This window comes from Pagrus pagrus (assembly GCF_965226575.1).
Source record: "Pagrus pagrus genome assembly, chromosome: 7".
Classification (NCBI taxonomy): Eukaryota; Metazoa; Chordata; class Actinopteri; order Spariformes; family Sparidae; genus Pagrus; species Pagrus pagrus.
The window spans coordinates 30,325,123-30,565,895 of record NC_140191.1 but is presented as its reverse complement, the minus strand read 5'-3'; the positions used below and the strand labels follow the sequence as shown (position 1 = coordinate 30,565,895).

At 41.8% G+C, this 240,773-nt stretch overlaps 7 protein-coding genes and 1 long non-coding RNA gene across 12 annotated transcripts; 3 read left to right on the top strand and 5 right to left on the bottom strand.

Annotated features, from left to right (window-relative positions):
* Window positions 1-20,445: 20,445 nt before the first annotated feature.
* Window positions 20,446-32,968, top strand: fbl (fibrillarin). The gene is made up of 9 exons (XM_084357398.1): window positions 20,446-20,611; window positions 22,072-22,209; window positions 22,474-22,632; window positions 22,806-22,900; window positions 23,567-23,737; window positions 24,239-24,371; window positions 26,090-26,202; window positions 26,603-26,748; window positions 32,720-32,968. Exons 1-9 carry the CDS (start codon window positions 20,602-20,604, stop codon window positions 32,742-32,744), a joined length of 990 nt encoding a protein of 329 aa, XP_084213524.1. The 5' UTR covers window positions 20,446-20,601; the 3' UTR covers window positions 32,745-32,968.
* A 643-nt stretch (window positions 32,969-33,611) lies between these two features.
* On the top strand, window positions 33,612-109,050 carry dyrk1b (dual-specificity tyrosine-(Y)-phosphorylation regulated kinase 1B). Of its 2 annotated transcripts, none has more exons than XM_084358469.1 (13): window positions 33,612-34,317; window positions 90,798-90,970; window positions 92,590-92,709; window positions 94,600-94,788; window positions 96,008-96,155; window positions 96,726-96,875; window positions 98,867-99,003; window positions 99,700-99,846; window positions 100,310-100,450; window positions 101,049-101,169; window positions 102,807-102,989; window positions 104,613-104,716; window positions 106,032-109,050. In XM_084358469.1, exons 2-13 carry the CDS (start codon window positions 90,902-90,904, stop codon window positions 106,545-106,547), a joined length of 2,025 nt encoding a protein of 674 aa, XP_084214595.1. In that variant the 5' UTR covers window positions 33,612-34,317; window positions 90,798-90,901; the 3' UTR covers window positions 106,548-109,050. The 2 variants fall into 2 exon arrangements, with proteins under 2 accessions (XP_084214595.1, XP_084214594.1); XM_084358468.1 differs by lacking the exon at window positions 33,612-34,317 and adding an exon at window positions 63,910-65,857.
* Window positions 109,051-112,516: 3,466 nt separating this feature from the next.
* Window positions 112,517-121,477, top strand: ppox (protoporphyrinogen oxidase). Its single transcript, XM_084358286.1, has 13 exons — window positions 112,517-112,659; window positions 113,408-113,494; window positions 114,497-114,631; window positions 115,774-115,889; window positions 116,248-116,380; window positions 116,500-116,644; window positions 118,049-118,242; window positions 119,017-119,077; window positions 119,330-119,448; window positions 120,210-120,323; window positions 120,444-120,593; window positions 120,806-120,848; window positions 120,952-121,477. The coding sequence occupies exons 2-13, from the start codon at window positions 113,411-113,413 to the stop codon at window positions 121,086-121,088; spliced, it is 1,431 nt and encodes a 476-aa protein (XP_084214412.1). The 5' UTR covers window positions 112,517-112,659; window positions 113,408-113,410; the 3' UTR covers window positions 121,089-121,477.
* A 2,497-nt stretch (window positions 121,478-123,974) lies between these two features.
* On the bottom strand, window positions 123,975-132,763 carry rbm42 (RNA binding motif protein 42). Of its 2 annotated transcripts, none has more exons than XM_084358145.1 (12): window positions 132,457-132,763; window positions 132,116-132,172; window positions 131,764-131,899; window positions 131,509-131,578; window positions 130,474-130,536; window positions 129,941-130,095; window positions 127,788-127,964; window positions 127,515-127,649; window positions 126,471-126,588; window positions 126,072-126,169; window positions 124,463-124,559; window positions 123,975-124,242 (listed from the first exon to the last, which is right to left on the bottom strand). In XM_084358145.1, the coding sequence occupies exons 2-12, from the start codon at window positions 132,169-132,171 to the stop codon at window positions 124,130-124,132; spliced, it is 1,218 nt and encodes a 405-aa protein (XP_084214271.1). In that variant the 5' UTR covers window position 132,172; window positions 132,457-132,763; the 3' UTR covers window positions 123,975-124,129. The 2 variants fall into 2 exon arrangements, with proteins under 2 accessions (XP_084214271.1, XP_084214272.1); XM_084358146.1 differs by having other exon boundaries at window positions 132,641-132,761.
* Window positions 132,764-138,615: 5,852 nt separating this feature from the next.
* Window positions 138,616-168,909, bottom strand: slc6a20 (solute carrier family 6 member 20). The gene is made up of 11 exons (XM_084358713.1): window positions 168,753-168,909; window positions 162,138-162,278; window positions 159,991-160,082; window positions 159,640-159,867; window positions 159,014-159,124; window positions 156,381-156,622; window positions 154,721-154,883; window positions 145,996-146,197; window positions 144,934-145,093; window positions 143,837-144,002; window positions 138,616-141,586 (listed from the first exon to the last, which is right to left on the bottom strand). Exons 1-11 carry the CDS (start codon window positions 168,868-168,870, stop codon window positions 141,416-141,418), a joined length of 1,794 nt encoding a protein of 597 aa, XP_084214839.1. The 5' UTR covers window positions 168,871-168,909; the 3' UTR covers window positions 138,616-141,415.
* A 19,626-nt stretch (window positions 168,910-188,535) lies between these two features.
* ggctb (gamma-glutamylcyclotransferase b) lies at window positions 188,536-207,402 on the bottom strand. 2 transcript variants are annotated; one of them, XM_084356825.1, is made up of 5 exons: window positions 207,274-207,402; window positions 199,014-199,138; window positions 198,779-198,924; window positions 198,526-198,658; window positions 188,536-189,179 (listed from the first exon to the last, which is right to left on the bottom strand). In XM_084356825.1, exons 2-5 carry the CDS (start codon window positions 199,122-199,124, stop codon window positions 189,015-189,017), a joined length of 555 nt encoding a protein of 184 aa, XP_084212951.1. In that variant the 5' UTR covers window positions 199,125-199,138; window positions 207,274-207,402; the 3' UTR covers window positions 188,536-189,014. The 2 variants fall into 2 exon arrangements, with proteins under 2 accessions (XP_084212951.1, XP_084212950.1); XM_084356824.1 differs by lacking the exon at window positions 207,274-207,402 and having other exon boundaries at window positions 199,014-199,235.
* A 759-nt stretch (window positions 207,403-208,161) lies between these two features.
* LOC311259671 lies at window positions 208,162-210,237 on the bottom strand. Its single transcript, XR_014622929.1, has 2 exons — window positions 209,181-210,237; window positions 208,162-209,011 (listed from the first exon to the last, which is right to left on the bottom strand). It is a non-coding gene; the product is annotated as an uncharacterized lncRNA (long non-coding RNA).
* Window positions 210,238-214,390: 4,153 nt separating this feature from the next.
* Window positions 214,391-226,977, bottom strand: LOC311259670 (cilia- and flagella-associated protein 20-like). 2 transcript variants are annotated; one of them, XM_084356952.1, is made up of 6 exons: window positions 226,800-226,977; window positions 226,635-226,685; window positions 226,415-226,526; window positions 226,134-226,318; window positions 215,664-215,971; window positions 214,391-215,433 (listed from the first exon to the last, which is right to left on the bottom strand). In XM_084356952.1, the coding sequence occupies exons 1-5, from the start codon at window positions 226,805-226,807 to the stop codon at window positions 215,965-215,967; spliced, it is 363 nt and encodes a 120-aa protein (XP_084213078.1). In that variant the 5' UTR covers window positions 226,808-226,977; the 3' UTR covers window positions 214,391-215,433; window positions 215,664-215,964. The 2 variants fall into 2 exon arrangements, with proteins under 2 accessions (XP_084213078.1, XP_084213079.1); XM_084356953.1 differs by lacking the exon at window positions 226,635-226,685.
* Window positions 226,978-240,773: the final 13,796 nt, after the last annotated feature.

Below are 240,773 nucleotides of genomic sequence, written 5' to 3'. Positions count from 1 at the left end.
AGTTCTCTGTTTGCTCTCTGTGTAGCGGGGCAGTGTAGTACGCAGCTTGCGATTCATCAAAAGTTCTGCTGGGGAGAGACCACAGTCAAGGGGGGCAGACCGGTAGCTCAGCAGAGCTAAATATGGATCTGACTTACTGTCTGTGGCCTTCTTGAAAAGCTGCTTAATGATATGCACTCCCTTTTCAGCTTTGCCATTTGCCTGTGCATGCTGGGGAATGGATGTGACATGATGGAAACCATATTGTTTTGCAAACTGCCGCCATTCATTGCAGTTATAACACGGACCATTGTCACTAACTACAGTCTCCGGTATTCCATGCCTAGCGAATATGGACTTTACATGAGTAATAACACTGTTGGCAGTTGCATTTGTGAGCAGAGCAATTTCTGGGAAATTGGAATAGTAATCAATAACTAACACATAATCTTTCCCATTACAATGAAACAAATCTGTTCCTACTTTCTTCCAGGGTTCAGTAGGAAGATCAGGAATCATCATGGGTTCCTTTGCCTGCTTGCTCTGGTGCCTTTTGCATGTTTCACATTCTCCCATCATGTTTTCAATGTCCTTGTTTATACCATGCCAGTATACAGTGTCTCTGGATCTCCTTTTACATTTCTCAATTCCCAAGTGTCCCTCGTGTAGTTTCTGTAGTACTTCCAGTCTCAGGCTGTGTGGAATGACAATGTGATTGTCTCTTAATAACAGTCCATTTGCCACTTAGCTCAGACCTGATGTGATAGTACTTTGGGCAGGACCCCCTGGGCCAGCCACTTTGGAGGTGTTCTATCACAGCTTGCAGCTCCTTGTCTTTAGCAGTCTCCTCACTTATTTGCTTTGATTTGATGATCTGTCTCAACTGTGAAAGTCGGAAGTCCATATATATAACAATGAAAGATTTCCAGTCCATAAGTCAGTCCAAGACACTCTTTTTCAATTTGAGCATATCTGCGGTTGTCAGTGTGGTCTTTAAAGCATTCCACTCTCTCTCATTCCTCTCTGTCCACTCAAATTCTGTGGAATCATGAAGGAGCTCTCTTAATGCTGACGTTCTCACTGACAAGTTTGGTATGAACTTTCCAATAAAGTTTATCATGCCCATTGCTCTAAGCACACCTTTCTTGTCAGTAGGGCGTGGCATGCCTAGGATTGCTTTTATCTTTCTTTCATCAGGCTCAATGCCCCGAGCAGACAGCATGTCAACCAAAAATGTTATCTCCTGCACACCAAATTGGCACTTGGCACGGTTTAGTCTCAGTCCATTTTCGCGTACTCTTTGGAGCACTTTGGTCAGTCCTTCATTATGTTCTTGAAGGGTGGACCCCCAGACGACCACGTCATCGATATAACAACAGACCCCTTCTAGTCCCTCCAACATGTTGTCCATGGCACGATGAAAAATCTCAGAAACTGAGATTATGCCAAATGGCATTCTGAGAAACCTGTATCTGCCATAAGGTGTATTGAAAGTGCAGTATCTTGAACTTTCCTCATCCAACTTGATTTGCCAGGATCCCTGCGCTGCATCAAGTTTTGAGAAATATTTGGCTCCTGCCATTTCACTTGCAATCTCCTCACGCTTTGGTATCTGGTAGTGCTCACGTTTTATGATCCTGTTTAGATCTCCAGGATCCATGCATATTCTCAGTTCATTGTTTTTATTCTTTTTATCCACGCACACCATCGAGTTTACCCACTCAGTAGGTTCCTCCACTTTTGTGACGACTTGCAGCTGTGACATCCTGTCCAGTTCCTTTCTGAGACGCTCTCGAAGTGGAGCTGGAACTCTGCGTGGCGCATGGATTACTGGTTTTGCATCGTCTTTTAGTTGGATTTTATATGTGTATGGCAGGCATCCCAACCCTTTGAAGACATCATCATAACGCTGCACAATGGAGTCAACCGTGCATGAGTGTACACTTATTGCTTCTGAGCAGTTAATGTGGTACACTCTCCTCACCAGGTTCAATGCCTTTGATGCTGCCCCACCCAGCAGTGACTCACGGCCCTCAGGTACGACTGAAAACAGCACACTGTTACTTTTAGTCTGCACTGACTTTTGCTTTCAATGTCTTTTCCATTGTAGTCCTTCAGCGGCACTCTCTTCTTGATTATTTTGGGCTTTTCTTTCATAGCACTGATTTCTGTCATGCTGATCAGGTTCGCCTGTGCACCTGTATCAATCCTTAGTGCTACTATAGCTCCATTTATTTGAAGTGACACCAGCCATGTGTCTCCTTTTTCTGAGCACCTATCATTTTCCTTTGTGTCCTCCTGCTCTGTTTGTGTATTATCACACGACACCATCTTTTTTGGGCTTGCTTTTAGAGAGACATTGTTTTGGAAAATGATTTTTTCCATTACATTTTGAACACTTTTTGCCATATGCAGGACACTGCCGGGGCTCGTGTCTGCCACCACAGCGTTTGCAGGAGTAGCTCGCATCATCTGTGCTTTTCTTTTGTGGCGTGAATCTTTTCATTTTATCTTTAACCACAGCTACTTTTACACTTTCATGTCCCGCAGTGATACCTGTTTCACTGAACGTCTTTGCATGTTGTTGTGCTAACTCACTTGCATGGCACTGTCTCTCTGCCTCCTCGAGAGTTAGCTGCACATCTCGTAGCAGCCGTTCCCTGGTCCGCTTATCATAGATCCCGTACACAATTTGATCACGGATCATGGAGTCTTTCAGATCCCCGAAATCACATGATTGCGCCTTCAGTTTTAAATCAGTCACAAAGCAATCAAACGTTTCTTCAGGCTGTTGCATCCGTGAACGGAACAAGTATCTCTCATATACTGTGTTTTTTCTTGGTGAGCAATATGCCTTGAACTTCCCGATAACCATGTCGTATTTACCTCTGTCATCAGGCGCTGCAAACTCGAACATATTGAAAACTTCAATGGCTTGAGGACCCGCTTCTGTGAGCAGCAGCGCGATTTTCCTGGCGTCGGGTTTTGAGTCCAGCCCAATGGAAGCCATGTACAGCTCAAATTGCTGCTTGAAACACCGCCAGTTGCCGTCGACATTTCCCACCAGTTTCAGCCCCTCCGGTGGCCTCAAAGTCTCCATCTCGAGTAGAAAGTTATGCTTGACGTGCCTTTTACTCCTGGTACTATGTCTTGTTCATCTTTTAAAATGATGAGGCTTTTGTCTTTCATATGAGCTAACGCTCAAACTTTTATTTACATCCTCATTCTGGTACTCAATCACCTTTTTTACAGGAAGTGCCTCTATCCGTTGTTCACAATCACCAGCCTCCTCTATTGGTCCCCACTAATAATGACACATTAATATCAACACAGTAATTATTAGATATTGAACACAGACAAGTTAGTTAGTAAGTTAAACATATTTAAGACATCAAGTACGCTAATGTTTTGAAAGTGCAAGAGAGAATGTCATGCATTGTGTACCCTAACCCTAACCCATGCATGGTGTAGGAAATCATACAAATTTAATCATTGGAGGACAGAAAAAAATATGAGTCCACCTCTCATACACATATAAATACTGTACAAAAAGATCTCTTTTTACCATCTTTGTTAGCATATACTGTGTATTTTCCAGGTTCTCAAGCCACAGAAAAAAACGCATCTCAGCGTCCGCTATTGGAGTTTTCCTCTTTACAGGAATCTGAAATCAGTTCAAGCTTTGCAGATCATGATGACTCCACCCACCTCCCCAGCATGTCTGACTCCACCAATTTATAATCTATTACTTCAGTACTTGAACTGATGCATTTCTATGCTGAAATGAGAATTCTATGTAATATCATTTATATATGAATCTGAGGAGTTATGTAATGCACTTTGCAACATGTCTTTTTGTGTTGCCTGTGGTTTTCAATTTCGACAGAGTACCAACCAAGAGACTACAGGACATGGTGAAGTACTTGGTGTATGAGGAGTGCCTGCTTGATCTTTTTATTCATGACATGCCTGCAACAGAGTTGCTTGTACACCAGAGAATGGAATGGAGTCAACCACTTGTGGGCAGTGCTCCAGCAGGGAATCTGCACCTATCAGCTGCTGTCTACTACACACACTCTTCCTTCATCCAGACTCATAAAGTTTGTAAAAAAAATAATAATAATGACATGATCTAATGATCCCCTTACCCTAATCACATTTTCATTTCTAGGACCAGTGTATCCGGTAGTAGTGTGATGTAGTACATGCTATGATTGTTGTTAGAAGTACTTCCTGATTTTTACATTACAGGTGCTCAATGCAGTGCACATGAAATTTTCACCAGAATGTCCAAAATCATGTGCATAACTACATCCTGCCTCACTGCTTGAGGGACTGAAGAAGACGGAAGCTGTATCTCTTGGTGGTGACATAAGAGCTGACAGTCCAGGGCACTGCAAAGTTTGGCTCATACTCCATGATGGATCTCAGCACAGCCAAAATTGTTGACATCCAACTTGTGCAGGATCATAGCAATTTGAAGTAACACGATTGGCCTGAAAATGTAATCCACCCCTCATGACTAAGGAACAACCTTTCTACAATGTGTGAAGTAAATTAGTTGAGAACTTTTTGAAGTGTCTTGTGCACAGACTACTTCAAAACTCAAACAACATGACAGATGCACAGTGGTGGCAAGATTAAAAAACAAACAGAACCCAGGCACTCACAAAGAGCAAGACTTGTTATTTATGGTGTGCAAAAAGGCTAGAAGCTACTGCTGATGGCTTCGCGCTCTCTCGCGTTGGTTTTTGCCCCCATAAATAAAAAGTCTTGCTCTTTGTGAGAGCTGGAGTTCTGTTACTTTTTGTTTCTCAGATGAGAACAATCAATAAGTTGGTTTCTTAATTGTGCAGTGCAATTATGTCATTGAGGACCAGATTGTGTCGATGAATATATCATTTATAACATTTCATACATAATTTCAGTTTTTAGAAGTCTGTACTTAAAATGTATGATCTTTAGAGCAATGAAGTGGGAAGCAGTGTCTGTATGGAGAAGGAAGGGCTGATCTGGAGTCTTGGATTTCTGGAAAGGTCTGGTGTCAAAATGGCTTCCATGGTGACACCCAGGTTAAAAAGTGCATCCAAGAACAGAAACCAGACATCAACCACTTTTTATAGTAGTTGACTGATTATTTGTAGCACACAAATTCCTGTGCAACATTAGCTCCCACTGAAAAACATTCAATGCACAATGTCTTGACAACAACCTTTGACCAGAATGTCCAATAATTTCACTGTTGAACAGAAAAAAGTCAGAAACAAGTGCGCTGAAGTTGTTCCTCTGATGTTTGTGAGCTCTTCTCTGGGGAAAGAGCTCCAGGTATCACAGAAGAAGACAGAGTATGTAGACAAAACAAGACAAAACATTGCGCACCAACACACCAAGGCAGCCGTCCATGGCACCATCTTGGATAATGATATTGTAGTACATGGTGCACACCATTCATGTTTTTTGTATTCATTGAATGGCCAGGATAACATGTATCTGGTCATTATTAACAATAATTTACAACAATCTGAGAGGTTTTGCACTACAGCAGAAGACAAACTTGAACACCAACTTGTAATAGTCAAAACAGCCACATCAACTACAGTCAACAACTGCAAGGAGATGAAGAGGGAGTGAAGTTCCCCAGACGTTCTTATAAAATTGCTCAATTTATGAGATGTTGAGTTAGGTGAAACTTTGTAAGCATTGTGAAGCACTGTTTCTGACAAATTCTTCTATGTTAGCGCCATCTTGTAATTTCGGCATATGTTAAGGCGTCCTGTAGGGGGTGCTGCAGCCCCCCAGCACCCTTAGTTCCCACATCCATGTACCATATCCCAACTCTCATATGTAAATATAGGTGGCTGTGTCTAAATAGAAAACGATGGAACACCAACGTTCTTTATTCAAAGTTATACACAGGTACTGCCCTGTAAAAGATAATATCTGTAATTTCTTCCAACTGTAAACAACACATGTAGTTTTGTGACTGTGAGGGGAAACTATTGAGCATGAGTCTGCGGTTTGTTCCCATGCTACTGGCTTTTGGTTTGATTTACAGGTGAAAAGGATGTCATACTATCAAAGATTGATATATTACTCATTTTTAACAATTCCAACAACTCAGCAGATAAAATATACATAATTCGATCATGATTTTAGGAAAATATTACATCCACAAAATTAAGTGGTTTGAAAGATTACCCTCCTTTACGGACCCCTCTAGGGTCACATGGTAGAAGAAAAAAAACAGCTCCATACTCCTTTCATATTTGTAAAGATAAAAACTATTTAGGTGGACTGCTGCAGGGCTGACCCATGGACCTATCACTACTGGGGGCTGACCGCCTTTGAGATGGGGAAGGAACCGGCGAAGCGAGCAGCCATCTCCGGGGATTCGGTTTGGAGAGGTGTTTATCCTTCTTTTCCTGACATGACATAAAAAATTTAAATGAAATATGCACAACATACGCACTGTAATCGTGGTTATCTGCCTCTATTTGATCAACTTACTTGCATTGAGATGATATAATCCAAATATAACAAGCTCTGTTTTGTCCGTCTTTCCATCCAGCCAGTATTCCGCCCGACGCAGTAACCACAATGGCAATGACACAAAGTTGCAAAGCCAAAAAACGCGAGCACAACTGAAGAAATTTGAAGAAATATTACGTCTCAACATTCACACCAATGACATTGTGCTCTCTTGATTCTGAAATGCAGGTCCTATGTGTTAAGCATATAAATAACCTCAAAATCAACTCAAAATTAATCAAAATTGGTCCACTGGGAGTTGAAATATGGCCACTTTTGGTTTAAACTGCCATTTTGAATTTTGAAAATGTCAGAAATGGATTCAGCATCCTCAATAACCCCCCAAACCACTCCAATATTGTCTGATTATGCTAATTAATGCTAACAATGCTAATTGTGCAAATTGCCCAACATATGCAAGTTAGCATCCGGCAGTTTCTTAATGCTGGGGACCCATACTGTACATTTCTAACATAAAACTTTGGTGTACTCAACATTTCCGGGTTCACAATTGGGCTCTATGGGCTGGCAAATAGACTATAATCTTTCATTTATCATTTTTTCCATAGTTTTCCCTACATGTGAAGTTAAAGCAATAGGTCTATAACTTTCTGCGTCTGCTAACTTGGATCTTTACCTGGCTTGCATATAGGGACAATTACTGATTCCATTGTTTTGGCAGATACCCCACTTCCCATATCTTATTATATAATCTTAATAATATTTCTTTACTCCGTTCGCATAAGTTTTTTGGCATACAATAATTTATTTGGTCTTTCCCTGGCGTTGTCTTCCCAGATTTCCTTAAAACACTATTTAGCTCTCCTATTGTAAATTTCATGCAGTGCCTCTACATTTTCCCTATTGTTCTGTCCCTCTGTCTCTTTTCCTCATTATTCAGATTTTCATTACTATGTACCTTCACAAAGGTCCTTACTTTCTATTATTTTCCCCTCCATCATTCATTAAAGGATAACCATACTCTTTCCTATACCCTTACCCCATACTCGGTCTAATGGTGTAGTTCTTCCTAGTGAATCACAATACTTCCTCCAAAAAGTCCTTTTAACTTCCTTAATTGTCTTTCTACCTACTGCCTGCTTCCTTAAATTCTGAAAATGATGTGCTTTTTTCAAGACTTTAAACGCCTTATTTCTATTTTTAATTTCTTTAGTGCATTCTTGCGTCCACCATGGAACTATCCTTTTTCTTTTATTCCCACTTCTTTTTGATATCGACTCTTTTGCTGCTCCTAGAATAATACAGCTTATTTCTGCATTGAGATCTTCAATTGTCTGGTTTATGTTGATCTGTTTTAATTTTCCTTCAGCTAATACTCTATACTTGTTCCAATTTGCTTCTTTAAATTTCCATCTTCCTTCTCTCTCGTCCTGTTTCATCTCCCTTTCAGCTCCAACACCTATGAATATTGGATAGTGATCACTCCTTATAGTCCTTCCTTTAGATACTTCCCAATAACTCTTCCCCACCAGTGACTGTGATACCAAAGTAAGGTCTACTGCTGACTCTGTACCCTTCCCCAAATTAACCCTTGTGCCATCATTTAAACACACCAATGTCTTCTCATCTATTAGTTCCTCTAAAATCTCTCAATTTAAATCTTCTTTTTCCCCCAACACTGTGCTATGTGCATTAAACTCCCCACACCAGATGATATTGCCTCTCCAGTATTCCAATATTAACTCTAGTTTTCCTTTTTCTATAAAAATTTACTATTTTCATACTACCATTCTTACTCCATATTTCAATAACTATTACCTGTAACTATTGGATTGTATCCAACTGTCTATAATTTATACCTTCTTTAATAAATATTGCACATCCCCCTCCATTACCATTGTTTCTATCTTTGCGTATAACAGTATACCCCTTAATAATGAAATCCAGAGGTGATTTGAGCCATGTTTCCTGAATGCATATGATTTCTGGTTTCCTTTCTAAATTACCAATATATCCTTTAAACTCCTGTCCATTCACTATCAGACTCCTGGCGTTCCATCGAAGTATTAACATTATGTTATGATTTGCGAAGCTGCCTCCAAGGTCCCTTCCCCGTGGCTAAGGTCAGCCTGTATCTTTTCCCATGATAAATCTTTCATGTTAAGGAATTTAGCTGCTGCCTTAACTTTGATTTTGATTTTCTCTGTCTTGGTTTTTGCTTGCTCTGAACAGTTGATAGCACTAATCTGTTCATTGGCACTCCTGTATTGTCCTTTTGTGCCTGCCCTGAAGCCACACTTGTTTCATGTTTGCTTTGGTTGACTCCTTCTTCTCTTCTTTCATTGTTACGTATCTGCACAGCCTCTGCATATGTCACTTTCCGCTCTGATTTTACTTGTTGAACTTCTACTGCCTGCTTCCTGACAACGCATCCGCCATATGCTGCTGTGTGGTTCCCTCCACATTACAGCACTTAACTGCATCCTTGCTGCCACACTGTCCATACGTATGCTCTCCTCCACATCTGTTTCCTTTTGCATACATTAGCAGTATGACCATATCGCTGACATTTATAGCATCTTAGTGGAGGAGGAACATATTCTCTTACGCTAAAACTTATGTATCCTACCATCATTTTCCCAGGAAGCACCTCATCCTTGAACTGTAGTAGAACAGATTCACTATCAACTTTTTCCCCATTTCTAGAGGCCTAGAGCCGTCTAATTCCTGTGACCGTTCCTCCTTTCAGCATTTTCCTGAGCTCCTCCAGTTCCTAGTTCTCCCCAACTATCTTTTTTTTCCACTATTTCTTTTTTTTTTTTTACATACTGATTGCAGTTTCATTGTTTTATTTCTCTGCTCAGTATTCTTGCATTTTACCAACAGACTGCCATCGCGTAATGTCTTCGCCATCTCTATTTCCTCAATCGCCTTTCTCAATCCAGCTGTTAGAGTGATTGGACTAACCAATGTTATCTCACTGCCCACTATAAATTTAAGAATGATCTTAAATTCTTTTTTTTAATTTACTTTTTATTGGATTTATACATAAACGAGCAACAATCAAAATAATGAACATGAAGACCTTTATTCGAGTGCGTAAGCATCAGAGAGACAATAAAAACAGAGTGGAGAAGAAAGTAAATAAATAAGAATAATAACAATAGTCCAAACAAAGATTACCTGAAGTCTGGTCTGGCGGTAGAGACATATCTAATCCATTTTTGCCAATTTTCAATAAATGCCTCCTTTTGTGTTCTTAAATTAAAAGTAATTCTTTCCATCACAAAGATACTGTGCACAATATCAATCCATTCGTCTACACTGGGTACCTCCCTCTTCAGCCATTTCTTGGTTATGGACTTCTTACAGGCCACCAGTAATATTCTTAGTAAATATTTATCTTTGTTCCTCCACTCTAGTTCCTCTAGATCAACCAAATATAACAAATTGAAGCTAAAAGTTATTTTTGTTCAAAACACAGTCTCCAAGATTTGATGTATGCTCAACCAAAATGGGGTCACAGCAGGGCAACTCCAAAATATATGAAAATGATTTGCCTCTTTGCTTCCACAGCATCTCCAACACTCTGTCTGGTTTGAATATGATTTCTTTTGATATGGAGTGCAGAAATAGCGGATAACATTTTTCCACGTAAATTCTCTCCAAAGTGGAGATTTTGTTGTTTTCCATTGTTTGAAAATTTCAGTCCAGTTCTCCTGTGGAATTGTGATGTTGCCCTCTGTTTCCCATCTTGATTTTGCATTAGATGTATTTTCTTTGTTAAGAGATTGAAGACTCATGTATAATTTTGAAATGATCTTCTTGTAAGGTTCATCTTGGTAAGCTTTTACAAATACCTGTAGAATATCGTTTTCGGGTTCATCATTTTTTATAATTTTTTTCCAATATAGTCTCTTATTTGTAGGTATCTGAAGTGATCCTGGTTCTGTAGACCAAATTTATCCTAGAGATCTTGGAAACTCCTAACTGTACCTTTACTTATGAGTGAATAGTATGTTGTAAGTCATACTACAAGCACGGCATCAATTTTCACAGCTACGCTGATGATACACAGCTTCACATTGCCGTCTCTCCTGATGACTCGGGACCTATTGATTCCCTTTTAAACTGTATTCTTGATATAAAGTCATGGATGGCAGAAAACTTCTTACAGCTCAACCAGGACAAAACAGAGGTTTTAATTATTGGTCCTGAAGGCAAAAGAGAGAAAATTTTACCAAAATTAAATGCTTTTAAACATTCACAATGCGTAAAAAACTTGGGTGTTCTTTTCGACTCTGAGCTTAATTTTATTCCACACATTAGAAACTCTACAAAGATTGGTTTTTACCATCTCAAAAATATAGTCAGAGTCCGCCCGTTTCTCTCTCTGGCCAGCACAGAGGTGCTAATGCATGCTTTTATCTCCAGCCGATTAGATTACTGTAATGCCCTGCTCTCTGGTCTTCCAAAAAAGAGCCTTTCACACCTTCAACTGCTCCAGAACTCAGCTGCACGTGTGCTGACGAAGACCAGAAAGCGGGCCCACATTACACCCGTTTTAGAATCGCTGCATTGGCTCCCTGTGCGCTTCAGGATCGACTTTAAGGTTCTTTTATTAGTTTTCAAGTGTCTTAACGGCCTTGGCCCTTCTTATCTGTCTGACCTGCTTTTACCGTATCTGCCCTCCCGGACCCTGAGGTCCTCCGGTACTGGTCTTTTATCTGTTCCCAAGGTTAGAACCAAAACCTTTGGTGAAGCCTCATTTTATCATTACGGCCCTCGCTTGTGGAACAGCCTGCCGGAGGGCCTCAGGGCCGCGGAGTCTGTTGATGCTTTTAAACGTAGGCTCAAGACTCATCTTTTTAATCTAGCTTTTAACTGAGCTCCCTTTTATCATTGTTATTTTAGTTTAATTTAACTCATTTTACTCCATTTTATTTATTTTATTTATTTACTTTTAGTATTACTCATTTATTGTCTTTTATTTTCCTCTCAAAAGTTTTATTATTTATTTTTTATTTATGTATTTATTTATATTTTCATGTATCTATTTTAACACTGCATTTATGGGTTTAACATTCATTTATGTTGTTTTAGGACGCTCTTCCATCTCTTTTAATAGTTTATAGGTTCTTAGTTTCCAGCTCCATTGTTCTCCTCATGGGGGCCCTCCACCCCGGGAGCTCTGTCTGGCCTGCCTGCGGGGGTGCCATCCTGGGGATAGTCCGGGCCTGGATAGTCAGGGAGTCCTGCCCCAGGGCTTTATGGCCGTGGTAGGGGCCCCTGGCTGTCTGGGTCGGGATGGTCTCTGTGGCGGCGCCCCCCCTGTGGTCGTGGCCTTGGGGGGCTCTCGGTGGGGATGGCTCCAACAGGTTGGCGTTTCCTCACCTGGTCTATCGGTGCTCAGCCACACTACATTTTATTTTTGTATATATGTGTGTGTGTGTGTGTGTGTGTGTGTGTACGTGTGCGTGAGTGTGTGCGCATGTGTGTGTGTGCGCATATGCGTGTGTATCTGTGTCACATGAATGGGGATGTTATGCGGGGTTTGTTTCATTTTTCTTTTCTTTTAATGTACAGCACTTTGGGCTGCATTTTAACATGTATGAAAGGTGCTATATAAATAAAAAATAAAGTATAAATAAAAAGTCCTAAGGAGGTCCATTCCTTGAATCTCTGGTCATGTTGACTAGGTGTAAATTGTGGGTCATGTGCAAACCATTTCAATATTTCAAATGTCTTTTTTTAAATTGAACCGTTTTAATACATCACTCCAAAGCTGTAATGAATTAGTAACCCATGGATTAGCTTGATCTGTAAGGTGTTTGTGTAATAATGGATCTCCAACCAACGCAGTGACTGGTAATCCTTTTCCCATTGTTTGTTCAATATTTTTCCATCCGGCCTTGTGGCTAGGAGTGCACCAGCCTATTAAAGGCCTAAGTTGGGCTGCCTTGTAATAGTCTTTTAAAATGGGAAGAGCTAGTCCTCCTTTATCTTTTGACAGCTGGAGTATCTTGTATCTTATCCTGGGTTTTTTCCCTGCCCATATGTATCTAGATAGTGATCTGTCCCATTCTCGGAAGTGTTTTTCTGGTGCTTCTAAGGGTAATGACTGAAAAAGGTATAAAACCCTTGGCAGAATGTTCATCTTGATGGACTCAATAGTGAGCTGAGGCTTAGATATGGTTTCAAGCTCCATCTATGAATATCTTCCTTAATTTCTTTATTAAGAGGTTTATAATTAATTTCTGCTACTCTTGAGAGATCTTTAGGGATATGAATATCTAGATATTTTATAGATTTTTCATCCCAGTTTAGCTGATATTTCTGATGGAGATCTGTAGGAGGATTGTAATTAAAACTAAGAATTTGTGTTAAGAATGATCTTAAATTCTACCATCATTATTCTTTTCCTGACATCTCTTCCTTCCTCATCCTCCTCTAATTAGAGTTGTTCCGATTCCGATGCCAGTATCGGAAATGCCTCCGATAGGCCTACGACAGGTGTCGTGCCAAAAAGTGATCGTCTGCCAGAATCTGATTTCCGGCCGCGGGAGCGCGCACAGCAGCCCGTTGAGCGGTAGCGTTTAAACGTCTGGTTTTCTCTGGATGAAACGGTCATGATATGCAGATACACACAACTGTACGTCCGCAATTATAGCAAAGGTATGTGTCTTAGAAAGTTTAACGTTTGTTGTTACGTAATTATCACAACTGTGGCCAAAAGAAGTGGAGTTTGTAGCGAAATCAGGCCTGACAATTACGTGATAGACATGTCCCTATGTGCTTGGTATGTATGATGCCTTTTCTTTAGCCCTGTCTTATGAATTAGACTGTAATGAATGTGATTTATAGGTGTGGATTTTCAATAAAGAAATGATCACTTTTGCAATTATCCTCGTGACTCTGCATTATCTTTTATCTGATCTGGGCTCTACATTTGCTTCCCATGTTTGGATGTGTCTTGTACATCTAATATTCTTGTTTATGCCTACTCTCTGGAGACAAGACTATGAAAGACATGATTCGGGAGGGTTACATAAGCCTATAAAATAACAGTTTTCACCTGCCAAAAACTGATTGAAGGCATAGTAGAGCTACTGAGAGGTTATTTCTGCCTAAATATGACTTGATCTCATTCTTAAGCTTCATAATATGAAGATCTGAGCTCACAGGACAGCTTGAAAATCTTTTAAAGGACCATTACAACAGAAAATGGGCCTTTTCAGCTGCCAAAAAGTGATTGAAGGCCAAATACAGTTACTCAAATGTTATTTCTGCCTAAATATGACTTGATCTCATTCTTGAGCTTCATAATATAAAGATCTGAGCTCACAGGACAGCTTGAAATTCTTTTAAAGGACCATTACAACAGAAAATGTGCCTTTTCACCTGCCAAAAACTGATTGAAGGCCAAATACAGTTATTGAAAAGTTATTTCTGCCTAAATATGACTTGATCTCATTCTTGAGCTTCATAATATGAAGATCTGAGCTCACAAGACAGCTTGAAATTCTTTTAAAGGACCATTACAACAGAAAATGGGCCTTTTCAGCTGCCAAAAAGTGATTGAAGGACATATACATCTTTATAGATCTTTATATTATGAAGCTCAAGAATGAGATCAAGTCATATTTAGGTACTGTAGAAATAACATTTGAGTAACTGTATTTGGCCTTCAATCAGTTTTTGGCAGGTGAAAAGGCACACTTTCTGTTGTAATGGTCCTTTAAAAGAAATTCAAGCTGTCCTGTGAGCTCAGATATTTATATTATGAAGCTCAAGAATGAGATCAAGTCATATTTAGGCAGAAATAACTTTTCAGTAACTGTATTTGGCCTTCAATCAGTTTTTGGCAGGTGAAAACCGACTATTTTGTGTTGTAATGGTCCTTTAAAAGAATTTCAAGCTGTCCTGTGAGCTCAGATCTTCATATTATGAAGCTCAAGAATGAGATCAAGTCATATTTAGGCAGAAATAACCTCTCAGTAACTGTATATGTCCTTCAATCACTTTTTGGCAGCTGAAAAGGCCCATTTTCTGTTGTAATGGTCCTTTAAAAGAATTTCAAGCTGTCCTGTGAGCTCAGATCTTCATATTATGAAGCTCAAGAATGAGATCAAGTCATATTTAGGCAGAAATAACATTTGAGTAACTGTATTTGGCCTTCAATCACTTTTTGGCAGGTGAAAAGGCCCATTTTCTGTTGTAATGGTCCTTTAAAAGATTTTCAAGCTGTCTTGTGAGCTCAGATCTTCATATTATGAAGCTCAAGAATGAGATCAAGTCATATTTAGGCAGAAATAACTTTTCGATAACTGTATATGTCCTTCAATCACTTTTTGGCAGCTGAAAAGGCCCATTTTCTGTTGTAATGGTCCTTTAAAAGAATTTCAAGCTGTCTTGTGAGCTCAGATCTTCATATTATGAAGCTCAAGAATGAGATCAAGTCATATTTAGGCAGAAATAACTTTTCAATAACTGTATTTGGCCTTCAATCACTTTTTGGCAGCTGAAAAGGCCCATTTTCTGTTGTAATGGTCCTTTAAAAGATTTTCAAGCTGTCCTGTGAGCTCAGATCTTCATATTATGAAGCTCAAGAATGAGATCAAGTCATATTTAGGCAGAAATAACATTTGAGTAACTGTATTTGGCCTTCAATCACTTTTTGGCAGCTGAAAAGGCCCATTTTCTGTTGTAATGGTCCTTTAAAAGATTTTCAAGCTGTCCTGTGAGCTCAGATATTTATATTATGAAGCTCAAGCATGAGATCAAGTCATATTTAGGCAGAAATAACATTTGAGTAACTGTATTTGGCCTTCAATCACTTTTTGGCAGGTGAAAAGGCCCATTTTCTGTTGTAATGGTCCTTTAAAAGATTTTCAAGCTGTCCTGTGAGCTCAGATCTTCATATTATGAAGCTCAAGAATGAGATCAAGTCATATTTAGGCAGAAATAACCTCTCAGTAGCTCTACTATGCCTTCAATCAGTTTTTGGCAGGTGAAAACTGTTATTTTATAGGCTTATGTAACCCTCCCGAATCATGTCTTTCATAGTCTTGTCTCCAGAGAGTAGGCATAAACAAGAATATTAGATGTACAAGACACATCCAAACATGGGAAGCAAATGTAGAGCCCAGATCAGATAAAAGATAATGCAGAGTCACGAGGATAATTGCAAAAGGTGATCATTTCTTTATTGAAAATCCACACCTATAAATCACATTCATTACAATCTAATTCATAAGACAGGGCTAAACAAAGGCATCATACATACCAAGCACATAGGGACATGTCTATCACGTAATTGTCAGGCCTGATTTCGCTACAAACTCCACTTCTTTTGGCCACAGTTGTGATAATTACGTAACAACAAACGTTAAACTTTCTAAGACACATACCTTTGCTATAATTGCGGACGTACAGTTGTGTGTATCTGCATATCATGACCGTTTCATCCAGAGAAAACCAGACGTTTAAACGCTACCGCTCAACGGGCTGCTGTGCGCGCTCCCGCGGCCGGAAATCAGATTCTGGCAGACGATCACTTTTTGGCACGACACCTGTCATCGGTATCGGAGAGTACTGGAGTCCAGGCACCGATCCGATACCACGTAATTTATTAGCCTAGCTCCGAGATTCTACCGGATATGTGTCCGCTGCGTTACGGCTCCGGTACGGTTTGGCTCCGTCGTCCTCGTCCTCCAACCCCCACCAGCTGTGTTTTGAGTCCGCCACAGCGCAGCTCCGCCGATCAGCTGGAGTTACGAAACCGAGGAATTCCCGCGATGATTAGCCTACATAATCACGCACGACCGCAGTTATATGTATGTTATAAACACAACAACACGAAGTGTTCCCGGCTTAAGGATTAGAAGAAGAGCGCGTATTTGTCTCTTATTTGAGGTTTTTGTGCTTGTATCAACACGGAGTGTTTTATTTTGAAAATTAACCGGATGTCGTGTTATTATTTCGTGTCTGACTTCCTGTCTGCTCTGTGCTGAATTCGGCTTTATACTGTTCTATTTAAAAATAAATGGCTTTCATTTGCTGTATTCATTCATGTTTTACAAAGGGTTTAACCTGAGCCAGGCCTTACCACATTGATAATCATATCACAGTCATGCAGGCGTAGTATGATATATATCATTTTTTATAACACACTGGTATTGGCAGATACCCACAGCATAAGTATCGGAATTGGGAGGGAAAAAATGGTATCGGAACATCTCTACCTCTAATGCTCGTTTTTTTTATTGACTGACTATTTCTGCTATCCCTTCTCCCTGTGCTCATTTCCCACTCCGTCTCCAAATCCTCATCCTGCGACAGTCCACTACAACTCCCCATTCTGATCCAGTCACAACGCAGATTATGGCAAAACAAAACTGCTTAACTAAAAAAAATAATAATAAAAAAATAAAAATAACCCACTCTCCACCTTCTGGGTCCCAGCTCAACTCACAGCTTCCACATGGTCACATGTAGCTGTGTGTTGCTCTACCAACCCCAAAACCAGTCTGCTTATATAAGGTGTTCAATTAACACCTAGACCACTTCAGTCCCTACCATGATTCCTGAGGGAGGACATAATCAAAACCCTATATTTCAGGAAAATTACCTATCATGTTTTAACTACTTTCCAGCTCATTACATTACTAGTAAGCTCAACAGAAGAATAATAATCTTCAAACATTGTGTCGATATGTAATAAACTACCAAATTAGACATTTCTACTAAACAGAAACCCCTACACTTGGTTCAACCCAATGATGTCATTGATGGCATCACCAACTCCATATAACCCAGGAAATGCAGGCAGCCATCCCTTTTCCTGCATGGTGGCTTTAAACAAAGGAACACACAAATGTAAGTATGAACAAAGAAACAATTAACAGCATTCAAACTTGCAACACAATAAAAATAAATTAAACTAACTTATGGCTATGTGTTTACTTTAACTTACTCGTGTGCTTTGATGTAGACTGAAACATAATGCTATACTGCAAACAAACCTGGGATAGTTAGTTAAGCAATGTTACTCTAGTAAAGGTAAATTAGAGTTAGATAAACCAATGTAGAGATACTCATGTATTGTTTGAGATAAAGAGGAATTTGAAATAAAGCAGAAAGTGACAAGTAATGAGTGAAGTTGATCTCTCACCCACTTTGTCACAAACCTATACCTTGACAGAGTGATAATGGGAGGAGACTTTAATATAGACCTAATTCATGGTTGGACAGACGACCTCATAGCGGTAAACAACCTTTAAATGAAGACATTATACAAAATCTGTGCATGACAACAAACGTGATTGACTATTGGAGAATGTCTAACCCGAATTGTATTCAACAAACATGGATAAACTCTTCAGGAAATGGACAATGTTCAAGACTGGACTATTGGCTTATCTCCTATAGACTATGCAATAATATTTCAGCCAGTGAAATCTCAAAATCTCCGTTCACGGATCACTTTATGATTAGACTGTCCTTAATGTATAGGAAACCTCAGACCTCTAACATTTGGAAGTTTAATAATGACTTGGTCCAAAATGCTTGTTTTCATAAATGGGTCAAAGCTCATCACTGAGGTCAAAAATCTAGATATGTCTAACATGAACGAATGGCGACTGACACAAGTGAATCCATATCCTCACAAAGGAGACAAAAACAAAAAGAAATTGATTAAATTAATTCATTGGGAAATAAAACACAATTGTCAATAGAAAATAACACAAGATTGCAATCCTTACAGTCAAAATTGGATGAGATGTACTTGGTGAAAGCAAATGGAGCTTACATAGGATCAAGAGCTAAGTGGATCAATAGGGAGAAAAAAGTTCATCTTATTGTTTCCACCTTGAAAAACAAAGACAAACTAAGAAAAAATAAGATTATGGCCAATGAAAATATAATGGAGGATCAAAAGTTGATTCAGGATGGAATATGGGTTTTTTATACTGGAATCTTTATAAATCAAAATGTGAGATCAGAATGTGATTTTCTTTTTGAAGACATCGTAGATGATAAAAACTGAATGAGGAAGAAAAAACTCTGCTGGATAAGGAATTAACTGTAACAGAAAGTGATATGGCACTGAAACAAATGAAAAATGGTAAGTAGCCAGGAATTGATGGGCCAACTTCTGAATTTCTAAAACATTTTTGGGATGATATAAGGGAGTTAGTATAGAGACTTTCTGGAATGTATTCAAAAGTTATTTATCCCCTACCATGAAGACAGGTTTAATAACCTTGCTACCTTAACCCCAAAAAGACCTGTTGTTGCTAGACAACTGGACACCAATAACTATGCTATGCAACGACTATAAACTACTCACCCTAATATATGCTAATCATCTTAAACATGTCCTTGGGGAAACTTATAGAGGAATATCAGTCAGCCTTTTTAAAGGGAAGATATATTCACAACCATATAAGACTAATTATATACATTATTGACTATGAATCACTCGTTGAAAGTCAATAAACAAAATGATGCTGTCTGATTCAAAGTGTTTGATGCTGTAGGACATTAATTCATGTTTACAAGTCTGAGAAAACTTGGGGCAGGCGAAGGGTTTTGCAAAGTTATTCAAATGTTTTAGAATGAGATCTATAGTTATATTTCCATCAATCCAGGATAACACCAAAATTGAAGATTTACCGTGGAATTGGCCAAGGATGCCAGATTAATATAGAAGAGGGGGAAAAAAATCATTGGCTCATAAGAGACCTCTCTGTTTTGGGTAGAATCCTATTGACCCAAGCAGAGGGCATATCAAAACTAATTTATCCTTGTCAATCTCTATTTCTCCCCAAATGATTAAAAAAAGTGAACTCGGTTATCTTTAAGTTATTATGGAAAAACAAACTTCACATTATTAAAGACTATCATCATGGCTGTCTGAAAGCCATTGAATTTGAATCTATGAATGTATTCAAACTGAATTGGATAAAAAAACTCGGCCCAGCCTGGCTCTATATGGTTCCATATACCAAGGTGCTTATTCTAGAAAATTGGAGGGTTGGAATTTTTGATGAGCTGTGACTTTGAAATCTCCAGACTACCTATCAAGCTATTAAACTTCCATAGATGTATTTTGCATTACTGGGAAATGATATTTACCCACAAATTCACACCACACAGTGCCACCTTGTGGAATAATACAACCTTTACAATCAATAGGAATTCTTTGTGCAAACATGAGTGGTAGGAAATGTGGTATGTGTTGTTGATTTGATGGATGAACATGGCCAATTCATACAGTTCATTTCATTCATTCCATCCATCCATCATTGTCTGTTACCACTGATCCTTTTCAGGGTCACGGGGGGGCTGGAGCCAATCCCAGCTGACATTGGGAGAGCTGCGGGGTACACCCTGGACAAGTCGCCAGTTCATCACAGGGCTGAAATTAATTTATTGAAAAGATTAATGTTAATGGCTCCTACAGGGAATTCTGTCACATTTGTATCACTGGAACCCATCCAGAGCTTTTTTAGATTATGATTTATATGAATGAGCTTCTAAGAAAGGTGTCAAGTATGCTCAACATAATTATCTTACTGGGTAAATATCATATGGAACAACAAACCCTCAATAACCAATTTTTAAAATGAACATAAACAATACTTCTATAAGACTGATGTCTGAGAATAGTGAGTTCCTAAACAAACTATATGAAGCCATGTGTTTTGTTCCTAAAATTTTAAGCTCTGAGTACTTAATGTTTTATGCTATAGGTGAGTATACTTTAAGTGTACGTCTTTTTAAAGTATTTTTTATTTTATTTATATGTATAATGTTGTATCTGATGTATATTTTTGTTTCATGCATACACTTCTGTTTCGTAAGCAAACTGTTGATTTCCCTTCTTGAATATGTTCAATAAAGTGCTTCTGCTCTGCAGAAATGAAGTGAAATGGCTCCTTCCTATCGGTAGGGGGCAGCAGCGGGCGTCGCAGAGCCATTTCGCACAGTACCGCGTGGCGGAAACGTGTGAAGAAGAAGAAGTTGTCCGTCGCGCAGCTACACGTGTGAAAGTAGTGTGTCCGTGCAGTGAGTGAGGAAGAGACGCAGAGGAGCAGCAGACACATTTAACTCTTCACAGCAGACAACATGAGGCCAGGTAACGTTACACACACCTTTTTACATCGCTCTTATCACGTCACGGTTACTCGTATATTTTGTTCGTCGAGTGTTTGATGTTAAATGAGCTCGTGCGGGCTCGGCCTACACCGCCATGTTGCCCAGCAAACTGTTAATATTAGAGAAAAGTGCTGCCAGGACTGTGAACAGTCTCTCCGTTAGCAGAGCAGACTGCTCAGAGGAAATGTAATGTTTGGTTTGGAAGGTGTAGACTATGTGTAGACAGGCTGTGTGTAGACAGGCTGTAGGGACAGTGAACAGTTCCACGCTGTGTCGTGGAGCACACACGTGTTGAGCTCCGTACAGCAGATCAACAGCAGCGGGACTGTGACTCTACCGGAGCTGTGAACGGGCCACATACAACATGTTCGCTCTCGTTTTCCCTCCTTTGTGCAACAGGCTCCCACCTCGACACTTAAATGTAGCTTTAAAATTAAAGCCCGGGTCGGAACCATGTGTTATTGTGTTGATCGGAGTCGTTCCGCGTCCCACACAGTCACTCAGACTTGTTTCAGATCATAAAGTTTGTTATCAGATGCTTAGTCTTCACCAGAACTCAGTTCATGGTCTCACGGGTGTGTAAAAACTGTTTAGAAACATTTAGTCTGACATGGGGAAGGAGCGAGTACCGTCCACCGACATGATCAGTTCCAGCGTGCTCGTGGAGCTCAGTTACGTCCATGGCTGAGGACGTGAGACCAACGCGTGTTGGTCACAGGTCCTCACCAAACATGTCAGAAACACTAGCCCTAGGTACACTCTGATTAAAAAGCTGTTGGGTACTATATTATAGGTACGATACATTCATTTCCGGTCGTGTGTACGAAGCTCTTTAGCTAGCCAGCCGCCATTTTCGACTCCACTGACGAGCTGGGCTGTAGTTGGTCACATTGTTGGTTCACCATGCTGAGTGTCTCACAACGACCTGTGTCCACCTCTCAAAGCGGGTCAGCGCCTCATTGCACACAACACTGTGGTGGTGTAAAGGAGCAGTCTGTAGTTTTGGTGAAGAAATGTTAATGAGAAGAGAAGGATGTTCATTGGCTGATTTCTTTTGGTTTTTTCTGCCTAAATAAACAAACTTTGTTTTCATGACTGAATAAACAAACAAACAACTGACCTTAATGGACAACACAGTTTATACTGTTTTACTTTGTTTATATGTGGCGGACCCTGCCACCTTTCTAGCTTCACACAATGTTCTGGAACCTTATTTTCCTCTGAGAACAGCTTGTTTGTTCACTTATGGAAAGTTAGTTTGTATCGTTACCTCATTAATATTGTGAATATTAAAATTGTGAGCTTGAATTTCCTCTCAGAACCACACAGCTCCTGTAACTACTGAGGGCTCCCATCTGTAACTGGTACTTCTATCAGACCCGTATGAGTCTAAAGCAGACATGTTACACTCAGCCCCTGTTATCTGTGTTCTTCTTGTAGGGTTCAGTCCTCGTGGTGGAGGACGAGGTAGTGGCAGAGGAGGATTCGGTGACCGTGGAGGACGAGGAGGATTCGGTGACCGCGGTGGACGGGGAGGATTCGGCGACCGAGGACGGGGAGGATTCAGAGGAGGAAGAGGTGAGGCTGCAAGATGTGTTGTAGACGTCATGTAATTTCTGTCATCACAACATGCACATTATTGTTAATCCAATGTGGTAGAGAATCGACTTTTTCAAGCAGTTACAGGACACAGTGTTTTCATTAAAGAACACACGTTGGTTACCATTATGAACTCAACACATTGAGTGTAACCTGGCATGAGTGCAGTGTGTACCATCAAGGCTCAGGTGTTGGTTATCATTCTGACCCAAGTGGCTCTGTTTTAATGTGTCCTTTATTCAGGCGGAGGATTCAGGTCTCCAGACGGTGGAGGATTTCGGGGCCGTGGTGGTGGCGGCAGAGGCACCCCGAGAGGTAGAGGAGGACGGGGTGGCTTTGGAGGGGGCCGTGGTGGCTTTGGAGCAGGGAAGAAGGTCTTGGTTGAGCCACACAGACACGAAGGTATGTATTATTCCTGTTTAAAGTCATTCTGGATTATTATTTGGGATGCGGTCACTACGTGCTGAAACCCTGTTGCAGCGTGGTTTAAGCTCATGGAATGGTTTGATGCATTTTCTGAACATTTGTGTGTGTGTGGAAGTGGAGACACTCACTGTGTGTTTGTGTCCACTCAGGTGTGTTCATCTCCAGAGGGAAGGAGGATGCCCTGGTGACAAAGAACATGGTGGTTGGAGAGTCTGTGTATGGAGAGAAGAGGATCAGTGTGGAGGTGAGATTGTACTTCAAACAGTGTAGGACATCAGTATCGCACTACAATCATAACTGTTTGCTAAAGGCTCAGTTACATAATGCAGACCCTCCAACCTGTACACATTTGGTGTTATCAGAGGGGTGGGTACAGAAACCTGGTATTAAACGGGCCCTGGGGCTGAATTATTAAAGACAGTAATGGTAGTAACCATAAGTTCCAACTTTAGCGGCTCATTAATTAGTACTTTGAAATGTGTTCTAACAAACATGGGGAAAATATGATCGGCGTACCTGCAGCAGTGAATCACTTGGCAGGAGGAATGACTGGTTCTGACTGATGTCTGTACTCTTCATTGTATAATCAGGAAATAATTAGTTTTACTGACATTTTAGATTAGTTTCCAGCCTGATATTGAGTTTATACAGTGACTTTGCTGTTAACATTACTGTTGTTACTCTTGAAAATGAATACACTTTCATCCTGTTCTGAATTTTATTTTTGATAAAGCAATTATAAATGTTGGAAGAACTGATAAGAGATGCGATGGCGTCACATATACATGACAGGAACTTTTTGGGCAGAGGCTGGTACTCAAACACTTCTGATCTTGAGAAATCAGCAGCTATTGTCATTGGTCTTGTGGCCCCATTAGGATTCAACGTTTGCTTACTCTTTGTCTGTTAGGAGGGCGAGACAAAGATTGAGTACAGAGCCTGGAACCCGTTCCGCTCCAAGCTAGCAGCGGCCATCTTGGGAGGAGTAGACCAGATTCACATCAAGCCCGGAGCAAAGGTCATGTACCTGGGAGCTGCCTCTGGCACCACAGTGTCCCACGTTTCTGACATAGTTGGACCGGTGAGTACTGAAATGTCTCAAAGGTTTAAACTGTCATTGAATACAACACATCCACCATGTGGCCATTTTTCATCGAATATTCACAAGAACCTTTACAATATCAGTTAATTAAGAAAAAAAAAACTTGCTCAGAATGTCCCAACAATAATTCTGAAAGTATTAATTTTGTCAGCTGTTTTTTTTTAGTCTTGTTTTTGTTGTCCTTAGTTTATATCGCACTATTCCAGTGCCTGTTCGATTGCTTGGCCTCTGGTTTTGCTGCTTGTACCTTTCTTTAGAACCGCTCATCCACACTACGTCACACTCCACACTGACTGCAGAGTGTTATTGAAACATTAACACTGAAATTGATGGAAAGATGGAACTGCTCCATTTTCAAAACAAATAAGAAAAGGCATACATGAATATAAAGCAAGGCAGTAATAGTACAGTTGAACCTGAATGTAACGTTCTGCTGAGGGTAAGTAAACATGAAAGTAACGTGTGTCTTGTGTATGACAGGAAGGGCTGGTCTACGCTGTGGAGTTCTCCCATCGATCAGGTCGTGACCTTCTCAATGTGGCAAAGAAGCGCACCAACATCATTCCAATCATCGAAGATGCTCGGCACCCACACAAATACCGGATGCTAGTTGGTAGGTAGTCCTGAGCCCCAGTAGTAGCACTCCACAGATGCTGGCAGGCAGGCCACAATTAGGCCTTGTTTAGACGGCCAGTCCATATCTTGTACAGATGATATGTATCCAGATTGATTTTAGACCGTCTGAACAGCAAAAAAATAAATTAAATGAGCTTTTGGGGACATTTGATCCAAGCAGCACTTGGAGGTGGTCCAAACGGATCTATTCAGGTGCATCTTAGCCTGGTATGGCTGCTTGAATTCAGTTTCAGAGTGGCGTTTGTATAACTCGCAACAGACAGACAGCAATTCTAGAGTTCTGGAAGTGGATTAGAGCAGCTGACCAGAATCAATGTCTAGCAGCCGATATATTCGGCAAGAATTGGTGATCCATCATCACCCTGTACAATAGCACTGGCAGTCAATACTTCAGAACTATACCAGTCTGTTCTTTAAAACCAACTGAACAATGAATACTGTTTACCATATGTTTTATTTTCAGAGCGTTGCTTCAAGCAGTGTCTCATAATTGGTATTCACACACTGATTACGTTTATAATCTGACAAACCCGACCTATTTTTATGTGGAAAAGGTGGTCTCAGAGTATTCAGAAACTTTGCACAGGAAGAGATATTTAATTGCCTTAGTCCTTGTGGGCCACAACTCAGTCCTCAGACCAACTTTCAGTCTTCCATCCTCACTTCTACATATCCATTATTATCCTATGTTTTATAGATTGAATTTGTCCACTTGCACATCAATATTTACATGCATGCTCATTTGTTTACAACCTTCACACCTATGCATACCTCCATTTAAACTTTCCTTACTTCCTTACCCATCTCAGGCTCAATTAAAAGTCTTACTATACACATCAGAACCAGGGGAGTTTACATTACTATTACTCGCATCAAGAAGGGGAAATGAGCATGAAACAAGTAAAGTCACAGTCTGCTCACTCTGGGGTTAGAAATTCAGTCCAATTATTACTAGTGACGGTTAGTTAAATGATCTTTTAGAGGAAATAGATGTTTACCACAAGCTTGACATTAACGATATGTTGAAGGAGCAAGCTAATCACTAACACCCTGAATCTGCAAATAGTGTCTTCTGGTGGCTCTTCCAATTGGTTGTGTTCTTTCTGCCCATCTTGTGTCCTAAAGGCACACCATCCTCATTGGGAACAACACACTTGGTTCATCTTTCAGATTGAGTTTAAGAGTAATATGTGGACAGGTTGTCTCTTCTCTTGCTTCCCACCTGACAGGCCTCCTAATGAAGAGGCCAGCTGCCAGCAGCAGCTCATGGTTTTGTTGGGCTTTTTAAGTTATGTGGATTTATTAATAGGCCCTGACAAGCATGTTCACAGTAGTCATACTGGAAGCTGGCATTTGCACGAGCATCAGACATGCACTGAGCAGGAAAAAAATCATCCAGTGAGAAAGAATCATACAGACAATGGGAATTACTTATTGGAGTTGCAGATAAAATGTTGATAAAAAGTAAAACAATGCTTTAAGATGGCTACTGTGATCAGACTGGGTTTGTCTGGACAGCAATATGAACAGATTTTCAAAATTTTCCTGTCAACATTTTTTTATTCACATTGTGGTAACAATTAATTGATGAAATAAATAGACATCAATGGATACATATTGTCACAATGTTTGTAGGCATGCGTGTCTGTGACAGCACACTGAGTGTGCAGAGAGTAATGGTGTGTCTCTTTTCAGGCATGGTGGATGTTATCTTTGCTGATGTTGCCCAGCCTGACCAGACGAGGATTGTTGCATTGAATGCTCACAACTTCTTGAAGAACGGAGGACACTTTGTTATCTCAATCAAGGTACATTGATGACCTCCTTGACAGATAGCAGTCCTCCAACCTTCAGCACAAACTTGTTATGTCCTGTTATTGTGTAGTAAGCTAGTGACGTGACTGAAGTCCAGAGACGATGTAAGACTCAAACAGGTGGGATGTGGCTGACTGGGCCTCTCTGGACTCTTGACAGGACTATTTTAATGGATTGATATCTGCCAAATAAACTCACTTTTTAAATGTTTTTAGACATTATTTGACGATCAGAAGCATCTCATACTCGATGGACCAAATGTAATTAAGACCCGGAAACTAATTTCATGCACAGTACAGTACTCTCACTGCTGCTTATGACTAGTTTTGATCTGTTTGTTCGTACTGACTGTCTTGTCAGCTGTGTAGACTCTGATGTGTCTCTTTGCTTCAGGCTAACTGTATAGACTCGACAGCGGCTCCAGAGGCAGTGTTTGCCTCAGAAGTGAAGAAGATGAGTTCTGAGAACATGAAGCCACAGGAACAGCTCACACTGGAGCCCTATGAGAGAGACCATGCTGTGGTGGTTGGCATCTACAGGTAAACTATCAGCCAGATTGTCCTGAGCAGCTCAGATAAGATCAACCCCCTTTACCATGACACAACTGAACTGTTTTGTTTTTTTATTTGATCTTGTTTTTTTAACATGTTTAAGACATTTGTTTTTGCAAACTTAAATCTTCGAGAGTGTAAGACTCCTGCTTTGGATGGCAACCCTTTTATTTTTACAGACATTACATCTCCTGTACTAAACCCTTATCTATATAAGACTAGAACTTAGAGATTTTAGAACAGGCCCCAAAACGATTCTTACAAGTTCCACCTGACACCTAAGATTCAGTACACAGAGGATCTGCTGGGCTTATTTTGGTTCAGAATTTAAGGTGGTCTGTGTTGTCTGTGTAATATCCAATATAACATCTCCTTAAATCTATTACAAAGATTAAGATAGTGAGATGCCTGGATACAGTCATCCAAATGATCAATTTCATTAACAGTTTGAAGATTGTTCTAACACTGTTGTTTACTTTAGCTCAGAAAGGTGAGATGAAATATGAATTATGTATTTGTTTATTTGACAGGGACAGTGCACAGCCTCTTAGATGACCACTTTTCAGGCCAGACTTTGTGCAAACAATGATTGCATTCTAGATACAATTAGGTTATTGACTCTAAACCACTTCAATGCATTATTTCACTAATTGCCTGTAAGTCATTTTCATCAGTGGGTCTCATTCAGAATGTGCTTTTAAGACTTTTTTTAAAACAAATTTCAACGTCTTCTGGATACAGGCTGCTTTTTTGCAGCTTTACCTGTGTTTAAAAGATCTGCATATACCAGTAAAATTTGGTGTAAAATTTGGTGTAAAATATGGAATGTAAATATAAATCCATCTGTTAACAGAAGGTTTCTTAGTTAGGGATTTCTTAAAAGCCACCAATATTACTCTGAAAAATGTTTCTCTCCATCCATTCAAGTTCTTAATTGGCTACATCAGCGCAGAACTGCTTTTGGTTTGGTAGATGGTTTCCAGGATGCAAAGTGGACCCACAGAGGGAAACCTTAAAATATATGAAAATGATTTTTGCCGACTAGATGCCCAACAGTCTGTCAAATTACATAAACAGGTGACAGACATTGCATTTCTTTTTGGCAGGTGTATAGAAGTGACTACATCCATTCTAAATTCTGTCGAAATGGAAAGAGCTTATGGTTTTTCACTGTTGTCCAAATTTGTCCTCCTACTTCTCATAAGTTGCTGGAGGCTCAAGTATAATTTTAAATTGACCTTTTATACAAGATTCACCCTCATGCTCCCATTAATATAAAGGAGCTCACTCTCTTCGATCAGTATTGAATTGTTTTTTCAAAATGTCTCATTTGTAAGTGCGGTTCAGATTCTGCAAATTGAATTTGTCGTTAATCTCTTGAAAGCTCCTTGTTGTACCTTGACAACTGAGTGAGTGTGCTATGAACCCACTGGAGGGACCAGTCTCTGAATTGTTGTCCTTAGTAGTTGTAAATCCTGGGTCATATGCAAACTATTTTAACATTTCTGCTGTGTGTTTTGATCTGTCTGAACTAATAGTGAACTAATTACTAATGGTGTTATCTAAGAGTTGGTTGGCCAGTGAGGGAACCTAAATCTAATGAAGAGATGTTTCCATTATTTGCGGAATTCATTTCCATCCATCTTTATAGTTCGGCCTACACCAACAGATTAAAGGCCTTAGTTGGGTTAGTATATTATAGTAGTATTTCAGAAGTGGAAGAGCTGGACCCCCTGAGATCTGTGGCAGCTGTAAAATTGTATACGTTATCCTTAGTTTTTTCCCCCATGTCAGTACAGCTTGAGTTGAATGTATAAGGTGGTTCTGCCACACCTGCATGCACTTGCTGGATTAACTGGGTTAAACGGCTCCATCTTGTGGACTTCTAAAAAGTTGCATGTTCACCATGTATAACACATGAAAATCAAATAGTTCTGATAACATCTCAACCAATCATATGTAAATAACAAAGTGCAGCACAGTCAAGATAAATACTCACTACACACCATATATAAAAATTTTCATTCTAATCTAAACATGCATTCAAACTTCAAGTAAGGGGCTGGGGGAGGAGGATAGCGTCAGCCGACCTGAGGATGCAGGTGGGAATGCCGGCGAAGGAGGTCAGTCAAGTAGAGGGCAGTCAGTTTGTGGAGGGCTTTATAAGTGATGAGAAGGTTGAAGTGGATTCAGTTGGGGACAGGGAGCCAGTGGAGGTTATGAGGGTCGGGGGTGGTGTGATCACGGGAGTGGGTGAGCAGACGAGCAGCAGAGTTCTGGATATATTGGAGTTTCTTGAGGATTTTGGAGGATGTACCGTGGAGGACACTAATGCAGTAGTCCATTCTGGAAGTAATGAATGCGTGGCTGAAAAGGAGAGGGATGGACGGAGACAGGCAATGCTTTTTAAGGAGGAAAAAGGCTGTTTTGGTGATGTGTTTGACACATTGATCAAAGGAGAGGGTTGGTGGAGGATGAAACTGAGGTCGCAGATGTGAGCACAGGAGAGCTGTCAGTGGAAGTTGTGAAGTTTGATTTTATTTATGGGTATAAAAGATAAATCCAAGGGATAACATGTAAAATGTGAGAACACTTGTTTCCAACATGGTCCCCAACAGGACGGACAATAACACAACATATATAGATTCATCTAAAATAAAGATCCAAACACACCTAGATATAAAATACAGGCTTGAAACTTCAGTCTCTCTCCTAATGTCCTTTTTGTTCAGTCATTACATTATTAAAGCATTTCCTCATGAAAACATTTTTTTTCTTCTTTAAAGCGCAATACATACTCGTGGACTGCCAGTCTCCATCTAGTCAGTCATCTTGTTCCAAATATGGACCCAGACCTGACATCTAAAAACCTCCCTGGATTCTGGAGGGCTGTTCCACAGTACAGTCCCTGTAGAATTTTAACTGTTCCACCTTAAGCATCCCTGGCTTCTTGTATTCAGTATCTCCTACAGGACAGTGTTGTTAACCTGCATCTTAAATACCTTAGTTTCTTTTTCAGGCCACTGTACCATGCAGAACAGGCGTAATCAAAAGGGCACTGTATCAGTGTTAATACAAGGTTTCTTTTAATTGTGAGTCAAACTGCCTCGTTCTCAATACGAGAACTTGAGTTTACTGACACTTACATATACTTGTATATCATAATTTCTCAGCTATAAAGTCACCTGAGAGTGACTGATCTGGAGTAATGCCAAGGTAAATGACATGAGCCTGCGATAACGTGACATTGACCTCGCCGTTTAGGAAGTTCAATTTCCACATCTTCTGTCGATCCTAGTCTCTTTGGCCACAATTATGGCAGCCTTCAGTTTAGTTGTCAGAAGCTTGAGCTTCTCTGTTTTGGTCAGCAGGCTCCTCGGATTCAGGTGAATGACAAGTAGTCTTTTTTTAGTCCAATGCAATCTCCATAAAGCAATACCTCCTCCCAGCTGTAATTGGGGTATTACAGTTGCTGTGTTCCTTAGCACAGCAACTGTAATACCCCAATTTTTGGGGAGAGGGGAGCAGTTGTTGCTTCTGTTAAACTGATGTCTATCAGAGGTAGGATTTGAGCCTGGAGAGGGCAGTAGTGGTGATGTTGACAACAGTTTTGAGACGCGAGAGAAGGATAGGATGGTGGTTTGTGCCAAATTCTGCACTGAGGTTGTCTAGGATGATGAGGTTGCCGGCATCAGAGGAGAAGGTAGTTTGTAACTTCATTACAAAAAAGTCTGATGAAGAAACCCAATCAAGAAGTACTCGGACAGGTTCAAAACGAGTGACACCAAAACGTTTGGGGTAGCAATTTTACCATTCACCTTTTGTTTCTCTTGCACTTTACCTTACCTTGGAGTTTGTTTTCAACGTTTTCACCATCTGCCAGTAGTAGTAATTACTTAGCAGTGTGGTACCATGTAAACACCCAAGTCGATTGTACAGTGACATGCAGTATTAAGATCTGGAGGCAGTGAATTTACATATTAATATGGTGAATTTGAAACAACTAAACAGACAGGAACAAGTGGTTTTGGTCCTGCTCCAGAGCTCCATGACTGGGATTATGAGGTGAAGCAGTTTCCCCTACCTACTAATGTTCCCAGAGTTGAGTTATGGTGACAGGCTGACACATACATCCAGACCCTCCAAAACTGCTGCACTCAGCTCTCTGTGCAGGACTCCAGACTAACGTTTTCCCCTAGTATCCCCGGTGCTCCTAGGAGCAATTTTAGGAGCACAAGCACAGATTTTGGGAGCACCACTTTAATCGTCATACAATATATTAATATTTTTTCCACCTTAACTGTATTACTGACGAATGTTTTGTTGATAAACTATTTACAGAAATGGCAATCTTCTACTTTATTTAAAGAAATGTCAGAATGGAGTAGTACTTAAGTCATTTTCCCAACTTTAAAGGGAGGCTGCAGCAGCTCCTAAAAGCAGATATAAAATGGTTTAAAACTGTGTTGTGTAGTGTTAAAAAGATGGTAATCCCCTTTCTTACAGAGTTATTGACCAAGAAGATGATTTGCTTTTCTTGTTTATCTGTTCATCCTAACTATTATAAGATTCCTTGAAATGCAGACTCCATAAAACATTAAAGTGTTTTTAAGTGTCCCACTCTCTAAGGTTTGTAATGTATAAATCATTGGGATTGTGAAATCCTTACCCCATTTCACAATAGATTATGATTTCAAAGACTGGTGTGAGCCTAGCCTAAATAACACCTCCAGAAAGGCAACAAAGGTAATGTACATTAAAATGTGTGATGCTACTCTTTAGTTTAGTAATATCACTCCGTTATCATGGATCCCAACGGGTTTCATTCAGGAACCGCCCTACTCCGCCTCTGATTGGTTGCATTCTTTATGCTTGACTCAAACTGTTCACGCACGCAGTAGTTCTGGTAATGTCTGTTTTTTTGCATTTGTAGTTTTGCGGGCAAACCGACCTCTTTGGCCTCTCTCCCGGTCTTGCGCTGCTCTTCTCAGGGTCACACATCATCCAGTTGTCTGCAGGGTGGGCTGCCACTACTTCACCACCCAGACTGGCCGTTCTACCTAATGAGCCCAGAGACACTGCAGCTGCCACAGCCAAAGGGCAACTACAGCGCATAATCCAAAAAACATTGAATGTACAGTTTGGAAATAATAACGAGTCAGTTACACTGACAGATTTCCATGGCCTTGGTAGACTGCTGGACAGTCTTGCAGCAAAGAGCAGATCCGGAGGATGTGTGACCTACAGAGGAGCAGCAGAAGACGGGAAGGGTGACCATAGAGGTTGGTGTGTTTACCTGCAAAACTACAGATCAGAGCTGCCGAAAAATAGACATCAACAGAACGACTCAGTCAACGCCTTGAGTCAAGCATAGAGAACACATCCATTGAGGTCAACCAATCAGAGGCACAGTAGAGCGGTTCTTGTCAGAACTCGGGTGGGATCTATAATAACTCAGTACTACCACCTGGGGGGGAGAGTGTGCCTGCTGGTTGAAGATGTATACTGCCAATCAGTGTAGTAGAGGGTAAGGGATTCAAAGAGATATTTCGGTAACGTTACCTCGAGCCAGAGTACATCATGACATCGATAGTCAAACTAGCCAGGGCAGCAATGCTAACGTTAGCTCTAGCTAGCACCTACTGGACAGCTCTCTCAAATGAAAGTTTCACAACTACCTGTGACATCATCAGTGTTGACTGGGAGATGCAGTCCAGTGTGATTCTGTCTCCAGCGCTGGTACAGTGACATAACCAAGTGTGGAAATAAGTCCAGTTACGTGGACGGGGCACCGGAGCTCATTGTCTGTTGAGCACTGGATTAAATGGAAAGCGCCTCATAAATATCACTTCATATTCTAAAAAAAATACTGGTTAAAAGGTGTTGATGGCTATTCAAAAACCAAAGAGGGATCCTGCTCTTTTTTTATGTGTTAACATGTGCCTGTTTCTCTCCACAGACCACCACCTAAACTGAAGAAATGAGGAGTGGAAGAAAGCTCTGGAGACCCGATTACCTTTTTCAACCACCATCTACTTTGTCAGTGTTGTATATTGCCCTCCTCTTCTAATTTGATAGTAGTTGTATAACTTTTATGTTGCCAGAGTATGAAGCAGAATTATTGTAAGCTACAATTTGTGCTTGATACAGTTTATATGTTTGTTTTTTTTGACATACCCAAGAACTTTAATAAAATGTTTGATTCTTGTTTTTGATTTGACTGTAATCTGTGAGCCTTGTTATAGTTACAAACAGAACATGGGAGTACTTTAACACTGGAAACATTTTGACAAACATTCATGAGAACATTTTGGTGGTTAATAAGCACTGAACTGCTCTCATGTCCCCTTAACATGAAGGTCCAGTTAACGCAGGTCCGTGGTGGTCCAGTTGCCAGTTAATCAGCCCAGGGCCATCACCTGGACCTGCATGTGAGATGATGGCCAGATTTCTTATACTGGTATTGGTCCAAACTAGATTTAGACCTCCGACGTATGGCCTCTGTTTTACAGGATATTGACTCTGGGATATTGACTCTGGGATTGAACAAAGGTGTTGGTCTTACACTGTTCTATAGAAGTCGAGGGAATCAATCAGGTTTCTTAGTGTTAACTTTGTCAGCTCGTTAAAAAATGCCTCTTTTCTCTCATGCCTGCTGACAAATACCTCGAGGTGGGTTCGGGTACTGTGATTTGCTTCATGAGAAATAATAACGCCAACACATTTCCATTTAAAGGCTAGCTTTTGGAAGTAAAGTGTGTGACTGCCCGCTATGAATTTGTTTTGGCAGCCATTTTGTGGGAAATTTCTCTGGAGCGCGCTGGGCCGTACTTGCCTGGTGTCGGGAGTGCGCTCTCAATGCAGCCCCTCTCCTTTGACCGATATTAACATCACGGAGGGGCTGGCCAGCATAGAGCTAGCTGTAGCTGTGCCTGCTAAAATATAATTTTTCATATCGTTTACCTGTATTGTACAGCGGCCCATCGGCTGGCCGTTGCCCGCCAAGCAGCCTGCAGTGTGCGGACTGTCTTCCTCCAAATTCCAATGTCAGTGTTTTATTAGGCAGCTAGCTGTTAGCATGCTAGCTAATAGCTAGCTAACTAATGTTAGCTTCTTGCCTCTACATTAATTGAACAAGCGGACGGGCTTGCTAATCTAACTGACCCACGCTGTCGTTGCAACGTGGTCTCTTTTATATATCTGACAAAAAACTCGACAAAGTAAATTGCGCTTGCCGAACAGAAAGAAGACTGAATTCGGGGTGTCCGTGGTTGAGGCGGTGGGCTGCCCACCTCCCCTTAGGCACGGCTAGCCGTGCTGCGCCGGCAATCAGTCCCTATCGACAAGCCGCTCTCTGAGCTCCGGAGAATAACGCATTTTTTTTTTTTACTGGAAACTAAACGCACTGGGATTTTTATCGGCAACACATTATTTGGATTTCTGCTGTGGAAGAGGGACGACTGACCCGGGGGAGGGGGCTCGGTTCGTGTGGACGGAGGGCGATAGAGGTTCCGAATATGGCTGATACGCGGAACTTGGTTCGACACACCGCCTGAGGTAAGAAATAGCCGGTCGGCGTTTGTCTTTTTAATTCGTGTCTATGTGGGCCTAGCGCTAGTTGACTATTGTCTCTAGTATGTGCATATTAAAGGCTTGATAGTCAATCAGCGATATCAGTACTTGATGGCATATTGTTACCCCTTCCTATGTTATTCGCCCCTGTCACCGGCCTCGTGTCCCCATTCCTCTACCACTGCTGTTAAGATGGCTAATAGGGCATTGGGCAGGCTTTGATGAAAGAGGTGGGTTAACGTCGGTGTTGGACAATGGACCAACAATCAAGGCTTGGCTGTCGCATCTACAGTAGCTGATAAGTGCATTATGGTGATGGACTTCACAACGTTACCCCGTTATAGTAGCATGCAATGTCCTCCAAGTCTTCTGTTATCAGCCTCTTGCCCTTCTCGTTTACCTTGTGACTGAGTCGTTTCTAACAGCTAACTATGTGGCGAGTCTACAAAGTGTTATGTTGGCCATTTAGAGAAAAATGATCGATTCGATCTGTGTGTATGTGTGTGTGTGTGTGTGTGCGCGCGCGTTAGTGTGTATCTAGGCAAGTTTCGGTAGCAGTCGCGACCTGCCTTAAGTTACCGCACGACACCAGATAGAATGGGAGAGGATGCCGGCGGAGCAAACCGAAGGGAGACATGGGAGATGAATGGGTGTGTTGCTGCATGATCGAAACGTGTTGATATGCTCTGCTATACAGTAGGTCATTATATCCCGATGTGTCGGTTGGATAGCAGCTGCTTTAGTTGTCAGAGCAGCCAGCCAGCAACCCCCGATTGTCCTCTGTAAATCTGCAGCATTTCATCTGCTATGGCAGCTAATGCTAGCCGCTAGCTTAGCTACCGCATCAGCCCCTACCCTGCCCTGGAAAAGAGGGACACAGGCACTCAGTTGCTGGGAGATGGATGCCTCTAGTTAAGGAACAGGATTATAATGAGACCAGTGCTGATGCACAGCTGAAAGAATCATGACTTGACATCTCTCTGTCTGACTATATGGGTCTCTGTAGTCCTTGTTCTGTTGTTACTTAACAGAAGATGTAATCTGAAATAGTCTATTCTACAGTGGGGTTGCTGTTTTTCTTGTGTTCAACATATTTGAGTCTCAAATTGGACCTTTCTCCCCAACCACTACTCATTTTTCTCAAATCATATGTTGGTAATTTTGAACCACTTGTATGCATGATTGCATTCAACCTCCTGTGTAAAAATGGTTTAAATGATGTGCAAGTTTTACCTGAACCACAGGACAGCCATCCGTGTAAGAAATGTAAAATGTATTGAGCACAAATCCATACCCTGACATTCTTATACAGTACTTTGCAACCTCAAAGTTATCTTTGCATAAGAAGTGATATAAAGTTCCTAAGCACAAATTTCAATTTCAATTTACTGCACATGCCTAGCATATTCCAACTTTCCTCTGTCTTTTATGAAACAACTCCCAATTCTTGGAATAGAATGCTCAGATTTTTTTTTCTTTTTATATTATGCAACCTAGAGTTGTCTTTGTGTATTAAATATTAAGAATGATTGTATATATTTCAACCTACATTACATTATTATTACCATATCCTTGTCTAACTAATTACTCAGTGAACATGTTTCTGTTTCTGTTGAAGTTCAAATTGGTTCAAAGGTGAGATTTTTTCACTCATTATTTGAAGACATTGATTAAATGATCACATTAAGACAATATTTCCCCAGGTTTTGCAGTACTGGCTTTTAAGTTAGATATGGGAACAATAACGATAATTATTATCTTATTATTTGCACATTGTACAGAATAAAAAGAGTCTTTATAGTGACAACAATTTTCACTGCAGGGGTCAGGAATCAAACAACCATACCCTGTCGATGGACAGCCACAAACACTTCAGTAACTTGAAGCATCTTAATTATTCCTTATGCTTGCTCACTTTGCTCCACAAATCATGATTCTGAGTAGTCAAAGCTGTAATGCTCTATGTTTTTGCGTATGCACTTTACAGCATTAAGCACAATTTATTTTACCATAATGTATGAAACTTCTCCCATTACGATGTCCTGAAGCTTCTTGTTGGCAGCTCATGGCCTGTGTAGTTCCATATTTATGACATTGTATATGAAACATTAAAAACATTGAAATAACGTCTTCAAAGTCATATTTCACTCATTGGTGAAATGTAGTTTACATGAAGAAATACCTTCACGCTAATCAGTATCACTTGTCTTCCAACCTACAAATTAAGCAATCATTAAAATGAAAAACGAGTGTGTTTTGTGACACATTGATGGTATAAACACATTTCAGCTGGTTGAAAAGATGGCAAAAAGACATCTGAGACGTTCAGACTGAATATCACCCAGTTTTAAATTAAAACTGATGTTTAAGTCCGAGTTGGTGCTCACTGGGTACATCCATTAGATCTGGAAAAGAGCATTTAGGTAGTTGGGTTGGGTCTCTTAGTGTTGATTATTCATCAATTGTTCCATTCAAAACGGCTTGGGTGATGCACCTAAGCGTTACTATTGTAGGGAACACCATTCACAAAGTTGATTTGAATCGATGTTAAACAGTAATTTTTTAAAAAATTTTTTGATGTCACCATAAGCATTGATGTAATTCTTGCAAGACCGTTATTCAACAAAAAATGTCAGGACATTTTCAAATCGAATATTCTTTGAAAGATGAAGACTGTACGTTGAGGCAGTGTCGATGTTGAAGACTGCATGTTGAGATGACATTGATGTTGCAACGTGACGTTGGTTCAGTTTTAATTTTGGCTATATATTTCAACCCCCTGACAACGTCTAGTTTTAGAAGTTGTTTTAACATCAAGCTGTTTCCAGGGTGGGCGAAGGGACACATTTCCTTCTCCTGCCAGTGAGGATGTGCAAGGTTCCAGTGGAATTGAATGTGTAATTCAGGCAGTTGCAATGTTATTGAGCTACACAGGATCTAAGCCATATTGTTAATCTTTTTATTTTGTCATCAGACAAACTAGTATAGAACAATGTCCTAATTAGCAGATGTACCTGAGACAGAAATGTGTCTATGCAGCTACTGATGAAAAAGTGAAAACATTTGGTTTGTGCCAACAACCTGCTATGCTACTGAGCTCTGTTCATCATGAAAGATGTTCAGCTGAACCTGCGGCTTAGTTCCAGGCACCTGTGGCCAGCAGGATGATTAGTTCTTTTCACAACATTGTCAGTGTAACACAACTGCTTACCCATCACCACCACCCTGAGTATGTAGAAATGCTAAGATTTCTGTGATTACACTTACAAGCTGAAACCATATTTTATGGAAGGACAGAAAAAATGTGAAATAACAAAAACAATACAATGACACTTAATCTAATTTAGATATAAATTTGACTCTTAGTGTTAATGTTAAACATGACTGTGACACTGATATCTTGTAAGTTGTGGTATAGCAATATATTGTGGCATAATAATTTGCAATATTGCCAAGTGTCGTGCCACAATATGCATGAGGATATGCGTCATCAACTCAAAAATAGATTGTAATATCTTGTCAAATCTTGTCAATTAGATCCCAGACTGGGTGCACAGTGGGGGTGGAGCATGTAGGAGTGGCTTTTTCAGTGCCAGACGTTCTGTGTTCTCTCTCACTATAAGTTAACGCTCCTTCCCACACATACAATGTTATGTAAATTTCTGGCTTGCTTTTACCACTGGATGGGTTTTGCAGTTGCAGTCACAAAAGATACAGACAATGTGCTCTCTGACTGAAAGCACAGCTGTGAAAAAAGTTCAGACCGTGAGTGACAGCTTTGACAGATACATTTCAAAACTAATTCGAAACATTATCATGATGAATATGAATTATTTTTCTCTTCATTCTCTACTTTCTCAATAGTCTTGTTCCTCTTTGCTCCTGTCTGCCTACATTCATTGACTTAACTTGGAATAATAGCACTGTTACTCATGCTGAACATTTTTGATCATCAGTGGATGTGTTTCAGTTGGTGATCCCGGTGATAGACGGTGGTTGGGCATACACCAACTACAGTACTTGCCCACCACCCCCTCCGTCATTCCACTATTTCAAGAAATCAATATTTAGTTGGATGATGGACACTATATGTAGAAACTGCTGCAGGCCGTCTACTCCTTGCAGCAGCGCCAGCAGCAGAGTCGCAGCACGGAGTAGGAGTCACATTTCACTTATAAGATGACAATAGTCACAAGAAAATGGCTGGGGAAAGCTGTCGAAGCGAAAACCGAGAGTGCCTAATTGACAATATTTCGATTTAAATGAAATGCTAACAGGAACCTGGTAACATTAATTAAAAGGAGTTGGTCACCTTACTGTGAAGTTGTAGGTGTCACCTGCAGCTCTTCATCTACCAGCTGTTTTTAGTTCCAGTACTCCGATGTAACAATAAACTCAATGAACACAGTACATTTCCTGAGACTACCCTACTTCAAAATAAAAATCATCTTTTTTTTCACTAGTGAAATGCATTAAATGTGAAGCTACAGCAGGAGGAAAAGTTCGGTTTGCATGAACAGTGAATGAACAAAGCACTTTACAGATAGCTCAGCTCAACTGGGTTCAGCAACCTCCCAGTGAAAACGGCTAGAAACCTGACAGAGACTGAACACAACCTCCCAGACCTACGGATGCCAGTTTGAAGACGGGGGATACAGGAAGGAGGTGATTTACAGTGGCTCTGACCGGGACTTTGACTCCAGGGACGAGAAGACACAGCAAGCGGGGAAGGAAGAGCGATGAAGCGGCAGAGGAGAGAGAATCTGGCAGCAGCAATGGGGGAAAACAGCGTGTAGAGTTAGAATGTTTTCACTTTACTCTGAATTGAGGATTTATTTTTGACAAAATCATTGGTGATTGGGGAAAGACAAAGTTTGAATGAAGTGTGTTTTACGCAGAGTTAACAATTAAACTTGTCTTAGTTCAGTAAAAGAGAGAAACTTGAATTCGTGTTGTATTTTCCTGTTTATTAAGGAAAATAGGTGTAAAAATATGTATCTTCTGATATTTTCTCAGTTTATATTGTTAACCCTTTGTTGTGTTTTTCCACTACTCCAATGAAAACATTGTTTCTTGTGAAAAATTTGGGATCTTTAAACAGACACCAGGAGCGGCTGTTGGGTGGAATTTATGATGTACTTGTAAGGCCTGCCTGTAGGACATCATGACTGCTAAAGCCAGGGTTCCCCCTTTCTATTTTTTACAGTGTCACAGAACTGACAGAGGGTCTGGTTGAGCTCCATTCAGGGAATTGTTTGAAAGTCAATGACGAGATCTTTCTTGGCACACCAGCTCTGACTTTTCCAGCTTCTCAGTTTCTTTCCTCAATATCGGCTTGTCTCCTCTTTATCGTCCTCCTTTATCCTGTTCCTCTCACTCACTCACTCACTCACTCATCCACATTTCGCCTTACCCGGTAAATCAAAATCATCAGCAAACCTGACATTTTTAAACAATGTTAAAACATTTTACAATGGCTATGAATGCTGCTCGGCCAATCATAAAGACTGTAAATATCAATTTTATACCCTTTCTTTTAAATTAACTGTTACATAAATGCTGATAAAGTTAAAATATCTATTGCAAGTCAGCAAGATGGCTGTTGAAGGAGGGCGTAGTGTGACAGGTGTTACTAATCCAAAGTCCAATGTCATTTTGCAATCAAGTCGGCCTCAGCAACGGAAATTTCTATGGTGGGTGATATGGTGCGCCATTATGCTATGTGACGGGCGATTTAAAAAATAAGTGCAGTTTATATTTGCCCTACAGCTGTGTTAGGACGGGGATAAGGTCAGCAGTCTTTGGCTCTGGCCTCGTCAATTAAGAGATTTTCAATCGAGAGGATCTATAGGTCTCGTCTGAGTTGACTCACCATCAACTTCAACTCAATTGAAAAAAACAGAACTACATTCTTTGAAATGGCCACAGTTATTCACTAATTACTTTTCCTGGTTAGTTTGGTTCATTTCGATGTGAAAGCTGTCAATCAAACCCTTGGGCTGACCAAACAAACGGACCAAGACTACTTGAAAAAGTGGGTCTTGGTCCACCTCCCAGCAGACTCTGGTGTTGTCGTTCGTGGTGTGAACGCAAGCGGACCAACCAAAGGATTTATGATTATAGATACATGATTTTTGCATGATTTCAAGCACTTCATTACTAATCCATGTGCTGATTGTGAACTGTACATGAAGCAATCTTGTAATTGATCTGTAGCCAAGCCGTGTATTTTTTATAGTCATTTCATATGGTAACATGTAAGCATGTCAGTGCAGTATTTTCCTTGATTGATAGGTGAAAAATTGTTAAAAAAAACCCATCTGTGCTTGTATCCTACTCCATGTACTGTGACAGTTTATTGAAGTCCATTAAAAAGTGTGTGACAGTTAAAAATGCTAATAATAATCTAGGGCTGCCCCCGACCAAGGATTTTCTTGGTCGACCAGTGGTCATCCTTCTTCTTTTCAAAATGATCCCATATTTTAGACGTCTTTCCCGACATGGTTGGCTATTAATTGTTAACTGTCTAACCGCGATGTCGAAGGGACCTGCCGTGTAAAAAAAAACCACTGACAGTGAGTGAGTGTCACGAGCTCCTGTGTCTGGCCCTTCAAATTAAAAGCCCTCCAGCCTTTTATACACAGACCAGCCGCCAGTCACATAGATTTTGACTTAAATTTGACAAGACACGGCTCCAAATGTTTTTGGCTTTTTTTTCTGTGACCAATCGACCAATGAAATTTTGGTCTGCTAATGATTTTTTGGTCGACCAGTGCTTGGTCGACTATTTGGGGGCAGCCCTATAATAATCATATCAGTTATTTCTGTTAAGTGAAAATGAAATTGGGCTTCCATCCAGAAAAGGGAGGTTCTTACTAGAGGCGCTGATAGGACCTTTTTACAAACTATTGTTATTGGCTGAACTTGGCTCCGATAGTTGCCGATGGCTGCGCAGCCTCCACCGACCGTGCGGGGGAGTACGTCACCATTTTGCATGGAGGTTACACTCAGTCATCATCATCAGTTGAGGGCCACTTCTGCTGAAAATATCTAAATCCTCTTAATCTCCCTCTTCATCTAAAGTAAACAAATTGACACAGACAGGTAACTGCTGTACATTAACATTAGATATGCAGCAGCCATACATGGGTCAAACGGACAGCTACTGCTAGCTTTTCAACTCAAGTTAAAGACTGTGTCCTGCACATCTCTAAAGTTACTCTATTTTACTAATGTTACAAAGCCCCAGTTTTACTGTAACTTATCACCGAGAGGGTGGGAGAGAGAGGGCCCTAATGTTCAGTTCAACAGTTCAAATAAAGTTAATACCAAAGATTGTTTAATTTTGAAAAAGAAATCAGAACATTTAAAATATGAATATAGATGACTATGTTTACCTGTCCAGCTTTCACCAACAAAAAATAATCATCATTTTAATTATATATATATCGGCCAATTAATCGGCTATTGGCTTTTTCCTTCTACAAACTATTGTTATTATATCGGCCTTTAAAAATCCCCAATTGGTCGACCTCTAGTTTTTACCCAAGTTTCAGAAATGTTTGATTTGGTTCACATTGGTAACTGCCTGGCGCTGATCATTCTTTCAAATATTTTGCAGACAGCTCTTTTTTCGCAGGGCCATATTAGCTGGTGAGCTGGTAGTTTAATTTGTTACTGCTTGCTTTCCCGTGCTTTGGTAACAGTGGTGCTATGATTGAAGTGCCTTAGCAGCCTTGGAGCTGCAACGACAACCCGATGCAAATAGCTGGCAAATCCATCATAATGGCAAAATGTAAAGTGTGCGCGAAGCATGGCAGTTACCACGAGTGGGGTTGTTGGCTGCCACAATGGTTTTCGCATTATCACGTACACAGGCTATGACTCGACCAGGTAACCCCTTCGTCTGCACAGCCTTGTTCAACCTGTAAGCTAGGTTGTCTGCTATGTCTAGTATGGCCTCGGTGAGCAAAACTGCTGTTATGAAATGCCAGTTTTCGCTGATGTAGGTGCATGTAAAAGGGATTTAACTCTCCGCAGTTAATGCAGTCCAACAGTCATATAGCCACCTTGTCGGCTGAAGGTAACTGCGCCTTGAGCTGGTCTTTCTTTTTCTAATGCAGCTTCTCAATGTGGCTTGTAATTGAACCTCCTGTAGGGGTAAGCCAGCGTTAGCCTGGTTCAGTGTAGTTCACTAGCTCATCAAAACCCGTCACCATCCACCACGTTTATTGACATCATGTCCTTTTCCACCAAATCAGCAGAGAGTTATTGCCTGTGCACACACATCATTACATTACTTCTAGTTTTTCTGAGCTGCAAAGGGGAAGTACACCCTCTTGTGGTATAAAAGTTAATATATGTGAGCTCTGGAGAAATGGCACACGAGACATACAAGTCCGGCTAGCATTTTTAATTGGTTAGATTCTTAATGAAAATGAAATGATTAATGAATAATTACTAACCTCTCTAGAGTGAGCAGGGCAAACGCATCTACAAGCCTAGAACAAAGTACAGGCTGTTATCATTCTGATTTGACAATGTTTAAATCACATTTTTACTTTTCATCTGAGCCACAATATAACCTTTCAGCAGCAGATCTTCTCCCTTCAGTGTCACCTGGCATCTGACTAAATGCTCCAACATACTTCCCCAATACACATCCATGGACAGCTGTGTGTAGCAGTCCTGTGGTCTGGCAAACCGGTCCATTCAATGAGCAGCCATTGATCACATCTTGTAAGGTGAACTGTGTTGTTGTTATTATTTTTTTTTTTTTTACATGTTACTCAACGCATGACTTCCTGTGAATCAATCAACCTACCTTATGGTAGGTTGGTTACAGGATGGTTATAAATGTCCACTGGTCTGTGTGCATAATAAATGACAAATGAGCATCTTGATTTGGAAAAATAAACAGTTCAAATTCATATTTTATCTGCCTGTGCGAGTGTTAATCTACATGGGCTGGCCACCCAAGTATAGTGTGTCGGAAACACTGGATCACGTCAGTGCGACCATGCTGGGATGGCACAGTGCTGATGTCGGAAAAAGCCAACCCCTCTACAAAGCATGTCGGCTTGCCGTTTTATCGGAGTTGAGCAAACCATCATGTCTTCAACATCCCAGTGAACACCAACCAGGATTTCAACGTTGATTTTTAGTTAAAAACTGGCTGATATTTGGTTTGAATGCCATAGATGTCCCATAGATGATCAAGCTGACACAAAACACAGATTTGTTCACTCATTTTGACAATTGCTTCATTTGTAGGTTGAAAGAGAGACAATATTGATGAGTGTAAAGTAGGGGTGGGTAAAAAAAAGAACGATTCACAAAAGAATCTTGATTCCTATCCCCAACGATTCAGAATAGATTCATGTAGGTGTTTAAGTGTTAATTAATGACGTGATGTTGATGGAATGAAAAAGTGGAACTGAACTGTGAGGGTAGTGCAGCAGCCGGACATTTTGAAGCGTGCACAGGCTTATCTTATCTTGAAGTTCATCTTTAAACAAGGCAGCGGTGGCAAGCATTTCTTTTATTTAATGACTGGATAATTACCTTTGCAAGACGAACATTACGCAGGCCACATGTTTCTAAACAATTCTTATGCCGTCACAAGATATTATGACCAGGGGTATGACGATAATTTAACACTAGTTAAAGAAAACTTCATTGATGACATGTATGACTGGAAAAACAGTCTTTTATCCGATCGAAAGTCACAAAATGCAAACGACTGCAGGTCCTTTTGGAAATGTTTTAACTAGTAATCATCTTGTACTGAATGTCACTTCAGTTCTACTTTCTGACTGAGTATGAATTATCATATGCAGTAAAAGACACCAACAATATGTAAGCAGTGTAAAAGGTTTTGACACAAACTCAACTGACTGGCTTCTCTCCTGTATGATTTCTAATGAGTCTCTTCAGACCTTATAACTGCATGAACTATGTGTGCGCTTCTAACTGAACTCTTTTCCACAAATTGAAAGTAAAAAATAAAAAAATAACATAAATAACACTAAGTTTTTCTTTGTCTTATTTTTTTAAGTGCAAACCATGATCAAAGTTAGAGATGTTCTGATACCATTTTTTCCTTCCCAATACTGATTCCGGTACCTTGGCTTTGGGTACAGCCGATACCAATGCGTGTATGTGATATGATTAGATACCAATACCCGTATTATATCAGAATAGGAACAACTCTAATCAAAGTAGTACTCTCTCAATACTTGAAGTGCAAACAGAGACTGACCAAATATTTCTAAAAGCATGATACAGAGCTGAGAGCTGGCTATAACTACACTGACCAGTCTAAGATATTCTAGGCTATTACGTGCATTGTGAGTCACAATTGTGACGCCATGGTCTGGCCTTTTAAGCTCCCAGTCACTGACAGCATTTCCCATTTCCCAGGTATTTGTCAGTGTTTTCTGGCCTTTCATTGTTTACAAATGCTACCACACAAATGATTTAAAAGTGGCGAGGACAGCTTTTCACCTCGATGAGAAATACCATCACATTTTAATAACCCAAGATCTTAATATGCTGCAGAAGCAAACGGAAACAGTTCCTCCTGCTGCAGCTTCAAATTAAAAACATTTGACTGGTGAAACACAAGTTGACTTTTATTTTGAAAGTAGGCTCGTCACAGGAAATGCATTGTTTGGAGAGTTTAGCACTAATGCTATCATTAATAAAATAGATACATCTATGGAGCACAACAACGGTCATTTGGGGTATTTTTTGACAGCGGATCAGTTTTAAATCTGTCAAAAAAGTTTAATTCAGTTTCTGGGAGTCATCAAAGCTTTTAGATGAAGAGCTGCAGCTGACAGGCTGCAGCTCCAACTACACAGTGAGGTAACAACTCTGTTTTCCTCATTAACATTATCAGGTTCTTTATTAGCGTTGGGTTTAAATAATTTAAATAATTTAGTTAAATATATTGCAATTCCAAAACTGGTTTGGGATAACTTAAGGAGGTTGACAGGAAAAAATCCCAGTGGTAATGACATGTGCCTTGAAATCTGTGTGAATGGCAGTTTAACACAGGATGAACTCTGGAAGCTGCAACTTTGAATTCATACTCTGTGAAGTCTGTATGGACAGAGATACAGAGCTCCTCCACCAATCTAGTGTACCTTTATATTAGATTAAAGACATTTCTGAAACAAAAGTAGAAAGATGATGAACTGCCTAAAGAATTCCAAAGTTTAAGATGTGTATTGAGCAGACACAATATTCCTTAAAGGTTAAATGAGTGTCTGTCTGGTACAATAAGCAAATGCTATCAATGGATCCATTAATGACGGGGTCTTTCAAAGAGCATGGAAGACAGCTATAAAAACACAGACCTACAAAACAGGCGCTCCCTCAGATGCAATTACAGGCCAATTAACATGGTACTGACTTTGTCAAAGGTAATTGAAAAATATGTAGCAGAACAACTGAACAGTCATCGTAACAACGGCCCGTTCCGACTGCATCCCATGCACTTTGGTTTTAGATGGAACCATTCAACAGAAACTGCTAACTGCTCTCTCTTGGACAATATGAAATCTAAACTAGATAAGGGGCCACATTCATAGATCTAATAAAAGCTTTTGACACTTGCTATATGCAATGCAGCTAAGATGAGAATGTACGCAGACATAACTCATTTATGTACATGTTTTGGGTACACTGGTAGGGCAGGTTTAGTTATTAGCAATTAATATATGGATTATATTATATGTGCCTATATAAGTAATTACGGGCCACCATCCTGGAATCAGGGACCAATAACCAAACGGGATCTCCAAAAGGGATGTTCACTTTAAATTGTAAATATTTATAAAATATTTCAAATGAAAGGAACAGTGAAGGAAATGAATCTGAGCACTGACCGTTGCAACAGCTGTTACTGCACCTGCTCTGTGCAGTGTAACAGAATTTATTTATCATTAGCAAAATTGATCAATAATCAATAATACTTGAATTAATAAACATCTATCACGTGACTTGTATGTATTTGAGAGCGAGAAGGAGCAAGTGGCAAGATGGCAGGCGTCAGCGGGCAGTGATTGCCTATGTCACACAATGGCTTAATAACTTTCTGTCTTCATGAAGAAAGCAGTTTGAATGTTCCTCACCAAGAGGTCAACAGATCATTTAATTAAATTAATGTTGCAGGGGAAACACTGACAGTGGTATCTGATTTCAAATACCTTGGCATAACAATAGATTCTAATGTTACATTTAAAAAACAAATTAAGATGGTTACAAATGTAAAGTTGGCCTGGCTCCTGTTCGTCTTAGTGCTTCTATAAAACGGAAGACGACTGATGACGACCTGTGGCGAGAGGGGATTGAATAATACCTGCAAGGAGGACTGCTTTTGGACAGTCAGCTTTTCAGTTAGAGCAGCTCACACATGGAACAATCTGCCTTCACTTATCAGAAAGTGTGAAACATAGTTCATTTACAATCATGGCCAAATGACAGTCAAGTGTGTGATCATACTTTGTTACGTTTTCAAATATCCTGAAACATGCTTAGTTTGATGTTTTTAAGTGTTTAATGTGTGCTCTGCAACAGTATGATTGCCCGAGTCCACATAGCGGTTTTAAAAGATGGCGGTGCGCTCAGAAGCACCGGGATGAAGCGCTTGTGCGCTGAGAGAAGAAAACACTGCAAGTTGGTTTTGATTGACAGCTGCTAACACTATGGTAACAGAGGGCTGACCACACACACTTCCAACATGTAGGCTGATGAAAGCACCACATCCACCAGCAACACTCACTATACAGACGATCTGCACCTACAAATGGACTTTTCTGTCTCTGTTATGAGTGTTTCAGTTCTGGATAGACTGACACATCCTGAACAAGCTTCTCCTCTATTTTCTGGGTTACCAGGGCAATGGATAACGAGTCACTGTATATTTTTGATATGTAAAACATTGTACAGTCTTCATTCAAGTGCTACCAACATTGACACAGACATCTCCAGATGATATCAAGTGTTTCCGATCGTGTTCAGATCAGTGAGTCTGTAGTGATATTCAATATCTTGCTTGTAATTCGACTGCATGGCCTTTTTTTTTTTTTTTTTTTTTTTGCTCATTGTTGGATGAACTGAACTGTAAAAGGAAACCAGCAGAATGATGTGTGATTTATTTATGTACCTTTACATTTATTTATGTAGACTTTTCTCACCAACAAGTTGACTGTTAATGGGTTTTAAGTTTAAATTGACCAAAAAGCCCAGTCTGACACCTGTGATGTCATTACCTCACTTTGTAGAAGATGTGTAGAAATCCATGTCTCTCCAGTGGTGCACTCAGTATGTCACTTTCTTTGGGGATACAAAACCCCTTTTAGATCCAAATGTTGTAAGTTTGAACCCTGCTCAGGATAACACACACACACACACACACACACACACACACACACACAGCGTCTCCTGATCTGCTGATTGAGGCTGCAATAAACAATCTCTTTCCCTCTCTGCTTCTCACCTGCCTGTCACCGTTATCTTCTCAAACTTTCAGGCTTTAATTCACAATTCAAAACAAACACAAACCAGAGAAAGTGGGGGTGTGGGACAGAAGGGAAAAAGACTGTTCACTTGCTAACATGTGTTGAGATTGTGTGTTATAAAGTTGGTTGAAACCTGTGAAATGGAGTTGAAAGAAGAAAAAAAAGGAAACTGAAGGTACAGTTTGTCTTAAATTTTTCTAAAATTACACACTTCATTTGAAGAAAAACATTTGTCAAAAGCTCTTTTATGTATTGATTTGAAAATGCAGCCCTTATTTCACTGGAAATTAGACGGTCAGTTGTTGACTACTAGGCTAAAACTACTAAGCTTTGCTTAAATAGTGTTAAAACTGAAAAATAGTGTTTTCTCTTTTCTTACTGGGATATAGACTAAGAGGAGGATTAATTTTGTTGTTATTGGTTTCATTATATGTATTGGTCCATTATTAGACTCCTGGTAAGGAAGTTTTTAAGTGTCCCACTGAATCCAAGTATCAGACATGAGGGTCAGACAGACCCCTGGTGAGCATTCATAATGTAACTGTTACTGCTGTGAAATAAATCTCAGGGTTTCCACCAGTGGATTGCAGTGACGATAGGTTAGTAAAATGAAGGTTAATAATGTGATGATGATGGAACAAAAAAGTAGAACTCAACTTTCTACGCAGTCACTCAGATAGTTAGTGGAGCAGCAAACTCTGGACCAGCTGACCAAGTCCCACTGCAGAACTGAAGCAACCTGACCACAGGTAGCGTGCAATGTGAAACAAAAACTTTGTACGTCCTGTGTCAGTCTACAGTACTGCTGTTCATCTGTTACATATTGGACCTGCAGACTGGATACTGACTGCTGACTCCTATGAACAGGTCCAACGCAGGTTGAATGCACAGCGGCAGATCCATTTGCTATAGGCTGTGTCTCTTAGGCATGATGTGGGTGTATCCTCTGTATGTTGCATGAATTGTGATAATCTGGTCATGGGGCACCTCTCGCCTGTGATCAGGGACCGTCTCACTCCCTGCTCCTCTCCTTGGGGGGAAAAGTGGGTAGATCGGGTCTCGTGGGTAGAGTAACAAACTTATATATTGAGGGAGGTGGAGCAGATGATTGATCGTGGAATGTGTGGTTTTCGTTTTTAGCATTTAGTCCCGTTGCTTTAATGAAATCAAATTTTGTGTCATCGCTCCCATCATAGACCACTTACATTTTTTTTATTTTTGAGATATTCCGCAATTTTTGATTTTGTCTTTAAAGTCTGAGACCACTAATCAAGTGTACTTCTAGTTTGCATTTTTTTCAAATGTAATACTTGTTACAAATGATACTATCTACTATTTCAGTGAAAAGATGAATCTTGAATCTCCTGAAAATGTCCATGAATTTCAGAATCTCAGAAGCTGTGTTCAGACCAAACACAACATGAATTATTCGCACGACTAGATTACATACAAATGATAAGATAACATGATAAAACGTGATTACAAGCGAATTGTAATTGCTCTGGGCGACGCGAATGATACGGCACAAATTTTCACGGTCAATCGAACATTCGCATGGGTTGAAAATATTGAACTCAAGCCAAATTTTCACGTGACGCTGTGTCGCGAAAGCCTATTGCCGTTGATGTTCTCACTGACATCATGACATACACATCGCTGATGCCCGGACATTCATGAACAACGGAGGAGGATAATAATCAGTAATCATGGCCGTTTGTGGGCACCCAGAGCTGTACAATAACACATCTACTCGTACCAAGACAGGATAAATTAGGAGCTGCGGTGGGTCAGACTACCTGGTAAGTTTGGAAGCACAGTATAGCTCTTATGGATCCGAACTCCATTCAGGGAACAAGCATTTTAAAAGTTGTTTGCTTGTCGTCTGGCAGACAGACCTGATGAAGCATGAATCAGGATTTTTACAAGATGGCATTGTGATGTTGTTATTTCCACATCCTTCTGATCCATTTATTGCGGTCAGATCACAGAGAAATGGCTTTGTTTTGGGTTCATACTGATGTGGTTCACAGTTGCTTTTATTTGCTCGCGCAAGTAGACACAATTAAAAATGTATTACAGAGCGATCAAACGCGCGCAAGTAACGCAACGCAAATATTTTCTTGGCATTTAGCATTGGTATTTGATAAGTCCCCTTTTTGCTTTAATATAAAAGCAAAAATAGATTCACGATTTAAAATCGATGGTAAGGATTTATTTTACACTAGGCTATATTTATTTTTTAATTCAATTCAATTTTACAGTTGGATGCCGGTGATTATGTGATGCAATTTAGAGGAAACAACTTTAACTCACCGTGTCCTTGTCACCTTCCACTATTGTGTTGTTGTAGTTATTGTCTCTGGCAACGTATACACCAAGCAAACTTCCCCCCTGAAAACATTATAGTAAAAAACTTCTCTTTGTCACTTTCCACGATGCATGGTGGGTCAGGATCTCAATCACAACTACATTACAACAGCATCCATATGATGATAACAGTCTGCTGAGGCATTTTTAGATGGGTGGAACAGGTGGAAACACAAAAAAAAAACACACAGATCGCAACGTGATGACGTCTTTTGGTTCCGGCATGCTGTATGAAATGACACACTGGAGCAGCTTTACGCTGGCGCTGCGTGGTTCAGTGTGAACAAACAAAGGCGTGTAAAGGTGAGCCTTCGTTACTGCAATTGTGCGGAGTTTGTGTGTAAAGGGCTATAGATTGAGTTAGGTAACAATGTGAAGTCAGCATTTGTAATTTAGTTTCGAATGCATATGAAATACTGTACATGCCTGTAAATATAAGCACACATGTCATTTTATGTGAAGTATATGAATTAAAACTTATGTTTAATTATATTATATTAAAACTTTATATACTTTTATCGAGGTTGCGGTGCTAACCTCTGTCAGTGCGTTCCCATTATGTGGTAGAATCGAGGTAGCAGGCTAAGCTCTTGTTATATTATCGATCCCGGAATCAAATAAAGTCCATTTTACTATTTCCTCGTAGATAGTTTGCAGTTCACATACTACTGGTTTCATACTAATTAAAATAGTGTTTAAGTAAACTAAACAGCATGTTGGTAAGGAATCAGTCGCTCAGTTTTGAGGAGACGTCTCACTCTGTCTATCTTTCTATAATGTTACTGTACAGATGCGTTCTCAGGTACTGAAATTTGGCACCGAATGATTTAATATGAAATAATGTTACTCGGTAGTACCAATGTAATTCGGTTGGTATCCTTAAAAGTACAGAGTTCGGTACCCAACCCTAGTTGTAACTGAGAATGACAGTGTGAAGTCAGGCTAGAATATTGCCATTTCATGATTCGTATTGTTTTTTCTTCATATTATGCCACTGCAGTCACCAGACCTATTGAGCTGCTGTGAGAGCAGCTCCACCGACCATATGGTACGTTAGAAGTGGCCATCAAGCCAATCCAACCTGTGGAAGGTGCTTCAGAAACTAGGAGTGACATTTCTTCAGATAACCTCAACAAACTGACAGCTAGGATGGTAAAGACTTGGAGGATTCTTTGATGATAGCAAAATTTGAAGGACAAAATGGACAACACGAAAGTTTTTGGGTGACCCCAAACTTTTGAGCATAGTGTATATGAATATATTTCCAAACAAGATATAGTTTGATGTTGTGTTACATAAGCCATTTCTTCTGTAAAGCCATGCCAGTGTCTGTATTTGAAGACCAGGGTGACTTTAAAAGTTTGCTAATAGTGTTGCTTTACTAACTTTACTTTTACCTTAAAGATAAAATCATTTATTTGCCAGCTGCACTGCCGTTCGGAGTTTTGCTGCAATGTCTCCAAAGATGGGGGCAAAATGTGACTAATAGGTGGCAGTCCTGACTTTCTGGTCGAGCCCCTTAGCTTGTTTGGCTTTATTTGTCTCACTTCAGGTCTGTCAGTCTTTCTCTCACAGTATGTGTGTTGGTAATTTGGACGAGGGGAGTGTGCGAATGGCCCCTCCACCTGTCCTTACTGGGACTCTATTTCTGGGTCTTACACTGAACCTGACTATGTCTCGCCTGGCAACTGTGCCTGTATATGTATGCACTGTGTGTGTACATGTGTTATTCCAGTCTTGACTACAGCTGGACCAAAGCTGTGTAGGCTCATATGGACCAGCTGTAACAGCAGATCAGTGACCCAATTAAACCCTTTTGCTATAACAGGGATAAAGCTAATGTTGGCACCAGGTCTCAGCTTTAATGAACGTGACTTGTTGTTGGACTCAGACACAGTTTTTGTTCTTTTATAATGTGTTGGTACTGAATGATCTTGTGTGTGTCTGTGTTCAGACTCATTTGTGTTGTGTTGTGTTTTCTAGTACAGAAAGTAGTTGGACTAAATACATGTAAAACATAGCAACAATCGGTGCACAAATTCATTCTCAGTGAAAGGGTTAATTTCCCTCACTAGGGTCACCTGTTTATGACCTTACCAACACTACAAAATGTTTTTAAAATCCCATTAATTTAGTTGAACATGACACTTGATTACCTAAATATTTGAGTGTCAGCAAAACTTAGAACCAAGCTGGATCCCACCAGTCTTGACTTCAGCTGAAGTAGGACGTGTTGGACGCATGGTTGGATTGGGGTGAAGTGAGCAGTGGCTGTGTTGGATGAAGATTTTGGTTCTTGCATATTTTTGTTCCAAATTATATATTTCTTTGACAAGGAAGTAGGCAGTATTTAAAGGTCAAGGATTTTTTGGAAGAACAGGGACTGTTTTCATGAACATTCTGCCAGAGCTCTCAGAGAGCTCCTACCTTCAGCTCCTAGCTCAAGAAAGATTTAGGAAACTTATTCGAGCAACTGACCCTGTTGCTAGGTGTGACCCATTCTTTTAAAAGCTGTGATTGGTTGATCAAAAAAAAACAAAAAGAAGTTAAAATGCACTCATGGTAATTATGAGCATAGAATGGACAGTGGGAATGACAGGCCTGAATTGAGTCTATATGAAGACATGGTGTTATAATGAACATCTCTAAGCCAGACTTTAAAAAGACAAAGTGTTTGAAGACACAGGTTGACTTGTTCAGCAGACTCTTCACATGCTCATAGTTGTTTTATTTATTTACTACCATGCTGGTCATTTCAGAGGGCCTACTTCATCTATTTGTTGAAGTAACAATTTGTAAAGGGGTGTTAGAGCACAGTACAAGAGGCAGGCATTGGAGAATATAGTGTAGCAGATTGCCCCTATGGTTTTGTGCACCATTGAGGAGTGTGATATGTTGCAGTGTAAGGCGAGGGGAGAGGGGGGTGGTGAACCCCTGTAACTGTTTGTGTGATCACTGCTGAAGGTTGTGACAGGCCGAAGTCATCACCACTGCACTTTTATATTTATACAGTTGCAAATATCTCAGTGTTGTGATCACTTTAATTTTTATTGTGTTGATGGCAAGGTCGACCACAAATTAACTGTGCATGATCTAAACTGTGCGGTCCATTAACTCACTGTCATTCAGCGTACTTCTTTGTCTTTCCACCATTTTCTTCTCTGCTTAAGAAACTCCCAAGGCTCTTAAAAGCCTACTCCTAATAGTTTGTTTCCCTTCAGAACTCTCTTTGTACATTACTTTTATCTGTACTAAGATCTAGACTTAACTTTAAGGGAAAATTCTTAGAAAACGTCATCATTCAAATAATTTTCTTAGAATTTCCCCACTAGGAGGCTTAGTTTTAGTTAGTTTGAGGAAGCTTCATGAATATTTAAGTCAATAGAATTCTGATCATCATATTCTTAATAAAAATGTCAGCTTCTAGCTGTTGGTGGCAGTGCACTGAAGTCTGTTCTGATCAGTGGCAGCTGAGACACCATGTACAGTAATATTGTAGACATATATCACTCATAATAACTAGATTTATATTAATATAATTAATTAAATACTACTGTGACTGTTACTATTGTTTACATACAAGCTGTCTATGTAACATACAAGTCCAGTAGAGGGCCAGCCAGACCCAATGCCTTGTACGCCTCAGTCACTGCTGAAAATACATTTTAGGTGATATTTTTCCTTTTACAAAATGACTACTACTCTCTAAGAATGAGCTCTCTGCAAAGTATATGTATGTATTCAACCTTCAGCCACCTCTTCTGTATGTTGAATCATTTAATAATGTGTTGTCACACGACGCTCAGACTGCCCTTCACTTTAGTTTCTACTGATAAAATCAAGAATGTATTTTTCCTCTTTATTTTCTTTGTTAATCATTGAAACAGTGAGGCTGAACCAGTTCAACAAAGCTGTGTCCATTAAACCAAAACATGAGCTGAAAGAATCTATAAAGTTCTGTAGAGCTCACCAGACCTGAAAATATCAACTATCATCTCATGATCTGAAAGAGTTGCGAGTACTGATGAAGAATGAACTTTTAAATATCATATAAAGCATGGTTTCCTCAGCATTGTAGAAAGATTGAGGCAACTTTTGTATTGGGTTTTGGACTATGTTGACATCCATACATGCATGCTTCAGCTGCAACTCTAAAGCCCATCTGTACGGCATAATAGATTGGCTTTTATTTATTTATAAGGCCCTTACTGTCTTTTTTTACCCCCTTACATCACTTTGTTGCTGTCTGTTAATGTGGGCTGGGCCTTAATGGAACAGGCTCGAATGGTTGGATGAGATTGCAGGTGCTGGCTGCTTCTACAGGACTTCAAAAATCAGGTTTTTCTTATTGTGCACCTGAATCCTGCAATGACATGCAGAACATTCAAAACTTATATAAGTTTAATCCTTTAAACTTTTAGTCTATATATTGTTATATATATATAGTTATATATTACAAAATCTCAGTATCATTTATAAAATAAGTTTCCTCTTTATTGAAATTATGATTCAGATGCTTGAACAACAGCCTGCAGTCCAGTGCTGGCAGGTGGGGAAAGCGCAGCCTGTGTGAAGCAAGCCCCCAGGAAGAGCTTTGAAACCAGTTTTCGTAGTGGCCAAACTGTGTGATTACAACACCACGTGATAATACACATACCATAAGCTTACATTGTGAAAGAAGTGTCTGTAAAACACGATCAAATTATTTTATCCCCATTCAAGTTGATTGGGCACTAAACTGGAAGTTAGCTAGCTCGGTCGGTAGAAGTCTCTAGTGCAACCAACACTGTATCCAGGTTTTAATGTAACAACATGGTGTGAAGTGGTGGTGCAGGGATCCTGCTGTCCTCCTTAAGGATCTCTTATATCAATTTAATGTACTTTGTCTTTTTTCATGCTAATCTGTTATTGGCCAAAACAAACAAACACAGGATGTCCTCTCACCCAATCAACTGATGTATCAAGAATCTGTCGCCCCTCAGCAACAACTTCCTGTTTCATGGCATAATATTGAAATTCGCTGTGCCACCATGGCAGTGCCAATCTGTGGAAACCCACAATAATGCATTATCAAAGTCTACAGGCTTTTCTCATGGCTAAGAGGAGTACATCAACTTATAAAGAATGTCTTTTTCTGTTGCCTGTAGGTAGCACAACATTTTTTACTGAATATTAACATGTATATGTCTTCAGGCGCGGACTCTTATCAAACTTGAAATTTGGGGCATATTTAAGAATATACAGTTAAGTTACAACAACTGACTGGACATAGCCACCGTGACGTCAGCCAGAGGTTTTTTGAAGAACCAAAATGAAGCTCTTAGTCTGTGGTACCGGCCATCGCCATCTTGTCAGTGCCTCTTCCTAAACCCTGCCTAATCATAAATGAGCAAAGAGGTGGAGCCTGGGTGGAGTTGAAGCAAGCAACAACCTTCACTGAGGGGGCATGTGTGTCTGTGTTAGTGTTCAGTCAGACCAAAGCTTGCACCCACCAGACTATTTCTGTTATCCTGCAGTGTCTTTTCTTTTGCCCATCTCTTTTCTGTACACTCATAAAGTAAAGAATATGTCCCCTGCATTCAGAATTCAATAGATGAGAGTTACAGTACAGGACAGTGGATTTTGGCTCCTTACATCCACTTTTAATCCCGAAAGTTAAAATCACAAACTCTGTGTTTATTCCTCCAGAAGCTGCCCACAGTGGTCTTCTCCAGTGCTCCAGTAAAGTCAGCTCCAGTAGCTGTCTGCCAGTAAACGCTTGGATACAACAACTTCCTGTTTCATGGCAACACTATTCAAAAACTTGCAAGCTTTGCTATTTAGCATCGAAAAAGATTTAGATTGGACACACCAAATTTGAAGTCAATCAGTTTAAATCTGTGGGAGGAATTTGTTAAAGTACAGCGTGTGTGAATGGCAAAACAATTAGCACTAATTTCAAAATAGCTGACTTCGTGTTGGGTTTGGGTCATGGAATCAAGAGGCTCTTTTGTAGATCTAGATATGATACACATGCCTATGGACTTACATACATCTAGGTGAAAACTTGCCAGGAAAGCTTTTCTTTAGGGGGCGCTATTATTTTGCTAAATCCATTCACACGTCCCATCATTTTTTATTTTTTTTCACCACTTCTGACAAGTGTGAAAATTGTATTAGTTATCAAGCACCTTTAGCCCCTCAAAAATGCAATTCATGTGGAGGAAGAAGAAGAATCATGGGCAGTTCACTGAGGGTGATGTTCTGGCTATGTCGGGTTTTAAGGGCCAAAACTAAATATATGTATAAATACAGTACATACATAATTATATAATAAAATGCTTAAATCAGTGACATAATAATTATGTAATTTAATTCTTAACAAATGCATAATTATATAATAGAATTCCTAAATAATGGAATAAAAAAAATAATAATATAATGCTTAATTCCCACCGTAAGTAAATTAACCACAAACAAAATCACACATTGAATATATAAATGATAGCATTTGTATATTTATTTCCATATTTACAATTTTGTATACTTTTTCATTCCTTTATGCCTTTATTTATTACTTATTCATTTTTATTCACACATGTATTTATTTATTTATACTTTCATCTATCGGTAGTGTACTTGCTGCAGCAAAACAAATCTTTCACATTTATCCATCAAAAGTCCAGGGGCAGCTTAAATCTATTCATATTTGTACGTGTCATATTGACATATTGACATTTGCACACAATCACATCACACGTTTATGAATTGACTTTCTATCGGGAGGTGGAGGGGATGGTGGCTGAGTGCGGCCATATAGAAGGGCTGTCAGGCCAGTGACCACAGTTTCAGACTGACTTTCCACATTTGTAAGCATGAAAGTACTAGATATTTTAAATGAGACCTCGAGACCTGACTAAACCGTCAGTAGAATTTTCAACCTGATCACCAGAATAAATGTTGGCAGAAAGTTTCTGCAAACCACAGTTCTGCTGAAGCTTTACATTTCTTTAAGTTCTGTTTTCTATTTTATGTTGCCACAGTGCTGTGCTTATGATCTGGTTAGGTTTTTTTACAAAAACCTTGTGGTTAGGGTTAGGATATGATCATGTTTTGGCTTAACATACCTGCTTTGGTTGCCACAAATATGGCAACAGATGTCCAGAGGTTCAGTTAAAAAGACCCAGTTTTGTTGCCAAACACAGCTGGAGAAGTCTTGAGGTGGTGTTAAAAGATCCATTGATGTCACGCGTACGAATGTTGAAACCCCATGCTCCCTCGTCAAAATCAGATCTAAAATGCATCTAAAAAAGGCAACCAAGCGATTCATGAGTAACCTCAATGGGAAGAATGAACGACAGAATATTTAACATTTAATATTACACACCAGATTCTGATAGTGACAAAGGAGGTGCTACATCCAATCCAACAGGTGCAGGTCCTGATCTGGGAGGTGCTATTCTGGCAGGATCTAGAACAAATGAAGCCTACCATTGAAACAAAATATTGAATAGTTTTTTGTCTGTCTTAAACATGATCATCAAAACATGATCATATCCTAACATGATCATATCCTAACCTAATTGCATGCGCCTGTAAAGCACTTTGAGTTGCCTTGTGTCTGAATTGTGCTATACAAATAAACTTGCCTTGCCTTGCCTTGCCTTGCCTTAAATCCAGAATCATTTTCTTACCTAAACAATAATTAGACCCAAGCGCTGTGTGCAAATCTACTTACTTTGCACTACAAACTCAATATGTGTATATGTATAAATACTTTTGTGGTATGTATCCTTTAAGATGCCCTGCTCAGCATATAATTATCATGTCACTTCCTGAGATCCAGCATGTAATGGAGGGTAAGTTAGACTGTGCCTCTATCCCCTCTCCTTTATGATGTAAACGTTACTGACGCTAGCCTCATATTTAATGTTAGCTAGCTCCGTAGTTAACTCAGTTAAAGGTGCAATATGTAAGAGGTGGCATCATGTTGAATTCATACTAAAAACAAATAGGGGGCAGCATATCACCAGAACAACGAACTGCTCATTACTGTTGCCACAGTTAGCTAGTTAGCTCAGTTAGCCATGCAGCTAGCAGTCGAGGCTGAGGGTATGGAGTACAGGGAGAGTGTTGGTGTTTACCACAGGAGCTTTGGACCAGGATGGATTGGGGCTAGCTGGTTAGCATGCTAACTACGGTACATATCTCAGCAACACAGTACATAATGTCAAAACTGTTATTTCTTCACATTGTGTTGATAGTTTGAGTGTTTCCTGTTAATGTTTTCAACTACAGTTTTTTACATATTGCACCTTTAACATTTCAACCACAACAGTTCATCTGCAGAGAATGATGTGACAGTTTGATTAACTAATGAACTAGCAAATTCAGACCTTACGGTTATTGGTCACTGTCTTCCATTGTGTGTTATGATGTTGTTGTTGTCATTACTACTGCATTGCATTGTGGGATATCTATGCCAGCAGTGTGTCCAGTGCTGGCATACTGTGATATTTCTCTATAATAACTATGCATTTCACATACTAAGGTTACTACTACGTTGTGCTACATAGCATGTTAGTGGGATTTTAGACAGGGACAATGAAGTAACTATTACCATTACAAACAAAGCTACAAATGAGTGTCCATGGTAATACAGTCACCATATAGTGAACTGTGTATGATGTCTACCAGGCTGATGGTTTTAATTATTTATTTTGTGATGATCCTTTTACATGAGATTATTTCAACCATTTTGTGTCCTTGTTTATGCTACGTTTATTTTATGTATTTACATGAGTAGGTTACTATTTTTGAACCTTGGTTCATCAGTTGTGTTGTGGATTCAGCATTTTGCATTATTTTTTAACCGAAACTGTGCTTGTCAATTAATCATCATTACATTTTGGTCGAAGAATGTAGTAGCACATGAATTGCTGATTTGATTTTAAACGTAACTTTAGTTAATGGAAAGTACATAAATGGCCTTTGTGCAGCAGCGTTCCCTCTGGCTTTAAAGCAGCCTTGTATTTTATTCCTCTCTGCCTGTATCATTCCTGCTTCTTTTTGTTTTTGTCTCTCTGGCACCGCCAAGTGAGAAGGGTATCTCCGAGTGTGAAGTGCTCCTCCACTCCTTGCTGAAAGCACCCTGCAGTAGCAGCATGGTAATTCTGCTCCTCTATCTTTCCTCTGCATCATGTTTACCTAGCAACAAGCATCACCCGCGGCTGGCCATCCCATTGGTCATTTGAAAACGCACCGGGGACCAATGGCAGGGCTGTTGCCATGGTACAGTGTATAGTTGCCGGGTGGAATTTTGCTGCAAGGCACGTGAGTCTCAGAGTCTGCTTGCCTCCTTGCACTGCTGTTGTAATCTCCGCTGTCTGGTCGTTAGTACAGCTGAACGTAATTTAGTGGAAGCCAGTCAGTAACTCTTTGAAGGGAATTACTAAGGTTTGTTCACTTATTTAGTAATATAGCCGTAGCACGTTTTAGCATTTCAGCACTATCAACAGACAGAGAAGGAAAGTCCTGTATCTGATTCCACAGCTCATTTCAGAGGCTGCTCTCTGCCAGTGCAATGTGCTGTATCACCACCTAACAAAGCTGAAGCACAATGAAAGCTTCAATGAGGTTTTAAAGCTGTTAAAGCTATTTAGTTTTTTAAAAATCAAATACCAAAATCAAACAAGGATATCTGAAGAGATAAAAAACATCTTTAATAAAAACATTTTAACAGCTGTTGTATGAGAACTGCTACAAAATGTAAAGGCACAACAAAAAAACATTTAAATACTGATTTATGTTGTGACAGCATTCTGCACATAATAGCTTTAATTACATTTGTCAATGTGCATTCATTTATTAACGTAAATTACAGTTGTCAAAGTAAATACTATCCAAATAAAATTTTAATGTTGTCATTAAAACATGTTCCTTTTCAATATAAATCCCATTCTATGATTTGAAAGAATTTCTGTCATGCTGTGAAACTGGTAACTCTTCAGATTTCTGTACAGGGCATTGAGTCAACATGATCTTATAAAGGCATTCGATAGGTTCCAAAATATTAGTTCATTGATTTTTAGATAGACAGGTTGCACTTTATTTTATTTTCAGTCAGTGTTTGTCTGTTATGCATATATCTCAAAAACTATCACTAGTAGTTTTTAGTTGAAATGCGTTCAAATCATTGTAGTGAACAAACCCTCCTACAAGCGAGTAGAGAAAGCACAGGCCGGTTGGGTAGGTCAGCTGTGGTGTCTTGGTACAATATGAATGTCCTGTCATCCCCAGAACACACACACACACACGCGCACACTTGTTCACCTATTGCTCATTGTATGTAAATGTGGAGCTGAAATAATTGTTGGCTATGAATAGCAGGGAGAGTAGTAATGCTCAGTGCTACACAGTAGGCTAATGAACAGGAGAGTGAAGTGATGTCTCCTTGTTTTCCTGTGTCCAGCTACCTTCTTGTGTCCTGTTGATTGTGTATGTGATGACATGCCTGCCCATGGAGAAATACACTTGACATAAAGTTAGTGTGCATGCACAAATGGCCTGTTTTGTGTGCGAGCAATGTGTCAAATTGTCTTCAAATGCAAAGTGTGCACAGACACAGTTCTAGGTCACAGCTTTTTGTGTAGCACCTCAATACACTGCAACTGTTCAGGAGTGCTGCTTTATAGACTGTTATGTGCACAAAATAATTCATTTGTTCACATTGTGTATATTCCATGTGATTTGGTGAAAAACGGAAACAGTGCCAGCATTGCACTTTCTTGTCTAATTTGCACATTTATGTCATGAAATCACCAAATTCAGAATGTTTAATCTTGATGTAGCAGGCACTGCCATAAGGCCATAAAGTCTATTAGATAGAAGAACTACTTACAAAATGAGTCTTTCTTATTGTGTTAGTGCTAGTTCATGTACATGTACATGTACATGTACAATGCCTATGGTGCTAAAGTTTTCTGCACATTCTTGCGTTAACTGCAGTTGAGTTGAATAAGAAGATTAGCACATCTTATTTTGACAGATATTGGATTGATTATTTGATTCATCATTAGTGGGAATTATTACACAATTTTCATTTTCACTGAAAAACAATTAAAATCATGATAATGTGACATTTGTTGGGATCTCTAATAAACAAACCTGTTTTCTTACATCTGTGGAGCAAGATTTGTGGAGTAGGGAATCTCTGCAGCGCTACAGTACTTCATTTAATACTGATTTGTCACACGTTTTACCTTTTCTCAAAAAATGGCAGATTCCTGTGATTTGAATATTGCACTTGGCGATATTGTGATTATATTAAAATTAAATGTGCAGCCTTAGCCTGTAAAAAGTCACTGAGCTATCCAAAGTCTACATGTACGATTCCGAAACACCAAAATGTGAATATTTTACATTAATTTCTTATGTGAGGAATGTATTTTGTGACTGATAATTGTGATGCAGGTGGAGATGCAATCGATTTCTTTATTACAATGAATGGGAGATCATTTTTGTTTAATAAAAGTTTCTACTCACACCTCCTCATTCATACTTTCCATGTGTTTTGAGTTTCCTTGTTTAGTTTAGGGTACAAGCCATTCTTTTCTCCGTAAGCCATGTTGTCAGATTAGCATCTGTTGTGGATCACAGACCACCATTTCCATTGAATATACTGGCATTTGCACTCAGTGTTGTATTTAAACTTTTCAACACACAAGTTTAGTTTTGTTTGGATCAAAGTGGAGTCCCAACGGTGGCAATCACACAGAGTGTGTGTGTGTGTGTGTGTGTGTGTGTGTGAGTGTGACATACCCCTGGCTCCCTCTCAGACCCAGTCACCCTGAGCTTGGCATTCAGCTCACCTGTAGATACATCTGTGTGTGATTAGCATGTTGGCATACATTGCTGTGTTGCTGTTACTTGCTACTAGTTTTTGACAGGGCTCATATTAATGCAGGCTCTATCATTACAGCATGTTATTAGGCCATGCTATCCTGTTTTAGCTGTGACCAGTTGACACCAGTGTCAGCTGTTTCTCAGTGTGTGGGAGTACCATAGTTTCTGGAGCCTGGAGGTTGAGTAGATTACCAAGAAAAGCCTGAGTCAAAGGGACATGATAAAGCCAGAGTGCAGTTACTACACCTGCTCAGTTTGCCAAAGTAAATACATTTCAGATTTCTAAATTATACTTCTGTACATTCTGTACATGGCAAGTCAGGGCAAGAGAGGACCTTTTTTAACCCTGTCCCCAAAATGAATCCAGGAGACCATTCCTTTGTATTTCACCATCACGTTTTATTACTGACTCACAGGTGCATAGATTAAAATGTGAACTATGAGTGAAAAGAAAGAAGTGTCCAACATGTCTGATGGCACTGGGTTGTATTTGAGGAGCTGCTCGCTGTGTATGTATGTGTGTATGTGTGTGTGCTGCGCTGTTCCCAGGCAGCATTGTGCCTGATTTAGCCGGAATGCTCGGATAGCAACAGTAACAACTTTTAGCTTTGGCTGGCTCGTGAGAAGAAGTCACACATCTCAGCTGTGGAGAGTCACTCAGTGACCATGTGCTTATGGAAGCCTTTTGCACCGCTCGCTACCCGGCTGTATCTCCTCCCCCACTCTCTCCCCACCTCCTCCCTGCCTCCCTCCCCCACTCTCCTCCCCCCCTTTACATTTCTACCTGACATCTTCAAACTATTTCCGCGTCATTCCTGCCTCGCGCCGTTTGAAGAGGCACTGAGAAACTAAGCCGAGCGCCCCTCCCACTGATCCGTGCGCTGCCCAGTCACAGCCGGGGAAGGGACTTTATGTAGCCAATTGCATCGCTGCTGCCGAAGCGTCGGGTAGCAACAGAGCCCGCAGAGGGTGCCTGCTGAGTGAGGGTAGAGCTGCGTTTATCACAGCACAGAGAAGTTGAAACATTTCTCAAAGCCTTTGTGTGCTCTGTGGTCGCAATAATAAAACCTCATTTCAGGACAGCTCTGTTACGTTGAAGGTTATAATACTAAAATCTGCCATAATCAACGTTTGTGTCTCCAGTCTGCGTCCACTGAAAATCTATGTTTTTAATGACGTTTATCAATGTAGCCGCCCCCCCCCCCCCCCCCCACACCTCTGGCTCAGGTCTCTATTAACACTGCATAATGAGCAGACCATAATATATCTGTAACATATAACTGTATTTACTTGACAATTAAACCTTTGGAAAATGTTTTCACTGTATCTTATGTTATTTTGTCAAGTTTCAGACTGACGAGTTGAATAAAGTAATGAGGAAGTGGTCACAAGTGTGTTTCAAAGCGTGTTGTCGAGCTTTATCCATAAAATAGTTTGAAGGGTTTAAGTAAAGGTTGTCTATGCATGCGTGTATATAAAGTTCCAGTATATATATCCCGCTGTTACTATAAATGGACAGGACGGGAGAGGTCTGCTTGGAACAGACTAATGCGGTCAGATGGAAGGTTACCGTCCGGCTAGCTCACTTGTTGATAATGTTTTATAAAATCAGTCAGCGTCTGAGTGCTGCTTGATGTGAGATTTGTGTGTCTGCGTGTGTGTTTTTGTGTATGCGTATCTGTTCAGCTTTTACGGGCACTATGTGATGCTGCGCCAGACACATCCACTCCGACCCCTGCCACGGGCACATGGTATAGTCCCTATGGCAGGGTGGGGGAGCCGTGTGGGCGGGGAGCACAGATTCCGTCTAACGGTGAGGCTCGGGAAGGGAGACGGGCGAGAAACATGAGTCGAAATCGCCCGTATGAAGGTTTCCATCTTGAAGGAATAAAAAAATCACCGTCGATTCTGAGAGGGACGACTAAAGCGATGTGAGGGGGAAAAGGGCGGAAGCAGACGGAAGAAGAGGCGACCAGAGGCGTTTGACAGCAAGCTCAGGAACTTCACTGGATTTGGTTTCTTCACTTTTCCTCGAGACGAATCGAAAGTTTTGCTTTGCTGCGGTTCAGATGTTGTTTTTGATTTGACTGTCGTGTGATTATCTCAGTGACTTCCTGGACCAAGGGGCGCTTTGGTAACCAGACAATATCCGACTTTGGAAGTACAATGCAGGCCGTCAGCGGCTCGTCCTGTGTCACGTCATTTCTTCAACACGCGGAAACATTTGGCATCTAACCCATAATACTAGTTTGACCCTGAAGGGAGGGAGGTGTGCAGCTGAGAGCAGAGTCCCTGCCTGTAAAGCTACATCCCCCTGTTCCTGCGCACTCTCCTGTTGGTGTGGATATCCAGTCAGAGAAACTTTCTGTGGGACTCTGTCAAATCAACACGTTGCGGTGGATTGGTTTGTTTACATGTGTTTGTGCTGTCCCAGAACCATCCTGTACAGTGTACTGGGACTGCAGTACTGTCTGGATTTCTGAGAGGGCTCCTCGTCCCTGTTAGAGGCCAGCCACCTTGTTCTGTAGGCGGGTGGAGGAAGCGGAGTGTGTTCGTGGAGCTCTGGCTGTAAAGGCTGGGTGAAGTTGCCAGTGGAGGGCTGTGTGTTTCACTGGATTAGCCTGGGTGATAATATCACTCTACACTGTCCTCTGTCCAGTGACAAGTCTCCCCACACACTGCCAGTTATTGGAGCTATTTTTGGCCTAAGGGATGGGGTAAAACCAGGCAGCTGGAAACCCAACTCCCCTCCACCTCCTTCTCTTCCACCCCTTCTGTCACACTACCTCGCTCAGCCCACCTGGCAGTATGCTGGGCGAGCCTGGTTAGCACAGACTTGACTTACTGCTAGTTATTGTTTTTACACATAGTCTTGATGAAAAAGAAAATTGGATTAACTTGTACTGATTACAAGTGCTGAGCACTCTTGGAACCACACTGACCATGGAGTCTTGGAACCTGGGAATACTAGCTACACTCATCACATAAACCCTGTGCTGGATTACTACCAAGATGTCTGAAGAACTACTCGTATAAAGAGTCTATGCCTTTACCCCTTGGACATTTAGCTCAAACTGTCGATCAGAGTGGCTACTTGTTAACACACGATAACAAAGGCCTACTTTTGACTACTTAAAATATCAGTCACCAGCGATCTGGAGCAGCACACGCCTCCAGCACACAGAAAGAATGCATGAAACTGCCAAAACCAATGTAACAAAAAGTTAACCTGACTAACCAAATAATATATTTCCCCCTGCTCCCTAGACCCACAGAGAAACAGATTATATATGTAGAAAGATCTAAATCTATAGTGTAACTCCACAGAGGACAGAGATTACATCCTTTATATTTTTACTAAGAGAGACAAGCTGCCTGTTCACCAGTTGGTTGCCTTAGAAACCACAGTCACAAAATAATTTTAAAAAAGAGCCAGAGAAGTCGGTGCCTTTCGATTGGTTGGTCGGTTTCCCACCATTTCAAGATTCATTGATTCAGTTGGATGTAAACGGTTGAAGTGAACTCTGGGATTGAAGACACGTCTGATGACAGTTACCTGACTCCACACAAGCTCCACGCCTCTGTCACACTGTTCTGACTGACAGTATTTCCCTGCTGGATTGAACAATTGCCAAGCATTTCCATGGTGATCACGTCATCATCCGTGGAGGACAAGACTGTGCCCTCATGCAGGATGGTCCAATCGGAACCCTGGATCACCTCTGGCCTGTTGCGCAAGAACAAGAGTCAGTGTACACACACACACACACACACACACACACACACACACACACACACACACACACACATTTCCACTGATGAAAACTGCAACTTTTCCTTGTTCCTCTTGTTTGAATGAGTGTGTTATTGTTGCTGTCAGTTATTGTATGATGATTATTTTTGTGTCTGGATTTGTATGTATTTAGATAATGTGTTAGAGTGGTGGTGTGTGTGTGTATGTCAGCTTCATTATGTGTTGGCAATGAGTGGTAATGTTGAAGTTTTTATTGCATGGATGTGTAACAGTTGTTTCAGCCTGAACTCAACGGTCAGAGTCCTGGCTGATGATTGGCTGCTCTGGGTGTGAATCGGCTCACACTCCATGCCTGTTAGTGTGACCTAAAGTTTCAGGTGCATCGGGAAGCAGCAGTGTGCTGACACTGAGCTGAGAGACAGGTTGTGAGGAGGCCGTCTGTTCTGAACCATCAGGGTTTGACCGTTATCAAGTTTGACCACTACACACGTGTTAGATATCTTTGTTTCTTTGTTAGTCTGTGTCAGTGGTTTCCAAGGTGGGCCACTGTCCAGAGGGGTCTGCAAGTCCATTTTAAATGGGTTGTTAACATGTGGGTTAACTCTGTCATAAAAACCCAAACACTTCACCATGTCCAGAACAACTTTCGTTTGTGTTACCTCAAAGTGCCACAGCGAGCCTGTCAGAAGCTCTGCTGGCCAGGTGATCATTGGCTGTCATGGACCATCCACAGTCTACACTGTTTGTGACAGAAACCAAGAGGAAGCTAGCTCGCTCCTCAACATTGCCAAACACAAGTTTATACAGAATCCCTTCAGCTCTGTTTGACTCCCCCTGAACGTGGGATGCCACTATCAGTTAATTTTGCTTTTCAAAAGCCGTCACCCATTGCTCGGTAACTAACAGGTTAATTATTTTAAAAATGATGTGAAATACAAGCATAATAACATGCTTTCCAAACTGCCGCTCAATTGACTCTATGAACTTCCGCGGACTGTGTCAGCCCCTGGCGAGGCTGTCAGACATGTACCGGACGGTAGTCTCACATAACTGGACTTAATTCCACACTTGTGGGGCTTTTCCACTGGCACTTCTGGCTGCGCCGATTTGCTTTTCCATCGCCAGTTTTACTATGCCAAGTTGAGCTGTGCCGTGCCGTGCCCGGGATGGACATTCTCTGGAGTATGGCCAAGGTGCGCCCGCCCTGCCTCCAAGTGGGCTGCAATGATGTCTCGCAAATGCAGCCAACCCCTGCTCACCCCCCTCAAACAAGCGTGTTGTGAGACTTAACTCATGTTGGAGCAGGAGATCTGAGAGGAAGGTGTTTTTAAAGGCTCTCAGTAGTTTCATAGCTTCTTACTGAATCTTGTGTGTTAGCCTTTTCCTGCTGTGTGTCCAGACTGCAGTCGAGAGAACAGGGGAGATGTTTGTTTTCCTCCTTGGTCCAAGTTGTTTGTGCTTCCCCACTTCACTTTCACCAGCAGTAATGAAGCAGCTCATGGGCCTTCACTGTACATTGATGCTACTGCTAACTGTCCTCCTTCTCCAGCCACTGTGCTGCACGTCACACACTCACCGCTCGCTCACTCACTCTTGCTCTACCACTCAAACCTTATGTGTCGTGTTAAGTTGTGAGGAATTATGGGAAATTGAACTTTCCACATCCACTTCTCTGACCACTACACAAGACAAGCACGTCACCAGTTAAAGACACACCTTGGCGCAGGTAGCTCTGTTGTCATGGAAATGCAAATCCCAGCTGATGTGCCAAGTCAAACCGAGTAGCGCCAGGCTGGCTGATGTAATGAAAAAAAACATTGGTTTTGTGTCTGTATGTTGTGTATTAGGGGTTTTTGTGGGCGGAGTTTCCTAGCATGCTTTGAGGCAAAAAGCTGAAGTGAACTGTCTAAATATGGACTAAATGACAACAAATGTAACCTGTTATACAGTAATTAGTGTTGCTGCTGTTCGCACTAATTCTAAAATTTTTCAAATCGATTACAGTTGCTGTTGTGGTAAAATAAATTCTCGTGCCATGAGTGAAGTCATTCAAACAGTTATTAATGTCCTGCCTCTCTAGCTTGCACAGAGCATGAAGTGGAAGGTAGACATGATGTGGACTGTTAAGACTAGTGGTAATTAACACTTAATTGTTGACATCCATTCTCTGACAACAAAAAAGGTACAAGGAAGAACTGGCCTGTCTTGAAACCAAGCATGTAAACGATCAGGGTGGCCGACACGGGCCGTTAGAAATAATACAACACACCACTTTGTGTGTTTGAGTCGTCTGTCATTTGTTGTGCACCGGTGTTATTATTTGTATGACCACTGAGGAGTTGTACTGAAATGTCGTTGCTGATATCTATACGATACTTATTAGAGGACAGGACCGTTTTTAAAGGCACATTGCCTTACACCACCCTCTCCTGGTCCTCGTTAGGGTTTGCAGGAGAGACTTTAACAAGTTTAAGCAACAATGTGCTATGATTCACCTCACACACAACCAAGCAGCTGTTTCTCACACACATGCAAGGCTACGCTGTATCTCACAGGTCATTTCAATCATGTCACAGACAGATTTTTGTATCGCATGTGCAACATACAGACCTGTGTGTGTCTATAGACTATAGACTAATTAACAGACTGAGTAAACAGAGAAGCAGCTCTGTGTTGCAGGACAACTTGTGAGTGAGTGAGTGAGGCGGAGCTTTCATAGACTGTGAGAGAGGAGAGAGACAGACTGGCATGGCTTTACAGAAGAAACAGGTTATTCAGTGCAACTTCACACTATATCAGTATAAATGGTATTGTCTCAAACTATATCTCGTATATATCTTAACACTTTCATCACTGGCAAGTTGGGGGTGCTTTATATGGGGTATCTCCTCTGACAAAATATACAACGTCTCTAGGCCGAATCACCTTCACAATAACAGTCACTTCCGGATAGAAAACTGGCCATTGATTAGCACTGTGGAGATATGTGAAATCTGCAGACTTGTGTATTTCTGTTGTCATTTTCAGCTGTAAATATAACGGGTAAAGATATATACTTAAATATGGTGCTCCAATCTATCTGAAGTTTCTGCACTGTTTATTTTTATGTCGCATAAAGTAACTGCTTTGCTAGCATCTACACAAAGTGACACCTCAGACTAACTGCTCCCTTTGGGTAAACCCAAGCTGTTATTGTCTTTGGTCTGTGGTGGCTCAACAGGTATTAAGTTATATTCATTATTAGTTATATTTAGTTAATTAAGGCTCTAAAAGTGTCATTAATGAGATATAAAAGCATCAAACATGCATTTCAGATGAGTTACACTTTGAAATAACATGATGAACAAAGACAATTCAATTATATTAGGTGTGTCACGATGTCGATTTTAAATTGAAAATTGATCAAAATCAGCCTTCAATTTCGACAATGGAAATCAAATGCAGTATCAACAGTCCGCTTTCAGACCGGACAGCAAGTCGTTTCTTCCAATCCATAAATTAGTGACATCGTACACAGTGTAGCTCAAGATCATTTATAGCAATTCTGTCCACAGATGAATGAGTTTTAATGTTTCTTATTTCCTAGCAGGTGACATCGTGAGGACTTTAAGCGCTGGACAGAGTACAGAGAGGTGTGAGTTGTTACAGCTGAGTTCAGGCACGTTAAAGAGAATTAGCTTTCAGCCCCTAAGTTGCAGATATTTTCCGTTGGTGAGTAAATCTCGTCAGACTCTCCGCCACACAAACAGTTTGTATCTAAAGTCATTTAATAAATAAACTCTGCTGACACTGCTTTGGTGTCGTTTATCTCAATTGTTGATTGATCTCTGCTTCACACCATAACAGCATAGCCAGCAGTGGTGTACGTTTTTTAAAATAAAAAACTGAATCAAATTGTGACCTTAAAATCAAAAGTCAAATTGAATCGTGGATTTGGAGCATCATGACACCCCTAAATTGTATGTACACTAGTGTGTGATGCAGGGGTTTCTACCAGGAAGTTATTGTAAACAAACATTGTGATTTTAACTATAATAATACAACTACATATATTCATGTGAGCATGTGTTGAGACTGGTTGTTTGTGCATGTTTGAGAGAAAGCTTGAAGACCAGACACGCTTCATATGTAATTCAGCCCTTGTCTGGACTTTACTGTTATCTTAAGACACGTCATTGTTGGTACTTTAAGTGTGTTTTTTTGTTTCGGGAATGACATTGCAAAGAATGACAGAACTACGATTACGTTTGTAGATGTGCTCAGCCTTCACCTGTAAAATTTAGACTGTCATTAGCCATATCTTACCTCATTGGAAAACAGACCAGTATTATTATCTATTGTTATTGAAGTAATTTTTAATGTCCAATGAAAGATCCTTTGTTGTTTTGAGGGTTAACTCGGGGCAGAAAATTCAGTTTTTGAGAAACTGAATTTCTATCGTTTGTTGTTTATTGTTGAATCACTTAAGGCGGATTGATGGAATATCATCTGAATGTGTCTAACCTAAAACTGCAAAACCACACCAGGATAAAGTCAAACGGTTGTTGTGAAACATCCCTTCCATTTCAAAGAAGATGCCATGTGCTGGCAATGTGATGGCCTAGCCATCAATGCTACTTTTTTTTTTGATCAAATAGTGCCTTAAAACTTGAAGTCAAGTAGAATCATGCATGTGGAGCATGGTGACAGCCCTCTTCATGATGTGTAGTGCCTGTACAATGTGCTGTGTTATGCGAACCAGCTGCAACTTGCCACAACCATGCAGTGCTTGTTCCTGGACTGCAAAGTTGTTCTGTTAAAAAATGCATCATCTCTGACAGCCCTGTGTCCTTTCTGGTGACAATGCATGTACACATGCACAACTTTTCACATAAATAATTCACAGCAGTCAGGGTCGCTTACCATGATCTGCAACATCCCAGGTTCAAATCTGTCATGGGACCTTTTCTCACATCTCTCTCATCCTCTTTTCCTGTCATCTCTCTGCTATCACTATCTAATAAAGGGCATACAATTTCAATACAATAATAATGTTAAGAAGAAGAATATGAGTGCAATCTGTGTGGCAGCTAGGGTTGATTAAGAGATTGATATCACACGTGATGTGAAACAGCAGGCTGTGATTTCTCTCTGATTTTTTAGGCACAGACTGTAAATCATCAGTTTTTAAAACACTGATAGGTGATATGTGCATACATACAAATTGGGATGTTGTACTCCACAGTGATTTACATATATGCTAAGCCATAATTCCACCAAACACTTGTGTATTGTACTAAAATTATCCTCCATGCAGAGGTTGATCTGAAACTGAAACTGTGAATGTCTAAACACCCATTTCTGACTGAATGCATAAACAATCAGCAGACACCGGTTACTTTTAATCATTAAGCATGTTTGTGTAGTTAACTCGCTAACACACCTGAGGTGGAGCTCGGTGCATTTCTCCACCCCTTGGCTACGTAGGCCAAGATCTTGGGAATGAGGTCTCGTGTTAACACCTGCACATTCAGAAGACTTGTTGCATTTGTGGCAATGAGCATTGTCCACATTGATAAAGAATGTTTTTATGCTCTCTTAACTGGTCTGTGTTAGCAGCAGATGTTTGTGAACACGTTGTCTGTTTTCAACTAAACATTGAACTAGTAACCACAATATCACCAGATTCCCTTCCAGAGATGCTGCGTGAGAAACTTCAACTCTGCAAAACAGGAAATTCTACCTCATGAAAATTCAGCATTAAATAAAAGCATGAAGCTGTTTGTTTCCTTGTAAAAAGTGTCAGTGTGTGGCAGTGTTGCTGTACCAGCCTGTCTGCTTCTGTGTCTAAAGGGCGTCTTAGATCCCAGCAGCTTTTAAAACACTGTTTCAACTGATTTAATCATTTACATTATATCTACTAAAGATGACCATCTTATTTACGATAAACGTCAAATTTTTACAAATAAACTAAACAGTAACGAAAATAGGCTACTTCTTTGTCCCCGTGGACAAAGTCCCCAGACTCCCTTAAAAAATGTCTCAATTTAGTGAGTTGTTATTTGGGCTTTCTTGCAAATTCAGCAAATGTTCTGCATGCAGTTCTTTTTGTCTTTGTGTAAAAACATGGTGTGTGTTTGTCCCAGTGATGGACATGTTTATTTCATATAGAGCAGGAAGTGACATCAGATCACAGGTGGTCACTCACATGCAGGTTAATGCAGCTGTGAACAGCCTCTCAGTGACTTTAGAGCTCATTGTTATCAGAGCAGGTCCGTCTGTGAGCGTGCAGGCGTCATGACAAAGAGACGTCTCACAGAGGGTGGGCAGTAGCGAACACAGCAACAGCCAATGAAAACATTGATTGGATGTTTCTCAATCAGAGGGGAACGCGCCCTCGCTGTTACTGTTCTACCAAACATAGGGAGAATCTGGAGTGTTGTACGCCCCCTGGTGATGTATAAACTGTGTCTGTGGATTCATATTGTAAGGGCATTGGCCAATGAAACGGTGCGACTCGACTGGCTATTTGACGGCCTGAGAAAAACATTTGAAAATCAGCTTTCTTTCTTCAGAATGGCTTTAAGAGTTTGCCTACATTACATACTGTTAATTTAATGTCCACCTTAATGCACACACACTGGCTGCCTTTCCTTCTTTTTCTGCCTCTATTTTCTCTTTCCCAGCAACTTTAGCCCCTTTCACACTGCCTTTTCAAGGCGGGAATCTTCTGTCTGTATGAAAGTTACGGGGGCGGAATGGATGGACAATTTTGTTCCACGTCTGATCCACCAGTGGAGGTAGTAACGAAGCCGCAACAGAGGCGAATCAACGTCTGTGAATGGAAATGCCGGCAGCACGGGACAAGCGTGTCTTGCTCTGATGGTGTTCACAGTCTGACAGCTAAACAGATCCTTCACTTATCAACTATGAAGAGAAATGACCCACACTTCAACACACGAAGCAACGTTATAGGACCAAACAACAGTAATGTGGTAACAGGTCATGTCTTCAGCATATTTTACAAATGAGGGAAAAATTCCTCGTGAACAAGGAAGATTTATACGTGGAAAAGTGCCTGTCATCCTGTCTGTCCTACCGACTCTTCGTCACACTTCCGCCTGAAAAACAGCATCTGTCCCTGGCAGAGAGAGCCAGGCAGCTCCTGCTGTTGACTGGTGGTGATTATGTGACGAGATTTAGAGCAAAAAACTAGAACTCACAATGTCTTTGTTGCCTTCCACTATTGTGTTGTTGTAGTTACTGTCTCTGGCAACTTGTATTGAAAATAAAACCACGGAAAAGTCACTGCGACTGTCAGCACGCCTGACCGAGTCTTCAGTGAACTGTATGAAATGACACACTGGAGCTGCTTTATGTTGGTGGTGTAGAGGTGAGCCTTTGTTGTAGCGATAATGCGGAATCTCTGTGTGAAAAGAGCTTTTATCTGCTTTCTCCTCCAGCAATACGTTTTATAAAGTTGCCCAAAAAAACACACTTTGCGTTTTGGATTTTTCACCTGCGATTCCGTTGTCATGACAGCAGGTGAGCCATGTGTGGAGGAAGCTTGTTGTTAATTATGTAGCTGATCCAAACCAACGTTCACCAAATGACATGGTAACAATCAGGTCCACTTACAAGTTTGTACAAAACAACGACATTGGATATGAAATGTGGCTTCACAATCAGTGTGTTTACAGGAGGGATGTAACACCAGAGAGCATCTCTTCCTCTGTCTGCAGAGCATGTGTGACTGACAGGAGAAGGGAGGCGAAGAGCGAGGGCTGGCTAATTGTCACCTAGTTAATCGATCATGGATGGTGTATTCTCTCAGAGGGGTAAAAAAAAAAAAAAGAGGCTCCACCCATGAAAAGTGTATGTGTGGGAAACACTGTTGACCACTGCACCGGTCCATTTGGTTCTGTGGATTCCTTACAGTCAATCATGTCCAAGCTAAGTTTTAACATCCAGCTGGGAATTAAAATTGAGCCTACTCTGTTGACCTCTCATCACTCTCCTTTCCTGCTTGTTTATCAGTTTCATTCATTTTTAGCTCTGTTTTTAATTTTAAAAAAAATCAAGGCGTGTATGTGTTATGAATAAATCTAGAAAACTTTGATGTGTCACGACTGCAGTTATTGCTATTTGCCAGAAGTCCACGGAAACCTCCAAGATGTTCATCAGCACCACCTGTGACATCACTGTAAGTGTGAGTGGGACAGCACTTTGTGCAAACCTGTTTGTTTTCACTGTGAAGTTTACAGCTCATATTTTAGACTGTATGTTGTTACTGAAGTTTGCTGTTTGCTCTTCTGATATGTTAGAGCATTCTGTCGGACACACAGACAACATTAAGACCACTGACAGGTGGTCTTGTTACAATGTTCTGCTTGGAAACCTTGGGTCCTTGACACACACCACCCATCCAAACACCGTTGTGGATTAAGTACATACCCTCATGGCAGCAGGACTCCCCGATGGCATTGGCCCCCCCAGCAGGACAATGAGCCCTGACACACCAAAAAAACTGCTCAGGAGTAGCTTGAGGAACACAACAAAGAGCCCAAGGTATTGATTGAGCCACCAGAGCCTCCAGATCCTAATCTGATCGAGCATCTGAGGGATGTGCTGGAAACAGTCTGATCTATGGAGGCCCCAATCAGACTTGGCTCTGATCCATCAAGGCGTGATGGTGGTCCCTTTTTTGGTTTTCCCACTGGCACTGTTGGCCATTCAATATATAATAGAATAGATTTCATAAGACAAATAGCAGAATTGTATAGTTCATCTTTCCAACTTTTTTTTCTCTCAGGCAACTTTTAAACCTTCAACATGTCCTGAGGATGTACCACAGCTGTTCTGTGGACAGAAATGAGTTTGCTGGTAAAGTTGGTATCTGTCCATGACAGCAGCAGTCCTACAGGAGCGCTGTGTCTGCGCCATGTGTTAGGCATGGTCACAATGTGCTGAATATGTTATAATAAAGAAGGAGCTCTGTTTACATGGAGCTTTTGTCAGCTGTGTTAAGAATGAAACATTTTGTCAGATTGTGGGAAAGAGACGTCTCACCTCATGACAGTATGTTACCTGTTTGACTCCCTTCATGACATTTCTTCAGTAGATCTGATGTGATGTCCTCTCGCCTCATGATGCACTCCACCATCTTCAGTGGTCACATTCAGGCTGGCCGAAGCCCGCTTGGTTTTCAGTCGTGCTTATTAACTGGTTGTGTACCAGTCCTTTTCCACTATAGCAGCTATGTTCTATATATCCTGTGTGACAGGAAGTGTTGGATGAAATGTTAGTGTTTTAACTATTTAAAATGACGGACGGATGATTTGAGACCAGCAATATTTAGAATGAGTGAAATCAGCAGATTGTGTAAAACATCTTTTTACAGGTTCTACACACAAACAATGCATGAAAGCTACTATCAGCGCTTGCCTCCATTTAGTAGCAGTTGTAGTTGTAGTTTTCTCTCATATCACATGATCATCAGCATTGGAATTGTAGATGTTTACATTTTGAAGTTTTTTGCAGCATGTTGGTGTGAAAGCTAGACCTGAATCATTATTGGAACCAAGGCATGTTCACATTTATCATTTTTCAGTCAATGAACAATAGGTTAAGTGTAAAAAGCTGTTTGACTGGCTGACATTCGTGTTGGTTTCCTGATTGAGTCTGAGGTTGAAGTGATTCCAGTGTGTTTGAGTGACATTTTAGTTTTCATTTTAAAGTTAAATGATATTTTGATGACTTTCAAGATTTTTTTATGTTTAACAGGATAATTGTAACATAAAATGTTCATATCATCCCGTACGTACAGACATTAGGCAGCATGATTATTGTGCAGATGGGCTTTGGTCTGTTGCTGTAAAAGGCCACTCCAAAATGTGCAGTTTCATCACACAACACATTGACGTTGATGTGAGAGTGTGCAGATACATATCTACCAATAATACACTGTGAAAAAGATGGAGATTTTCTGGGGTATCTGCAAAGGGCCCACCCTCAACATGTAACGTACACCACATGTTAATAACTAAAAGGATGTAAAAGTAAAATGACTTTTAAGAAGTCTGATAAAAAACTGACCAAGAGTCAACATCTACATTTGACGTCTCAAAATGGGGAAGGTCTCGCACCAAGTGAAGTGAAATTTGGAAGCCATTTTGTTCCTTCATGAGAAATATTTCATCCATTTTCAGCAGCAGACGGAGCAGAGTGGAGGGTCGAGTGGAGCACAGTAGTCAGGGTCATGGCGTGTTCACCTCTTCCTCTGGGTTGGGTTGCCGGGTACCACGACACATATTTCACACAGAAACTGAGAAACACCTGTTTGATTTGTATCTCTATGAAATGAGATTACCAGGAGAAATTACCAATTGGTAAGAAAATAGGGAGACTGTTAAAATTGAATATTGAAATCTAATTGAACATTGGGTGTGTTGGCAGATTTTAAATTGGCCGGCTGGCTGCATAAAAAGTCTTACATCTTTCACTTTAACTTGTGGGAAATGACAGCAAGTACAAGTGTTGCATTTATGTTTTTGTTGAGTGAACTCCTAAAAGCTTTTTAAAATGTAAAACTACTCCTTTTTAAAACTAAAAGACATCATAATTATTTTAATTTCATCTCAAACTCCTAGTTTAACTTGGAATGGATCATTCTGAAACACACATCAAAGAAAAACACTTCTTGCTGTACTTTCCATCAACCTGGCATTATAATCCAGTTTATCATGGTACTTGTCATGCGATATTTTTTTACCTTCTTTTGATAATGGAATCATAATGTGATCACCAGTGAGCAACCCGGGGCATTGTGGTATTTGAGGATACAAGTTAGAGTAGAGAGTGAGTGGTAGCAGTGGTGGAGTGAGACATGGTGGTGGTTTTTATGTCCAACACAAGTTAAAAAACACAGTGGGACTGTGAACACCTGCTGTATTACCAGTCTACTGACTTGGGGTCTGTTCAGACAGCAGCTTTAACAAACTCTTGAGTTGACTGAGCCTGAGATGAAACTGAAAAGATGGTTTCCAGAATTAGTTCAACCAAAGTATGTTCTATGTCCATCATCAATGGAGCTCTGATACTCTGATTCACCATGGCAACGGGTAATTAAAGAGCAAAGCCTCCATTTTAATCCAGTGGCTCTAGAAATAGCTTGTAAATACAGACCATGATACTATTATTACTATTCAATTTTATCCAACATAGTCCACTTATTCATCATTTAGCAGACTGGAATTGTCTTAATGAATGATGAAGTACTTACATCTTACTGTACATCAGCCTACATTAAAACCTTTGATGGTGAGAAACTGCATGTGGCAGGTACTGACCATGAAAATATGGATCAAACAGATATTACATATGGACCTATTGTAAAGCTAGTAATGATTGTGGTGATGTGCAGTTTAAAATGTGTCAGGGTTCTAACTGACTTTTTTAGATTTAAAAGTCTTGGTCATCAGCATTCAGAAACTATATTTCAACCTGTGTACATTTAAACACAGTCACTGAAATGCTGTCAGAACCCATTAAGACTGTGTATATGCAGCCTGTATTGAAAAAGTCATTTTTAAACTACATTCAGCCCACTTACATTGAAAGTCTTTTCACCGTCTTCACTCAGAAATACACATATCTGTAACATGATGCACACTATGATAGCAATCTTCTATCATGCGACCAATCACAACATTACAATGATTGTTCACTGATCAGTGTCTTATGCAGATAGAAATTATAAACAGTGATTACTACAGAAATGTATTGTACAGTAAATGTTTCAGTGCAGGGGATCAGCTGAATGAAGAACAGATGATCTTATTCTGAGCTGAGGATGAATGATTGACTGTATATTAAAGATGAGTGAGATGAATCCACGATGTCTCTGTCTTTACATTGATGACAGATTGATCATTAAAGCGCTTGTGTTAAAGATATTCCCAGCATAATGGACTCATTTCTGTCGTGGAATTTGATGTTTCTAAAGATGTAAACTTCTGCAAATGAATGTGTTTGATATGTGCTTCGATACCGACTGCATGAATGAGGAAATGAAACGGTGTGTCAGACAGCTGCTTCAGGCTCAGCAGGAGGGGAGGCATCAGAGAGAAACCCAGAGTTTGTTGAAGAAAACCTGCTTCACAGAGTCCGTTACTTCAGTAACTGAGCCAGAATTGAAGTGTTTCTGAAACGGAAAACCCAGAGTTTCCCTCAGCTCAAGCTTAACAAACTCAGAGTCTTCACTTATCCTGCTTTCTGAAACAGGGTTCTGAATGGGAAACGGATCGAGTTTAAATAGTTCCACTACAGAGACAAGTGGAAAACAGTGCAGCAACGTGTGTTTTATCTGGAGAGCGCATGTCCCACATCCAACTAAAAAACACGAACATATAATGCGTATCACCATTCAGCCTAAAAATCCTAATGATTTCTGAGTCGTGGAGTGGAGGTGGCGCCCCTCGTTGTCGATATAAACAGTGTTGTCTCATCTTATATTTTGTTTGGAAATGTATCAATATAACGTAAAACGTGCGTATAGCGCCCTCTGAACCTCATGTGGACCACACTGTAGTCCATGGAAGTTGGTAGAAAAGTCACATTCAGCAGCCTGATGCAGTCTATCAGAGGATTTGCGATGTCAGTCTCACACTTCATCTTGCGAAGTGTGATGTTGGCCAAGCTGCAGTGATGATGATGAAGTTGTAGATTGGGTCCATTACTCCACCATCTTAGGGCAGGGCAGTTTCCCGAGGCCCTGGACATCATGTCACACATGGCCTGTGGGAGTGTTTGTTTGATCTCTCACCTGAAATCAGTTAAGAATCAGAGAGAGGGGGCGGAACACATCAGGCTGATAGGCTGATGATTTTCTCCCCTCGCCTCTCTTCTCTTCCCAGGTCTGTTGGGTTTTGTCATTTTAGTATAAGCTGGAGTTCAGCGGTGGTTCAGTGATCAGGGTTTAGGTTACAGTTCTATTCCTCAGGTAGGTGATGGGGTGTGGTGGGTCGACTACCCATTGCATGGCTGGCTCAGTGGCTTCCCCATCTTTGCTTCTTTCATAAGCTCTTTCATCATATAGTTACTGTTCTTCAGAATAAGGTTTCTGGGTTCCCTCATTAAAACTGGTCTTGGCGTCCTGTGTATGTCCAGTACATACACATGGGATTAAACACCTCAGGCTTTGTTCAGACTGCAGGCAAATCAAATTTGTTTCTCAAATCAGATCTTAAAGACAGACTGGCAGACAGACTTAAAGACAGAAATCACTGACCTATCTGCATGGGCTGCTGTGGTAGGGTGAGTAACTACGTAGTGCGGTGACGTGGCTGCTGTCCACAGACTGTTTTCCTCTCTGCTAGCAGCAGCATATATTCTGTTAGCTGCTCTGGTGCCCTCTGTCACTCCGATTGAACCTTATCTCCTATAATTGACATTTGTATGTGAGGCTACTAAACAGTTTTCTTCATGTTGTTGTGGTGAAGCCCAATCACTGGCTGGATACTGTTATGAGAAAATAAAACTATCCATTTTTTATGGTTAAGTTCAGGCAACATCAGCACTTTCGCTAAGGTAAGGGACAGATGAGTGAGGATTTTGGTTAAATGTTAATTAATTATTAGTATTAAACAAACCATGATCTTTCTCTAACCTTAAACGAGCGCTGCCAGTGCCTCGAAATAACCATCAAAAGTTCAATAATATGAGTTTATTGGAAGATTGTCTGTTTTGGCCATAAACAAATATAATGTGCTGTCAGTGAACATTTTACTAATAAGCCTGCGTTCAGCATCAACATTGTTTCATCAGAGACAGCTGAACCTGTTGAAGTGAGTGCAATTAACCCCATTTCCTCATTATGTTAATTGAAAACATAATTCGGTCAGCATTACGTTTCCCTCAAAATATATTTGCTCTTGCTGTCTTGCTATATCACAATTGTAGGATACAGTGCTGCTGGCAAAGACAGGAAAAAGAGCATGTCCACACTGACACATCCGCAGAAATCAAAGTGCAATCACTTTGTTACAAATGTGGCTTAGACTCACTTTGCAAAAATCACATTTCATGTGTTGTTGTTTTTTGGGTTTTTTATGTCCATATGATATTGATGTTTTCCGTTTGCTTTTTATTTTTGCAGTTTTTAAATATCTGCCCCTTGAAGCACCTAGACGAGCTGAGAAGAGTGAAGATGTTGTGTTGCTCGGTATTCATATAGCATCACCATCAGTTAAGAGGGATTCAAACCTCCATCACCCAGTTAGTTACCAGGCACTGTTCAGCCCAGACGTCCAGCCTGCCTCCATTATTAGATGTCAGTCTGTTAGAGGCTGTACACTGAGCGATTCTTCCTGACAGTACTGAGAGTTTGATCACTTGGTATGTTCCTGCCATGCTGGGACAACAGTTGAGCTTTTGTCCAGCTGTTGGTGGGAGAACATTACTCTTGTCTTTTTGTATAGGAGACAGACAGGCAAGTATAGTCAAGTGATCCTTATTTGAATGGGTCCTGTGACTGGGATCTGTCAGCTGTCCACCTGGTTTTGAAGTTGCTGGTCAGTAGTTGTATGCTCATCTGTCGGCATCATAATCTTTTGAGATTTGTTCTGATTTGAACCCTGATCACCTCGTTGCCAAGCTCTTGTGCTATGTGCCGTTTGCTTATGATATAACAGACACCATTATATTTGAATAAATACAGCTGTCTACACGACCACACAACAGTTGTGTTTAGTTGTACTATTTGACGTGACCTTGACCTGAAGTCTATTTTTACAATTCAAGTGTGTTTTCTTCCATTATACATGTGTAACATCAGTGATGGTGTGTTGGTGAAAACACAGCTGACCTACACTCAACACTGGGCTCAAACTACACCCCTGTGTCTTCAGATGAGTTCTGATACAGTCTCATGGATAGAATTTTATACTTCCAGCTGCTGATGTGATGTTGTCTCGTCATGTCCTTCGTGCTGCTGTTTTGACCCTGGCTTGGCTTGGTCTCTCTTGTAAAAGAGATTTTAATCTCAATGTGACTTCCTACCAAAATATAGGTGATATATATATATATAAATATTTATATATGAGCACATGATGTGTGAACACTGACGGAAGACTGGAGCTGCTGCTCTGCCAACAATGTTCAAGGGTTAATTTATTGGTTGTCTTCATGTTGTAGTCCCTTCATGCTGCACAAGAAAAACTGTGAAAAACCTGCTGCTCATACTCCTCCTCCTGTGTACTCATGGTTTTAGTTTACTCCATCCAACTAGCTGTCCAATTCCCTCACTGTTAGTATATGAGTTTGTCTATATTTCTGAACAGTCTTATTCTCTTTATATGTGTACTAGAAGAGAAGAGCTTTGCCATGGTGTGACTAGAGACCGTGGTCATGGCCAAGTCATGGGTCAGGGTCAAGGTCACAGCTCAGGAACTGTAACATACAACACTATGTAGAACAGATTCAGCCCACAGCCTCTAGCTCAGTGTTGCAGGTTATATTATTTAGATTGGCTGTGATAAACTACAGTTCTGGAGGTGCTGAGTCAATTTAAGGTTGTTTTGGTAGCTACCAACATAGTGCGTTTGAAATATGTTATATTCTTTAGTATATAGAGTTCTGAATAATTTGTCCACCCCATTTATATCAATAAGGGTAGACTTAATATTAGAAACACCATATCATATGATACAATTCAACAGCAGTCGATACGTCCACAGAGTTGAGCTCATCAGGATGTACTGCTGGACTGTTGTATGAGACTGCATTCGTTTTACTCCACGTACCTATAAACTGGCAACACAGAGAGAGCGATGTTATCAGCTGATATTAGCCTGTATCAGCACATCTGTCAGTAATATAAAGATATTATATTTTTATCAAGATATGAGACTGTAAGTTGTCATAGATTTGAGATTTTGTTTCATAGTGATATGACAACTTACCAGACTGATCTACATGTTCTAATACTTGTCTTTACCCACTCAGTCAGTATATCACATTACTGATGATTAATTGAATGATTAAATCTAATTGTGCTCCTACTTTGTGACAGAAACAATATTCATTCCTACAATACTGTCGCACCAGAGAGGGTATTTGGTCAAAAATATTGTAATGTTTGATTCTGTCTCCCAGTCCTAGTGTTAATGAAGTGGTTTCAAGGAGATTTTAAAAATATAGCGATGTAGCCTTAAAATATTGCAAAATAGTTTTCAGGCCATATCGCCCAGCCCTAAAGTCAGTCAGTGAGTAATGAAAGATAAGTGTACCTTAAGAGTGGGAGGCCAGCGGCAAAGACGGGACCCATCTGAACCCAACCAGGCTGGACACCAGGACCAGAGTCTGGCATTTGGAGTGCAGCACCAGAGTCTAGCAGCTGCAGATCAGAGCAGGACGCAGGCGACAGGATGGAAGGACTAGAGGCTGGCAACAGGGCAGCAGCACTGGGGCATGAGGCAGGGCTGGAGGTGGGCAGCTTGAGGTCTGGCTGGGTGTCCATTAAGGCTGATGACAGATGGTCTGGAGAGTTGTCGGCTTACCCTGGAAACTGGGATCCCCCAATGCAGGAACACAGTGGATATGGGCCAGGACCTCTGACTCAGGAGAACATACTGGGCAGCGGTGAGGACAAGAAGCCCCAACCTCGTCTGGAGCCCTGCTTTCTTTTGGGGGCCATCTTGAAAGCTAGCTGGGTTTCCCAGAAAGGAGACTCCTGGGAGTCATCTGAGGTGTCACCAGGCTGGAGATGGCAAGCTGGCTCAGGGCATAAAGGCTGCAAATCTCACAAATCCAAGCTTATTTGATCGGCAGGGTTGTTGCTAGCAGACTGATATTGGGCTGATAACTGGGGATTTTGGACTGAGACTTGGGCCGAGAGCTAGGAACCTGGGGCTGAGGCTTGGCAGGTTTCATGCTCAGCCATGGGAGCATGGGAGTCCAGGATAGCCAGCATACAATAGTCTTTTTAAGATTTGCTACTCCAGAGAACAGTTCAGCCACACATGGACCTCCCAAACACCAGGGCTTAGAGCTCAGAGTTGATTCAGAAACAGTTTTGGCCCTCATATATGATGTGTTACAGTTCATACAAAAGAAGAAATTGTTCATGGCAGTTCTCACCTCCTCCAGTTGGAAGCTGGTGTCTGCTGGGTCCAAAGGGTCAGTTCGTACTGCAAAAGCACCAAGACAGACAAGTGAAACCAAAAGACGAGCTTTAATAAAGTAAGCTGGTGTGTAAAAAGGAAAGGGGGATTCTCAACTGTCCCTTAACTTTCTCTCTGTGACCATCTCCTTGTTTCCCATCAGTCGTGCTCCAGGTATGGGGCTGCGGGGTCCGACTGTGGATTCTTCTTCTTCCTTCTTCTTTGGTTGCCAAGTGTGACTGAAGGTTTTCATTGGTCGCACCGATACGCTTGAAATTTACCAGGTGTCTTTAAAAAAGCTTAGAAAAGTATTTTCAAACAAGCACCAACTGGGTGTATACAGAGTTACCTCTGAACAAAAGGCCAGATTTATGTACATCTTGCTACAAATCATCCTGTGGGCCACTGCTGGCCTGTCTGAAGTTCAGCCAGTCAGATGTTTCTAGTGAAAAAAAAAAATCTTCAGAAAATTAAACAAATTCTAACATGAATAACTTTTTAATATGAATTAGTATGAATTATTTTTCATAATGTGAGCATGGTGGGCAGAGTGACACTGTGCAGAAGTCAGTCAAATGAGGGATCCTGGGATCTTGGTGATGCTGAGGCCGTGATAAAAAGATTCAAGGAAGCTAGAAAGCTTGTCCTGTCTAAACGTGCTTTCATGTGTTCTTAAGTCATAAACACAGGACAGAAAACAGTTCAGAAGACACTCACATTATGGATCACCATAGTTTTTCCTTACTTGCCTCTCAGGGCTTTGGTGTCATACTATTTGGCATCTGAGGAAGACAATAGGTGTTTGCTTTTGGCTTGTGGTCTACCATTCAAAAGTTCTGGTAGTCCTGGCTTAGATCAAACAAACTGAGAGTATCAAACTCCTACTCCCTGTTGTCTTTTATCTGCCTTGATCCTCACTGGATCTTGACACTGCTCAGACTTGGACTTGTTTCTAACTGAACATCAGTGGTCTTGACTCCAGTTGTTTTTAAACAGATTTGTGTGTTTGAGTAGACCAATTATCGGTGGTTGATTATCAGGGCTGATATTCAGCATTTTTACCATTATCTGTATCAGTGTTTTTTGTGTCTGATTTTCGTTACAATTAAAACATTTCAAATGTAATACTTTGCCAATACTTAGGCCCTGATGTAGCCAGAGTACTGCATAAGCAGCCGGTCTCAGTGTCCACAACACTATCTGATGTCACCAGTAATAGCTGATCAGCACTGAGTAATCTGAATCTGCAAAGTAACTAGTAGCCAAAGTTATCAAATAATGGAGTGAAGTAGTAGAAAGTATTGAGTTGCAGAAAATGCAAATACTTAAGCAGAGTACCTCAGGACTGTACATGAGTACAGTACTTGAGTGGATAGTAGTTGGTTTCATTCCATCACTGGTTGTTCTCGACTTTGAGACCAAGATTTTTAGTATTCCTGTAAATGTATATCGGTTCCAATTATTGGTTATTGGTCTCCAGGATTACTAATTGGTATCGATATCAACCCTGAAAAAAACATATATACACACTAGGTCGACCCCTAGTAAAGACACCATTTGTCATTGCAGTGTTGCACAACTGTTAATTTTTTAAAAATCATTAATTTCTGGTGGTGCTTCCTTGAGTGATACCCCACTGTTTCCTTAAATACTGTTACGTCATTGTAAATCATCACAACCCAACCCTAATGAAGAGATAAGACAGTGGGCAGAGAAAGGGAAAATGTCTCTGAGACATGCTGAGCAGTCATCTGATTGAAGTGAGTGAGGGAAGTCTGGATGATGGATGGATGTAACCTGCCTATGGACTACATATATAAACTAACATTCCTGCTAGAATCTGGCAGGTTTACATCTTTTTTCCCCCTGATGTTCAGTAATGTGCTCTGTCCCTTAAATAGACAAACAAATAAGTGAATAGAAAAGAGAACTGTATTGAGAGGCAGAGAGGTTTGAGAAAGCAGGAAGGATGATGAAGGAAAGGGGGAGGAGAGAGTGGCTGGTAGGGTGGGTTGGGTTGCTAGGGGACAGTATGTCAGACTCCTGCTGCTGAGAGCCAGGCCTGCTATTGGAAGCTACTTGCTTAGCAGGAGAGAGGCGGAAGAGGAGAGAGAGAAGTAGCTAATGAGTATTGTAGGCTGGTTGCTGAGACAGCACTGGGTTTATTTATAGAGTGCTGGCCAGCCAGCCCTTAGATACCAACAGCGAATCAGCTGACAGAGAAAGAGGGGGCCTCGACCAATGGCAGTGCAAGAAGGGGTATGCCAGATTGAGGAAGTGCTGTGGGTGCCTCTCAGTCTGTTAAAGAGATGGAGCTGATTTTTCAGTACTAGGCAGATATTCTCTCTCTCCAGCAGTGTCATATCTGTAAGCAGGCCAGAGCTGCGAGCACCATGGCGGTCCCCAGCACAATGATTGGATTACTTTCTCCTGCTTGTCAACACAACACAAGTACACACATGCAGTTCAACACATATGTTCAAAGTGGTTCAATGGTTCACAATTAGGGCCTCATTTAGATCTATTTAAAATCTCAGGGAGCTATTTGAAAAAGATATGGGAGGTAATAGTGCTGAGGAGCCTCTCATTTCAGTTTACAGTTATTCTTACACTGAGAATGTCCACCCTGAATTATGTGACAGTAATGTAAATGTAGACCTGTATTTTTTATACCTTCACACCTTTCCAGATATTTCACTGGGGTATATGGTATATAGTGTACAAACAAATGACTACAGCTGAGTTACAGGTGACAGAAGTCATTGTAACATACACTGCTGTGTGTCTAAATACATTTAGTGTACTTAGACAAGTCCTGCTGGGCTTCATTCCTTAATGAACAGGTAGCAAATGAGTGCCCTTCTTCTATAGATTCTTGCTGGTGGACCCGCTGACGGATGTTGCCGAGGTCAACACTGACGCATCAGTGGGCTGAAGGGAAATGATGTGCTGCTTTCTTGAGTTAAATAGTGCAGACGGCTTCATCCATGTTGGCTGTCTCAACTTTACCACCAGCCCTAAACCCAAAATGTTCCCAAATGGGCAGAGGCTACTTCTATAACATTATACCCAACACTCACAGTCGCATTCTTCTCAGCTCAGCTTTCTCTTCCACCAGTACACACTGACCTCTGGTGGTGTGTGCTGAGCACTACAACATATCACCACAATACAGCATCTCCTTACCATTCCAGTAGAGAGCAGAGTGTCTGTATTTGAGACCAAAATCATCCCCTCACAATGTGAGGGGCTGCCAGTACTCCAGTAGCTCACTGGATCTTTGTGGTTTGGTGTTAATACTTTTTGTTCTTACTCTGAGCTCATGGATTGAGAAGCTTCACTGTGTGATGGTGTGCTCTCCTGCTAATACAGTTTGTATTTCCTGCTGTTGCTGCCTACAACAAAAGCCTCAGACACACATACTGTATGTAGAGATAGAGTTTATACTGTGATGATGACATGTCTGGCTTCAGCATGTTGGTGTCATTTTCTACAGATTTTAAATTAGTGAGTCCAGCTGCTTTTTACAACAGGGATCCATGTTGCTGATATTATATGTACACAATCACCATCATCATTCTTGGTGTGTAAGAACATTGATTTAGATGTTGTGTATTGTATAACTGTATTTCTGTTTGTTACGGCTGCCTCTGCTGTTATGGAAAGCTCATTCTTGACTCAAAGTGGCATGAGCTCGTTTTGAGGTTCTCTTCCACATGGATTTGTGCATTAAAGGAAGAAGCCCAATAATATTCCACATCTTACTGTTTGGATTTTGTCCAGTTACCACCCTGTTCTGGAACTTTTTGGAAAGCTGTTCTCTGCAGAGGTCAGTAGTGAGCCAACACTAGAGCTCCAGATCCACAGGCTACAGGGGTGGAACATGTGAGGGGCAGGCATCTAACAGCTGGACCAGTTCTCTGTGTGACAGCACCTAAAGCTTGTGTGTGGCATAAGAGTTTGGATGTAATGGGAAATAGCTACATCCAGTACAAATGATGAGATCACTTCTCCCCAATGAACACTCAGAACCTACATGATAGAGAGCTGTCTTTATTACAAAATGCTATGTCATACAGCTGCCTGTTATGAAAATGGAACCATTCAAACATCGGAGTCAGAGCACCTGTTGATGTTTTTTAAAATCTTTCTCATAGCTGATACGAAACCACATGGATCAAATTTGTGTTTTTGGCCTCTTTTCTCTTTGCATAATAAGGCGACTGAAGCGCCTTTATAAATATTGGTATTCCATTTTGTTGTTGAAATTTCCCACATGGCAGAATAATAACAAGGTTACAAGGTAAGCTCGTTATCATTTTTAAAAAATTGGGGGGTTAAACAATTAAACTATGTGTGAGTCCTCTGTGCTACATTCACAGAAAACAAAAAAAACCAACAACAATCTGTTTCATGTAATGCAGTGATGATGATGAGTTCAGGAGTCTCTCAGTCTGAGGAGTGAAGCTGCTCTGTAGTCTGGTGGTACAGCAGCAGGTACTTCTGTATCTGTTGTCAGATGGCAGCAGGGTGAACAGACTGGGGCTGGGTGGGTGTTGTCTTTCAGTATCTTTGGGCTCTGTGCAGACGTCTTACTTCACTGATGTCACTGATGCTCTGTAGTATCAGTGATGGTACCAGTGATGTTCTGGTGGTTTTAATCACCCGCTGTAGAGCTTCCTGTCCTGGGCCGTGATGATTCATGCCAGTTTGTTTCAAGTCAGGATGCTTTCTATTGCTCCTCTGTAAAAGTTGACCAGAATCTGGCTCCAGAATTTAGCCTTCCTAAGATTCTGTAGGAAGTAGAGCCTTTTCTGTGCTTTTTTGACCAGCGTGGTGATGTGTGATGATGTGATGGTTATTCTTCTACAGGATGAGACTGACAGATGCATGAGCAGCCAACCATCATATTATTGTGCTGACCACCAGCTGTAGCTTTTGGAGTGTGTCTGGCACAATTTGCTGTGCCCAGTGTTGGCCCATGTCACTGCTGATTGAGTGTGCTGAAGTGGCATCAGAAGAAGTGGGCTGAGAGCTTTCTGATTGGCTGCTCTGAATCACTGATTCACCTGTATAGTGCAGGTATTTGACCTCTGCAGTTTTTTCCCTTCACCAGCAAAACAGCACAGATACGACAAGGCCAAAGCAAAGAAACACACTTGCAGTAGCAGTTTATTATCTAATGATGTCTCAGGTAAATGTCAAGGTTTATGTCAAGACATGAATCACGACTGAGTTATACTGGCATGGACACAGCTGGCTAGGTTCCACTTTGTTTGTGTACAGGTGCAGATTTTATGGTCATGTGCGGCCTGTTAGTAGTTTCCTTGTTCCTTACATTGTCAAATAAACTTTGACATGATGTTGGTCATGATGAGGCGTGTTTCCAGGTGTGCTGAGGGCAGCTACTGTTGTAGCCCGTGGTGGGTGTCTAGCACCCCCTCATATCCATAAGGTAAAGGCATCAGCCATCAGCTGTTGGAACGATCCTCACACACTTCACCTCATGACTCTCCAGGTTTGCACCAGTTTTCTCCCTAAGCTGCAGCAACAAATGACAAGTGTGTGTTACCCCATATTACTCCTTTTGCACATTTCCAAGTAGATTTTGGATTTATAAGAGAAACTACACACTGTTGGGTGTACGGCAAGTTTTATAAATCTGAATATTTTGTACGTACACAAAAATGTAGTGTTGATTCTCCGCAGACCCCGATTTTTATTTTAGATTATTTTTGGTCAGTGTTTTTGGTCAGTAGAGTAAAAAAGTAGTAGTTAGTAGTTAAAAGTTGTTTGTGTTAGTTGTAATATGATGGACAGTGAAACAGCAACAATCTAGATATATGATAACTGCTCTGCAGGCTCTTGACAACGTGGAGCCGTTTCGTCTGCTCTCTGGATTGTCATCGTGGCTCATGAATGCCTTCGTCTTGTGTGGACACTGACATCTGCAGTAGGTGTTGTACTGATCCAAGGGGTGGTTTTACCAAATCAAAGGAAACTTATCTTTTTTGGTCGTACATTCAGAATTTAATCCTGTGCCATATTAGAGCTGGTGAATTTGAGTCAAGTGGAATTGATTTAGGTTTCAAGAAAACTGAAAGGAAAAAGAAGTGTAGCAGAGAAATAACAGAACATTTGACCTTCATTGTCTGTGAAACACGAATGAAAAAAAAAAGATTTATTATCATTATTATTTTTAGTACAAGGCATTTGTATTGTCAACAGCAGATGAGAAAAATTAAATACATGTGTACAGTATAATGTGAGGCACTGTTGCTGTGATTTGAGTCCTTCATGCTTTTTGGCGACTCCAAGCCCCGGTACCATATCAGTGCAGATAAATTGGGGGCCTGATAGCGGTTGAGTGCATGCTATTATTAAAGTCAATGGGGGGACATAACAAATACTAATTAATATATATGTATATAATGAAGATATTCTATTTGAAATAAATGCAAAACAGAAGTATTTTCACTTGTGGTCTCAGACAGTTTTGTACTTATAGCAGCATTATAGAGTTGAAATTTACTCATGGCACAGTTTCAGTGTTGCAGTTCACCCCTGTGGTCGTGATCTAACGCCAATCGAACGCTGGCTGATTGGAAAGCTTTTTTTTCTCCAACTGTTTTCTAAAGAGATAAAACTTTGTTTCATGCAGTTGCATCTGAGCTGTTTGGGTTTTGAAGCGGTCACTAATGATCTTACTGCTTGTGCTTGTATGAAGTTGTTGGTGACCTCTACACTCAGGTTGGGCCAGTTAGGTGTGAGATATCGTGGGCCTCACAGAGTGCTGAGCAGAGGTACAGAGCTGCTGCTGCTGCTGTTGCCTACTGACCGCTGCTGGAGGAGAGAGGCAACACAGCTGCTCTAATCCAGAGCCGTTAACGGCAGAAGCAGAGCTCAGAGTTTATTTTTTAAACTTTTGGATTAAAAGGTGGATTGAAGTTGATTTCTGGCTGTTTGTCTGTCCCCACTGCCTCTCCCTGCTGGTGCTGGCCTGTGTGTGTTAACCTGCTGTCACTGAGCAGAGGCTCTCACACGTTCTTCAGAGCCTCACCATTCAACCGGCAGAATAAAATGACGGTCCAGTCACCCAGCCCTACTCTACACTGAGTGGAAATCATTCACTTTCAGGTGATTCATTTGGCTCCGAGTTTGACCAGAATCAGACCAGCAGGTGATACAGTGGGAGGACATCCTGATGTTCTGTTTCATATCTGAGCTGTGATTGAATCAGAGGGAAACATGATGTCAGTTATCAGTGCGCTAAGGGTTTGTGCAATAATGAGAGGGGCAGCTTGTGTAGATACCTGCTGTATATTAAAATGTGTAAATAGATCATTATTTGTAGAAACCTGGTATGCAGGTCAATAAACCTATATGTTAGCTGATAAGTAGTAAGCCACCCTACCGTATCATTTAATGAGCTGAGCAGACTTGTGACATGTTAAAATACATGTAACTGTCGGTTGGGATCCAGCTTGATTGGACTCTCAGTTCTGGAGATCGCCCTGCTGATAAATGTCCATATTGTAAATAAATTGCAGAAATGCACCAATCTGAGAGTGATGTGTTTAAACTGAGTTTTGGGAACTTGACAAGGAACAGCTTCCAGACTTGGATATGTGTAGCGGACAGTTCAGTATGTACGGTGAATAAAGACGGTACTCTGTGTGTGAAAACAGAGCAGCAGTATCTGTGTTGGACCAAAGATGGCAGCATGGAAACAGATGAGAATGTTGGGGTTTCCCTCTCTAATCATCTCTCTCTCTCTCTCTCTCTCTCCCCCAGGTGTAAGCAGCTCAGGATGTCCGCCCACCTCCTCCTCCTCCTCCTCCTCCTCCTCCTCCTCCTCCTCCTCCACTGCCCAGGGCTTCTCCCTCGCTGAGCCAGCCATGACCAGCCAGCACACACATACACACCCCTCCTTCAGCTCCATCCACTCCATGGCCGAGCAGCAGCAGGTAACACACACGCACACACACGTTTGAGATCTTTCTGTTTCATTTACATTTTCTGTTTTATCTTGACATAACTAGTGGTCTGACTGCTGAGCTGACGCATTTCATCACACTGTTGATGGTGTATTAACCTACATATGAATAATAAAACTGACAGTGGATCCTGACCTGTTGATGAATGTGGCAGCACTTGTCTATATTCTTACGTTACCTCCACCGAGGAGGTCATGTTTTCACCTGTGTCCAAAACTGGATGGGTGGAATGGTCTTGGTCCAGAATAGACTTTAGACATAGACAGAATAAACTTTTTGATGATCCAGTTAAAGGAATGGATCCAGGACATTCTTTTCTGTCTGTCTTTAACATTGTGAGATCGGCCACACTCACCTTAACTGTTCAGGGAATAATGCATGGATCTCGATGAAAAAACTCAGGTGCATTTATTTATCTGTAAGTGATTATAATTTGATGTCGACCAGAATAATAATCTGGATCTAGCAGATTTAAATATGTTTTCAGTCTTTTTTTCAGTTACTAAACAGTAAGAAACAGGGTTAGAGATCTGCAACTGGCACAAATGTGCAACTGAGATGATGTTTGTTGTGTCACTCTGTTCCACACAACAGACACAATGGAGATTATGATTCCATCTGCAGTGTTTTGTTGTCCTGGTAGTCGGCTGAGCTTAAAGGGCACTATGTAGTTTTGTGGAAGAAATTCAAACTCAGAATTTGAATATTTACAATAATATTAATGAGGTAATAGTACAAACTCAGAAATATGTGTTTTTTTCATAAGTGAATAAACAAGCTGTTCTCAGAGGAAAATATATGTTTTTGAATTGAGACACAGACTACACACAGTGTTTTGACTTTTAAAACATGTAAATATAAAAACATCAGAAATGTCCTGATGTATTAAAACTGTCCATTTAAACCCTGTACAGCGGCATGTCTGTAGGCAGGCACTTGTGTTGTCTCACACAACAACACTCCATCTTCTCATCGCTAGATTCTCATGTGCTTATTTATATTCAGAGTCAGGTCAGTCTCATTGTTCCAAACAGGAAATCCATTTGGTCCAGTGCTCCAGATATTAAAAACACAGTAGAGACGATAGAGGAGAGAAGAAACCCAATACAACCGCAGCAGAATCATTAGAGCCGACCGATATGCAGTATTTGGGGCCGATGGCGATATTTAGGGAGCAAAAAGTTCCCATATCGATATATCGACCGATATTTGCATATTATTTACAGTGAGCCCTCAAATGTGGTTATCACTTGAGACAAAGATATTGCACAGAGGCAGGATGTTTTTTTATTAATATTGTTAACATTATTGTCTAAACTTAAAGCAAGAAGTTTTCATATATGTCCATATCGACAACACGTACCTCGATACTGATATATCTGTGATCAGCCAACTGATGTATGGGTCGGGCTCTAATAATCATAGTGAGACACACCGATCACATTGAAACAGAAACACAACTATGAAGTCAAATAAAAACAGGCAAATCAAATCTTATATAAAGGTGTGACTGACAGCTGCCAGACCTCCAGACTCCAAACAGACTGATGTATGAAGTGCTGCTGTGTGTGTGTGTGTGTCCTCTGCAGGTGCTGTCTGATATGACCATACTCCAGCGGAGGATCCCCCCCAGTTTCAGAGACCCTGCCAGCGCTCCACTGAGGAAACTTTCTGTTGACCTCATCAAAACCTACAAGCACATCAATGAGGTATGGCCTTCATGGACAAATGAGGTTTGGATCAATTGAACAAACATAAACAGTGTAGTTCCAAAAACTCATTGGGGTCCAAGCAGACTGCAACCAATCATCAACATGGGACATTATGGAGCTGATGACCAGATACTGATGACTAGAATGTTGAAAGAATCTCATCTCTAGAACAAGCAGTGTTCTTGATCATTGTGAAAACTTAAGTATTGAAGTGCCACCGTGAGCTCAATGAGTGACATTATACAGCATGTGCCCGAGTAGTGAGTGCAGTTTTTGGGGTTTTTCTAGTTCTTCTGTGTTTTGCTGCCCAAAGTGTTTGTGCAGACAAAAATGATAATAAATGTAGAGACAAGTAGCAAATAACCAAATTTGATATCACAACCTTAATTAACCTATTAATGACCTAATGTGGCACATGGTCGCACCTCAGCCACCAGGCTGACATTAAAATAGGCACCAAAAATGTCACATTTCCAGATAAATGGTTGAAACAATAATGTACATGATTCAAATGGTGGAGGACTGACAGGAAGAGAGGAGAAAGATGTTAACACAGTCTGCTGAGGCCTAAACCAACCAGGTGCAGGCAGACCTGAATTTACACAACATCAAAACATTTACCAAACTTGTCAACAGAATGTGAAGGACCAGTTTTCCATTATGTAGTATATGTATTGTGAGATCTACTGAAGTTAGCTTGCTTAACGTCACTTAACACCTGGTCCATGAGCTTCCAGTCTAGACCTCTAGCTGCATGGCTAACTGAGCTAACTAGCTACAGTTAGCAGCTACAGTTAGCAACAGTTAGCGGTTTCTGTAGTGATTCGCTGTCTGTTTTGAGTATGAATTTGACAGGTGGCCAAATGTCACATATCACAGCTATAAATAATATATACTGACTGTGTGAGAAGCAGATTCGGTGGGCTCAATAGGGAGGTCCACCCTGGATGTTACTCGTGTGGATAAAGTTAAAAGATCAAATATCAGTGCATTTTTGGTTTTGTCTAATGATGTGAGAAGTAGAAGTATGTACAGAAACAGGTGAATGGCCTTCTTGGTGTTTTGAGGCAGAAACGTCAGAAACTATAAATCCTGTTGCTGAAATAAGACAAATGTGTCCACTTTTTGATGTTTAGATTGTGGCTGAGAAGCGAAAGTTGTGAAGTTGCAAGGGATAAGATAGAGACATGTAAAAGAAAGCAGGAGAGGAGAGGTGGGTGACTTCACAAGTCATGTGACATAGCACAAGACGCACAATACACACCCATTATAAACTCAGAAAAGGAGTGAAAAATGCATCAAACCAGAACCGTCATATTTCAAAAGCTGTGAAAGATTTTTCAAAGCAGAGTAGATTTGAAAGTGATTTGAAATTTTCTCCATTTACTTACATGATAACAATTTGTTGAAAAAGCTCAATATTTTAAAAGGTAGAAAAAAGTCCTTCAACATTTTGACATTTGAATGTTTTTTGTAACTAGTAGCAGACCAAATACTGCAGAACATGCAGTCTTAAATACATTTCAACAACTGCTGGAAACCAGAAATTAGCATTTTCAAAGTAGAGTAAGTTTGAAGAGGATTTGCAGATTGTTCCATTTTCTTATGTTGAACACATTTTCTGAAAAAAGCTTTGTGTTTAAAGTCCAGGTTAGAAAAAGAGAAATGGAACAATTGTGTGAATGCTGAGTCAGAAGAAGAGAATGTGATGGGACCGCTGGGTGACCCACCTGGTCCGTCCTTCTGTAACCAGCACAGGCTCCAAGCAGCTAACAGTCAACTAAAAAATGATAGTGAATGATGTGCAGATAATGTAATGGGTTGGTCCTAAGATGCACTGTGAAGCAGAGCTGGGAACCTAAACTGTTCTAACCTGTTCATCCACAGGTGTACTATACTAAGAAAAAGCGGAGGGCCCAGCAGGTCCCTCCAGAGGACAGCAGCACCAAGAAGGAGAGAAAAGTCTACAATGACGGCTATGATGACGACAACTACGACTACATAGTCAAAAATGGAGAAAAGTGGCTGGACCGCTATGAGATAGACTCACTGATCGGGAAGGGCTCCTTCGGACAGGTAAGGCCGACAAAGGAGACTTTACACGAAACCCAATCCACATGAACTGATGTTTATAAAATCTTGTTCTCAGAAGATCAGTATCTTCGTATAAGCACCAACAGTTTTGGCTGTCTTCACAAATGGAGCGTCAGGAACCAACCTTCAAAGATTTCTTCTTCAGACATAACTGTTCTCATGAAAAAGGTCTGAATTCATCAGAGACGAAACAGAGCATGCAGACTGCAGTTCATGTGTGTGATGTCCTCAGTGGCTCCTGCAGTCAGTGACTGACTTAGTGTCAGTAAGTCGTCCTGATCACAGATCATGGTGTCATGTAGAGCACAACGCTGCTGCCTGATCTCCACTGGCTCCCTGTCACTTTTAGAGTTCATTTTGAAGTTTTACTGTTTGTTTCTAAAGCACTTCATGGTTTGGCCCCCTCTTCTTTATCTGACCATCGAGACCACTCAGGGCCTCTGACCCGTCACTTCTGCTCCTTCCTTGGGCTCGGCTGAAGCTCGAAGGCGATGGCGCCCGAGTCTGTGGAACAAACGGCTCCCCCACATCAGATCTGCCCCCTCTATTGAGTGGTTCACAGCACAACTCAAGACACACCTCTTTGTTTGGCTCTCAATCAATCTTAAACTGCTACTGCTAACAGGCTCTCAGAAAGGTTGTTGTTCTAGTTTTTACACTGATCAGGGATCTCATCTTGAACATGATCTTTTATTCTCTGTTCGGTTCACATTGTCTTAAATGTGCTATAGAAATACATTTGACTCAACTTGACTTGACTAGTAGGTGGGTGTGTTCCTAGTACAAAGCTGGAGTTATGATATTGTTAGCTCGGCTGAGCATCAAAAGTAGAAAACTTCAAAAATATATAATCGAAATCGAGCAGTGGCCCTTTGCTGCATGTCATCCCCCCTCTCTCTAACTTGTCCTGTCCAGTAAAGCCATGAAAAGGCCAAGAAAATAATATGAATAATTGAAACAGTATACTAGTTGATATCTTGTTTGTTTATTCTGTACATGAAGACAAATGTAAAAAAAAGGACAATTTGTGTTTGTTGAGGATGTAACAGTGTTTGAGTGTCAGGATGAATCGAGTGGACTTTAATGTTTACTGAACATTAGCTTTAATCTGTTCTTGTTGGGACTCACTTAACACAAAGGCTCTGAGTGAGTCCATGTGTATCAGGGTGTGTGATGGTAATGTGTTGATGTGTGTCTGCAGGTGGTGAAGGCCTACGACCACCACGAGCAGGAATGGGTTGCCATTAAGATCATCAAGAACAAAAAGGCGTTTCTAAACCAGGCACAGATTGAACTACGCCTGCTGGAGCTCATGAACAAGCATGACACTGAGATGAAATATTACATAGGTAAGATGGACAACACACACACACACACACACACACACACACACACACACACACACACATGACAGTGAGGTGAGAGAGGTCAGATATAACACATGAACAGCCTCACAGATGTGTTTACTCCACACTGGTTGTAGCAGTCATGTTGCCAGTCAGAAATGAATTGCATGGATGTACTCAGTTCAAAGAATATTTGCATATTATTATTGATATATAATTATTGTCATATTATTTGTTTTTAATATTCACTGTGAGTAGCATAAATGGACCACAGCTTGGATTTAGTTGTACATTGTGTTTCAGAATGGTATTTAGATGAACATTGTACCTTGTGTCGAGATATCCAAAGTATTTACTGCATCAGATCTCCTCATATTGTTTAGTCACATGGTTGTTGAAAAAAGCCAGGACTTGAAAAGTGTGTAATCGTCAGAGAGAAGAGAGGAAATGATTTTCATGTTGTTCAGTACTCTTGCCTGACCTCATCCTTGTTTCAGGGTAAATCTTAACCTTCCTCCCTGTCTCCCATCTGTCTCTGTGTGTGTGTCTGTCTGTCAATTTGTCTCGGTGCAGTCCACCTGAAGCGTCACTTTATGTTTAGGAACCATCTCTGTTTGGTGTTTGAGTTGTTGAGCTACAACCTGTACGATCTGCTGAGGAACACCAACTTCAGAGGAGTCTCCCTCAACCTCACCAGAAAATTTGCACAGCAGCTCTGTACAGGTGGGTTCATGGAGACGTTCACGTCGGATTCTCACTGCACTGTGGTTGGCTCATGAAGACAGTCACTGTGCCAGTTTAGGTCATTATGGAGACTAAAATTGTTGCGTTGCTGAGAGACACAACAGACAACATGTTGCTCCCCGACCAATCATAGCTTGCCGTCTTTCAAGACCTTCATGATGACGTCGGGTAGGAGGTTCTAGGGAACAACTTCCTGTACCAAGAATGAAAACACAGTGGTTTGTATAATGCTGGCTGTCTTATGTTCAGAAAAGCCTAAAAAAAAAAAAAAAAAAAAAACAAAGACAAAAAAGTGATGGAAACAGAGGAAACGTCACCATCATCAGTCGTCCTTCACTCAGGCACGTCACAGTGGACACAGTGCTCCTATTGGTCAACGTCTAGAACACGTTGTGGAATTCATTCATGAGATTTGTTTTATTGAAAGATGCTCAATTTACATGGAAATGTACATTTCCATTTGTGAAAACACAAACTGTACTCACATACAAACATACAATATATGGTTGAATTTCTCCTTTAATTCGAAGTAGGCAAACATCGTGTCCTCAGAAATTGGGGATTACCCATAAAGGAGTCTGTCTGAGAAATGAGACATTCAGATCTAGAAGTAAGGCACCAGATGAGTTCGCTGTATCCGTTGCTTGTCTTCTTGTGGGGACAACATGAGGCAGCCAAAAAAACTGAAAAAATCATTCAATTGTGGTCCTTGATGCCTTTTTTTCATTTCCAGCTCCCTACATATGTCAGGTGGGCTGTTATTGGGCTCATATTAGGTGGTTTCTATCCAAGTTTATTGCAATTTATTCAAATTTATAAAAAATCAGCAAAGAAAATCCAAATGTCTGCTTGTCTCCATCCACCATCATCATGTTGGTTCATTGAGATAAGCAGTAGGTGGCGCTAATTCTGCAGTCAGGTGCCATTATACGACTGCAGTAGAAGAGAGTGCAACAAGATGACAGTAAATGCAGCACCAGTCAAACCTTCAACGGTGAAAAACAATGTGGAAAACTGGCACTTCTGTTTGTACGTCGTGGCTCCACACAGGGCTGATGTTTTTGTGTGGCGCTTCTGTGGACGTGGAGGTCACATGCTTCATGTACTGCATTATCCAGAGGCCAAGTCTGCTTCTATTGCACTTAGATGCTTTGTTGCAGTTTTCCTTTTTAGCAATATTATGAGATTTTCTAATTAAAATAAAATGTAATATTTGAAAATGTGCATTAAAAATAGGAGGATGGAAACCCAGCTATTGTGCAGCAGCAGCAGCATAATATGTCACACATGACTTTTAGCTTGTTGTTGTCTGCCCCACGTGGCAAAATGAATCTGATCGGTGCAGTTATATTACATGATGAACGAAGGACACGAGTTGGTCAGAATGGAAATGTATTTCAGGGTGAGCTTAGAAACTCTTTGACAATTCAGACCAAATCAAAAATGCATGTCTACAAAGCGTTACAAAAGCTAAACAAAGCGCTGCAGCCGTGTGATATAAAGTTGAAACAATCGACTCTGGGATGAAGAAAAGATGACATCACACTGTGGTGGCCAGTCACATAAGCCTGCCATCAGACTGGCTGGTCAACGGTATACTGTAACTGTTCGAGCTGTTCATATCTTAATAAATTATGTATATTATATCAAATAAATATAGCTTACTACTATAACACGCTTTTTCACAGCACTGATTGACAGGACACGTTCAGTGTCATTTAGGCACAGTCGGAACACCTTCAGAGGTCCTTTTATGTTGCTTGGTGCCTCAAACAGCAGTGTGGTGTCAGGAGACTACAGCAGCGGGGAGGAAACACTCTGCATCCAAAGATATTGTCAATGTTCTGTTTTACACAGCATCCCAACTTTTTTCGATCTACAGTATATATATCACTAACCGTTTACACTCACAGTCAATGACCCACTGTGGGAGGTGATTATTAAAAGAATGATGTCCTTTCTGTCCACAGCGTTATTATTCCTAGCCACTCCAGAGCTGTCAATCATCCACTGCGATCTGAAACCAGAGAACATCCTGCTGTGTAATCCCAAGAGATCTGCGATCAAGATAGTCGACTTTGGATCCTCCTGCCAGCTCGGACAGAGGGTAAGTGTTGTGCTCACTGGGAGACGCTCCCAACAACCCCCAGAGTCAAGGATTATCATATCATACACATGTCTTAGTTAACTCGAAATCAAACCTGTAAAAGCGAGATGTAATTCAAAATTCTGCACTTTCATTAGTGTTTTAAATGTACAGTATGTGCTTTCTGCCACTAGGAGGCTCTCTATCAAAACTAAACATAAGACATCTGCAGTGTTTTGTGGGGAGGAGCTGTTACTCGGAGCCGCTAGAGAGGCGGGGCTGATCACTTTGTTAGTGGGTTAATTAGCTCGTTCATTCGTTATGTCTCTTATTTCATTAAAAAGACTGAAGCCAGTTTAAGCAGAGGGAATCTACTAGAATCAAACTGAAAACCCACTTTAAGACTAATAAGGAGCATTGTTTTTTACCTGTACTTTTACATATTAAATGTTTCCTTTTCAAGTTTTAGAACTAATAAAAAGTGCATTCATTGTTTTACCATATTTAAATTCAGAGTTTTACAGGTCAGACATAGTCCGGCCCCTCGGCCTTCAGAACAAGTCTTTGAACAGTACTGCTCTGCAGCACAGCGGCGTCGGTTGGACATGAATAGATATAAAGAAAAGCTTCACGGTGTAATCGAAGTAATTGAACTTTTTCACATGTATGAGCAGAGTGTCTGAACTCGTCTCCTCTTCCGTCTCGTCCTCCTCTCAGATCTATCAGTACATCCAGAGCAGGTTTTACCGCTCTCCTGAGGTCCTGTTGGGAATGCCATATGACCTGGCCATCGACATGTGGTCTCTGGGATGCATCCTGGTGGAGATGCACACAGGAGAGCCTCTCTTCAGTGGCTCCAATGAGGTAACAGTGACCACACCGCACATGAGTTAACTTCTCCCAGTTCACATGTCACTCAGCGAGCTGTCAGGTGGCAGTTTGCTGTGTAGTCGTTCAGGAGGAGGCTGTGTGCTCTCTCATCAACAGCTCAGACATGAACTACAATATACTGATGTCTTCATCTGACTGTTCATCTAGTTCAGTCTGTCATAATAAATCACAGGAGGTGTTGTAGAATTATTGAGTGTTTGACATTAAAATATTCATTTTAAATTTTAAAAATCATTAATTTTTATTGCCTCTGCTCATTCACAGGTTAAGGTTCACAAGACTTGTTTATTTAGTGAGAGCGTTTGTACATGTGTATGAGCTGTCAGTAACTGTACTGTAGTCAGAGTGAGTGTATACGTATGATTGCAGCCTTATTCTTCATGGATGTACACAATACAAAGCCTGTGTGTGTGTGTGTGTGTGTGTGTGTGTGTAGGTTGACCAGATGAATAAGATTGTGGAGGTCCTGGGGGTCCCACCCAGCCACATGCTGGATGCAGCTCCTAAAGCTAGGAAGTACTTTGACAAGCTGTCAGATGGTCTCTGGACAGTGAAGAAGAACAAGGACATCAAGAAGGTTTGTGACGTCAGATGCATTATTTACACTTTTCATTCAAAAGTCAACTTTCACCGTTAGACCTGTGAACACCTGTGTTGACCTGATGCACAAGAACCCAACGCGGTGCCTCCAGTTACTGTAAACAGCAAACAAGCTGCTCTAGTAAAGAAAGTGAGGCTTTTATTAGTGTTTGAAACAGTCGTGGCTGCATGAGAGAGACTGAGGTCACTGTGATCTGTGTGTATACTCCAGCTGAAGTGGAAAGGAGCTAACCTAAGTTGTAAAGGTTTATAAAAGATGATGAATTCCAACTGAAAATATTGAATTTAACTAAATCCTCTCTGGATTATTAGGACATGAGTTGTTGTGGATTTTAATTCACCTGTATTGTTTGTGTCAGTGTCCAAGAGTTTAAAAACCTCAGCGACATTGTTAAAAATCCAGAATATACACAGAGTGTGAGAACGGTGGCAGATACAGGACAAGGTGTAAGAGCAGAAGGGCTTTCACTGCTTTGTAATAGTTTTGATGTGGGTTTGGAGGATCCTAAAAAAAAATGTTGTATCTAAACATGTGTGTGCGTGTGTGTGTGGTTGCGTGTGTGTTTGTTTTCCAGGAGTATAAGCCCCCAGCCACACGGCGTCTTCATGAGATTTTGGGTGTTGAGACTGGCGGGCCGGGGGGGCGGAGGGCAGGTGAGCCAGGACACGCCCCCTGTGACTACCTGAAGTTTAAAGGTAATCCAACACTTGAGCCCGTTTCCAGCAAGCAGTCCAGTTCAGTTCGCTTCTTTACTTCTCTGTCAAATGTTATGGATGGTATCAAAAGAACCGTTCCATCCTGTTTTTTGGTCACCCCTCTGTTGAGGTTCACAGCACACTGATCCAATACTAAAAGGTTCAGTCACTGCAGATCATTGATTGGTCAGTCGGAACAGAGTACATTGAAGTGTACTGTCCACAGTGTAAACACACTGCAGATCTGGTGTCAGGTACTGGTACCAGGAGTTCTGCAGGGTTCAAAGGGTACTGAAAAGAACTTCAGCAGAAACAGTCTTTGTATTGATTTGCAGTCAGGGACAGATTAATCCATTCACCAAAAACTGATTTGTATTTATATTACAAGATGTATTGACATAAATATCAATACTTAGAATCTGAAAGTGATTATAGAAGTGATTCCATATAAATGACACTGACAATCTGCGCTTCACCTGTATGGACATCTCAAACAGGGAGAGGAAGTTACAGGCTGAGTTCTGAACAGTCCATCATCACCCTGTGCACCATTGTTAGTGGGTACAAGAACCATGTGGAGAACGATGTCCTTCAGTTATTCTCCTTTAAAAAAATCTAAACTCAATAATAAATGTTGTATAATGTCTCACATTCTGAATAATACTGCAGTACACAACACACACACACTTTGTGCAGGAGGCTCAGTGAAACACACACAGCAGTGTGAGCTGAGTAGCCTTGCAAAAGTGGGATGATGAGCTCCACACAGTAGGTCAGGCTTGTAGGTCAAAGTATGAAGTGGAAGTGCCAGCACTGACTGACCTCTTCATAGAACCACTGTTAACTGAGCATAAAGTAAATTTGGTCAGATGCATTATTACCATAAACATCATCAGCAAGTGATGTACAGGTAACAGCAACATGGAGGTGATGGTAATATTGCCAGAACTACCAAATAAAATGGAAGAGGGCAGCCCTTGAACTCACCTCGTCACCTTGTCCACATGTACACAGCTGGTTATGGAAACAGAAATGATCTCTGTCCACCAACACACCTGAAAACGGGCATCAAATGACCATTCATGTACAGGAGCAGATTGTATACTGTGGTCAGCTGGTTAGTTACAGAAAATACTCTGAATGAAGCAGGAACGTGACTCCTCTTCACAGAACCCTCCTGGATTCTGCTGTCTTTATTTAAACACTGTCAACAGCTGTTTTTGTCCCTTTTCCACCGTTGTATCATTGATGTCCACTTGAGTCTTTCTCATTAAAGACGATGTAATGTCAGTGTATAATCTCCAATACTCCTCAACTACAGAAACACACTCTGAGTTCACATGTGCGAATGATGCTACATACATTATTAAGGCCAATCAGGAAGAGAACGTGTGTCTGCATCATCGCCTCCTAAAACCTCTCTATCTGCCCGCTCAGACGTAAACACTGACGACAGTGTTCTGAATATCTCCACCCTGGAAGCTTTTATAAGGTCCATTCTCAGTGAGCTAAACATTGTTTACGTTGGTGAAGAACTCAGAGAAAAAGCTTTGTTTTAAGAAATGCTCTTAGACACCTGTGTCCTGTAGCTACTACAGAACATATTCATCATTATCAACATGTTTGTCCTTTTCCAGACCTGATCCTGCGCATGCTGGACTACGACCCTAAAAGCCGTATCACGCCATTCTACGCCCTGCAGCACAATTTCTTCAAGAAGACGACAGATGAAGGAACCAACACCAGTTCATCTACATCCACCTCTCCTGCCATGGACCACTCCCATTCAACCTCCACTACTAGCTCTGTTTCTAGCTCTGGTACAATACACACTCCACACACACTCGGACGCTTCCCTCATAGCAGCTCATCGCTCGCTCTTTCTCTCCTCCTCTAGCTCCCTGAAAATGATCAATCCTTTTCAAGGATAAACAGATTTACACATGTGCCATGTTCCTTTCAGTTCTTAATGATGGATTTAACTGAGCTCTGGGGGATGTTCAGTGACTTGGACACAGTTGGATGTTTTGGAGTTCAAATAATTCACATTTTTAATTTTGAAGAAGATAAATAATACTGAAGAGTAAATGATTAATTAATTTACAGTTAAACAGCAATCAGATCAACTGTAACATTAGCTTTGTTTTATAGTTTTTCTGTATTTGTGATCAGATCTGTGAGGATGAATGTAAGTGGCCTGTTAGTGAAATGGTCAAAGTCCTCTCTGATAAGCATCAACACGAGCCCCGTTCACACTGTCCTGTCAGTGCGGGAATCATACACTGATACTCTGCATCGCCGCCTGTGTGAAAGTTACAGAGGCGGAGAGAGGGGACAGTTTTGCTGCGGCTCTGATCCGCCTCCAGAGGTAGTGTCAGAGCTGCAGCAGAGGAGAGCCAGCGTCTGTGTGAATGGAAAAGCGTCCTACCGACTCTTCGTCACATTTCTGCCCAAAAAACGGCATCTGTCCCCGGCAGAGAGCCAGACAGCTCCCGCAGTTGAATGGCAGTGATTATGTGATCAGTATCATTTAGAGCAAAAAACTTGAACTCACCATGTCTTTGTCAATTCCACTATTGTGTTGTTGTAGTTACTGTCCCTGGCAACTTCGAAAAACTTTGAAAAAAAATCAGCCCTCCCGACAGAGACTTCAGTGAACTTTCCCCCAGAAAACAGCATCCCTCCCCACGAGTGAGAGAGTCAGACAGCGTCCTCTATTATCCTATGGCGACTATGTAATTATGTAATTATTAGCGAGAAACGTAACTTTGTCACTTTCCATGATGCATGGTGGGTCAGGATCCCAATCACAGCACATTATAACAGCATCCATATGATTATAAACAGTCGATGGATACATGGTGGCAGGTAAAAACCACACGTCATGATGTACCGTCACGCATCTTTTGGTTCCGCTTTATGTTGGCGCTGCTTCATCAGTGTGAACAGAAAAAGGCAGTGTGAAGGCGAGCCTGCGCTGCAGTGATAATGCTTGTTTGAACCCAGCGCTGTTTCCCAGTAAGTGGGTCCCCCGGCCTCGACTCCTCCTCTGTCCTGCACACTGACTCTGACCCTCTCCCTTCCACATCTTGTGGTTTTGCACTACTCTGTCTGTTTGTAATAATGAATGAAGCAGCAGTGACTCGTCCCTGTCAGCCACACTGTCTCACATTCACTGACACGTAGTCGAGGCAGAGTCCAAAACTGAGACTGATCAAATAAGTGGATAGATGACCTGCAGGGGGCGCCCCGGAGCTGCAGTGCTGGAGCATGTGCACCATGTTCTAGCCACAGCAGCCTGGGTTGGATCCCAGCCCAGTCCCTTTGCTCCATGTCATCCCCTGTCTCTCTATCAAGTAACAGGACAAAGACTTATATTGAATGAGATATGTCCGTGCTGCCAGCAGTGCTGTGAGTCTCATGTTGCTCTGTTTTATTTCCAGGTGGCTCCAGTGGTTCTTCCAATGACAACCGCAACTACCGCTACAGTAACCGCTACTACAACTCTGCTGTTACACATTCAGACTATGAGATGACCAGCCCTCAGGTACACACAGCACTGCATCACACACACACACACACACACACACACACACACACACACACACACACTTCTATGATGGCTCTGAGTCATATCCTGTATCTGTGGTATGATATTCACCTAGAACAGAGAGTCATTAGTTTTCAAGTCCATGACAGCGGAACATTTGTTTCCACTGCAGGAACTAACAGCTTCTGAGCCTTCGGCACCTACTTCTCTTTTGTGTTGTCACTACATCTGACAAAATATGAGCTTCTTAGATATGTGTCATTAAAGGAACACTTTGCCCCAAAAGTAAAATTCAGTCATCATCTCCTCCCTCCATGCTGATGAAAGTCAGGTGAAGTCTCGTAGTCCGCAAAACATTTCTGGAGCTTCACAATAAAACAGAGTTGCAGCATTCTGCTAAACAACTGAAGGAGCTGGAGACTTGATTTAAAACATCAGCTCTACTGACATAATCCAACCCTCTGGTAGTCCTGAGATCCCAAACTGATTTGAAAAAAGGTGGAGCTTGCTCACCCACTTCAGACTCTTCTTAGAAAAGGTGTAAATAACATCTGCTAATAACGATTATGTGAACATGAGACACAACTTTATACACCGATGGACAGTCCAGGTCCCCACTGCAGCTGGTGCTGTTGTGCAATGTGCACTGTGTGCCCTGACGTGATTTGACCCAGAACCACACCTTCTCTAAAATCACGAATGCTTTCTTGAAAGTTTTGCTTCCTTGTTTCACACAGGTCCTGTATTCTACAGCGAGCAGAAATGTCAAAAACATTACATCACATATATCAGAAGAATATTTGACTTTGACTTTGTGCTGGGTTAGATTCAGCTGCCTGTGGGGTGGCAGCCTTTCTTATGAGTAATTACATTCTGACAGCCGTCTGAAGGCAGGACCGGATGTCATTCCAACTCGTTTGAGGAAGTGTTGCACATTTTCAAAGTGATGTGGAGTTACACATGAGGATCCATCACAGACCGCTGTGGTTTTGTACACACAGAGGAAAACATCCTCAGCAGTCGCTCTGAATCCAACAGAGAGGCTGTGAGAAACACGGTATGATAGAACAGAAACAAGGCAGTTTGTCTTGTTTGACCTGATCGTGGCTAACAGGAAACATATGTGCATTTTTTGTTTTACACATTACTCAACAAAACCATGGAAACAAGGTTCGCTGTGCTTCAACATGCGTCGCACCTTCATTTGTTTTGTATCTTTGACACCTCCAGAAACATGAATTCAACCCAGAAGGGAACGTTGTCTTTCTTTGTGTTCCTCAGAATGTGTCTCACCTGTGTTTCTGTCCAACAGGCTCCCTCCCAGCAGCAGATGAGGATGTGGCCAGGCAGTGATGGTGGAGGTGGGGGTCAGGACCCAGCATACACCCAGTTGCTGCTCCACAAGCCGGCTGCCTCCCAACAACACCAGCGCCACTTCCTGGACCCACCACACCACCCCCACCCAACTTACTCCCACCACGGGAACGGTGGGCGTGGCCTGCGGCAGGGCGGACAGACGGGCATCGGTGGAGGTGGGGGCCAGCAGGGATCCTCACCCCAGATGAGTGACAGCATGGATGTGGGCGTGTCCCTAGGGCTGCACCACCTGGGGGCAGTGTCTTCCATGGAGGCCTCTCAGTTCGGCTCTGCCTCCCTGCCCCTCGCTCTGCCAATTGGACTGTCTGCCTTCCGGACTCGGACGGCCCCGACCGCCCCAGGGCCACAAGCCCCGCCCCCTGAGGACTACTACCCTGCCTCCAACAACAATAACCCCGCTGCGGGGGGCAGAGGGAGGCCGGACTCAGATGAGGGGCCAGCCAACTCTTGATAAAACCTGAACCATGCCCTAAAGCCATACAATTTTAACTACAACTACTACAACTACACCCATACAGCCAGAGTTCAGAGACAAAGAGGTGAACTTTGTGCTGAAGGAGACAGTTTGTACTGCATGAGAGGAGGAGGAGGAAGGAGGAAGGAGGAGGATGCTGGGAAAACTCCTTTTATCCTGTTTTAGTTTGTTGTCTTTTGTTGCGACTGTACTTGGAAAGGAATGATTGTGACGAGTTTGTTTTTATTAATATTATTATTGTTGTTTAATATTATTTGATTTTTCTCGGGTTTGAGGAGTTGTGTGTTCTACTTGGTTGTTGTTTGAGCCTGGAGAGGAGGAGGAGGACGAAGAAGAAAGAGAGAGGAGCCACACGTTTCCATCTTACTCATATGGTGGTTGGAAGTGGAAAGAGCACATATTCATGTTCACAACGGTTAGTCCTGACATTAGTATCTTCATATTTACAGCTCCGAGAGACGAGCAGTCTTAACACACACACACACGCACACACACACACACATCCACATCCACACACACACACACACACACACACACACACACACACACACACACATATAAACTGTATATATACTGCTGCATCATGAAGACAGTAGCTGGTTTCAAAGGGAGAAACACCAACATATGTGTGATTCAGGAAGGTTTCATGGATTCTCTCTCCTGTCTGTGTTCAGCTCACTTTTTCTTAGAGTTTGTGTCCTCCCTCTGTCGCTCTCCACCCGGCTGTGACGGAGTAAGGAGAGGTGGAGGGAGGAGAAGGTGACAGGACACTTAATGCCTTCCTGGCGCTCATAGGGATCTCCTTCTCCTCCTTCTCCTCCCTGCCTCTCTGCTCTCTTCTTCCTCTCCTCCTCCTGTTGTGTTTCTCCTCCAGACAGCTCCTCCTCTCTGTGCTGCTAATCACCATGAGAACTGGTCCGGATTGCTGCTAAAGATCCAACACAGATCAATAAAGAAATAAAAAGAAATAGAAACAGAAATTAAAAAAAACTTTTTAACCCTTCTGCTTAAGGAAAAGGATAAAGTAAGAACCACTGCATCTCAATGTATTTATTACTATTTAACATGAAAAAACAAACTGAAAGTAACCCTTTTTTCTGCTCTTCTTTGTTTGGTTGCCTTCTTTCTGCAGGTGAGCTCTGATTGGCTATTGTAACAGTGACAGTAACTGGTGACATGGGAATGCCACCAGTTGTGGGGGCTGGGTGGAGGGGAGGGGTTGGGGCAAAATAAAGTTGGATATATAATAAGAATAAAGAGTATACTTTTGCACACCAAAGTCAAACAAACATCAGATCTCCGCTTTTCTTCCTACTAATCCGATCCACCACCTCATGACCTCATGAAGCTCATCCACAGGTCACGCGGGACGCTCTGACGCTCAGCTTCTATCGTGCCTTTAAACCAACTGGAAGACCCGTGAACACGTCATATTATGGGAAATCAGAATACCACTGGAGACATATTTGATAAAAAACAATAAGACTTAAGATAATTATTCCCTTGAATAAACATGCGGAAGACAGAGTGTGATGTGAGCATGAACCACAACTAGCTGTTGCTTTGGTCTGAATGAGCAGATGATCAATAAGTGTCTGACAGACGGACTGTGATTCAGACGAGCGGCACCACGCTGCAGGATGAAACTACACGTCGTCATCATGTGGAGAGCTTCACACTGTTGGACTCGTTCACACTTCTGTGCTCATATTGTTTTTTTATTCCGTTCAGTTGATGTGGGTCATCATTGTCTGTATGCACAAACAAATAAATTACAAAAACACAACGGCAACAACAAATATATTGAAGGAAAAGCTGCAGGCTGAACTACTACTCTATACATTAAAGGAGCAGTCTGTAGTTTTGGTGAAGAAATGTTAATGAGCAGAGAAAGATCATCATACTACATAGATCTTCATTCATACTTTGTTTATATGTGGCGGACCCTGCCACCTTTCTAGCTTCAAACAGTGTTCCTTATTTTCCTCTGAGAACAGCTTGTTTATAAACTTATGGAAACAGTTTGTATTATTACCTCATTAATATTGTAAATATTAAAATTCTGACTTTGAATTTCTTCTACAAAACTACAAAATGGCCCTTTAAAGGTGCTGTTTGTAAGAAAAGCTGATTTTTGAGTGTCAGTCCCGACTCAGCAGAAACTGAAGCTCTGGGATGGCGGCCGAGCCGTCCTACATTCAGAGCTTCAGGTTCTGACGAGTTGGGTCTGAGACTCAAAGATCAACTTTTCTTACAAACAGCACCTTTAACAAAACATAACAGGAACCTTTTCATTTTATATTTGCTTCCCACCTTATCTTTCAACATTCTTTTAAAGTGAACGACACGCTCTTATTCTCTGTCACAACTCTTCAGCCCTCCGACAGATGAACATCTTGTCTCTATGTCTGTCCTCCTGTGGTTTTCTGAAACACCTTCTCCCCTGAGCTCTCTTATTAAAAACAGCCTCTGAATACAGTACAGGTGTTATTCTGAGCTTCATACATGATCTGTGCAGTTTTATAATCAGCTACACCGCAGAGGTTTAAAGCATGGAAGTTAATGAATAATGTGTTGGGTGATTCATGATAATCCGAATGGTTCTTCTGTAGCAGGTCAGCTGCATTAGAGTTGGTTTTCTGTGTCTCCACACAGCAGGTGATGTAAGAAGCAGAGAGTACAGCAGGCCTGTTCAGCTGCTACTTCTGAAGGCCAATATATTTGAATATGTTAAAATAATGAATGCACTTTTTATTAGTTTTAAAATTTGAAAAAGAAACATTAAGTGTAATAAAAGTACGGGAGAAAAACAATGCTCCTTATTAATGTTAGAGTGGGTTGTCAGTTTGATTCTGGTAGATTCCCTCTGCTTAAACTGGCTTCAGTCTTTTTAATGAAATCAGAGACATAACGAGTGAACGAGCGAATTAACCCTAACAAGAGGTTCATAAAGGCCCCGGTTGAATAAGTCTGCTGTACAATACATACAGTGAGTTTTGATTCAAGTCATCTGTAGTTTTATGTAATGTTGCAATGGTTTTAAACATTGTTAATGTTCGGTTTCCAGAAAAATTTATGATCAGTTATCCTGCTCAGAAATGTGTTTTTTCTCTTTCAATCACCCTTTTTTTTTTTTTTTCTTTTACTGATTATCAAAATGTTATAAACTCTGTTTCACTTAATTCAGTGATCACCTGTTGATATCAGACTGTTTCTGTGAGACTTTCCCTCCACTGTATTCAGAGGAGATGTTACTGACTTTTCCCGGAGCAGTATATAAATTAGTGCCGACAGCAAATAGAACACATGTTAATATTTTAGACATTTTACAAATATCATTAATGTACAGTGTGAACAGTTTAGGGTTGAGCTCTGAACCCAGTGAAACCTTCAACAACTCTGATTTAACTTCAGTGTTTTGTACATGTTGATGTTTCTTCGAGCAGGCTGTCCCTGTGGTTCTTCAGTAATAAGTTCAGAGGTGTCAGATGCTTCAGTCTCTAAACACTCAGCAGTATGTTCCTCATTGTCCATTGCAGCAGATGTTGCTTCTATCAGTTCCTTCACTGTCACTGAGGTGGAGCGATCAGCCCCATTGCCACACTGATGATCACACACTGAACTATAAGACTATGCACACAAAGTTTCTCTAACATCTTCGTGGTAGACCTGGGGAAGCAGACAGCAGAGAAATGAATCTATATTAAGTGTTTGTTGATATGATCATTTCTTTCATATACTCCTTTTTCTGTCAGTGATCTCTGTTACAGAGTGTTTGGTCAGTGTCTCCTCCTGCTCACACAGTAACAGAGGAAATAATTCTCTGGTATCACTGTCCACTTTATCCAATCAGGACAGAGAAGTCCATAAAGAGGCGGTTCTGTCTGAGAGCAGGATCCTCCTGATCTGGTACCTACAGCAGCGATGGAGGAGCAGGGAACACTTCCAACTCCAGCACTCCTGACAGGATGTGATGATGAGAAGAAAGAGAAAAAGACGGAAAGGAATCATGCAAGTGTGGCGACGAGGAGGAGGGAGGGGACAGCTAACTGACACTGACAGGAAGTTGGCTAAAACCACCACAATGCTTACAGCAGCACTGAAGATGCAAACAGTTATTTACAAGAGACAGTTTTGAACACCTGCAGTAGCTCTGGTCTGAAGATGTAGATGCTCTGAGTCTAAAGACGGCAGCATGAGGAGCAACTTGGCCAGATGGTGTTTTCTCATGAAGTCGATGGAATCACTTTGCTGCTTTTGAAAATGAGCTTTTATCAAACGGGGATAGTTTATCACACTACATACTGATCATAGCACAACAACAATGATAATCATTAAAGTGGAAATTTGTCAAAAAATAAAATAAATAAAGTTTTCTTAAAACAACAAACTGAGAACAGAGGCCACTGCTGCACCGGTCCACTGGTTGGCCCGCTCAGTGTTTTGGGTCGATGTATTTTCCAGATGAAAAGTGAAACCTGCGTTCATCATGGTACAAAACATTTCCCTTCAGATGCATCTCCTGATATCCAGGGTTCAAAATCACTTACGTGTTTTTACTTTCAGGATTTTGTGCAGCTGCCCTGACACAGTACATACTGGTCCAGCGCCGTACATAGTGTTGGGACATACTACCTCTTCATAACAGTGCACTTTGAACTCTGACCCTCTTGCTACTACGTCCATCGCAGCCCGAGTGCAGAATGTTTGAGGACAAAGCTTCTGGTTCTGACACACTGTCATTCTTCAAGTGTTTGTGCTATCACAGCTTTCAGGGTGACACAACTTCCACCTTTATCCTGAACAAGTGCTCCATCTGGTGCTTTGTGCCCCTATTGCCCAAAACTATAATACAATTAATACAACGATATACAAAACAACTGATGCTAATAATAATAACAGTGAAACAGCCACTAACTGTGTCAAATACACTCAAGGCAAATAATACAACACAATACAAAGTCATTAACACGAGACAACAGTAACAGAATCATTCCTGACGACATGACTCATTATGCTTCTTTCATCATGTCTCTCTTGACTCCTCTTTGTTGGCAGCATCACAGCTTCTTACTGTGCCGTCTCCAGGAGCACACAGACCTGTGTGACAGGCCTCTCCGGTGTACTGTGCTCTGTTTGAGGGGAGAGAGTGCAGACTGGGCCTTTTAGCATCTGCTTTGGCCTCCAGAACTTTGCTCATCATCTGCAGTGATGGCGGGAGTGAGGTTTCCTCTGGCTCTGGACCATGTTTGACTCTCTTGCGTTACGGGTGAGGGACACACTGCTTCCAACAGAGGTCACCAAACACCACACTCTCCTCCTCCTGATGTATAGATCTCTGTGGTCTAAAAGTCCTGATAGCAACACTGGATCTCTTGGAGATGTGGAGGATGTGATGAGGTGTGAGAGCCTCCAGGTCATCAGAAGTTTCAGCTGTGCTGTTCAGAAGGCTTCGGCCACAGAGGTCAAAGAGTGTGGAGGCATGAAGGAGGGGACCATGAAGGACCAAGGAACCTAAAAAGGAAGGAAGGGTCATGACGTCACTGAATGTCACTCTGGTGTCAGCTGAGGTTTTTATCCACACGTTGTTCCTTCCTTGATTTCGTTTGGGAAAGAATCCTGTTCACGGTGATTACAGCCTCATCAGCAGGAACCAGTCGGACGGTCCTCATTTGATCACAATATTTTCAGCCCTGTCAATCATTTTGGTGGAAAAGTCAGCTGTCAACCTCTCTGAAGTGTGTCCTTTCATATTCATCAGAAGTCATACGATGTAGATATGTTGGTTTTACTGTGTTTCTCCATCATCTCCCAGAGCCTTCCTTCTTTTTAGCAGTTAACTGGAATAATGAACAGACTGTCGAAAAAGTGACGCAGTACACGAGTTTATCCAGAAGGGGGCAGAGATGCAACATGGAGGATGTCAACTGCCGCTAAACACCAAAATAAGAAGAAGAAGAAGAAGAAGCGGAGCCCGATTTCCGGGTCACAGCGGAGTGACGGGGGGTTGGATAAGAGGAGGAGAGGAGAAGAGAAGAAGAGCTGAGGGAGAGGACAGCAGGCGCCAGGCACCGAGCACTAATCAGAGGTAACACCGGAGCTTCTTATGAATGAATACTGAGCAGTCAGTGTGTGTGTCAGTGTGTGTGCCGGTGTGTACAGCAGTGTGTGTGTGTGTGTGTGTGTGTGTGTGTACAAGAGTGTGTGTGTGAACTGACCACAGCTTACATCATCACTTTAAACTCACACGTTTGTAACTTAGAGCTCCAGAACCACAGAAGAAGTGTGTGGATATTTCAGGAACACTGGAGAGATGTGGTGAATGTGAGTGTCAGTGTGAGTGACAGGACACAACAACAGATACACACTGTACACACTGTACACACTGTACAGCCTCACTCAGTGTACCTGTGCTGTTTGTCAGTGATCATACAGGAAGAGCTGCTGACACAATGAGACCAACCGTTTCCTTATCAGCAGGACACAGACACACACACACCCTGTCTCACTGCTCTGCTGCCTCCCTCCTCTCCCTCCTCTCCTTCCTCACCCTCCTAACCTTCCTCACCCTCCTCACCTTCCTCTCCCTCCTCTCCTTCCTCACCCTCCTCTCCTTCCTCAACCTCCTCTCCTTCCTCACCCTCCTCTCCTTCCTCACCCTCCTCACCTTCCTCACCCTCCTCACCTTCCTCACCCTCCTCTCCCTCCTCTCCTTCCTCACCCTCCTCACCCTCCTCTCCTTCCTCACCCTCCTCACCTTCCTCACCCTCCTCACCTTCCTCACCCTCCTCACCCTCTGTACAAACTAATGCTGTTTGTTTTGCATTAACAATCAGCTAATGAGAACGATTGCAGTCCTTGGAGGAGGGATCGGAGGTTTAGCAGCATCTTACTACCTCTGCAAGAGTCCTCAGGTTGCCAAGGTAACACACACTCACACACACACACACACACACACACACACACACACACACACACACACACACACACACACACACACACACACACTACAACAGCCTCAGTAGCTCTTCTCAGTCTACTGTTAGCCGTAGTGAAGTGGTCATGAAGGTAGAGGCAGTGTGTACACGGTCACATGATGTCCAGCTGTGTCTGCTCTCATCATGGTGTCCATCATTGATCCCACATGAGACTGAAGCAGGAGCTGACATACACTGTACAGCCAGTATCAGGGCTTCATAAACACTCAGCCATCTCACCTGAAACACAGAACACCTACAGCTGCTGCAGCTGTCACAGTTTTAGTTGGATTGGGTGTTTTCTGTCCATTGGCCACACGAGGCAGCAACGAGCTGGACAACATTTAAATAAGACCATTTTTTACAAATCACAACAACATTACACCCCAGCCGTCTCCGTGCAGTCCATGCTACTTGTTTCATACATTCTAAGTATTCTGTGGTTAAAATATTCTAACATAAAGGATCACTGACTTTTACCGCCCAGAGCTTTCAGCCTTATCCCCTTCTTCAGAGAAGAAAGCTCAGGCAGAGAGAGTTTGTGAAGCTTTATAAGGTTTCTAATGTTTTACCTGAAGCGTCTTCCACTGTGGAGACTGAACCATCAGAGCTTAGAGCACCTGTCAGGTAACTGCAGCGGTGACGGCTCAACTCCAGCCAGCAGCCTTTGCTGCTCCGTGCTCAGGACCTTCTGATGAACCTAATTACTATACTATATACTACTACTACTACTACTACTAATAATAATAATAATAATAATAATAATAATAATAATAACAATAATAATAATAATACATGCATTAGAAAAAGTAGTCAGAAGTGTGTGTATATAAGCTGTAGCAGTGCAACCTGTTTAACCTGATTATATTTCTGTGTGTTTTGTAGTTAATGACATCATCATCCTGCTGAAGCAGCTTTGCAGAGTTTGGTCTCTTTGTTTCTCTCCAGGTCGTTGTGTTGGAGTCGAGCAGTCGTGTTGGAGGTTGGCTGTGGAGCACCAGGAGGTCCGACGGGGCCGTGTTTGAACATGGACCCAGAGGGATCCGACCTGCTGGGGCGGTGGGACGCAACACACTCAACATGGTGAGTTCTGCCTGAGTACTGAGGCTGTAGTCAGTGTTGTGTTCACTGATCATTTTCTGTAATTTACACAATTTAAAATCATTGATGAATCCTTTTAAAGACTTCTGATCATGACTTGTGTGTTTTTAATCCAGATGAAAATGATTGCTGCTGCTGCTGCTGTGGAATAGTTACTCACAAATAATGACTTCACAGTGAACACAGCTGAACAGCATTTACAAGATACAAACAGCAGCTCAGGAAAAGGACCTTCTGAATTAGGAAAAAAAGGACTAAATACATAATTAGGAAATCATAATTAGGCAACTTGGCATCGTTTGGACCTTAGGACAGTTTGGGGAAAATCCAGATACTGAAGCAGACCAGAGCTGAAGCACACCAGTTACACAGATCAACAGCTCCTCCAAGGCAAACAGGAAGCTGAGTCAGCATAAAACTTGATCCTGAAGGATTAATATTCACATTAGTAATAAGCAAGAAAAGCAGATGATGATGATGATGATGATGATGATAACAACACTGGGTCAGTAGACCTCATTAACTTTGGGTGCTGATCCAGTTAAAGTGACGGGTCCAGGACATTTGTTCTCACTCTCTTTAACATTGTGAGATGGGCTGTTTTTCAACATGTTCATTCATGTGTCAGTGAATACTGCTGATGGATCCTGATGAGAAGCATCAGGTGTGTGTAGGTGGCTGGTGTCTGTGAGTGAGAACAACTTGATGCAGATCTGGTGATCTTAAGTTATGGTTCAGCAGCTATGAGTGGTTTCATTCAGGGCTACAGAGTTCGATATGGGCTTAGACTTGATTGGCTAACAGGTGACTGTTGGACCCTGGCAGAGGTGTACAGTCTACTAAGTGCCATACAGTTTAGTTCTGAACTTTTGCAGTTTGGCCATATGTGTTTAATATGACTGTCATGTGTGATGTGTTTACTTACTTTAACAGTGTCAGGAATTATTGTCTTGATCTCAAGTAAGGTGGTAACATTTACTCTTGTCATTAAGAAGTCATTAAATATTATTGTATTATTAAAATAAGACCAGTTTGATAATAAATATGAATATGAATATTGAATAATAAATATGTGTGTGTGTGTGTGTGTGTGTGTGTGTGTGTGTGTGTGTGTGTGTGTGTAGGTGGATGACCTGGGTCTCGGGGGAGACATTTTGCCCGTCCCCTACAGTCATGTGGCCTCCCAGAACAGATATCTTTATGTTAACAAGCAGCTCCACAGGATGCCTTCAGGAATCAGGTGAGGCTGGCAGGTAGTTTACACATGCTACTGTTTCCCTGTTGGAGAAGTGTTGTCCCCAGGTCTCTTTATGCAGGGCCAAGGCTCTGATGGAGCGAGCACAGTGAGCGGGCAGGTGAGTGGAGTCTGAGAGAACATAGTCCACGTGCTCTGTTCACACATGAAGCCATGCTGTAAACCTTGTGGTGGTTCATGGTTGTTCTGACATCAGCTTCAAGACCACACTGTGCAGACTGAGGCCTGTGAGGAGACAACATGAAGGACTTCCACAGGTGTCTGACACATGATGGGGGTCAGGAGTTAACGGTGGGGGGAAGCCTGGACTCATGGCCTGTGTGTCTCCTCATCTTTCTGTCAGTGGACTTCTGCGGACTGTCCCTCCCTTCTCTCGTCCCCTCTTGCTGAGTGTTGCCACGGAGATACTGGTGAAGAAAGGCAAGGAAGACGACGAGACCATCCATTCGTTTATTTCTAGGAGGCTGGGAAAAGAGGTGTGGACCGGGTCGTAGTTTTATTTGATTACATTGAATAAAGTGATAAGTCGTCTGTCTTCTGACATGAATATTCTGTTTCTCTCTGTCATTTGACGTGTCCTCCTGCTCGTCTCTAGCTGGCGGACATAGCTGTGGACAGTTTGTGTCGTGGCGTGTTTGCGGGGGACTGCAGGAAGTTGAGTGTGCGTTCTTGTTTTCCTCTTTTCTACAACGCAGAGCAGAGCAGAGGCTCCCTGACACTGGGCATGCTGCTGGGCTCAGGTACACTTCAGCATTTACTACACTGATGTAACTTCTACTGCAGTGGTCTGTGTCTGTCAGGATGCTGCTGTTTGTGTTCAGATAACCAGTAGAAGTGAGCACATCAGTGCTGCTCTTCAGTCTTTACACTAGCTTCCAGCTGGGTATCAAACAGATGATTATTAGCCTGTTTAAGAAATCACCAGCAGCATCTCTGATCCAAAGAGCTCCAGTGTGTGCTCAGATGTTCTGTAGTTGGAGAAACAAAGATGGAAACAACGTGTAGATGATCTGAAATGATCCATAGTCTCGCCACTCTCCAATCTCACTTCCAAACTCTTTTAGCCTCTGATGAATTTTCTGTGCTTCCTCATTAAAGCTGGAGCTGTTTATTACTGTACTGTACTTGCTCTCAAACTGCATTCCTCTTTTCACTGTTTGTTAGATTTATTTTAGTTTCCTCCTCAGTGTGTTTTAAACGTTGTTGTAATGCACAACTAAACCGATTTTATTAATACAGCCTGAAATCACAATCACATCGCCTCAGTGGGTTTTACAATCTGTACAGTGAACCACGTCCTCTGTCCTTAGACCCTCGAACTGAGTGAGGATAAACTTTACATATTGAGAAAAAAACCCTTTTAACTGGGAGAAAAAGATGTTAGAAACCTCAGGATGGACAGACATGTAATAGATGTCACATGTACAGAACAGAACAACAAAATCACAGTTTACAAGATGCATTGACAGAATACCTGATACAAATTATAATATATGTCAAGTGTGTGGATCCATGAGACGACTGAGCAGGACGAGACATCGCCAAGTGGTGTCTGAGCCACAAGACCTCCTGTCACCGTGGTGACCTGGAAGAGGCCACACAAGATACTTAGCAGTAAAACAGAAAGGATCAGAGTGAAGAGGCATCACATTTGACAGATGTACAGATATGAGGAGAGCAAGGATCCAGCGGAGCCCAGGTGACGATCCAGATCTGACAGTATGTGAGGCAGCAGGAGCCAGGAGAGGTAGATGATCCCAGGGGCTAGAAGCTAGCAATCCAAGTCGAGGATTAATTAAAGGCCAAGTCAAAGAAGTACGTTTTGAGTTTAGATTTAAATGCGTCAATAGAGCCAGATTCTCTGATGTCAGCTGGGAGGTTATTCCAGAGAAAGGGGCCCCGATAGGAAAAAGCCCTGCAGCCAGCTGACTTCTTCTTAACCCCGGGAACCATCAGGAGCCCTGAATCCTGAGAGCATAATGCATGAGGTGGAATATATGGTACAATGAGATCTGACATGTATGTCGGGGCGAGGCTGTGCACAGTTTTGTATGTTATCAGCAGCACCTGAAAGTCTGATCTTATGTGAACTGGGAGCCGATGCAGTGAGGCTAGGAACTAAACTGTCTGTGTGAAACATGCAGGTCCCAGTCCCGTGGTCCCCCCCGGCCCTCTGGCTCAGAGATCTATCAAGGAGTCCTGGGCTCAGTGGTCCCTACGCAGGGGAGTGGAGTCCCTCCCAGAGTCCATCACGGAGTACCTCCAGCAGAGCGGGAAGGTGCAGCTCCACAGAGACGCAGCTGTGAAACACATCAGTCCTTCAGCTGCTGGTTGGAAGGTCAGTGTGGAGATTATAGACTGGACCATATGAGTGTGGAGGGGAGAGGGAGCTGCTCCAGTCTGGTGAGCTGTCCCCCTGTCCACAGCTCTACAGCAGACATGGTGTGGACACAGACATGGTGTGGACACAGACATGATGTGGACACAGACATGGTGTGGACACAGACATGGTGTGAACACAGACATGATTTTCAGGCTCGTTTTAATTTTTGTGCAACATCCATTATAGTTTGTGCTTGTGTATTTGTAGTGTGTCTGATATGTATAGAGTATAATGTGTAAACATGTTTACAAAGTGTAACATTTTCTACTTTATTTTCATCTTCCTCTTACTTCTCTCTCTTTCTCTCAACTCATTTCACTGCACACTGTGCTGCGTGCACGTCAGTGTGACACATACAGAACCTTGTGTTGAGCTGGATGGTTCTGGAGTGGCTCTGGGTCGGTGGTATCTGTTGGTCCACCGCTTTGGTCCAGACTGATTGACATGTTTTATTTTTAGTCAGTTTGAAAACCATGGAAGGGTTGTCTGTGTAGACCTGATCTGCTGACTGAGGCAGGGACGATCAGCAGCACTGACTCTCCTCCTCCTCTCTGCACTCTGAGAGGCTCATGTTAGATAAGACCCGCCTTCTTGACGGTTAGCAACCAATCGGCAGAGGAAAAGACGGTGTGAAACATGTACCTACTGAACGTCACCATGTCTGAGCGGAGGTTGTTGTGTGTGTGATCTGGCTGGTTTCATGCTCCATGTGAGTGCTTGTGTTTGCAGATCCATCTGGAGGACGGAGTCGTATCAGCTGACCACATCATCTCTGCGCTGCCTGCTAAAGGTAAGTGGTGCTTCACAGAATATGACTGAATGTTTTTTGTGTGTGACGTGAAGAAGACACTGGATTAGATCAGTCATGTCCTCAGCAGGAACTAAGCTCATGTAAACTGTAGCTGCAGTGTGATGACCGTCCTTCAGACTGTCAATTATAACCTACAGATGTAATGATAAACGATAGAAGTCATTCTAAGATGATGGACAGGAGAAAGAAAACGGATGTTCTTGCTGTGACACCTGTCTGTCTGTCCCCCAGCCCTGTCTGCAGCCCTCCCCTCCTCCTGCCAGCCTCTCATCCAGCAGCTGCAGGACATCTCATCAGTAACAGTCGCTGTGGTAAACCTGGAGTATGAAGGCTCCATTCTGCCTGTAACGGTGAGTCACAGTGAGACACACACACACACACACACACACACACACACACACACACACACACTTCATTGAACAGGGCTCTGCAGGGGCCGTTACATTTATGGATTGTTCTCATACTGATTAGAAAATTGGGTTCGGTTCTGAACTGTGAACTGTTTGTTCACCTGCCTGAGGTACGAGCACGTTGTTACAGAAGTCTCTGCTGATCTCTATATGACATAAACAGACACGCTCATTGTGGCCCGTAGACTCCTCATGACCCAGTGACCCTCCTCAGATGCCAACATTAAAGGAGCAGACTGTTGTTTTGTGTTCGAAATGTTAATGAGCAGAGAAAGATGTTCATTGGCTGATTATTTTATGTATAAACAAACTAAATAAACAAACTCTCTTTGTTTTCATGACTGAATAAACCAACAGACCTTGAAGGACAACACAGTTTATACAGTTTATATGTGGCGGACCCTGCCACCTTTCTAGCTTCAAACAGTGTTCTGGGACCTTATTTTCCTCTGAGAACAGCTCGTTTATTCACTGATGGAAACAGTTTGTATTATTACCTCATTAATATTGTACATATTAAAGTTCTGACTTTGAATTTCTTCTCCAGAACCACACAGAGCTCCTTTAAGCCAAACAAATCCACATAACACTGATGGTGAAACATCATGTATTCAGAGTCAGCTGTTGTTGAGCTTCAGCAGTAAAGTCATGAAACTGATAGCAGTGTGTGTGTGTGTGTGTGTGTGTCTGTGTGTGTGCAGGGGTTCGGTCACCTGCTTCCATCATCAGAGGATCACGGTGTACTCGGGGTGGTCTATGATTCTGTTCCCTTCCCTCAACACAACAGACCTGATGGACAGACGACCAGACTGACGGTACACACACACACACACACACACACACACACACACACCTCTCCTTGACCTCAGGACGTTTAAAGACCAGTGGTAAGAGAAGGACTGAGGAGGCGACTGATCACACCTCATGTCTTCCAGGTGATGATGGGCGGGGCCTGGTTCCAGGAAGTGTTTGGGGACCCAGACGCAGTAACAGAGGAGCATCTTTTATTGAGAGCCACTGAGGCAGTGCAGCGCCACCTGGGGGTCACCACAGCACCCAGCTGGAGCTGGGTGGCTCTACACAGGGTATGGCAGGCCTGTGTGTGTGTGTGTGTGTGTGTGTATAAATAAACGTTAATTCCAAACTTGTTACTGATTCACGTCAGAAATGCAGTCGGGCTTCTCTGTTGTTTCACTGTTGATGATAGCTTGTTGTAATTGAATACGTCTCACTGACACTGCAGCCGACTGTACTTGTGGTGGTGTAACAGTGATGGAGTCTTGTGTTCTCTCCTCAGGATTGTATACCTCAGTATCATCTGGGACACTTTCGAAGAGTCGGTGAGTCTTGACTGAAAACTCACAATTAAAGATGATCAGATGTTCTGAAGCCTTGTGTAATCTGCGTCCGTCTGTCTGTCTGTCTGTCTGTCTGTCTGTCCAGAGACCATGTGTAACTTCATAAAGGAGAAGAATCTCTCGCTGTCTCTGATTGGTTCATCCTATGGTGGCGTGTCAGTCAACGATGTCATCTTTAATGGACGATCAGCTGTGGAGGAGTTACTGGGAGCCGAGGTTTGATGGAGCTGGTGGACACGAGCACAGCTGCTGGTATGAGCTTGTGATCAAGTCACTGCAGGTTACTGAGGTCAGCTGACCTGAGAATGAGAAGACTGGTCGGTACAGATGCTGAATGGGGAAGCTCATCTGGCTTCACTAACATTGTGTATGATTCATATTGTAATTTAACAGTGTGTAATAATGACGGGTTGGGTTGATCTGAATGTGTTCAGACTGCAGGCACAGGTTCCTGTCTCACTGTGACCTCAGACCTCATGTTCCTGAATGTTCTAACGTCAGCGTGTTCAAACATCATCTGGGACAAATACGCTGACATCATTACTGCTTTTAAAGAAGTCTGATCTGATGAATGTGATTTGCACTATAAGTAAAGCCTTATTGTACTGTGAGCCGTTTGTCATGTTCCTCCTTCATCACCTGCTGTGTGGCAAAGATTTCATGGTTTTATTACGAGGAGCATTTATGACCTGAATGTATCGACATCAACTACAGCTGCCAGGTCTTGTCAGACTTGTCCATTTTACACATTTCATGTGAAATACTTGATAGCTTCACCTCTTCACGCCTGTAAGAACTTTATAATGTCCCAATGTGAGGTGAGGCAGGTCAGGATTTGCCAGCCAGAAAGATGCTGAGCAACAAAAATAGAAACATGATGCGTTTGCTTCCTTTTCTCACAAGTTAAAAGAGTCAAGATTTGTTCTGTGCACACAGAGGAATTATTTCTCTCAGATTTTAAGCACAAATGTTTTCTAATCTGTGTTAGTGAAGTCGAGATCATCCATCCACCAGACAGGTGTGTCATCGAGATGCTGATTGAACAGCAGGATTAGTGCACAGGTGCGTGTTTGACTGGTCACTATATAATGTGCAGTTTTAACAAAAAAAATGTAACAGGAACTCTGTGGACATCATGAGCCGGGACACAGATGCACTTTTTGGTGGACAGCCACAGGCCTCATCACAGGATCTGTGTTTGTTCTCCACAGTGCAGACACCATCGAAGGTGAGTGTTTGGTCCACTCGGCACAGTTCCAACAATGAGGTGTAGTCAGGTGAACACCCTGCTGAGGATGGTGAGCTTCTCTGAAATGCTCTCTGACAGTTTGTGCAGAAATTCTTTGGTTTTTAAAAAAACTCAACTGTTCCATCAGCTGTGTGAGCGTCTGCTCTCAGACCATCTGAAGGGCTGAAGAGGACTGTTGAGGTCCAGGGGGGTATTCCAGAAAGCAGGTTTTGTGAAAACTCTGAGTTTGTTAACCCTGAGATGAGAGAAACTCTGAGTTTACAGTTCCAGAAAGAGAGGTAACTTAAACTCTGGGTCTGTTACTGCGGTAACTTACTCTGTGAACCTAACCTGCTCACTGGCAGGTTTACCTGAAGAAACCCTGAGTCTGACGGAGCTGTCTGACAGCGGCTGTCCTTTACTTCTCAGTCCGATCATGTTGAAGCAGAAATAATTCACAGTTTTACACCAGGAGGAGAATTTAGATTAATTTAGATGAGCTCTCACTCCCTGACGAGGACTGAACCGAACAGTAGACCGCTTCTCATCAGTCCGTCATTTATATTCTCCACAGCGAATATCAGGCTACACGTCATCGCTGACGTGCTGTCAGGTCTGAACAATCCTCTTTAATCACTTCGCAGGTTAATCAAACACCTTCCATCAGCCAGAAAAGGAGAAATTACTCACATTTCATTTGGCTTTCTTTATTTCCCACTGATAGCTACAAAAGTAACCATCAGTATAGCCTATTGTATTTTTTCCAACAACGTAATTTCAAAGTCTGTGTTTCTAGTTTGCCGCCGCATTGAGTATAAGATTAAATGACTTCTAGTTCAATCTGTAGACAGTAAGTGTGTGTCTGCCTCTAATGTTGGGTCCTGGGGGTGAGTGACGCCCTCAGCCTCTGGTCACCCATCGACCTGACTCAGGACCAGCTCCTCTGCCTCTGTCGGACGTGGTGGAGGTGGAGTTGAGCACCACTTCATGTTCATCTACTCAGCAGGATGTTAGGACACAGATGTGTGTTAAACAGCATCTGTTGGTGGTAAAAGCTACTACAAGTTAAAATATCCACTGAATAAACTTTTACTTTGTTTAATATGTGAAATAAAACCAAAGTGAGGAGCCATCGTGAGACTGTTTTTATATTTCATTTTCAGCCGATTTAAATTAAATAATATATATATATATATATAAAATAAATTAAAACATTGAACAACATTCAACCACTTCCTCAAAGGCTAATATAAAATAAAGTGATGTTACATTCAAAATGAAAAGAAGACCGCATCTAAAACTCTGTCAGTGATTTTTATAGGGCCGCAGCCGTGTTACTTTTTTCCCCCCAGAAAATGTCTGCTTCCTGTTTTCTCCCCTGTTGCCATGGTGAATCACAGTATCGGAGCTCCATTGATGATGGCTTTTTACTAGTCGTCAGGCACGAGCTCAACTCAGAGTTAACATACTCAGAGTCGACTTACCTAACTCAGATCAGCTGTTCTGGAACTGAAAACTCAGAGTTTCACTTCACAGGGTAAGTCAACTCAGAGTTCAGGGATAGACTCAGAGTTTGTTGAACCTCCTTTCTGGAATACCCCCCTGGTCCAGACGTGGTTACACCTGGTCTGCACAGGTCAAATGAACATTGAGTTAACAGCTCTGGATGACATTCCTGCAGTCAGCATGCCAGCTGGATAACGTGGGTAAACACAGTTACTTGTTTAGATTCAAATACCCATTTTCATCCTTACATACATGTAGATGAGTGAAGAGTAACCTTTCTCCAGACAAAGCAACAGTGGCCCAGTTCCAGTAGAGTAGGGCCACACTGAGCAGCAGTGCTGCCAGATGAACACACTGTCACAGTAAACATCCAGTAAAAAGAAATGCTTTTATTTATTTAAGGAAAATAGTCAACACCTATACAACCTCAGCACAACTGACAGGACAGATCAAAATTACAGCCAAGCTCTCACACAGTCAGTCAGTCTGTCCGTCCACTGGGCAGAACAACACACACACTGCATCAACGCTATCTGAGGCCCAGTTTCTTCTTCTCTTTGTGTTTCTTGCGAACCACTTCCATGTTGCGGTCCTTCCACATGCTCTTCCTCAGTTTGATGGGACGACTGCCAACATACTTCCCTGAATGAACACACAGTGAGAGGGAGACAGTACAGCAGTGATTGTAAGGAACATAAATCCAAGGACGAGGCCCGGTGGAAGAATTAAAGGCTGTCATTTCTACATCAAGGAGCATCCACGTTTAAAATGGAACAAATTCACATTAGTGCCCACTTGTACACATAAGCCCTTAAAATGTTGAGCGCAGGCAGCTTATACAGTTTAATGTGTAGAGACTGACCGTTCATCTCCCTCATGGCTCTCACGTAGTCATTAGGATCCTTGAAGCTGACGAAGCCGTAGCCTTTAGTCTTCCCTGTACGTTTGTCCCTCACCACCTGATGACGACAACATTTTTAAGGTATAACATCAGGTACAATTAAAGGTCAATGGTCTGTGATCCGTCTGCTGAGAAGAGGCACCTTGTAGAAATAATTCAAAATCCTTCATTGTATAAACAAATGATTGGTCAAAGCTCTGGTTCAGTCTTCATCAGGTTGGTTTGTCTCTTGTCCTCCTCCCGGGCTGGTTTGGAGGTCAGGTTGGACTCGCTGTGACCTGATGGAGCTGCAGCCCTGTGCACGCCAAGATGCTTCTTGTTCTTGTGCACGCTTGATGTGTCCTTTGTTTCGTCCGATTCTCTTGAAGACAGACCAGCTTCTCTCTCCTTCTCATCCGGATGGCTGGCTAACAACGCTCAACAAGTCCTTTCACGTTCTACAGCAGGTGCTTAAAACTGAAGGCACTTTGTGTTTAGAACTGAGACAAGACACTCAAGAATGTACATAAAGTCACATCCTTTGGAATGAGTCCTTCACAAAGAAAACCACAGTCCAGCAGCATTAAACAGCTTCAACACATCATCCAGACAGGAAGGTCTCATTGTTCAAGTCACGCTACAATATGCTCACATATGGCCAACAGCAAAGTGAGTCATACATGTAAACTGCTACAAATTGTAACATAGAGCTGCTTTAAAATGATATTTCTCAGGAAACAGGAAATTGTTTGAATGGGTCTAAGATTATCCTGAATAATATGGAGGCCCAGATGTCATTAGTGGGCTGGCTGCTCAGTATGGTTGCCACAATAACAAGTCCAGGTCCTCCTGTTGCAGCTTCACATTAAAAGCGTTTAACTGATGAAACACAAGTTGACCACTAATCTGAGGAGGCTAGTCTCAGTAAATGTGTTAATTGAGTTTAGCACAAACCACTCCACTTCTACACATCAGAACAACTTTCATCTTCAGCATTGTTTGACAGCAGATAAGTTTTAAATATGTATTTTCATTCAGTCTGTGGGAGAACTGGAACTAGAAGCAGCTGTTAGATGAAGAGCTGCAGGCAACAGGCTGCACACCTTCAACATCACAGTGAGGTCACAACTCCTTTTCCCTCATTAATGTCATCAGGTTCGGAATATTTCAAATAGGCACTTTGCTTCCTCGAGCACTCTGAAGACTGGTAAAGCGCTGTAGAAATACAAGACCATTTACCATTTTGCTTTTTGCTATGATAGCAAATCTACCGCCATCGTCTTAACATGAAATGTGATTCCTGCTACTCTTTGTGGCGACCCTGCTGCTGGCGCTGCAGAGCAGATGAGTTAGTAATTGCAACGTCTGTTAAAATAGTAAAACAACTTGAAGGCGATGGCCAAGTGATGTAATCAATGTGTGGCTGAGTGTAACTCCATACTACCATACTGATACTGCATTTACCATAATTCAACTGACTGGTGAGTAAAACGTTCAGGGTGCTCAGACACCTGTAGATCTCTGCTGTGTGTACTCATCACTCCTGTCAGTTCCTTGAAGTGTTTGCAGAAAACGGCAGAAAACAACCAACCTTGGCTTTGAGGAACGATGGGTATCTGCTGAAGGCTCTGGCCAGTATGTCATCATTGACCTCATTACCCAGATCACCACAGAATATACGGAAATCATCTGCAACAAGGACAAGAAACAGGATTCACACAAACATGATGAGAACACTGTCAGAGAGACAATCTGACCTTCATCATGCAGCAGGTAATCAATACGGTCACTGAGGACGCTTAAAGATACCCGTCATATTAATAAATGTTTGGTGTTGTCAGGGGATGACGAGTTATTAGTGATTAGTATTCAAGAGTAATATCATAGTTTATGTTCCAGTCCTTATGTTTATGTTATGTATGTTTATGTTCCAGTCTTTATCCATCAGAGCTCTGAGGCTGTTTGGACTGAACACTCAGTCCTTCAGTACCTGAATCCCACTCCAGCAGGCTGGCGTCCTCCCAGCTGGTCCCTGCTGCGGTGCGGATACACTTCTTCACCTTCTCCACCCTCGCCTTCTTTTTGTCCTCTGTAGCACTTTCCACAGGCTGACACACACACACACACACACACACACACACACACACAAAATGTCTTTAATCATATATGATTGATAAGATATTTATGGAGGTGAAAACTATATCTTCACAATATTTTCAGTCTGAAGTTGTTTTGCAATAAGTTTAGCATGCATTCATTCACAGTAGTGTTGGCGTCCCCCTGATCTACAGCAACAGTGTGTTGGACCCAAAAAACAAAAGATACCCTGTGCACAGCAAGGCACCACAAGGTCCTGAGAGAGTCACTCCTCACCCTCAGGGAGCCACATCATAGATCAGTTATTGAGAAGGTAAGCATATTGGATACACACTCTCAACTCTTCGGAGCCACGTGGGCTAATGAGACATTAGACTTATGTCCACCCTTATAGTGTGTGCTTGTATGTCTGACCTACACTGTCTCTGGTCCTACAGGTGACGTATGGAGGTAAAGTCCCTCCTGGTTCAACTTCTCACTCTCTCCTGGTATTTTTATAACTTTTCTAAGAATTACTACTTGTTCTACGAATTAGGTTACCTACCTACCGTGTACCCTCATATTTAACACCGTTTCAACTGATTTCACCATTTACACTCAGTCATAGGGGTGTGACGATACACTCCGCTCACAAGACACGACACGATACTGGTTTAAAGAGAACGAGACGAGATTTTAACTCTATTCTTAAAAATTGTATTCAATCGAAAGTCACAAAATGCAAACGACTGCAGGTCCTTTTGGAAATGTTTTAACTAGTAATCATCTTGTACTGAATGTCACTTCAGTTCTACTTTCTGACTGAGTATGAATTATCATATGCAGTAAAAGACACCAACAATATGTAAGCAGTGTAAAAGGTTTTGACACACACTCAACTGACTGGTTAACTGGTCACAGTTAACTATAGAAAACATACTGCGGCTGTTCAATGTACCTCAATGTGAGGGGGCTCAGGCTCAGGCATGCTGGGTCCAATGACAGTGCTGCTGTCTTCACTCTCCTTCTTGTCTAGTAGACCTGCTGCCATCACTGCTGCCTGCTGCTCTGCAACCCGAGCTGCCAGCTCCTCCTGAAACACACACACACACACACACACACACACACACACACACACACGTAAGCGTTCTGACATAAAGGTCCAGGAAACACGAGCAGCACACATCTACCTCTCAGAACATAATGCTTGAAGCAGAGCACATTATTTTACCATTCTTGCTTGTCTCTGAGCTCTGACATCATTTCTTTTGTGTCCAACAGGTGCAGGAGGAGCAGAGTACAGGGTCGGTGCTGCCTGGATGATGGACGGTGTTGCTTTGATGGAAGGTGGGGGTCCCTGTCTTGTGGGTGGGGCTGGGTGGGACACCATCGAGACCATATCAGGGACCTGGGAGAAACACACCAGCAGATGCAGAGAGATGTCAGAACGTATGCCACCAGACTGCCCCCGAGACAACTGATGTGGAAACCTGGTTTAAAGGCCGGATGATGCATGGTCAGCGGTCGTGTTTATGATGTGAATTGCTGGATATTAAATGTATGCCTGCGATTTTTTGTTGTGGTCCCAGTAAAAGTTAGGTGTAGCCTACTGGAATAGCATGTCACATGACCAGGTTCAGCTACATTTGAGTCAAAAAAAGTCCTAAATGCAGTTGCAAGAACAATCATTTCCACTACTCACATGTTCGGATGTTTGACTTGAAAGAGAAGTTATTCTGTTAGCTGCACTCTCCCTCAAGCTTTTCTCTTTCCTACTCTGCTCTGAGCTGGACTGTGACGGTTCAGATCCACTGTCTCCACGTCTCACAGCAGCAGCTTTCATGCCTTTTTTCAGTTTAACTGCCTCATGGAGAATAGCAGGTATTGTACCACCTCTGTGCCATCTGCACGAATATGATGTACTGTGTGCACGGTATGCGCTAGTTACTGATGTCTAATGGATACAGGAGGGACACGCATCATCAATTATGCACTAAACAACTATACATGACATACCTGCAGTAAGTCCTGTTATCACCTGAGTGAACTGCATCTACCTTTACTTGCCATTGATTGGTTCGTAGACGGGCGTGTCTGACATGAATGTTTCTTAAACTCTTCATAAAGTTGTCACAACAAATGTCAGTTGAACATCTGGCCTCTTCCTCTCCCCATGTGCTACTGTATGGAGTCAAAATTGGGCCAAAAGTATTGTAGTATTATGTCCTGTACTGCACAGACCAGTCCTAGAGACCTCGGTGACCTCCTGCCTATATTTCTGAGCTGCTCCATCCTGATCTCCCTAGTCGGTCACATAGGTCCTGTGACCAGGGCTTACTGGTGGTGCCCCAGTCTGGTCTGAAAACAAGAGGTGACTGTGCTTCTGAAGTGGTGGCTCCAACACTATAACATGCTCTTCCTATAGACCTACGCTATGCAGTCTCTGTTGTAGAGGTGTGGAAACTTCTGTACCGAGACAGAACATAATCGAGGGTCTGCGGCTTTTGTTGATTGTTGATTGTCCGGCCTCAGCTCAACTTTAACATCCAGCTCTGAGAGAGGTGTGTGCAGCAGAGTCAATAGATGCCTTATCTTAAAGCTGCCATGTAAAAACAATATTATTGTAGATAACAACTTACATGTAAGACACTGCAGATGGATACATGTTTTGTCTTTGTAATGTTTATGTATTGAAAAGATGCAGCTTTTATTGTGTAGACTGCTATAGTCTAATTGTTGGAAGGACCTTCAGAATAAAAGGGGAATGTAAATGATGTAAAAGTAGCCATGTGCAGTGATATAGATCACTGAGGATGACACACACTGAGACGCATCGAGAATCGTTGTGCATTTGAATCGTTGACAGCTGATTCATAATCGATCATGAGTCCAGTGAAGATTCACAGCTCTAATGTGTTGATGCTTTTAAAAAGCAACTGAAGACTTATTCATTCAAATGAGCTTTTGTCTCACCTGCTGATATCTTGTGTTATAATCTGTATGCTTTTATTTGTTTTATTTTTCCCCCCATTTTGCTGTTTTTATGGTTTTGATGTGTTATGCAGTTCAGCACCTTGTGACAGTGCTCTGTGAACGGTGCTATATTCAACTCATTTTACTTACGCAGTAACTCAGCCGCCTCGGCTTTGCTGCAGTCCAGCCAAATTAGAAACACTCTTGTTGACACAAGTGAGAAGTTAAGTTTAAATTAGTTTTACTTTACTGTTTACAGGAACTGTAACTGCTGACAATATCAGTAAATATCAATAAGTTTCAGTGGGACATAAAGGGATATTATGCACACAGACTGATGTCCCAGGTTCGGTGGCTCACCACCCCTGAGTGAATGTCCTGCCAACAGTGTCTGCATCTTTGAGCTCTCACCTGAGGAGCAGCAGCCATGTGCTGGATGGGCTGAGAAGGACCCTGAGGTGCCTGGCCCTGCATGGTAGGAGGGAGCATCATGGGAGGAGGTGGAGGAGGCCGGGGCAGAGGAGGCGCTATGGGAGGACCACGCATCATCTGCATCCTCTGACCAACTGTCAACACAGCGTTAGGATATTGAAATACACACAAACACTGTGCTGTGAAGGAAGGCAGGGAATCAAGCCTGCCAGATACGAGCAAAGGTCATTTAATGGTCTAAATTGTTGGTGTGTTTTGGGCTCTGGCAGAAACATGCCATCCCACTCCCTCTGTAAATATAAAGGGCTCATTCTAAGGTAACAAAAACACCATTCATCTCAGTTTCACATGCTTATACACTGATGAAAACATCATTACAAATATTATAGCACATCTCTGCCAACAGATAACCCTAAACACTACACAATACAATGCTTCATTTCTCCTATATAGTGTTTCCAAAGATGCTTATTACATCTGAACTCTAATCTGACTGTCAAAGGTAACTTTACCAGGTCTCTGCAGGATATGGGGGACAAAGGCTGGTCTCATCATAGGAGGACGTACTGGAGGGACTGGGAAAGACACACAACACACAGCAAGTGTTAATGAAACACGTAAAAAGGCACAGCATGACAACAAACTGGAGTCTAGGCTGTGAGACACCATAATGTGTTCTTAAGCACCTGTGGAGCATTGTTAACTAGTTAGTTTACACATCACGTGTTTCCATTGCACGGCTCGGCTCAGCTCGGCCCGACTCATTCGTTTTTGGCTATATCGTGGATAGTACCTGGTACTGTTTTGGTATCACCTCACTTGAGGTCCAAGCAAGCTGAACTATTAAACAATAGAGTGAAAACACTTTAGATTAGAGAGAATCAACACTAGAATCATCACATGCAGGACACGGACATCCTGCACACTGACTGCAAACTGCAGTCCACAACTTTTGGTTAATTCAAGCCCGATTTTATAGATCATCACCCACAAACACTGTGCTGTGGTCAGATGATGAGATGCAGACGTTCCTCTGTAGCTGTAACTGTGTTTGTCTGTTAGAGAATCCAGTCTGTGATGTGAAAACACACTGCCACACAGTGAGCCAAAGTAAATGTGTGCGCCCTGCTCATTGTTCAGTTTTAAAATGGCAGCACAACAAACAGTGCTCCTAAATGTCGTGCTGCTGCTCCTAAAACTTTCAGTAAGGAGCACCAGTGCTACTAGTGGAAAAAGTTAGTCTGGAACCCTGATTAAAGGTGATGTCACAGCAGTTTCTCCTGGCTTCACTATGATGATCAGCTAAAGATTCCTACCTACGTTGAAGGGGTAACCAGCTGCAGTGGAAAATGAAAATGGAAAAAGTATCTGGTCCCAAAAGCACATCAAGTTGAGCTGAACCGAGCCGTACCACGCCATGACTCTTTATTTAAGTCTTTTTAAAATTCTCTATAAAAAAATACAGTCACACCTATTATAAAGATAATAGAATAAATAATAAACACACACACACACACACACACACACACACACACACACACACACACCTGGTCCGACAAAGGCTGGTGGTGGAGGACCAACAAAACTTGCAGCTCTGGCTTCTAATGTCTGCTGGACCTGAGAGAGAGGGAGACACACCGAGCGTTAGAAAGACAGATGGAGAGACAGACAGAAGATGTTTTTTTTAAAACATGTCTTCTGTCAGCAGAACTATTTTATTTGGCCTTTACATATATCCAGGTCTCTACAATGAGCAGGCTGGACGTACATTACTCTCTAGACTCTGGCACCAGAGTACACACCTGTCTGTAGGTGTTGGTGCCTATGATGGGCCGCACTAGTGGAACCGCTGGAACAGACAGAGCTACAGGCACTGCCTCCATAACTGATGGGCCTCCAGATACTGGTACCGGACCACCAAGAACCTCCTGCTCAAACCTACAGCAAGAGAGGAACAGAGACAGGGTGTTAGAAAATGCATATAACTCATCAACAAACTGAAAACTGGTGCAGAAAAACAGAAGCTGAACATAAATTCCCTGAGAGGCTGGACAAGGACTGGAAGTGAGCGATTCCACACACGCCCCACTGTTGTTACAAGTACAAGCTGGATAAGAGAAACGCAGTAGTTGTGTGGTGTTGTGTTGTACTCACAGAGCCATCTCTGCCTCCATCTCCTTCAGACGCTCCTCTCCTGACTTCAGCGCCATGCTACAGGACAAAAACACAGATCAGAGACCAGCCAGACGATCTGTCAATATAGCTTCATCACAGAACAACGCATCAGCTGAATACTTGAGACACATGACATAAAATAACTTCATTGCAAAGGCCCCACGTTGTTCTTTAGACTGAGAAGGCGTTACAACTTATTTCACTGATTTACCCTGAAAAGCAGATTTGGTAGTTTGCACTGGAGAGTCTGCGGTGGATGTTATTTAAGTTTACTTTTGATATGATATTATTTGCATGATCACGATAATATGCACACTTACCTTAATCAACAGTTTCGGCGCTTACGATATGAATCGTTACCTCTTGCTGACTGTGTTAACCTAACACGCTTAGGGTTTTAACTGAGCTAGCATTAGCTAGCACATCAGAAGCTAGCTAATGTAGCAGTTCATCTATCTGTACCGCTACTCTATAGACCAGTTAACCACTGACGTCAACACTCACGTTACTGCTGTATATTGAATTGCAGATTTCTACTTTGTCATTCAGTTTACTGCTCAGTAACAAAGACGAGAGCTAGCTAGCTAGTAGCTAGTGAGCAGCGATGTTCTTCTTCTTCTGTGCGGTTATTGGCGGATCGACTTAAAGGTACACACCGCCCCCTAGTGGTCATAGCCTTTGACACCCACATGGGCAGGGACCAACACAGCTGTGCTTCTACACCTGTGTGACTGCTGCTGAGTGTGAGAGTCAGACTGTTCAGTGTTGATGGCTGTACTGGCTGAACCACTGAACCACTGAAGGCCAAACATGACTGCAATCATTTCTGCTGAACGTACTGACAGTTCAGTCAGTCTCTGATAGATACTAACATGACCCAGTGTGTTGGGGAGGCACACACCCTCTCTTGTGTTTAAGAGTGGGCTTCAAACCTTCCTCTTTGATAAAGCTTATAGTTGGGGCCTGCTGGGGGATTTCCCATGATGCACTGAGCGCCTTTCTCTTCATCTTCCTCTTTATACTACTGCTACTAGCAACGACAAGTACCTCGCAGCTTTTAGCTTATTAACTTACCTGAGCATAAAGATAACTGTCCATCAGAAAACTCTGTAAACCACTGAGTTGAGACTGTTTCACCAAAATCAATGAATAAGGTTATAAAGTGTGTTTTTAAAATCATTGCTGTGGCAGCAGCTGAATATACTGTTATATATATATATACTGTTAAAAAACACACGAAGACCAACTTCCACTGCTGACAGCACTCTTTCACCACGCTGTGTCTACATCCAGGTCCTCTCCATAAAGAAATCAAATCAATATTATTTATACATCCCAAAATCACAATCACATCTCCTCAGTGGGCTTTACAATCTGTACAGTGAACAACATCCTCTGTCCTCAGACCCTCGTTATTTTCTATAGCCGCAGCTCTGAACAGTAGTTGGTTTAACACTACCCTCACCTGTTTCAGGAGTTCAGTTCCTGCTGGTGAAAACCCCATGTTTCCTGATTTTGCTGCTTCAGTATAAAAGCTTTTAAAAAGCCAACATTTCCTGATTTTGCGGCTTCAAATTAAAAGCTAATAACTGCGTAATGGGGGACTTTCATTGTGATCAATTTATAGGAATATTGCATCTGGACCAACTCTGCCATGAAAAATGCGGGAAGATGTAGTAACGTTGCATAGACTTTTAATTTCTCTTCTGTTTCAGTAACTAACTATTATACTGCAAACTGAGCCTATCTACACACTTTATGACTCACTTCAGTAATAACAGCATGCACTTTACAGTGACTGTAACAACATGCTCGTAGCTCTGTCACATACAGGGAAAGACTCACTCACAGCCACCCTCATCTCTCACTGTTCAGCACAGGTTGGTGTTCACGTTTATTAAAAAAAATGTATATTGAAAGTGTCGTTTGTACAAATTGCACCAAATTCAACACTGCACTTCCTATGGTCCTTGGCAACAAACCTGCCAAGTATGAAGTAGATCAAACGAACAGCTGTCAAGATATGTGAACCACAGACAGACAGACTTTTGTCATGAATTGGCACTATATAAATAAAACTGAATTGACTAGGTACTAAATTCTGGTAGCAGTTCCTTCATGCCTATCACCAGGATTCTTTGATCTGTATAAACTAACAAAAATCCATAGAGTTATTTTAACTACTCCTTCAAACCTATCTTGTCTACAAATGTATGTTCCATTCAAAATCTCCGTCATTGACCGTAGTTTACTCCCAGCATCCATTTAAACCTCAGTGGAAGGGTGTTCCTTTCAAAATCTTTTTAGTTGAACCCAATATGCTGATGTCATTGGCCGCGTTTCCCAGATTCGATCGTTCTTAAGGACTTAAGAAGGCTCTTAAGAAGGGTTCGGCTAAGAAGGAGCGCTAAGATGCGGGTGTTTCCCAGATGCGTTCTTAACTGCCTTCTTAGGAGAACCTGAAGATCAAGCCAAAGAAGCTTCTTAAGAAGCTCTTAATGGGAGCTGTCCACCGAGGTGCTGCTGTGCTGAATCAATCGATGCCAGGCAAATCGATCACCCACCTCTTTATCAGCGCATAAGTGTGTGTGTGTGTGTGTGCGCTGTCAGACCGGGCAGTCCAGGCGAAGAGATCCAACGGCCGTTGGATCTCCGCACGGGGCAGCCGGTACTTTGCCTGGACAGCCCGGTCTGACAGCGCGTCCAGTGGGGAGAAGTGCTGACGCACGTATGCATTTATGTAAACCGTCTGGCTTCGCGCACGGCGACGCTGTTGGTTCGCAGGGAGAATGTGCTGTATTGCAGCCGTGGTTTCTCACACGCGCAGACTTTGGCAACGCAGAGTAGCAGGGGAAGCCTCTCTGGATGAGGTTCAGCTGAGTTTAATACATCTGTTCCCTTGATATCTGTGAAATGCCACAGGGTTGTTTTTTTTATGTGTAGTACTATAAACTCATATATGCAGATGTTGCGGAAAACTTAAACGTGTAATTCAATAAAAAGGTTTTTTTTCATCTACCATTTTCTTATTTTTTTTCTTGCGCCAGTGGTCCGCAGCTATGAGCGCATTTCAACACTGAGCATTGTTTTATTATTTCGCAAAGTGGAGGATATAAATTTCCCTGACGCGCTTGATCACTGAGCATTTGGTCGCTAAGAAGGCTGTTAAGAGTGGGTCAGCTCGATCTTACATTTCCTTCTTAGTGAAAGATCTTCTTAAGCTAAGAGCGACTCTGGGAAACACATCCTTCTTTCACAGCGTTCTTAAGAGCGCTCCTAAGAAGATCTTAGCACTTAAGAGCTTCTTAACGAATCTGGGAAACGCGGCCATTTTCTCTCTTCTCACATTTAATAGCAACTCACAAGCTTCCAAAGTGTGCTGATCCCTCAACTGTTTATCGCCACCTGCTGGTAGTTTTTGGTATAGTTAATGCTCTTAAGTTTCATTTTCTCACCATGTGCTCAGTTGATGAGCTAGCAGCCTTGTGCAGCATTTTCTTTATGTTACAGCCTTGGGAAAGATTTGTCCGTGAGTATAACTCAGATATTGTTTAAATTCATATTTTTTGTGTTGATTAAAATTCATAGTTGTTCTAAAAAGGGCAATATGCTACTACAATAATAATGACCACTTTAAAGCTGCAAATGTTTGCTTTGTCATCATTTCATGTACATATATGTATCGTGTACAATGTGTATTAATTTGTTATTTTTGTTGTGTTGTATCAGTTTTACAGAAACAATAAACCACAAAACCAGAAGACGAATTGTTGGAGTTTTTGTTTGCTATGTATCTAGCATTGCTCTGCTACACCAGTGTGAGGACAGAATACAAGGCATTTATTGGAGTTAACCCCCACATAGTCTCAACATAGTTTTTCAACAGTCTCTAACATACCTGCAAACATGCGTCCGGCCGCATAGTCTCATAACGAACCGAAAATATTTTTATGCTGCTCACAATAACATAACGTTGTGTTTTGCGCCGTTGATTCAGCAAAGTATCTCCAGTCAGCTGGTACTGTAACGTTTCCGGTGCAGACGTGATGCTGCGGATTTGTCGGGTTCGTCTGCAGGTGAGTTAGTGTGAAATGATTCAGGTGTGTTTTCACTCCGCTGTCAACACCGGAGCTGCTGCAGCTGCATGCTCGTTAAATACGGTTAGCGTTAGCTTAGCTATAGCTACTAGCCGCTAACGTTACTCCCTATAGGCGTCCACGTTAACCGGAGCTGCGACTTCAGTTTGTCATATTTCACTGATAAGGAGAGAAATCACTGAAAGATAGAGCAACAAGTCCTGAGTGCTGCTGTATTTCATTCAATCTGTAGAAAACTACAACACCGTTCAATATTGTCTGTTTTCAAGCATCGGTTTGCAACGCAGGACAACAGCAGAACTTTAAAAATTAAAGTCTTAATGTCTGAGAGCAAAACCTGCGGAAACAAACAACTTATTTCTGTTTCTGTGCTCCGGTGCTGAGTGCAGTGAAGTCGGCTGGACTAATTTTGAACCAGACTGCGGTACTGAAAGTCTCAGGAAATGTAAAATTAAATGAAGCAGTCCTTTTTTAAATCTTAGCTCAGCTGATATCTCTGAGCACAGTGGCACAAAACATTGAACCTGATGTGAAACAAGCAGAAACAAGTAATAAACACAACACAATGTCAGAAAATAGTTATAATAGTTGGTTATAATTTCTTAGAGCACATGGTAATGTCTTCAAATGTCATATTTTGTCTGATCAACAGTCCAAAATCCAAATATATTCAGTTTACTATCACGTATGACACAAAAAAGCTTAAAATCATCCGATTTGAGAAGCTACAACAAATACATTTTGGCATTTTTCCTTTTCAAAAATGCCAAAAAAAAAATGTATCAAAATAGTTGCTGATTTTCTGTCAGTTGTCTAATCGATTAATCATTTCAGCTCATCCTGTTTTCAGCAGAAGTAAGTAGTGAACACAAAACAATGTCAGAAAATAGTTGTTTACAAGAGCAAAAAATAAAAAGATATAAGATAAGAAAGAAAGTGAGGTGTTCTTATTCTCTCAAAGCCGTCTTTTTTATGAGAGATTTGCTCTCTCTTTAATTGGGAATCTGGGATATGTCTGGGATTGTAATTGGGATGGATGGATATACTATGTGCCTAGCAAGAGCCATGTATCTACTTGCACACGGAAATTCTAGTGTCAAAACGCTCCAAAAAGCGTAATTTGCATATTAAAATCACTAAAATTTTCTCCCTGGACCCCCCATACCTTGGTTTGGTTTTGGACCTTGTCACCTTTTTTTTCTCTCTCAGGAGTTTGCAGGTCTGTAATTAACAGTCAATCTTATTAATGTTGGCAATAAACTGAACAGTAATAATTTATCAGCCCTCCAGTCATAACCACATATATTACTCATGGAGTTCAAAGCTTTCTAACATTTAGTTTTAACGCACTCTATATGTGAGTACCATGGGTTCCTTTATTCATTTTTGGGTGAACTTTTCCTTTAAAGGATAACTACCTGGACCTTATTTCTAGCATAAAATATGATCATTTACTAACCCAGAGAACTTTGGTGTCATTTGGAGTCGTTCGGGAGGAATTAGATCCAGTGTAGCGCCGCTATATCCATATAATGTGAGTGACGGGGCATCAACACACAGCCTCTATATAACGCATTATCTGCCACGAAACTAGTTCATTTCACCAATATTATGCTAGTGCTATTCCCCTCTGAGTCCGGGCTTGTCTGTTATCAACATCCGGGGTCAAACTAGCAGTAGCAGCTACAGTAGTAGGTCAACCTACAGACCCCGGATGTTGATAACAGACGAGCCCGGACTCAGAGGGGAATAGCACTAGCATATCATGACAAAATATTGGTGAAATGAACTAGTTTCGTGGCAGATAATGCTCATAGAGGCTGCGCTTCGGTGCCCGGATCACTCGCACTATATGGATATATGCGGCGCTCCACTGGATCTAATTTCGTCCGAACGACTCCAAATGACACCAAAGTTATCTGGGTGAGTAAATCATCGTATTTTATGCTAGAAATAAGGTCCAGGTTGTAAAAAACGGTAGTTCCCCTTTAAACCCTAAAATGTAATGATTGAGGTTATGGGGACTTTTGTCCCCAGAAGGAGGGCAGGTCCCCACAATGTGTGTGTAAACAGATTCATGTCCCCAAAACTTAAACAAGTTGTGTGTACACACACACACACACACACACACACTACATGTACATTATTATAACAACATTTTTCTTTAATAAAAAAATCATCATCACTGTCGGCTGTTCAAAATATGAATAAAAAGCTGCGAGGATTACAGAACAGTTAGAACACTTGAGATGTTTTTTTTACATGTTGATGACAATTTGATTTGATTTGATTTGATTTGACATCGAACTAGTTTCTAATGGCACTTCAGTGTCTCTTTTAGTTAGGCTACTAAAATCTTATTCAACCAATGGCACAATAAAGCAAAGTCATATATTTATTGAGATTACAATCATTAGCTCATCCAATCATCACACACATATCTACAGTATGTACACATATTACATATTTGAGGGTGTACAGAGCAAATTGTTCAGTATTCAACTTGTTACTGGCACAGTAGGTGTATTACTGGTTCTTACAAGGTCCCTTATTTACTCTATGTTTAACGTACAGTACATCACTTACAGAGAATGTATGAGAGCAGAGGGCAGCCTAGCCCAGCATCTTAAGTCTTTAAAACAAGTGAAAAAATTCAACCAATGTTTTGTGTTGTACTTTTCCAGCATTATCCAGCACTCATGTTTTGCTACTAGCGATAAAAACGTCCTCCTTCCTCATTTTTCAATAACTGAACTAAATCTCCATGACAATGGTGGCACATGCATGTGGAGTGGCCGGTAGATCCTTCAAACTTTGCCACATTTTTGTTTTTAATCACTTATTCTTTTAAGGCTTTATTGCTATATAGTCTATTGTCCTAAAAACCCAGAGATCAGTAAGCATGTTAGCATGTTAGCACATCCGGTTCCCTCGTCTCAAAGTCTGTGAGTTTGTTGAATGAGTTTTCAGTTAAATGTGTGAAATCAGGTGTGTTACAGGCTGAACATATAAAATCCATCATTAAATCTCCCCCAGTTTAATTATAAAGCTCTTCCGTGTGTTAAAAACGGTTAGCGGTTGCTAACAAGTGTCTAAATGAGACTACAGAGGTTGTCGGGGACATTAAACATCATCACAGCGAACACGGAGACTCATCTACTCACTAGTCCGTCTTTACAGGCCCACTTTAGTTACAAACTATTCTAACTTTGACTTCACAACTTTTACTTTGATCAGTTTACAGAAAACCTGTATAGTAATTGTGTAGTAAGACGCTTAGTGGTGGTGATTTTTAAGTCATGTGACCGTGATGTCGTCTGTTTGTAGCCTAACATTAGCTTTTTACTGCTACAGAGTTCATCTGTGAAGATAATCTGGATGAACAGAACCTGGAAAGATCAGAAACTTGTGTTTGACACGGATTATTTTCTGTCATAATCCAGAATACAGTTCAATAATCCCACAGGAACCAGGAACCAGAGCCATGCTAACTTCAGGGTTAGCTACAAAAATATGTCATCGCTACAACACACTATTAGGTTCGGGCTGGTAGCAATCATAGGTGGGCAACTTGGGCAGTGGCAGCCCAGCGGTTAGAATAGTGGAATGAAGGTTGCCAGTTCAATTCCCTGGCCAGATGGCAAAAAAATCTGGCAAAATGAGATCAGATGTCAGAACCTGCCATTTTGCTCTCAGGCCACTCCAGTTTAAGGCTGTATGTTTGTGTATGGGATGTCTGGATTGGTAAAATGCAGATGTTTTTTTCCACAGAGAATATAAAGTAAGAATCTGAGGCAGTAAAACTGGGAGGTAGAGAAGCAGCATTCATTTTCTAAATTTGCTGCTGCTCTGTGATCTGACCCAGTAGAGGACAGATTCATTGACCCTAAAATAAAAAACAATCCTTCATCTAAATGTTCACATACTAAACTCTAAACTGGATGAGCTCAGTTCTCACATAAAATCAAAACCTTATAGAGACCATATCCAATCTCACCATAACCAATATTTACGAAAATAGAAGGTAGTCTTTAGAGGAAAAGAAAACAGATTGACTTACACGAAAATAAAACAAAAACCTTCATTCATGTTACAGTAGAATCAAAGCCATAACATCACTGTTCATGGGGTGAGCTCAGTTCAGGTCAAGTGACACTGATCACAAAACTAAAAGCTGGTCTTTGGGTTAACATTATATCCTAGGAAAGTTGGTAGTGTGGTTTCCATTAGCATGCGGAACAATAGTGATCAGCGATTGTTGCGGAGCTCCTGGGGGCAGGGCTTTGGGCAGAGGTCTGGCAGACACAAATAAATTCTCCTCAGACTGCCCTCCCTTCATCAGCTGAACTACAGTTTAGCAAATGGACTGCTGAAATTCACGAGCAGGCCAGCTAGGTCTAAATGTGGTACAGAGCATCTCCTCTCTCTGACATCACTGACCCATCTGTGCCCAGAGCCACCGAACGCAAAACCTGAAAACCAGGGACAAACTAATGTTACTGGATGATAATCCCATTGTGAAAAATCATTTTAACTTTACCCTGAACCAGCTACCGCCATGATGAAAGAATATGAAACATGACTTCAGAGACGTTCCCAGTGTTCAAGATATGAAAGAAATATACTCTAACATACTCAAACACTGTATCTCATACATACTGTATCTACATAACATATATTCATCATATTATGACCAATGAGTAAACTTACATCATATAAAATACTGAATCACAACTATATTTGCTGTAAATGTTTGGCAGTTAAACAAAGTATTTACTCATAATGTTCCGCAGGTAAGCTCTGAGACCGATTGTGACTGCTTAGAAGTTTGACTTTAACACTGAAAGAGATTATACAATCATATATTTACTGTTAAATAGAGAGATTTTTAGTAGTAGTAATAGTATCAGTACTAATAGTAGAAAGGTATAACATATGTCTTTGTCATTCCTGCCGCAGCAGGGCATTGCTCACTCAGATTCGCTTACAAGAGGAACAACTCAAAAATGCTTCCATTAAGGTGAAACTTGGTGAAAGTGAAGGAAACAGACCAGCAATCATGTGCCACTGTCCCTCATGTAGTCATGATAAGTGATGTACTGTTGCAACCAGAGGGCAGAGATTGGGGGTGTCTTGGAAGGTGGGTGGTGGTGGGAGGTTAGTCCTCGCCATCACCTAGTCACTAAGTAGATACAGTGCTGACAGCACGCTGCCTCTTCAGATGGTTCCCACGTTTCCTCTTCTGGCAGTAGACATACAGAGCTGTGAGGGGAACACAGCTGACTGACGACGCCAGGAGCAGCCCGATGAAGATTTGACCAAAGAGAGGATACTCCAGCACCACTGACTTACCCTGAGGAGACAACAAGTTCAGTTAACACCTGTCTCCACACGCGCTTATTAGTCACACATTTTAGCAGAATATCATTCTGCAAGGTGCAACACTCGTCATCACTGAGCAACGGGCTGTCTGCTCTAGTGGAGCTGCTCAGTGGCTGCAGATCAGACTGAGGTTGTGGTGGACAGCTTCCAGGTGTGAATGCGATCAGGGCATTCGAATGAAACTTCCGTAAGGAAATAATGTTCAAATAAATATGTGTAACTGTAAACATGATTATTTTAGGAGAACAGAGCTGTTTTTCATGAATGGATGACCACCTACGTTACACAAGTAACCAGGGGTGAAGTAGTTTTAAGTTTAGCTGGTATTACTACCTCAACCTTCATCGCTTCATATTTGAAATGTGCTGAAAATGTGTCAGCCAATCACCAAAAGGTTTGGGATTTTGTTGGATTCATGTATTATTCATCCTTCATGTAAATGTAAATTGACAGTACAGGAACAATAAATCCAAGCGCTGTGTGTTAAGGAGGTAAGGAAGTGCATGTGCAATCACGTACTGTTAATTTAATTTACAGAAAAACCTGTGAGTGTCACACAGCTTGTCTGACATCACGAAACATCACAATTTATTATGTCTTGGTAGATTTTTGCCTGTCAGAACCCCTCAACACTTGGTGCAGTCAGCTGCAGCAGTGTAAGCTAGCGGTAACTACCAGTGGTTATGGAAAGGTTCCCTTCAGCACAGCTTAAAAAACACCACACAGACAGGAAGCAGTGTATAAGGAAACTACGTGTTGCTTCAGTTGATATAACATCAGTTTTTTGTTGGAAATCGTGACTGCTTTTGAAGGTGGATTTTTGGCAGGTAACTGTTGTCCCCTATTTCTTGAAGTGTGTACCAGCACTCAGCCTTTTAGTGGTTCTGAGTACCTGACAGTACCGGCTTGTCATGTAATTATAGGCTACATTATAGGAGGTATAGGTCTATTGTGTTTCATATGACTGAGCCTACAATTAAAAATATTATTCCTATCTCATAATACATCAGACTGTGATGCTCTGTCTGCCTGCTCATCACTGTGTCCAAGGACAATCGTTTATTTCAAAAGATCTAGGCTGTTTAATTCTTCTGTACAGGTTATATGGGCATGTTGTTGAAAGTAGTGTAATTATATATTACTCTACGCTGACAGTAATATTGTAACATGATATATTACTTTAAAATGAAGGTAACTAGTAAAATGTTAAGTAAAATATGCATTTTGAAAGTAGCTTGCCCAACACTGCTGATTAATGAGAGAATCTTTCAGAACAACTTGTAAAATGTCTTTTCAGTGAAGCTGAATAAACACACGGTCATCACACCGCAGCACAGTGACATGTGTGGTTCTGTCTGTGTGCATGGGCTCATTCTGGGCCTCATGTACTTGTCATTTGTCTCATCTTCCCCCTCTTCTTCCCTCTCTTCTTCCCATTCTCTTTTCTGTTTGCTTAAAGAAGTATTTCACCACTGAAAAGACAGCCCTTGCATATATCTGGGCTCTCTATGTGGAGGACAGATGTTAACATTTTTGAAACTGGTGATTCATGAGCAGAGGAAACAGAAGGTAGAACAACTACATCAACCAGAATGCCCTGCTGCTGATAGGTGACTGATAAAGAGCTTCATCACATGGTGCAATGACAATCACCTGAAGCTCAGTATGAGGTTATAGTGGAACTGCTGTATGTCTGTGAGTTAACTGAGAGGAACAGAAAACAGTTAAACTCCTTGTGTGTTCACGTGTTTGGCCAGTCCAGCTGATTCTGATGAACATGAAGAAGCTTCATATTGTAGATCAGGTCCAACACCAGGTCATGACCATGACCAGAGTGTATCATATCGTGTATCATCATTTTATCTGTTATATTCTGATATTCTGTGAGGTCACAGTGACCTTTGACCTCCAAAATTAAATCAGTTCATACTCGAGTGAACGTCTGTGTCAAATCTGAAGACATTCCCTCGAGGTGTTCTTGATATACCACGTAACAGGAATGGGATGGATGTACAAACGTAGCCACGCTACCTGCAGGCATTCTGGTTGTCTGTCCGTTTGAACAGTCGACCTGAAAACATGCTGCCTTATTGTGCTCCACCCGGATCAGCTCTATAAGAATGTCACACTACTGCTGCTTGTTGTCTTGTAATGAGCTGAGACTAGTATAAAGCAGATTGTACAGGAGTCAGTAATGGAAAAGAAAAAAGCCACAGCTCACCAGCTCTTTGTCCCACGCTTGGTAAGTGGGTGTCCCTCCCCTGATGTAGTTGACGATGTAGATTACGAAGAGGAAGATGAGGAGAAGGGGACTAGCTATTGTCCACATTATCTTCCAGTACCAGTTGGGACGATGACCAAGCATGTCTTCTATGTCTTTTTCAAACCTAAAATATGTAGAACATGTATTTAAATGAGATTTAGTTTAGTACACTGTAGGAGACTATTGCTCCTTATTGATGCTTCACAACTGAGGGCACACTACACTTTACAATAAGGTACACGAACATGTGAGTAGTTACTGAGGGGGAATGAATAGTGAGTGAGGAATGAGTAACGGATGAATCGGAAACGACTTGATAGTTAATAAATTGTTAATAATTAATTCCTGAATAACTGATTCAAGGACTATATAGTAGATAGTGATGGGTTACTGGAGAACAGACAGAGATAGTATATCAAAAAATCACTAGGTAATGATTAGTTCATAAATATCTGTCAATCAACATACTGACCACTTTCTTCATGAGTTGTTCTTGATTAACTGTCAACCAGCTGCTGAGTGGCACAGAGAGTGACAACTCAATATATATCTGAATCATTAGTTACTCTTTTTGTGTATTTTTAGCTAACTAAGAGTAACTAATGATAAAGTAATTAGTTACTAATGAGTCTACATTGGGTAACTACTCAGTATGATGTTTCACTTTACTTGAAGATACACAAAGAGTAACTAAATGTTCAGTAATTAGTAACTAATGAGTCATCACTCGTTCATGACACTCAGCGGCAGGTTGACAGTTGATCAAGAACAACTCATGAAGAAAGCGTAGAGAAAGTGTTGATTCACAGATATTTATGAACTAATCATTACCCGATAATTCACTTATGTATTACCTCTTCAAATAACTCATCTTTATCTACTATAGAGTCTTGAAATCACAGTTACTCAGAATTAAATAGTAACTGGACTTGCATTTCTATTAACGATTCATTAATTATCTACTACCGAGTAACTACTCACATTTTTGTTTACCTTATAGTAAACAAAAAATGTGTCACATCAGTGTGGGGACTACCACACACATATACACAAACCTTCTGATTCCATAGATGTAGCTGACGGTTATGACCTCGATGAGGACGATGAACAGCAGCGAGAACGTGGCTGCATAGTCGTTGAATATGGTGAACCAGTAATTGCCTGACGTGGTGGTGAAGCCCAGACCGACCAGCATACAGAACAAACACACTAAACCTGCAAACGAAGCACAGAACCCAGTCACCTTCTAACTCCACTTTGTCCCATTAAATCAATATTTAAAAGAATTAGCAATTTTTTGAAGATAATAAATTAACTCTCCTTTTAAATATTGTATAAAACCTTTGAGTTGGGTTTTGATTTCCTGTCAGCTGCTGGGATCCCCCCATGAGCTTGCAGAGGTCTGAATGTCTGCAGGTGCTTGTGCAGGTGATTTTCTCTGGCTCAGGTATGATCCCAAAAAGGGTATTTTCCAAAAGTCAGAGTCAGATTGCTTCCTATTAGCCAGTGGTTCTCAGACTGGGGAACGGGGACCCTGGAGAGTGTCAGGTTGTTGCCATGCTGACATTTGGTCAAAGTGTCGCAATACTGGAAAATTTTTTTGGATGATTGCTTAAAGGGCCGTGTCGTTTTATTAAGTTCCAGCTTTGAATACATTTAGCAAAAAATCTGAATGGTCCTTCAGAACAAAGTGGTTAATTCTCATGAAATGTCATTCAGTTTGAAACTGGCTATTTCATACTTCTAAGTATTTTAATATTATTTCACTATTAGCAGCCTACTAATCATTAAACATTATTTATTACTCTTACTATTTTCTGCACGTGCACTGTTGTTGTTCACGCTCTCTCACTTAAACTAAGTCACACATGTTCCTCTCAGTAGGCACACTCATTGTTTCTCATCTTTAACTAGTGATGTTTACTGGTTATTAAAGAACAAGAAGATGTAAGTCCACCTGTATAATATTCTGTTGAAGCTGGTATCAGAACCAACCAACCAGTATAAATAAAGTAAAATGGTAATAGATTACTGCCACTCTACAGAGTACCAGCACGAACTGATGGACACAAGAATGATGATGCAACACTTTCCATCGACATCAGCCTGGAACTTACCGTTTAACAACTCGATGCTTACACCGGCCATCACTTTGAAGTCTCGTAGCGGGGTGATGATGGCAGTGACGTTGCCCAGCATGCTGCCCATTCCCAACAGCAGGAGCATGAAGAAGTACAGAACTGACCACAGCTGAGGCAATGGCATGTTCTTAATGGCCTCGCTATACACAATGAAGGCAAGACCTGCCCCCTCTACTGCCTGAAACAGATGGAAGACAGAGACAAACAGAATGAGTACGCATGACCCAGCTGGTTTTAACATGGGAGCTAATAAGCCCATGTGGACTGCAGAGCCCACTACCAACTGAAGCCCTGTTTCTATAGCAGGTCCACTTGTCCTGTGTTGGTATGTTTCGCTGCTTGATGTGCTTTTTAATGGTCATCTCTGCTAAAATCATAGACATTCCAGGTCCTGAGCCCTCCCTGTGGGGCTGTACCCTCCATAACTGATTGCTAACTGGTTTTTTTATGCACTCTTTAGAATCTACTTAGATCATATATCAGTAATAACCTAATTTAACACCTTATCCATGATGATAAAGATACAGAAAAATATGTTACAAACCCCCAAATTTCAAAATTCTGCTCCCTGATGTCAGGGTACAAACCAGTCTCTCTGCCTCTTGCTTTACATCGCTCAGTCTATGGCTGCTGATGTCATGTCACAGTGTCTGATAGATAACTAGCCCAGGGCATGTTATGAGCAACCACAATTTCATCCCATACTAAGCGGACAGTGCACATGATAACCTTGGTGACAAAATCAGCACATTTTCTGTGGCTGTTTCACAAATCTGATGACTTTTTTGACCTATGAACAGTAGTTAGTTGTCTTGTCACTTATTAATACAGACACTGAAACTATTGGTAAGGCTCTATCAATCAGTAATGAGTCACACATCTCCACTACTGTGGTTTTATTAAAGGAAGGCATTAATTCACCAATAATTACACACTTGTGGCTGTCATCACATTTTTTACCTCTCTCCTTCACTCTCTATGTGAAATGAACCACTGACAGAAGAGGCCGGACAAAACACATTAAACATTAAAGTTATCTTATCATTTCTGCTCTGTTGTTGTGCAGTTGTTGTGCAGTTGTTGTGCAGTTGTTGTGCAGTTGTGCTCTTCATACAGGACACGAGTTCATCATTCACGTGAAATCATTCACACTGGCCCTCTTTGGATACGGGGGATGTAGCAGTATCTTTCCACCCACTCACCTCAACATATGCAATATTAGACTTATTTTGCTTCTATGCGTCAAAACATTATTTTATTAAAGTTTTCCACCGGTGGTGGACTTGTTGAACCATGCACACACAGCCTCCGTCCTTCATTCATTCAACCACTTTCTTGAAAAGGTCAGTGTTGCAATATTTACACATATCCAAAACCCAAAAGCCTTTCATCGTGTTTAAAAGTAGGTGTTTCTCCTGATCAGAAATATGGGCTCTTCTTCTGTGCAGAGCTGACCAAATTCTGTATCATATTCTGAATATTGTCATATTCTGAATAATAGTGGGGAGTTTGTGTGCATGTAACTGTAGTCAATGTGGAGGGGGTCACTTGTAGTGATGAACATACAGCAAATTATCATCCAAATGTGCATATCCCCTCGGCCTGCTCACTGTTTATACGTCATTAATTCAGCTCATAACATTATTAAACCAACTCCATCCACAGCCAGTTCACTCTGCTGCTGTCTGGCAAGAGACACAGAAGTATCCACTGCCAGGCCAGCTACTACAGAGCAGCTCCTTTCCTCTGTGAGACTCCTGAACTCACCTTCAACACTTCACCATAAACAAATAGATTTGTTCTTGTGTAGCATAAAGAGACTTGTATTTCGTTGTACAATCCTGTGTTCTGAAATGACAATTAAAAGAAGATTGAACCTTGAACCTAAACATCCACAGTTCATTGCCTGCTCAGCATCAAACAGGAGAAAACTTCAGAAGAGTTGGTTGCCAATGTGGAGCATTTAGCAGCTAAAGAGCCAGATATACCTGACAGAGCTAACACAGAGGCCGCGGCTGGGCGTTATATTCGGTTACATGCTGCTATTCCGACATGCCGCTATTTAGACAGCGACCTCTAATTGTCGGAATAGCGGCATTAAAGTTATTTTTCAAGCGTCCCACTATTTCGACATTGTTCTTTGTCATTGTCGGAGACATGTCGGAATAGCGGCATGTCTAAATAGAGACATGTCAGAATAGCGGGATGTCGGAATAGGGGGCGAACCCCGTTATATTCATCAGGTGGTTAGAAACATGACTTGCGATGAAAGCTAATGTTACTCTGTAACTGCTGGATGTGTATCAACTGTTTGCTTATATGTTCGCCAAATCACCTGAGAAGCTGATGAGTAATGCTGTGCTGTTCACGACCTGCTTCCACTGGCTCCAGGTGGACAAACCAACAGAAACTAAAAATAAGCATTTAATGCAGGGTTACCTGTCACGATTTGGACTTTTGGTGTGGGGTTTTGTTGTTTTGGTGCTCGTTAGTGAGGTGTGCTGCTGAGGCTGGCCGTGGTTTCTGTGATGGCTGGAGCTGCTTCCTCTCACACACCTGCAGTGCATCTGATCAATCAGTGCCAGCTCAATTACTGTGGTCTTTTGTCTTTGTGATGTGGTACATGGTCTCACAGCTAAACTCTATTATTGTGACATTAAGCTTTTTGTCTTTGTGTTTGCAACCCGACTAACTTTGTTTCTCTTCAGCCTCTCCAGTGATCACTAACTTCAAGTCCCAGCTCTGTTGCCACTCTGCCACCCAACCTACACTCTTTACTGGATCATCATTGTATTACCCACCAGCTTCCACCAAAGCCTCAGCCAACGCCACAGCGAGCCTCCGCTACCACACCTGCTGTGCCTCTTGCCTGAGCCTCCTTCCACTGCCTCCTACCTGTGCTATAATAATAAATTCCCTTAAAACTTCTCCCAGTCTTGGTGTCTGCTTTTGGATTATACATACAACCTTTTTACAAATCATAACAGTTACCTTCAAAACCTCAGTTTTAACACATCCCCAAATTATTGTTTATATAATCTTACCTCTTTTCCCGTACCCAGAGCCATAGAGGATGACCTAAACTGCTTGATTAATAAATGTCTTTTCTATAACTGGCAGATTAGCAACAAAAAATTCTAAAAAATATTAAGGCTATGCAAAATACACCGTCCGTTCCCACAACTTGGTTCACATACCTCGACTCTGAATCAATCGTCTTGAATTACACTTACAACTGAAAGCTCAGTTGTGTGAGAGTGTTTGAAGCACCAAACGACATCTTTTGGACAATCAACTACAGTTTCTAATGAAAAGGCTCAATCCCAACCATGTAGAGGCATTCTGAGCAGACACTGTTCACTCTGTTCACTCATCCTTACATGGTGAACCACAAGCTTTTTCAAAACAAACTTGACACATGACAAGTCATCCCTCTTCTCCCAAAACTTCTGAAGGCTTGTCTGGACCTAGTCAGGCTGTTAGATGTTGTACATCATATAAAACATGTCATTTCCTGCTACCAGTAGGTGGCACTACTGGGACTCATACAAAACATGTGAAGTTTGGTACAGATTGGACTACGTGCATTCGCATTACAACAGCTAACTGTTGCTGCGCCACTTGGACAGATTGTGGTCATAGTTTAAGAAGACAGGATGCAATCTGCCATCAAAGAAGGAAACTTTGTACTGACTGTTTGTGTGACTGTTTGTCTCTCTTTTACATGTTGCTTTGTTTAATGATTAATTCTTGATAAGTTGGATATATAGTCTATTTACTGTTTTATCTATACTGTTTTATCGCTCTTCCAGTTTATACTATTTATTAACTATTTTATCTCCTCATATAAATGGACTTGTATTTCTAAAACGCTTTACAACACTTGTTGACTACAGCTGGATGAGGAGAGGTGGACTTTGTGTTTATAACATCGATGCTTGGTGCTCACACAGTCACAGTTGATGGACAGTGTTTACCCGATGTCAAACTTTTAATATGAAGATGCCAACCACATTATCATCACCATCTTGTTGCTGCTTGTGTCGCCCCTGAGCAACTTTATTAAAACTTTGGAGTCCCTCTTCACACTCTTCCCCATTCCACACACACATTAGTTTTTACATATCTAATATCATTACATCTCCCCCTTTTACTGAAGTGCCAGCATTTTTTTAAACAGCTATTATTAATCTGTACTTGTATTTGTTCAACTTTTTTCCCCCTTAAAGGTCCCATATTATGAAAAACACATTTTCTCTGGTCTCTACATATATACACTGGTCCTCCCTGAGCCTACCAACTCCCAGAATGAGGAGAGCAAACGAGTCCTCCATGGTCTCTGCAGCCCGGGGCTCCTACAGGCTGTTCAGATTCAGCTCCTGTCGTAACGTAACGACAGGAGTGATTTGCATAGGCCGAAAACACTCCCCCCTCTCCCCGGAGATATCCGAGAGGTGAAGTTTGGCGTGTCCAGCGGTAAGATAGCAGTGTTTTGCAGTGTCGTCGCTCAGAGCTAGACACGCAAATTGCTCTGTTGTTGGTTGTAAAAATCAACATTAGTGCCTATATTCTGTCCCAGCTGCAGAAGAACAGAAGAGACAGTGGTTGCGTTTCATTTTTAACGACAACGTGCCGGCTACGGTTCCTGTAAGTCTGTTTGTGTGTGCTAACCACTTCACATCGGACTGCTTCAGTAACGAGGGTCAGTACAAAGCTGGCTTTGCCTCGACACATCAGTCCCAACCATACGGGACCCAGCAACTGCACCCGAGCCACAGGTAAGTGTCACCACGTGTTGATAGTATTTACAGTTGCCTACGAGTTTGGTGAAGTCAGCTTGAAACTGGCTAACTAGTTGGCTCCGCTTCGGTCCGCTATGCAACGGCGTTTGAAGCGAGTTTAATGTAATAATATTACGAGGGAGCTTGGTTGTCACAGTGAAAAGTCTGGAAACGTGCAGACTGGAGACAGAGACTATGCGAACAGTGTCCAAGAGTTTGGAGACTGTGTTGGAGGCAAACACAGCTTTCGCTAGCTGTTTTTAGATGTTACCTGTTGCAGGTCAGTGGGGGATGGGAGCCGGGTGGTTGTGTTGGGGAGTCCTGCTGCAGCTGCAGAGTCTGTATTTTTCTGAGCCTCTCCTTCTGGGTCCGATTCTGGGCCAAACTGGTGTGGTTGAACGACAGCATCTCGCGAGCCATAGCGGTACATCCACCGTAAACATTAGCGCATGCTACCGCTAGCGTCAGCGGCATCCTCTCCCTGAGAGGGGCGTGTAGCAGGACGGAGCTCATTAGCATTAAAGGTGCAGGCACAGAAACAGCTGCTCTCAGTAGAGCTCACCTGAGCGACTTTCAGAAAGCTGAAATTCAGGACCACTGATGGGTTTGGGGCAATACACTTCTAATACAGTGTTGTTGGACCTCTGACAGCTGTGTGAAATTGATGAAAAACAGTATAATATGGGACCTTTAATGTATGTATACAGTATTATCAGTACTTTGTGTTTGCCTGGGTCCACCTCCTTGCCATGTGCACTGATGACGTGGCCCAGCAAACTGGCACTTGGAGTGTCAGCCCCCCCCCCGTGGAGTCGCTCCAACACTTGGTGCAGCCTGTGGTCGTGTTGTTGACCTAGAGATGACCCAGATGAAGATGAGAATGTTGTCTGCATGCTAGATGGCTCCTTCCAGTCCTGCCAGCATCTGTGTTAGTTGCTTTTGAAAGTGCTTGTGTTGCAGATTAAATTCTTAATGGCAGTCTGTGAAAACAGAGCCTCCCTGCGAGAATCCAGCTGTGGCATCTAGTTCTATAAAGACTGTTGCTTTTGTCTACAGCTGGCAGGACGTGTCTTTCACAGCAGATGTAGTTGTTTACGTGGGTTTGATCCAAACAGATCTTTTCCTCAGGTTTGGGTGCTCCCACCATCCCTTCAAACTGTGGGTTCTTCAATGGGCACAATCACGCCTATTTTTTCCATTCGTTTGCAGTTCCTCTTCAACTTTGTCGATCAACGGTCTTTTTAGTAACTTGGACCTTTATCATGTGTATTTATTTCTCTGTGAAACTTTTTCTTGTTTTCCACTGTATCCACATTTGCTTGTTTCTGGTCTGTGTCTGTTGTCACACAGTGGTTTGATGTTTCTTAATATCGTCTTGTTGTCTGATTTTTTGGACAGCTTGTGCCAGTGTTAGTTTGCTATCCATTTGCAGACTCTCTGACAGGCCGAGGTGACAGTGTTTTTCCAGACTGTACACCGCGGAGATGAAAGAATCAACAGATTCTCCTGGCTCTGGGCCTATTTTGTTAAAACAAGTTCATTCATCGATCACACTATTGGCATTTTTCCATTACATCAGCCAGCCTGGCTCTATTAGGTTTGACTCAGCAGATCGGCACAGCGTTGCTGGGATATGCATTTCCATCACAACAGCGCTACCTGCTCCAAGGTGTGTCTATAACTGCTGACGCACTTGTCTTGTGTAGTGGTCAAAGGGAATGGATGTAAAAAGCTGTTCCTCCCCGCAGTCCACAAAAAAAACTCTGGTAATTTGGTGGCAAGCATCTCCCCTGTTCCTCGACTGCAGTCTGGACACAGAGCAGGAAAAGGCTAACACACAAAGATTCAGTAAGAGGCTATGAAACTATTGAGTGACTTTTAAAAACACCTTCCTCTCAGATCTCCTGCTCAAATGAGGGTTAAGTCTCACAACATGCTTGTTTGAGGGGGTGGCGGGGGTCAGCAGTTGCGAGATGTCACCACAGAGCATGTGGAGGCGGGGCGGGCGCACCCTGGCCATATTTCAGAGAAGGCACAGCTTGGCTCAACTCAGCATGACAAAACTGCTGATGAAAAAACAAATCAGCACAGTTTGACTTGGTGCGGCCAAAAGTACCAGTGGAAAAAATTCAAATGTTTGAATATGAAGTTCTTGCATCTCTTCAGCTTGTCAATAGGGGGCGCTTGAGTGCCGCCCCACCTGTTGCACATAAAGAAGAATCATAGACCTTCATTGAATAAGACTATATTTTTAAATGAGCAACCTAAATATTATACAGTTAGTGAGTAACATGTATAATATGTTCTACGTTATGTAAAGTTACTGAGAGGTGACGTATTTCCAGCCCCGGGCGCAAACATCTTTGGCCATAGCTCCTCGTTATAAGTTGTACATGTGCACTTCACCTGCTGTGATACAAGAAGTAGCTTACTGGGCGCTGACTTTCACCGTCCCAAGGCCGCGATAGACAGCACGAGAAGGAACTGACGAAGGAGCAGATGACGTAGAAGTTCGTAGAGATTTGGAGGAGTCTTCTATGATAGAGTGAGTTGTGGGGAATAAATCAAAATGGAAAAAGAAAGTTCAGCGAAGTCACTGAAAACAACGCCGTTTGAGAGGAGAACACTGCATGAAAAACTCAGACATGAGCAGACCTCATGTTAAAACAACATGCACAAGACAGAGGAAGACAGTACACCCGGTCTTTTTCATGAGGCTGGTTTGCTAAGAAGTCGTGGCTAACTGAATGCAGTGAGGTCGGCACTTTATTTTGCTTTCCCTGTCTCCTTTTTCAAACAGCAGGAACCGAACCAGCATGGATCCAGTCAGGTATGATCGATTTGAAGCGCATGATGTGTACCGTCACGCCTCTTCTGGTGTGCTGTATGAAATGACACGCTGGAGCGACTGCTTGGTTCTGTGTGAACAAACAAAGGCGGTGTAAAGGCCAGCCTTCGTTGCGGCGATAATGCGGAGTCTCTGTGTGAAAAGGGCTTATGTCCAGCTTACGTAGATACTGCACTTGCTTTATCAGAGGCAACACGTGATTTAACTTCCTGCCTCTAAGGTTGAACAGACTGATCCGCAAGGCCAGTGATGTTGTGGGAGTGGAGCTGGACTCTCTGTCGGTGGTGTCAGAGAGGAAGATGCTGTCCAAGTTACATGTCATCTTGGACAATGGCTCTCATCCACTCCATGACATGGTGGTCAGCCACATGAGTATATTCAGCACTAGACTAATCCCACCAAGATGCACCACAGAGCGCCACAGGAAATCACTCCTGCCTGTGGCTATCAAACTGTTCAATTCCTCGCTTTATTGCTCTGTATATATGTACATTTCTTGTATTTTAGTTTTGTTTTTGTTGATATTGATATTATTATTATTACTATTATTATTATTATTATTATTATTATTATTATTATTATTATTATTTCTGCATATTCTGAACTTTGAATGGGAGCATCTGTAACACAAACAATTTCCCCTCGGGGATAATAAAGTATTTCTGATTCTGATTCTGATTAAATCATAGCTGATCAGCTAACAGCTAACACACACTTTTTAGAAATTAGTTCTAAAAAAATCTTGGAAGTTTCTTAGAAATTACCTGCAAATTACCACAAGACTACTTTTAGTGATAATTACCCCTACATTATTTAATGATAATATCATACTACTTTTAATTATAAGCAGTTATTGGTGAGTTGTTGGTGAAAATGTAACTAGTTAAAAAATGTACTGACCTGCAGAAGCTAAGCAGAAACCAGTTGGAAGTTTATTAATGTTTATAGCACTGTTCATATTTGTTTATTTGTTTTCTCCCTCCCACATTCTGTGTAAGCCAACTGTATTCTCGTGATGTTGATGCTTTAAGTGTGTACAACTGTCATACAGGTGTAATGATGAGAAACATACGGTGTTTAGTTCACTCTCCAGGTCACAGGATTCCAGTTGGCTTTCGATTTCAGCAAACTGCACCGGATATGTTGAGTTCAGCTTGTCAATCCACACGAAGACATTGTCAATGGTGATGCTGTCTTCTGCTATATTAAAGGTGTTCAGCAGCAGTGAGCGTACCCTGGAAGAGTGAGAGGAGGACAGTTACATGAGTGCACTAGTTTATCCACTATCAACGCTGTGTTCTACACATTATGCTCATATAAAAACCTTGGCTAATAATGTACATATCAATATGTTCATTTAATGGTAATAAATTAACCTTAAAATGTCAGCAATTACAAATTTAGAGATGTTAGACATTCAGGAAATGATAATTGGTTACAATGTCCTCAGATGGAGTTCAATCTGAAAGGGTATTTGAAAAAACCTTTCTGGCCATATTTATGGACCAGAAACTTTCTTAAAAATGGTAAATGTGATAGAAAAGACAAAAGACACCGTTTTCAACAAAGCGAAGACATTACTTTGGACAATTATTGAAGAAATACGCAAAAGACGAGACAAAAGACCCATTTTGATTAACAGCTGTCGCTTTTTTGGTGTCACCCTGCAGCCAGCTCTCTGTTTGCTACAGCAGTTTGTATCCTACATGATTTATGCTTGTTGCTTTTTTAGCTGTGTACAGTAGAGGTGCGAATTAATAAACAGCCACTGTGAGGAGGACATTATGATGTTGTTGAGTTTTTAAAATAATTATGGAGGGGAATTAATCAATCCATTGCTGACACAAAGCCCAATGTCCCAGGACCTGCACAACGCAAAACTGTTACTACAGACAGCTGAATTCATCACCCTGAGTTTTATCTATGTTAATATATCCACGGTTGAAGGAAAGAAGAAAAACATCACTTTAACAGATGATTCTAAACTTCTGAAGGTTGCAAACATGGTGATATTTTAGTAAAAAGCCTCTTTGTTTTCTGATCTGCTCCCCTTTTAGTAAAATATTTATAACATAAAATTAGAATAGAACAAACACTACACTTCCAGTGTCCATTTCAAATTAAAAGCTCTTTTGCTTTCTTAGTGGATAGAATTCCTTCATTTCCCTAGTAAGGCTTTTATTGTGAAATATTTCCAGAAATATGTTGTGAAAAATTCAGGGACTGTCATTGTTTCATTATGGTACTTGGTCCAAATGAAGCTACTACCATCTGGTGTCCCTTACAGTCACTCACACGATTACTATAAAATACAGTTTGGGTGAGACATTAACACGTGTACACCCATTGATTGAAAATTTATTACATCCATGTGATGGAAATGTATATTACGCTTATGCCGCACAACTTACAAAAGACCAACCATTGATTTTTTTGTCCACCATGCCCTTGCCATTATTTGAGACCTGATTGTCATTTGGCTTCTGGCTTTTGTCTGAGAACTAGAGTACACAGACAAGATAGACTAATATTTTTTATATTATTAAATATTTATTAAATAATACCATATTATTATTCAATATTATATTGTACCAATAAAAAACTACAACAAATAAAACAAAATAGATTACTTGCAGCTGGAGTGTAAACACATACATAGCATGTGTGTACTGTTTAAAGGGACATACATACAGTTGTAAGGGTACACTCACGTACACGTAAAACACACACACCTCTCCAGACAGTTCTCGTAGTTGACTGTTGCCTTGAACCCATAGATGGCAAAGGTGACAATGCTGGCAAAGATGGAGGTTCCACTGTTGATCATGGAAACAATGATGGCCTGACGCTCAAAGTTGTTGTTGTAGTGGTTGTAGCTGGAAAAAGCTATGAGTGACCCAAAACCCAAACCCAGAGAGAAAAAGATCTGAGTGGCCGCATTGACCCATGTATTTGGGTCAGCAAGCTGTTCCATCTGAAGACAGACATACAAGAAATGAATAACAGTATTATTTACTGACCCATCATACACTGGGGTTATACACTTTTTAAATACAACATCTGTATTGGAAATGTACATCAGACACCACTGTGCAGACACCCAAAGCAATCTAAAAATAACGTAAGGCCAAAACTGAGTATTGTCTGATAAACAATATAGAGGCTGCTCAGACCTGGTTTCAACATCCGTCCTGAAGTGGACAGTGGACAGCTCCGAGTACAGCTGTGAACACACCCATGACACAATGAGCACACATTTGAGATCCGATTACTCAGACAACATTCAGAGGTGGTCTGGACTGCATGTGACCACATTCTTTTAGCAGTGTGTATGCACATGTGTACTGGGCCACACTGAAGGACCGGCTACTCAACTGTCGTCCTCAGTGAAATAAGACGAAGAAGACGACGAAGAAGGAGGAGGAGGAGGAGAAGCCACAACAAAAGCCAGAATGGATTACACACTGTGAATTCCATTTGGTTCACTGTAATGCAAACTTTGTTTTTGGGCCCTCTCTCAATGTTAGCAGCAGGTGTTTGTGTGTTTACTATTGAACTAGTTACCACAATATGCCAAGACCTTAGCATGTTTTTAAATAATGTTGAGTGAGTAGAAGCTTAAAGAACTTTGCAAAGGGCTATGGCAAAGTCTTAATTTCAAGTTCTTTCTTAAGTTTTTTAAAAAGTTTTGAAAAAGTGAGATCTTTGTGAAACGTCATAGTATTTTTTAAATCATTTATGTCGTCTTGTAAATTTGGCATTAAATGCAATATGCAAAGTTGTTTCTGTAAAAGAAAGCAGCATCACAGTCTGCTCCTGTGTCCAAAGTGCATCTTGGGATGTGTTCACACTAACAGCCAAAATCTCTTTTTTAGCATATACAGATTGTATTCAAATTGATTTTAGAAAGTCTGGACGGAAACAAACATTGCTAATTGGATCCAAACCACATTTGGAGGTTATTTGAAATGTGATTCAAATCAGATTTCTACAGATGCATCTCAGTTTGGATGCTCTGACTACTCATATCGGATTTCGAAGTGTGTTTTCGTCACTTGCAGCACGAAGGTGACATCAAAACCAAAGAGACCGAAGTGCAGAATCCAGGCTGCTACTCGCAAAGCAGTCTGCTTCTGTGTTGAAAAACAGTCTGTGTCACCCACATACAGAGTTATTGATGCCTACTGCATTACCATAGCAACCCATGCAGATATGTTGGTGATGTCTAGGCTAAAAATCCCATCTGATCACTTGCAAATAATAATGAGGACACTCCATCTCTCAGATCTGATTTGAACAACAAGTCAGATTTGAGTGCGGTCTGAACATAACCTTACCTGCCAACATTTAGCAGCTGTTTGAACAGTTTCATTGAATTTCACCATTTACACTACATTTATGATAGGAGACAACATTTTATTGATGGTAAACATGTCAAATAATAAAAAAAAAAAATTGCAAAGCTCTCACTTTTTAACCAATATACTCTAGGTTACTTCTTTTTTCGCCCGTGGAGGAAGTCCCCAGATTCCCCTATGGAATTGCTTAATTTTGTGAGATTTGCAGTTTGGAGAAACTTTATCAACCTTGTGAAACGCTGCCTACATCAAATATGGAACACTGTGTAAATAGCAAATGTACTTGCGGCCACCTGTGTGACCCTGTGCGTATTGGTCTTAAAGTGAGGTGTGGTCAGGCGCACTGATGGCAGATTGTTATCTTGCGGCAGCAGAAAGCGACTGTCTGTTTCCTGCTATTTAAAAGACGCATTATTCAGACAGTAAGATGTGCCACACAGGCGGGTTCACAACATGCATACACTCTGATTTTATGATTTGAGAGGCTGCTTTCAGTTATTTTAAACATTTCCATGAATGCAGTCATGTCACTGTAACAAACATCGTTGCCCATTTAATCAGCAAAACTAAAAGCAGCAGCTGGGGATCACATTCCTTTCCCTCAGCGAAGATGAGTGCCACTGTTTAATAGGTTTCAGGTCCTGGCACACCTGGCTCTTAAAAGGGAATGGGAGACGACACTCAGATTGGTTTGATTTATGTTCCGCCCAAAACACACCCATGACTAATTCAGAGTCTAAATGCCACCTCTTTGCACCATGCACTGCACTTTGTGCCAAGACTTTATAGTCTAGCAAAATGGACTTGGCCACACCCTAAATGCACCAGCACGCTGCGCTTTAGACCATGCGTGTGAACTGATGGGGGCAAAACTGTCCACTTGTAATGAGATCCCTCAGGACGAGTGGTAAGATCAGGTCTGAATTCCCTCACAGTGTGCCAGCAGTCTAGGCTGTAAAGCTAGGCACCCATATACAGAATGTTTAAATGCCTATTGCCAAACTCACCTTGGGTATAAACATGTATTTGACGCCGTTGACAGCACCATGAAGAGTGATGCCACGGATCAGGTAGATAAAGAGGACCACATATGGAAAAGTGGCTGTGAAGTACACCACCTGCAAAGAGACGTTTCAGTGATCTGGCTGGTTGTATAGGTCTTCACAACATTTCATAGGTAAGTTCACATGCTTCCAAGACTGACGAACTTTCATATAGCTAACAAATGAAACAAGTAAAGTAAACGGAGTTAGTGTCAGCAGTGATAGGATAACCTGCAGGGAAAAAAACATTTTAAAACTTCTCTTGGGGCAAAGTCAACAAATTTCCTTGGGCAGTTGTTTTCAGATTTGATTGTGAATCTATATATGAAGCTGAAGGTGACGTTATGGCTCCCTCCCCATTAATTTTGAGAGGTTAGCCAGAAAAAGCTGCCCGGGAGTGTTGCCAAGATTGCTGCTGAGTGATGAGACTTGGCTAAGAGGACTCTGGTGTATTCCCAGCAGTTCATTTTTTTTAAGTGTTTCTTAAAAAGATGTTAAATGCAATTGGCAGACTAGACCCGACTATGGACAGTGTGTGTACCTGTAAGTGTGTATACTCCCAGTATTTGCAATTTGAGGGACTTTATTACCTTTCCAGTTGACTTTACTCCTCGGACAATGAAAAGGTAGGTAATCATCCAGGCAAGCAGGAGGCACAGTGCCTGGCCTGTATGAATGCCTCCATTCTCTTCAATAGAAGGCGAGATGTTCAGTGTTTCCCTGAAGAAGAAATACTGGGTGGGTGTTGCTCTTTCACACTCCTCTATAGGTCCTGTCCGGTTGGAATTGATGGGGCATTCTGCCCAGGGCAGCACTGACTGGGAATACAGAACAGAGTAGCTGTGTTGCCTTACAGTCCAAATTAAATCCAATACATTGTTTAAATGAATATATGAAAATGTCTTCAGTATATAAAAGTAATTAATTAATCAGCAGCTCACTTGAAATGAATGAAAGAGGTACCAGAAACTCCATGCATTGATGATGTTGTAATACAGACAAAGATACAGGGATGTCACAACACTAGCAAGACCTGTGAGAGAATTATACAAAAGATTTAAAATCACAAATCACATGACAGAGGACAATTTGTTTCCTATTTTTGCATATAAAGAACAATAATTCTTTTGATTCAACATTACATAACATTATGTAAACCAAATCCCATGTTTTTGAGCTGGGCCCAAAAGAGTTAAGAGTTGCCAGGGTTTTGTTTTGTCCAACAGTTAGTCCGGGTGATATGCAATATAGGGTGAGGGGCCTGGACATTTTCCGGTTTGGAGCCATTGCAAAAACACCTCTTGGCGTTATGTATTTTGTATAATTTCTCCTGAACAAAACATGAAAACACAGAAAAGGTGATGCCTACGCCGATGTTTTGATGGTCAAAGATTACAATGATACCATATACTACATCATTAACTGTTCAGGTGAAGAGGTAACGGTGAATTCTGTTACATTATGAGAAGGACCCTAGAGACAATTTTGTGAAGGGGTCACACCAGAACAAGGTATGTACAACAATACACATGGTATAGTTCACCTGTTTCACCAAACTAATTTCTCTAATCTGTTTCATTGCACCATTCACTTCACAGCAGGTGTGATCCCACTGCAAGATGGTCTCCAGTTTTAACTAACCTAATTTCTATCTAAGTTTCATGACTGCATCTTGCAGAGTCTGGAACAGTACCTTTGGAGTGGAAGACTGGGGTGTTGGTTCCCATCTTTAAGAAAGGGGACCGGAGGGTGTGCTCCAATTACCGAGTATCACACTGCTCAGCCTCCCTGGGAAAGTTTACTCCAGGGTGCTGGAAAGGAAGCTGCGGCTGATTGTGGAACCTCCGGTTGGTGGGATAGGGACAGATCACGGATACAAGCGGCTGAAATGAGTTTCCTCCATAGGGTGGCTGGGGAAAAGGAGGTCTCGAATACCCTTCAAAGCCTGCTGCCTCTGCGACCCAACCCCAGATAAGCGGAAGATAATGGATGGATAGATGGCTGGATCTTGCAGAGTTGTGACACAATCCCGTTGACAATATCTGTCCTCAGATTTTTTTTAGTCTAAGTTTCCTAAGGTCATATTGGGGGCAGTGGTAGCCTAATCCCTGAACTGGCGGCACTTGCCCCTCCCTCATTACCACCACTGAGGTGTCCTCGAGCATGGCCCTTAACCCCGACTGCTCCAGTGGCTGGCAGATGAGACTGTGGTTGTACTGAGGAGCTTTCATTTGTGAATGGGTAACTGCGTGAATATGATCAGGGCCGTTACCACGAAAAGAAATATATTACTTTTATGCATTACTTTTGTAACACGTTATCCCCAACGCTGGTTATAATGAATATTATTCTACTCTTTACAGTCACTGTGTTAACAGGGTTAATGAATAAAGAGATTAAGCTATTAATACTCCTCACAACATGCATGTAACTGACATGATATTATTAAGTCTCACCCAGGTTCTCAGATACTGTTATAAACAGTTATTGATGTAGTATATGGTATCATTGTGACCGGACCATCAAAACATAGCGGTAGACATCACCTTTTCTGTGTTAACATGTCTGGTTCAGGAGATATGATGCAAAACACATAATTCAGTTACGCCGGAAAGCAAGCTTAAGTAGCTTTTGCCGTGGCTCCATCTCTGAAAATGTTCAGGGCCACAAACTTTACCAAGTTTCATGCTTCTATGAAAAAGTGAACGATTCATCAGAAATTTGGCGCGTATAATCCGGAATAAGTGTTGAAAAGTTGGCTAATGCTTTACGTACACATCACCCAGTAACCACTTACAATAGTTTAAAGAAAATCACGTTAACCTACTAACTGCGACCACACAAGAAGCATGAACATTTATCTTACAGTACAGTATTAAGTGGTAGCACCTGAAGGTGTCAGCTGCAGATCCATCAGAGGTCTTAAAATTAAAAAAACTCAACATGCTCTTCATTTTCTGTTACCAGAGAGGCAAAGGCACTAACTCATCAGTAGTCTTAACGGGAGACTGGTGAGTCTCCTGTTCAGATGGATCTGCATCAATGCACCGCGCCTCAAGTACAGTCAGTTGGCTCAGACAGAACTTACCCACTCCTCCCAGATAAGGGCTGATGGCAGTCCATGCCCCGATGCTGCCTCTACTCATCTTCTGACCAATGGCAAGCTCCAAGTAGAATAAGGGAACACCTTCCAATAACAGCATGATGAGATATGGAATCAAGAACCCCCCTGAAGGTGGAAATATAGTTGTACTTAGGCAACTCAGAAAAATACAGACATACAAAACCAAAAACGTCTGTTGCTGCTAGTCTCAGCATTCATCTTAAAAACTTACCTACCTAGAGAAAGTGGTTCAAAGTACTCCGTAAACAAATGATCAAACTGATTTTAAACTGATCACAATTTTATGACACATTTTAGATCTTGGTCAGTTTTAACTGCAACATAATCGGTCTAGGATTATAGTCATCGGTCACCCTGATATTATATGAACTGAGATACAATCTGAGTATACATGCAAGAACCCATGGCTCTCTTCTCCATCTGGATGTCAGGCACTTGGACACTTTCCTCTTCAGCCCTGCACAAGCCACTGCCTCTCTTATCCTATCCCAGCAAACAATGAAATTCACTTGGAGAATCCATATGACATACTGGATTTACAGTGGTGCTTGAAAGTTTGTGAACCCTTTAGAATTTTCTACATTTCTGCATAAATATGACCTAAAATATAATCAGATTTTCATGCAAGTACTAAAAGTAGATAAGGAGAACACAATTAAACAAATGAGACAAAAATATTATACTTGGTCATTTATTTACTGAGGAAAATGATCCAATATTACATATCTGTGAGTGGCAAAGCGTGTGAACCTCTAGGATTGGCAGTTCATTTGAAGGTGAAATTAGAGTCAGGGGTTTTCAATCAATGGGATGACAATCAGACAATCAGTGGGCGCCCTGTTCTATTTAAAGAACAGGGATCTATCAAAGTCTGATCAAAGTCTGATTTTGATCAGACTTTGTGTCATCCCTCATCTGCTCAATCACCGGGAGCACATCCTCCACCACCACCGGCAACTTCTCCCACCACTCTTGTTATCAAGCGACTCAATAGCGAGGCATGGCAGGAGAAGATCAGCAGTGACGTACTGTTTCCCAGCCACTATGGTGGTGACATCCTGGACAGGACCCCAGCCTCTTGGAGAAACATCCATGCACCAGAAATATATTTGTGCACACTGGCTGCAAAGTTGCTCGGAAGCAATCTTCTGAAATCCTAAAACAGGATTTTAACAGACTCCTTCAGGGGCTGGACGCCTGTGCCAGGCCTATTTGTGTGTCCAGCCCCATTCATCCACTCTGCGGAGCAGTTGTCATTTTAGCCGGATCCTTAGCCTCCAGACATGGCTCTAGTATAAATGTACAGTGCACAACACAGTTTTTATTTACAATTTTAACCTTTTGACATGAGAGATGGCACACACAACAGACTAGGTGTGCGTATTTTAACACACAACATGTTTTGTACAGTCCTTAATGCCCCTTAAGTCTGACTATCCCCTGCTACATCTCCAGACAAACAAGAAGGCTTAATTGGCACAAGGATCAAGCTGACTTTTCCCCGCGCCACTGTTAGTATCCAATCCTGCCATGAACTCGCTAACTCCCCCTTGTGACCGTCCTCATGAAGCACAAACTGTCATCGACCGTATAACTACACCCCATCCCCATACATCTACTTGTTATATATATTTTATTTAATTAATAATAGGTCCTTAAAACATTAAACCAATACAGCACTAAGGATCTGTAATTTACTTCCTGTAAATTCTGCTGGCCAAAGTATGCCAGTGAGACTAGCTCTCCTAAGTGTAAGGTCTCTTTCAAGCAAAACTTTTATTTTCAGTGATTTTATTTCCTCCACTTAGACCTGGCTGTCGCCTGGTGACCATGCCCAGCTGCTCGAGCTAAGTCCTCCTCACTATGAACATTTCAGCTCTCCCAGGGACAATGGTCCGTGACAATAGTTGGCCCATTACTTCAGATAAATTCTCTAGTTTTGAGGCTTCAAAACCACCAAAATCCTCGGTTTCTATTGAACTTACCACCTATAAATTTAAAAAGGCCAGCACCCAGCCCTTACTAAAAAAGCCTAACCTTGATCAATCACTTCCACAGATTTACCATTTTCTATCCCCCCTTCATATCAAATTCTAGAAAAGGTGGTGGTTAAGTCCTCATTCTGGGTGCCACAAATGACACAGTACCAAAACCACTGTGTTACAAATGATTTACAGATGACTGCTGATACTGGGGAGTGTCCTGTTTTATTGCTACTTGACCTCAGTGCGGTGTTTGATACCACTGATTGTAACATTCTTATCAATAGACTTAATCAGTGTGTATTACAGGAATGGCTCTCAAACAACAGCTCTTATGAGTCATATCTCTCAAATAGAGATCTTCCTATTTCCATTGGTAAACATGTTTTGTCTTCAGCCCCATTGATGTGTGGTTTGCCACAGTGATCTGGTCTTCATCCCATTCTGTTTTCCCTTTTAATGCTCCCATTAGGAAACATTATCACTGTTATGCTGACGACACACATATCTACGTTTAAGTCAGATAACATCAGCCGTGTTAACTTTTTAATGGAGTGTATAAATTGAGAAATGGATGAGTTGTTACTTTGTGCAGCGGAACCAGGGAGGAGGATAAATAATTTGGCTCTGATCACCGAGCCAACATATTACAACCATTTACTGGTCCACTGGCAGTCAATAAAAAATCTACAGCTTGTAATCTAGGCATCACGTTTGACTAACAACTCAACTTTGATCCACGTGTCAACAGCCTCATTAAATCCTGTTACTTCCTCTTTGGAAATACCAGTTAGATTAAATCAGCTCTGTCTTTCCCCCATTTAGAAAGGCTTATTCATGCCTTTGTCCTCTCATGTCTTGACTACTGCAGTGCACTTTCTACATGCCTCAGTCAATCCTCTGTGGCTCAACGTAAGCAGGGGCAGAACACTGCTGCCTGTATTTGAACTAAAACCAACTGGCTACCACATTACTCCAATTCCTTCCTCTCATCATTGGCTAAAATATGATTGATTTTAAGGTTCATTTTATAACTTTCAAAGCCCCTCATGGTCTGGCCCCCAGTTATATTGTGGAGCTTTAGACACCCTATACTCCAAATGGAAACCTGAGATCTTCTAACCTACCCCTTACCAGTAGGGTTGGGTACCGGACTCTACTTTTAAGGGTACAGACTGAATTACGTCTGTAGTACCGAGTAGTGATCCACATTAAATCAATTGGTGCCACATTTGGGTACCTGAGAGCGCATCTTTACAGCAACATTAAAGAGAGAGAGACAAAGTGAGATGTGAAATTTCTTACCAACAGGCTGTTTAGTTTAATAAAACAGTACGTTTATTAGTATGTCCAAAACATTGGTATGAAACCAACATTATGTGAACTGCATACTGTATACAAGGAAATATCACAGCATGCTTTGATTCCCGGAACAATTTTATATGACAAGTGCTCAGTCCACTAGCTCAATGCTAAAACATTATGGGAATTCCTATCAACGTGCTAACAGGGGTTAGCATTGCTACAGCGGTAAAAATATATTAACAAAAGATACATATTAATTTACATACTTAACATAAATGACATGTGTGCTCATATTTACAGGCATATATGGTATTTAATATGCCCTGGAAACTAAATTCTAACTGTTGACTTAACATAACGAACTTAATCTGCTGCAGTAGCTTCAACACTGAGCCTCTACAGCAAACTCAAGGTGTCATAACGCAAACTCGTAATTCCCAATTGGTTTAAAATACAGCCACCACTTGTTGAGGTGCTGTGTGCCAGGAGAGGGCAGCACATGTACATCCTGATGTTTACTATTACATTTGTTCCTATAGGACTAGTTTGATGAACAAAACAACTTAATGTAGCAGCCAACTTCAAAAAGTATTTTATTTACAAGATGCACATGCAGTAAACAAGATGCTACTGACAGACTGACTGCCATGTGATGTGCACTGTTACTGGAAATATGACTCATGATATATTGACTCTAAAAGTGAATGATTTAACTAGTTTGAACTGAAATGACTTTTTTTGTTATTACAGAGAGATTAAAGTTGGATACTGGTACCGAATTCCAGGCACCAGTATCGGTTTAAATGTGAACAGAACCCAACCCTACGTACCAACCCTTCTGGGTCAAGACTGGTAACCAAGGGTGACCGGGCTTTTGCCATCACAGCCGCTCTGGAACTGCCTGCCAGAGGAGATGAGGCTGGCAAACACATTACCTGTTGTTAAATCATTGCATTAAAGCATTTTTTTAAAAATAGGAAATCATTCATAATGACTGATTAGTAACTTCTATGTTGCTGCTGTGTTTCATTTTCATGTGTTCTTCTTTGTAACTTTACTGGCCCATGTTCTTAAAGTTGTTTTAAATCTGTTTATTCTGTGAAGCACTTTGTAACCGTGTTTAGATAAGTGCTATGTAAATATAGTTATTATTATTATTATTGTTATTATTATTGTTTTCATTAGATAACTGTATTACGTTTCTGTTGTTGGATGACAATACAAGCCTCCTGTAGCTGCACTTGAGAAAGGTAAGTTGCTCTTTATGAGCTGCTGGATAAAGAAAGGACACATTTCTCGACTTGTTCTCACATAAAATATTGAATTGTACTGAAGAAAATGAATGTCACATGAGGAAAGAGAAAATAATTTGTTTTTATTGCTCTTTGTCTATTACATCACAGAAGAGAAATATATTGTACCATGGTACTTAACCCTGTAGGTACCCCCGATGAGAATGGTTTCTGTAATGTTGTCAGACACTTAGGAAAACAACCTCAGCCGGTCAGTAACAGAAACACTTTTAGTGGACGTAACTTTGACGTCACAGTGGCCCCAAAGGATCACATCTACTGGATCTACTGGACCAATTCCACACTTTGGGGAAGTATGAATTATTTACTCACCAGAACATGTAAATAAGGGCCCTGGTTTAAAAATACAGAATTTACCCTTTAATGTTGCTCACATGTGCTTTATAATTAGAAGCTTTTAGTTCAAAGCCCACCAGTATTGTAGACAGTATTGTCAATTGTTATTCAAATTTAAAATGCTCACATTTCAAAATGATAATCAAACACTATCAAAGCCTTGTGGGAGCAGTCAGGATGGCTGAACATTACAGTCATGTTTTTGGGGAGTTATTGGGCCAGTGTTCATTTAGCTGTCCCTCTGCGACCCTGAGAACAGCTTGTCACATGTCTCCGCTGGTTTCCTGCTTGGACGTTACACGTCCAGGACAGTAATTACAGTAGATGTGTGCTCATTGTTCAGTGATCCGTGAACAGGACCAATAAAGACAAAACAATTCTCCCATCCAATCACATTATCTCCACTCTGGACACTTTAGGACCTGTTTCATGAGACAACCTGGCTCTGTTTATTCTTACCTTTACTATAATACCACTGTTTATTCCTACACATGCACTGGAGGAGCAGGAGACACGGTATATTAAAGGAGCACTGTGTAATTTTGTAGAAGAAGTTCAAAGTCAGAATTTTAATATTTACAATATTAATGAGGTAATTATACAAACTCTTTCCATCAGTGAATAAACAAGCTGTTCTCAGAGGAAAATAAGGTCCCAGAACACCGTTTGAAGCTAGAAAGGTGGCAGGGTCCGCCACATATAAACACAGTAAAACAGTATAAACTGTGTTGTCCTTTAAGGTCAGTTTGTTTATTCAGAATACTTTCTACATGGAAACACCTGCAGCACCTCTTATCACCTGACCATCGCGCCAAACAGCAGTTAGAGTGTAAAGTCTGTAGGCTGCCTATTATATAAATCTGGACCAATTAATTCATACTTTTACTTCCTGCATTATTCTACCCTTTACATGAACTGCAATTAAGTCTGGTTTATTGCCAGTTTCAACTCAGTGTTAACTGACGTCTTAACAATAAGTAATTTAGTCTGATAAGGATTCATTTGGAAATGTTCCGCCACAAACGACCCACCTGAGTGAAGCAGACTATAAACAACAAGTCAATAAACTGACAGATATGTTCCTCTGTGTCGCAGTCATTATCTTTAGCTCATTGTCCTTATGTCAGTACGTATATTTATTTAGGCCTATTTATTCATTACATTTCAGGAGAATGTAAAGGCAGATATCTTTAGAGGCCTTTTAGTGAGAGATGTTTAAACAAGGATACTGTAGATTCTCTACAGTAACATCACACACTGTGTGAGGAGATCCCTCTGTGTGTTATATCCAGCTGTGAGCTTGTTGAAAGCGAATATGCTCTCTCTGTTTAAAATGCTGCACACACCCCCCACACACACACACACACACACACACCCACACGCACACGCACGCACGCACGCACGCCCGCCCGCCCGCCCACCCACCCACACACACACACACACACACACACACACACACACACACACACACACCCGCACGCACGCACGCACGCCCGCCCGCCCGCCCACCCACCCACGCACGCACGCCCACCCACCCACGCACGCACGCACGCACGCACGCACGCACACACACACACACACACACACACACACACATTTGAAATGCACTTGTCACACAGGTGAGCTGGTCTGCAGTCACTTACCTCCACCGTGCATTTGACAGAGGTATGGAAACCGCCACACGTTCCCCAGTCCAACAGCATATGAAACACATGCCAGCACAAACTGGATGGGATTTTCCCAGTTTGGTCTCTTCTCCATGTTTGCGTCCTGTGAATGTCTCCAGGTTTGTGCTTGAGCGTCTGGAGGATCAGTGTGCAGTGTGTCACCGTGCGTCCCGTCACCGCTTTATAAGCTGTGTGATTGTTGTGTGGCCAGTCTCAGGAGGAGGGTCCTCCAACACACACTCCTTGAGTCATTCAGTAACTACAGCTCCCACGAGCCTTTCATTCAGAGTGCTTTCAAGGCTCTTGGGATTAGTAGTCCTTCAACAACTGAGTGAAAACACACAGATCTGTGACAGTGACGAGGTGTTAATGCAGGACAACCAGGTGAATGTTTAATTGTACATGCTCATTAACCCACCTGTCATGCTGAGTGGATTTTAGACTCAAGTCTCCTCCACGGTTTGTTTTTATTGTGCTTTGAGATTATTCATGGTTATGTAACCAGCATACTGCTGAGCCTGGGCTGTGCTGCTGCAATAATTACAAACTCTGACTAATTCATTGATGAATTAATAATTCTACAAACAGAAAATTAAGCAAAATCATAAACAAATAATAATATGCCTATAAAGATAATGACATTTGCCATTTATTAATTCCATTCTTATATTAATTATCTCTTTATCTCTCTTTATTATTCCATGCAGGGCGGCGGTGGTCCAGTGGTTAGCAATGAGACCTCACATCAGGCAGGCGGGTCCGGCTGGTGCCTCTCCACAGTCCAAAGACATGCAGCTTAGCTTTAGTGGAGACTCTGATTACCTCTAGGTGTGACTCTGCGTGCATATGGTTGTTTGTCACTATTCTTCTTCTTATTATTATTACTATAATGTGTCAGACCTGTATGACATCATGTGCATCGTCTAACTATTGATCAATGGAAAAGTAATCGGTGTAAGCCTGATCAGTGAGGAACACCAGGAACGCTGCCTACCGCAGAAAGCCTACTGTCTCCTAATGCATGTAGGGTAGTTCTATAAAGCTGTGTGGCTGTGTAAAAGAAAAAACTGATCAATATAACATTTATAATGTCAAAAATAACACAAACTTAGAAATACTTCTTTGATATATTTCAATAAGTGAGTAAACAGGCTGTCCTCGGAGGGAACAATGTCTCCACCAGTGTTTGAAGCTAGAAAGGTGGCTTATTAGAAAGTCCCTGCAGATACAAAGGAAGTACAACAGGATGAAATGTTGATGACAGTTTGTCCATTCAGTCATGAAAATCAGTGAATGAAGATTATTCTCTTTTGATTAAAGTTTCTTCTCAGTGCTTCTTTAAATGTATAAAATTCATTACACTGAGCACATTTATATTATTTGTAAAAATGAAATGAAACAAGTAGCCCTCAATATCACTACCTCTACTTGAGGTAGCTCTCAGTCTCATAAAGGTTGGTGACCCCTGCTGTCAATGATCTCCTGTGTGTTTAACACCACTGATAATTTGTTGAACAATAGAAATTGTACACTGATCAGTCACAACATTAAAACCACTGACAGGTGACGTGAATAACATTGATCATCTCATCACAATGCGATGTTCTGCTGGGGAACCTTGGGTGCTGGCATTCATGTGAATGCCACTTGACACGCACCACCCATCCAAACACTGTTGTGGACCAAGTACACCCCCTCATCACAACAACACTACCTGATGGCAGTGGCCCCCCAGCAGGACAATGTGCCCTGACACACCGCAAACACTGCTCAGGAACAGGTTGAGGAACACAATAAAGGGCCCAAGGTGTTGACCGGGCTTTCAAATTCCCCAGATCCCAATCTGATCGAGCATCTGAAGGACATGCTGGAGCAAGTCTGATCCATGGAGGCTCCACCCCCCAACATACAGGACCCAGAGGATCCACTATAAAACGCCCTGGTGCCAGACACCACAGGACACCCTCAGAGGTCTGAAGTCCATGTCTTGACAGGTCAGAGCTGTTTTGGCTGCACAAGGGGAACCTTCACAATATTAGGCAGGTGGTCATAATGTTATGCCTGATCGGTGTATGTCAAAGTAGAAAAGTGTAGACATCATGACACAAGGTGTGGCAGACCAGAGTCTGGACTTTGATAAGCCCCAGGAAAGTGTTGCACTGGGAGAGACTTACTTCCCACAACAACCCCCCCCTCATGTCACCAGGCCGCCCTCCTCAAAGAGCCTGGTGAGTTTAAGCAGATGAAAATCAAACTGCTGTTGAAAGGTACTCTCTGCTACCAAGTATCTCTTTTCTTGTGTTCCTGATTGAGAGGTGAAATAAGTTCCTGTTATTACATCTTAAATGAATTGTTTAAATCTGACCATTGATACTGTGTATTTTTGGGATGTGAAAAGGATCCTGTTTGTGGACTTCAGCTCAGCGTTCAACATTATCATCCCTGAGGTCCTCCACCAGCAGCTCACCCAGCTCACTGTGCAGCCTCCACCTGTCAGTGGATCAGCAGCTTCCTGACTGACAGGAGGCAGCAGGTGAGGCTGGGGAGCATCACATCCAGCTCCCAGACTATCAGATCAAATAGCGGACACTGAAAATCACGTTTTGGCAAACACACCTGCACTCAAACAGGTGTTGATTCAACTATGTAGGTTTTGTAGGTTGTGGTTTCTGTTGGTATATTGGATTGAATGATGACAAAAAATTATTGTGCTCACCCTCACTGAATAAAAAGGGAAACGCTGGGTTGTTCAATTTACAAGCATGCATTTAGTGAATACGACATAATTCATTTATGTTTCTCTCTCAGACATGTTTTCATCTTGAGGGAGTCTTGAGGGAGTCTTTAGTCTTGAGGGATGTAAAGTCTACTCTCAGTCATGTTGAGACGACTCAGGAGTTATGTTTCGTTCACAATGGAAAAACAGCAAAGGATGTTACAGACTGCACCAGTTTGTTTCTTGCGTCAGAGGATTAGCTGTGGACCTCAGATCAGTAAGAGTTAGAGATGGTCTGTTTATATGCTTTATTGTTACTGAGCTGTCAGCCAGTTTATCTGCCAGTCAGCAACTTGAGCCAGTTAATGTTAATGCAGATGTTAGCTAGCTACTATTCACTAGTCAAACTAACATTAGCCCTTAAGTAGCTTTTTAAACCTTACCTGTAACGTGTGTGTCATGAAATGTGTGCAGAAGATGTGTTGAGTTCATGCAGCATTCTTTTGACTCATGACCACATTTTAAGATGGTTGATAATTAATTAGATGGATTTCTTCACCAACCAGTTGGGAAAACAAGATCAATTTGAAAATAACATTTATTTTAGTTATTGTCATTCAGTCATAAAGACAAAATATCTATGTTTTTATGTCAGTTATTATACTTTTTCTTTCAGATAAAAGCTGAATTTGTGTATTACCACCATCCGCTGCATTCAGGATGTACAACCTCACGAGCTGCTGAAGAGATTCATAAAGAGAGGACAGAGAGCCAAAATACTAGAGATCATTATGGCAGCCATGGTTAATGTAAGAGTGCATTCTGAAAACAACACTGCTCTGTTGCTGCACACATCACTGCTAATATGAGTGAGGCATAAGAGTTATAACCTGCTGATTCTGCAATAAAGGTTTATTTTTAACCTTTCCTCCACTCCACGCCTTCTCATTTTATCTGTTAAGACACGTCCGTATAGCTGTACAGTATAGTTGCTTGTTGTTATATTGTGTTATTGTAATTCTTGACTATACCCAACAAGTATGACATATAATACATATTACTGTGAGTTTTTGCTGCAGTGACTCCCCCTGACAGGTGGTCCATAGGTACCAGTATGTCCTGACATGTCTGTCTGTGTCACATGCACCGCTCTTCACTGTCAGAGTGTCTCTGTTTGGTTCTTGTTATTTTATTGTCATTAATCATTTGCAGTGCAAGTTTGTATAACTTACATCAACAATGACTTCATATTTGCATTGTATAATAGTAGTTTATATATGGTTAAGATTTTATAAATAAAACATTCTAGTTAATTATGTTGAATAATGTTTCCTCATTGTCTGTTCAAACTGTTGTTCCAGTCTGTTGTTCATGTCTGTTACATGGTGTTGTACAGCTGCACAGCCAGTCTGAGCTCCCTGATTGTAACATTAGATCAGGATAGCTTCTGTAATCTTTGACAGTGTTTACTGTGATCATTTGTTTTTACCCAGTGATTAGATAAGAGCGGGAGAGCACACAGAGTTAGACTGGGAGGACTGAGGTGACTCCCTGTTCATACTCTGTGTTCAGAGTCAGACCGGCAGGTACGGCACATACCCTGTTTCTGACTAATTAAAGAATATTTTTAATTTTTTTTAACTCCCTGCATTTTGTTGTTCATGTCTTGTATTCTTCTGTTACCTATACTTAAGTACCAGTAGGAACCAGTAAGTATTTAATATTTACTGGTTTATATGAGGAAGTTAAGCAGGCAGTTCAGAGGAAGAATGTGATAAATGTCAGGAACACTATAAACCTGTGATTGTTACTCCCATGTTGACTTATTTTCTACCTACCTAGATTAAAGTCCTAGTAGGAACCAGTAATGATTTAATATGTATGGATTCACATGAGGAAGTTACACTGTAAGATCCTGGAAATGACAGAGTACTGACAGGAAGCTACACTCTGTCAAAAAGTGGTACAAACTACTGATTTCCACCAAACTGGGATGGAGGACGGGTCTCAGCCCAGAACAGACCGCATTATCTTTTGGTGCAGATCTGGATAAAAAGACTCATCCAGGAATTTTATGTCACTTTCTTTAAAATTGTGATATTTCTCAGGGAATAATACATGGATCTCAATGAAAAACAATCAGGCGTGTTTAGGTGGCTGGTATCTAAGGGAGCTGATATGGATCCTAAAACAAATGTGGATCTAGCAGATTGAATTAAAGGGGACTGTGGTGTCTTGGCAGAGGTATGCACACTACTGAGTGCCATTCTAGTTATGACTTGTATTACTCTCTGATAAGGTGCATTCAGGTGTCTGAAACTTTCTGTTGAAGCAATGCTGCTCTGCATAAACGCTGGAAATAAAGTTTTAAAAAATGAAACAGAATGTAGATAAATTGTTTAAATCCAGATCTCTGTCTTCACCCTGAGCAGCTGTTCACTGTGACATCAGTGCTGATGCAGCTCCAGTCCGCCCTTCAATCTAATGTTTCCTCTGCTAAACCTGTGATAGTGACTCATTCCCATCAGTTTGAATCTAGAACTCAATACACGCCATGACCAGGACAAGTGCATATCCATTGTGGTTTTGTGATTTGGGTGAAATGACTATTTAAAGGTTCTCCAAATACAAGAACTTCTTACTTCCCTCTTGTTTGATTTAAACATCTATTTCCTCTTCCAGCACAGTCCGATGTGAGCGCTGCTGAAAAATCCTCCCGAAAATCTCAAAAGCAACCTGTTTTCAGTGAAACGTATCTTTACTCAAGAAACTGTCCCAAAAAAACTGTGTTTGGTTGCCATGCAGGTCACCATGCAGGTCACCATGCCTCTCAGATGGAGCTGGTTGTGTAATGACCCACATGTGGTTTCTTGCTGTGTCCCACTTAACTTGTTGAGTCCACCCCACACGCAATAGCATGTTTGTCGGGGCCTGTGTGGGGCCAGTGGGCTCAGTATTTAGAGCTGTCCTACACCCATGTCTCTTGTTGTTTCATGAAGTGATGGTACAAACTGAATGGACAAGCACAATATGAGTTATTACAACACACTGTTCTTACTTCATTTACCTTCTCCTCCACTGGGTCAGCACAAAAGTAGCTAGTGGTCAAAGAATTCCATTAATTTGGGTTTCAGTTATCTCTCCTGACAGACTGTTCATGCAGAACGAAGGCACTGCTCCTGCTGTTTGATTCTAGTTAGGACAAACAGATCCTGACAGTCAAACACTGTCAAATTATTACGAGGTAGAGGAGGGGCTCTCAAACCCCAAGCAGGGATTTAACAGGAAGACTGCAACACGGCCTCATACAGTGAGCTGTGTACGACTGCAGAGCTGGGTCATGTTCTCAGTTGGCTCAGCAGTCTTAGCAACACGTTCACATTATACAGAGTCATTTGCATGCAATGGAAATGAGTAAACTCTGCATTTATTTCGGTTCAGTTGACTCTGCAGCAGACACCTGGGCTCTGCTTTGATCTAAGCGTAAGACCCGGGTGAACATGCTCAATTCCGCCGCGGGAAGTGATGACGCGTTATCAACATCCGGTGATGGTACGTAAATAAAGAAGGAATTTGGGATGTGGTCTATTAATAACGTTTTATTACTGGACACAGTGTTGGAGGCGGAGCCCCGTTCATTCCTATGAAAGCTGCTCAGTGGTGTTTTGAAGACAAAAAAGCTCGACTTCCCAGCTATGAAAATATCTTGGTCGGCATCTTCATATCAAGAGTTCTACATCAGTTAAACACTGTCCAACAACTGTGACTGTGTGTGAGCACCAAGCATCAGTGTTATAAACACAGAGTCCACCTTTCCTCATCCAGCTGTAGTCCTGCACTCTGTTGGCTCAGAACACAGTCTACCCATCTAGTGCAACAACTTGATCTGAGATGTTGTGGTGGAGACAGGTCTCTGTCAAAACACTGGACAGATGCAAACAGTTGTAAGTGCTCTATATGTGGAGCAGCATTACATCTGTTATCTTTTCATCTATGTTTAAGAGCAGACTTAAAACTTTGAATGAAGGATGGAAAGACAAATAGTGTTAGCAGATGTGTAAGAACACCAGGTACACAAACACAAACTCTGGTATTAATGGTTGAATCACTAACCAAATATTAACACCTGACAGATCATACACTAGTTCACGAGGAACGTCACGGCTGCTTTGGCCCACTGGCACCTGTTGTAAGTCGCACAGAACTTTTAACCTTCACCAAGCATAAATGGTCATCGGGATCAGGTGTGCACCTCCACCAGCAGGTAAAGAAGAGGGGGAGGAAGAGGGCAGCACCTGAGGGAAAACAAGAACCCAGAACACAACCACACCCACAACACCAGGGCCATAACATCAGCCTCTGTACACTGTGATTGAATGACGTTTTTTCAATTGCGCAGCCATGTTTTTGCTATCACGCTGAAAAAAATTGAAAAATAGTTGAATCAAGTTGTGATGCAACCATTTAAATCTTCTAAAGCTTATGGAAATAGTCTTTTGGGCTCCAGTGCATCACACTCCTCTTGGGGGCTTGATTTAAGCCTGCAGGTGCTTCTCAAGGTCTGAGGAAGGATCCTCATTGGTTGTTTTGTAAGGATGCCATGTCATAGAATGCTGCTGCAGTCCTGCTTGAGTCCAACTGTCATCATCATCATCATCATTATAACTATTATTATTATTAAACTTTTAGTATTATTAATATTCATAACTCAATTAGTAAAGCTGTTAGTACTGCTGTGGCTGCTGTATTCCCCCCACCTTCTCTCTCTCTCTCTCCCCTCTCTCTTCAGGCAGATCATTGAGTCTGGTTCCGCTCGAGGTTTCTGCCTGTTAAAGGCAGTTTTCACTTGCCACTGTTTCCAGGTGCTTGCTCATGGGGGAAATGTTGGGTCTCTGTAAAGAAATGAAGTATGTGTTGACCTGCTCAGTTTAGAAAGTGTCATGAGATGACTTTTGTTGTGAATTGGGGCTATACAAATAAAGATTGATTGATTGATTGATTGATCTTTTGCTACACCATAGACCAGCGGTCAGGATATACAGATGTGGCTTCTTCCATGCAAAGAGACACAGCTGTGTGTATGTCCTGTCTGTGTACCTTGAGAATGAAGTATAGTGTATTTACTAACTGACGAGTGTTACGCTGAAGGACTTCTGATTTTGTGCAGTAGTATCAACATGGTTAATCATGGCAACAAAGAGGGTAACTATGTTTTAGAGGTTAAATATATTGAATATTTGAACATTACCATAGCAACAAATAACTATAGTGTGGTAATGGTGTCCTGAACAGAGAATGATATCAAACTCCATCTGCTGTAATCTAAGCTTCTCTGTTGGCTGCATGTTCATGTTTCAGTGCAACAGCCTCCAACTGCTCCACAGCCTGGGAAGAAACTCTCTCATAGCAAAACAGGAGGCTACACTTAAAGGACGGAAGACTCTTTATTTAACCCATCTGAATGGAACAGTGGAGACCAACTCCAGATCTCAGTCAGTGCCTTGGTCAAGGGCACATGACATGGAAAATAAGACCTGCATATACCAGCCTGTGGATGATGTGTTGAAGTAGTTTAATGCTGCTGGACTGTGGATTTCTTTGTGAAGGTCAGATTATCCGTGACAGTCCAAAGGATGTGATTTTATGAACTCTTCACTAACAGAGAGCAACAGCAGCTAATGTCCACTAACATAAACTAACAACCGGCTTCAACACAGCACACAAGTCCCACAGAGACACTTTAAGTGAAGAACAACCACTGCTACATATGAATACAGGATACGTGGGGTGGTCAGTATGCATTAATGTAGATAAAACACTTCAACGTCAGTGAAGCGTCTGACTGCACTGAAGGTCCTGGTCTGTGTGGCAGCAGCCTGATGTGAGTCTCCAGTGTTTAGCCTTCTGCTCTGCTCTGCTGGAGGCCATGTGATGCTATGAACAAGAGCTGCAGCTGCACAGCATAGAAGAATCTGTTTTGCCTTGTTCCCCACAGTCGTGGCTTCTTCCTGTCCTAGATACGTCCCTCTGTCACAGACGCTGTGTTTATTTGGGATTTCGTCACAGCTCTGCTCGGGTGACCATGAGGCCTGGAAAACATGTGAAGTGAAGAGAGTATTTGTGGGGAGGGATGCTTGTAGAGCTGGCAGAGGGGGGCTGAGGGGGGCAGAGGGGAGATGTTTTGTCAACACACATGGAATTTTATTGTAAGGAGGCCAAAACTGTGTCCTCTGACCATAAACCAGAGCAGCGTCTCTGCACTACTGTGGCCTCGGTCATTCTACACAAACGTCCACTTTTGTGAGGGCAGAATGTCTGAAAAAGTTTTTTTGGGCCGCAGTGCATAACTTGACAATGTAATTACACTGTTTGGCCACTAGGAAAACTGTCTTCAAAGCCATGTAATTACATCATCACGTGATGCACTGCGGCCTAAAAAGACTTCCCATTAACGTTCCCATAAACTTACATTGTGAAAGAAGTGGCTGTAAAACAGTGGATACATTTTTTTGAGTGTCACAACCCCCGAGAAATGACTTGTTTTACTGTCATAACTGGAGCCATTCTGTCCGATAACATTTGGAAAGTCCAGAAGAGCTGTACGATGAAATTATTGAATCCCCATTCAAGTTAGCCAGCCGCTAAACCGGAAGTTAGCTGGCTCGGTCGGCAGAAGTCTCTAGTGCGCTCGCTTCAAATGCACATCCAGGCATGTCATCGAAAGGAAAGGCAGACACGTCAAAGCAACTTGCAAAGAACAGAAGTTCTCACCTGGAGAAGTAAAGACATCAACAACACAGCACATCCGGACATACAAGAGAAGTGGGTGAAAAACCTGTCCAACAAAGATCAGAGCAGGATGTCCTTGCCAATGGACTGAACTTTGCAGTAACTCCAGAACAGATACCAGTAGTAGATCTCATCACTGCAACAGAGTCATCCATCAGAAACAAGAAGTTGGCAGACACAGAGGCAGAACAGCTACGGTTGAAGGTATCAGCTGCTCTTCCTAATGCAAAAGCACCCCCCTTCAACCTCACTACTGAGGAAAGGAAGGCCCTGGCATCACTCAAAAGAGATCGGAACCATCTTGCCACAGCAGACAAAGGGAGATGCACTGTAGAGCTAAACACAGTGGACTACCACACCACAGTCACTGATCTGCTTAGTGATACAAACAACTATGGGACTCTGAGGCGAGATCCTACCAGTAGCTACAAAAAGAAGGTTATAGAATATCTGCAAAAACTGGAAAAGGAGAAAGCCATTGACAGGCCATTATATTACAGACTGTACCTGGGGGAAGCCATCCCATGTATCTGAACTCCCCAAGATACACAAGGAAGGAGCACCACTTAGACCAATCAGCAGTAGCATCAACTTAGTTACCTATAACCTATTACTTAGCCAGTATCCTAGCTCCTCTGGTGGCTAACACTCAACACAACATCAAAAACTCACAGGATTTCACCAACAAGGTGAGAGAAATAACACTGGACTCAGTCGAAACAAGGGTTTCTTACGATGTCACATCCCTTTTGTACATGTATTCCCACTCGAGAAGCTGTTAGGATGGTGAATAAATACCTGCTGCAGGTAGGGCTGCTCGATTATGGCAAAAATAATAATCACGATTATTAAAGATTATTCATTGATTTGAGAACAAGCATTTATTGAACTTTTAACTCTGGTATTTCACGATAAGTTTGAACTGAAAAACAAGAAAAATGCAAATAAATAAGAGAAAAATATATTAATAAAATGAATTAAATAATATGTAAAAATAAAAAAACAGGTCCGTTGTGGTGGCAAAATATAATGCTGTTGACACTTCTCTTGCAACTTTTCCGCGACATTCGTCATAAAGGGCAGGCAGCGCAATTCTGCTGAAATGGTGACGTGATGATAACACATACCGCTTGTCCAATATGTTAATCAGTTTATTGAACCCTGGGTCGCTAACGGTGTTGATAGGGCACATGTCTTTGGCAATCATGTATGTGACGGCCTCCGTTATTTCTTTATGCCTGCGGAAGCTGGGTGGATATGCAGTGGCATTGTAAAGTGTGTCCTTAATTGAGGACTGTGCGGCGGTGGCAAGAGTTGAGGAGCTTTTCATTTTTGAGTTTTTTTGTTCCCTCACTGCTTGGTCATGTATTACTCTGTGTGTGGACTTTAAATGGTTAAATAAATTGGTCGTGTTCGCTTGAGGTGCAGACACGGCCGCGTGACATATCTTGCACAATATCTTCCTTTGTTCCTCCTCGAAACCGAAGTGTTTCCACACCACAGAATTCGCTTTACCTTTCTTCCCGACCAAAGGCTGCCTTTCTGCCATCTTCTACCGTCTTCTTCTACACGTTTTTTCCACCCACTGGCAATACGCACCGGCGTGGCTGAAAGCGAAAATTTTCAGGCGGGGGCGGGGCGGAGCGGAGTGCACAGGTGGAGATGGAAGGGTTCGCTGCATTTATGACACAAGACACGGCGTGCGGCAGAATGATCGTTTTATTACGATTATCTTGTTTTCATGATCGAGGGAAGCCGAAATCGAAATCGAAATTCAATTGATCGCCCAGCCCTAGCTACAGGACAGCACTCTGTCCAGCAAAACAAACTTCAACACCGACCACATTTGTGCCTTACTGGACCTCCGTCTGACGACCACCTACTTCCAGTACAGTGAAGGTATGTATATATATAAATATACATTAATCATATTAGTTTATTCAGATTTACAGAGCAATTATGTTGGAGGGACACAAAATGGCAAGTTTTCATATAACCACTTAGAGCACATAATTCCATGAATCATTGACTCTATGAATACACATGAAATACATAAACAAAACACATAATGACTTTTTATGTTTTTGTACATTCATTTAAACACATGTACCATCTGATTGTCATTGGTGTTACCTTACTTGTTTGTATATATCAAAGGTTTGTCTGAAATATTTTTCTCAGTTGTTACGTCCCCGTAAAGCCAGGGGACGAGGGGAGCAACATAGTGAATGTAAAAGAAGGAGGATAAACGGGATTAAACACAAAAGTTATTTATTTACAAATAACAGTTAAAATAAAAGTAAGTTCAACGAAAAACGAGCGCCTTCAAAAGGAAGATGCCGTTGGCCTACGAAGGATGGAAATACAAACAGTGTTAGCAGAGGTGTAAGAACACTAGGCACACAAACACAAACTCTGGTGTTAATGGTTGAATCACTAACCAAATATTTACACCTGACAGATCATACACTAGCTCACGAGGAACGTCACGGCTGCTTTTAACATCACCAAGCATAAATGGTTGATTAGGTGTGCACCTCCACCAGCAAGTAAAGAAGAGGGGGAGGAAGAGGGCAGCACCTGAGGGAAAACAAGAACCCAGAACACAACCACACCCACAACACCAGGGCCATAACATCAGCCTCTGTACACTGTGATTGAATGACGTTTTTTCAGTTGCGCAGGCATGTTTTTGCTATAACGCTGAAAACATTTGAAAAATAGTTGAATCAAGTTGTGATGCAACCATTTAAATCTTCTAAAGCTTATGGAAATAGTCTTTTGGGCTCCAGTGCATCACGTGACGATGTAATTACAGAGTTTGGCCACTACGAAAACTGTCTTCAATGCCTGGCGCTCCTCCTGGGGGCTTGATTTAAGCCTGCAGTGTTTCTCAAGGGTCTGAGGAAGGATCCTCATTGGCTGTTTTGTAAGGATGCCATGTCATCGAATGCCACTGAAGGACTTTTTTTTAACGTCTAGGAGCCTACAAAGGGCCGAGTCCTTCATACTGAGAATTCTCAAGAATGCTACCCACAATCCAATGTGCACCGTTTGCCGGGTCCTGGAAAAAAAACTTGGGGCGCGAGACAGAAGCTACCGCAGCCGGTATGCAATTTGCATCTAAATGTAAGTATCTTCCGTTTCTACCATAAATTTGCTTGCACCATACTGTAAATACATGACATCACAATAAAGCTAAACGAGTCAATAGATTGATTAATAACAGTTATACTTTGGTGACTAAAGCTGTCTGGCTAAGTGTGTTACCTCCAACTTGTTTCTTGCACCAAGGTGACATTGTGTCTTTCACAGGACGAAGGAACACAAGTTTTTATGCCTCTGTATTCATCAGCACTTGTTCACCAGGGGGAGGGACGTGGCAGCCAATGGCTAACAGTGAGAAACAAATAAAGTGAGATTGTTTAGGTAGTGTGTTGTTCAAAAAGGCTTACTGGTTGTATAATCTGCTTTGCTGTTTCTCTCATTTACGGAGGATTATCCTGGAGAAAATGGGCTTTGGAGCGCAGGTCGCCCACACACAGGCCAAACAAGTGAGGCAATTTAAACACAAGACATAAGGTGGGAGAAGTGGAATATGGATAGGAGCGTTGTGTATGCATACTGGTATTAATGATTGCACTGGTGGGTTAGACTTGATTGTAAAATTGAGGTACTTGGTCTTGGCTGGTTAGGAATACAAGTGTCCTGCCTCAGGCCAACAGACCTACTGCAGCAACTTGGACCTGGTCTGCCATCATGGATGAGGCAGTATAGTCTCACTGCCTGACTGCCTCAATCCAATAGGAGGAGGAGGAGGTGGAGGAGCAGGAGGAGGAGCAGGAAGAGGAGGAGGAAGAAGAGGAGCAGGAGGAGGAGGAGGAAGTGGAGGAGATAGGATCCTTTTCTCACTCTTATAGAGGAGGACATGAAATATCAGAGAGGATGATGAGATGAGAGGAGAGACACAAGTCAGAGTGTGTTCAGTTCTTTGCTCTCTTACAGCGTTAAAAATGAAAAATGATTTACATTTTACATTGTTTATGTCTTTGGGCCTCTGTTTGATTGTGTTTCAATGTTGCACAATAAATTCATATGAAAGCATAATATTTCTGGTTCATATTTGATATACTCTCTGTTAATGTGTATGTTATATATAAGAGCCCCGCTGCAGGCTCTTATGATGGGCCCCGCTGCAGGCTCTTATGATGGGCCCCGCTGCAGGCTCTTATGATGGGCCCCGCTGCAGGCTCTTATGATGGGCCCGCTGCAGGCTCTTATGATGGGCCCCGCTGCAGGCTCTTATGATGGGCCCGCTGCACGCTCTAATGGTGGGCCCGCTGCAGGCTCTTATGATGGGCCCGCTGCAGGCTCTTATGGTGGGCCCGCTGCGGGCTCTAATGATGGGCCCGCTGCAGGCTCTTATGATGGGCCCGCTGCAGGCTCTTATGATGGGCCCGCTGCAGGCTCTTATGATGGGCCCGCTGCAGGCTCTTATGATGGACCCGCTGCAGGCTCTTATGATGGGCCCGCTGCAGGCTCTTACGCAACCATGTGTTGGATTTTACAGTGTTATCTAGATTATTGTATTTGTAAAGTACAGAAGTCAAAGAGAAAGTAATCAGAACCGTGGATCATGTTGTGACAAGCACCTGAGTGCAGGGGAGTGGTCCATTTCACTGTTGTGCTGAAGTGATCACAGAAGTTCTCAGGTATTCTTAGTACAATACCTTCACAAATCACGACAACCACATACATACATATTTAACCTCTCCTCTTGACAGAATCAGTGAAGTTCAACTAAATTTGTTGTCTTCCTGGCACAGACTTGTTTCTTCAGCATAGTCCACGTGTTCTGACGAGGTTCAAGTCAGGATTTTGGGAAGGCCATTCAAAAACCTCAGTTCTAGCCTGATTGATCTGTTCATTTACCACTTCTGATGTGTTTCTGATCATTGTCCTGTTGAACGCCCAGCTGCACCCAAGAGCCAATCTGCTGCTGATGATTTTAGGTTTTCCTGAAGAATTTGGAGTAATCCTCCTTCTTCATTATTCCATTTACTTTCTTTAGAACAGCAGATCCGCTGGCAGCAGAACCGCCCTTAAGCAGAACACTACCAGCACCATGCTGGACAGTAGGTTTGGTGTTCTTGGAGTTAAAGGATAACTACCGTTTTTTACAACCTGGACCTTATTTCTAGCAAAATATATGATCATTTACTCACCCAGATAACTTTGGTGTCATTTGAAGTCGTTCGGATGAAATTAGATCCGGTGTAGCGCCGATATACGCCGAATGACACCAAAGTTATCTGGGTGAGTAAATGACCATATATTTTGCTAGAAATAAGGTCCAGGTTGTAAAAAATGGTAATTATCCTTTAAAGGCCTCATCTTCTCTCCTCCAGACATATTATTGCTCATTGTGGTCAAACAACTCAGTTTTAGTTTCATGTGACCACAGAATTCCTTGTCCATGTGATCAGCAGCAAACTTCAGTCCAGCTTTAAGGTGCTGCGTCTGGATCAAGAGCTTCTTTCTAACACGGCAATCTCTCAGCTCATGTTGATGTAAAACACATAGTTTGTGTTTTCTGATGGTGGCAGTGACACAACTGTGCCATGCACTTTATACTTACAAACAGCTGTTTGTACAGTTGATCTTGGGACCTGTAACTGCTTTGAAATGGCTCCAAGTGACTTTCCTGACTGTTTGTGGCTGAGTCTAATGAATGCATCAGACAAGCCCTATTAAAATGGGTCCAGGAAAGTCACCAGCTGGTATCAATCAGATCCACTCAGAAGAAGTTAGGATGCTACACAGAACATTTGATTCACACGACTTTCTATAATCACCTAACTTGATCATTAAAGTTACTGTATGTGTATTTTTGATCACATGTTCAGAAGATCTATAATAAATTCATTACTGAACCAATGTTCTTTATAAGTGGATATAAACTCGTCACTGTGACTGTATTTGAATGGCAGCATTACATATAATACATGTATGCCTTCTCTTAAAGTTTCATCTAACACAATAGTCTAATGTTATGATGATTTAGACCAATAGCTTGCTAGCTTGCTCCTCATGGGTCACCTGCTGCATGCTGAAGCATGCTGGGAGGAGCCTCTCTGTGGCCTGTGTGTAAAATAAGCCTATCATTTTTTTATACTTGCTTTTGATGTTTTTCAATAACATTATTGACACCATGACAAAGGTGGATGTGCATATGTGAGGGTATATATACAGAAGAACATCATATTGGGATTCAGTGACTGAATGGTCAGATGCTCATCAGGGGCCCACTTTCTGTCGGGCGGGGCCCACTCACGTCACAGGCCCCAGTGTGGTTGCAGTGTCTATAGCTACACCCCTGCTGATCAACAGGACATTGATCAGTGTGTACATTTGTTATTAAAAGTGGCAACATTAGTACATTTACTCAAGTTCTTTATTTTGTGAAGCATCTACTCTGTTTTATCTCAGAGGCAAACTACATTTAATAAATACAATGAATACAGTAGATTCTCCTCCTTCAACTAAAACTAAAGTGTGGATTAGACTGAACTCTTTTTATACAGATATGTGGTTCTCACAGGACAGCCACACTACTAACATATGATGTTCATATAGAATATTATGTATATTAAACTATAAAACACTTTATAAAGGATTTATGATTTGCTCCAGATGGCACCAGACAACATTTTCCCCCCTAGTGATACAGGTGGTGTTATTGTTGGTGGTTGTAAGACAACTGGATCATTTCTGTTTCCCTCAGTCACTGACAACACAGTACAAGAAATGACTTTATTCAATCATTAGTCTATTTATTCTATCATCAGTGATAAACTGTATCACCAGTTCACCTTCCTCTTCTTTGGTGACTGTGTGCCTGGTGGCAGATAAAATGATGTAGTGATAGCGAGGTTTGTAGAGAACCAGTGTAAACACAGATGGTTTTATTGTTCTGTATTATATATATTTATATATATATATATACATATATATATACATATATACACACACACATATATATATATATATATATATATATATATTAAACATTAACTTCATAATGATATGTTGAAGCAAAAAACGTGTCTACTGCCGGTTTAAACAACTACAGCAGTAAACTACAACAACATACAGTAATATTCATAACATAGTCAAACACTAACAACCTTAAACAGCTACAACAGACACATTAAAGCAGCAGTACTCATACTGAACATTTCATCCTGCTCTACATCTTAGCCGTGCTGATCTGAGACCAAGAGAAGTGTTGGGTCAGTCCATCGCTTCTCCAGCCTGTCATGGTCATAGGATCATTTATAAAATATAGTAACAGGTACATTGAAGCAGATTGTAACATGGAGGTACTTTATGAAAATGTGCAGCGTTGTAAGTGAAGTAGTGTCCACAAACATGGTCCTAACCTGACAACTAGTGACCATTTAAAAGCACTGCACCTACAGTTTTAATATGGGGATTGTTAAACTTCAATGTAAAGCCAAGACCCAGTTAAACCCTGGTGCTGGTCAGGTGTGACTACATGTGTTGAGCCAGTCTCTACTTGCAGTTTCCCTCCCAGGCTTAGTCAACTCAGAACTCAGGTTTAGGCTCAGACTTTTATTATTGAGTCTCATTCCCAGAGCCAAACTGACTGAATTATTCACACTGCTCAAAATAATGAAGGGACCACTTAATGATCACAGTATAACACTGAGTCAGTTAAACTTCAGGGATGTGAAGAGATTGTGAATCAGTTTCAGCTGCTTTGGTGCAAATGAAAGTGACAACAGGTGCAAAAGAAAGACAGCCCCCAAAAAGGGAATGGTTCTTCATGTGGTGGCCACAGACCGTTGCTCTCTCCTGATCCTTCCTGACTGATTCTTCTCTAGTTTTGTGTTCTGCTAGTGTCTTTTTCACTACTGGTAGCATGAGGCGGTACCTGCAGCCCAATCAGGCTTACAGGTAGTCCAGCTCCAGGATGGCACATCCATATGTTCGGTTGCAAGGAGGTTTGCAGTGTCTCCCAGCACAGTCTCAAGAGCATGGAAGAGACACCAGGAGACCGGCCGTTACTCGAGGAGAGCTGGAAAGGGCTGTAGAAGGGCATCAACCCAGCAGCAGGACCTGTATCTGCTCCTTTATTATAGGAGTAACAGGAGGAGCACTGCCAGGCCTCTATAAAATGACCTCCAGCAGGCTACTGGTGTGAACCTGTGCTCACAGCCCAGCACAGTGCAGCTCGATTCCCTGTTCTCTTCACAGATGAGAGCAGGTTCACACTGAGCACAAGCGACAGGTGTGAAAGAGTCTGGAGACACTGCGGTGAACGTTATGCTGCCTGTAACATCAGCCAGCATGACTGGCTTGGTAGTGGGTCAGTGATGGTCTGGGAAGGCATATATTTGGAGGGTCACACAGACCTCCATGTCATAGCCAACAGTACCCTGACTGCTGTTAGGTACTGGGATGAAATCCTCAGAGCAACTGTCAGACCTTGCAGTGGGCCCTGGGTTCCTCCTGGTGCAGTGGGCCCTGGGTTCCTCCTGGTGCCTCATGTGGCCAGAGTGTGCAGGCAGTTCCTGGATGACGAGGGCATTGATGCCATTGTTCCCCTGACCTAAATCCAATTGAGCACATATGGGACGATATGTATCGGTGCATCTGACGCTGCCAAGTACTGCCAGACTGTCCAGGAGCTCACTGATGTCCTGATCCAGGTCTGGGAGGAGATCCCCTAAGACACCATCCGCCGACTCATCAGCAGCATGCCCAGACGTTGTCAGGAGTGCATATGGACACGCGGGGGCCATACACACTACTGACTCACAATATGAGCTGCTGTGATAAAATTCACACAAGTCTGATCAGCCTGTGACTTCAATGTTTTACTTTGATTTTCGGTGAGATTTTGAATCCAGCCCTCAGTGGGTTGATGGTTTTGGTTTCCATTGACCACTGTTACGTCATTTTGTTCTCAACAAATCATGCAATGTACATCAGTAAAGATTTTCAACTTGAATGATTCGTTCATCAACATCTGATGTGTGATTAAAGTGTTCCCTTCATTTTTTGGAGCAGTATATTTAATAGCCTAATTTTTATACAATTAATATTCATACTGGTGTAAATCAACAAGTAAAAATCTTTTCTGAGTTTTGCGTGAAAAGAATCAAAGCCTGTCCCAAATACAGGCTGAGCTCAGTGACTGAAGCAGATAGAAGCCCAGTACAGGATTTATAAAATGTGTTGTGATAATTCACTGCAGAGCTGAAACACTAGCCAATAACAGATCAGTCTGTCAAAAGAAAATATGGCTGCACGCTGTGAAACGGTAGGGAGGGAGGGAATGATGGGCACCTCGCCAGACTTAAACAAAGATTGTTCACGAGTCCCAGGTCGCAGACAAGTCTCAAGTCTCTGTGTGGCGATTTAAGTGTGACTCAAGTCCAAGTCACAGACTCGAGTCCCCACCTTGGTCCTTAGGCAAGAGACTGAACCCCAAGTTGCTCCTGGTGGCTCTTCATCGCTCTGTGAGTGTGTGTATAACTGGTTATTGAGCCTGATCAAGGTGCCACCTTGCATGGTAGCCTCTGCCACCTGTGTTGAATGTGTGAATGCTGACTTGTGGTCGCTAAGACCATGAAGGAATTTACAGTTACCTCGAGATAGTGAGCTGGGACAGTGCTTCTTTCTGCCCTGGTTGCACAATGGCAGATATGCTTTCTTTGAGCCATAATTAGTCCTTCGGTGGGAAAAATCCATCTTAGACTGAAAGTGTGAAAGCAGTGTATAGGGAACCAATCTGTATGAGATTTTACATTTTATTCTACAGCCATTACACAGTGCAATCAGTATTTACTTCAGGATGATAAGTTAAAACACTTCTCACCCTAAATATGTCTTGGTTGGTTGCATTTAATGCAAAAACCAACAGTAACAGATGGTTTGTTAGATTCTTTTATCAGAGAGACAAAACAATGTGACTGAACAGGTCAAAAGGTTTCTTTCATCAACCTCTTATGTCACATGGGTCTTTGTTCATCTCTCTCTCTTCCTCCTGTGATGTAATGCTCTTTAATAAAGGCAGGGAGTGCCCTAAATATAATTTTATAATGATATAATTTTATGAAATGTTCAGACAGGAAGTTTTGGACAAAGTGACTGAAAAGAGCATTTGATTTCCATTTCTGCCCTTCAGTTCAGTGAAATGACAGTAGAAGTTGTGTCTGTGTTGACATAAACCACTTTAATGTATATTTCAAATAATGTTACAGTTGGCTATGTGGGAAATGACAGTAGTATCACAAATATTACATTTCTTTGAGCATTACAGGAACATATTTGTGTCTTGCATGTTTTGTACACAACAAGTTATAGCCACTGATTTCCAAAGTATTTTTTCTGAACCTCCCAGGCAGCCACTGATTTTCATCTACTCCCATAAACTATGAAAATATGCCTTCAGTGAATAATGCACATTTTATTTAGGTCATTGTTGTTCCTGCTGTTATTTCAGGCAGACTGTTGGTACTGTGAAGCAGAGGTGACACTGATACTGTTACTGCACTGCCATGCCACAGACTGGCAGACTGGAATTAAGGTTAGCCAGGTTAGGCATAAGCAGCTAGCTAAATTGTACTTAAGCTACAGTATTATGTTAAATATAGTGGTCGGATTCTCCTGCAGATAAAAGTGGACCTGGTTCTGCTGGGTTATCAGACATCAGCATGGTGGTTGTTCCTCTCTTTGGCTCTTCTTCTGGCTCGCTCCAGTTCAGCCATCATGGGCAGAGGACCCTCATACATGTTGGTCTTAATTGCTCTCAGCTTCTCCTGGTAGTCCTTTGGCAAGCCATTCTGCTCTGCTCCCATCACAATGACCTGCAATGGTTGATGAAGCTGAATATAATTACTGTCCTTAAACTTATGTCCCTGGTTTTCTCATCTCCAATAGCAGGCACAAATCCCCAAATATCCTCCCAGCTCACTGCTGATGTTTGAAACTCAGCTGAGCTTCAAAACGTCAAGCTTGAAAGGTAAAGGCCATCCCAATAAATGATCTACACATATCGTTCAGTGTGTTCCATGACACACACACACACACACACACACACACACACACACACACATTGATTTAAAGAATAAATAAATAATGTAAAATGACTGTCAAGATCAAAAATGGTCAGAGCAATGTCAGCAGCTACTGTTCGTATAATTGAACAACAAGCTGAAGAAGAAGCCGCTGGGCTGAGGAGATGACTGCAAGAGACAAGAGTCAGGAGGATCCATCTCTGACTATCTACAATAATATAAGTTGACCAGTAGCAGCACTTTACTGTAATAATGTACAATAAACACTATAAGTAAGATAGAAATGGTGCTGAGGTTGTCTGCTAAAGCCTGAAAGGTCTCTATAATACCCTACAATGTCACTACGGCCTTAAGGACTTTCTGAGCAAATGCAAGCTAGGCCACTAGGTGGCGCTATGAGTGTAACAGAATATTGGCCCGTTGATGTCTTCAGGCCAGGACTCTCATCAATCATGACATTTGGAGTAGATTTGACCATGTACAGTGGAGTTATAGCAACTTCCTGTTTCATGGTGCCACATCAGCCTTCGTCGTGCTGCCACAGCCACGCCCTTCAGCGAAATCTCACAACGTTCACAATACAGCATCATCAAGGTGTTAAGTGTAAATCCCTCCATAGAAAATGTGATTTCCTGCTACCAGTAGAGGGTGCTCTGACTGTAACTGAATATTGGCATGTAAATGTGTTCAGGCCAGGACTCTTATCAAACCTGAAGTGCAGATTCGATGGTGTACAACCAAGTTACAGCTACTTCCTGTTTTATGGCAACTGATCACTGATCACTGCCCTGCCACAGCCACGACCTCCAACAAAAACTCAAGCTTTTAATAACTTTAATCACAACATTGTTAAGATTCCCCTGACAAAATCTGATGTCCGTTGGGTTAAAGCTGTAGGTCGAGTTGGTTAAAGAACAACACGTACAAATGGCTGACTTCCTGTTGGGTTAGCTCATGGCACCAAGACCCCTTTTCTGTAGGTCTCAGTGTGATATACGTGTACCAAAGCTCATACATGTAGGTGAAAGTTGTCCAAAGGGGTGTATTTTAGGGAGCACTAGCGAGCCATTTTGCCCCGCCCATCGCTGAAACCCATAAAATACTTACATTTCCACCACGTTTGAATTTTGTGCAAAGCTTCATTAATTTCTGAGCATGCTCAGCCCCTCCAAAAAAGCAGGTGATTTACCAGAAGAAAAATTCCTTACATTTCAAGAGTGTCCTCGCAGCGGTCACTGCTTGAGCCTGAATAATGAAAACTGAAAACAGCAATGAAGAACACAGCCACGCTGTTGAATGAAAACTCACAATGTTCACAACACAGCATCATCAGGGTGGTAAGTGTTTCCTCACCATGTTTGAGGCGGATCAGGTAACATGGCTAGGAGGAGCACACAGCTGTTAAAAAAAAAAGACATTTCAGACTGACACTAGGGGGCGCTGTGACTGTAAGCAAATATTGACATATACATGTGTTTAGGCTGGGACTCCTTCCAAAGTGTGAAGTGTGGGGTAGATTTGAGCATGTGCAGTGAAGTTACAGCAACTTCCTGTTTCATGGCGAACTATTGAAATCGCTTCACCACCACGCCTACACCACACACAAACTTTTAATAACTTTTCCATGCAAATGTGTTAAAGTTTCTCAGTTTAAGTTGATTGGGCTGAAGCTGTAGGATGTGTTTGTTAAAGTACAAAACCTGTAAATCACCAGAAATGAGCTCTAAATTCAAAATGGTTGACTTCCTGCTGGGTTTAGGTCATGACACCAAGAGACTTTTTTGTCGATCTTGTCAAGATACACATGGTGACAGTAGCCCCAGGGGCTGCGTTTCATAGTAGAAACCATAAAATACTTTATACTATAATACTACATTTCCACCATGTTTGAATTTTGTGCAAAGTTTCCTGAGATTTTGAGCATTCAGCCCTCAAAATGTGAATTATCTGAGAGAATAAAAACTCCTTGCATTGTAGGAGGGTCCTATTTTATTAGATATGGTCATAGAAGAAAACACATAGATCCTTAAAGTCAGCCATTCATTGTTCAAAATCAACTTCATTGCTAATGCACAAATCATATGTCTGAACCATCACAGTTACTGTATAGAGCAGCCTTGTAGTGACAGCACGTTAGCACTAGCTACATTCCTCAGTCAGCCATGTGAGCTCAGCATGTCGGGATCCAAAGATCCAAGTAAATTTGTGCCCAGCACCACAGGGGGAACAATACTGTATAGTGGACTGGATCCACATTATGAAGACAAAGCGAGAGCACAAAGCCACGCTGTCCCTCTGTCTGCATGCTGTTTTTCTGTCAGGCATGTTTGGAGCTCTCACATGTGCAACAGAACAATCTGGTATTGTAGCTCACAAGGTGTCAGATCTGTAACACATAGCATGGCAGAGGGGGCGTGTCCTGTTCTGACCTGTTGATCACAGAGTCAGGTGACCAGGGCTGTGACCGGACTGAGCCCTATTCCAGATGCTTCACAGAGAGAAATGGGTGATGATGGCCCTGACCTGACACACAATCGTAATCTTTTGTCTTTCTAATTCAAAATAACAGCATTAAACAATAATGTCTGACATCACTCAGAGTGAGAAGGGGCATGAAGAAGGTCATCGTGTGGACTGTTGAGTGGCTCTAATATCACAATACAGAGCCTGATTCTCAACCGTCCTCGTTTATGTTTATATACAACTGGAGGAAATGTCACTGCTTCATTATGTTCATTGGCAAGACTTTGTTCTCTGACAAGCATCGGACATCAGAGACTGGAGTCAACATCGTGCAGGTTCTGTTCCATACAACACTTTGGTTCATTTTTTCAAGTCAAGAAATCTTGTTCATGCTTCAAATCAGTGTTCAATACCTGTTCACCCAAGACAACCACGTCTCCCTCACCTCAGCCAAGAGCTTTGAGTTGCCTAAACAGGTCAGAACATAAAATGAAACATAATCAAAATTATGTTTGGCAAAAAAAAAACTTTAATGTGTTTCTCTTAAAATGAGTTGCTCTGACTTAAAGGAATTACATTTAAGGAAATCAGGATGCTTTGCTCCAATCCCTTACTAACCAAATTTAAGAGGTTCTTAGGAAAACAGATGTTAAATATTGAACTATCAGTTACAGTGATAGTGGGTGCCCCTATCTTTATTCAATGAGCTCTATAATACTCTTTCTCTGACATCACTCCACCAGCAACTGAACTGGACCACAGAATGTGGATGTCTCTTCTTGCTGTGCCTTCAGGGACCGACAGCTGTGGAGCCGCCCTGATACAACTGCAATACAATGTTGTATCCTGGGGACTTTCTCCAGGGGCGATAAGGAAGTGTCCTGTAATGCTGTTTAAATGTTGTCTTCTTTGTAAATGTGAAATTAATTTAAATGAAATGTTGGCAGGTAAGACTTTAGCACGCTGGACACAGAAGCAGACAGGCTGCCACAAACTGACACTGTAAACAGGAAACAAACAACTTCCTGAGACCTGCTGACCCAAAGAGCCCAGCTGCTGTCTTCAACTGTCTCAATGATATCAAATGTTTTTTTTTTTACAACTGAATATAAATAAGTCCAAATCAGAAATCGCACTTTTCAACTCCCCACACCAAAACATCAGTGTTATCCACAAACATAAAGCCTCCTGCCAGAAGTCTAGGTGTCATCATTGATTCAGATCTTTCATTCAAACCACACATCAGAAAAGCTGTCCAGTCCCGCTTCACCTCCAGAATCAAAGCAATACTGTCACACTCCGACCTGGAAACACTCACTCATGCAATGATCTTTTCTCCCTCCTGTCCAGCATCAACCAAGAGTCTCTCTCCTGCCTCCAACTCGTCCAAACTGCAGCAGCTCGGCTGTTACTGGTTCTGACAGATGACATCACATCACTCCTGTCCGAGCTTCTCTTCACTGGCTCCCTGTACATTTGAGAATTGAGTCTAAGATGTTACTGATTACTCGTCTGAGTTACAGAGAAGAAATGCTGACCCCATATGAGCCTATCTGCAGACTTAGATCCGCAGCTGGGAAATCCTTCTGGTCGTTCCAAAGTCGAGACTCTAAACTAAAGATGACCCTCGGCTTTGGAACGAGCGACCTTGTGTTTGGCTGACTCTTGAGCGTTTATTCTGTCATATTGTCTTCCTGAGTTTTGATTGTCAAAGCACTTTGTAAACACTGTTTTCAAAGGTGTTATGTAAATAAAAGCCTATTATTATTATTATTATTATCATTATATAACCTCATGTTTTCATATAATGCTGAATTTAAGGGAAGACACCAATGATTTAGAATTTGTCGTGGCCGTTTCACAAAGTTTGTTAAGTTTCTCTTCATGAAACAACTCTTAAAATCACTACATTTGTTAAGGGAGTCTGGTGATGTTGTGGTTGCTGGTTGAATGGTAGGATCAGTTTAAACAGACAGTGTGTTCACAAACAGCTGCTGCTAACACTGACAGGTTAACAGAGTCCTAACATGACATTTACATTTCAGTGAAGCACCTGGCGATCAGACAGGTGATCCATTCACCTGGTCAAAGCTTTTGTTTTACTGGCATGAGTAGCCGACTGTATCTGGTTACATACACAGCAACAGAAGACAGTAGTACCAAGCAAGAAAGTGAATTATCAGTCTGTGTTGTAAGTACATTAAACTGTAAGGCTTTAATTTACCATATCCCCATTTAGTGGTCACACACATGTAATATAAAACAGAACTATAGATACTGACTCACTGTGTAACAGACAGACAGCTAGCTGAATCACTGACTGCTACAGAGAGGAAACTCAAAATTAATTTATTACTAAATCTACCATAATACAATCCAGATGTATTCTTTATATTCATCATTTATATTTTATACTTTTATATATGTATGCAAGAAATAATTTAGTTTGACCTATTTAAGACTCAGTGTAGGGACATTTATCAGCTGCTAGGGGGAGCAGTGCTCCTCCTGCCTCCCTGCAAACTACACCATGAATCAACTCTCCTTCTTCTTCTTCTCCTTCTGCTTCTCCTTCTTCTTCTTCTTCTTCTAGTCTCACAGTAGGTGTATACACTGATAAAACAATGTGGTCACATGGAGTCCAGACCACCTCTGAACGGGTCGGATCTCAAATGCGTTTGATGCATTCAGAGCTGTACTTGTGTTGTGCACTTATGATCTGATCCCTCAGGATGGTGTTGACACCAGGTCTGAACAGGCTTTTTTTTTTAAACTTTTGATTCAAGCTATTGTTCCTGGCCATCCTGTTTGAAATGCTCTACCAGCAGTCAACAATCACTGTCTATGCAAACAATCTTTACAGAACTTCCGATATATCCACCAATGTCTCCAATCATAGAAGTGATTGAAGGACAAGGTACACCGAGATAAAACAAATACAATATAAATGTTCTGCAGCAGATACTCCTCTCATGAAGAGTTTCATGAGTTTGTGTTGAATCTGTTTCATTTAACTTCATGATGGTTCTGAAGAAGGTTGTTTGTTCACCTGCACTGTACAGAGAGCAGGCCCTGTCTCCTAGGAATTATGTTTGTATAGTACTCCAGTCTATTGTTTTCATGATCATGTTGTGCTGAACAGGATTATGTTCACACACAACCTTTCTTTGAGTTCATGTAGTGTACCGTGCTGGAGTCACAGGGCTGATGGCCAGGGTTTAAATCCAGACCAGTCTGTGGTTAAGATCAGGGAAAGATCGCTGTTCTGGTTACAATTCAGTTTTAAAAACTCTTCTGCCTCCAGTCAGTCCTAGTCCGTTCTGTATAATAAGCAGACCATGATCTTTCCCAAACCTGAATTCAGTGGAGCCTCAACACAACCCCCGAACAGTTGAGTATAGCTGCAGTTTCTGGGAGTGGATGGTGTATTTCAAGATTTCCTGTTTTGTTAAGACTAAGGAGACAGGCTGCGCTGTTAGTGAACACTTCGCTCACACATTCACTTCATCATTCTTGTGAATGCCTGCAGTGAGGGACTGGCCTTCTGGCAAGGTGGGCAAATTGTAGAGGGACTCTGGAGCCACTCAGAAGTGAAAAATATGAACGTCCCTTCATAATTTCAACACTTTGATTAGTCCACTGAGGGCCATTTTTAAAAACTGGCCTTCATTCTGATCCCCTCAATGCTCGTTATTGTGGTGAAGGTGTCATCGTCAGGTGTGCTATTGTCTGAAGACAACTTGGAGGCTTCATGCTTGTGATGAGTAACTCAAATGATTTATAGTTTCTCACCAAGTGATCCTGAAGGGACCAGCACATTTCTTTCATGACAGTAAGACTGAATTATTGCGTCAGTGTAACTTACTGTGGCTAAGCTGATGGTTGTTGTGGTGTGTCGGGGCAGCCCTCACTACCGCTGTCTGTTGTTGTAAATCACATCATCGGGTGTGTTGGTATAAATGTATTGTATATAAACGTCATTTTAAGGAGGCTGTGCTGATTCAAGGCTGTTCTATTAGACTGCATTGTTTTTAGCTAGGTGGACCTGATAAACTGGCAATGAAGTCAATGTTTACTTCTGTCAACAGATCCCATTAAAAGACCCAAACAACTTAAAATGCATCTTACAAACTCAAATCAAATCAAATCAATTTATTAATAAAGCTCAAAATCACAATCACATCACAATCTCAGTGGGTTTTACAATCTGTACAGTGAACTACGTCCTCTGTCCTTAGACCCTCAAACTGAGTGAGGAAAAACTTTACATATTGAGAAAAAAACCCTTTTAACTGGGAGAAAAAGATGTTTAAACCTCAGGGGGAGCCACAGAGGAGGATCCTCTCCCAGGATGGACAGACATGTAATAGATGTCACATGTACAGAACAGAACAACAAAATCACAGTTTACAAGTTGCATTGACAGAATACCTGAAACAAATGATAATATATGTAAAGTGTGTGGATCCATGAGACGACTGAGCAGGACGAGTGTTATGTATGTGTCTAAATATATATACACACAGATATATTTATATATATATATATATATATATATATACATATCCTCCCAAAAACAATTTAAAACACATCAGTGAGGCACACACTGGGACGAACGTTCCATCATTAGTATGAACACACAATGTGGATTATTTTAGATGAACCCCAGACACACCGCCCTGCTGCCACAAACACTCACCAGCACACCTAATGTGGATTAATCCGCAGTTTAAAATAGTTCTGGGAAACAAACAGATTTACTCATAAACTATACTGTAAGTTACATTCTGAGGTCGTCATTGTGAATTTTCCTTCACAGTTAGTGACCTTCCTCTATGCTGTGTCTGTCAGCTGTGCAGCTGCCTTTGGTATGACTGAAGTACACACCCCTCCATCAGTCCTGGACACATCTGTCTCTCACTAAGCAGCACATCTCAGACTAGACTGGTTATTCTGTCTGTGTACAGGATGTATGCGCGTCAACCCAAAGATAGCGTACAGCATACAGTTTGTCCCAGGTCACTTTTCAGTAAACATGGCCATCCAGCGACAGGTTAAACAGACTACTGATCTGAACGCTGGTCAGAATGGTAGAGGTTGGCACACTGTACTGATCGCTGTTATTCTCCTTGATCAAGCCTGTCAATAAACGCTGCTTCTTAAGAGATCAGGTCTCCTGGCATCTTCTTCATAACCACAAGGCCACCAGTTCCACAGAACTTCCATCACACTCATACTTAACTTAAACGTACTACAAGAAGGTTTTAACTGGTTATGAAACAGTCTCTATTTCATCTGATGTCTCTAAATGATCTACAGAAGCAAACAAGACAAGCAGCAAGAAGATGTCTGTTTCTGTATGATTATTAATAATTATAATTATTATTCTTAATGCCTGTCCACAGGTCTGACTTACACAAGATGGATGAGTGGATAACATTTGAACTATTTCATTATTGGAGCATTGATGATGAATTGAGGAGTGAAGCTGCTCTGTAGTCTGGTGGTACGGCACTAAGACAATGTTTCACCATCGTCAATTACAGTTATCAATTTAATGAATTAAGATACATGACCTCATTACTGCGCATCCTGAAAACAGCTCAGTTAAAAAAGGCAATAGTAAAACATGTGTTGGCTCTTTCTTTCACTTATACTCAGAACAGACACACATGCTAGCTCACACATGGTCAACATGCGGCCCCGGGGGCCAGTTGTGGGCCATGGACCATCTTATTCCGGCCCGCAATGTCCTCAAAAAAATAAAACATCTCCAAAAAATCAATTAGAGGCAGCACATTTATGAATCCTGTGGCAAACAGCTACAGTGAGTCTGCTTTGCTAATTAGTTTGATTCCCAATGTGTGGCCCTTTGCTTACATTTGTAAGTCAGTATGGCCCTGTGGCCACTCCTGTGTCAGTCAGATCCAGATGTTTTGTCAGGTGGTGGTTCTCACAGAGCACTTTTCCACAGGGGCCACAGAATCAACAGAAAGTCAAAGTTTCTCGTAGCTGCTTTATCTGCAGGATATACTTCATGTTTCTACCTCACTACGTTTTGCTCCACTGCATTTATTTGACAGATATAATAACAAGTTACTACAGATTCCCCACTGACACTGAACCTTAATTCTAACAATAACTAATTTGGTCATTCTTACACCTATTTAAAATCTCCATTCATCTGTTACTGTCTATCTATATTTTTCTATTTTTCTTTCTTTTATATTTCTTTATATTATTTTAAGTATTGTTTGTTGTCTTGCACCTACAGGCCACAGCAAATTCCTCGTATGTGAAAACTTACTTGGCATTAAAAGTAATTCTGATTCTGATTCTGATAACAACACATATAATAAGCTGATAAAATAAAACAAGTGTTTGTGAGCCTTTACAAAAAAACAAGTGTGTGATTGGTTCTGAGTTTCAGATGTCTATGACAAAGAGACATCTCCCCTCTCAACTTTCTTTTTTATTTTAAGTAACTGTTTAGGGCCCAAAGGGGCAAAATTATTTGATATCTCACAAAAAGCAAAGATTTAAGAAAAGTTCAAATTAAATGAAAATAAATTTGAGTGTGAAAGAGAGACTGCAGTTAAAGATATTATCAAAGTAATTGCTGTTTGTGGCTTCTGCAGCAAGGACAAGCAGGATGCATTGAAAGCAGTCTTACCTGCAGGTACTGAGGCGATGGTGGGGCGTACACACAGCTGTTCATTATGTAGGTACGACAGTTGAGCTCCTGGCCTTTTGTCTTCACTGGAAGCTCCACAGGACTGTACGCACCTAACGTCACATTCTCTTGACTGAGTGTGTGCACACATGCATGCACATAGAAACATACACATGGTAGGTGTCAGCTTCATAGGAAAACATTCAGGGAAATCTCTGAGATGCTGTTAAAGACAGTGATGATGAAACTTTACCTATCTAGAGAGTCCAGATCAGACACATTCATCCTCCACACCACTCCCCACACCTCGTCCCCCAGGCTGTTCTCTATGGTAGCAACACCTCCATGCCATCGGTCACTGGCCAGGCCTTTATGGTTCCCAAACACCAGTTTATAGTCCTGAAAGAGAGAAAAGGTTAGAGTTTATAAATGTGTAGTTAATTATTATATGTTAATACTGATGCACTCACTGTAATATCAGACCATACCTTGAGTCTGGCAACACAGTATACTGTGGCAGAGGGGTTCTTGAGCTGAAGTCGCTCCTTCAGTAAGTTGCTGCCATATGCAAAGTAGAGGAAAGTGTGGTTGTTCTCCATGCTGTCACTGGGTTCTGTCACGAGGAAGATGAGAACAAGCAGGGCTGAGGTGAGGAGGATCCTGAGCCGTCAGAAGCAGCCAACAAGCACAGAGGTGGAGACGTGGAGAGTGTTTCGGGCTGAGTTGAGAGAGCATGAGTTGCAGAGTGACAAAATGAAGTACCGGCCTTCCAGCACTCACACACCATTCTTATGCTAATCCCCTGCACTGCCACTGGGCCCTATTCACACTCACAATACATGGTTTGTCTCATGTGTTGAGCCAACAGCACCGAGCCGTACACACACACACACGCACACACACATACCCGTTTTTACTACACGGTGAGGTCCAATGACCAATGCAGCCCGGTGGGATCCACCCTTTCTGAAGGGTCTAGAGACACGATTTCATTATTTTTTGTAAACATGAAAATGACTTGAAACATCAAAAACTCCCTCAAAAATTTTAAACCTGAATTTTGCCCCCCCTGGGGATCAGTCATGTTGTGTGTATTGGCAAACAATCAATTCCACTGTTAGGCACGGCACAATTCATGACAAGCATTTAATCTTACTAATGTTGGATTGAAACCTTAATATTAGATTAAATAAACATTGGATCTAATGATCCAGACTGCCAGATGCCAGATTTTTCTTCAAATATAGACCAGATTCTGATTCTAAAATAGAATTGTTGGGCAAACACATGATTAAACAGTTGATAAACATGATGGATAATTTACCTGTCCTCTTTAGGAAATGAGGCTTGCTGCTCCACCTGATTATATTGGTTTAACATTAAAGATGTTATCACCCCAGCACACTGTTACCCTTAACACCATAAAATTCATTTAACTTCTCCGATTATGTGTGCATTGATTTATCGCCCACCTCAGTTCAACAAGGATTTCATACAGGATTTTGCTGACTTTGTGGCAGAAACAGCACTGAGATATGTATGTTTAATATACATGTCTGTTGTGAATCAAGGCCCTTGGCCAAAGACTTTATGAACCTTATTGACTCGTTTAATCTCACCCAGTCGGTGGCTGGGCCGACGCATGAAAAAGGACACGCACTGGACCTAGTGCTTTCCCATGGTCTAAAGATTCACATCACTGACATTTGTAACACTCATATGTCCGATCATTTTGCTGTTTTATTTACTGTTACTGTGCTTTCCTCTAATGTCAAACCATGCGCTCCAGCGCGCCGCGTGTGTACTATTAACTCTTCCACAGTGTCTCAGTTTTCTGAAGCATTTAATGCCTCTGGGCTCCTCGCCTGTGAGGACCGCTGTAATCTCAGTGTTAACGAGTTCATAGCTCTTTTTAATTTTACATGTAGTGACTTAATGGACTCGGTGGCACCTTTGAGATTGAAACGCTCTAAGCCGCTGACAGAACCATGGCTGAATGACACCACCCGCTTTCTCTCAGCGCGTCTGAGAGAGCGACCGTCTTCAAATCTCATTAGATATTTTAAGAGATAGTTTATCCGACTATCAGAAAGCTGTTAAAGTTGCAAAAACTAATTTTTTCTCCACTGTTGTGTCAAACAATAGCCATAAACCTCAGTTTCTTTTTAATACACTGAATTCTCTTTTAAATAACTGTAACTCTTCTTCCATTGTATCTTCACCTGAGAAAATTCTTCAGTTTTTTAATGACAAGATCTCTGCTATCAGATCTATCCCCTCCCCTCTTAACTCTGATCCTACTGATTCTCCTATTTCCTTAGTTATTTTTGAGGCATTTGAGCAGGTGTTGCTCTCTCTTCTAACAAAAATAGTCCAGAAGCTACGGCCATCTTCCTGTCCCCTTGATAGCATCCCACCCCGCTTTTTAAAGGATGCTTTTTGCACCCTAGGGCCTTGTATTGTTGATCTGATTAATTCCTCTTTGATGTCTGGCTGTGTGCCGGCTGCTTTTAAACATGCTGTGGTGCAGCCTCTTATCAAAAAGAGCAACCTTGATCCATCTGTTCTGTCGAACTATAGACCCATTTCTAAACTTCCTTTTTTGTCAAAAGTTTTGGAAAAGGTGGTTTATGAACAGCTCCAGTCACACCTTGACCTTCATGACATTTCTGAAAAATTCCAATCTGGTTTTAAAATACGCCACAGCACAGAAACAGCCCTCCTTAGAGTTTTTAATGACTTTCTTTTACCTCTTGACTCTGGTAACTCAGCTGCTCTAGTGCTCCTGGACCTAACTTCTGCATTCAACACTGTAGGTCACGAAATATTGTTATCACGTCTCGACCAGTGTGTAGGCCTTAAAGGCACAGCCCTCACATAGTTTAAATCTTATTTATCAGAGAGGTGTTTTTCTGTTCATATGGGTGAACATACCTCTGCCACATCCCCTCCTAAATGTGGGGTGCCCCAGGGGTACATCTTGGGCCCTATTCTTTTTTCAATTTATATGCTTCTCCTGGGGTCCATATTTAAAAAATACAATATATCATTTCATTGTTTTGCTGATGATCTACAGATCTACCTGGCTATTCAAACCAATAGCCCAAACCCAAGCTGAACTGTCTAAATGATGTTCACATGTGGATGGCTTTAAATGTCCTGAATATTAACAAATCAAAAACAGAAGTAATTCTATTTGGGAATTCCAACCTTCTTGATGGTTGTAACAGTGTTATTGGTCCACTACCCTCCTACTGTCGCCCTACTGCTAGGAACCTAGGAGTTATCTTTGATTCTGCTTTTAAATTTGACAGACAGATAAGTTCAGTCGTCAAATCTAGCTTTTTCCAGCTAAGACTACTAACTAAGGATTAGGAGGCAAGATGGCTGCGCGCACAGACGCAGCGGTTCAGAGCTCTCTCTTTTGGGGCAAGTTTTCGATGTTTTTGCATGTATATACCATAATGTGTTTGTTCACATTAAGCAGCCATTTTTCTATCAAATGCAAGATCCCTCGCCAACAACCTGGACGAGTTTAAGCTGCAGATTGCAACAAACAAGATCGTCGGGGACAGCTGCATTCTGCTCACCACGGAGATGTGGCTTCACCCGCTCATCCCAGACACGGCTATTGAGCTAGCAGGCCGCACAACACATCGGCATGACAGGACCAAAGACTCCGGTAAGAGCAGAGGAGGGGGGCTATGCATCTACGTCGACAACAGCTGGTGTACCAACACTAAGACTGTTGCCAGTCAGAGTACGTTACTGTGAAATGCAGGCCCATCTACCTTCCACGGGAGTTTAACATTGGCATGCTAACTGCTGTTTACATACCACCGGCGGCTAATGCTAGCTCAGCTCTCGGACTGTTACATGATTCCATTAGCAGTCAACAAAGCACGTATCCTGAGGCTGTGCACATCATTGCTGGGGACTTTAATCATGCAGATTTGAAAACTGCTCCCCAAATTCCACCAGCACATTAAGTGTGCAACTAGGGGAAAAAACACTCTGGACAAGGCTTACTCTAATATCAAGAGTAGCTACAGGGCCAAGCCACTACAACACCTGGGCCAGTCCAACCACCTGTCCCTGCTGATAATCCCAGCATTCACCCCCCTCAGGAAAAGTGCTCCCCCCACAACTAAGACTGTAAATCTGGCCTGAGGACACCTCTCATCAGCTCCAGGATTGCTTTGAGAGAACAAACTGGGCCATTTTTGAACAGCAGGACCTGGAGGACTACACTTCATCCGTTCTGAGCTATATCAAGTTCTGCACGGATACTGTTACCACAGAGAAGCGCATCCGGGTCTATCCAAATCAAAAGCCCTGGATGACTGGAGAGTTCAGGACCCTGCTGAAGGAGAGAAACAAGGCCTTCAGGTGTGGTGATGGGGCACAGTACAGTGCTGCCAGAGCCAGCCTGAGGAGAGGCATCAGAGAAGCCAAGACTGCATACCAGAGGAGGATAGAGGAACATCTCAGCAGCAACAACACAAGGCAGGTGTGGCAGGGGGTGCAGCATATCACCGGCTACAAATCCAACAACCTTGCAGTGGCTGACGGAGACGCCTCGCTGGCAGAGGAACTGAACATCTTCTTCGCTCGCTTTGAGGCGGAGCAACCGCATGCAGCAACATCACACCCCTCAACCCGCAACAACATCCTCATGTTAGAGGAACATGAGGTGCGGCGCACACTAAGAGGGGTAAACCCGAGAATTATGAAGTGCTTTGAAACTCTGGTTCGGGGGCACATCGTCTCAAGTCTGCCACCTGCATTGGACCCTCAGCAGTTTGCGTAGAGGGCTAACAGATCTACAGAGGACGCTATTGCAACAGCCCTCCACACTGCTCTGAGCCACCTAGAGCAGCAGGGGAGCTATGCAAGGCTGCTCTTTGTTGATTTTAGCTCTGCGTTCAATACCATCCTCCCTCACAGACTGGTGCCCAAACTGACGGGGCTGGGACTGTCTTCCTCCATCTGCCACTGGATCCTGGACTTCCTCACAAATCGCTCTCAGAGAGTGAGAGTAGGCTCCCACCTCTCAGCATCCATCAGCATCAGCACCGGCTCCCCACAGGGCTGTGTGCTGAGCCCCCTACTCTACACCCTCTACACTCATGACTACACCCCTGCCCACTCCAGCAACATCACTATTAAGTTTGCAGACGACACCACAGCAGTGGGACTCATTTCTGAGGGGGATGAGTCTGCCTACAGGACTGAGGTGGAGCAACTGACTGGGTGGTGCAGGGAAAATAACCTGGTCCTTAACACCACCAAGACGAAGGAGCTGATCGTGGACTTCAGGAGGAAGAAAACGGAAAGTATCCAACCACTGTGTGCATCAGCGGCGACTATGTGGAGCGGGTCTCTGACTTCAGGTTCCTGGGCATACAAATTGAGGAGAGTGCGAACACCTCAGTGACCATCAAGAAAGCACAGCAGAGACTTTACTTTCTGAGACTCCTCAGAAAGAGCCACCTGTCACAAAAACTGCTTGTGTCATTCTATCGCTGCTCAATAGAGTGTGTTGACATACTGTATGTGTGTGTAAAAATCTCTGTAAAATCTTTTTTTACAAGTACAATGACAATAAAGATCTATCTATCTATCGTAAGGTGAAGCCCTATCTCCCCCCACCTGACTTTGAGAGGGCAATCCATCCATTTATCACCTGTCGTCTTGATTATTGCAATTCTCTTTATGTTGGACTGGACCAGCAGTCTTTGAACCGCCTACAGGCTGTCCAAAATGCAGCAGCCCGATTGTTGACAGGCAAAAAACGATGCAATCACATATCCCCTATTCTTTTCTCTCTTCACTGGCTCCCTGTCCAGTTCAGGGTTAAGTTCAAAATCTTATTGTTTGTTTTTAAAAGCCTGAATGGTCTAGCCCCTCCTTATTTATCTGACCTCATTAAGCCTCACACTCCAGCTAGAGCATTGAGGTCAAGCAACCACTTACTGCTGGTTTGCCCCAGATCGAAACTAAAGAGCAAGGGCGACAGAGCATTTTCAGTTGTGGCCCCTAATTTATGGAACAACCTACCACTCCATATTAAAGCAGCTGAAACTCTGGAGCATTTCAAATCACTTTTAAAGACCCACCTTTTCTCACTGGCCTTCAACTCACCCTGACACCCTGACCTGTTATTTTCATCTTTTAGTATAGCTTTTATTTGTTTTACCTTATCTTAGTAATTGTTCTTATTACCCTATCTTATTGTTACTCTATGTTGAGAATTTATGCTGTTTTTATCTATATTGCTAGCACTTGACTCTATGTATGTTGTACAGCATTCTGGGCAACTAAGATTGTTTTTAAATGTGCTATATAAATACATTTTGAGTTGAGTTGAGTTGAGTTGAGACACAACACACTACAATCCACATTTAAGATTCTTTCAATAGCCAAAAGTTGAGCAAGATGATTTCACTTATATATATTTGCTGCTCTTTTACTTAGTATGATTAAGCATCTTGCAAATAAAATAATTTCAAAATTGAAGACTGTGAAATGATCTCCAACAGGTATGACAAACAGCAGACCTGCCTTACAAAAGAGGAGACAAAACATTATGACCTTCTACTGAATCTGATGATCAGATACAATGTTTGCTTCCAAAATGCATCTGGTGGGAAAAAACCTCGACTTACTGTACAAAAGGGAGAGACAAGGCTCATATTTTCACAAAACTTTTATTTAGAACAGCCTTTGCATTTTTTTTTATAGCTGCAACGATTAATCGATTAGTTGTCAACTATCAAATTAATCTGCAACTAACTTGATAATCGATTTATCAGTTTGAGTCATTTTTTAGGTAAAAAAAGTCCAGCTTCTTAAATGTGAAACCAGAGAGTGATATTTTCTGGTCTCTTTAGTCCTCTATCTTTGGGTTGTGGACAAAACAAGACATTTTAGGACATCGTGTTGGGCTTTGAGAAACACTGATCCACATTTTTCACCATTTTCTGACATTTTCTGGACCAAACGACTAATCAATTAATCGAGAACATAATCAACAGATTAATTGATGATGAAAATAATCGTTAGTTGCAGTAAAACATTCATCCCCAGTCACAAGTGCAAAGAGCATCACATGTATCAACACACATTGAGTAAATTCTTCTTCCACTTTCACGCTGAATGGCATTGATACAATTTTTAACATAGACCTTTACCTCCAACTAGCTTCTTTGTTTTAAGTGCTTCTGGTGAAGCCTTAATACAGGCAACACAGCCCAATTTTCCTGGTACTTTAACCACCATTAAAAGCTACACTAAAAATCTGTCGACATAACGAGATATGGAGATATGTGGAGCTCTTTGTTCACTGGATCAGTTAGAAATAACGCAGGGGGGAATAATACAAACAGAAACAGCCACAGTAATGTTTGATAAGAGCTGCAGACACACCTCCAACAGGTAAACAACTTATTTTACTGAACCGTGTGGTGTAATGTAAAAACACTCACAGCGTACCAACTCGACTCAAGCCACGGCTCAGTGTGACTACCCCCAAAACAATGGGTAAACGCCATAATGTTAGCAGAGCAGTGAACTCGCGAAAAGCGTAATAGGTCCCCTTTAATACAGGCAACACAGTCCAACTTTCCTGGTTGTATGAAGGCCACCAGTGTCTTTTCCACAGAATGACAGTCAAGCTAACTACTTAAAATTGTTTGGTTTCATTTTATAAATATGAACATGTAAGAACTAGTGCAAAGGGCATCACGTGTCAACACACATTCAGTAAATTCTTCTTGCACTTTCACGCTGAATGGCAGTGATACGATTTTTAACACAGAACTTTACCGCCGTCCAGCTTCTTTGTTTCAGCGCTTCTGGTGATGCCTTAATACAGGCAACACACTCCGACTGTCCTGGTACTATACCAGAGTTTATGAAGGCCATTAGTGTCTTTTCAACAGCGTGCACCTCCGCAAATGACCAACTCCTCCTCTTTGTGTTTTCTAAGACAGACAGAAAAAAGAAAAAGACAATCAGGGGTGTATAGCGATGTAAAAGATTATTCGGTGACCAATCAGCCTAATTAATTTGATCAAATGTGTAATTTCCTGAAAGGTGATATTCTGACACCAAGTCAAACAGTGTGGTAACCTAATTTTTTACAGCATCAGTTGTATTGCCTGACCTGATATATATTTCACACTGTAGGAATGAACTGGGGATCTCAAGGATTAAAAGCTAGTGTCGAGCTGTCTACACTTACTGGCTGACAACAGAAAACAAATAGCACAAGCACAACCACTGACTACATGTAGACAGCACTTTAGTAACCAGGTTATCTCCTGCTGTGAGTACAGAGGTGTTATCTCTTACTGAGACTCTAGAAACCTGATGTTACCTGCAGTTAGTCAGGTTTTAGAGAGAGAGGTGTTATCTCTCACTGAGACTCTACTCTCAGTGTCTAAATGTAGTCATTCATAGACACAATTTCAATCAGGCTAGAAAGCATAAGGCCTCATTACACAAATGAGTAACAGATTAAACTTGGTTGTAATAAAGAATTAAAGACCAATACAGCCATAAACATGACAAGGTAAAATATTAGAACGGCAACACAGTAACACACACACACACACACACACACACACACACACACACACACACATATATATATATATATATACAGTATATATATGTATATATTGTGGCGACCGCATTACATTGCTTATCAAAAAAGAAATGTTATTTACTTTACTTTTCACTCACCTCACACACCCACTAGCCCTGACAACCAGTGATCGGGCTCCGACTCACTGCTTCCCAGACGTACGGCCCTTTGTGTCTTACTTTAGTTTGAGCCATGAAGTGCAGTATGGCGTCTGATGCCGGCGACTGAGGAAATAAACTGAGTCCTCCACTCCGTCAGCCTGCCCCAGGCATTTCGCACCGTAAAAAGTCCGCGATATACAAACGTGTGTTTGATCGTGAATGGATTAATTAATGAAAGAAAACAGTCTCTGGAGACCTGACTGAAAGCAAACCGCTGGTACCCGTGAGTCGGCGGAAGCCTGGTGATCCCTTGTTTTGTTTTATTTGTATCTTTCTTTCTTCGTCTTCTTGGTTTCTTTTTTGTTTATCAATGAACTGGACTGGAGGGAAATGACAGTGATTACAGAGAAATCCCGAAATGGAGTATTTTTGTGTGGACTGAACTGAGCCTAACTTTGACTTTTTCCTTTTGTTTGTCGAATATAACTATTTTCAGACTTGTATAGGTGGTGGGGTTAAATTTACTGAAATTGTGTGTTTATTCCACCTGCTCTGCTGTTCTTTACCACTGTGTTTTGTTTTGTGTTTAAGAAATGCATTCAGGGATATGTGTGTTTTGAGCACATGTGTCCTTTGTGGAGTTTGATGTGGATAATTGCTTTAAATTTGATCAAACCGCTACAATATGTGTATGTGTATTTCCTTTACCATCGGGATCAATTTGGATTTGGACCAGGCTCATTCCCTTGAAGTCTGACAGGCGGCCTTGTTCTAGGGCAGTGGTTCTCAAACTTTTTCGGTCATCCCCCACTTCCGACAAGGGGGAATTTTCAAGCCCCACCTGCCCCCATCGCCCCAACACAATGCTAATGAAATACGCCAAGCTCAACATTTTCAAATTTATTGAAGTAACATCAAGTAACATCATGTTGTATCTAAATTCTAACTCAATAACATCAAATAACAGCTTCAAGTTCAAAAATAGAGAAAATAAAAGTGCAGCTGTGTCATGACGTGCATCAAGTTCAAAAATAGAGAAAATAAAAGTGCCACTTTGCAATCTGTTAAAAAAAAAAAAAGACGAGCAATGCATTTGGCAAAACAGGTGAGCAAGTGAACTTATGCGACTTATCCCTGCATTAGTGGCTGTAAAGCTGCAAACTTAAAATGTTCCAATTTATTGAAGTAACATCATGTTGTATCTAAATTCTAACTCAATAACATAAAATAACAGCAAGTTCAAAAATAAAGAAAATAAAAGTGCAGCTGTGTCATGACGTGCATCAAGTTAAAAAATAGAGAAAATAAAAGTGCCACTTTGCAATCTGTTAAAAAAAAAAGAAAAGAAGAGAAATGCATTTGGCAAGACAGGTGAGCAAGTGAACATATGAGTTTTACCCCTGCATTAGTGGCTGCAATGAGCCTGTTTTGCATTGCACATCTTTTCAAAGCGGGTTGCAGGCTTGATACTGCCACTCTCAAGTCGTGATCAATGTTCAGCTGAGATCTGTACTTTGTTTTCAGTGAAGCAACAGCTGAAAAGCCCATCTCACAGAGATATGATGTGGCAAAGGGAAGAAGAATGCACACAGCTCACGCCCGATGAGTGGATACTCCCTCTCCACTCCAAACCAGAATTCACAAAGAGTCTGAGCTGTAAACCTCAGCCTCAGGGTGGAGTCAGATGTCATTTCAATGAACTGGTCCTCCTCAGCAGACCTAAAATCAGCAGGTGCTGCAGATAGAATATAAATAAATAGGCTGACTTTATTTGTCATTGCATAATAAACACAAAGAAATCTGTTTGACAACAATCCATTCCAGTTAGTAAGTAGCATACAACATAAATAAAATGCATGTATAATATATGAGTATAATATTCAATAAAATGTCAAAATACCAACCTGCTGCATTGAATGGATCCGTAACCTAGTCATACTGAGCACTGTTGATCGAGAAGTATTTTTGAAACAGTCCTCTCAGGGAAGATATGTGCTGCTTAATACATGTGATCACTGTGGTGGCTCCAGAATCAGTGGTTTCAGCAACTTCACTCAGGTTCTCAAAGACATCTATATTTTGTTGATCGAGGCGCCTGCCCCATACCTCGAGCTTTCGGGGGAATGCAGTGATTTTGTCTGCCAGGTGAGGTAGGTGCTTGTCTTTGCCTTGGAGCTGAAGCTTGCCAAACACATCGCTGAGGTAGGCCAGCTTCAACAGAAATTGTTCATCACTGAACTTGCTTGCAGCCTCATACATGCGCTCCTCCTCTAAGAAGATCCGAATCTCTGCCGCGGGGCAAAGACGCGCGACAGCACTTTGCCCTGGGAGAGCCACCTTGCTTCACTGTGAAACAGCACAGATGTGTGATCAGCTCCCATTTCCTCACAAAGTGCGGAGAACAGTTGTGCTTTCAGTGGTCGGGTTTTGATAACATTTACCACGCTCACAGCTTCTGTCAATACCTCATTTAGTTCAGGGCTGAGCTGCCTTGACGCGAGCGCTTCCCTGTTAATGACAGCATCTTGCGCAACCCTCTTTATTAGTGCCTGCAGCCCGTTTCTTGACCCTGCCATGGTCTGTGCGCCATCAGAGCAAAAGCCCACACAGTTTTCCCATTTAAGGCCGTGTTCTTCGAGGTAACTGTCCATGATCTTAAACAGCTCATCAGCTGTGGCTCTATTTTGTATGTATTTGCAAAACAGCAAATCCTCGCACAGTGACTCGCAATTCACAAAGCGGACGTATGAGATGAACAAGCAGTCTTTATTGCTGTCAGTAGCTTCGTCCACTTGTACTGCAAAACGACTTTCTTGTAATTTTTCTATGAGTTGTTCCTCAAGATCACTTGAAATGTCGCATATACGTCTCGCAACTGTGTCATTTGACAGGGGGACAGCTTTTAATTTTGCTGCGCTTGTCTCGTCAAGCATAACTGGCACAATTGCTGAGCAGCTCATTCTCCCCGCTGCATTGCATACAGAATTGCATTGTGCAATTCTGTATGCAACTCTATATGAAGCCATTTGAGCTTCACTGTTTACTGATGCAGCTTTTACCATGCAATTCTCCTGTTGACGGTATTCTGCCAGTTTTCTTTGAAAGAAATCAAGTGGCTTATTGAAGTGACTGGGGTGTGTGGTCTCTAGGTGTCTTCTTAATTTGTTGGGTCTCATGCTGTCTGCTGCTAGCGGTTTAAGACACAGAACACACAGGGGTAACTCCTCTGCCCCCACCACCGCTGCTGTGAATCCAAGAGCAAGATATCCTTCATCATATTTTCTTTTCGGTTGGCTTTTTGGTTGATTAGGCCCGTCAGGTTTATGTTTGTCTGCTGGCGCTGGCTCGACAACTTTTGAGGTCCGTGTCACAAATTTATCCATGTTGTGTTATTGTCCACACTAGCCTGCTACCCATCCGCGCGAAAGTTTGTTCCGCTACAATTGACCCATCGCTAAGCCCCGCCCCCTTTAGTTACTGTTGCTATGTCTGTCAAGCTTTCGCTCCTACCATAAGAAATGTGGAGTTTTCAGTGAAATTTCCTCCCGTTTGTCACGCCCCACCTGTAACGTCTTTATTCCCCACCAGTGGGGCTCGCCCCACACTTTGAGAACCGCGGTTCTAGGGCAATCAGCACATTGCTGACTTTAGCCAACTGCTGCGTTCCTTCAGGTAATCTATAGTACTGCCTATGTACCCGTATGTCATGACCAAGAAAATGGGCAAGTATGTCCATCTCATTATCTCTCAGGTTTAGGACCATGGACAGTGTGGACACGTGCTTTCTCAGTTTGGTTGAGGACAGAGTTTCAGGATGCTTGGCCCCACATTCCCTTGCAATCTGTCTGATGGCATCCGAGCCCCTTAAGTGAGTCTCTGCTTCAGGTCTGGAGAAGAAGAAGGGATTTTCATCAGGCACACCACAGGCTCGCCGATGTTCAACCAAGGCTTCCATCGAGGAGCGTGTCTGGCGTTAGAAGGATGGGAACTTTCCTGTTTCTTTTCCCTCTTATTTCATGCGCTGAAAATGCTGGCAAAGCTTTTGCTCCAACTCAGAAAGTCCTAGTGCCAAATCTGAATGGACTCCCGAAGTGTCTCTTAGGGTGAATGCACTAAGCGGCATCTTTGACACCTCACCCTCTCTTCTGCGATTAAACAGGATCACCTCACAAAGAGTCAAATTGGCCAGCTTGGACCCGTTCTTCTTATTTGGATCATTCTTAAGTCCACTTTGGTATTCTCCTCTGCACTTATCAAGATACATGTGCATGTTCTGTACACCCTCAGTGAAAGGAAGGAGCTGAGGAGTGTTCCATGTCGCCTCTTTTAGAGTTTGTAGGGCACGTGATGACACACACACATCCCACTTTTTCTCATAAGGACCCCGGCTCCTCTCCAGATTCTTAAGAAATTCCTCATTGTCTGACTCTGACTCTGACTCTGCCATCTGCGCTTCACACTGAAGAATATCTGCAATCTTCTTGAGACTATGACCCATTTTCAGAGCCAAGGATGGAGTTTTGTAGATGTTTCTGTCTTCATCAAAGCCAGCTTTGTCCTTTACTGCTTTAACCACAAAGTTGAAGTTGGAAGGTACATAGACGTCCTCAAATCCTTTCAGTCAGCCAGTCTGCCGTGACTGACGGATTAGTCTTCCTATTTCTCTCATTTTTTGTCTAATGTACTCATGTTTGGTCTTGTCATGTCCATGCTTTGCATACAAATGTTCTCCAAGTCTCAGAATGCTTCTCTCCTCTCTGATGATGTTTGTGACTTCATCTTGGTGCACAGCATTTACAAGCTCTCAAACTTTTCTGCTAAGACCATCTGGGACGGGCTGTGTACAGGCACAGAGTGACTGGATCCGACTTCTGCCTGGCTTTGGTGCGCTGCATTTTCTTGAAAGCTTATACCTGGACATGTGTCTCCATAATGCTTTTCTTTTAAGCAAAGCCTCACAGTTTATGCAGTGCATGTAGTCACCTGCTTTCACTGGTTTCCCAGCTTGCTGACTTGGGATTAGTGTTCCGCTACCAGTTTTTAGGACCTCATTATTATGAGCAGGGTTTCCTTTGTTTCTTATTAGGTCAAAATGTAATTGTCTTTCCTTTGAGTTCAAAGGAAAAGAGGCTGCTTGTGCTACAGCTGTTTCATAGCTGTGTTCGCGTATTAAGTGCCTCGCCATTTTATGGCAGTGCACGGTACAGTACAGACAATAATGCGTTTTACTGTTAACTCTAGCACCATCTTTCTTTTTTTGCAGCTTCATTACTGACACATTTCCCAGGTTTGTGTCATCAGAGTTTTCACTTTCTGCTCCCCTATTGTCTTCATCTGAAGAAATACTGGACAATGTCTTTCCTTTAGAAGTCCTCTGTGATGTCTTCTGTTTCTTCAGTTTCACCAATGGAACATTGCTTGTGAGATCGTAAGAGCCCTCTGAACTGCTTCCACATGTTGAGTATTTTGGCGGAGTATATTCATCATCACTGATTTCAATGCTGCTCATAGAGGATTCTGATCCATCTGACACCTTGGAGATCAATTCCAGGTATTCTTTGGTAAGCTGGAAATAAAATTTACAAGACGTTTATAACTACATTATCTGCAAGAAACATTAATGGTAACACTTAATTTAAAGGACAGACAAAGACTGACATAACACTGTCATTAACATGACATGACAACTGTCATGAACATTAATGAATATTAATGATTGTTATTAAGTGTCATTCGGGCAATTCTGTCACTTTCCCTTCAAAGTTTTACATTGCCTGGAATGTCTTTGTTATGAGAGAGAGAGAGAGAGAGAGAGAGAGAGAGAGATTTACGGTCACGTTCTTTATCACCCTCTCACTCACGGTGATGTTGCTGATACAGGAGTTCTCCGTAGTTGTTTGAGACTAAAGGTAAAGATAGCTTATGCTCTAACAAATAATGCAGACCTGAACTAAATATATAACCGGCCGCTATGTTTGCTCAGGTTTCGATGATGATGTCATGTTCTGGCTGTGGTTCCTGCAAGGCAACTCTGCCAGGACTGTAAAGATGTCTGGGATGGACATGTCAAGAAGTTTCTTTTCCCTCCTCCACTATTTGGAGAGCTTACAGCACAGTGACACCAACATTAATTTCCTGATCGCAGGAAAGGAGGAGTCGATTTTGCTGTTTTGGGATCCACACTAGCTGCAATGGTCCAAGTTAATGTCATGACATACTGGAAGCCAAGTAAGACTGTGGAGAAGCAAGCTAAAAAAATATTTTTCAATCACTAAAATGCCACTGCATTTTGGCACTTCTCTGAGGTAAAGAATGAAGATGAAACAATCGAAGGCAGTCTTTTCTCTCCTCTCCATGGATTGCAGCTAAGCGGGTAGAGGATAGGTATAGGCCACTGTCTTGAAAAAGCTCTCGCTTCCCAGATTTGAATTTTGGAGGAGAGATAGCCTCTGTCTGAAGCTGAGCCTGTTCCACCTTGTCCAAAAAACCCTGTAGTGCCTGAAGTTCTTCACCCCCTGTAACACAGAAAGAGTCATTGTTAAACAGGATACAGAAGCATTACAGAGGTCAAGGAAGAGAAGAAATCAGGTATTTTAGCTCGTGGCTTTAGCTCGTAAACTTATAAAGCACTTGAAAACTTTAACCCTCTAGTATACTGCAAAAAAGTTACACAGTTTGCTGTTTTGGGATCCCACTAGCTGCAATGGTCCAAGTTAATGTCATGACATACTGGAAGCCAAGTAAGACTGTGGAGAAGCAAGCTAAAAAAATATTTTTCAATCACTAAAAGGATATTTAACTTAATTAATATTTATCACCTATACTTGCCTATGAAGCACATACACTGTATAAGACTGCACAGTGTAATACCTGGTTATCCAGTCTGCTGTTCTTACTGTGTCGTGTGTTTTATGTCTTTTATTTATCAATGTTATTATTGTATTGTATTGCCTCATATTAGCAAAGACACTGTGCTTCCATATCCTATAAAAATAGCTCTAATTTTGTCCGGATCTGCAATGGTAATTTCATAAGCGGTAAATAATTTACAGACATCACATGCAAAGAACAAAAACAATATCAAAGTTAACAAAAACATGCTACAGGCATCAGCTGTGGTACCCAACAAAATTTAATTTTACCAGTGTTTTTTTAAAGGTTCCACAACCAAAAGGGTGGGTTCAGTTTGATGTTGCATATTTGCAGTGATGGAAAGTAAAGTAAGCTCTAGACATATTCACATAGGCACCATCTCTAGATTGAACACAGCATATTCACATAGGCACCATCTCTAGATTGAACACAGCATATTCACATAGGCACCATCTCTAGAATGAACACAGCATATTCAAATAGGCACCATCTGTAGATTGAACACAGCATATTCACATAGGCACCATCTCTAGAATGAACACAGCATATTCAAATAGGCACCAGCTCTAGACTGAACACAGCATATTCAGATAGGCACCATCTCTAGATTGAACACAGCATATTCACATAGGCACCAGCTCTAGACTGAACACAGCATATTCACATAGGCACCATCTCTAGAATGAACACAGCATATTCACATAGGCACCATCTCTAGATTGAACACAGCATATTCACATAGGCACCATCTCTAGAATGAACACAGCATATTCACATAGGCACCAACTCTAGATTGAACACAGCATATTCAGATGCCATCTCTAGATTGAACACGGCATATTCAGATGCCATCCTTAGAATGAACACAGCATATTCACATAAGCACCATCTCTAGATTGAACACAGCATATTCACATAAGCACCATCTCTAGATTGAACACAGCATATTCACATAGGCACCATCTCTAGATTGAACACAGCATATTCACATAGGCATCATCTCTAGAATGAACACAGCAGAGTCAGACTACATCTGTAGCTTGAACACAGCATATTCACACAGGCAACATCTGTAGATTGAACACAACATATTCACACAGGCAGGCAAGCTCTATACATCCTCTTACACAGCATGTTCAAAGTCAGCAGATCCACAGTTTCTCCTCCAACACAATTAAAGAGTCTTTGCAGCCCGGACGTGGCATTTGTTGATCAACGCCTTTTTGACTCTTGTTTTTTCAACAGGAGTCCAGCCAGCCAGGGTCCCACAGTTCATTACATAAGCTGCACAAATGAAAGAAAACAAATGTAAAATGATTTATATGAAAATAATGAATGATACACATTCACTCATCCTATTTTTTTTCTACTGCTAACCTAGGTCAGAATGTTCTGATATTTGTGTGTATTGGGGAATAATTAATGATACAACACTTTAAAAAAATAAAAATGACAGTCCTGTGGGATGAATGCACACTTAGGAAAAAAACATTTAAACAAAATGTGCACTGTACTTAGAATTCCATTGACTTTCTTTCTGTTGAGGGCCGTCTTCCCATCTGGCACCTTTCCATGTTTTCCGAACGCCACTGCATTTTGGCACTTCTCTGAGGTAAAGAATGAAGATGAAACAATCGAAGGCAGTCTTTTCTCTCCTCTCCATGGATTGCAGCTAAGCGGGTAGAGGATAGGTATAGGCCACTGTCTTGAAAAAGCTCTCGCTTCCCAGATTTGAATTTTGGAGGAGAGATAGCCTCTGTCTGAAGCTGAGCCTGTTCCACCTTGTCCAAAAAACCCTGTAGTGCCTGAAGTTCTTCACCCCCTGTAACACAGAAAGAGTCATTGTTAAACAGGATACAGAAGCATTACAGAGGTCAAGGAAGAGAAGAAATCAGGTATTTTAGCTCGTGGCTTTAGCTCGTAAACTTATAAAGCACTTGAAAACTTTAACCCTCTAGTATACTGCAAAAAAGTTACACTTGTGCACTTGAGGTCCAGTGTGTAATAATTGTCAAGGTCCTCCCCCTCGTGATGCCACGGCCCTACAGTCCTTCTTGGGCCTCACGGGGTGGTATACAAAGTTCATCCCCTGCTATGCCTCTGTTTTGGAACCTCTTTGTGCTCTGCTGAGGAAAAATGTAGAATTTAAATGGACTGATGCTGCCCAAGAGGCTTTTTCACAAATCAAAGAACTGATAGCTACAAGCCCAGCGCTTACACTGTTCGACCCTGCTCTCCCTACTCTCGTCACTACGGACGCCTGTGACTACGGCATAGGTGCAGTGCTCACACAGCTACACGGGGACACTGAAAAGACTGTTGCATTTGCATCCAGGTCCCTTACTGACTGTGAGAGGAAATACTCTATCATAGAGAAGGAGGCTCTGGCTTGTGTGTGGTCAGCTGAGCTTTGGCGCACGTACCTGTGGGGAAGACACTTCACCCTGCGCACAGACCATAGCCCACTTACTGCCCTGCTGTCCACCAAAGGCTTCGGAAGAGCAGGTATGAGGATTTTGAGATGGTCTGCTCGCCTTATGTGCTTTAACTACACTGTGGAATTCAAGCCAGGTCACGATAACGTCATAGCAGACTGTTTGTCACGCATGCCCCTGCCGTCTTCTGACCCACAAGAGCAGGTTGAGGACATCATAGCAATGGTGTCTGTGGACTTGGCAGCTGTTACTACAGAGCAGCTACATACTGCCTACCAAGATTGCCCAGTGCTGCAGCAGGTTATGGCTTATCTAAGAAATGGTTGGCCCCGGACAGCTAAAGGCCTTGATCCTGCTCTTCTACTCACCGAGTTGTGTTTCCCCCGACTCTGCAGCCACAACTCATACAGCTTGCCCACGACACTCACCAAGGTATGGTGAGGACTAAACAAAGACTTAGGGAGCTTTATTGGTGGCCTGGTATGGACTCTGATGTTGAAGCTGCCGTTAAGTCATGCACCACCTGCTCCCAACATGACAAAACCGCCATAACCAGAGCTGCCCCACTGCAACCGGTGCCCCTTCCCAATGTAGCCTGGGAAAAACTTGCCATGGATATTGTGGGCCCATTCCACTCTGCTCCGCCTGACTGCCATTTTGCCATCACATTGGTGGACTATTACAGTAAATGGCCTGAAATAGCATTTACCTCAGATGTGACATCCGCTACTGTCATTGCATTCTTTTCTGCCGTTTTCAGCCGTGAAGGCAACCCCCTGGAACTTGTGACTGACAACGGCCCTTCATTTGTGTCTGCCCTTTGTCACAGACTTCCTCCTCACTTATCGAGCAGCTCCCCATGCATTGACTCAAGTCTCCCCTGCTGAACTTCTGTTTGGCCGTCCATTCCGCACCAAATTGAACATCAAAAACATTGCTTTGCCTTGCGCGTCTGCTCAGCCTGAGGCTTTGAGAGACACTGTGACTCTGAAACAAGCCAAAGTAAAGCGCTATGTGGATGAACGTTGTGGTGCACAGTCAAGTTTCAGTGTGGTTCCTATGTTTGGATCAGGAAGCTAGGAATCATAAAGAAAGGACACTCCAAGTTCACATAGCCCCTCCGAGTTGTTGCTCAGAAAGGCCCGGCAACCTACAAACTTTCTGATGGTAAAGTGTGGAACGCTGTGCACCTGTCCCTTGCAAGTTTCCCCTCCCCTGGGGTGCATACAACCAGTACCTGGGTACAGCCCTAGAGGATATTTATAAGCCCCCTTAGACCCCCCCGCCTGCTCGACCATCTCCCAGGCCCCAGCGGAGTCGCAGGCAGATTCGGCCGCCTGCATGGCTGGGAGGTTTTGCCACCTGAACTCTGCCTTTTTAAAAAGGGGCAGAATGTGGTGTGATGTGTGGACTGTTACTTGTGTCCAATTTGATTTATGGACTGTTACAAGTTCACAATTGATAATGTTATGGACAATTCTAATTAATGTATTTTTCCACGTGAAGCTCTTTACAGTCAGCACAAGACTACAGAAAATTGTTGGTAACGTACAAGTGTTTCGCTGAAAAGTACTGTTTACAGATTTTAGGGAATACTGGGATATTCAGAAGCTAATTTCAGTTTGTTTTTTATTTCATAATTACTTACTATGCAAGGTTGGTTACTATTGAAGTGTTGACACAGCTAAACGTTCACTATCTGTTCGTATTTTCATGAGAGGAATTATTCCTAAAAAAAAAAAGAGTGTGTGCCTGCATAAATATATCATGCCAGTAGGTGGCAGTGTCACTCCATGTAATTCATGTATCGTGAATATACGAGGCACTTGTATCTGACTTCTGAGTAGTAAACACCGGTCCTCTGAAGTAGCTTGCCTGCTAGCTTTCTTTCATTTTTACAACACAACAGTATTCAGATAAAGGGGAAGACTATTAAGCCTGATCAAGAGTGTGAGGTATGTATTCAGGGAAAGTTTGTTTGTTCAAACCCGAAGAAGAGCAGAAGCTCCCTTACAGATGGTGCACACAGACCTAGCAAGTCCAGTAGCTAATGAGTCTGTTGATTAGAGGTGGGTGCAATTCATCAATGTGGCGATGCATCGCGATGCTTCACGTGACGATTCGGCATCGATTAATTAACGTCGATGCTTTGCTAGGTCCGCGCATTTAGACAGAAGGCGGCAAATTGGCGGTCTGTTTTGGTCCGCCAATTTGACGCCTCTGAGGGTACACTTACTGCCGCCTCCATTGCTATCTAAATCCGAGGCGTCAATGTGCCGGCAAATGCGGGACATGGGCGGAGGTGTCGATAACGTGCACTGTTGTGCGACCCGCAGCCGGGAGTTTTAAAACCAGGAAACAGCTGATCAAAGCAGTCAGTTCATCACTTCATCCGCGGATGTCAAGATGAGCAACTGGAAAGCCGCTGAGATCCGGGAGATGCTACCGTCTCCTCGGTCTCTGTAGCGGACAGCTAGCGGACACAACCAAACAGCTAGTAGCTGCTGACTGTCAGCTGTTGTGTAGCGGCAAGCTACGAACGGTCGCTACTTTCAAATTAAAAGCCCCCCGCTAAGAACCCAGTTCCAAAATCCAATGGGGTGCAATGTAAAGCTCTTATTTTGAAGACAACTTTGTTGTCACTGATCACTGCCCAACTTCGTGCTTCACGCCACGTCACGTCACATGTTTACGCCTCATTAAATCCAGGGCTTGACTGTTTTCAGTGTTTTCCGCCAATAGAGGGGGCTCTCCTGCAAGTGGAGCTTTCCCTGGTCAAAGTTAAGTAGGTCAAAGTGCAAATGTTTACATAGTCATAAAATAAAATATTTTGTGTCTTTGAAAAATACAAGTCAAATGTTCAAAAAACCTTGCTATTTACTTTATGAGTGTAGTTTTAGAGGAACTGAGTTAATTGATAGGCTATTTATTTACAAATATAGCCATAGATGAAGACAAAATCAATCTTATCTTATCTTATCTTATCTAAAAAGCATTAAAAATTGCAATAATCGAAGAATCGTGGCCAATAATCGAATCGAAGCTCCCATAATCGAAATCGAATCGAATCGTAAGGTACCCTTGTTGGAACACCCCTACTGTTGATGGGTACAAATATGTGCAGTCATTCACTGATGATTGTTCAAATGCAGTTTTTTTATACTGTCTTAAGACAAAGAGTGATACGGTGCAGGCAGCTGAAAAGTTCCTAGCAGATACTGCCCCTTATGGAAAGATAAAGTGTATCAGATCTGACAACGGCACAGAGTTTATATGCAGGGATTTCCAGACCCTGTTAAGGAAGAATGGTATCAAGCACGAGACATCAGCCCTGTATTCACCTCACCAAAACGGTAGCGCTGAGAGGGGCTGGCGTAAATGGGCAGATGTATGCTAATTGAAAGTCAGCTACCCGGCCATAGTACGCAACAGATGCTTTAATAAGCGAACAGGGAAGACCCCTTACCAGATGCTGACAGATAAAAAGCCACATTTGTCCAAAATGCAGAAATTTGGATCTGTATGTTACACATACAAACAGAACAAAGGAAAGCTTGATTCCATATGTGACCAGGGACTTTTTGTCTGTTATGACAAGAACAGCCCCGCTTATTTGGTTTATCATCCTGACACTGAGAAGATTCAAAAACACAGATTTGTTAAATTTGTGAACAAGATCAACAGTGATTTTTACAAGTATTCTGTATAAAACACTCTTCTTGAAGCAATGAGGTTGTTGAGTATTACAGACATTTATAATAAAAAGATGTGTGAAACAAATGTGGTCAAAGGCAGGAAACTGAAGACTGAGAAGGACCTTACTTGTACAGTCGTGGACCTCCAGGCAGCCTCTTAGCCTCTATTTCTCAACTACTAATGACATCAATGCAAGCTCTAAGTGTATCAGTACATGCTACAGATGTGTTGTCTGCCTTGGCTTTATTGTATTTTTTGTGTTGCGTTTGACTTATCAGGTTTATTTTATACGTCGTACAGCTGTATCTTTCTGCAGTTATGTTTTGACATCTAGAAATGATCATGTATGTTGTATTTTATTTACAATCAATGATTTACTGCAGTAGTTGATTTACTGATTTGAACCAATGAATGTTTTTTGCACTTTAAAGAGATGCATGCTGTTGACTAAAGCAATAGATTTCTATGAATGTATTCTTTAAGTTTTAGCAATCGTGTAAGGAAAATATGTTTTGTTAAAAATAATTTGTATATTTTGTAATTTGCTTGTTGACAGTTCGTTATATGAGGGTTGTTTCAAAGAGAAACAGCAGCTGCAGTGGTGATAATGAGAGTTTCAAACAGCAGTTTCATGCCACATTTTTCAGTATCTAAATTCTTAAATTCTGAAGAGTCCTGATTTGAAAGCTATTACAGCCTGACACTGTTGCCAATATTGATTTTGCCATATCAAAGTTATTATAGAAAGATGTCCTTTTGTTTTATTTGTTATGCTTTAATATGCTTTCCAAATATATGATGACAGTTCACTGAAAATGTTAAATTGGAGCCTTTTCAGGGTTTTTTCTTTTAATATATGTCCTCTTTTCTTTCCCGATGCCTGACCACATTTTAGGCATAACGCTGTTGTTAAATCACAACACCAGTTCCCTAAAAGACTGACGATCCTTATTGAAATTTATACGTGCCTGCTGGGAAACGTATGCTTACTCTCAACACGTACAAACATTTTATACTAATAGTTTATAGCACTTACTGCCCTTACTTCAAATTCTTGTCCAAATGTTACCCTATACCAGTATGACCTTTTTCAAGTGTTCATTTTGAAATCATCTGTTGTTAATGAGAGCCATATGTAAATCTTATCACATTATTGGTATTTCAGCGCACAAATGGCAGCTTTATACATCCATTAATCTGACCTGACTTTTATCAACACGTCACCCAGTTTAAAACCTGTGTTGCAGTAGTCTTTTGTTTTATAAAGAGTGAACATCTGAGGATTGTTGCTGAAGCAGCAGATGTAGCAACAATGCCTTGAGTACCATATTTGCAACTCCTCTCAATGCCAAAATGCACATTTGTGCAGTGGAAAGACTTGACCACTAAAAGATTAAAATGACTCAAGTCAGTCTGTGACAGAATATGCTGGCAGAGACATTTAATGGTAATTTGAACTCAAACTTAAATGGTGCAATTCTTTCTTGTTTTCATTTGCGTGACTCTCCAGTGTGTCAATGTGTTCACGCAGTTCAGTTGTTTACTTTGAATTATACCTGGCTTTGTTTTGTTTTTCTGATATTGCAAGAAGGAAAATATGAAGTCACAGTGTTTATGCTTAAGACAGGGGTATCAAAATTCTTCCCAGTTCGTTTTTCATGTTATCTTGTTCTCCTAAAACCCTTTCACATACTGCATTTGGGAAATGAGTTGAAGATGCAGCTTTATGTCATTTAAGTGTTGTGCTCACATCACACGAGGCACCATAATGTAGTGCTTCATGCAACAGTAACAGGGAGTTTTGGGTTACATTTGGCTATCAATAATAATTAATGATTATCAGGTATAATTATTATTATGATTACTAATAAGATCCAATTTACATTAGATCACCTCAGGGCACCACCCTTGAAGAAGGGAAAAGATAGCCAATTCACCAAATCAGTCTCAGAAAAGGTACTAAACTGTTTGTAACTCTGATTAATAATTAATTTAATAACTACAGCCAATATTCAATCATCAATCAATCAATCAATCAATCTTTATTATCCCCCAAGGGGGCAATTGTCTGTGCAACAGTGGTCCACACTTACACAACACCCAGTCAGCACACATACAGAATAAGAATAAAATAAAAATAAAACGGCACACTACGAATAATACATGTCACCGTAATTTAAATAGATAAATAAATAAATCAATACTCATACAGTGGGTACGTTAAGAGGAATTCACAAGCGCTATCACCGCAGGGATGAAAGAATTTTTATGGCGATTGGTCTTACACTTTGGGAGAGCGAATCTGCGACCTGAAGGAAGAAGCTGAAATTCTTTGAACAAGGGGTGGGACGTGTCCACCAGAATTCTCTGGGCCTTTGCAAGGGCTCTCACCTTATACAGGTCAGAGATGTTGTCTAGATTGGTACCTGTAATCTTAGTGCAGACTTTGACAATGCTTTGAATTCTATTCTTGTTCTGCAGAGACAGTGTGCCAAACCAGCTGATAAAAGAAAAGGTTAAAACAGATTCAATAAAACAAATATAAAACATTCTCATAAAAGTGTTATCCATGTTAAAGCTACGAAGTCTGCGAAGAAAGTGCATCCGCTGGTGTGCTTTTTTACAAACAGCATCCACCTGGTGTTCAAATGTCAACTTGTGGTCAAACATGATTCCCAAGTATTTATGACCCTAGACAATTTCCACCGGCTGATCTCCAATAATAGTGGGAGAGATGGTTGAGGGAGATTTCCCAAAGTCAATTACCATCTCTTTTGTCTTGGAGACGTTTAATTCCAAGAAGGATGTTTTGCACCAGTCAGTGAATTCAGTCATTGCCACACTATTATCTGTATCTTTCCTGTTAAGCAGAGACACAACGACCGAGTCATCGGCAAACTTCAAAAAGTGACTCCCCTCCTGCTGGCTTCTACACATGTTTGTGTATAGAATATATAATAAGGGGGATAGGACACAGCCTTGAGGTGAGCCTGTGGAAGAAATGAGGGCGTCTGAAAGAACGCCGTTCACTTTTACCCGTTGAGGCCTTTCAGTCAAAAAGTCCATTAGCCAGCTTATGAGGCCGGGGTCAATGTGGATGCTCTGCAGCCTATCTGCAAGGATATGGGGCTGAATACAGTTAAAAGCTGAAGTAAAATCGATAAAAACAAGTCGTACTAGAGTCTTAGCACCTTCTAAATGAGTTAAAATCATATGAAGGAGTGTACTTGTGGCATCATCTACACCTCTACCTGACCTGTAGGCAAATTGGAGTGGGTCTAAAATTCCATGGACCATGCTCAAAAGGTCAGCCTTTACAATCCGTTCAAGGGTTTTCATAAGTAAAGAGGTGAGCGCCACTGGCCTGTAGTCATTAGCTATTTTTGGAGTTTTACCCTTGGGAACAGGGATAATAGTTGACTCTTTCCAGAGACGAGGAACCTTTTGATGCTGGAGTGAAGAGCTAAAAATGAAACAGAAGATATCTGTAAGCTGTTCGGCACAGTTTTTCAGAAGGCGTCCTCCAATCCCATCAGGCCCTGGGCTTTTCCTTGTTTTCACTGAACGGAAGAGACTCTGGACCCTACTCCTATCAATGTGTACACTGTTTTGTGCAAAAGCGACATTCTTAAAAGCAGACAATTCATTGTTAAAATCATAAACATTGAAACGATTATAAAACATATTCAGTTCGTTTGACAGATCAAAATCAGACTCTCCATTTAGGGAGATGGGATGTTGTTTTGTCTGCATACCCAACATAGACTTAACCCCCTCCCATGCAGGACGTGGGTTACCAGTTGCGAACATATTCACAACCCTGTCTTTATATTTCAGTTTAGCAATCTTAATCTCCTTTTTCACTTGCTTTTGGAGTGCTCTGTCCTCTATCAGGTCCCCTTTATGAAAACTGATATTCCGCTGGTTTATAGTAAATTTGAGGGACTTAGAAACCCAGGGTTTATTGTTTGAATATATAGAAAAAGATTTCTGTGGGATGACAAGATTCTCGCAGAAAGTGATATATGACGTCACTGTCTCTGTAAGTTCATCAAGATTTTGGCAAGAACTTTTAAAAACACCCCAGTCTGTACAGTCAAAACAGTCTTGGAGACACAGCACAGACTCCTCCGACCAATGCGGAACCAAACGTCGTTCCGGTTTGTTTCTCCTCAGGAGCGGTTTATAGGACGGAACCAAATAAACAGTGTTATGATCGGACGCACCGAGTGGGGCTCTGCACAGAGCTTTATAAGCCCCTTTAACGGATCCATAACACAAGTCTAAGCATCTCGTAAGACGTGTAGGGAAAGTCACATACTGATGGAAGTTGCATAAAGATTTCCTCAGGTCACAGTGATTAAAATCGCCCATCACAAAGTTCGGTGCGTCCGGCGAAAGTGACTGAAGTCGGTGCACTGTTCTCACAACAACCTGAGTGGCCGTGTCGGTGTTAGCCCTGGGGTGGATGTACACCAGTGTGATAAACAGCTGAGGAAATTCCCTTGGCAGGTAAAACGGTCGCAATGATATGGATAGAAGTTGACTCACGAACAAGTGCCGTTTTACACCAGTTCTTGTTTACATACAGGCACAGCCCTCCACCAGCTGATTTACCCGTCACCGTAGCATCCCTGTCCAGGCGAAATGGTTCCCCAAATCCTTCTATTTCCATATCGGCATCAGAATCGTGCTCCTTTAGCCAAGTCTCCGTGAAGGCCAGAAGACAGGCACTTTTATACTCCGGTAAAAACTTCACATTTGCCCTGAGCTCATCCACTTTGTTCCGAAGAGACTGGGAGTTTGACAGGAGAATCGTAGGGAGCGGTATACGACGGTGTCCCAGTCTTTTCATTCTCTGATGCACACCGCCACGTCTCCCTCTTTTCCTCGCCGCTGGCTTGTACTCTCGGCTCCGATTCTGAACTGGTGGATCCAGCCCGGAAATCTCCGGGGGGAGATCTGCCGGGAGTTCGGCTGCATCAACTTTGCAGTGGCGCAACGAAAGGAGAAAGTCGCGGCCATACTGAAGACGCTCTCTTAGCACGCAGAGTCCACGAAGAGAGTGACACAAAAGCACTAAAATCAAAAAGCACCCTGCTAAACTGAGGTGAGCCATTGGTCCTGTACGTATTCCACACTGATGAGTATTTAATTTAGTAATTTAAAAGGAGCAAACAACACACACCGCACTTCACACGACCCCCCTGCTGCTTGTCGCCATTACCAGCGCCATACTCTAGACAAGGTCTAGATCCCTGATCCCTGACCACCTGTTATTACCATAACAGCTAGTAATGGTCTAAGGATTTTGGAGTTCTTGACAGAGTAGAGGTTGGCAACATTCACTCTTGTACAATATTAAATAGACAGCCTGAAGGTTCAAAGTCTTTTATATACACAAAGATGAAACACACTAACATGTACTATATACAGGTGTGTGTGTGTGTGTGTGTGTGTCTGGCAGAACAAAGAAACAATGGTGGTCACTGATATCACATGTGGGTGTGATATGCTCCAGGCTCAAGGTGTGTGTGTGTGTGTGTGTGTGTGTGTGTGTGTGTGTGTGTGTGTGTGTGTGTGTGTGTGTGTGTGTGTGTGTGTGTGTGTGTGTGTGTGCGTGCGTGCGTGCGTGCGTGCGTGCGTGCGTGCGTGCGTGCGTGCGTGCGTGCGTGTGTGTTGTGATGCCAGGTTATAGAAGATGGTTAGTTGCATGCAAAGACCCTGAGTCTGTGTGAAGCATCATTCAACATTCAACGTCGAATTAGCTGTCTAGGAAAGCAAACTACCAATAACCTGACCTGAGATCACAATAACACTCAAACAGTGGACAATTTGTCTCTGTGCACTGACCTGTACAGCGTCTCAAGGTAATTGGTTCCATAGGCCCTCCTGGTGAAGTCCGACAGGTCGAACTGAATCTGGTTCCAGCCATCGTCCAGCATCACTGGCATGGTGCAGAGCAACGGGTCCACTCGCGTCGTGCTTCGGTAGGTACTCAACCGAAACCGCCGGCGAATGTTTTTATCATCCAGCACCTGAAAGTTTAAAGATGGGAGAATATGTCCACTTTACTTGTTTATACCACCACAACATGGAACAGGTCGGTATCTGTGAGAGTGAATATATCCTACCTCGACTTCAAAGGTGAAATACTTCTTCAGATTCTTGACGATCAGAACAAGAATGGGAAGCTTGATGCCCAGTGTCTTCTTGGGGTCTGCAGGACATGTTATGTAGGTGGTACTACAGAGAAGAGAAGAGATGAGGGTGCTTTAATGAGTTGCCCTGAGCTGAAGAATCAGTTCAACAGACACAAACTCCCCAGACGTTTGCCCCCTCGACCTCCAACACCTGGGAGCGGATGTCGTCGTCTGTGACTCTCTCGATGCGACCATTCCTCGCCTGTGTACACACAGAAAATTATGCAGTCAATCGAAATATAGTTAGTAAGCTTTAGCACGACCAGCTAAGGAAGCTTGATAAGCTTCATAGCATCCACTCTGAATCGCTGCTTACCTTTTCATCCCATATCTGAAGCGGTTTGCTGCCGATGCTGTAGAAAATAGACAAGAATCTGCTCTGAAATGTGTTTTTAAACATCTTCTCTGAGTTGTGTTCGTCCACGATCGCTTTTCACGTGTTCAATACAATGACGAGGTTAGCAACAGATTTAGTTAGTAAACACTGTTTACTTACTAAATCTGTTGCTAACCTCTTCATTATTTCGTGTTGCTAAGAATGGAATATTTAAGTGGTTCTATGGTGGTTGTTAGGTGACGCAGCTTGTATTTCAGCTTGTATTCCTACTAAGCTTCTGATTGGCTGCTCTTCTAACCCCAGCAAGAGCAACCAATCAAGCCAATTAGAGGCAGATTAGGGCGGGTCTTTGTGGAATGAGTTTAATAATAAAACCCAAATCTTCAATTTGAGGGCTCATTTAGTGGTTTTGACTAATTGAGTCCCAATGATTATTATAAATGAGCTTTTTCCACATTCATTTTATGTATGATAACAAACCAAGATAATAGAGTTGATCCAACTTCCAAAATATCCTAGAAGTAATTTAGGATTCATGCCCAGTACTGACAATCAAGCCAGCCCAAAGCACCAGTTTTACTCATGAAGTCCTCTAACCAAAATATTGAATATACCTCAGCTTCTATATATCAGAACTCCTTCCCCCCACTAAATCCCACTAAAGTGTCAAGTGGGACATCCTTCCTCTCTGTCTCCAGCACTTTAAACAAGCCGGACCAGGATAGATCTGACAAAGGTTTCAAATATTTGAACAAGTCAAGAAAGTTTTAATCAAACATTAACCAGGCACTCTGTAAAATGACATCACCAGCGATGCAACATAAGTCAAAAGTCCCTTATTACTTTCATAAGAAACCAAGATGAATTCATCTGCTACAGCAGTTTGACATTTTGACACACACTAAAACACACACACACACACACACACACACACACACACACACACACACACACACAGACACACACACACACACACACACACACACACACACACACACACACACACACACGCTGGAGTGGTGGCCATCTCTCAGGTTGTTCATGTCACAGCTGATCTCTAGACCAGACGACTGGTGACACGGTTTACTTGACACTCATGCTACCGGTGGTGTATATAATTATAATTACACAAATTTATATTATTGATTCATTTCTCTACACAAAGAAATGATCATGTAAATGTTTTTATGAGTCTCACTTTAAGACTTAAATGGGAATAAAAACAGATATTTATTTCTATTGATACAATTAGTTGTGTTAAGTTGTGTTAAGTTGTGTAATTGTGTTAGTTGTTACTCTAATAGTCACTTGCACTTTGTAGTTAAATAAAAATGAACCATTACACTTCTAATAACATGGCCTGCAGCAAACACAACCTTTGTAAATGTTTTTTATTTCTTGTTTTATTTTCATGCAAGGCGATGGACATAATATATAGATAAAAATATAGATATTATTGTGAAAGTCCTCCTCAGAAATGTCTGACTAGATACTTTTTTTTTTTTTACATATTTGTGCTTGTCAGAATCACGAGTGTTTACTGCCCTCCTGTGGTCACAGTGAGGAACTACATCATGCTACTGCTACTGCTTTATGAAGCACTTAACCAGGATTAAAACATTACAGGACTGCAATAAGGCAAATACAACCATACAATAAAAACAACAACAACAACAACACTAATAATAAAACAATTAAGACACGTTGGGGGTAAAACAGGATAGGATTAATAAAAAGCTACATTAAAAAAATACATTTTGAGAAATGATTTAAAATGATGAGATGAAGATGTCACTGATTCTGTAAAACTCAGATGGGGACAAAACATCTGTATAAGCTATATCAGTGTGCATGTAAATCTTAATATAAATACTTAATATAAAAGTAAAACGTTTGCTGTTATATCAGCGTGATTGTGAATCATCATACAACCAAGTTATTATCATAAAAGGTTCAAAATAAATCTTTTCTTTTGACATGTATTATTTCTCTGTGTCCCTTCAGATGCGAGCAGGCTTCTCTCGCCTTCAGGCTCTGGTTCGTTCCAGGAAGTTGTGTGCATCGTATCCAGATGCGCAGCTTGTGAACAGGCAAGGCAGGCAACTGCTTGGGGCCCCGAGTTGCCAGGGGGGCCCCCCGAGACTCAGGGCCCGAGGGCTGTTTTATAAATGTTTCAAAAATATATTCAACGCGAAACCTCCCGAATGGGGCCCCATGTCAATCAATCCCACCTCACGTTCACCTGTGTGATGCAGTCACCTGTGTGATGCAGTGTTGCCAACTAAGCGACTTTGACGCTATATTTAGCGAGTTTTCAGACCCCTCTAGCGACTCTTTTTCATAAAAGCGACTAGCGACAAATCTAGGGACTTTTTCTGGTGTATTTGGAGACTTGTGGAGACTGACGTGAAAGCACGTATCGTTCAACGAGCAGCAGGTGCACCCACAGACAGCCCAGTCTGTGGGTCCCAGTCCTGGGCCGTCTGTGGGTGCTTTGGCACGGTCAAGATTAGGAACTGCAGCTGGGAGGGACTCTTGTGTGAGGAGTCCTCATACAACAGTCCCTCCCGGCTGCGACATTTTTTTTCCCAGGATGGTAGGGGAAGGTACCGCCTATTTTGCCTCTGATTGGCTAGAAGGGCTCTCCTCCGATTGGTTATTTGATTTGGCCGTGAAACGCCATCTCACGTTCATGGCAGGCTGTCAGCTAGTCTGTTTTGATCATCTTTACCACTAACAGAAGTAAACAAAAAGTCAATCCGACAGTAGGATAAGTGTGTGCCGTCAGATTTATATTCCAAGTTCACAATTTCATAGCCTGTTTAGATCGTGTTTAGATTAGTCCTAGATGTTTGAGGGAGTTTTGTGATGAACATGTGAACTTGGGAGTATAAATCTGACCAGCCTACGTTTACAGTACATTAGCAGACTTACGTATTACAGTACTCTGCCCAGCTGTGTGCAGTGCAGGTCAGTCCCTATTCTAGACTAATGGAAACTAGTGATACATCATCTCAGCTTTGACTTAAGGTCCATTAAATAATACACACAATTACACAGAGGAAACTAGGTATGGAAAGCAGTGAGACATGTAATGACTAGTGTACACTGCAGTGGAGTAATATTGACAGCAAACAAGCATAGTAGTCATTTACAATTACACTCCAAGTTTTCCCAACCAGCAAATAGGCTTAGAACAGCAGCACAACTAACAGAACAGTCAGCAACATTACTAGTAATTATTGTGTTTGTGTGTGTGTGTGTGTGTGTGTGTGTGTGTGTGTGTGTGTGTGTCAGAGTGAGTATTATGTTAAAGTTCCAGCTGTGTCAGTGTCAGCCATTAGAAGAGCAGTGAAAAACTGGGTGAAAATTGAAAAATAACACAAATAAACGGATGGATAACAGTGTTGCATTCCACTGGCAAGCACACTTAACATTAATATTTTATTTCTTGCTGTGTTGGCCACCTAGGGATACACCAGCAGAGACACACTGGGCAAGGGAGTGTGGTGCCGGTCTTCTTGGCAGTGCACCGCTCTCCCTTTTAACCTTGCCATAGTTGTGTTCCCTCTGGGCTCTTTTTGGAGGACGACCAGTGATGAGCGCCCGTCTGCCCCCCAGCAGAGTCTTACAGGATGCAGCAGCTGTAGGCTGCACGCCTATTTGCGTGCTCATCTGCAGACCCTTTCTTGGCTGCATTTTGATGTTACGCGCAGCAGCACTCCTCATCTTCCCAAATGTAGACAGTGCTGAGATCAGGCCGCTGTCGGTATGAATTTTCTCATAGGATGACACAAGGGATTCTATTGGGGCTTGGAAGGTCTCATCCTTTTCAAGCTTGTCCACGAGGTCATCAAACATGGATCTGAGACAACCTTTGAGATGCTCAGCTACCAACTCACTTTGAGATGACGCTTCTTCAGCTCCAGAGCTGTCTTGTGGTGTTGGGGGAGTGGTTGTTCCAGCTTGTTCTTGGGTGCCTATTTTGCAAAAACACATGTTAATTTCAGATCCTGGCATGTGATTGGCAAAGGACAAAGATGGAAAATACCACAAGATATGGCCCACTGTTCAGTTCAATTAGTTGGCCTGCTGAAAAGTACTCACTTGCAATGAGTGGAACTGTTGGGCAGTCTTTCTCCTTCTCAAACTGCAAGCCCATAAACCAGCTCTCTGGTACGTCAAGCTTTCCTTTTTGGACAGACAAGATAGGAGGTAAGAGCCATGATTATACACAGCATCATAAATCAATTGCACTGGTGTGGTGTTTTACATGCACAGTCACACACAGGAGAAGTCAGGATTTGAACTGCCGACCCTTCAGGTGCCGAACAACCTACCAACTGAGCTACAGTTGGCACTCTACAAGTAAGCTGCAACAAACAAGCTAATGACCTTTCAGAACAAGCAAGCTAATACCTGTGGCCATCTCATAGAAGGACTTCTTTGCCGTGAAGGATGTCACTGGAAGATGGTGGCCCCCTGCAGCTTGAAGGCCTGCATTACAGAGTGTTGGTGTTTGCAAAGCGCCCCATTGCTGCCAGCTGGGCAGGTGCACATGCCTATGGAGATGTTCACCAGATAAACACCTCCTTGTTCACTGGTAACAGTATACTTTGATTCATCTTCCTAGAATATAAATAAAAAAGAGATAGATGTTGAAAATAATATTAGAAAAAAGGTATTTTTGTAAATCACAAAATGATATATAAGATATTAATGAAAGCTACAAACAATGGAGGGTATTGAGACACTGAAATAGGATCCCTTCATTGCATTACAAAACCCCTCACTAATGCTTCTGGGTTCCAAACTCACTGGTAGTAGAGCTGCAAAATGAACACACACCTGGACTACTCTGTCAGGACTCACACTATTGAATTTGAACTCCTGCTTCACAGTCGTCCCGTTTGCTACATCTAGGAGTGGCCTGATGTAGTAAGCCTCCAGTCTGGTGCAAATGAAGTCAACCAGTTGGGTGACATTGTAAGCTTTCAACCTGTAGGGAAGGCAATAGAGAACAGAATGGTTAAGGAATTTGACTTGCACCTCTCAATAGAAGAAAATCTGAATCACGAAAAATGAAAAGATAAAAAGCACTGTTATAATAGACAGTATAATAATTGCAAGTAATGGTGTGTGTGTTTGTGTGTGTGTGAGAGAGATGTGTGTGTGTGTGTGTGTGTGTGTGTGTGTGTGTGTGCGTGCGTGTGTGTGTGCGTGCGTGTGTGTGTGTATCACCTTCAATAAAGTTTTATACATTTTTATCCCTACCTGTGGAAGATGCTGTCTTGCAAGACCCTCATGGCACTTTCAACAAAATTATTTGTGTTGTTGCCCCGCGTTGGAAGGCTCGTGCGTAGACAGATAGCCCAGTCCTTGCGTTGTGCAAACACTGCCGTCAAATGGTCCCGGTACTGTTGGTGCTTCAGCACCGCTGGGTCCTGGAGAGCCTGGCGGTAGGAGGCCTCCAGCTCCCCTGGTGACATGGCATACACCATTTTTTTGAAGATATCCTGCAGCCACTGCCGGTCCCCCTTTGGTAATGAATATATTAGATCAAGTGTCTTTATACATACTAGTAAGACAGTTTATTTAACACCTTCAAGCAAAGAGATTTGCTGAGAGAACAGTTGGGGATTTTAAACCAATGTTAGAATTTAAACTGACTTAATATAATAAAACAATATGAATTTCTCTGACAAACCCCGTGGTGACTGTCCCAGAGCCATCTCCACATGGCCTGGAGCACGTGAAAGACACAGAGGAGGGGAGTGGTCTGTGGAAACACATTCTGCAGTTCCTGTCGCAGGGCTTTGCAGTCATCGGTCATGACAACTTTTGGCCCTAGCTCTCCTCTTCCATAAAAAGCATCCCCTGGTAGTATAGACTGCAGCAACTTGAGTCCCGCTGCAATGGTGTTCTGGGACTCAGATGTTGTGACTATGACTCCCAGTGGCAACCCACCTGCAGCCGAATGGGTTAGCAGGAGGAATATTCGTCTATTCATTCGGTCGCAGTTTCCTGACAGAAACACATTTTATTTAGCCATACAAGTTTTTAAAGTCAAATTGGTGTTTTTAAAAAAGAAGGGATTCTAGAGAATAAAGAAAAACTAAAACATAAATTTTCAATACCACAAGGGTCCTCTGACAATGAGGTCCAAAATGTTTTTTCAGACTTGTGAGGTCTGCTGTCAAGAGCCTATGATGGGTACATGGAATATGTATATACCTATTTAACTAGTAACACAATAGAGAGGTTATCACAACATGAAACAGACAAAAACATTCACGTGTCAAAGCATAACCCTGCTGCCAGTGATGCCAAACCTGATGAATCCATAAAGAGCATTTCTCCACTGTGTCTCTCCAGTCTGTGTATCCTCTTCATGACTGTAGTGCACAAAGCGATGACTGTCCGTCAGCGGTGGACTCCATCCGCGCACATGTTTCACACTGTTCCTTGTTGTAAACCTCCAGACGTTCCTGGAGGTTTTCAAGCATGGCATCCCCTGATGAAGCTCCATACGCCCTCTTAAAAATGGAGTAGTTTAATCTGTAAAGGCAATAAATAACAAACATTTTTAATGGGGACATAGTATAGCAAAGCCTTATTTAACAGTTGTCAATGTGTTATGGTTTTAGCCGCATGTGTGCACAAAATCAAGATGACTACGTTTCCTACCACTGTGTACCACTGCTATTCACCAGATCATTGTTTTTGAATAAGCAAATATGAAAATGACCGGCAGCAGAATTGGACGTCAGGACAAATGGACCTATCTGCAGAGGCATGAATCACCCTGCTCCTCCTGGAGGTCATATTTCAGGGTGTTTAGGGCTGAGGAGGGTGAGTGCCCATTCTGAAAAAGTTTCTCCAGCTTCTCCACGGTCTCTCTGGCCACATCCCGATGCTGTAAGGCCTCGGAACAGCCAAGGCGGTGGTTGTGGTGATGTTTGATGGTCACATGCAACAATAAACCCTCCTGAACATGAGTGTCATTAGATCTATAAAATATGGAAATGAAACATGAGCATGTAACCCGGATTAAACAGTATGTAATGTTAATCTCTAAATAACTGTTCTGTTACGTGTAAGAGCCAACCTGGACTTCCTGTTCTGGCTATGCCTGTGCTTTTTCATCACAAGGTAGAGAACAGCAGGACAGTGTGTGTTTTTTTTTGAGGAGCCCGTCTGCCTTGTATTGTGCTGGCATTTCATGTCAACCTTTGAACATAGAAATGCTTCATTGAAGCTCTGACTATTTAAACAATTACAAAAACAAGAAACATGCCTATTGTAAATCTTACTCGATAGCTGTTTCGCCGAACCGTACCAACCAGGCCTCTGCCTCCTCTCTGGTGGCAAGTTGAAGTTTTATACAGGCTGTGAAACCCCTCTCCAATGGCATGTAGGTGCAAATATAATGGCAGTGCCCCTCAGGCAGAAGTTGCTGTTAAAATAAATGAAATACAATGTTAGTAAATCAACCATATTATTTCAAAAGGGAAACTTACAATTATCTCTTTACTTGCATTGTAGTAGAATAAAAGTACAGGTCACTGATAATTTGAAGAGATTAGAACCTATCAACACAACGAGCAACACACCCTTACTGTAAGCCTAACCTTAACCATTCAATACCTCTTGCTACCTGCACCAAAACCATTTATTACTGGAGCTGCGCTCCCTGTCCATTGACTTATGCCCAATCCTAACCTCAAGATGATCCGGTATGATGTTCTCCAAGTTCTGCTTTGCACAAATATGACACCAGCGGCACACACACACAATAATTACTAGTAATGTTTAACATACAGTTAATGTTGATGCACTAATATTGTTTATTACTTACCTTGGAATGACTAGTATGCTGGCTTGCAAGCTTCAGGGTTTCAGAAAGAGATTGTTTATGGGACGAATCAGCACATCAGCATGACACAGTGGCCCTTAACCACCACATTCTGTGTGGCTATAAGTTACTGTACAGTCGATTTACCTTCATAGTGTTTGCCCCATGAAAATGTGAACTTGGAATGTAAATTTGAAGGCACACACTTATCACACTGTTTACGTACATCGTTTACTTCTGTTGGCGGTAAAGATGATCAAAACAGACTAGCAGACAGCCTGCCATGAACATGAGATGACGTTTCACGGCCAAATCAAATAACCAATCAGATGAGAGCCCTTCTAGCCAATCAGAAGCGAAAAAGGCGGTACCTTCCCCTACCATCCTGGGAAAAAAAATATGGCCTCCTGGCTGCAGTCAGAGCAGGAGAAGTTCACCCCCCGCGTCCAGACTGCGAGTCACGCATTTGCGAAACATCTAAGGTAACATTAATATTAGCTAAAAACATTAGCTTTTTTCGTTGGCTGGCTATGCTTTGGGCATATTTAGCTTGGTTATGAACTGTCTTTTAGTCAATGAACGTTAGCCTTATAAGCCTGTAAAGGCATAGCCCTCGTGTGTCATGATGTATTTTGAGCTAACATTACATGTTGTTAGCTATAGTAAAGTGGAACTAATATGCAAGTCTGGTCGCTTTTCTGCTGTTTTGGTAATGCTCCTCTCCTCCATGTGCATTTGTTTACAACAAAGCCGGCTAAAAATCAATACATGGAGCGGTTGATAACGTTATATAACATATACGATGTTACACGTGTGTATTTGTGTAGTCTTAACCATCATAAACAAAAGTTTGCCGGTTACGGTGCGCGTTTGTGTCGCGGTGCGCGGAGAGGAGAGCTGGGACACCGGGGCGGTGACCGAGTAACATTCATCTCCGTCCGCATAGCGCTCTTTCTCCGTTAATTGGCGTTCACATACACACACACAGAAGCGAGCAGTGTGCGGTAAAAGCGAAACTCATACGGTCCGATCGCGCCGTCGGACGATCCGACCACTCGCCACAGTGTCCTTACAAACTTGTGGGGAAACACTGCACACTGATGTTTCAAGGTTGGTTTTCAGCCATGAGACGCTAGGTGGAAGGCAGAGAGCCTCCATTCTCACTTGTAACAACTCTCAAGTCATGTAGTTAACTATCACAATTATCACAATTAGTCTGGAGCTTTTTAATTAAGGTAAACATGTAGCATAGCCACGGGAGAAATCCTGCTTAGTTCCTCTTTACCTAGCTATAACTTTCATCATGCTGCTGTTAAACATTATTTTAGCTAACTTGATCAACTCGGCATTGATTTCAGAATGAGGGAGTTTGAGGAGAAGGATGCACTGATAGTCCGTAAACTGGACTCAGGTTGTAAGAGCAGTTGGAGGTAGGCTTGGTTGAAAGTGGAAACTTCAATTGAGGTGAAGCAAGTAAAACATACGTTTCCATTGTCAGATATTTTCACAAAAATTTATAAAAGGGGATGCGCTGGTGCAAGCTCCTCGCTATCGCTGTCTCTCTTTCGCTGCCGGTCCAATCCTGGTCCTCAGCAGAGCAACAATTGGACTCCAAATGTCCTCATGTATTCATACCTATCACACCACCCAGTAGCCCATTCACACTGCCGTTTGAGTGCGGGGATCCTGCGCCAATTCTCTGCATCATCCTCTGTGTGAAAGTATCAGATGCAGTGAGGGGTGAAATTTCGCTGCGCCTCTGATGCGCCTCCGGAGGTAGTATCAGAGGTGCAGCATTAACTAACTAACTAAACAGGTCCTTCACTCAACAAAATAAAGAGAAATGTCCCACAAAGCAACGTTACAGGACCAAACAACAGTAATGTAGTAACTAGTAGTGTCTTTGGCAACTTATATCGAAATCATCTGGCAGCAGGTAGCACAGAGAGCAGGGGTTCGTTTCACAAAGCAGGTTCAACAAACTCCGAGTCTAACCTTGAACTCTGAGTTGATCTACTCTGAGATAGGAAACTCTGAGTTTTCGGTTCCAGAACAGCTGATTTGAGTTAGTTTGATCAACTCGGAGTAGTTTCACCTGGAGTTAAGCGCGTGCGCCACAAGTATAAAAAGACAGCGTCAATGGAGCCCCGATTCGACGAGTCACCATGGCAACGGAGAAGAGGAGGGCTACGGTTTTTTTTATTAATGCGCTCATACGGTGAGTTTGAGCACGTTTTTAGAAGGAAGTGTAAGCAGCTTAAGATGAAACATAAAAACATTGTTCAAACAGGTAAGATCTCAGCATAATCTCACGGGGTACCTCATTTTGATCATGTTTTACATTGTAAAGTGAATATTAAGTGGCTGTTTGACTGTACAGTTGTTTTATCCCCAACATAATGCTGTTTTCACACACATAATTGTCTTCTCATCTATATCATGTTCTGTTAAAGAATTAAGCCTATTTAAACTAACACAGACTTCTACTCAGCCAACAGAAAGAAAGCAGATGCCCGTAAAACGGGTGGTGGCCCAGCACCGCCACCTCTAACAGAGGCAGAGGAGCTGGGCCTGAGCCTGGAGGGAGCTCATCCTCTGAGCTCAGCCCCCAAGACACAAGTGCTTTAATAAAATGTAATATGCCTAGAACTATCTATATATTTTAAGCCTATTCATAAAAATATTTATTTCCCTTTCATGACTTTTTTTTACTTTTGTAAAGTGCTCTGCATCTCCGACGTATAAAAAACTCCCATTTGCAAAAAAGCGCAGCGCAACACACAATATCTGCTGGGATGTGAGAGCATGACTTCGGTTGGTAATGTTGGAAATGTAAGGACGGATTAGGTTGTGTATGTAAATGATGGACTGTGACGTGAAACGGTACCGCTCAAAAAGATAATTGTCTGGAAATGCAAGAACATCTATGCGCGGTCTGATGATCATCTCCCGACGAATATTTAATTCTCTGCGCAGTAATGCTGCACCTTCATCCACGGGATCATTATCAAAAGGACATGCCATGGTAGTGAAAATAGTCGCCACCTAATATAACTTCTAATGTCGCCTACTGACTGATTTTTGCAATGATTTTCTCAAAAAAACAGACGGCAGAACTATATTACGCCAAAACTCGCCTGCTGACTGACTGAATGAGGAAATCAAATACCGTGTGTGGCTGAAAGAGGCGGAGACAGAGAGAAACTCGAGGTTTGTTGAGAAAAACCTGGTCCCGACCAGGTTAGGTTCATAGAGTATGTTACCATGGTAACTGACCGAGAGCTTAAGTTACCTCTCTCTGTGAAACAGGCTAGAGTTACCCCTCCTTCTCTGGTTTGAGTTACCTCCCTTTGTGAAACGGAAAACTCAGAGTTTCCCTCATTTCAGGGTTAACAGACTCAGAGTTTTCACTAAACCAGCTTTGTGAAACGGACCCCAGGGCTTATCATCAGACGCTGATTGCCAACCTGCTGCAGGTGTGTGTGAGTCTCAGCTGCTCCGGTGAATGGCCGGCTCCACCCAGCTTCTCAATGCATCTCTGCAAGCACAACAGAAAACAAAACACCAAAACACAAGTATCCCATCCCTCCTCTGTGGCTCTCCCTGAGGTTTCTTCCGCATTTTTTCCCTGTTAAAAGGGCCTTTTTTGGGGCAAGTTTTTCCTCACTCGAATCGAGGGTCGAAGGACAGAGGGTGTCGTCTCTGTACAGATTGTAAAGCCCTCTGAGGCAAACTGTGATTTGTGAATTTGGGCTATACAAATAAAATTTGATTTGATTTGATTTGATTTGAAGTATCTGCCACAGAAAGTGACAGAATGTAACAATAATATCAAACCTGCCATAACAGAGCAGGGGCCTGTTTCAGGAAGCAGGTTTAATAAACTCTGAGTCAAAACCTGAACTCTAGGTTGACCAACTCTGAGCTGTCAAACTCAGAGTTTTCAGTTTCAGAACAGGTGTTAACAATAAGTTCAATCAACTCTGAGTCAAGGTTACCCTGAGTGAAGCTCGTGCATGAGGATATAAAAAGCCCTCATCAATGGAACGCAGATAACATGATCTACCATGGCAACAGGTGACAAAAAGCCTAGATCCTTCTTCTTCTCCCCACTGGAGTTAGAATTATTAATGACTGCATATGCAGTAAATGAGCACATTCTCATAATGCCCTGCAAAAAAGCAATACTGCGGCGGCAGCAAAAGAGCGAGAGCTTGTGTGGCAGAGCATTGCTGACCGAGTCAATGCGTGAGTATTAATTGGAGAAAAAAAAGAAATGTTTTGTCTTGAGTGTTCCACTCATTCAACATTTATATTCTATATGTGTTTGAGCACACAGGTGCAACCCAACAGGCACAAAACGGACTTGGCAGCAACTGAAGATGAAACATAAAAATATAGTCCAAACAGGTAAGGTATAATTTAATTACAAGCAATTGTGGTGTTGTTTAGTCTGCCCTCATTAAACAGCATTCAGTGGCTACATTCAACATGTGATAGCGATATTTAAGTAGTTAGGGAAATCCCCTAAACAAAGAAAAAGCCAAATCTTCAGCCATCCCATCACTGCCAGTATTTAATATTGTCTATATGGAAGCCACACCTAAATGACTGTTGTACATGCATGTCTCCAAATTTGTGTTTTCTGGTTCAAATTTGACCTCCTGTAAAGCCAACAGAAAAAAAGCCGAGGCCCGCAAAACGGGTGGCAGTCCACCACCACCACCGCTCACAGGGGCAGAAGAGATGGCCCTCAGTATGAACAGTGGGCGACCTATAGCTAAGGGCATCTCTGGGGGGAGCTCATCAGAGCCAGCCACGCCCCAGGACACAAGGGCCTACATAGATAAGTTATTCAAATGAATGGCATATGTACATTCATCCTTTTTCTAGTGTTCAGTAATGGCCATCCATTCATCATAGACACAACTTGGCACACTGATTTTTCTTGTAGCAGTAGGCTACAGTTCTCTGTAATTGGCTGCTGTTGCTCTCAGATATCAATATATTTCAAGGTGAATCAGAGTCTGCGAAATTGTGATGGACCTGCACACTATTGTTAAAAAAAAAACAAAAACAAAGAAAAGAAAATCTGTCTCGTGGAGCCTTCTGCTATAACAGACCTCCATGCTGTTGTAAGTACTCTTAATATTCCAGAGTTTTCATGATGGGTAGAATATAACACAATATTTCTGTTTTATTACAGGAGGAGGATGAAGACACCCTATCTGCCGCCACAGAGAGGGAAGATGCAGAAAGCCCCGTTGAGGTTTACACCTTTTTAAAATAACTTTGGTTTCAGTTAATGATAGTGTTGTTCCACAATGCAACTTGCAGCTTCTTTCTCTCTAACAGAGCAATGCTGGAAATGACAATGAGGAAGAGGGTCCGTCGACCTCCACAGCACAGCTTACCTCAGTAAGATGTTGTTCAGCATTGACCCACAACTTACTATGACACTAAGTAGATATGGCACTGTGAAACGTCATTTGTGTTCCTATAGCTCCCTGTAAAACAACTGTATAAGGTGTACTTGAAGACACAAATCGAGAAGTCCAATCTGGAAATGGAGCACATAAGGCTACAGATAACAAAGACACAAATGGAAATACAACTGCTGGATCATCAGTTGAAGGTGGGTGATGTGCCCACAGGTGGATGATTTTTAATTGTTTCAACAACAAAAGATGAACTGTACATTTGTACTTCCAGGAAATAAAGAAGACCTCATAAAATAAGAGGTATACTGTCTTTCTTTGACACGGGAGGGAGGTGATGGGTCAGTCAGAAATGATTTAAGCATATCATGTCTCTAACAGCTCTTCCATCTCGTGCATGAGCAGGGGGGTTGGGATTATTGTCTGAATCATCAGGGGAAAGAGTAGGACATTGTTCCCCTCTTGATTATGGCAATGTAGGATTACACATGCCACTATGATGTCACACGCCCTTTCTGGGGTGACCCTAAGCCTACGAAGGCACTGGAATCGGGCCTTGAGCATCCCGATGGTCATCTCCACCCTGGCTCGTGTCCTGCAGTGAGCTACCTTGTAGCGTTGCTGTGGGCCGGGCTCAGGGTCAGGGTAAGGGGTCAGCAG

Coding starts and splice junctions, on each gene's coding strand:
- rbm42 (XM_084358145.1), bottom strand. CDS start 132,171: ATGGCGCTGAAGTCAGGAGAGGAGCGTCTGAAGGAGATGGAGGCAGAG. Junction 131,900..132,115: donor ATGGAGGCAGAGATGGCTCT/GTGAGTACAACA, acceptor CTCTTGCTGTAG/GTTTGAGCAGGAGGTTCTTG. Junction 124,243..124,462: donor AGCCATGAGGGAGATGAACG/GTCAGTCTCTAC, acceptor GTGTTCATTCAG/GGAAGTATGTTGGCAGTCGT.
- ggctb (XM_084356825.1), bottom strand. CDS start 199,124: ATGGAGAACAACCACACTTTCCTCTACTTTGCATATGGCAGCAACTTA. Junction 198,659..198,778: donor GATCTGGACTCTCTAGATAG/GTAAAGTTTCAT, acceptor GCACACACTCAG/TCAAGAGAATGTGACGTTAG. Junction 189,180..198,525: donor CATCGCCTCAGTACCTGCAG/GTAAGACTGCTT, acceptor CAACCATTGCAG/GTCATTGTGATGGGAGCAGA.
- ppox (XM_084358286.1), top strand. CDS start 113,411: ATGAGAACGATTGCAGTCCTTGGAGGAGGGATCGGAGGTTTAGCAGCA. Junction 119,078..119,329: donor CTCTGCGCTGCCTGCTAAAG/GTAAGTGGTGCT, acceptor TCTGTCCCCCAG/CCCTGTCTGCAGCCCTCCCC. Junction 119,449..120,209: donor GCTCCATTCTGCCTGTAACG/GTGAGTCACAGT, acceptor GTGTGTGTGCAG/GGGTTCGGTCACCTGCTTCC.
- LOC311259670 (XM_084356952.1), bottom strand. Junction 226,527..226,634: donor ACGACGACATCCGCTCCCAG/GTGTTGGAGGTC, acceptor TCTTCTCTGTAG/TACCACCTACATAACATGTC. Junction 226,319..226,414: donor ATTTCACCTTTGAAGTCGAG/GTAGGATATATT, acceptor TTAAACTTTCAG/GTGCTGGATGATAAAAACAT.
- slc6a20 (XM_084358713.1), bottom strand. CDS start 168,870: ATGGAGAAGAGACCAAACTGGGAAAATCCCATCCAGTTTGTGCTGGCA. Junction 162,279..168,752: donor CTGTCAAATGCACGGTGGAG/GTAAGTGACTGC, acceptor TTCCACCTTCAG/GGGGGTTCTTGATTCCATAT. Junction 144,003..144,933: donor TACATCTATGGAATCAGAAG/GTTTGTGTATAT, acceptor TACATATTTTAG/GTTTGAAAAAGACATAGAAG.
- dyrk1b (XM_084358468.1), top strand. CDS start 65,755: ATGGTGATCACGTCATCATCCGTGGAGGACAAGACTGTGCCCTCATGC. Junction 94,789..96,007: donor GGAAGGGCTCCTTCGGACAG/GTAAGGCCGACA, acceptor GTGTGTCTGCAG/GTGGTGAAGGCCTACGACCA. Junction 101,170..102,806: donor TGACTACCTGAAGTTTAAAG/GTAATCCAACAC, acceptor GTCCTTTTCCAG/ACCTGATCCTGCGCATGCTG.
- fbl (XM_084357398.1), top strand. Junction 26,203..26,602: donor ACTTTGTTATCTCAATCAAG/GTACATTGATGA, acceptor TCTTTGCTTCAG/GCTAACTGTATAGACTCGAC. Junction 26,749..32,719: donor GTGGTGGTTGGCATCTACAG/GTAAACTATCAG, acceptor TTCTCTCCACAG/ACCACCACCTAAACTGAAGA.